General features: G+C 47.5%; 3 protein-coding genes, 4 long non-coding RNA genes and 2 other non-coding genes across 12 annotated transcripts; 3 read left to right on the forward strand and 6 right to left on the reverse strand.

Annotated features, from left to right (window-relative positions):
* The first annotated feature begins 27,309 nt into the window (after positions 1–27,309).
* Positions 27,310–95,413, forward strand: LOC142885627 (contactin-associated protein-like 4). Of its 2 annotated transcripts, XM_076022284.1 has the most exons (24): positions 27,310–27,550; positions 46,047–46,157; positions 55,699–55,892; positions 60,652–60,799; positions 61,326–61,532; positions 63,862–64,031; positions 64,116–64,262; positions 66,091–66,364; positions 67,807–67,956; positions 68,431–68,605; positions 73,672–73,778; positions 75,811–75,930; positions 76,375–76,575; positions 76,675–76,837; positions 77,908–78,035; positions 78,112–78,282; positions 80,196–80,414; positions 84,349–84,588; positions 86,891–87,121; positions 88,607–88,740; positions 90,318–90,405; positions 92,357–92,575; positions 93,064–93,135; positions 94,191–95,411. In XM_076022284.1, the coding sequence occupies exons 1-24, from the start codon at positions 27,454–27,456 to the stop codon at positions 94,385–94,387; spliced, it is 3,963 nt and encodes a 1,320-aa protein (XP_075878399.1). In that variant the 5' UTR covers positions 27,310–27,453; the 3' UTR covers positions 94,388–95,411. The 2 variants fall into 2 exon arrangements, with proteins under 2 accessions (XP_075878399.1, XP_075878400.1); XM_076022285.1 differs by lacking the exon at positions 93,064–93,135 and having other exon boundaries at positions 94,191–95,413.
* On the reverse strand, positions 65,029–65,111 carry trnal-uaa (transfer RNA leucine (anticodon UAA)). Its single transcript has one exon. It is a non-coding gene; the product is annotated as a tRNA-Leu (tRNA).
* trnal-uaa (transfer RNA leucine (anticodon UAA)) lies at positions 72,617–72,701 on the reverse strand. The gene has a single exon. It is a non-coding gene; the product is annotated as a tRNA-Leu (tRNA).
* Positions 95,414–97,781: 2,368 nt separating the features above from the next.
* On the reverse strand, positions 97,782–113,635 carry LOC142884250 (uncharacterized). The gene is made up of 4 exons (XR_012926152.1): positions 113,586–113,635; positions 105,835–106,007; positions 100,819–100,895; positions 97,782–98,114 (listed from the first exon to the last, which is right to left on the reverse strand). It is a non-coding gene; the product is annotated as an uncharacterized LOC142884250 (long non-coding RNA).
* Positions 113,636–114,318: 683 nt separating this feature from the next.
* Positions 114,319–165,465, reverse strand: LOC142885628 (zinc finger E-box-binding homeobox 1-like). 3 transcript variants are annotated; one of them, XM_076022287.1, is made up of 8 exons: positions 165,331–165,465; positions 128,493–128,738; positions 122,594–122,740; positions 122,292–122,494; positions 121,031–121,157; positions 118,821–120,544; positions 118,161–118,338; positions 114,319–118,014 (listed from the first exon to the last, which is right to left on the reverse strand). In XM_076022287.1, exons 1-8 carry the CDS (start codon positions 165,386–165,388, stop codon positions 117,134–117,136), a joined length of 3,564 nt encoding a protein of 1,187 aa, XP_075878402.1. In that variant the 5' UTR covers positions 165,389–165,465; the 3' UTR covers positions 114,319–117,133. The 3 variants fall into 3 exon arrangements, with proteins under 3 accessions (XP_075878402.1, XP_075878401.1, XP_075878403.1); XM_076022286.1 differs by having other exon boundaries at positions 118,161–118,341; positions 165,331–165,462; XM_076022288.1 differs by lacking the exon at positions 165,331–165,465 and adding an exon at positions 163,570–163,848 and having other exon boundaries at positions 118,161–118,341.
* Positions 165,466–166,447: 982 nt separating this feature from the next.
* On the reverse strand, positions 166,448–168,314 carry LOC142885630 (uncharacterized). The gene is made up of 2 exons (XR_012926312.1): positions 168,187–168,314; positions 166,448–167,211 (listed from the first exon to the last, which is right to left on the reverse strand). It is a non-coding gene; the product is annotated as an uncharacterized LOC142885630 (long non-coding RNA).
* On the forward strand, positions 167,085–172,476 carry LOC142885629 (uncharacterized). The gene is made up of 3 exons (XR_012926311.1): positions 167,085–167,200; positions 167,292–167,349; positions 172,254–172,476. It is a non-coding gene; the product is annotated as an uncharacterized LOC142885629 (long non-coding RNA).
* Positions 172,477–183,460: 10,984 nt separating this feature from the next.
* Positions 183,461–184,777, reverse strand: LOC142884251 (uncharacterized). Its single transcript, XR_012926153.1, has 2 exons — positions 184,583–184,777; positions 183,461–184,470 (listed from the first exon to the last, which is right to left on the reverse strand). It is a non-coding gene; the product is annotated as an uncharacterized LOC142884251 (long non-coding RNA).
* A 921-nt stretch (positions 184,778–185,698) lies between these two features.
* tmem53 (transmembrane protein 53) lies at positions 185,699–187,807 on the forward strand. Its single transcript, XM_076022289.1, has 3 exons — positions 185,699–185,995; positions 186,194–186,297; positions 186,396–187,807. Exons 1-3 carry the CDS (start codon positions 185,941–185,943, stop codon positions 187,095–187,097), a joined length of 861 nt encoding a protein of 286 aa, XP_075878404.1. The 5' UTR covers positions 185,699–185,940; the 3' UTR covers positions 187,098–187,807.
* Positions 187,808–248,145: the final 60,338 nt, after the last annotated feature.

The following is a 248,145-nucleotide window of genomic DNA, read 5'->3' on the forward strand; positions in this document are numbered from 1 at the left end:
CACAAACAAATAAGTGGTAGAAACAATTATGTTAAAATTAACGCATAAATAGATTTACATTTCCAATTTCCAAGTTGGCTTTATAAATTTGTTCGAACGTCAGCTAATATGACACACAGTAAGAGGTGGCAGGGGATACAAGGCGGAAAAATATGAAACGCAGTGTGAAGCTGTGACCTGCTGCGATATTGTGGCAATCCTAATTAACAGCTCCTCTGAAGTCTTCTTTTGGCCAGCGATGTCAGGAAGGAGTCTAATACCCGCTGGTGCTAGTTTTTTTCCAGAATGGAACAGAATTCACTTCACCATGTTGTGAACTTATTATATTGTATTGTATTATTACGTTATATTGTTTTGTAATGGGTTGTCTTTGTCTGTATCATGTTCTCCTATCGTATCGAGGTGTGTTGTATCGTATCGTATCTTATTGTTTTGTGTAGTTTCGTATCGTATCGTATCGTATCGTACCATACCGTACCGTACCGTATGGTATGGTATGGTATGGTATGGTATGGTATGGTACCGTACCGTACCGTATCGTATCGTATCGTATGGTATGGTATGGTATGGTATGGTATGGTATCATACTGCGTCGTGCCAAGTGAAGTTGGAAAAGCGGGTTTGTCCGAGTGGTGTTGCCGTAGCCGAAAGTGAAAGACACTTTGCACGGGACACATTGTCCTCTCAAACAAACACACCGACACACGCACACAAAAACACATGCATGCACGCACACACACACTCATACGCACACGTACACCTCGATGCACTCTACAGATTTTGCATGTGTGTGTTCCCGCCCCCAGGAACTGCATCAAACACACACACACACACACACACACACACACACACACACACACACACACACACAGCCCAGCCCCACTTCTGACTCTTGCTAGCAGGTCCTCATGATAATCTCACTCCTTTACATCATTAAAATGCACTCTGACACTCAGCCTCCACAGCCGACTGGCGTCTCCACTGAGTCCTGCGACCGGATCTGCATGATGATGGCGCTCCCCACGGTGTGCTGCGTGTCAACACGCTGCGTTGCTAATGCCACGCCTTCACTCGGAGGCTTCCACAAATAAAAGAAAGACAGAAAGGAAGGAGAAAAGAAATAAGAGGGTGGTCCTGATCGCTGGTTCTGCCTGTACAGGGCGCAGCGTGGCTCCCAACCCTTCACAAAGCCCAGCAGGAGGCCCAGCGCAGCCTCTGCCTCTGTGAAAACGAGGCGTTCTTGTCTCGTGAGAGACGGAGGCTAATGATGGGTGAGACTTCCACGGCGATGAATACGCAGCAGAAAAACCAGAGACGGCTGATAATGGCAGCGTCTCACACGGAAAATGTACATCTATCAGAGATGCAGAGATGTGAGAAAAACGTGAATAAATAATTGTCTTCGAGTGATGATTGATTTGCAAAGACGACAAAGCAGGCAATTTCCTTTTGTAACAACAAAATGCTTTATTTACATGTGGAGAGACTCTGTTCAGACTCTTCAGTGGGAAATAACTTCCTGTTTGCTGTGAAGTCCAAAAAGCCCAAACGTTATACATAATGCTTTCTGCCTTTAAAAAGAATTAAAAAAAAATGAATGCCACACCAAATCATCTTCCAGAGCTCCTCCAATCTGCTCTGAGAGGCCACAGAAGCAGAGTTCTTTCCATCACAGCTATCGTCAATGTGGCTTAAGTCCTAACTGGCATCAACTAGAGGTCTTGGGCTCGGGTTCATCTGATTGGGTTATTGGTTGAACACTTTCTGTGAGCTCTTGACCAGATGGATACATGAGATCAAGAAAATCAGGTGAATTTAAGAGTACGTAACATTTTTGCTGCAGCATGGCTCCCACTTGAGTTGAAGTTCCATTAGGCAGGGATTTTCATATTATATTAGAGCTTCTGTGGCACAAAGGAAAGAAGAAAAAAAAAAAAACAGCAACTGGAATCAAAATCTGTCTTCAGGCTGCTTCGCCAAAGAATTTGATACCTTGGGCTTTTCAGCGTGAATACCATTTGCGCATGAGAATATTCATTTTTCTAAAGGGATTAATAGATGCTAAATTGACCCTGACTAAATTGACCCTGATGTCTTTGAAACTGGCAGTCTCATTTCACCGGTTAATGAACGGTAATTTATTGCTAAGCGCGGCGCCGCTCTGCCGTCTTTGTCGGCTGAACTTAGCTCACCGTGAAATGTGACTACCCTGCATTCGCCGGCCCTGTCTTTGTTTGTGTGTGTCTGAGTGTGTGTGTGTGTGCGTGTGTGTGTGTGTGAGTGTGTGTGTAGCTCAAGTCCTCATGATTTCTTTTGTTTTGTTTTGTTTTTTCTGTCTGCTGAAAGCGAGTCAAATTGATAGAAACATCTCCATTAACCTGCCAGCCTTCAGTCTGCTTCTCCAAGACTGAGATGAACCGTATGGATGTCAAACTTCTGGCATGCCTGCCTCAGATTCTTAACACCTCTACCGCAACGTGCCTCCCAGAAAGGTCATGAAGGACTCCAGGACAGGGCGTGTTTTTGAGTGTCAAACAAACCTTAGACAACAAGCCCATTGGCTGCCTGCTCGGCCCGCTGAACTACCATGTCGTGATATAGGAGCGGTGCCAACGATTTGGGGGGAAAATGCTAAAATGCGATTGAGCTCGCACAGCAATCATCCACATCCGGCTCAAGCTCACTCGGCAGCTGCAAGTACAAAGGGCGGAGGAGGAAAAAAAAGCCACGCAAAACGCTCGGCAGAAACTATCAGCTGTAGCATCTGCTGCGTTGTTGCGCCGTTTCGGATGGCGGCGCTCGTGAAAACGCCGACTGTGACACGGATCGATGTGACGGGGAACAATATCAGATCAACGCTAACATCCCTCCATGCCGCCTGAGGGTACAGCTGTCTCCATAAAGGGCAAATGATGAAGCAGATTAGCATAAAACGTCAACGAGCTGACACACACGCACGCACGCACGCACGCACACACACACACAAACACACACTGCGGCACACAGCAGTTTTTGTTGCATAAAATTTGTTGCTGGCTGGGAAACGCAGAGGCACGGTATTTGCTTAGCGCTTCTTTGTTTGTTTTCAAAAGCGGGATGAACTTCGGCCCGAAACCGTTTAGGAAGGCCTGCAGCTGCAGCAAACACACGGCACGCCTGGCTAGATCCACCGGGGGAAGCGCGCACGCTGTGATTTCTACGCCGCCTGGAGTTTGACCGCCGTGTCGGCTGTCGTGCCTGATTAGTCCCGACACGTTCTGCCGCTCCACTCATTTGCCTCCAACAAGTTCCGCCACGCACGCTTTGATATCTGGAGTCATTTCCACAGCAGCCGTCCTCTCCGTGACGCCCTCGGCCTCCGGAAGGAAACGGCTCCTTCCCGTCTGGCCGTGAAGACGTGGAGAGTCTTGTTTGTAACCCGCTGCGACACCAATGTGAAAATCAGCCCGACGTCTGTCGGAGGTGGAGGAGTGTGTGTCTGTGTGAGGTAGTGTTGTCGTCAAGACCGCACCAACCGAGACCAAGACATTATTAAGACTAGAGAGTATCAACATCGAGACAAGACCAAGACTTCATAGATCAAAGAAAAATTAGAAATAGAAAAAAAATCACCAGTAAATTTTTCAAATTCGAGTTTGCTCGAACGGGGGACACGGTGGCGCAGTGGTTAGCGCTGCCGCCTCACAGAAAGAAGGTTGTGGGTTCGATTCCGCGGCCTGGGAATTTTCTGTGTGGAGTTTGCATGTTCTCCCTGTGTCTGCGTGGGCTCTCTCCAGGTTCTCCAGCTTCCTCCCACACTCCAAAAACATGCATGTGAGGTCAATTGAACACTCTAAATTGTCAGTAGGTGTGAGTGTGAATGGTTGCTTGTCTCTATTTTTGGACCTGCGATGAATTGGCGACTTGTCCAGGGTGTCACCCTGCCTTCACCCTATGACAGCTGGGATAGGCTCCAGCAGACCCCCTGTGACCCTGAGCTCGGGAAGGAGCGGTTATGGAAAATGAATGAAAAAAGAAAGTTTGCTCGAACAGCAGTATCTCTTTTCAGTAGTTCAATCATTTTTCTTTGATATTTTGCTGCTTTTCCAATGATCTTGAACCATTTTCAAAAAACAACTTTGCTTCATAAAATTAAAAATAAGTTAACTAGGATTAAGGGGCCGCGTCACTCTGGGTCTTACAAACAGAGTGTAAAATGGCAGCAGCTGGATAAGTTTTTCCTGTTATTATCGTGTCATTATAGTGTTGGCTGAGTCTTGACCGGTCTTGATCAAAACTCTCGAGTCCGTCCAGTCCGAGACCGAGAGGACTGTGTGTTTGTGTGAGAAGTGTTTTTGTGCTGGCTGAGCTGCTTCAGATGCAGGAGACCAAATTTTCCTCCTCGTTTCCATCACTGTTCTGGTCCACCTGGAAGCTGCTGGTTGCACTGTGGAGAATTACAGTGGTGAAATTCTTGCTTTTGTTGCGTTGTCAGTTAATGGGTTTAACTGCTGCTGCTGTAAATGCCCAGAAGCTTCTTTCCACTGATGGTGGTTAGCTGTATTTTTATGCCGCTGTTAGCTGCTGATAAACCTTTGGACCAGTCCAAAGGTCCAAAGTCCTCTGGATTCTGTCAGGAGCAGCTGCTGAAGATGCAGAGAGACGTGAGCAGAAGACAGAAGCAGCAGACGGAGACAGACGTGGACACCTCGGTGTCATCATGTGCTCTTATCTGCGGCTGCTCACAGCTCGCAGAGGCCATGGACGCTGAGTTTAGAAGCTCCCAGTGGAAATAATAATAAAAAAGAAGAAGAAGAAGACTATGGAGGGGAAGATGGACTCGTTTGACTTCACACAAACTCCTGGCACTCTGCTCGCCCTGGCTCCACTTGGCTGCCTGAACCTCCCAGGCTCACGATGGACTCGACTTTTCTCCGTCTGTGGCTTGATTGATTTTTGTGTGTTTGTCTCATTCTTTCTCCACGTATCTGAAAATGAGAACAACTTGCCACCGTAAACATGATGTTTTGCATCATGTTTACGTCATTATTTTTGACAGCAATTTTTTTCCTATTTTCTTTTTTTTTAATGAGAAGCCTGTGGGGAAAAACACCTTTCATCCACCCCACAACTGTGCTGAATGTATTGAGTGAATTGTATGAGATTTCCTTGGTGACTCTGCGCTTTAAAGATTAAAATTCCGAACAACTCGACTGTCTGCAAATCTCTCATTGAGCTGTTGAGCCATTATGGCAGAATAACAAGCCAATAGAGGAAGTTTACAAGATGGAGTGCAGCTTAGAGCTGTTAAAAAAAGGAATTTTAATTTATCCATTGAAGCAGAACCAGACGGCAGGAAGTTTGGATTCCAAACCAACTCTTGTGCTGTAAATCGCACGTCTACAGAATTCATAGGAAGGGAAGAAAAACAAAACAAATGATGAGATATTTCAGCCTGCAGCAAGTGATAAACGAGGCTGACGTTTCCCCTCCCAGAGGCGTTTTTATGCACTGTGTGCGGCAGCCCCCACCCCATTACTTTACAAATCACTGCTAAAGAGGTTCTTAAAGGAAAAGAAAATTGTGTCAAACAAATAAAAGAACAGAAGATGAGATGAAAACTGAAGCAAAGAGCGCCGCTGCTGGGGGCGCCCGCTGACAGCGGCGTGCTGCTGTGAGCGATGATGAGCATGCCGGCTCGTTTGCCTCCAAGTGTTTTGTGCCGCCATTGCGTTGGGGGTGATATGAATAAATAGGGTCACGCAGCCGGAAGATAACTCAAGGAACTGACATGTTTGTGCTCATCCCGAGCTTGACGTGATGAATCAGAACGACGCCGGTTTGACGGTCCGAGGCTGAAGGCGTGACTGAGACCGAGAGAAGATCACGGTCATCCAAACTGCCGTGGTGGTGATTGTTGTGACTGAGGGACTCTACAGATGTCTACCACGCCTGCCTTTACCTGCTGTTTTTGATCTCTCAACTCACCCTCCCGGAATTCCTCATCACTCCTTCCTTCTTCATTCCTTCACCCAAGCTTGTCATGCCTTCCTTTTCGGGATTTCCTTGGGGTTCCACCCTCGCCCTCGCTTCCCTTTTTCCTTCTGCGATCATCCCCTCTTCCCATCATCCTTTCACCCTTGCATTGCGCCATGTCGCTGGAATCTTTACAACCAAACTTGAAGAACTTGAACTTGTTGCAAACGCTGCGTCATGTTACCAGTCCATGTTCACGCTGCACACACGCCACATTTCGCTGGTTTTTCATAACGTCTATAAGCCTGTTGAATAGTGACAAAGTGATGATCGGTTGTTTGATGTGAGAAGCTCTCTGAAGGCCTGAAAGACAAAGATCTTAAAGCAGACACACGTGTGAAGATGTTTAAAGGAAACTGTTCCAGTTCCTAATGTTTTTGTCCATTATTTTCCTGCCTGTCGCCACCATCTGCGCCACTCAATTAAAGCCAGCCGACTGCTAATTAATTGCCCGCTACTTAGACTTTGGCCCAGGTGTGTTGTCAGTCAAAACGGTGGCAGACGATAAAGAGACATCACAGTGCTCTGCAATGCGCCGCCAGAGACGTACCTGCCTCTCAGTCCTCGTTATCCACATAATGATGTCGTTAGCTACGCTGATGCCGAGATAATAAAGCCACCGCTTCAGAAAGGCGTTAAATAATCCATCTGCAGCTTCACACGGACACGGCGCCAAACGACCACTGAGAAACAGTGGCTGCGGAGCTGCCTGAGGGGTTTTTAGGGTTCTTTATCAGCAGCAGCGCATGAAAAACACAAATCCTCACAAATGTCAGCAGGCTTCATTTGAAATCCCCTGCATGTGTGTGTGTGTGTGTGTGTGTGTGTGTGTGTGTGTGTGATGAGGCAATTTCATCGACACTAGACATTTCTGTCCAACGGAGGCTTGGACTTGACAGATGACCTCGTCATGGACCATTTCTGCTGCATGTGCGACAGAGAGCTGAGCTCTGCTGAAGGAGAAGCCAGGACGACAACGCACTAAAACGAACCCCAACGTCTTTAAAATGACTCACTCGCCTCTCCAGGGGCAGAAAATTGTTGGGGAACGATCTATTTGAGGAAGCCTTCAGGGGCTGATTCGACATGGGGAACTAATGCGTGAACACGGAGGACTCTTGACTTGGTTTGATGACAGGAGAACAGAAGAGACTGGATGTTCTTTATTGTGTCACAACCTGCGAGAAAGACTGCTTTCCTCAAGGGATTACTTCCTGAAAACAACCTTTCATCCATCCATCCATCCATCCATCATTCACCCAGACATCAATCTACACATCTGTCCACACATCGATCCATCCATTTATCCTCTCACACATCTGTCCATCCATCCTCCCTCTCCCACATACCTGAGATGAGGTGTCAGTAGGACCTCCTTCCCCTTGGTAACCCCTGGCACTGTCTCCTAGGAGACTGCATGCTGTTACCAAGCCGGATACCATTTAAAAAAAGTCAGGAGGAGGAAATGTGACAGGTCTGCTTGAAAATGGCCTGAAACCTTCCATGGCTGCTTCCTCGGCCGTCGCGGCAAAAAGGACAAATCAAGACGTGTTTCTATGTCAAAGCAACAAGTAGCAAAACTGGCCGACCTGGTGCATGCTGCCATCTACTGTACTGGCAGTCTACTGGATTGCATGAGCGACTGTATGACATAATTCCTGATGTAAAAGCTGACCAGCAGGTTAGCAGCGAGGTGGGAACCGTCACAAAGTTGATGCCTGCTGTGAAACCAAGGCGACAGAGAATGTCAGTTTCGACACTCTTGAAAGTGTCCTGGCTGTATCTCAAAGGCTGAGCCATAAAACATGTTTGACTCTGACCGTGGATGAGCGTTGGGGCGGTTTTGAAGCTGCGCTGCAGGAATAAAAACAGAAATGCCAAGAACACAGCTGACACTTTGAGAAACCATCTGTTTTTCTTCTGCTCTTGTTTGGCCAGTTAGACATAGACATAAAATGCAGACGTGAACAGAAAACGTTGGAATGCATGTCTGGGAAAATGGTGGACTTCAAAATATCAACCCAAAATACAAAGCAATTTTCAAATTACATTTTAATGTGCAGTACACTTGGCTAATGTGAGCACTTCATACTACGCCTAAGGATGGTACACTTCCCGGGCATAGTACTGGTTCATGCATGAGCACAAGCACCTTCTCGGACGCAACGCCTAAAGCGAGAGCAGAACAATTCTTAATCCAAAAAGCCCAACAAAGTCATTAGAGTGTGTGTTGTGTTGTCAGTGTCGTTTTCCATCTCCTCATGTCTTTATGGATTTAGCTCTAGAAATAAAAGTCGATCCACTGAATGATGAACAACAGTCATTTTTAAAAAAAAAACATTTTAACTAAGTGATTAAGCGCAGGGGGTCATCTGTACTTCAACACGGTAAGCAGAAACTGGCTCTAGAGCGAGTGCTGCATAACTGTCAGTTCAGTCTTTCCCTGCCAAATATATATTAGTCACCACTTCAGTTCAAAACAAATTTCTTCTGAAAAAAAAAAGTCTTCATGACTTTGTGACGAAACCACAAAGGAGCTACATCAGTGCTGTTGTCTCATCACAGACCTTCACCGTGCACCTCCCACGGTGAAGGGCCGCGATCTGTATTCAGACCCTCAGATAGTGCGAGCGCAGAAGCGAACGAGGCGTCACGCCGCCTGAATCCCGGCAATGTTTTAATGACGAGCTGGCTGAGACTTTGTTCATCCAAGTCCGAGGGCCAAACATTGGAGCTGAAGGAAAATCCGCTCCAAACAGATGCCTGCACACTGTGCCAAAAAAGACAAAACACACACACACGCAGGCACGCACGCAGGCACACAAAGACCGGAGTGAGTCACGCAGCAGCCAGTGGCGATGAACTGTGGACAGACTGACGGATGGCGTCGTGTTTGGCCGACGGCTCTGTCAGCCTGTCTGACTGTCTTTTTACCTTTGATCTGTATTTAAATCAGTTATCGACTGTTGTCACTAAAAGGGAGTTTTTGCTTTGTTCTGTCCTATTGTTTAGTGTTACTGAGATTTCAATAAGGAAATCTAAGTCGTCCATCAGGCAAAACTCCAGTGCAGACCTTTTCCCATGACTGAGACCTCCTCCCCTCCCCTCTACCACCACCACCACCACCCACATTTGCTTGGTCCATTTTAAATAACATCGACTGAAGACCATCCATTGCCAGGTTCATTATCAGATGCACATGTGAAAAGAATCCAGTGGAGAGACCATCTTCTTTGTGTGTGTGTGTGTGTGTGTGTGTGTGTGTGTGTGTGTGTGTGTGTGTGTGTGTGTGTGGCATGGATGTGACTATTTAAAGTCATGAGCCTCCAGGCAGAGTTTACACCCACGGTTTTTCCTTCTTTTCTCAAAAGCCAGGAGCTAAAAATCTTTCTTTAGCCAGCACCAACACCAGCACCAGCACCAGGAGCAGAGGCAGAGGCAGAGGCAGAGCCGATAAACAGCCCTCAGAAATCCACACAATCCGCAAGCTTGATTTGATCTGGAGTCCGCAGTCCCTTTCATTTTCTTTCCATTGTGTCAAAGAGTGAAAAGAGCTCATCTGAACTCGAGAAGTCACTCGTTCTGTGTTTTGCGGCAGATGGAGTTTCAGAAAGCTACCACGATTGTTTCAGCGGACATTAGATTTTTTTTTCCCCCTCCGGTGCAACTCGATTAATGTTGTTTTTAGGAGCAGAAAACATTTGGTTGTACACAAATTCTTAAAACAGTTTCAACTTTCAAGTCAAATGCCCAATCTATCCCAATAAAGAATATTTGATTTTTATTTATTTCAGTTGGAAGTGATACACTATTGTGATTTATTTACCTATCCAGCTGTATCTGTGTGTAAAAGAGGTGATAGGAACATTTGTTAAGGGGCGGGTCTTTTAGTCCAGTGGAAGTGCAATTGGACAAAAGAAACCAGTCTTTTGTTTCACTTCCTGCCAGTATGACTGGTGTCACCACTTGAGGACAGCGCCATGAATGCGCCAGGGTATGAGTTAGAACTTGTAAGAATCGTTTTCTTCTTGTAACGGAGACAAAAAAAGAAGCTTTTATGCATAATTTCCGCATTCTCCAGAACCTGCAGAACTTGTATTATTCTTCACTTTTTCCCAACCTCTAAATTTAAAAACCATATTGGCTGGCTGCAGGAACCATGTGAATTATTTGTACGAAGTGGAAGAATCTTCACATTCCCCACTGTGAGAGAAGAGACAGCAGGGGGAGCCGCACATCAGACTGGCTCTTGGTCCAAAACTGCACATCTTTGGCTATGTCTCGTCTTTGCTGAGCTGAGCCGCTGCTTCAGGGTGATGGGACGACAGTCACTGGTGTGGAAAACCAGCCAAGACAGCAGGTGAGAGGGGTGACGGAGGGAGCACTGCGGCCCCTTCATCATAAAGGTCGGCGGCGGCTCCTCTTCGGTGGCTGCTGATTAAAACCATCATTTACATCCAAGAAAAACTTAACCGGAGGCCCCAGAATGATAGTTTGGAGGAAATCAGGTCATCAGACAGTTACGAGGCAGCGTTGGGCTTTTTGCTGCGCTGCTGCACACACTTTCATGTCTGCCATGCACAGGCTGATTAGAAAAATAAGGAAGGAGATTTCTCAGAGTCTCAGAAAAGCTACAAATGAAATCCATTAATAAGAGTCATCAGAACAAAAACAGCCACTGACTTGTGGCAAATCTTTGTTCATGTGTGGTTGCATCGTGGTTTTGGCAGATGGTCAGCAGCCACATCTGGCTCAGGTTAAGCTCCTGGTTCATCCTCTTGGACGTCCTCTGTTAATTAATTGTAATTGCCCTGTTCCCTCCAGATGCCGGAGAGCATCGCAGAGCCGCAGCCAGGTTGCTAACGGCGACTGAGTCGTGCATTGTTGAGGAGGCTCCTTCACAAGCCGCCGTCTCCCTCTTCGTGGATGCAATCAGCTGCAACAGGCCCCCGACGATCAGGTGGAAACAGGTGATTAAGTGTCTGTTGTCTTGACGGAAGCAACGACTGGAACTTTAATCGTCCTCAGTGACGCGTGGCTGCTGCAAACACGCAAAAATCCGACACTTCAATTATGAATTTTAAAAAGAAGGTGAAAAGAACGAGACGGATGCAGCTGCACCAGGTGGAGGAACTTTTGTTCACTGTTGCTGGAAGAGCTAATGGCGCTCGAAGAGATCACTATAACAAACAAAAGGAGCCAAAAACCTGCATTTCCTGAGTCCACACAAACAGTAAGGCCAGAGTTTTTACTGAAGATTGTCTCTGCTTCAGTGACCTAAATACATGGTAGACAAGCAGAAGCTTGTGTGAGGAGCCCAGACGGCCTAGGCTGAAGATCTTCACCTTTTCCCTCAGTGCTGCTTAAATCATTAATCAAGCATCTGTGTGTCCACCCGGCAGCTCCGAACGTACAGAAACAGCCTGCGTGTCGCTGCTGGCGCTTGACTTCTTGATTGTGCGTGCTGAATAGAACATTATGGACCGTTTCTTTCGTCTTCTCCAGCGGAAAAGCCTCCAGTGTTGTTTTTCTTCCTGCCTCGTTAGCTGTAACCGAAGCTGATTTGATGGTGTCGTGGGGAAATCAAGACAGGTTGAGAAACGACACTTCAAAGTTGCAAATCTTGAGCGATTCAGCCGCCAGTCCAAACAATGAGCAATTTCCCCTCTGAACTCTAAACAATTCTGTTTCCCTTTTCTCAGCCAATCACAGCATTGTCTAAGCTCCATCTGAACCCTCTCCAGAGACGAGAATTACGTTTTTCAGAAAAAAAGCCAACCTATACTAAGAATGAAGTAGGGAGGCGTTCTCATAGCCTCGCCTCGCCTCGCCTTGCCACGGTGCGGTTGTAGAGCGTCCTCACTGGACGCTACATGGTTGTAGGGGGCGCCGTTTTGGTACCTCAAGCGCTCAGGGTCCAAGCGAGACGAGGCGAGTTTAGTGGTGACGTAGCGACGAGCAGGGAACTGGATTGGCTCAGTGTCCTCGTCGATTTTATCGACGCCAACTCCTTCGACACGGAACTTCCGTGTTCGCGAGTGTGTTCAACCATATTTGGCAATGCCGAAGCGCTCGGAACAAATGCAGTTGCTCCTGCGTCAGGCGCGTTAAGTTAGGGAATCCGAGGAGTCTTGAGACGGGAGGAAATACGTGCTGTGTCTCAATTCAGGGTCTGTATCCTTGAAGTGCGCATTTTGAAAGGAAGTTGCATCATAGCACTGCGCAAAGGCTTTTCCCAATTCCTAAGGGTGCTTAGGACGCTCAAAATGCGTACTCGGAAATACACTGTTGTTTTAGTCGATTCCAAGGATGCACCACTACTATCCTTTGCGTACTTATGTTTCCCATGATGCTTTGCGTGCTGCTGCAAAGCATCGTGGGATCCTGGGAAGTCAGCTGAAATTAGCGGCATGTACTGGTAAAGACACAACATATAAATTTAAATATTGAAGTTTCATATAAAGTATCCTGTTTTTAACGTAGGATTTTACTTATTTGATCATCAAACAGCATCGTTAGATGGCGAACCAATGGTTAGCTTGATACTATAAAAATGTCACTTCTGGGGTTGGCCAGCAGGAGGGAACGGCGGTGACGAAACGAGGAAATACGCCGAAGGCTAGACCGTCCCGAGTGGTTACCGGGGAGGCGGGGTTTTGTCCGTCCTTCTAGGCTGGGAACTCGAAGAACGCTTCCTTCAGACGGAGGACACTCGGTCTCAAGGGTGCAGAACCTGAATTGAGACACAGCAACGGATTCGTCGAGAGGACGTCGCTCTTCGCCGCGAGGAAGCCTCGAACACCGCGGCATTTAACAAAGTTGTCCTTGGCTCGCTAGGGCAGCTATTTTAAATAAGGAGGCGTGTTTAATGTCTGTTTTTCTGTTTGTTTGTTTTTAGATAAATAAATGCTATTTCCCGTTGTATTTGTCTCGTGTTTACTTTTGGTGAAAATATAAAGGTTGAACTACACCTTTACTCTCCCAGAAAACGAAACAAGAAATTATGAATGTTGCCTGCATAAATGATCAACTGTGACTTCAGTGAGGGAAACTGTGCAACCACAGACCGAGCAGCAGGTATGAAACAACTTCTACTTTGTCCATCGCTGCGCTGTCGTGTATCGCACAGAAATAATGCCGTCGAAAACATTGTCCCGCTTTACCGCGTCTACTCCGCCCATGGTCTCGTGATCCGGGCGCCAATGAGAACACAATCGAACCGTGGTGAGGCGAGGCGAGGCGAGGCGCGGCGAGGCTATGAGAACACGCCCTAAGAGGAAGAGCTGAGAAATAACGCGGCTGTAACAGTTTCCTTCTAATCTTGTGGAAATGGTCGTGTATAAACGCAGCGGGAGGGAAGTTCTGCGCTCAGCAGTGGGACTGTGACAGAGCGTTGTGCTTTATTCTGGAGCTCTTTGTTGCTGCTTGCTGACAGTGAAGTAAAGGACACAGAGTCCAATTAGAGCTCCGCAGGGCCACGATTCTCAGCTCTGTGTCCCATCTTCACCAGGAACCCAGTTTATCTGAAGGTTCTAATAGCACTGAGAGGCTCCTCACTGTTGCTGTGGACATTTTAGTTCTGCAAACCGGGTTCAACCCAGTATTTTCCATGTCAGTTCTTTTTTTTTCTCTCTTTTTCAAAGACTTCATGGAAATTCAATGTCTGTGGACGCTGCGGTGTGGTCATTTCCATCATGGCAAGACAAGATCAGAAAACTAAAGGGACTCTTTGAAGATTTGAAGATTCACAAAATCTATGAAGAGGAACTCAAACTTCAGGAAACCATTCAACGGAAGCCCTTCAGAAGACTGAGCTGCTCTTCACTCAGGTGACAGGTCACGACCTGCTCTCAATCTGGCAAAAGGAGGCAAAAAAAAAAACGTTTTGGTGCCTGTTTAAATCGTGCCCCCCCCCCCCCCCCCCAAACATTGTGTGGCAAGTGGAGAAAGGTGCACAAAGGCCACGATGATGATAAAGAATGAAAGTTTCAAGTCCTCCCACGGCAGAGTTGTCCGTGTTGCTGCAAAACTCTTCAGCGGTTTCATTAGAGAGACGGACACGTTCATCCGTCTCAGCGTCTGTTAAATCCCAGAATAATCTTCCTTGGTACGTCCGTCTGCATAATGTGTTTACATCATCCTGATGTGTCGGATCAGTTCGACTTATTTATTCCTTCAGATTCACTCATCAAGTTCTGTTTCCTCTGTTGACTTTCAGACGCTCAGCCTCCAAACCTCTTCCTGCTCCTGTCAGCTCCAACTGACGCCTCAATTTTAGCAGCAGCGCAACATGTTTACGTGCAGATTCTTTTTTGTTTGCATGTGCTTGCATAATTTTTCGCTGGCTCACCGTAACTGGCCGAGCAACTTCCGTCACAATAAGCTATCCAACCATGTGAATTCATAGGGATTTTTTTTTTAGTGCCGTTGTTGAAAAAAGTAGCATGTTAATGTAAAGTTGCTGTAAAGCCTGAAGAATGTAGATGGAGATTTTGTCCTACGTAGTGCATAGTTTTATTGACAGCCTGGATGTGAGGAATGAGAAGAATGTATGAATTATAATCGACGCAGCTGTCACTATGGATGCACAACCAGCCATCAGCATCGGTAGCCTGCCAGTCAGGCTGCGAGTCGCTGGTCTGCTAATGAGGCCTGTCAAAGCCGAGAGCGAAAGTTTACTTCTCTGATGGTCCGAGTTGACAAATCACCCGGCCTTCAGACGACGCTGGCCGGGCTTCTTCACTTTGAAAGGTCCTCGCTGGAAACCACAGAGGAGGCATTCGGCTTCCCCGCTCAATCTGTAGAGTAAATTAGCGCAACACCTCCGTGAAAGACAGTGGATGCGGGCCTATTTTTAAACATAAAACACGTCTTTCATCATCCGATGCCAAAAACAGCCCCGGCAATTAACACGCTCCCCTTCAGAGTGCTTGAAGGGATTTAGTGTTCCTTTGTGCCGTCGGCCTTTCTGACGGAGCTCAAAATGAAAAGGGAGGATTTAATTTACAAGGACACCTTTGTGTGTTTTGGATTAGCATATATTCCAGCGAGGTCACGGCTAAAGAGGCTGGCTGAAAGGGCCTGATTACTACTTTCACTTGTGGGGAGGGTGGGTGGAAGGTGGGGGACAGTAAACAGGATGCGGTGGCAGAGCTACTGGATGTCACCTCTGATCACGGGAGGGCAGATTCCCACAAGTGGCATGCATTAAACACACACACACACACACACACACACACACACACACACACGGATCATCAAGCTTCTACTAGCCATGGCGCTAACAGCTATGCACATCCAAAGCAGACTCCATCCAGAACACCATCCACCTTCTCTGCTTTTCTTCTGTGTCTTCTGTGTGGAATTCCTGATCTCGGAGCGACCGAATTGCCAGTTAAACGACGTGAGGAGGGGTGGCAGCCAGTGTATTTTTGGTCATCCGGCTATTTATTAGATCCCCCTCATCTGTATTCCGGGCAACACTCAGACGGTGTCAAGTATATGATGATTGCGTGGCGGTCAGAGAGTCTCGGTTGTGCAGTCAGAGTGATGCCGCTGAGCCCAGCGATGGGAGTAACAATGGGAGTAATGGTCTACGACCCACACTTCTCCACGCTTAACGATAGGATTGAATTCACTCGTCTCACAGATTGAAAAAGCTGTTTCAACGCTCGTTCCTGCAGCAAAATTGTACTTCTTCCCTTTGCTAATAAGGAAAAGATGAGCCGTTAAAGGCTAAATATTTCTCTGCTAAAAGGTAAAACTGTATTACTATGTTTGCCTTTAATGCTCTTACTTGGGAAATCTTAAGGATTAAAAGTGCTGAGCACTAACACTTTTGTTCGCTAATGGAAATAAGTTTTAAAAAAAGAGAAAATGCATGTCATCTTTATTCCTGTGCGCCACTTAAGCGGATTTGACTTCAACCAAAGTGGGTGTAACAATTAAAAATGTGACCTCCGAAGAGATGGCTGCAAAAAAGAGAGACATTCAGCAAAAAAAAAAAAAACAACATCAAAGTTCTGAGTCATCGTCTGCCCTGCCGAACTTCAGAACCTGCAAGCAGCCGACAAACTGCTCGGTCCTGATTTTACTGCAGCCGTGAACGTCTCTGTTAATCTCACGCTCGGCAGCTCGACGCGGAGCGACTTTTCCTCCTCAGAGACGAAACAAAAGCTGGCGGGCATGTGTAAAACGCAATGTTGGCCCGTTAACCGGTGACGTGCGATGGTTTGAAGGCAGGTACTGAGAGGCTCTCGGCCTAGACGTCCACTCACCTTTGCAGCAAGACCATCAACGCGAAATGAGATGTTTCACTTATTGCAGGTCCATCAGCGCTTTGATGGACCTTCAGGAGGGTTTGGCCTGAGTAGAGAGATACAGGTGAAGTGATGACCCTTCCCTTGCACTTCATGTATGGGCATCTACTCACATGCAGTGTACCACTCTGTGCCAGTAAGTCTTTCCTCTCTGTGTCGAGTCGTGGGTGTTTCACCAGGGAGGAGAAACAGTCAGCAGGAGAGATGGGAGCTGTGACAAGAAGCCTCGCTGGAGGAAAATATTTTCAGGCCTGATGGGAAGGTTGGCAACATAAATGGTTGGCTGATGGACGGACTGGAAGATGATGGTGAGAAGCAAGAAGAGGGGTGGGAGAAGGAACATATTATGAAAGCATGATGTAGCCCCCGGCAGCACTAAATGCATCAAGAGTCGACTGGGATCAGGAAATTATGTTATTAGAGAGCGGTGGGAAGCAGGTTATTAGACATGAATAATTGCCCGTGTGTGGAACCAGTAATTTCCTTTTCTGAACGCGGGACCCAGAACTGCAGCATTGAGTTACTCAGACCAACCAGAGAGAGCACTCAGACGTGCTGGAGAGCTTTTTTTTTTTTGCTGTGGGATTTTATTCCTCACGTTCCTGGACCAAAACCTCCAACATATGGTACTTTTGGTTCCAGGAAGCTTTTCCACAGTCTTTTTAATCTTTTAAGCGATTGATCTCTGCAGCTGCGAATCGAAGCATGTGATCAAGTCAGCTTGACTTTTAGGAGATTTGACTTTGTTTCGATCAAGAAGAGGAAGAGACAATATGTGTTTCAATGTCCATCCTGACAGTCACTCGCTGCTTTTTTTTTTAGTGACTGATCACTGCTGTTATCAACCGTTTAGAGGTTCACTTTAGTGGTTCAGAAGATTCTCTTCTTGTCCCAGTCTGTCAGTGTTCTGGAAGTGGCTGCTAAGCTGTGGACGTTCAGCTCATCGTAACAGCGGGTTCAGTCTGGTGGCACTTTTTCCTCCGCGGTGTCGCACCACCGAGGCGCCCTCTCCTCTTCTCCCCCAGACGAGACCAGCTGTCAGTCACGGCTGACGGGCTCGCAGACGCTCAGAGGTCTTTAGGATTCCTAATTCTCCCGCTGTGAAGCTCGGGGTCTAATATCACGCTTCACAACACTCCTCGGGGCTCTTCGGCTGGATACCAGCCTCAGAAATCAGCCGGTCAAGCAGCCACTCAAGCGCTCAGTCGCTCGTTCAGCTCGGCAGCCGAGCGGCGGGGCCATTGTCATGCCCGGCAACACCCTGGGCGCCCCGACATTCACCGAAATAGTCAGCTCATCAGTCAGCGGAGCGGCGATGAGGCGGACAATCAAGCAGAGGAAGACTGGCGACATCGCCCCGCAGATCAAGAACAGGACACGTCTGTTTCATTTTGCGCGCAATACGGACGGCTAAATTTGCTGGAATGCTGGCCGAACAGCTGTCAGTCACATGTAATTATTTGCAGTCAGTTAATATAAGTATTATATTTTGAAACATTGCTTGTTTATCGCTACATAAACCAAGGCGTCTCAACGTTTGTAATGCCTCTCAGGCTTTATTTTGGAATATTTTGGCAGCAACGTAAACTGTTTATTATCTACATATAAACCCAAATACAGCGTAATGTGAAAAATTTACTGGGACCTGTTGATCCCGGGGGGGGGGGGCAAATAGCGAATGGATGGACAGCCATGGGGAACGTGGATGGCCATTAGTCAGTGAAAAAACACTGAAGCTTTAAGTGAACTTTGAAGGGGAACGAGGGTGGAATTTGCAGATCTGCTCATCTTGAGGCCAAACGATTTGATTTTAATTTGATGGTTGTTGTTAACCCTGCAAACTCACTCTGGCCTGCCTGAGGTTTCTTCCCTTTGAGACGCCTTTGGTTGTGTTTTAGCGGCGTACAAATAAAAGTTGATTGACTGATTGATTGAAATGATTTGTGGTTCTGACTTTGGATCTATTTTTTTTTTTTTTTTTTTTTTTTTTGCAAGAATTGAAGGTCTGTTGAGCTGAATTCCTTCAGGACTCCTTCATTTCCACTGTTGGCTGAGCAGCCACAATGCCTCCTGTCTGCACATGTCCTGGACACCTGAGCGGCTCAAACTCCTGTTTCCTCGCCGCATCGCCACAATAGGTCGGTGTCACATGTGGCCACAAATAGGCGTCTGCTGCCTCCTTCTCGGTGGGCAAAATGTTGGAGAAGAGTGCTGAGATGCATCCAGAAACTCTGGCTGCTAATTATTATCTGCATGATTAATTTCCTCTCTGCACTCAGATAGCAGATGATTTTGGCTCTGATGAATTTCTCCTCAACTTCTCTAATGAAGGAAGTGACTAGAAATGCTATTTTCAGGTTTAATGAAAGCTAATTTCCTTGTGGAATATTAAAAGGTCTTCATGGTAAAGCTCAAGGCAGCAAGTTTCTTAAATCCATAGATTCATTTGTTCATTTACACATTAAGACATAAGGGAAGCATTTTTTTTATTTTTTATTTTTTACTGCCATGCACTTTGCAAAGGATACATTACCATCTGCCTGTGATATTTGCTCATTTGATTCCCAGTAATCATGAAACAGACATTTTCAACTAAAAATGCAAACTACGCAGATTAAACCTGCATTGTTAAATTTAGTGTTGGCATGTCAACAGAAAAAAAAATATATTGCTCAATATATTGAACAAAATATTGCTCCATATATTTTTCACTTGTCCTTTTTTTCATAAATTGAACACCAGTACTGCTTGAAATTGAACACATCTTAAAATACTATAATGGTCCGAACTGACTGAACTGAACTGACTTTGTAAATGTGAGAGTGAACTGGACTTAATCAAACAAGTTGGCAGCAATTAGTGAGAAGTTTGTGCCGGTGAAGCCTGGCAGGAAAATCTCTCTGCAAAAATGAAACAAGTTGCTTGAGTAAATGTGCGAGGGGCACAAGAATTAGAAAAGAAACTGAAAACCTTTCTGAAATAAAACTGAAAAATGCTAGGAAAGTGAAAAGACAATTTTATACGTATACATATTTATATGTTTTCTTATATTCTAAACCTCTTTAAACCTCAAAACAGGTCATTTGATTTCAAGTCTTAATTCTGGCAGATCTATTGAAGAGCTCCAGTCTCAAAGGTTCAGCATGTCAAAGTATGACAGGCACAGGAAGCTGCTGCCAGCTTGAAAACAGCATCTGTGTTAGCGTGGATACTGCAGTGTAAACAGTGTTTTGAAATATTACAAGCATTTAAAAAAAAAAACGGTGTGCCATCTGTGACAAATTAGGAACAAAAGATGAGATTTGCATCGTATTTGAAGATTTTTGAGATTTATTTTGTCAAGGAGGTGAAAAAAAAAGACATTAGGAGGGCTGGGGGGCTACTCTTGAGATATTTGGTGATTCTAATTAAAGGAGGAAACATTTTCTTTCTTCCAAATCTTTTAAATTTCATCAGCCGCCAAGCAAAATTTTCGGATTTTGTTTAACTGAAATTTCATGCGTGGGACAGAAAATGACCAGCTGTTCTGGATTGACCCTTTTAGAGTCCTTCTGCTTGTGGCTGATAACCCTTTGAAGCACTGACAGGTTTTATACAGCCATTAAAAAAAAAAAGAAGATGAACAGTGACATGCGCTGCTACCTGTATTGGCTGCAAGTTAGTGTCCCTTCATACATGCTGCCTGCTCCAAGCCTTATAACGTGTGCTGGCAGGTTGCTGGATGTTTACAGGTGTCTGGTGATGTTTAATATTTCATCTCGGGTTAGCCTGTCAGTGTGTTTTAAGTGACACGAGCCGAGAGCACCGCCTCCACTGAAAAATGGATGTGCTTACAAGCTCCCCGGCTGGACCGCCTGACTAGAAACAAACAGCAGCGTTTGGTTTTTGACTTGAAATTGCTTTTAAAAAAAAATGCATGCGCAAAATCACATCCACAGCGTGTTGCCATGGTGTTAAACTGGTGGAGTTATACATGGCGACCATTACAAATGGGTATTTCTGTCTTTTATTATTTTATCTTTTATTGACATTTTCTCCATCAAGGCTGCGTGTTTCTCTCTTTATCTTGTCATTTCTGATGTCTTGCAGATCTTAGCTCATTTATTTGTATACTAGAATAAAAATAAAATATATGGTTTCTGTTCAAAGCAGTTTCCAAAGTTTGCCAGTTCCTAATTAATAACACATAACCACCTGTTGCTCAGGGAGCACAGCGTTGTTGAAAGTCAGTCAGTCGACTCTCCTCTTTGCAAGTGTTGTAGGTCCGAGCCTGTAAGCTGAGGGTGTGAAACTCTCATCTTTTTCTCAGATGATCTCCCTTCCTTTTAATATCCCTGCGACTTCCTGCTGGATGGAGATTTACATGCAAGGAGAGGCCAACCCTCATTAATAAAAATGCCTTGACTTGTCCCTCTCTCTCTCTCTCTCTCTCTCTCTCTCTCTCTCTCTCTCTCTCTCTCTCTCAGCCTCCTCCCTTGTTTTCTTCAGCTTCCAACAGCTTGATCTCTCCTCTTGCTCTCAAAGAAAAACCCTCCGCGTCTTTTCTGCTCGGGCCAACTGGCCTGCTGGTCGAGCGGCAGGCCTCCAACAGCCTGTGGCTGCAGCCGTGAATACCAAGTACAGTCGGAGTGCATCTGTCAGCTGGGCCGGCCCCATCGAGGACTCTGGAACAAACTGGAGAACTTGCTCATCATTTCATCATTCCGACACTTTGTGGCTCCTCCTGCAATCAGAAATAATGTTTTGTTTTGTTTTTTTTTATTAGATGGATAACAATAAAAACCTGCAACTTTATTTTTTGTCATGTCGTCTAGTTGAGTGCCAATTAAAAAAAAGTGTTGTTATTGTAAAGAGGCGAAGCTTGGAAGGTGATTGGTAGAGGCTCCTGTTCAAGCATTCACCAGTCAGATGTTTTGCTGCCAGTTTGGCCAGGTGGCCGCAGCCCCAGGCTTCCCAATCAAGCACTGGGATGCGTGTCTAGAGCCAGTCAGCTGTAGAGCTTTTAGCTCTTTGCTCTTGTTTCAATAAGGGAGCTCTGATCAGACTGACCCCCCGACAGCTGCATCCACGCTGACAGATGCTGTTTAGAAGCTGGTGGCAGTTTCCTGTTTCTGTCATAGCCAACCCAATAGCTCTGCCTCTTTCTCCTTAAAGGATCCTGAATGGTCTATGTTCCGACCAGCTCCAGATTCTACCAATCAATCAACTTTCTAAAAGTGCTCTATCACTTCCAAAAAGGCATCTAAAAGTGTTTTGCACAATCAAGAAAAAAACAACTGAACCCTCCTGAGCCATGAGGTGCAACAGCATTCGGGAAACACTCCGGTAAGAAGCCTGGAGCAGTTCCGGACTGCTTGGAGTTAAAATGGAATTCAGACTGGAAATCTCAGTAATCCATCTGGCTACTTTGCACATTATAAAGATATTGTCTTCAGTGTCAAACTTATTTTTGGAAACAGTTTCACTCCACCCTCATCTTGTTCAATGGCTAGCCATCTGTATAACAGCTGCTTCCAGTTTAAGACCAGTCAGCCTTGGTGTTTTCTTCATCTTGGCATGGGAATTTAAGATTCCTGGTTTTGTCCCCACTGCACTCATTGTGTTAAGTTGTGTTGTGTGAGCCTTTTCCATTGGAAGTTGTCCAGATGGATCAGCACGGGAATCCGGCTACCATGCTGTTTTCAGACAATAAAAAAGCTTAAAAAAACAAAACAAAACAAAAAAATCAATCCCCCCCCCCCCAATACACATAGAATATTAACAACAAGCGTAAATATGTAAGTATTGGCACAATGTCGATCAGAGGGGAAGATACCACTGAGACGTTTCTGTTGCTTTGTCAATATTTACCCTGCAAGTCTATGAAGTCACTACCACTGTTTTCTCTCACATTTACACTGTTGGCACATAAACACGCAGTTCGAGAGAGGTTGAAAAAAATACAAATTAATACAAACAAAAAATGTTCCCAAAGTCACTGCTAAAGGTTGCAACAGCCGCCTGCTGACTGAAAACAGACATTGCAGCTACAGATGTGGATGATGTCATTATCGCTTAGTGTCCAGATGACACCAAGTGCAGTTGTTTAGTATTCAAACAGAAGCGGCAGCCTGATTGTGTGTTTAGCTCCAAAGAGTTTCATTGGCAAATTGTGTAAATTGGTTGCAGCATTTAATTTGGTCTGCAGGTCCTCTTTTCTCTTTTTTTTTTTTTTTTTTTTTCAAAAAAGTGAGATGAGAGTTGTTCAGTCTCTTTGAGGGCAGCTATTATTCGATTTGAGGTAATTTCCCTCTTTTAAACAGGTGCAGCATTGTGGCACGGCTTTGATTTGCTTTTTTTGAAGTCGTATTGTGGTCAAGACCACTTGAGGCGTGTCGCTGTAGTTAACGCTTGCCGTCAATCTGAGTGGGTAACGTTTCAGGAGGGCAACATTGTCCTTTTTATGAGCTGTGGGAGGTAAACATGAAAATACCACATGCAAAACAGTGATTATGTTGACTGAGTGTGTCAAACAAACCTGGATTTAAAGCTACTTTCTACATTAACCAGCATTGGTTGGATTTGTGTTGTTCTTTTGCGTAATCTATCTCCACAACCACAATTGCATGGCACTGATTGCCAGTAGCCTTGCGATGCTGCTGGGTCGTGAACATTTTGTCGTCATTATCATTAAGGATGCAATTCAAAAACAGCCCCGGTGCCACTCGACCCTTCAGGAACCTTCAAGTTGTGGCTTCCAGCTTTACGTGGTGGAAAAAGAAACCCGATTGGTCCACTCTCGATATGACGGACAAAATTTTGTCCAATCACAGTCCTCCCTCCCCTCTCCAAAGACTTTCTATTGGCTTTGTGCCAGTCTGATACGTGCGTTCAATCCTAATGCTTTTGGTAACGCACCATCTGGCCTGCCAGGCTACATTACCATGACATTATAACCTCATTCAGACTTTCCTCAGGGTGAACTAATAACTAATAAAAGTTTCCATTAGGTCGCATTAGTCTCTATTACTCTCCCCTTTCTTCACCTTGTTCTGCATCCGTGATGGATTTTCCTCTTTTCTTCCCATTTTTCTTCCATCTGAAAGCCTCCATATTTGTTCCCATATGCCCTCAGGATAACAAGCGAATAAGAAACAAACAAAAAAAGACCAAAATCAACAGGAGTTGCATAAACAGCTGGATGACGGCCGTTCAGTCGAAACCAGCGTCTGTGTCTAAGAACGGGCAACTCGGCAGAGAAGCCAGTTTAAAAATCACTCTGAGTATTACTTCAGTTTGTTCTTCTGTCCGTCATGGAATCCATCCCTATGTCATAAATCCCATCAGTGGTAAGCACTACCAATCCCTGAACGCCAAGCAGGGATTTGAACTCCGTTCAAAGCATTTGAAATTTCCCCCTCATGGTCACGGACTTAAAAAGGCAGCATTTTTGGTGTGAGAAAATTTCTTAAGATTTCCTAGACTATTCCGGCTGTTTTTTTTGTTTTTTTTTCTTCTTCTTTTTGCCGGGCAGCATTGTCTCTCCAAACGGCAAATGGACATTTGGACATGTATGCAAGCGTGTACACGAGACGTAGCGAAGTTGAAAGTGAGGTCATCAATTCAAAATCAACAAGTTCATCATGTGACTTTTCGCTGAGCTAAACAAAAAAAAAAGAAAAAAAAAAGTGAATGAAAACAACAGACTGGCACAAACTCATACTTTTGTGTCATTTCCTGCTTTGCCAGTCTTGTGTGGTTACCGATGCTCCTCGCAAGGCTTTCGATGGTTCATAGTTTCTGCTCACAGCTCACATTACAGGATATGCCATTATCATGACCAGGCAGCCGAACCGCTTGACTCCGGCTGAGGGATGCTTATGGCAAAGGCCAATTTCATCCACTCAGGTGCAATTTAATCACCGTGAAATTAACTGTGCCGTTAGAAGTCGGTGTTTCCTCCCGCTGGCTCCACCCAGTGCTGACCTGGGAGGTTGAACAAGGACTGCAGACGTTGATCCACCTGTTACACTCGTGCCTGGCCTGCAACAGGATAACTAAAAAAAAAAAAAAAAAACATCATTACCGTGCATCTTTGTGCTAGCATTTGTCTGGGGTTTTTCCATGTTGGAACTGACTGACTTCTTAATCATGAATGGGTAACTACATGGAAAATGAGTAGCTGTCAAAGGGTTAATGGAGAGAAATGGAATTTGTGCTGCTGAGAGAGATCGGAATAGAATTTGAAGGGAGCCCAATGATGCTCTGAAACCAACCTGATTGTTCTGCTTGAATATTGACAGAAGGTTCAGCAAACACTGACCTTTTAATCCAGATTCAAACAGTATTTTAAATGTAATTATTATTATATGTTTTTTAAAGACGTGATTCATTCTCATTTCCAGCTCCATCTGACCTTGTCTCTTGATTCTGCTACTGCTCATTCTCTGAATGCTGTCTGGTGTCTGTCCTGCTGTTTTTATTGCCACCTGGTCGTCTGGCAAACCTTTCATAACGTTCCTTTGTGTTGACAGCACACTACCCCCCCCCCCCCCAAAAAAAAAAAAAACACTTTAGTGTTAGCAAGACAAACAATCTGCAGAGATGTGAATGTAGCTTCTATCAGTCACTGCTCGACAGCTGCAGCTGCCACGAAAGTCACTTTTTGAAATTTATTTTGGCTGAAAAGTATTTTTCTATGTGGGAGCAGAGGAGAAGGGGCCAAATGCCGCAGACTAAAAGTGTCTCTCTGCAGGTTTAGCTTTTCACCAGAAGAACAGAAGAAACTTAAAAGCAGGTGTCCTGTTGCCTCTCTCATGGTTTCCGACCCGTCACCCGTCCACTTCTGCACACGGCCGCTCCCCTCTACGTGAGCCGTGTCCGCAGATGACCGTGCGCTACATGTGTGTGTGTGTGTGTGTGTGTGTGTGTGTGTGTGTTTATTGTGTGCCCGGCTGTTATCTGATCCCCCCTGCTGCGTTTTCTCCCAACAGGTTGTTTCTTCTTTCTAAACCCCTCCGGCCGCTGTCTAGACTCTCAGCCGGTCGTCATTATCAGATTCCGCTCCTTCTCCTCTCTGTTTTCAGGCCTTTTCTCCCTCCCTTTTTATCTGACCTCCTCTCCCCCCTCCACTGTCTCCCCAGCCCCTCTCAGCTCACAGTCGCCCCTCTTGTCCATTACCGAGGATGTGCATCTGAGCTAACACAGAGCGGTTTTAGTTCTGGCCGACGACGTGAGCTGCCTGAGAATGGGCTTCTGTTGTGCACCACGTCGCTCTCTTGCCAGCCCCTTATTTTCGCAGTGAACGTTGTTTCAGTGTTTGGCATTCACAGGTATCACTTGGCATGCTGGGTGGAATATTTAGCCGTTCGTGCGGGAAATATGTCAAATAATAAACGCATGGAAGGGAAAACTCAAGCTCTTCCCTCCCGGTAGTGAAGCTGCGGCAAGCTGTTGGTCCCACCCCTTTCACCCCCCCGAGAGAACTGGTTGGTCCGGTCATATCTTGATCAGCTGAGGGCAGATTGAGATTTTCTAGATGGACAGCGGAGAATTCAGACTTGAGGCCTGGGCGATTCAGCAGCAGATTGTGACTAAACAGTGAAATATTGAATCAGGACAAGTTTCTCAAGACGCCTATTTTAAGTTCGACACATTCTTGCTATTATCTGTCTACCGGCAGTTTAAAGACCACGATTACCCAAACCGGAGGGCTTTTTCTCTGCACTTGGCCGTCAGTCAGTCTGGTTTGGTGGCAATAACAGCTAAACATGACAGCCGTTTTGTTGGGTTTCAGGAGAAGCAGATTCGCCTGCAGACTTTCTTTGATTCCATTTGATGCTCGTCTCGCTCTCGCTCTCGCTCTCTCTCTCTTACACTCACACACACACAAACACACTCACACACACACACACACACACTGACCACCTCAGAAGCACTGGCGGCGAGACATTGAGCGATGATCACTGGCTTTGACGGAAACCTGTCAAAAATTAAAGCGGTGCCCCTCCTCACCCTTCCTTCGCTCCTCTTCAGTCCATGCATAAATTTGTTGTCATCTTAAATTTATATTCCCCCCTGGCTGCCCCTCAGCTGCACTTTCAACCCGCTTACTGAAGATGCATATTTGATCTCACCATCATCTCTCCCTCTTTTTTTTGTATCTTGATGGAGGAGTGGAAGAGAGTCTTCTTCACGTCAGACAGCCTTACTCCCCAACAACCTCTGAACTTCCAGCCTGGATCTCACTTTTACTTCCCGTGGCGTTGCCTCACAATTGCTGCCTCCCACTTTTCAGAATCCCTGTTATACGCTTTTTCACCCTTGTTTACTAGTTGATATCTTCTCACCGCTCCAGCACTGTGTGACTCATGGGGGAAAAACACAGGCTGCTGCACCTGCTTCCCAGAAACTTCCACCTGATGGCTGTGTAATCACCACTCAGAACCGTGAACCACAAGGTGATCCACAGGAAGGCATCCTGTGGATCACCTTGTGGTTCACGGTTCCATCGCCTTTTATTTTTATTCATTTATTTATTTATTTATTTAACTTTATGACCATTACAGGACTCTGGACATTCTCAGTGTCTCAATGCCCTTTGTGACAGCACAATGTGTGTGTTGCAGCTGACACGTTGAAAAACAACTGAGCAGGAAGAAGCAGCGAAAGATTTCTGGAGGACGACTGGCAGGGCAGGGCAGAGACTCCGGTTACTGGAAGAAATGTCTGTGAGTGAGAATTTTGCGGGTTTGGGAGCTTCAGTTCTTTTTCTTGTGAGCTTTATTGGACACTGGATGATTGACTGCACAATGCTGCTCCACCGGAGTCCAGGGTAGAAAAACGAAGAGCTGGAAACGGAGGTCTGACTTCTCTGACACACCCCCTTTACTTTCTCTCCCCTGTCATCGCGAGGAGGACCTCCCCCTCTCGCGCTCTCTCTCTCTCTCTCTCTCTCCTTGCCCCACTATGTCTCTCAGCCTGTGAGGTAGCTGGAGTGGAGAACTCGTCCGTCTCTCTCCTCCGGCTGAAGCACCGCTGGACTGTCCGCCTCCGCCTCCTCCTCCTCCGCCTCCGCCTCCTCCTGCGCCTCCTCCTCCTCCACCTCAGCTGCTCCTCAGCTGCTTCTCGCCGCTTCACCATGGATGTGGGGACTAACGGAGCCGCCCGGCTCAGGATTACGGTTCATCTCGCCCTGCTCCTCAGCAGCTGGTGGTGCTGCGGGACAAGCGGAGAAGGTGAGAGGAGGCGGCGCGCACCGCGCGGCCGTTTAGAAAAAAGCTGCGGTCCATCCTCTGGCCACTTCATCCTTTTATTTTTAGATTGACTCATATTCTGTCCTGCTTTTCTTTACTTCGTTGTAATTATAAGAATGTATCTAAATGGGTTCTGATGTGTCACATTTGCGCGTCGCGTTTACGCGTCAAAGGTGGAAGAAATGCCGTTAAAAAAAAACAAACAGCGGAACGAAAAAACAAAAAACAAACAAAAAAACAAAAACAAACCCAAAACCGATTCACTCGGGTGATTCGCTGTCTAGTCTGTCTTTGACCAGTCGCCTCTCTGGTGAGTTGTTCTACTTTCAGTCACTCCGTGTTTGGAGCTTTTTTGTTGTAGAGGAATCAGACATGCTCTCTCTCTCTCTCTCTCTCTCTCTCTCTCTCTCTCTCACTCTCTCTCTCTCTCTATCTCTCTCTCTCACTCTCTCACTCTCTCTCTCTCTCGTGTGTGCGTGTGTGTGTGTGTGTGTGTGTGCGTGCGCGCGCGCGCGCTGTGTGATCATATGCGTTTATTTGTCACTGTCATGAGACTGCTGGGGAATTGGTGTTGGATGCTGATGGGATGGAGCTGATTTACTGCCCAGTCAGTCCGTCTGTCCGTCCGTCAGTCAGTCAGTGTGAAGGACTGTTTCTTCGCTTCACAATGAGCGGAGTTGAGAGAAGATGTGTGAAGACAGAAGAAGGGAGGTTGATCTCATGGTTTCATCCTCCCGGTCAGTTGTCCTTGACCCGCCTGTGTCGTCTCTCAGAGAAGTTTTGTGCTGCTTCACACTGGGATCCCTCGGCTGATCCTCGGTGTGCATCCAAGACAGAGGTCCTTTGCCTGTCCTGCACTTTAATAGGAGGGGGTCTTCTGGAGAGCGCTGAGGAGGCCTGGAATGAGTTGAACGGCCCCTTCTTCAGATGAAAGTGGCTGCTCTTGGAGCCGAGCGTCCACATGTTGACTAAAAATACCTGAGCGGCTGCTGCTGTCTCTTTCCTCCTGTCCGTCTCTCTGCCTCACCGCTGTTTCCCTCCTTCACTCGCTTCTCTGCGTTTTCTGGATGCTACTGCTTCTGAGTCAGATTTCTTTTTCATTGCTGCCAACACTCTGCCTCCGTCACCTTCTTTTATTTTTTTTCAGCTTTTCTTCTCGCGACAGATTTATCTCCCCTGCCTTTCATCCTCTCTCTTTGTCTTTCTCTCCTCCTGCTTCAGTTTGGTCTGCCTTTTATCTGCCTCATCCTTCCATCATCTTTATTCGGTCCTCTGGCTTGCAGACTTTCCTCTTTTCTCTCTTCCCTGTGCGTCCACATCTCTCTTCGGATTTGGCTGCTTCAGATTTTTCAATCTCTAGCCGACTGGGTGCAGCTGTTCTGAGCTGGCCGTCGGCCGTCGTGGGGTTTCCAAGACTTGTTCCCTTCCATTGTACACCTGTCAGGTTGTAAAGCCTCTGAGAAGGAATTTAAAGCCCAGTGGGAGACTAAAAGCCTTCAGAGAGCCACAGTGACAACACAGTTTGTGGGTGTTTCCAGTAGTGCCAAACAATTTTGGGCACGCCTTTAAAAATTGGTTTGACCCGCCTGCCTTACATAGACCATTAAAAGTCCAGCGTGTAAAATGTGGCTTACATTGGTAAAAATACAGTCCATAAATACATTAATAAAAGTGTATACTCGCAGTCCACTTTGTATTTGGGGTTGACACTCGCATTCTCAAATAAACCAATAAGAAGGTGGGACGGGGAAGAGGGTACGCAGTCCAAAAGGGAACAGAAGTGAAAAAGCGCTGCAATCTAAAATGTAACAACTTGATGTCGCTGTTTCCTCTTAAAAATGTCCAAATATTACACACTCAATCTTTAAGCAGTCACGTTTAATAACATTGTCCTAAGCTCATATGCCCTTATTGTCCATGTTTACCCCCCTTGACAGCAGCACTCCGGGGTGTTTGATTCAGGGATATAAACCCACTTGGCAGATGGATTTTTTTTCGGTCAGATTTTGTCTCTGGAAACTGAGCAAACAGTCTCGCCCACCTGCGACAGGCGCCGTGTCCAGTCAGTCTCAAAACCTCAACAGATTCCAACCAATCAGCATCTTTTGCAGCTAACAGCAAAAAGACAATCCAAACAATGGAGACTGCTTAGTTTGAATGGATGGAGATTATTTTGGATGCAATCTTAGCGTCACTCTTACGAGAACACGACAGCATTTCCGGCTTGAAAGAAAGACAGTAATCCAGCACAAATACTATTTTTTCGGTGGACTAGACAGAATGCATAGCAGCTACCAAACACATGCTGCTAATTCTGCGCTGAAACCAAACGTGACTGACTTTTTACTTTACGTGTGACTGGCCGCAGCAAGCGTTTCATTAAGCACTTCGGCCAGGCACAAGGTCGAATTGCATAGTTCATGTTTGACTGGTCTGGCAAGGTGACACTTGACCGACATGCAAGTTTGCCTCTCTTTTCCGTTCTGTAGACATTTTATGAGATACATTCAGACAAAGTCGTAGGACTCCATGAACATTCCAGCTAATGCGCCATGTTGCCGGAAATAAAGCAAATCATGTTCATCAAGCCTAGCAGCAGCAGCAGCTGCAGAGGTGGAAGAATCCCAGCCACTGGTCTGATGTGAGTCACGTCCTCTCTGTTTACTGCGGGGGTGCAGCTAAACGACAACAAAGTAGAGATGCATATTTTAACAGCCACATGATGCCCAAATGACTTGTTAGCCCGAGTGGAGCGCTGGGGCCCCCGTGTAATGAGATTCAAGGAAGTCAGCGTGCGAGGCGGCTGCCTATCGCTGTGCACCTAATTGCCTTGTGACATGAGCGGCATGATGGAGCGGGTGTGTGTGCATGTGTTTAAACAAGGGGCAGAAGATCGTGGAAACCGACGACGTGCTGCAAGAGACAACAGCGTCTTTTGAAGAGATCTGGAAACAATTCCAATCCAGGAGCTGCGATAATCCTTTATTCATTAATTTTCCATACCCGCTTAGTCCCGAGCTCAGGGTCACGGGGGTCTGCTGGAGCCTCTCCCAGCTGTCTTAGGGCGAAGGCAGGGGAGACCCTGGACAGGTCACCAGTTCATCGCAGGGCCACATAGAGGCAAACAACCATTCACACTCACATGCACACCTACGGACAATTTAGAGTCTTCAATTGACCTCACATGCATGTTTTTGGAGTGTGGGAGGAAGCCGGAGAACCCGGAGAGAACCCACGCAGACACAGGGAGAACATGCAAACTCCACACAGAAAGGTCCCAGGTCCGGGCCCGGGCCCCGGAATTGAACCCACGACCTTCTTGCTGTGAGGCGGCAGCGCTAACCACTGCGCCACCGTGTCGCCCCAGCTGCAATATTGAAATGTGAATTTATTTATTTATTTTTCCTTGTGGCCACATGGGGGCAGCACACCAAACTGAAAGCAGCAGCATATCGCTCCATAAATGACATGCCGAGTTGCAGTATTTTGTTCAGAATTTAATCATACGGCAGTTGGTGGAGGGTTGCAAGCTCCTGTATATACCCCTGGTGGAGGATCTTTGCCTGAGCATGAAGAAAAATAGAGAAAAGTTTCCAGAAAGAGTCCAGAGTGAAAACAAAGCGTAAGTGTGACAGACATGTAAATGATGAACTTGTTTGTGGAGACGCAAGAAAGTGCGCAATTGCACAAAGCAGGATTACCTTTTCACTGTGTCTATTGCAGTTTCAGCATTGGACATTTAAAAACTGGGTTGAAAAGACACAAACCAACTGATAACGTCCGTCACAGTTCTTTGTTTTATCTTCATTTGCAGTTCACATTTTCATTTTGAACTGCTTGAATTGGCCCCTGTGGCTTTCTTTTCCTATTGCTGAGGAAGGCATGGCGCCATAAACGTTTCCACCTCCTCCGGTTGGTTGGGGCCCCTCAACAAACATTTAGAGCAGCCACAAGCACATAGGCGGTCTGACGGTGTGTGCAAATGAGAGAGACATTGCCCTCAGAGTCAACATCAGGTGGGCTCGGCTACACCACAGATCTCCAGATGATCACTAGTGGAAATGTTTTTTTTTGCATCATTTTCCTCACGAAGGCCGGGCCCCTTGGCGCATTTTTGTTTCATGAGCGTCAGTAAAGAAGAAGCTAAGGAGTCAGGAAACGGCTCTTTTAGACAGTGGCTGTGAGAATAAGATCAGCGTGTGCACCGTCTGGAAACCCACCGTGGAGGTGTGGAGGGATCTATTTTGCTTTTTCACACAAGGATCAAACGCCTCGGCAGTCCACCGAAGCTGTTCGTGGTCCTTCTCTCCTTCTCTCCATGCTTACTTAGTTAGTAATTGTCAATGCGTCCACGGAACGCGTCTGTACATCCCTCACTGATTGACGGGACCTGGTTTGTCCACGACATTTCACAATTAACGACACAAAGGTCGGTATTGTCGGGGAGGAGGGTTTGATGAGGCAGATGTCAAGCACCAGCAGACTAATTGAAGTGATGTGTGAGCTCCCACTCAATCTGTCATTTATTACGTGTGGATTGCAATGATTAAGTATTTGCCTGGTTGTGTGTTTGTTTTTTCAAGTCCATGAGAAATAAATTTCATAATGTTTCAACTGCATGCCATTTTTTTTTTAAATTAACAAAATTAAAAGGAAATTTTAATTGTTATTTGTCCCTAGATGTGGTGACTTTTTGGAGCGTCTTAGCATCTTATGTTTTTGATTCTTGTTCTCAGGTTAGTGGTAAAATGCCACCGCTTACAGAGATCAACACTGGTAATAAAAATGCCATCCAGTCCTACCAAAGTGGCCTGCTGTAGCAAGCTAATCTCATTAGCACCAATTTGGGTCTCTGCTACTTCCTGTGTTTCTTCTTCTCCTTGGCCTCATTCTGTGGTGCGAAGTGCAATATCGCTTTCGTCACCTGCTAAAAGGAACCTTAATTAGCTAAAGTGGTGCTCGGCAAGGCAAAGCTATGAGGCGGTCATATTATATCCTACATTTCCCATGATGCAAGCTTGACTAGCAGCACCGTTGGCTCTTTCATGCAACGAAGTCTAACTGGTCTGGCAAGACAAGTGGAATAATGTGGGCTGTGATAGATGCATTAACCACCTCCTACTCACACACACACACACACACACACACACACACACACACACACACACACACACACACTTTAAATTAATTGGACTGGCCCCCGGGTGTTTTAAGCATACATAGGATTAGAGTGAATGTAAGCACATTAATGTGAAGATTTAGTCGCCCTGGGTGGCAGAGTGATATCTGACCTTCTGCTAATCACGCTAGTGAATAGTGCATCACGGCGGGAAAGGCTCTTACTCGCCCTGCACGGCTTCCACAGGCTGAGGCTGCAAATTACACGTTTACAGGGGAGAAAAAAAGTGTGCAGAGGCCATAATGTGCATGTGAGGCTCCATAGGGAGACTAGAGGGAGATTAAAACCCAAGCCAGTGTTATCAGCGGGAGAACGAATCGAACATCTGTTTCCGAAATTGTGAATCAAGTGCAAAAGTCGGATTCAGTTACAAACATCAGCTGGGTGATAAACACGCTCCTGGTTATATACACTCTAATGCAGCACGTTGACTGTACACGAGTGGAGTCGTTCCAAAAATTTCCAAAGTGCGCTCCTGTTCCAAAACTTTTGAAGTTCATTTTATCCTCGAAAGTAATAATAATAATAGTGAGAAGAAGAAGAAGAAGAAGAAGAAGAAGAAGAAGAAGAAGAAGAAGAAGAAGAAGAAAAGAAAGAAAAGCTAAATTGCCATTTAGTCATTCAATTAAAATAGGCCTAAGACACAGAGCAGTGCATTAGATTGGTATTGACGGACATCAGATGGGTTAAATGAGTCAGGGCCTTGGTGGAAATAACTTGTTTTCTTTATGAAAACCAAGGCTGAGGCGCTCTTAGGGCAATATGTCACCTTCCAGCTGTTTGGTCCTGAGAGAGCTCACGCACTGCTGCTCATCAGTCACTTAATAATCGCCTCTGACTTCCCTCCACAAGTCATGGGCTTCAGCGCTCCAGTGGCGCCACGGCCACTGACCGCCCACATCTGTTAATCACGCCAAACTGAAGGGAGCAAAACCACAGCGGGTCCTCGGAGACTGTTTTGTTTGTGTTTCTGCCATCGCAATGATTCAAGCGGGTGTGTTGAAAGTTCCAGAGCCGAGCGGTTCAGACAGGCCATCAGTTCGGAGCGTTTGGAATCACCCACCAGAGATGTAAGGGGGCTAAAAATTGGCCCAGGAACAATTTGCTGTGGTTTTGCAGAGCATGCTATGTGTTTTTAAGTAGGAGGGGCTCAACAACGGCGGTGCCATCTCCTGTGCGTGACCTTGTAGAGGACCTTCAAATTGCACATGACATGATATGATATATTACAATATAATACAGTATCTTGTGATATGATATGACACAGTACGAAACGACACAGTACGATACCAGGGGTGTGAATCTTTCACTCACAAAACGATCCGATTCAAATTTCGATTCACAAGCTACGATCCGATTCAGGGACGATTCATAAAAAATAGTTAATAATTTGGTATGATTCGATCCGATTCGGTTCAGTGCGATTCAATACAAATGGACAATTTAACCCCAAGTGCTTATTTTTACTTTACCGATCTTTACCGATCCAGGGCTCCATCAACCGATGCACTCGGATCTCATACGTCACAGACCGATAACCAATTTGAATCGGTTTATCTTTACACCACTATACGATGCAATATAAAATGTGGTTCAATTAATTCATTTCAATTGTATGAGAACAAGTTCAAACGTAGTTTCTCCCGATACGCCCTTCTAGCGGTGCTTCATGATGTGTTAATCAGGCAGAAATGTTTTCTAAAAAGCATAAAAACTGAGGAAATCCGTACATGGTGAGGACCGGGAAGAAAAATAGGTTTTCACACCCGACTGTAACCGATGAGTTCAGACCTCTTCCTCAGTGCGGTGTGTGTGAAGGGCTGATAACCCACCGAGGGATCTGGTTGCACCCTCTGAGGAGAAATGAACCCGTTGCTGAAAAATATCAACAGCTCGGACGCCCCGGCCTCACATGAGGCGGAGCTCGATACTGCAGCGGCAGCGTTCAAAGTAATGGTCCGGGATGATTTCCCCCACCACTCTATCTTCACATCGTGTTCCAGGCAGAGTTAATAGCAAAGCGGGGTCAGCGTTGCGCCGGATGCGCGCTGCGGCTTCGATAAACACGCGGCCCTGTCATTTATTCAAACGTTCCTGTCGTCACCGCCGCCGTGGCGGGAATGAAATGATTCCTTGTCGGCAAAGTTATTAATCATGCCACCCATCATCTGTGTGCCGAAGACAGATGGTTGCGCTCACTTTGCCGAGCCGTCATCCTCAGGTACGCTCTCGACGTGGCTCCCTCTCTTATCGCCCTCTCTGCCTCATCACTCTTCCCCGCGATGTTTTTTATCTTCTCTTCCAAGTAAATTTGGAGCCACTGGAGTGCGCGCCGTAATCACAGCCTAATGATAGATAATCTCGAGGACGTTAGACGACTTTAATCCGCCTCTAATGATGCATAATTTGGCTCCCTGCCGTTGTTTGTACGTTAACTGGAAGTTGGAAGTGTTTTAAAGTGTTTTTAGGAAGTCGTGGCAAAGTTTGATGGGGGGGGGGAAGAGACTGCATTTGTCAGTTGCCTGCCAAAAGAAAGTCCATCTTCCGCAACGGTCTGTTTTTTGTTTTTTTTTCTGCGATGACTCGTCCTGGTCCACTGTACTGGGTGATGGATGGCGCAAGTGTGGCACCACATCGAGGATGCGCAGGCTTGCCTTTCATGAAACGCGAGACGCAGTGGTTTACGCCTGAGTTCATTAAAGTTCATCCCCTGTGGATGCAGGGGCTTCTGGAGGATGCTCCATTTAATCCATGAGCGCCTTCCAGGAATTAATCTGGCAAAGAAAAACGCTGAGCTGGGAGCGAATAAGGAAGCCAATTTCAGGTGGGCTGCGGCTGCCTCGTCCCGCCGAGAATTTATTGCATCTCGGTGAGCTGCTGGTTTGCAGCAGGAGGAGCATAAAAAACTCGCGAATGAAACGGCCCGGGGTGCGAATACAGTGATATTTAACCTGCGAGTCCTTGGTGATTCATGAGGGGGCAGCGGCGCCACCGGGAGAGAGTCGGGATGAGGATAAACCTCCCCCCCTCCGTCCGTCATTTTTCTCCCTCCGCGTCATTTATGGAAATGAGCGGAGCCATGAATGGAATCTGATGGAGTCAAGGTTAACCGGCGCCACCAGTCATGAATCTGGATTTATTAACTCAGGCCGAGCTCCTGGACTCTGCTCTTTGTTTACGGCCGCTCTCCAGAGAGGAAAAGCCTCTCACTGCCCCCCCCAAACGCCCCCCCCCCACCCCCCCCCACCACCCCAAACCCCCAGAAATAAAGCTGCCGTATCGTCAGACGACTTGATGTCGCAGCAAATTCCCGGTTGTGTGTTCATCTCCGGAGCGGTCGGTCACAGAGTCTTCGGTCGTTCCACGACCCAGCACTTTAACGTTGTTTCAATTCTAAACTTTCGACGCTTGGTTGCTTATTTATTCATTCATTCATTTTTTTTTTTTTTTTGTGGTGGTTTCAACCATCTCCGTTGGGCCTCGTTGAAGGTCGGCGTCAGCGTGACTGAGACTTAATGAGGGCCGCGTCAAAGTGCCTCGGGGGCGGGAGCAGATGCGGCGACAGCACCAATCAATGTCGGCGCCGAGGAAGTAAAACTGTTGGCTGATGGAAGCGACGGAGCGGGGTCTAAAGATTTGGTTCCAGGTCAGATCCAGTGCAAGTCGAAGGGGAATAAATAAATAAACCGTCGCGCTGACTGTGATGTCAGAGTTTAGCAGTATATTTACCTCTGTTGTTAAGAGTGGAGCTGTGACTACGCGGAATGTAAAGATGGATGACCTTAAGCAAAGCCCCCTGGTGGTTGGCTGCAGAACAGGTCAATAATAGCAAGAAGCAAGAACGGTGTGCTCAGAGTCGACAGAATCTAAATATTTCTCAGGTTTGCTGAGTTTTCAATCTTTTCAGGGTCAGAAAATCCAGTTGCTCGTATTTCACTCACCAGTGCCTCACTTTGAATCACGTTTTGCTTGATTACGCACGTAGGTCAGTAAAAGACAGTGAAGATGACATTCCACTTGCTATACCTGGCTGCTTTATTTTAGCCCACTGATTAGTGTTGTTAGTGCAGCAGCAGAACCAGCAGCAGCAACCCCGTCGTTCGCCCTCTGCCCAGGTGACAGAACTAACCTCTGCCGCTCAGTTGTGGTGTTAACGTGTAGCAGAGCGCGTCCGTGTTGTTAAATCCTACCACCACTAGCCAGCGTTTTTGCACCTCAGCCTGCTCGAAATGATGAGGGAGACTCCGGTGAAATGAGAAATAGAGAGAGAAAGAGAGAGGGAGAGAGAGGCAGGTGGTGTTGCTGAGCTTCGGAGACGTGGCCTGCCGTGGGAATTTTAATGTCACATTTTCATATGCCCTGGCTGCATTTGAATAATAAGTTTCACCTTCAAAATTCTGAGAAGCACCCCCAACCCAACACTTTTAAAAACTTTGCGCTGACATACATTCCTTCAAGTTTAGTTCATGGCTATCTGCAGCAAAGCGCCGCACAACTTCATAGACTCAATGGCAAATGAGACATTAGTGGTTTAGAAACCCTGCTTGTGCTGCAACAGTGTGGTTTTCCATTTTGGGATCAATAAAGTCTATCTATCTATCTATCTATCTATCTATCTATTTCTGCTACCACACACACAAAAAAAAATCTGTCCCCTTTCAAACACTTGGAGGGTCCATGAAGCAGTTTTGGGCAGGAAGCTGTAAACAGAGGGCTAAATATGCTGTTTCCTGGATGTCTAGAGAGGTTATTGGATGATGACTGCTTCAGAGCTGCTCCGCTGGACTGGGGATGTGCTAAGGGCTGCAACATGGTTGCAGGCTAAAGGGAACCAGCGGAGTCGGGAGGAGGAAGGAGGAGAAAAGTAGAAGGGGAGAAAGTTTTAGGGGTCTGGTAGAAGTCGTCCTTCCGCATCTCTCACAACCGCGGTGACATTTTCTGCCGCCTTTCCCATTTTATCCCTCGCTGACTTTGCCGTGTGGCCGCTCGGGCCGCCATCTGCTCCGCCTCACGTCGCCGGGCGGGATGATCTGACTCGGTAAGTGAGACGGTGGGAGGCGGAGCGAGGGGAGAGGAGGAGGGGAAGATAAGCTGGAGGGCAGAAGTGGAGGAGAGTGATACTGGAGGGGCGTTCGACGGCGACGGCTCTCCCAGCTGACTGGAGGGAATTTCTCCACACTTCCTGTTCTCGTCTCAGTCTGTCCTCCCCTCCAAAATAAGAAAGGAAAAGAGGGACATTTTTGGGTGATAGTTTTCTACATCGGATGGCGTCAGTCACTGAAACACGAATAACGCCGAATGTCCTTTTAGTTTATGTTTACTGTCATTCTAATATAGCCTAAAGACCAAAGGCTTTGGCTTGGCGCTGCATAACTGACAGACTTCATAAATTTTTATTACTTCCACCGAGCCAAGTGAATAAAACAGCTTTAGCTTTATTGAGTGGTTGCAAGTGCGTATCCAACAACTATCTCCCATAATAAATTAAATAATGTATCCATAATAAATAAGTCCACACCAAAGACGATCACGATGCATGACGGCAGGCTGCTGGAAATGTCAGTAATGAAACCATGAGAGCTGAGTGAGAATTTAACCTAATTGACACAACTTGAGTCTGTATTTAGGAAAAAAAAAAAAAAAAAAAGTGCACGAGGCGCAAATAGTGCAAATCAGTGACTTGTGTGATGTAACAGCTCTCATGTCTCGACTGTGGAGTCAGCTTAAACAGTCCAGTGCAGAGTTTCCCACAAAAAAAAACAGAGAGTGGAGATCAGCCGCAATAGAACTTCAGCTGCAGCTGCAGCAGCAGCTGGTTCGCCATGAGAGCGAAGGTGTGAAGACAAACACAGGCAGGAAGCAGTCGACTGTGTGAACAGCAGCCGGTAAACTACCGCAGCTTGTGTTTAGTTAACGGTGAAGGAGGAGGCGCCTCCGTTCAGGGATTCTCTCCGAGTTTCAGGTGTTCAAATGCGTCGTGTTTTCCACATCAAACATCTGATTTTACATCCCACCAGCGTTTTCCTCCGGTTCAATATCTGACTTTTATAATTATGATAATAAAACTGTGGCAAATCTGTCCGTTTGATGCTGAACCTCTGCCTGCTTTTTGCCTTTCGACTGATGAAAAGAAAATTGCTTGATTTTTTTTTTTCTTCTCCTGCCAAGATGTGTTCACACTTTCAATTAGGAGGCAAATGTATTTGAATTGCTAACTGCAGCTGGTAAATTAGAGGATACTTCATGACTTGTATCTGCCTCCCCGGAGCCATTAGCACCAGCGATGCAGCCTGAAGCCTTCAAAAAACCATAACCTGTGTTGGAAAAGTCAGATTTTTATCATTATTATATCACACGTACATACACACTCATACACACACACACACACACACACACACACACACACACTGATGGTTTGGATACAGGCGTGACGGCAAACCACATTAATAGATTAACAACATTTAAAACCGACCTTTCAAGTGAATTCATGAGCCGGCACTTTCATTGTCTTTTCAGTGCATTTTGAAAATATCCTAATGCTGCTGATTTATGCCACTGGATTATTTAACAACATTTGTGTTTCTTTCTTTATTGTTTAAATGAATATTTGGTGTGAACTCAGGGTAAAGTTCCTTCACGTGGCGACGGCACGCCTCCGTCGCCGCCATCTGCTCCTGTGAGGCCCGATCAGATTCTCCCACTCTGCACCATTAATTATGTGTCAAAGCGATGTTAATTAAACGCAGGGAGGGGAGCTCCTGCCGTGTTCCTACCTTCGGGGTATTAGTTAGAATCGCACGCTGCTCCGCATTTCAATTAATCAATTAGCAAGTCGGGGCCACAGGCTGCCTTTACAACAGATCTGGCTCCTGTTGAATTATTCAGCTCTTTAAATCAGCTTGTTCTCACTGTTGCAGCCCGGGTAAAAAAAAAAAAAAAAGATTATAATATCATGCTGCATAAATTCTGTAAAAAAAAAAAAAAAAAAAAGGCGACGGAAATCCAAAAATATTTTTGGTTTGCTGTCACAGGAGGAGTCAGTCTCACTCCTTAGCGGGTGTCAGTCATTAATTTTTGGCATCTGTTGTACTTATTTGAATAACATTTAATGAGGAGGGAAGAAACTTTTTTGTTGATAAAACTGGACCACATTTTAAAATAATTTCATTTGTTTTATTCATTCAAACAGGTTTAAAGAAAAACATAAAATAAATAAAACGTGTAATTATGCAAGAAAAAGCAAAAAGAATGCGAAAAGACAGCTCTCTAATAACAGAAGTTACCGCTCCATGTTTAAAAGGGTGTAAGATGAAGTTCATTTATAAAATGCTCAGTTTCAAGCCTGAAACGCGATGACTGACTGATGATTGAAGTCATTGTGGCCACGACACCCTGTCACGCGCCTGCAGGCCGTCAAAGCCACGCTCCCTTAGCGCAGCAAGCTAATTAGAATATTATCTCAAGTCCAATATTGTGCTTTCCGAAGCCGCGACAGTCTTTTCCGTGGTTAGCTCACATGCATTTCTGTCAAGCCGTAGAAGCTCAGGTCGGGCTGATTAGCCAAATGAAATTTGATGTTTTCTGCGATTTTGCCGGCTTTGCCGCAGCCTCATTATCCTGCTTGCCGCTCGCTGGCTGAGCCGAATGGCTAAATACGAGCTGAGGAGCAGCCAAGTCTGGTTTTGTGGATAGAGGAGCAGGACCTTGTGTTTACTGCCGCTTGTCCGGGTGATGGATGGAGCTGGTGTGAGTTCAGGGTCTCCAGCCCCGTTACAGACTCCGTGACTTCGCCTCACTATTCAGCCCAGCGCTGAAGCTGTGGACAAAGCCGGTGGGCCAATGAGCCTCGGGCTCCCTCGCTCTCTGTGCCAAATATTAGTCTGCCCATCATGTCGGCGGTGATTAATCGCACTTGACAGTGCCAAGGCCTCTGCACTGCAGAGATTTTGGGGTTTTTTTTTTTTGGTCCCTTTTAAATCTTTTGAGGGTTTTTTTTTTTTTACTGCCCGTCAGATCCACAGTTTATTCACCCCGAGGTGATAAAGCTGACACAGCGAGCGGATGGATGGATTGTAGCAGCGCGGCTCATGCTCTTTCTCCCCCTTTAAATCCTGCGGCGCCGCCTGAAACGATCAAATATTCATTTGATGGAGGGACATTATACGAAGATGAAGGCCGTATCCCATCAGGAATGTCAATATAATGGCCGGCAAAGCCCTAAAACGTCTCTTTTTAATGTCGTACAGCAGGAAACTTTATGTATCCGGGCAGCGCGACAGATGGAACGTTGCCCGAAGTTATGGGATTGTTGAATTTGAGAAAAGGCCTTAAGATAATGTCTGCGTAGGGGAGGGGTAGGGCCTTTCTCATTGAAGGAGCCTGATTGGCTGGGCCATGTTTCCGACGTGCTGAGAACGATTCAGAGCAGCTCTTTTGGAGTGTGTCTACAACTTTCCACAGTATCGCCTCCCCTATTGACCCCACCTGCGATGCTGATGGGAGGGGTCGCATTCTTACAGGCTGAAAAACTTTCAGACCTCATAGTGCCAATACCAAACCCATTTGAATGTGTCCTTGGGGATGTTTGAGGTGTTTGGACCTTCCTGAAGTGTTTTTGTTGTGATTTGTGGTTTATATTTTTTTCTGAGATGCACGTAAAAAAAACAACAACACATACTTCCCATCTTTCAGTCGCAGTTTATTTTCTACTTCCTGTGAGTGCCGCTCATCTTACCTCTGTGATTATTACAGAGTGAGCCGCCAGTCAGGTGGCATATGCTTGTTCTTTTTTTTTCCTTTTTTTTTTTTTTTTGGCTAGCTATCAAAATCACCTTTGGCATTAGCGCCGCACATTAAAATATGTACGGACAAAATATGCAAACAACCCACTTCACCATCTGGTTCGGTGATGCAGTGAATGATACTGTGCATCAGGGAGATGATGTGGGGCCCGCAGCTGCTCCTGTGTTTGGGGAAAGGTGCTGCAGGGAGGCTGGAAGAGGAGAAGATGTGGACGCGGAGGCTTCGACTGCGACTCAGTCACTGGTGAAACACAACAGTGACGTGACTGGGCCGGTCTGGACGAGATTTGAGGGTCCGAGCGGTGCGGCGGCCTCACAGGGTGAGACGAGAGCAGAAATGTCGAATCATTTAACCCCTTTTTTCATGTTGGCTCAGAATGATGAAGGAACCAGTTCAGCGTTTATTCCTCCCGGGATGAGAAGTTGCTTCATTTCTCCCCCAAACTTTCCTTTGGAAAGTCTTTTTTTATCACAGAGCCAAACAATATTCCCCCCTTTATTAACCAGCACAGACCTTGTGATCCCTCCAAATTACTTTCTTTTCTTTTCTTTGTTTTTGCAGCCTTGACTTTGTGAAATTCTCACTGAAGCGATACAGACAATGTTGTACTCAAAACACAAATACAATATATATATTTTTGAATAACGACGTGTCTGAGACAGAGGGACGAAGAGAAAGTTGTGTTTTGCAGCAGATTCTCGGCTTCCCCTGATCTGGGGTCAGTGTTGAGGTTCACCGCCGGCAGGTTTTCAACGTTTAGTCCCCATTTTTCTCAGCTGTCTGTGTTTGTGCTCCACTGGCTGCGCTGTCAGATATGTCTGCTCTTAAATGCCGGACGAGGCAGCCAGGAGAAACGACCCCGTGTTGTTTTTCTTTCCTTCTTTTAAAACTCCTCTTTCTTCGCCATCTCTGCTGTCGTCACCTCCGCCGGGATGTTCCCTCGCCACACTCTGTCTCCTCGGGGGGTCGGGACTCTCGCCGTGGTCCCATTCACTCCGCTGACATTCACCCATCGAGATCCGCGCGGCGTCCGGGGCAGGAAGTGTCAGTACACAGGAGGGAGGGACGGCTGGAGGAGACGGCACAGAGCCGGCGGCTGCTGAGACGGAGCAGATGAACGGCAGAAAGTTCAAACCCTCCTTTTGTCTCCAGCTGGAGAATAAATATTAAAGCCTCGTTTGAAGTGACTTTGTGTGCCGAAGACTCATCAGCTGACTCATCGGCAAAGGTTAAAGTGTAGGCGTCCTGATGCTTCTGCTCTGAATAGTCACACAGTCTTACATCAAACTCTGAACTTTTAATAGGTGTTTTTCACGTGATGTCACACAGTTGGAGATTGTAGGCAGGAAGTGAAAAGTGGGTTAGTTGCTGAGGATCCTGTCCAACAGAAGAAATGCTGATGTTTTGCATGGTTAACGGTTGCTCCAATCGCTCTAGCAGATCTAATACGCTACACTCTGCTTCCTGTCCTTCATCTATTGGAGCCACTTTTGTCTGTCATCATAAATTTCATCATAAATGTGACTGAAAACCAGCTATTTTAAGGCTCCAAATCATGCAAAATGTTTCCTCTATTCTGAAATGACACAGAGGGCACCGGTTAGTCTTCCTTTCATCTGTCGCTGTGTGTTTGTTGTCCAGATTGAATCAAGTCGGGTTCTGAGAGGCAGTTGGACAGTTTCCTCCGACTGCCTCTCGACACGAGAGTGAATCTCTCCACAGTGCGGCCGAGACGATTCAGCCACTCCAAAAGTGAAAACGCTGCAGAGCGGCGACCCCGGAGGGAAGAGCTGCGCTAAAATCAGGCTATCAGGAGCGGCCGGCGCCGGCGGGTAACCATCAGAGAGAATCAACGCCTCGTTGTGCGAGCTGTGGGCCGCGGCGGGACGTCACGGTAATTGGTTGTCGGGTCTCGGGGGCGGGGAGCAACATCCATTAAGGACGAGGCCTCTGCAGCTCGCCGAGAGGACGGGATGATGAATATTTACTCGGCAGCCGTGTGATGATCTGTTCCTGCTGCCCCACTGCAGTGCAGCCTGCAGTCTGGTTCTGTTAGGTTGCAATTCTAGTTTTGTTTTGGGGTTGTTGGGTTTTTTTTTTTAGGGTGGCTGGCTGGCTGGCTGCTACTGTGTGTGATCTTACAGCGTGGAAGATCTGACAAACAAAGAGAGTGACGTCTTTTCTGTTCGATCTGGAACGCTTAACGTCTCTTTACTACGACCATCTCGGCTTTTTTCCCCTTTGGTTTGGGATGTTTGTTTGCGCACCATTTTCTTCTGGAGCTGATTGGCGTGATGGTGATGATGATGATGATGATGATGATGATGATGATGATGATGATGATGACGATGACGATGACGATGATGATGATGATGATGATGTCTGAAGATTTCTAGCGGGTCGTCGTACACGTGTCCACAAATATTTACATGCACTCTCCGGCTACGCGGACAACCACAGATGTCAGACAGTATTTTTAGCGGGATTGTTTTTGTTGACCGTATATGGCGGTTTAATGACCCTTTAATTGGTGCTAAGATTCTCGAAAAGTTTCCAATTTTTTTTTTTTTTTTTTTTTCAGGACAGTGTGCAATACCGCGTTCAAGGGTTATAGCGCCACCAGCTTTTTTTGGTTGTGCATTTGGCAATGCCTACACATGCAGGTGGCCGTGTTGCGCGGATTGGAAACCAAGCAGGTGGTGGATTAGCACCATCGAGCCACTTTCTTCTAACAGTGTCTCTGAAGGCAAGTGTGGCTCTGTTGAAGTTATTCGGAGGCTTTGGCTGTGAGTCGACTCCAACTCGCTCATCGGCTCCACACACTGGCTCTCTGGGAGTAAAACAGACTCGTATTAATCCAGTAAACACCTCTAAAGCCGGGTGTAAATCCCAGCATTTGTGTTGCACGCGCGCGCGCGCACACACACACACACATACACACACACACACACACACACACACACACACACACACACACAAAAGAAGCGTCAAATTACTCTCTCAGCTCGCAAGCTTTCAATTCCAATTCTGCCTTTTTTGTCAATTGTCCGTTTGACTTTATCATTCAGGTGGCAGTAATTCTACAGTCGCTTGACAAATTGTCCTCAGCCTTCGCTTATTTCCTTGGCAGTGGCAAAATTTGTTACCCTCAGAAAATTCCTGTGAGCTGAATGGGTGGCGGCGGTGAGAGAAAACAACTTTTAAAAAATGGTTTATTCTAAAATGGTTTAAAGAAACTATGAGATACTTAAAAAAAAAACAAAAAAAACCTCTCAATTGGTTGTGCTGATGCTGCTGCAGAATCACCTGCTGCGTTGATACTCAAGTTGTGCCTGCTGAGGTATTTTCAGGCAATTAATGTCAATTTTTAACCTGCCACCACCTGATATGTTGTCCAACTGCTAAAACAGCACACAGAAAACATTGGGAAAGAGGAGGAAGAGCTGGAAGGTGTTTAAAGTTAAATCCCAGTTAAATCCCCCCCTGTTGTTGTTGCCTGTTTCTCCAGCTGCAGCCTGCCTTGTGTTGTTTCGCTCCATGTCCAACTGTCCTTTGCCAAAGTTGGTTGAGCGGAAACTGAAAACAGTGACGTCCACTGAGAAAATGCCATCAGAAGCTCCATTATTGTCCATGCGTTTGTGCTTTTAATGTGAAAACACAGTCCAGGTTCTGACTCCATGCCACTGCTGCTAACCTCATTAGCAGCAGTATTAGCAGCAGCAGCAGCTGCTGTTAATTCCAACTTGCAACAGCTTCCTGGTCTCCTCCCGTGGTTTTTCAGGGCAGTCTCTGATTCAGCTGGAGGGAAAAGACAATTAGCGGCCTAACGATGGGACAGCGATGTGAATATGATGTGATGCCTTAATTTCTGCGGATCAGTGCGAAACATTTGGCCTCTGACAGCGCTTCATCAGTAGCCGGTCTGAAACGAGCCGGCTGGGGCGCCGTTCATCTCCAGCAGCCGGAGTGATTAGCGCCGCCGTTTATCTGCCTCGGCAGAATTAACGCCGTCTCGCTGGTCCAACTGGGCGTTATTGCTCCGACACGGCGGCGTAACGGCGGCTGGGAGAGCCGTTCCCGCCCTGACAACTTGTACTAACTCACGACTAATGGATGTGATGATGTGCCATTTGTGAAAGCCGCTTCATAATTCCGTCTCTCGGCTTGTTTAAAATGCATTCGTCTCTCGGCGTCGGCAGCATTCCATCCAGCCGCTACGAGGAGTGAAGGGGTTCACAGCATGCGATGCTTTAAAAAATAAATAAAATGTTATTTTGCCATTTTCTGAATGAGCCGACTGTCGTTTAGAAGCTGGAACGGGAGTTTTATCTGCAGTTTGTATTGAAATGAATAACAATCTGATCACATCCTGATTATTGTAAGAAAATGTTGCACCACAAACCTGTGGCTACTGAAAACAACATGTATTCACTTTGACATCATGTATTTACCCTCTAACCTCCTCTGCTTTCGTTCTGCTTTGTGATTGGTGCACAGACGGCTGTGACAGCGCACTGGTGTCCAACCTGCCACCGTCCTCCTTCAGAAGTTCCTCGCAGCTCTCCGGCAGCCACGCAGCAGGTTTTGCCAAACTCATCAGGAGAGACGGTGAGACGGTGTTGAAAGATTTTTTTTTCTCTATTTGATTTCGAAATTTCCAAAGCTGTCATTACATGAGACCAAAGTCGATGAACTTTGGCTCCAGCCAACACAAAGCTCGACCCGGAAAAATGGAGAAGAAAATACATTTTCAAGCCTCTTAAGTAAAAAACATAAACAAAGGCATTGGCCTTCCTCTTTGAAGTCCTCGTTGATTTCTCCACCTAGCAAAAAAAATCCAAAAAACATAGAGTGATTGAATGACTCCGGTCTTGTGTCTTCAGGGTTACACTTTACAGTGATTTCTCTCACAATTTTGAGTGAGAGTTTGACCAAACTTTTAGTTGGATGAGGACGATTCTCAACAAAGTGAAAAAATATAAAAATAAAAATAAGAATTTAGATAGAGGCAATTAAATGTCACACTTGACCCGCTGAAGTGCAGGACCTCGTCTGAAGGCCTCGATGGCTCTGAAGGATCTTCTTTAGTGTTGTGGGATGTTGAATGGAATGAAAGAACGAAAAAAAAAAAAAAATCCTAATACATCGTATACAACGATGATGTCGATTTTGCGTACAACATTCCAGATCTTATAGACGATCTGAGAGTTCACTGAGTCCTGGCAGTGACCTGCCGAGAAGTATATCTGATGTAACATTCGAGAATCACACGACTCGTGTACATTCAGGTGGGTTTGCTTTCAAAAGAAGGACGGAGGATTCTTTTGCTCTGCAGAATATTTAGAACCAGAAGATCCAGCGGAGGAAAAGTACAACGGCTGCTTAGTCACATCGTTGTTCTCTCCGGGAGCGTTTCATGCGCTGCCAGAAGGATAAACCTGAACGCTGCTGTGCTCATCCAACATGAAAACCCTGCAGGGGGTCCCGTGCTGGAGGCTGAAGGGAAGATCGCGGCCTCGCTGCGGAGCGTTCCGCCGGGAACCAGCTTGGCCGCTTTATCCCCACATCAAAGCGGCGGCTTCAAGCGGGAGGGTGAGACGGGTTTAATCTGGATCAGCTGGACTTCCACCACCTGGGAAGCGGCGCAACTCGGCTCCGGACTCGCATTGTTCAATTGTTCTGCGTGGGAGGCGTCAGCGTGGCGGCTGCAGCAGGCTCGGCCGAGCTGCCGAGAATAGACGCCGTCTCTTTGGCTCGCGATTATTTTTAACGTCTATAGACGCGGGACGCGGTTGTTATCGCAGATCTTCTTACCGTCACAATGCATCGCCGTCAAAGCACAGTTCACTGTGAGGCGACGGCTCTCAGGAGGTCGTGGGTTCGACTCCCCGTTGTATGCGACAGCCGGAGTCACATCCAGCAACAGTTAAAATAAAGTCCTTCTGCAGCGAGCGCTCTGTAGATTTCAGCACTGCACGCTGCCGAGCAAATCACCACCGCCGTTCTAGTCAGTGGTTGCAGTTCCACAGCGCGCTGCCAAGTCTCACTGGAGCCTCCCAGAAGCGTAACGGTGCTGGGCTTCACCTGAGATACAAGCTTGGTCAATTTCCCACTGACTTTCCCCCCATTTCGCATTAAATACAGGAATTGTATTGAAGCAAACAGGAAACGATGATCCGAAAAACAACACAATATGTGGAAGTTTTCTTCAAACCCCGTCTCAACCTGTCGCACAATTAGTCAGTCTTTTGACTATTTGCTTTAACTTTGGATTAAATTAACAACTCATACAAACATGGAGAAATATTGACCAAGCTGTCGGTCGCTCCAGAGTGCGTGGAGATCCGGCTCCAGACCAAACAGTCTCGTCTCTTTCACAATGGCTGCAATCAATCTGACACGACGGGGACGGAGGGATTACAGTTCAGTAATGAACAGACAACCCGACATCATCTTAACCCCTTCGGTCAGATCCTACGTCTTTCCAAATCCGGCCTAAGTTGTTGGTAGATTATCGGCGAGCCGTTCTGTCACATTCCTCCCCTGCTTGGCCACATTAGAGGTGCAAGCACGACGCCAGCGTGGCTGTTTGTGGAGGAAAAATCGATCAATGAAGGAGCCGAACGCGTCCGTCTCGTTTCCATCCACCCGGCTGCCTCGGAGGAGCAGAACCGCTCTCAGTTCATTTACCCTCGGAATGAACTCCAAACGCGCAGATGATCTAACCACACGAACAAAATACCACACACGCGCTCTCATGGTCTTTTTTCAGGGCTTGCGCTTATCCACAGTGTGAATCCAGCCAATGGTCGTTTTCCACAGAGGCACTTTTTTTAATACTCAAGCTGGCAAATAAATCATCGGCTTCTTTATGTAAATTTTGTTATTCCCCATTTGGATTGTTTACTGTTGACCGAGTTTGCCCACTTTGTGCAGCAGCATAATGCCTAAGGGCGTATTCACACCAGCCCTGTTTGGTTCAAACTAAACCAAAAAAGGCCCTTGTGCGGACCTTTTGGGCTGGTGTGAATACAAACCAGCGAACTCTGGTCCGGAGCAAACAGCCGGTCCACGACCTCGCTGGAGGGGTGGTCTCGATTCGCTTCCAAACGAACCATGGTGCGGTTCAGTTGATGTATGAAAGCGACCGCACCGTGGCTCGAACCAGTTGTGAAATTACACACCTTTTTACACGTCACAGGCTTCCGTAGCCACAACCATTATGGGAAATAATGTTTTGGTTAGCATAGTCGGACCGTTAGGCTAACATGAGCTGTGGTTCAACGTGGCGAAACGAGGAGACGGTTCTTGCCAAACGTCTACGTCGTCGCAAAATGGTAAACAATCCCTCATAATCAATGTTGCATCAAAAGCTTCTGCTGCTCCAAATTACCTGCAAACGCTTGTGTTTTGTGTGAAAAAAAAAAATCATTATGAGTTCAGCACGCTGGAGATCCATGATTGTTTAATTTCCGTATTTTACGGTGTTACCCTGCCCCGGACCGTTTTGTCCAATGATTGAACGATCTTTGCACTCATGTTTGTTTGTTATCAAATCCTGGGACTCTTGCGAAAATTGCACTGTGAAAAGGAACCGCACCAAACCGAAAAAGATACATTGTACTTCCTGTGGTCCGGACCGAAGAAAGTGAACTAAAGGACTTTCCAGGTGTGAATGCGCCCTTAGATTTCAGCTCTTATGGCTCAACTATTCATCTTGCCATCATCCAGTGAGAGGCATCTTAAATCAGCCTTTATCGTCCTGTTTTCTGCCCTGTAGTTTGAAGCTGGTAGCTGAAGGATCTGCCCTCACCTTCCAGCTTTTAAGACACATGTAACCACGCATAGCTTCCAGGTGGACAATGTGCTGCCGATTGCTATTTAATACAGATGCTGTCTGAGATGCCGTGAGACAGAAGTCCTATCCAGAATTTCACAGGAAGTCATGGGAAAGTCTGGAGGACTCCAGTCAATACACAAGCCTAATCCAGTAGGTCAACAACCAGCTAAGGTGTTCCTTAGTGTCTGAGTGGATTCGTCTTCCGGAGCCTGTAGGCAGAAGCTACACTCGTCTGAAAGTTGTCCGTCTGAACCACAGTCCATCTTCACCGTGAACCCACTGACTCACTTTGAGTTTACAATTGCTTCATGTGTGGTGTTTTTCTTTTTTTCCACACCCCGAACATAAAAAAAGAAAGAAAGAAAAGGTGAGATTAGTGTCTGTGTGGCTGTGAGTGATAACAGCTGCCTCTGTCTCTGTGGTTCCCGATGATGAACTGCCAACTTTGACTCAGCCAGTGCCGGCTGGCACGGAGGACGAGGCAAGACGGATGAGAGGATATCCCGCGCACTGCTGCTCCCAGACTTTGATGCGGATCGGTTGTTGTACTGGATGACAGCGAGCCGACACTCTGAACTGAATATTCTTCAAATTTGCTGGATTTTATTTCCCGCAGAAAGAGTGATTATTTCGCCTGTTATAGCAAACCGGGGATGAAACTTCTCGTCTCTCACAATCAATCACAATCGAACCTCCAGTGGCAACGATGGACGTGTCAGCCGAGAAATAGAACACTTTCAACGGCGCAAGAAGCAGCTCGTCTCAGTGTTTAAGTGAAGCGGTTCCGCAGACAAGAACCCTTTATTGGCTTTGGTTCTTTGTTCTTCTGAGCACACTGCAGTGCCCTGCATGTATCCTACAGGACCCATTTACATTGTAGTCAGAATATGCCTGTGTAGTAGTGTAATAGTGGCAGACGATACAATACCACTGGTTCTGGATTTCTGTTATTGCACCTTTATTATAAACCCACTCCTGGCAGTAGATCCCTCCTCCCGTCCCTAAAAACCATGCTTATTGGTCCGGCAATTCCAAGGGCGGCTGCAAACAATTTCACTTGAATCTTTATTCAAGGTGGATCTTTGGGGATTCATCAGACCTGGAATTTGCTTTCCAAAACACAAGGAACCATCAGACACGAGAAGGTTTTTTTTTGGTGTTCCTCCTTCTCGACGACTCCACGCCCACTTCATCTTGTTCAGCAGAAGGCAGAGCTTTTTCCCCTCCACCATCTGGACATACTTATTGGGTAATTGCATCTGGATTGGAAGAGCCGAGGCCAGTTCGTTAAGTCCAGCGTGCCGTTAAAGAGATGATGACGTATCGAGCCGAGCGACGCTCAGCTTTATCGCACGCACCACACACGCGGTGTGGTAGTGATAAATGTGTACAGCATCATTTTTTTTTTTTATTTGTGCCGGTTTCGATTTTGTTTTTTGTTTTTCCCCCTCTGTGCGATGGCAGCAGTGAGAGATGTTTTTGCGCAGGCACGTCACTTTTCCACGAGGAGGCCGGGAGACAGTTATGAGGAGCTCTGGCAACAGCTGATTAGAGATAAATGTCTCTTTCCGCACCAACCTGCAGGATGAATGAGTCCCTAATTTGGGCCTCGGACTCTTTTTCTGGTCCTCAACTCTCTGTTTTTCATCTCCCACCTCACCTTCACTGGAATCCCTCGTCTCTTCTCTCACCGCTTCAAATTATCCCTGAAATCTGCCATCTGGTCCACGTCTCTGTGCAGCAGCCATCGGTCTCTGCCCAGCCTGCCACTCACTTTAATCTGCGTAAACTAATTAAGAGGCTCTTTTCTTCCTGGCGATGCTGTTTACAGCCCCAGTTGCCGCAGTCTTTTCCGCTCTTGGACAATATTGACAATCATACCAACGTTTTCGCGGTAAACGGTGGAGTAGTCTTATATATAAAAAATAAAAGTTCTGCTGTAATCGCCCGCTAAACGACTGAAATGCAAAAGGGCTTAAGTCGGAAGCCTCCTGGTTTCATGCGTTGATTCAAAAGGGAGCGTGTTCTCGGCCGCGGAGCCTGCGCTGCTCCTATTAGAGCCTCCGTCTGTCTGCCGTGTTATCATCCCGCTGAAATTACCATCCCGGGTGTTATTCACATGCAAAATGATGAGCTCTCAGGCTGGTCCTCCCGCTGTAAAAGCCACTCTCCTGCGCGACCTCCTGCCTTCGCTATTGACTCCTCATTTCACCGCCGCCTCCTCTCCTTCATGCTCCCGTCCGTCCCCTGCACCTGTCCGGTGGAATATCTGTGCATTATTAATGACTCGTCAGCTTTTTCTTTCCGTCTTCGTCCATCTGCTCCTCGCAGTGTCACGGTTGGCTTGGCCTGCGTGAAGCAGTGGAGTGGCTAAAGTGTCAAGAATGGCTGAGGGCCTCTAGTGGACAGGTGGGGGCCGTGGCACAAGGTAGAAACACATTTTAGATGCACTTGTGAATGGGAATCTTAAAGAAAAATACTCTTCTTTTCACAAAAAGGGAGTGTTTTAGTCAGTCCATGTGAGCGTTAACAATAGTTGAGAGAGAAAACAAGCTTTTCATCTTGAGGAAAAACAAGGCGATAAAGGCACTAAAAGCATTTGGGAGTTTCGCACCTAATTGGCCAGACCGGCGGCCCACTGATGTCACGCCTCCGACCATCATTAAGCCTGCCGGTCGATGATCAGAGCCGCTGCCGCCGCCGCTCCATCACACGCCGGATGAGCGAGGAAGCAGAGGAGCCGCCTTTGATCTAAAGCGACAGCCGTGACAGGAAGTGTTCGGTGTGTCAGCCATCACTTGGCCGCGTTTTCAATTATATCTGACAGGGTGGACACAGCGAATCTCTGCAACGCTTCCCGGTGCCACCACCGCCGCCACCGCCTCCTTCTGATCTCTCTCTCACTCCTCCGCCGCTCTAATTCTCACGAGGGAAGGTCGGAGTGTCGCCTCGCTTCTGTTCCGTCCCGCCACCGGACACGTCTGTTAGCCGTGTCGCTTATTAGCTTTGGCCTTTAGCACTTTCAAGATCGAGCTCAAACAAGCCGCCAGACAGACACTGATTCGTTTTTTTTTTTTTTTTTTTTTTTTTGCACAGCTGAACTTTTCCTCTCAAGCTACCAGTGCTTGTTTTTCAGAGGCTCATTTCTGACTTTGAGCCAAAGATATGAGAGTAGAAATAGATCCAAGATGGACTCCATGGAAAATGTAATCAACAAAATATTTGCAAAGCTTTAAAAATAAAACACTTGTAACAACTAATTTTCATCCCAGAGCACTGTATTGTGGTTTGTTATATCTGTAAAAAAAAAAAAAAAGAAAAAAAGAAGCACACCAAACATATTGAGCCCTCTGTTTACAACCTCCTGCTATGACTTTGCTAGGCTGTGTTGGACGGAAGGAGACAAAAACAAAGGCAGACACAAAAGCAGGTAAAAATATGGTCACCAAGCTAGGAGAGTCATCAGTGGCCCTTTGTGACATATATATACAAAATATATCATTTCCAGACTGGTCTTTCATGTGTGGATTGTGTGACAAACAAACGTATTCTCCACTGTGACTACATTGAAAACAAAGCCTGTCACTGTCAGTTCACACAGCGGAAACACATCAGTTCTTTGGTGAAATTCAGCATCAAAGAAATTCCTCCGAAACTTTTCTCAAAGCTGGTAAATGTTTGATGTGCCAGTGCTACTTTCGATAAACAGCATCACCTTCAGTGCTGTGCTTCAGCACGCATCCCAAACTGGAGTAACTCTGTGGTCCAAAACATCATATTTGTCTTTTTTTTACACTCCCTGCCGCGTCCAAAAAAAAGCACTAGAATGGCAACAGGCGGACAAGAAATACTTGCACTATTTGTTCGGTCAATGATCTGTGTGCTAACACATCCTCTTCTCCCTCTGTCTCCTCTGGTGGTAATGGTTGTGTGTGTGTGTGTGTGTGTGTGTGTGTGTGTGTGTGTGTGTGTGTGTGTGTCTTGCCTGCCTGCCTGCCTGCCCAGTGGGACACCAGGCAGCCATCTCCTCCTCCTCCTCTTAAATGGTCCATCTGCCACTGGTGTTATAAAACGTTGCTTTTGACTGACAAAGCACTTTAACTTAATGCATACGAAGACGCACACAAACACATACACACACATTCATGCAGATAACATACACCCACACAGCGCCCAGCGCTGAGCTCGATTCCGACAGATCGACAAGTGCACGTTGCCCGTTAACGGTGTTTCGCCATCAGGTAGGACGTCATCAGCGTAACGTGGTGCCGCACTATTCGGACAGGAACCTGTTGGACTTTGGAATGGAAAACCACGCTGATCTCATCAACGTGTTTCGCTAAACTGCCCCCCCCCCCCCCCCGCCACCTCTTGTCGGACGATACAACCAATCGATGTGCTCTGCCGCTCCTTTGTTTTTTGAATCACAGCAAGGCTGCGGAGCTGCGGGAGGAGCTGCTGTGAAAGCGATCGATGGCTGGCACCGCAACTTTCCATTGATGACATTATACAAGCAAACGGAATCAAGACTTGCAAGAAGGCAATCTATAGATCGCGCCATTGCCTCTCGGTAATGCTGTGTTTGGGAAGAGATGCAAATAATCCGGCGTTGCGTGCAACCAATCGATGCGCAGCACCGCAACCCGCAACCTCTCATTGATGGTTTGTCTTTGTTATATCGCGACCGCTTGAGACAGGAAATCAGGCTCTGCACAGTCGAATCTGATGTAAAAATGCTTTTCGCAACCAATTAATCAAGCCCAATTTCTCAAGAGTGAGGTCAGATGTGCAAGTGTTGCATTTTTTTTCCATGAGAAACTCATAAATAAAATAAGGCACCCACCCAAATGATAAACATTTTCAAACCTCATGAACTGCCTTCTACCCGTTCAGCCCACGCTTGAATTTGACATCAACATGCGAGATAGATTTTAACACGTTAAGACATGCGTGTCAAGCTCAAAGTGTTACCAGTGGGTCAAATTTGATCCTCAAGGAACTCTTCTAACAGCCAAGTGCCTAAAATAGCAGCACTCGCCTCAGTCTTTGCTTGGCTTTATAAACACAGTTAATGATAAAGCCAACGATATTAAGTCGGTGCTGGAGGCACTTTTTTGGCCGGCTGGAGATGAAGAACACCATGCAGTTTGTTTTTATTAACATATAAGCAGTAGGGTAACCATATTTTGGGGTACTCAAATGATGCTCATAGTTTACCCAAAGATTTCACTACATTTAAAGGATGTTTCCTTTGTGTGAATATAAAATACTTTTTTCTTCATTACTTGAGTTTATTTTAGGAAATGGATGAAAAACCAGGACGTTTGGTCACCAGTTAATACTGTATATTAGCCTGCAGCTGCAAGTGCTAACATTTAATTAACCTTTTGCTGTGCTAACACAAGCCTTTAGCTAAAAACAACGCATCTGTAAAGTCTGTTTTTCCATGTTTGCTAATATTAGCCTGCAGCCATAACACGGTAAAGTGAAGGTTAGCGGCTAATATTTTAGCTAAAACAGTGCTAGTGCCTTTATTGCTCCTTGCCTAAATGAATTCTGCGTTCATGCCTTCCAGATCTTAGACTTTCGATTGGCATACATTGCTGTTTTTGTTTTATTTTATTCTATGTACCAAGCAACTGCCTCTAAATGGTAGACTTGTTTTTTGTTTAATGTGGTTGAAGCCATTGATGTTTGATCATGTGCCAGGAACGTCTGAAAAGTTGTGACATCTTTCTTTTACTCTTTCTTTTAAACAAGGGCAAACATGAAACAAATAGTGGCTTAGAATTATAGTTTCCCTCCTGCCAATCGTGTCCTGTTGTTACAATAAGACAAATAAACTCTGGTTCAGAAAAGGCTATTAAAAAGCTGCCTGTGGCAATCTGGCCATCACACTTCATAAATGAAATGTTAGGTGTGTTTGTGTGTGTGTGTGTGTGTGTGTGTGTGTGTGTGTGTGTGTGTGTGTGTGTGTGTGTGTGTGTGCACGCACTCACACACCTGCACTGTCTTGAAATGAAACCAATCATCTTTTCCAGCAGAACAAGAACAACAAAAAAAAGAAGAAACGCAACAGTGTTCAATAATGCGACTAAAATGGGTTTCAAAGTGTTGTGTATCTTTCAAGGGAGGAAAAGAAAGTGCGTTACTATTGCTCTAACATTATAATGAGATCAGGCAACGCTCAAAAGGTCGTGCAATTCATTTCTCGCCCACAAAGCAACAACTCAAAAGCTAATTACATCTTTAACTTTTGGCTTGACATTTAATAAATCCATTCCCCCCCCCCCCCCTCTGTTGCCACAGGAGCCGGAGGCTGGTCCCCTGTCACCTCGGACAGGTATCAGTGGCTGGAGGTCGACCTCGGCGAGCGCACCAAGATCTCCGCCGTGGCTACGCAGGGTCGCTACGGCAGCTCCGATTGGCTGACGTCCTACCTGCTGATGTTCAGCGACACGGGGCACAACTGGAAGCAGTACAGGAAGGAGGAGAGCAAAGGGGTGAGTCCTCCGATCCACAGTCATCTTCTGACTCTGTGTGAGTTCTGGAACATCACGTCATGTGAACTTCCTAAGTCAGTGCGTTTACATGCAGAGCTTAATCGGACTAAGCAATAATTCGGTTTTCTCGTCCAATCGGAGTTCTCACCTTGGTCCCCGTATACCTGCAGCTGAGAAATTCAAATTGTTGACAGGAACGTATCATCCTCCCAACACTAGGGGGTGGAGTGAGTCTTTTCAGCTGGTCAGCTGCTTTCGATTGACATATTAAATCACTATGATATGGAACGATAGTTCATAATGTACGTGTTACTTGCTTAGCAGATAAGCTGCACCCTATTTCTCGTGCTCATGGTTATTTTAAAAGGCAGACAAGAACGTCGTCTGCTGTTGGAGGGCTACAACAACACAATGTCTTCGATGCTACGCTTTGTGCCGTCGCTACGGACCCGAAACTCTCGTTCTTGTTGGATTCGGGATCGGAGCAGACTGGTGGGAGAGTTTGTGTACAGGTTTTGCAAAGGAACGGTGTCTTCAGTTACACACACGCTCATTAAAGTGCCGACCGTGGAGGAAGCTCGTGCCGCTGCACGCCGTTTCCAGCAGGATAACAGTGAAATTACCAAAATAAAAACAAATCAGAAAAAACATTTCTTTGGTGTGCTTTACAAAGTTAAAATTCTTCTAACTTACAAAAAATGTGAACGAAAAGGTAGAAATATAAATACGAACGAATACGTGTTTGTTCAGGGGTGCGCAAAGCCGGAGCCCTACATTTGCTGCGCTACCTTTATAAAAAGGTCTCCGTTGCGCGTTATTTTAATATGTCCATCTCTTTTAGAAGAGAAAGCATCGCCCCGGGTCTCATCCTCTCTCCAAATGTAAACATTCTTATTCACGTTTGCCAGGTTGTTTCCGCGCCGTCTGTTTTGTTAGACGACGTAGTTGTGCGGTCATGAGTCGCGAGAGCGAGGCGTGGCGCGTGCGCACTCGCATTGTCCAGTTAATAGTCCGACTAAGGCGTAATACATGGCAGAGAAATTCGAATTCTAATCGCGTTATCTGGGTGTCTCAATCGGAGTTCTCCGATTCCAATCGGAGTTCTCAAACTCCGATCATAATCGGAGTAAGGTGTTTACATGCGCGTGAGGACTAAGGCAATAATTCGAATTGCTCTAGTGCCATGTAAACGCACTGACTGATAGGAAATGCTTGGAATGTCCCCTGAGTTTTTTTTTTTTTTTTTTGTCATGTGTGAATGGTGCAGCGAGCCTGTGGAGGGTGATTGAGTCGGGATCAGGAGTTGGCAGCAGTGGGGCGTCTGTCCGTCGCCATGGCGACAGTTATTCTCCAGAGACAGCTGAGCGTAATGGGCAGCTCAGTGTTTTCATACCATCCACTCTCTTTGGAGAGAAGAGCTCTTCTCTTTCTCGGCCGTGATGGCAACTTGATTTGGAGTGGCACTTGGTGTTGAAGCGCTTGTGAATAGGAGCCGCTTTGATTCTGGGCCGTTGTGTAGAAATCACAGCCAATCTTCTTCTGTGTTTTCTTTACATTTTCAAAGTAGCTTCAAACAGTCTCTTCTCTACCCGCTGTCCCATTTTCATCTGAGTCCACAAATATTTTCAACCTGATTCTGTGGATGGATAGTTGAAAGGCTGAAATGGGAGCAAATCCCATCACAGAAACTGAAAATGTCCGAATTGGACTCGACAGCAGGTCACCCTCGGCACCAGACGCTCCACTGTGATAACACTTGATTAGAACATAAACGGACCAACTCATTCGGCTCCCACCATTTCTTGTGAGGCGCCCAGCTGAGCCGTGCGTCTGCATGGATGTTTCCAAGGTCGGGCTGATGATGGCAGCCTTTGACGAGTGATAATGGATTGGATTTATGTAGCACTTTTCCGGGCACTCAAGGCACTTTACATTGAACCCATTATTCATTCACAGCACACTGGTGGTGGTGAGCTACACGTGTAGCCACAGCTGCCCTGGGGCAGACTGACGGAAGCGTGGCAGCCAATCTGACCCACTGACCACCACCCAACATTCACTCACATTCGTATGAGGCAATGTGGGTTAAGTGTCTTGCCTAAGGACACAACTGCAGACTGGGATGAAGCAGGATTTGAACCGCCAACCTTTCAGTCGTTGGATAAACTGTTCTACCTCCTTAGCTACAGTTGTCCCCCCCCCCCCCAAGTCTCCCCCCGTCCGACTCTCCATCAATAATAAATGAGCAAGTGGAAGAGAGCTCCGCTGACAGCTGCCGACCTGAGCGAGACCAGCGTCGCTCTCCCCGCCGACCACTGGACCACTGGAGCGGATCGCTGTCGAGGTGACGGCTCTGTGAAATGCCGTTTTCAGCTTTTCTTCATTATCAGTTTAAAAAAATGGAAATCTCCATCTTCATCTCGTCAAGTTTCTGAACAATGATCGGAAAACTCAGGCGGCGGCGGCGGCGGCGGCGGCGGCGGCATCTTTGCCCGTCACCATCTGGCTGCCAGGTGCAGCAGAGATTTTCTTGGGGATTTTTTTGTTGATCCGCAGGCCCTTGAAACATTCTCATCCTAGAAGCATTTAGGTATTTAGTCAAACCAACAGCCGTTAAAATGTACAGAGAAAATTCAGTGAAAAAGCTTTGATTCTCTTTGACAATCAAAAAGACGAGGCGAGATGACACATCGGACCCCTCCCCCCCGCCCCCCTCCTGCCCTTGATCAATGTAGTTTAATTCTTTTTAGAAATGAAATAATAATCTGCTTTTTACCAAAAAATGAAAAATTAGAAAATCAGAAAACTTATTGGATGCCAGTACTTCGGAGTCAGCTGAGAGCTGCTTCGTACATCAGTCGCCCTCTCCGGCTTGAAGTGGCAATAACATAATCTCCCGCCGATGGATGAGTCTGCCACCTGATTGGTCGAGGCGGCGTGTCATCATTTGTTTCCCCTGTCACTTTGCGGTTTAGTGTGAAGTGACGTGACTGATTATTTTTCAATCCTGTTTTCTTTGCAAAGATGGAAAATAAAAGTTGTGCACTCCAGCAGCACATGAGGAAAAAATGTTTGAGGTGGGAGACAGAGCCACCCGCCAGCGTGGACGCCCCCTGGCTGCAAACCCTGTCGGAAGCAAGCCTTCTCTGTAAAGCCGGGTAATTTCTACATGGCACGAGGATCCGGTTAATCTCAGCGGCGGGAAAAAAAACCTCTCGGCTTAAGAACCGGACGACTCGCCGCTCGACACGAGCCGCTTTAAAGCTGCTGCTCGGTTTCCGTTGCTCACGCAGCAGAGAGTTGATCAAAGTGTCGCCGGATGAGGCGCAGCGCGCTAATCTTCGGCGTTCCGGCAGCAGGAGGAGCGGAAAAGTTCTCTGACTTTCACGACATTCCTTCTCGGCAACTTCAAGGCGGAGATGAAACGCTGTTCACGCTCTCTCTTGAACGTCTCCTGGCTCAAAAACACAGAATATTTGTGCTCCTAAAGAGTTTTTCACCACCAAAAGCAGGCAACTCAGCAGCACCAGTGCACCCGGAAGGCGAAGCCAGTGCAAATCAATGGAGATCTTTGTGTTTTCTTTACTCTCTTCTTTTTTTTTTAATCTGTGAAATGTCAATCCAAGTTTAAACTCTTTTACCTGGCTCTTTTATATCCGGAGGAGGAGCCTTGCACGATGAACAGAATCCCCACCAAAGGAAATCTCCACATCTCCACACAGCAGCATATTTAGAACTCTGTTAACAACCTACTGCTAAAACCAATGCTCTCTGTTGGACCTTCCCTATGTTTGGAACTGCACGAAAACAAGGTGGGCGGAGCCAACACCTGTTTTTTTTTTTTTTTTTTCTTGGGGGGGGGGGGGGGCAGTTTGTAACAAAGGGTCAATCTCCAGAACTACCGGTACTGTATTTATTTATTTGTTTGTCTGTTTTTTCATTCATAACTCAGACATCTTCAAAGGTGGAGCCAGCGGAAGGAGAAAATGATAAATGAGTGAAGGACTTGATTTCTGGTGTCTGGTTGGAGATTCTGAGTGGTTGTCTCCATAAAACACTGGTGCACTGAATCCTGCAGGATTTGAACTGCCAACTCTGGACCGGACTCACACATGTTACACAGTCTTTATGTGTCCGTCAGCATAAATTTGTCCCATTTATCAGACAAGATCATAGAAGGGGGGGAAATCATTGAATACACACACACACACACACACACACACACAATTATGACACTATTATAAGCTGCACACAAAACTCTCCTGTTATCAAAGCAGATCCAGCTCTGTTCTACCGTCATTACAGAGGAATTAATAAGTTAATTATGAGTCTTAGCTTTCCCTCGGCAGCGAGGGAGCCAGTTAACCTGCGTGTCAACTTGGAGGCAGCAATGTAATTAGGACAGATAGCCAGACGGCAGTGCTGGAGAGGAATGAGAGGAGGGATCCTGTCGGCCGCCTTCCCGCCATCTGAACACAGAGGCGGCGGTTCGTTCCCTCTGTACGTCCCGTCTGTTGCGGGGAAAAAAGATTTTGGATGTGCTCGTCATCTTGTTTGGTCATTTTGCAGCCAGTTGAGTTCAACTGACTCGTTTCAACAAACAAAAACAAACATTGACAGATTGTCTTCCTGTGACGGCTCAGGATAATGGCTTCTTCTGCTCTTTCACGCATTTCGAATGATTTTCTCTACAACTCTTCGTGTGCATGTTGCATTATGTCTACGTTGCATGTTTTCCGAATATTTTTCCTCCCTCCAGTTTTTCCCAGGCAACAGCAATGCCGACAGCGTGGTGCAGCACAAGCTGCAGCACCCGGCTGTGGCCCGCTTCCTGCGGCTCATCCCTTTGCACTGGAACCCCAACGGGAGGATCGGGCTGCGGCTGGAGGCCTACGGTTGTCCCTACAGTGAGTCATCGCCATGCTAGAGGAGCAAACTAGAAACCAGCACATGTAACCCTCTGTTTGCAGCCTCCTGCTAAAGCTGAAGCTTTGTTGGACCTTCCACGTGTTGAGACAACTCCTGGCTGGGGGTCTTGCGAGCTTAACCAACCTGAGACCTTTTTGTTGTCCTTTGTGACGTCACAAAGGTGCTGGTTTCCAGAACAATTTGTTTTTGAAACACAATACAACAATACAAAGTGAAAGAATAGGCAGGATTTTTGGGAAGTTGGCAGAAAATGTAAAAATAAAACATGATTAATGTTTGATCTTGAATAAAAAAGAATAATGCATATAATAAGAAACTAATTATTTACAATATTTGCATTCAGTCCACAAATTGCCACCTTACCTTACCAGGACTTCAGCTCTTTTTAGATGCAACAACACTTCATGAATTTAGTTCCATGTCTTTACAATCAGTCAATACTTTGTATCATATGGTCTTAAAAAACATGACTTCTTGTCCTGCGGCTGTCTCTGGGTCCCTCAGCCTCTGACGTGGTGAGCCTGGACGGCAGCAGCAGCCTGGTGTACAGGTGGAGTCCCGGCACCCAGCGGACGACCAGAGACGTGCTGTTGCTAAAGTTTAAAAGCCTGAGGAATTCTGGGACGCTGCTGCACGCGGAGGGCGAGAGAGGACTGGGCTTCAGCCTGGAGCTGGAGAGAGGAAAGCTGCAGCTGCTGCTCCACACGCAAGGTCGTTCACATCGACTCTGCCACCTCAGAATATACTGTAGGCCTTAAAGATATCAAAAAATAAAAAATAAAAAAAATACGAAAAGCACCTGGCAGCAGCTGGAGATAGAATGAGACGCTGCTGGTTGGCTGAAGCTCGCTGGAATATAACAACGTGCACATGGCCGCCTGATTGGTTTAAATCTTGGCAGGCGCTCTGCTGAATCTCTGGTTACAGCTGTGATGGATGTTTGCTGTCCTGTGTAGCATGTGTTAAGGGTGGGTGTGTGTGTGTGTATGTGTGTGTGTGTGAATGTGCGTGTGTGTGTGCGTTTGTGTGCCTGCATGTGTGTGTGTGTGTGTGTGTGCGTGTGTGTGTGCGTTTGTGTGCCTGCGTGTGTGAGCAAGTCAAACCTGAGGTTGTCAGGGTGCCCTGCTGATTCATCACCATATGGCTCACCTCTCTCATCCCATCTGGCATCTTGCCCATCCATCCTTCCATCCATCCATCCTTCCATCCATCCATCCATCTCCACAGTTAATTTTTCTCCCACAAAACAAAGAGTTGCTTCCTCTTAAACCATGGTCTTCTCGTCAGAATCACTTCTCCCTCGATTCCACACATCACTCTTTCTTCATTAAAACTGACATCATGAACACTTCAATGATCATTTATCAGACACGGGCGGCTTCACTCTCAGCTAATTTAAGGTAGAGGCACAGTATGTTGTGGGGATGAAAACGACTCTGGGCTGATTCCTTCAAAAGGAATTTAAAGTTGTCTTTCCCGGAGAAATGAGGTGATTCTCTGTAGACTTCTTGCTCTTTGTCCTCATCTACTCCTCTTGTTTTCCTGCACGGCCCCAACCTGAGGTCGTCCTACTTTTTTTTTTCTTGTTCAGTCTTTTCCTCTCTAGATACGCTGCCGCTGCTCTCTGGCCTTCTAATTTACTTCTCTCCTTCTCGTTTGGGGCTCTGACTCTCATTATTTCCGTCTCTTTGCTTTAATTCTCCCCTCTGTTCCCTCCCGGTCCTTGCTCCCCCTCATCCTCCTCTTCATCCGTGGCCTTCTTCGGGTTTGCTCACCGTGTAATTCAGGGCAGCGGGCCGTGCGCACTGACCCTGAGCTTGTGAACGGGCGTCGCTCTGCTCTGTTTACAGCGTTGCGGGAACGAGCCGCCTCATTGGCTGGCGACGCTGCGCTTTACGAGGCAACGTTTCTGCGTGACCTGCTTCTCTGATGCCTCTCTTTATATTTTCATGATGTTTTGATACATTTAGCATCACCTGTGTTTGTGTGTGTGTGTGTGTGTGTGTGTGTGTGAAAATACAGGCCCGATAACACAGACTTTAGCAGAACTGCTCACATTGATTAATACTTGCAGACTCTTGCCCCGAGGCCCTCTGACCTCTTCGCAGCCTCGAGCGTCACTCCGGCTCATCTGCCGCTCATTAATGTGGCTAATGTGTGCTCTTGCTTCCATCAAGGAATAAATATTTAGTGTAGGCTCATCACAAGTCCGAGCGGGGTCTCAGATGTCATTCATAATTCATAATGTTTGGGAGGAGGGTCACTGGGAAAAAAAAGAGGAAAGCCCATCCCTCTGTAGTGACCATGTTAAGATTGGAAATAAATAAAAAAGAGGATCTTTGCTAATGACAGTTGGTTTTGTTGAACCCACAATGGTGCCTCCTCCATCTTTCAAATCAGCCTGTGATTCATGAACGAAAACATGCTCAACAACCTGTTTTTTTGTTGTTTTATCCTCAGTCTTGACGCATCATTTCAACTCTCTGTCTGCTGATGAAGTTGTCCCAACAATCAAAGTGACAGATGTAAATTTGTCCATCATCATCATCATCATCATCATCATCATCATCATCATCATCATCCTCTTCTTCTTCTTCTTTCCAGCCCTCTGTGTTCCTCTCTTTGATGTCTCAATTGTCTTCCCCTAAAGAGCTTCCAATGCATTTTTAATGTCTGTCTGCATTCAGCATCCTCTCTCTCTCCACAAACGCAAAGTTTTCATCTCGCCACTCTGGGAGACGCAGAAAACAGATCCAATAATTTGGACTCACAGCCGCTCATCTATCATTAATGAAGCCGCACTTTGTTTCCTTTGTGATTTTGTCCAAAGAGGGACTGTCAAATGTTTGGCTTTGCTGTTCAAACGGTGCTACGATTGAGACTGGAGGCGGCGGCCTCAGCGTGCCCCTCCCTCCGGGACGCTGACAAAAGAGAATATTCATTATGATTACGTAGTTTGTTAGTTGCACGGTGTTTGCTTCACCCTCATCACCTGCTCAGATGACTCATAGCTCTGCCATTTCTTCTCCTTTTGCTCCAGGCAGGACCTCTGAACCCCGGCGTGTTGCATCTCTTGGCAGCTTGCTGGACGACCAGCACTGGCACCATTTAGCTGCGGAGCGACGCGGCTCTCACCTCAACCTCACCGTGGACAAGCACACCGAGAGGGTTGTGATCCCTGCAGAGTTCATCCACTGGGAGGTTCAGCAGGTGGGGAAACTGCTCTGAGAAAAGCTACTGGCCATCCAATGTGCTTGGCACCCTTTGTGTTCACGTGTGTGTTTCTGTATCTAGATGAGTGTGGGCTCAGTCCAGAGCGTCGGCGCTCACAGGCCACCCGCCTCCAGGAGAAACTTCAGCGGCTGCTTGGAAAACCTGCTGTACAACAGCCACAGCCTGATCCAGCTGGCCAAGCACAAAGATCTCCAAGTTACAGCCGTGGTAAGCCGACAAGCAGCTCCACAGTGTGTGTGTGTGTCTGTGCGTGTCTGTGCGTGTCTGTGCGTGCTCGCCTGAGGCAGGGCGAGGGCACGGCACTAAGATGAGTTCAACCCCCTGTGTGTATGTGTGTTATGAAGTGCTGACACGTGAGGAAATCCCCCCCCCCCCTCCCTCCACACACACACACACACAATGTGCTGACGGCAATAAACAAACAAGATAAGCTGCAGCCGAACACTGGAGGGTCCGACCGTCTGGATCGGCTGTTGCTGTGTCCAAGAACCCAATATTGAAGCACAAAGGGTTAATTTTTAGGTGAAGTGAAGGTGAAGGGCTGCGGTACTATTTATGTGAGGTTGACAGTGCTTGACGTATGCTTCATGAAACCGCTAAGAGCCCAAATTTCTTTGCTGGCATCCTGCAGCAATCATGAGAATAACTCAGTGGGAGTAAACATCGCTGATGTGATGCAGTGTGTAATACATTCACACTCAGTGCCAATACTAGACCCCAGGGACCAACAAAGTGCAAATAAAGCACTCTGGACTTTGGATTGTTGGGGAAAACACACAGTGGCACACACTGAACACCAAGTACTGGACCAAGTGTGTGTCATGAATTTTTAAGTTGTGTACAAGTAGCAGCTTGGACACAACTGCTACTTGTGTCCAAGCTGCTTTCAATATTTTCTGTATGAACACAGAAAAATATTGAAAGCTCCACCCAGAAGTCACCGTTCAGATGTTAGAGTTAGATGCTTTCATTGTACCAGGAGTGGGGTTCGAACCCACGAGGACATGCGTCCATTGGATCTTAAGTCCAACGCCTTAACCACTCGGCCATCCTGGTGCTGTTTGAGCTGCTGTGCGTTGACCCAGAGGTTCTCTAGAGACTGACTGGCCAGCAGGGACCCCCAAACTAGGTCACAAAAAACATTGAAGATGATGTTGTTTGTCAACATGAAATGGAGCCCTAAAATCCCTTAGAAACATGCCCATGCAAAATGCAAGACCCTTGCTAAGTTCTTATATAAGAACCGTTCTTTGCGTAGGAAAACCAAATGACTTTCATTGTACTGTGAGTATAATCTTTTATTAATGCATTTATGGGCAGTATATTAAACTTTTACCAATATAAAAATTATAAATCAGGCCAAATTTCACACAGTGGACCTTTCCATTCTCTCTGATTTGATTTTATTGAGTTTAGTGAAATCTTGGAATCAGGATATAGTGTGACCATAAAACCAACCTCAATGCTTCAACTAGTGGGTGACTTAGTGATGATTCCACTAATCTTTATACGCAGTCAATGGTCACAGGTGGAGCATGATGACTTCTCTGCTTTAGGCAAGTGAAGAAGATCCACCCACAAACCACAAGAGAGTTGAGCTTTACTTATAGAGCTCCATTAAAGGCTTTCAGATGGCTCCTGTGAATCATCACACTGATATTTCCAGCAGAGCGCCCACTGTAACACACGTAATGCTGCCGTAGCCTCGTTCGCACAGCTATAGCTGGAAACATTTGCAACAACAACAGCAGAGATGTTGGGATATGGCAGCACGGGACTTTTCCCAGAGCTCTCTACACTTCCAGCCCTTATCTTGTTTACCTTCTGCCTGAATGAGCGTCCTGGTTTGCTCAGGTCAAGTCTGGCTGCGACCTTTATGCTAATACCTCTAATGTCCTCTTTAAGGAGAGTTGCTGATGAGATGGTTGCGACAGAGGTCACATCGACACGCCCTCTGCAAGGGATTAATATTCATGTTTTATGTTGTATTATCACTCCAGTAATCAATTTTCCTTTCCCTTTGCATCTATCTCAGGGCAACGTGACCTTCTCCTGCACCGAGCCGCTCGCCGTCGCCGCCACCTTCCCCGGCCCCGACAGTTTCCTCCAGCTGCCCGGCACAGTGGCGGGCGCGGCGTCCTCGGGAGGGACGGCCATCGGCTTCCAGTTCAGGACGTGGAACAAGGCGGGGCTTCTGCTCACCTTCTCTCTGCCACAGCAAGGGGGCGTGGCTTGGCTGCACCTGAGCGAGGCCAGACTGAGACTGCAGATCCACAAAGCTGGCAGGTCGCTGCTGGAGCTCAGTGCAGGTCAGACCCTCAGATCTGTTTTACCAACTCAGTCTCATCAGAGATGACACCTGCAATTCCTACAAGTCGTGCCAACATTTTAAAGGTCCCACATTTTACATTTTTTTCAGATTTACTTGTCAATATGGACTAAAGTGGAGCCGTCACGCATTGCTAAGCATCCAGTAACACCTTGTAGATGAAGTCGAGGCAACTGGACTGGTTTTGCTGTCTTAAAAATGTTTTGCCGCTCATCCAAAAGGCTTCTTCAGTTCTTGAAAGTTGGTGTGAGATTCCCAGGCAGTTAATCACCAAGGTGAATAATTTGGTAGAGGACCAAAAGGAAGGCCTTTCTCCTGCAAATGTAAATGTACAGGGGAATCCTGTCCTGAAACCTGTCCAGTGCTTCAACTTTATCTTCACTCACTGATAATCTTAACAGACCAATTAATCATCTAGAAAAACATTTCTAGAACCCCAGGTAACATGCATGTTCAGCCCTTTGCCATCTGCCAACTGCTAAAACTGATGCTTTGGAGATCCTTCCAAATATTTGGATGGGGACAAAAACAAGGCGTCCTCAGAGGGTGGAGTCAACACATGGCTGGGGGTGTGGTCACTAACCTGGGAGAAGTGTGAGTGAGGTATCGGTGTATTTTTTGTGACATCACCAAGGGTTGATTTCCTGAGCTGTATGTTTGAGCCAAATCCCTCTGAAAGCACGGAGCAAGCAGAACATTTTTCTAATTTCCAGGGAGTTTATTGACAGCATAGACGCTGATGATTGTTAAACATTGTACAACACTGGTGAAGTCAATTTGCATAAAACAGAACTTTTGTGTTGAGGGATTAATTTTAGGGGAAAAACATAACAAAAAAAACAAACAAACTGAGTTCTGATCGGAAAAAAACGGGTGCATTCAGGCTTTAATAAATATATACTCGCACAATTTCATAAACCGAGCTGTGATTTCTTTTTTTCTTTTTTTTTTCTATTACGGCATTAGATGCACACAGTCACATTCACACAAGCGGCAGATGAGCCCAGTGAGACCAACAGGAAGTGCTGTGGGGTCAAGGTGTCAAGCCAGAAGCAGAAATGAGAAGATAATTAGATATTGATCTAATCTCAACTCCTGCGAGCATACAGAGTCCCAGAACGGCAGCTACTTGTTGCAGGTTAATTACACATCGGAGGCAGGAAGTACAGAGGACACGTGTGTAATCATACACTCCACTGCTCGTCATAATTTTCCTCTCTATTCGTACTTTACCGCCCAGCAGCAATTTTTATTTATTTTTTATTTTTTTTACCCCTGTACCGATTTGTTGTTCTTGTCCAGATCGCCAATATTCTGCCAAAGATGTTACCTCAGTGAAGGAGTCAAGCTCTTTGTCCCCTTTTTGGAGACATTTTTCCTTTTTCATTTTAGATGTTTATTTGATCGCTTCCCCTCCCCCAGGTTCTGCTCTGAACGATGGCCAGTGGCACACGGTGGAGCTCCACTCCAGACGTGGTCGTCTCAGCATCGCAGTGGACCAAGAGGAGCGAGGCAGCGCTCAGGCCAGCCACTCCTTCCCTGTCGCCGCAGAGAGTCGCCTCTACTTTGGAGGTGAGAGCGGAAAGCGAGTGCCAGAAGTAAATTGGGAGAGAGTTTTCATTTTGATTTTCCTCTTGCTTGTGTTTGGGCAAGTAAAGTGTTTGTAGTCAAATTCTACGTACCACATGCAACTTTTTTTCAAGCAGGTCTAAATGCTAACATTCAACATCTGTTAAAAGCAGATGGAATCAGAGAGCCAGCAAAAAATCCTCTAGAAAACCCAAATTGGAATGAGATTTGGTGTAAATCCAAACAGTTTTAAATGAAAGTTGCCGCGAGACAGAGGAGTTTGATGCCCCCAAACGATGCCACCGGTAGGTGACCTGCAGTCGTAGTTTTGCTTCATGTTCGAATGCCACCGCCACACTGCCTGCCTTCATGTGTGTCACGTGACTCAGGTTCCCAAGCCGACTGAAACTGTCAGCATAATTCCAGAGGAAGGCTGGTGATGCAGGGTTCCGTTCTGCTTTTTCTCCACCACCTCAGGCTGCCCTGCCGAAGATGACAGCCGGTCAGAGTGCAGGAACCCCTTCAACGTCTTTCAGGGCTGCATGCGTCTCATCGCTGTGGACGGCGAGCGTGTGGACCTGATCCAGGTGCAGCGGAAGCAGCTGGGAAACCACAGCAGCCTGCAGATCGACATGTGCGGCATCATCGACAGGTCAGTTTAAAGGAGGGGAGATTTTGAGGATGTGACGGTCATGGTGCCAAAAGATTTTTTTCTGCTACATCTCAAGTGGATAATGTTGGCCGTAAGGTTGAAACACCATTTGCACATGTAACCGACACTGTTTACCAGGAGTGGGGTGTGAACCCACAATGACATGAGCTCATTGAAATTTAAGTCCAACGCCTTAACCACTTGGCCATCCTGCTGGTGGATGGAGCATTTCTTGTTTGGTCGGTAATGGTGTGCAACAGCAGATTTGGAGTTGGAACACAGGACAATCACTTCTGTCAGCTACTGAAACTAAAGGCTTGGTTTGTCCATGTCGAATCACGCCCATTGGTAAGACAGCATGTTGTAAAATAACAATGTGACTGCAGCCTTACAACATGTATTTTCGCCTGTGAAACCTCTATGAATCATCTTTGGACCTTAAAAGCTCAAAGGCCGGGTGCCTTCATTGATGTTGGCATAGAAATTATGATTCTCCTTCATCTGAATCTGGTCAATATGAAGCGACGCCCGTCTAACCGGTAAATGCAGTTTGGTCATGAGTCATGAGGTGATGTGCTCACCGGATCACGAGCCCAAAACCTGAACCTCTCAGCCATTCAAGGGTTTTCAAACCCCTTTCAAGAGCACTTGAAGATTTAGTTGAGGCAACTGTACTAGTTTACTATCTTGACAACGTTTCACCTCTCATCCTAAGGCAAGTTGCATTGTCATGAGAGGACGTTGGTCAGGCACCCAAAGCTAGATTCTCCTCTACCAGGCCGGCCAGTCGATGGCACTAAGTTGATGGCACAATTCTCATTTTCCATGTTGCGAGTCAGTGAATCATGAAACTGACTGATGAGAGTAATTAACATGGATCACTACGATGCCATCAGTCAAGTTATTGAATTTTAGCATCGTGTGAATGATGTTTATGTGTGTGTCGAAGGGTGAAACAAAGGAGGTGCGGTCCTGTCAAACAGGAGCACAATTTATATGACATTTGGACCAATTATAAACTCATTAATTCTGTCCGCACAGCAGTAGCTCACACACACACACTCACACGCACACTATCACACACAGTGGACACATCTACCAATGCAGAGAGAATCAGCGTCTCTAATGAAAACATTCACGGCTGCAGCCGCACAAATCAAGTCGTCGGGCAGAGTGGAGCTCCAACATGGATCCCATTGGAGCAAAACTACAAAGAAAAAAACATGTCCAGGAGCAAAAGGGAGCAGACTCCAGCGTAGGCTGTCTCTTTGTAATCCCACTGATTGGATTTCAGGCCTGTGGGAGACATTGTACAGTAGATTTAGGTGGAGAAAATAGACTCTCCCACACGTTTCGTCTGGTGAGGTGCTTATACCTCAGAGCAGGTTATTATGGTTTCCTGGCTGTGTGCGCGCGTGTGTGTGTGTGTGCGTGCGCGTGCGTGTGTGTGTGTGCGTGCGTGCGCGTGCGTGTGTGCATGTGTGTGCTTTATGACTGTTGCCAGTAGCAAAGAATGTTATTAGGCAGAGCAAACACTCCATTAGAGCCACAAATGGGGTTCGCAGCCAAAAGCAGCTTTCGGCATTAGCAGGTAAGACAACACACCGCGTGCAATAGGGAGTGATAGATGGCGCCGCTGCACCGAGAACCTTTTCATTTTCTTTCGTCAATGTAGCAGCGCACTGACCCAGCCTCCCTTGCTTGACTTCCTGCAGGTGCTGTCGCCGTCACCTCCCGCTTCCTCTTCACCTCTCCTAACGTGATTTGTTTGAGTCGAGAAAGCTCAAAGCGAGTTAAAATAAAATGTCTCATTAATTGCGCGATCACTTTTTTCCTACATGTGGCTTAGTTTTTTCTCCAAAACACAAACCAAACTTTAGGACACTGCAACCAGAGCTTTGGAAAGACTCTTTCCGGTTGGATGATTTTCAGAAAAATCGACTTGTTGTTTGTGTTTATTCAGGCAATTTCTTTTTTTTCTTTTTTTTTTGTTGCTAGTTTGATTATTTATGAGTGCAATGTTTCTCTGGGTGACTTCATCTCCTAAAGGAGAAGCAGATAAATTGCCACCAGAATTATAGCAGTTCTAGTTTTGAATCTTTACACCAGGAAGTTTTACCCTCTCACTACACTGCAGGACCAGAAGCTTCTGATGGCATTCTCTGCTGTTTTGTTAACTTTCTGTTCCAGTTTTCCGACTTCTGATTTGTCAGCATGTTCTTGTGGCGCCTCGTCTTTGCTCGGAATGCCCCTGACATCAGCTGACAGCCTGCATTTGTGGTTGCATGTAGACAAGATTATTTTAAAATAGCTTTTTTTCTCTTTACTAAAATCTATAAAAAATTTCAAAGGGACAAGACTTTAATCTGGAAAAATCGCCCCACTTAGGATGATTATGCTGTTTTAAAACTCCTATCAACCTGACATTTTTCTCAGAGTGCAAGAGTTTTAATTAGACATCTGGTCTCTGTGTGGTTTCGGAGGGACGTGAGCACATGGTCGTTGTTGTTGTAAGTAGGATTTATTATGTTCTCTGCTCCAAGGTCGAGCGGTTAAAGTGAAGCAGATGTTAGTCTGGATTAATATTCAACAACAATTTATTGTTAAGGCATGCTAACAAGCCGACTTTGGATCAGAGGAGCATTGAGGTGAATGGGAAATTTCATTGACGCGCTGCTGAGTCAGAGGCTGCAGACTCTGTTCAGCACACCTGCCTGGTTTGTTTTTCTGTTTGTTTGTTTTTCAGACACCCTGGCTTTAGAAATGCAAAACAGACATTTCTCAATTTTATGAACAAGAAGGCAATGCACCAAATATCCAAATATCGCCACAAGGCAGAGTCATTGTGATAATAAAATTAGCAACTCTTGTGTACTTTATGATTTGTGATCTTGTTTTTGAGTTATGGAAAAAGCTGCACGATGATAAATATTTAGCTTTTTTTTTTCCCCTCAGCAAGATTTATGAGCCACAATGTCTGCAGCTGAACATTTAGATTTAAAGACCGTCCATCATGAAAAGCTCCCATCTGAAAACAGTAGTTTTCCAGAGATCAAACAATGAGTTTGTCTGATTAATTAATCATGCAAAGCTGCTACACTGGGATGAAAAACGAAGATGCGATGGATAAATTGTTCAGCCTTTCAAGTATTAAAGATGTTGTCTTCAAAAGTGTGGCTGTATATATAATTTGGTTGCCCAGCAGCGAACGAGGCCCTCGCAGTATACAGGGAGGGCAGCTGGTGTAACAAGCAGCGTTCCTCCATCAGTTGCACTTGCAGAGAATGTTGGTCTCTCAGCAGCAGCAGCAGCAGCAGCAGCACAGGAGGTTTTTGCTGTTGTCTGCTTCTGTCCTCAGCAGCCTCCCACAACATGCTGCTTGTACAGAGGATCCCAGGCCGGCAAATACAAAAGCAATGCAGTTTTCATGAGTTTCATTACCCCTAAATCTCCTTCACACATTAAGGCGAGGAACAGAAGGGGTCAGCACATGATTTAAAACATCTGCTCGGCAAAGAGAGTTCCATGCAACGGACTTAGTCTGCGAACACAAGCTGTTGAATGCAGCACCAGAGTAAGAGTAATGACTTGGAAGAAATGCAATCAGAGGCACGGTTAAAAAAAAATTCCAAGGGAAGGGATGAAGTCGTTGCTTTGTTGCAGCCAGGCATTTAGTCCTCCTATCAGAGTTTTTCTTTTGGCAGTAAAAAGAGCAGATTTGTCTCCAAATTTTCAAGATGCCAGATTAAGCAAATCGTTTTTTTTTTTTAATTTGCTGTTGCTGTGTCTTTAAAAACAAACGTGCAAAGCAAAAGCAAAGAAACTATTTTCTCATTTTGACTCCAATAATCTTGAAGTTTTCCCATGCTTTGTTTAATAAAAAAGATAAATGAAAACGTCATTGTTGCTTCCATGCAGGTGATCTAACAAGTAGACCCTTCATCACACTTCTGGCATTGAAAGTATGTGTAACCAAAGTATGAGAGCTCCCGTTAATCCGTGTGAGAAGTTTACCAGGAGTGGGGTTCGAACCCACGAGGACACACACATCCATTGGATCTTAAGTCCAACGCCTTCACCACTCGGCCATCCTGGTAATAATGCCTCAACTCCACCAGACTGACTATTCCAAATAGTCTGAATGTGATCATGATAAATCTGAAGCTCTGTGAGGGACCTGGAACCTACATTCTACCAGCAACCAGTTTGGACCCAAAAGGACATTCAGCCCTTTTGATCTTGACTCCAACACCTTGACTGCTCAGCCATTGAAGGGTGTAGGACCTATTTTAAACTAACTTTCAGCAGACAAAGGTGTTCAGGTGAAATGACATGGCAGGTTGGATTGTACAGCAGCGACAGCCAGCAACATTAATAATGAATGAGGCATTGATATTTCATGAATAGTATTGAAATGAAATGTCTGTATTCTAAAGTAAAAACACCCTATGATGAAAAACTAACTTTTTCAGCCCTTTAATATGTCTTTTACTGATACTGGCACGCCAACTAACACATCAAGTGAGAAAAATGACAAGTTGTGCATTTCCAGAAGAAGCGCTATCTTTTTCTGCGATACTATGGAGAAATGGGATTTTTGCGTGAGAAGTCGACCTGATTGTCATTGTAACACCTCTGCAGACTTATCTACATTTTAAATGTGGGTGAGGTGTCACCGCATGACAGCTAGTGGCCAAATAGCTAGCTGTAGCAGTGATTGGCTCGCCAATCACACAGGAGTGTTGTTGTGTCCAAGGCGGAGCCACAGATTGTGCAGGTAGTGGAGGGGGGAAGAGCCAAAAACAGGCTGAGTGAGAGAAGCGCTGGTTTCGTGAGGCCTGCACAGCTCAAACCAATCAACGCTTCTTTCATGTTGGAAGTAGACCTCCAATATCAAAGAGGATCCCTTTAAAGCAACACTGCTTCTGGTAGCCAGTGGATTTTCACAACTTTGTTGCCTCAATGTACCTTAGAAGAAAAGCCAACATTACAATCCTCGGAGTTCACACAGCCACGATTCTCCTTGAGAAACTCTGATTGCTCCTTCCTGTCTTTGCTGCTCCCAGGTGCTCTCCCAGCCGCTGTGAACACGGCGGCCGCTGCTCTCAGTCCTGGACCGGCTTCCACTGCAACTGCTCGGGGAGCGGCTACAGCGGCGCCACCTGCCACAGCTGTAAGTCAACCCGTTGAAGTCAAAAGGCCGCCGCTGCCTCGCGCTGTCTCGGCTCACAGTCCTGAATGAATCTGGAACGTTGTGTTGTTTCAAATGTTTTTATGAAAGGAAAACCAAGTGGTATGGTACAGGGCACTTTTGTTCATTATGGAAAACATAATGAACCCCTTCAAAAAAGAGAAAAAACTCCACGAGATTTTACTCCAAAAAGCCACTGCCCACCTCCCCTACATATACATAAGGTGTCTGTCAACTTGTTGTTTTCAGTGTCGGCACCTCTTTCCCATTTCCAACACGTCAAAATTAGTTTCTTAGCTGTGATCAATCCGCGTGATGAAGTGTTAACGCAATATTTCACACCGTTTTCTACAACGTCTTTGAAATGATTTTCTATTCCATCTCACCTTCCTTGAGTTTCACAGAGGGGCTGAGTTAGACCAGTGCAGTTGAAGCCTGCAGTGATAATGAGCCTCAGCAGAAGAAAATAACCAGCCTCCGTATTCCATGTAAGAATGCCCCATTGTTTGGAAATGGCAATGCTTTCAACCACACTGTCCACTGTAGCATGCAGAGTATCAGCCATTGATGTCGCTCCTGCCTGGGAGGCTATAGTGGATGTTTTGGCGGGAAACGCAATGTTAACAACAGCATTTTGAACCTAATTGTTCTCCTCGATACTGGGAGGACACCACACACGCACACTGTGGGAACTAGATGGATTTCCTCCCCGCTGTGAATCCTCAGATGGAGGAGATGTTTCCCTTCAAAGGCATTTAAAGTAAGTTCTCAGCATTTGCTAGTTGCACAAGATGTTGAGTAGTCTGCCGTGCATTGGAGGTTTTGATTTGTTTTAGTGCAAGAGTAGAATAAGTTTGTCAACCTTTCCGTTCTTTTTCCTTATTTCATCACACTACATCGCACATTATTCATGGTGGGGTTTTTTTTTCACTTCAAATGCATTATGGATCAGCCTGTTATAGATGCTTTTTTTCCTACAGCAGAGCAGAAGTTGGAGCGCAAGTGCAAAACATTAAGTTGTAAATTTGGATAGAGTGGTGGAAATTTGTACATTTCAGACGATGAACTACTTTTTATTTTCATTTGCTCTTTCAATTTCGTGTTGGGGCGAGGCAGCAAAGGCACAAAAAATAAAATGGACCCGCAGCGTTAAAATAATATTAACGGAGCGAGAAAAGGGAGGATCATAAAAACAGACAAATTGAGCGAGGTTTTTTTTTGTGTGTTTTTTCTTACTGGCGACTGCGTTTTCCTCGTTGCCTCTCACAGGCGGGAGGTTTTTTGGTGGAGCGCAGAACAAGTTTCACCTCTGCCCCACTTTTCAGGCTCAGCAATTACAGCATCTTGTGCTTCCGTTTCTCGCTGCAGCTGCTGCAAATTGTTCGTAATAGCGTCTTTTATGTTGGCCTTTGGACGAGGAGGGTGTATATATTATTTCTTTTGAATAAGTAAATAGAGCAGTTTTCAGGCTCACTTTACCTTCTTGTGTGTGACTGCGCAAAGCAAAGACCCAGTCGTGACAAAACTGGCCATTAATGAACGATTAAAATGGTCACAAGTGAGATTCGCGGCATCCCACATGGCTCCCGGCTCATCTCGCTGCTGTTGTGATGCTGAATTGACGAGTGAAAGATCCCCGACTGCTGAGGAGCGGATAAAACAAACAAACGAGCTTAACACTGTGAGACACAAAGATGTGAGTCTGGATTTATTGCGGCAGTGAAGACGGGACGCCCCAAGCCTCGATGAAGATGTGGAGGTTTGTTTATCGAGTTGTTAAAATAATAGAACTCCCATCAGCCAGCGCTGTCCTCTGCAGAGACGAGACGCCGCAGCCGAAAAAGCAGAAACCCTCTTCGGCCTGGATACAAACAGACGAGGCTGTGGCTGTAATACTCCTGCTGTCTGTCAGCTGATTTCTGCTGATGATCTAATTGTTGTTGTTGCTGTTGTTATTGCCACGACTGCCCCCCCACCCCACCCCACCCCACCCCACCCGACCTGCACCCCCCAGCCGTGTACGAGCAGTCCTGCGAGGCGTACAAGCACAGTGGCAACACCTCGGGACATTTCTACATCGACGTGGACGGCAGCGGACCAATCGGGCCGCAGCCGGTCTACTGCAACATGACAGGTGGCACACACGCACCTCCAATCATTTTAGTTCAGTTTAGTTTATGATGGAGACACAGCTGTTGTTTTTTTTTTGTTGTTTTCTTACTAATATTTTAGGTGGTTTGCCGTGACATGATGATTCTCATGTGACATGATGATTCTCATGTCACATGACGTCCAGATGGCAGGAACTATGGCAGTTGAAGTGATTGTGCGAGTAAAGATGGAATTACGAGGAAAGAAAAAATGTAAACAGTCCAATCTGGGTCTGTGATCCTCTGCTGATCGAGGCCGCCTGCAGCGGAAAATAAATCTCATGTCCCTGAAGTTTATTATTACATACAATTGTCTCCTCGATGGGCTTCATCCTCATTTCAATGAATAAGAGGGCTTGACTTGCGTGAGGCCACTTTTTGTATTGTTTGCAGTGATGACGCTGAGGTTTGTTCCTGTCTGTCTGCAGAGGAGAAGGCGTGGATGGTGATCCAGCACAACAACACGGAGCTCACCAGAGTCCGACCGTCGCCGGGCGCCAAGCAGCAGTCCGTCCACTTTGACTACTCCACCGAGGACAAGCAGTTATTGGCCGCCATCGGCCAATCAGAGCACTGCGAGCAGGAGCTGTCCTACCGCTGCAGGAAGTCCCGCCTCCTCAACACTCCAGGTGACTGCGACAGAGATGATTTCCACCCCACCCACCCACCCCCCCACCCCCCAACCCCAGGGGTCAGTATCCGTTGTAATTCATGTACGTGTCCTCCAGAGGGCTCTCCGTTCAGCTGGTGGATGGGCGGTCCTGGTCCCGGCCGGGTGCAGACCTACTGGGGCGGAGCTCAGCCCGGCAGCCAGCAGTGTGTGTGCGGCCTGCAGGGCGACTGCGTGGACCCACAGCACTACTGCAACTGTGACGCCGACCGCGCAGAGTGGTAGCCGCTGCTTTTTATTCACCTCTCTGTACTTTTACCAGAATTACCAGGCACACTTTATTGCAGCATACAGTGGGTGCCATTAGGGGGAAAAATAAATGTTGTTTTAAACTTCATATGGTCATGATTTACTATTTGGTGGCCATTATTTATTTATTTTTTTCTCACCTATGGCATCTCTCTGTAATAAGTAACAGCAACTTGCTGTTTGCCGCCAATGACGAAATATTCATTGCAGATTTATTTATGGTTGACGATCAGAAAGAAACCCTTCAAATGATCAGCAATTAACCAAAACGTATTTATTTATTTATTTATTTATTTTTATTCTGATGCGATATTAAGGGCGGTCGTTGGACAAAAAGTGGAATCTCAGAGAACGCTTCTCCCAGTCTGAGCCCTTTTCTCTCTGGTGCACACGAAGGCGTGCAATTTTACAACAGGGAGAACTTGTTAATGTTTAACTTTGGCAGTTAACCAAAGGACATTTCAACTCTGGCAACATGAGCAAAGAATAAAAGAAAAACACTTCCCAACCTTTCCACCTCTTGTAAGTTTTTTCTTTTCTTTTGCTTCATTTGCTTCCTGTCTTTTCTCCAAACTCCTCGCGGCACCGCAGCTCTATTTTTACAGACGGAGCTGCCGCAGCCGCCCTTAAATTTTTCATCAGTCTTCAGACGCTCTTGGCTTGCAGCTTCAGTATTTATTTTCATGAGCAACTTTCCTCGACAAAGAGGCTGACGTGTGGATCGGCTCAGGTGCTTAAAGTCAGTGTGGGTTTGTGAAAGAGCACGACGCGCAATGTTCTGACGTGGCTGCCGGAATGAACGTCGACTGTCAGGACAGTTGGAAGTCAGTTCTGGAACGAATCGGCGATTGCACCTACTCAGTGAGAGGTTTGCATCATTGAGTTTCTACCTACGACGCATCAGTGATGCAACACCTGGGTGGGAAAAAAAAAAGCGCACCAACAATTTAATCCAAATGTGACACAGTTTTGCATTTCAGTCAATGTTTAATCCTTCCTTGCTTGTCTCTTTTTGTACTTTTTCAACGTTCCACCCCTGCAGGACCCAGGACGCGGGTCTGCTCACCGACAAGGAGAACCTCCCGGTCCGCTCTTTGATGCTGGGTGACGTCCAGAGGTCAGGTTCCGAGGCGGCCTACAGGGTGGGGCCGCTCCTCTGCCACGGCGACAGTAAGTGTCTGAATCCTCTAAGCCCCCACCTGGCGACAAGGCCAAACGCTCTCTTCCTCCCGTTTGGTTTTCTCAGAGAATTTCTGGAACGCAGCCTTTTTCGACAAGGAGACGTCGTACCTCCACTTCCCCACCTTCCACGGAGAGCTGAGCGCCGACATCTCCTTCCTGTTCAAGACCACCGCCTCCTCCGGCGTCTTCCTGGAAAACCTGGGAATCCAAGACTTCATCCGCATCGAGCTGAGCTGTGAGTAGATTTTCCACCACTAGATTTTTACTCCATTTTCCATTTTTTTTTTCTCTTTTAGGCCAAATTTACAGCCCAGCGCTACTCTGCCGCGACCGTTTATTCCTCGGTACGAGACCCTGCTGTTCACAGCACACAGAGTCTTGTTTCTTATTTTTTGTTGCCCTTCGTGTTTAATCCGAAGTTTTATGAGGCGTTCGAGACCTTTTAGTCTTGACCCTTCATTAATTTGTCTCCCTGGTGTAACTCAAACGGTGCCATTTTTTTATATCGTGACGGTAATAACCGGCTGAGTGTTGTTTAGTTTACGAGCGCCATGGAAATGTTCCTGGTGTATGTTTATGGCCCACCATATGCTGCTCAATTCAAGAGAAAAGAAAAGTCCCCAAAGCCAACGCACCGTCCTCGTTCTCACGGTAGCCAAAGCCGTTAAAGATCAGTGTAAAGTGTTGTGCTGAAGCTCCTCACTGTTAGCTTGTTTTGCTTGCCCTTTGTGATGCATTTTCTCGGGGAGTTGGGATTTGAATGTACTCAAAGAACGTAATACACCGACATTAACTGCCTCCATCTCCTCGGGGGAAATCACTCACGCTGGGCTTGTTCCAGCTAGGAACACTTCCACGCTCCAGCGTAACAAGCTTCCTTTGAATGGTTCTGCAGCCCCAGAACAATTTCCAAAGTGCCTCGACTGGAGGGTGCCGGGATATTGTTTCATCTTGTTCTGCTCTCCCTCCCCAGTGGTGATGCATCCGCTCCCTCCAACAGCAGCTAAAAATGAGGGATGATGGTTGGCTGTTGTTGGAGGGTGGAGTTTGGAAACGGTCTCGGGGAGCTGACCGCGGTGCTGGACTTGTGGCGACAAGGAGAATGGAGCTGTCTGCGGTGCTGAAACAGGAGCGCAATGAGGCCGTGCTCAGCGAGTCCAGCGCTGCTCTGGCATTGTTTACACTTTTGTTAAAATTGTACAATCAGACTAAATTGATTGATTGGCAGTCAACTGTCGAGCCAACTTCTAGCCACCAGTGGAGGATCTGGACCACAGCAGAAAGTCTCACAGAGTCATTTCCACTGCAACTTTAGATTCGGTGCGAACAGCTTTGAACTCACTGACTCCTGAGACTCTGATCTTTGTAGACGTTACTTTCAATGGGCAGCGGTGACTTGTTCCAGCTGTGAAGTTCAAGTTTTCCCGTTTTGACTCCTTTGCCTTTCGTGCTTTAACTTCTCAGTGTAATCAGGACATCAAATCTTGCCAGACTCCTTGTTTGTTGTCATCCTGTGAGAATTGCAGTCGGGGGGCTCAGCTGGCTTTTGTGCTGCTGCTGCTGCTGCTACTGCTGCTCCTGTTGTTGTTGTTGTTTGGCTGCAAAATAGTAATTAAACCCCCTCATCTGCGCTCCGGGTCTCAGTGCACCTCCAGTCCAACCTACCTGCTTGTTAAAGCTCCAGTTTTTGTTTTTTTTCATTCCCACTTGTTCATCTGGCAGGTCCACAGACAGACTGCAGCAATGAGGTTATTATACGCAACTATAAATGGGAGATTCACACCACTTCTTTCTCTTCTTTGTCGTGTCTGTGAACAAACAGCTTGTCACTACGGCATGTCGTCTGTCTGTCTCCGCGACATCTGCAGTAAATAACCCATGATCACTGATTGCTGTCTGCGGCAGCTGCATTTTTCCTCCACAAAGGATTTTGGTTGATTGCAGACCTAAATGTATTGTTCTCATTATTATAAGCTGTGAGGCTACAATAAGTGTCCTGACAGTTTTGACTTTTTAAGTGTTCCAAATTGCAAAAAAAAGTGCAAGATTCGTCATTGCTTGTTCTGTTGTTCTGCGTGCTTCGCTCAACATTAATGCAACATTTCATTTTCTCATTATCCGATCGCTCTTGTCATTTCCTGCCCTCAGCCTCCAGCCAGGTGGTCTTCTCCTTCGACGTGGGCAACGGGCCGCTGGAGGTCCGCGTCCAGTCTGCCGTCCCGCTGAACGACGACCGCTGGCACCGGGTCCGAGCCGAGCGGAACGTCAAGGAGGCGTCGCTCCGGCTGGACGAGCTTCCCGTTGTGACGCAGGAGGCTCCCGCCGACGGACACTTCCACCTGCAGCTCAACTCCCAGCTGTTCATTGGTGAGAGAACTCCCCTCTCTACCCCCCCCCCCCCCCCCTCGGTGTTTCTGTTTTGTGTGTTCCCTCGAAACTGCTGTTTTGTTTGGAAAAAGGTTTCTTATATAAGTTCTACTCTCCGGAGAAGCTCCACTTTAATGCATTTGTCTCCTCGGCTTCTCGAGAGAGATGCTTGATCTCAGAAGTTTAGGAAAGTTTTTTTTTTCATCCTCAACTGAACAGGCGAAAAACTTTCCTTTCTTTAGTACTGAAAAAAAAAGTGAAGTGGTACTTCAGTGAAGAATCTGGAACCGTTTTGTTTCCAGCGCTCTTTGTGTCTCTTGGCTGCTGGGGTAAGTTGCTGGTGAAACAGCTCATTACAGCTGAATAAGCAAAGGCTGGAGGTGAACTTCATGCCTTTGCCGCATTAGAAGACACAACTTTTTCAAAAAAAAATAATAACAACTCAGAATAGCACATTTTAAATAAGCCACAGTTTACACAGGCATCCCCTTCTTACACTTGAGGAAAGTGTGTGTGCTGTTCTCCTGCTCCTTGTCAACTGGCACGGTCATCTCAATCCACCTGAATCTCCTCCGCTGCACGACAAACAGCCGCAAACAGACAAAGGTAACGCTAACGCGACATGACTCGGCTGCTTCTCGTCGTCCAGTCCGTGCGTCCACACATGGGGCCTCACTGTTTAACCGTCTCACCACTGAGATCCCGCCATGTAGGAGGAAAGAAGCAGGTTTAACTTCCTACCGCAAAGCAAGCCCGGACCGTTTAAATTGCTTTTGTGCTGCTGGCTCGATACCGTTCGATGCTATCGGCCGCGAAAGCGCTGAGTCGAAGGTTTCTGACCAGTGAGCGGTGGCTGGGTTTGATAAATAAAGCACGCATGACGGAGCACTAATGTAAAGTAGAGATCGTGTGATGCCGTTTGTGTCAGTGGGGTCTATAAATAAAACAGTCCTATAGTGGGAGTAATTGGGAGGTCACGTGATTCCATTTCTCAGCCCCATTCGCACACCTCGATGAGTGGAATCCTCTGTTTGACCTCAGCGCCGCTCCGCAGGAAATCCATAATTCAACTGCAGGCTTTATCATTCTGCAAATATAATCAGCAAACACACACACACACACACACACACCATGCTGGAACAACAAGCAGGCGGCGACAACAGCAGCAGAAGAAGCTGAGGTGAATATTGATTGGCTGAGTGTGGAGCGCTGATACGCTGCTCTGAGGTCAGTGGGCTGCGCAGCTCGCTGGACTGGGCCTAATGGGTTTATTTTGTGGCTGGAAACGCGCCGCCACACTCCAGGTCACGCATGTTTGGAGCAGAAAAGGCTGGATGTCGCGATAACTGAGTTGCACGGTGAGCTGATACGTCTGAGTCCACAATGTGATATTTATGTCGACTGCAGGGCGCATTGAAGTATTCATTTATACACAGTGTCAAGATTCTGCTGATGATAAATCTCCCTGCCATGACAATCAAGACATGTTCTGGTCCCTCATTGAAAAGATTTGCACTTTAGTGTGTAGTATATTTTTTTTCCCCCTCAGAATACAGTTAAACTCTCATCGACAGTGCAGGGGATCGTGGGTACGCACTGGTTGATGGTCGTGGCAGTTTCTTCTGCAGCTTAAAACAAAAGAACCCGGGAGTATACAAATTTCATGTTCAATGTCATGTTTATTTATGGTTCATGTGTCGTGAATCTAATAAATAGCAAGTGCGACATGATTTGCATTTGGTGAATTTAAAGTCCACACTATCGTTTTGCAACTTGCGCCGTTAATCCTGACGGATTTATGCAAAAGAGTTTTTGTTTAGATGTCTACTTGCACAGATGCTTTCCCATCGGATCGATTACAGCACGCTGCGTTTTTAACTCCGCAGATTTATGAGTCACTTTGGATTAATAAACTATGCTGCCGCAGCCGCAGCCTGGAAAATTATTGTCCATATTTCGTCTTGTATGTTTTTTGTTTTTTTTCTGCATTGTTCCTCATGCAGATTTACAAGGCAACAAATCACATTGTTTCCATTAATATCCCCCTTTCACTGGCCCACATGGATTTATGGATGATAGGTTTGCTTTTTGTTGTTGTTGTTTTTCTTTTTCCTTTTGGAACGTTTTCTTTGTTGCCTGACGCAAGGAAAAAAAACAAAAAACATGTATAAATCTCCCAGCGAGGCAGTTTTGCATCTGTTGCGAGCAGCACTTGTTGTGTTGCCTGGTTGGAGGAGATAAGCAGCCGTTTACGTCTTCGTGTTCTGCATTCTGAGAGGAGAGGGCGGCCACTGCTCAGCCACTTTTTTTTTTTCATACCCGCTAATGGAGATCCGAATGAGTTGATCCATGTTAGAGTGTGGGGAGGTTTTTTGTTTGTGGTTTTGTTTTTGTTTTTTACTTCTACCCCAACTTGTCAATAGTGCATCGCTTTCTAGCTGATAGCAGACTGCAGGAGCGGTAATGAGTTTTAGTGCGACTCAACCTTTGATCGTTAATCTTTTTATTGTCTCGGCTTTCATGTTCCCTCGCCACCCTGAGCACAGGATGCTGCGCCGCCTGCGCGCTTGAAGTCGCTCCACTCCGGAGACCGACGTGTTTTTCCGTCGTGCCTTCAGGTCCGTGGCTCTTTGTGCATTGTGGCCGACGCTATTGCCTTTGACTCCCCCTTTGAGCTGCGTTTGGCTGATTGTTTTCCTGTTTGTGGCGGGGCCTGTGTTACCTTGCCGCTTCTGGCCTTGTGATCTTTTGCTCACAGAGGAAGCTGTGGCCGCCTTGTTAGAGCTGCAGGTCGGACCTGATAATGAAAGTGTCACTGATGGTCAAACGTGGACTGAGTGTGTGTTTTTCATCCTCTGTTCACCCTTCTGATCCTCCCACCTGAGGTTCCTCGTTACGCTCACTGCTGAATTCGATCAACTTCACTGCATTGCGCTGGAAAATAGAGAAGAGGGTGCCAAAATATGGGAGAAAAACAATCCAAAAAGTTTTCCAACCTGCAAAACAAGTATTTGGGGGATTCACGTGTGGGAAACATGGGCAGAGCTTGTTGCGATGGAGCTGAAATTATGTGTCAGCTGCATTTCTTCTTTTGTTTTCATTTTCAGTCTTTAGTTCAACAAGCTTTCATCTAGCCATCCATCTTCTAAACCTGCTTATTCCTGCACTCAGGGTCACAGGGTCAACAAACTTTGATTGAAAATTGGGGGTTGAAAGTTAAAACTTGAAAGTCAAGTGTGAACTCTTAATTAAAGAACTTTGTCTTTATGCAACATCCGTCTCGGCGGTGCTTTTGCACTCCACGACCCCGTGGTTGGATAATTAGCAGGACGGAAATGAAAGGACGACACAGACAAAACCTGCCGCCGCTGAGCAGCTGGACACCATCGACTCCGAAGTGTTCAGAAAAAAAAAAAAACTGAATTTGCAATCTGACAGACTGTAAGGGACAAAGTCCTGCTGTTACAGCTCATACCAGGTCTTGGTGTGCCCCCGAAAGGCGATGATGTTCTTCTGATGTTGTCATTTTCCTTCCATTTGACAACGTGCACGTATGTCTCTGTAGATTGTTTGAGAGCGGGGAGTGGGAGGGGGTTTTTGGATTGAAACTGAAAGAAATCGACTTTTCATGCCGCACTGAGCGGACGTGTGAGCAGAAACGGCATGTGTGGAGCTGGCAACAGCTCCAACGATGAGAGCGAGGCATCTCTGAAAGACGGATGATGAAAGTTCTCCCTTCTTCTCATCTCATTTCCCACCTACAGTTTGTTGCCTCATTGCTTTTTTTCATTCCCGTGCCATTTCGTGGGGAGGGTTTCGACAGTTTGGAGCTTCAAGCTGGAGTGGGAAGAAATGCATCGAAGAGACTCGGGGAGCGTTTGTCGTATCTTTATCTGACTCTGATCTCACAGACTCTCCACGTTTGCGTTTCCAGGCGGCACGGCGTCCAGGCAGAAGGGCTTCCGGGGCTGCATCCGCTCCCTGCAGCTGAACGGGGTCACGCTGGACCTGGAGGAGAGGGCCAGGATCACGCCGGGGGTCCGAGCCAGCTGTCCGGGCCACTGCAGCAGCTACGGCTCCTTCTGCCGCAACCAGGGCCGCTGCCTGGAGCGAGACAGCGCCTTCCGCTGCGACTGCAGCCCCTCGGCCTACACCGGAGTCTTCTGCAGCACAGGTGCGCATCAGCGGGGATTGAGAGCCACGGCAACTCAAATATATGTCACAGTACGAGTTGAAAAAGTATCCAAGGTGCTCTTTGTCAGTTTAAAAAGTCGTTGTTTGCTGTGGCTTGGTCATACAAAGCTTGCCGTTGCACCTTGGCGGACTGATATCATGATGCCACATTTGCCAAGTCGCAGAAACAAACAATTCTCTTCAGAAGAAACAAGTCTGCTCATGCACAGTGAGTGAAAGAATGACTTGTTTTCTGGCTCAGACAGCCTCTGCCTGACAGGTCTGTTTAAACACCTGCATGTATTGCCACGACTGGCCAATAGTAAAACGCTTTGGCTCACCGTTACTGCAATTAGCTAATTCTGAATCAATATCAGAATGAACCATTATGATTCAACGCAACATGACGGAACTCAGAACCAGGACGCTCACTCATGCACTGCAGTTTATTTCACATGTAATTCTGCCTGTTGGATGCATTTATCTCACAGTCCTAAAGGGTCAGTCAAGGAATCTGGACTAGTATTGATAACTTGAAGAAGTTTCACCTCTCATCCAAAACCTTCTTCAGTTCTGAAAAAATCAGAAGTCCTGCATATTTAACCACCGAGGGTGAGCAACAACCCAGGAGTCGTCCTTTGCATCCATTGGCTCCTCCTGGCATTTCAAGCAGGTTGAATCCGGCTGCTGCGTGAGGAAGGAAAGACACAGACTCCGTCCCTCAGGCTGCGGCTGAACTGCAGTCGGCTCCACGCAGAACTGACGGCTCAGAGCCTGTGGCTGCGTCAACGCAGCGCCTCTTAACTGGAGGGTCAACGGCAGGGCGCCGCCTCGTCAAAGGTCCACGGCCTTCCAGAATAAAAGCACTTAAAGTAGGCGAGCTTGGCTTCCCGGCAGCTGTCAAACCTTCAAACGTGCCGGATGAGATTTTGCTCCAAGCAGAACTAAAACCTTTTTGCAACGCACACCCATATAAAGTCTTTAGCATAACTCAAGTAACTTCAATTAAAAAGTCAAGGCAGGGGTTGCTCATCTCAGCGAGTGTGTGGGTGTTTTCCCCGTTGCTATTTAAAGGTTGTGTGAGCTCGCATCACTCCGCTGAACCTTTTAATGCACTTAACACTCATCAAGAAGCGCTTAGCCGCCGTGCTACATCAAACAACTGTGCGCACATTGCAGCCCTTTGATTTCTCTTTAAGTCCCTCGTTTGATGTTAAACTCGTTGCCCTCAGACTGTGTCATCCGCTCAACGCCAAGGCTCTACCGAACGGCCGCCTTCGCCCACTGCACTTAACAAGCTCCTGCGCAGGAAGTGAATCATCTCCGGGAGTCGGTTCAGAAGTTGTCGGGGAACTAAGAAGAACTGGAGTTTGTGTTATCGAGTCGCTTTGTAATTATTTTTTTTCTTCCTTGTTTTCCAAGCAGCCAAGCAGCGTGGGTTGAAATCTGAAAAGTTTCTCGCTCAAGAAACGTTTACTGCATTTCTGCTATTTCAGTCCTACAGCAGCCACTCAAAACGGAAACCTTCACATGCGCTGAATGCACTTCAAACTGTTAATGGCTGAAGATTTAAATCTCAGCCATTAACACTCTTTTTCCTTCATATGTCGTCTTCACACGTCCAGCTGTGTCATTAAGCCACACCCTCGTATCAGGTCCCAGTCTGGTCCCTCCTCGGAAGCTGGTTGGTCCAGGGTGCAGGTGGTGAGGATGTGGTGGACAGCAGTCTCAGGCTCCCCTCTACTGTTCGTCAGGCCTCACTTCTTCCTGGAAACAGCCGAGCCCGCAGTGAAGGCGATTGAGGAGGAATCCGAGCGCTTTTTTTTAAAAAAAAAACTGGCCTTGAGGAAAATGTGCCGCATAAACAAATGTTGCTTTTTCCAGCTTTTTTCCAATGTGTTCGAAGGAGCTCGGTCGATCAAGGCTGCAGTTTTTTGGGTGCTTTATATTAAATGAATGTCCCCGCTCCTATTAAAATCATCCCAGCAATTATATCAATTAAAAACACACAAGAACACACGAAGGTTGAGCTGGAATCGGTCTTATTGACTGAAAAATCAATGCCACTCCAAAATATTAATAATAAAAAAAACCTCCACTGGCTGGATGGAGAGTTTTGTTTTTTAAAAGTTTTCCTCTGGACAAGATCATGGCCAACGGCGTTTATCACTCAGTTCAAATCTTTGTGATACTGGTTTGGACTCGATCTTCCCCTGTGTTGCACAAACAAATCCTCACTGTCTTTTTATGGCCCTTTACTTCAGTTCTTTTTAGAACATATTTCATTTCACCTTTTCCTCCAGAGGTGTCGGCCAGCTTCAAGCCAGAGACGTCGGTCAGCTACACCTTCAAGGAGCCGTACGAGTTGGCGAGGAACAGCAGCGGCGCCGCCGAGCCGTCCTCCATCTACTCGGATGTGACGCTGAGGGCGGAGAACGTGTCGCTGAGTTTCAGGACGCAGCAGAGTCCGGCCGTGCTGCTCTACGTCAGCTCCTACTACAGGGAGTACCTGGCCCTGCTCATCAACAAGCACGGTGAGGGCGCGACTCTTATTTTGAAGGGCCGGTGGAACATTTTCCAAATCTATTTTGGATTCAAATAGTGGATCTCTGTTTCCGTCACTGCTCCACCTTGGCTGTAGCTCCGCCCCTTTCTCCTCCTTTCTTCTGATTGTTCCTGGGAAACCAGGTTGGAGCGTCTAAAGGTGCAAGAATTCGGCCTTTAGTCTCAGGAGCCGCCTTCAATCTCGACTGGTGCTCACTCAAGGCACTTCCTGTCTTCTTCTCTGATGAGATGATTTTTCTTTAAACACTCAATCTATTGTTTTATTTTGAAAAAATACTTGTTTATTTATTGTTGTCCCTTATTTTCTTTTTCACATTCTCAGAACAAAGATCACGTCCAGCCTCTTCATCTTGTCTCTCCTCCGCGCTCTCCGCCCACACACTCTAATCTCAGCTCTCCTCCTCCTCCTCTGATTTTCTCTCCTGTTCCTGATGTCTTCTCCCTCCTCCACCACATCGTCCGTCGCGCTGCGCGGCTTCGCCAGATCCGTCAGCACTTTCCCCTGTCAGCCTCGGCTACCTTTTAATCCGTCCGGCACTGAACGGCCATTATGTTTTGTCTTCGGGCTGAAAATAAAAAGTGTTCGGCCCCCTTATCACGCAGACCTGATGAGTGATGCCCAGGGAATAAAAAAGTTTGCTGGCTTGCTAATGGCTGGCATGTCAACGCTCTGCGGAATAAAGAAACAGGGAAGAAAGAAAAGGAAGAGGAAGACGGCCGATGATGTGTTTTGAATGAAATGATTATGTTGTAACGTTAGGCTTTAAGAGCAGTGGGAGGCACTTCAACCTTAAAGCAAAAGTTTGGCCATAGAGGCGTACAATAAAATTAGCACTTAGGATCTTAAATTCACAGTAAATGGATTATTTTCTGGGCTAATGCATCTGGAAATGACAGACAGCTGTTGCTGCACTTAATATGAAGTGTTCCATATACAGTAGACATCAGCCGCCCTTTTTGTTCTGCCCTTTTTTTTTTGCTTCCATCTAACCTCTCAAAGTAAATACTTTTCATTTAAAGAATGAATATTTTTGCTGCAAATCACAGATAACTCAGCGGTGCTGTGTGATAAACTTATAAAGCCTGTCAAACTTGTGTTTTTCCCTGCTGGACAATCTGTGAATTGCATCTTAAAACCGTCGAAGACAGCATGCGGCTGTTCCTTAAATCTGCCCGCAATCCTCAGTATGCGAGTGAAAATAATTAGATTTGGAGTCGTGTTATTGAACTGCTAATCCTCTTAATATGAAAAGGGGCGTTGACTCGGGCACTCAACAACACATTCATCAGCAGCAGGAGAGAAAAATACAGCCTCAAGAGTGATAAGATTGAAAGATAAAGAATGGAATAAAGATTAACCGTGTGTGTGTGTGTGTGTGTGTGTGTGTGTGTGTGTGTGTGTGTGTGTGTGTGTGTGTGTGTGTGTGTGTGTGTGTGTGTGTGTGTGTGTGAAGATAAGCTGGAGGTGAGGTACAAGCTGGACAGCAGCAGAGATGCCGAGGTGCTGAGGAGCAGAGTGAGTAGCCTGGCCAACGGACAGCTGCACACCGTCACCGTCAGAAGGCTGATGCACTCTGTGTCTGTGCAGGTAAACACACACACTCACACTTTTGGTATTGCTCCCTTTTCACGTAATGTTTTGCACACAGCAGAATTATCTCTTTGATTTCATGCTAGCTTTGCTCTAATTCCACGGAATCAACTCCTTTTGTGATACAACCCAGTATTTAATGTCCTATAATACATCGTATACCAAGACGAGTCCGACAGGTCTAGTGTGTGACACAGACGGTGGAGGTGTCTCTGCAGGCGAGCCAGCTGCTGCTGCAGGTGAGGGCAGAGGTGCAGGGGCTGAATGGACGCACAAGCTCACGGTCAAGCGGGGCAACTGAAGACAGACTCCCCTTTACACTCCATCAGAACCTGCCGTCCTTCATTTATTGGGCTCTTTATGCACTGCGTGTTTCACGAGCAGAACAGGTCTGCAGTTCCAGAGGCCGACAAGTGCGACGCGTTTGGCCCATCGACCGCAACAGCGGCAGCATCAAACGCTACGGAATGTCTTCACTGTGGCGGCAGACGCTAAGAAAAGACAAATATTCGTCTGTCACGTATAAATCATGGTCCTCTTCTTCCATATGTTGCTGTTTATCGTATCAAAATCGAACCAGGCAGAGACTCATGTGGAAACAAAACACAAGCGTCAGATTGTTTAAAGACGAAGGAAGAGAAGACTTGCTGCACAAGCCTGAAACTGACCTTCCTCCATCCATTCCTTGTTATGTCAAATTATTATTTATGGTCTCATTTTCAATGTTTTATACAATTCATGTTTCTGCTATGGCGCACATCAGATGGAACACAGAGGGACGCCTGGTTTGTGCTCCGGTGTCTCATCCTGTTAGCAGCAGGCCTCAGGATGAAGTACTAGTTAATGGCATGTGACCGCAAGCCTGAATGTCTGCATAATTATCATCAGAGTCCGATGACGCACAGGGTCACTGCGTCTCGCACGGCTCCTCTACTGATTTCCTCCTGAAAAATGACCCGTGGAAGCCTGGAAGAACTCGGTGTTCTTTTGATTTCTTTCAACGGTTTCATATTGGACGGAATGTTCCATTTAGTGCCCTCCACTTTTATTCATTTGCTCCCCCTTTAATTTCAGTCTTTTTTCAACTTCTTTGTAAAAACAATCTAGTGTTTGTGTTTAAAACGACCAGTTTCTTCCCTTTGGTTGACAAAAAAAAAAAGATTCCCAGGTGTTGGAAATCACAACTGGTGTGCCCAAAGCCTCAGAAGGGCTCAGACAGTATCATGTCTACTAAATTACTGCATTTCAGGCAATGAAATGTGACTTCAGTTTTCATCAATCCTAAGAATCGTTTTGGGCCACAAGGGAATCAGCAGACAAACATCTCTTCTACCAGTCTGCCATCTCGTCTAGAATTTTTGTTTTTTTTATCCCATCAGACTCTCCCTTCTGTTCAAGCTGAGAAAGAGAATCTTTCTTTTCCCCTGATATACTTCAGCTTTGCCGCTTACAGGAAGTGTGACCTGTCGCTCGACTGAGTCGCTGAGGCGGAACGTGAAAAGGTGAAAAAACAAAAAACAAGCAGAGCCCCTCTCACCTCGGGGGCGGGGGGGGAAATTTGCTGCTTGTTTCAGATCGACCAGAACGCCGCGGAGGATTTCAACCTGACGTCCGACGGAGAATTCAATGCCATCAAGTCGCTGGTGCTGGGCAAAGTGCACGGTAAGGAAACAGGAAGTGGACTTTTAATCAACACCCTCACGGAGCAAACAGGTGTGGCTTCTCCAGAACTTTGCTGGATTCAACACTGCTGTCAGAAAGTCGGACCTACTGACCCAGGCTCTGTTCTTGCTGACCCAGACAGTAAACTGACGCTGCAGTCATATTCAGGCTTCGGAGATCACAGCGCCTGCATGGGCATAAAGACCAGTGCACTAAGTAGACAGTGGGACAGGCAGAGGTGTCCTGGGTTAGCGGATCCCCTTCCAGAGTTCTATGTGCGGGACGTCAGGGTTTGCAAAACAAACCAGTAATGATATCATGGCGGATTTCCTGTCGCTCGAGTGCCGGGTGGGCTTTGACCCCGTCGTGTCAGCACGTGACCGGTCCTCACCTCTGTCACCATCCGAGGGTCCAATCAGGATCAGAGCAGCAGCAGGAGAGTGGATTTTCTGGCAGCGCTGCCATCCGTCAGCCTCACTAATGGACCCGTAAGGAACCAAGCGAGTGTGCGCGCGTGTGTGTGTGTGTGTGTGTGTGCACCCATGTTCCCTGCCGCTGTAATCAACATGCAGACCCGTCCCGGTCCTCTCCGTCATTTTAACAGGCGTGGATGCAGCTGTTTACATACGAAATGTCAGATTTTCCGCAGCAGCTGTTTGTGCTGCGGTGGAGGTGAGGGATGGAGGGATTCGAGCCGATAACATCAGCAGACAGAGGTGTGGAGCTGATGGATGCTGACTGCAGGCCGACTCATTGACAATCTGTCAGCTGTAATGAAGCCTCGGTGCGTGCGCGTGCGTGCGCGCGCGCGCGTGTGTGTGTGTGTGTCTTACTCCCTGACTTGATGATTACACGTCCTGTATTGATGCCACTTTGTGTCCCATCTTGTATTTATTGTCGCGGACGGACGGCATTGTCCCCCCGCAAATAACCGGCGGCCGGCCGCTTGCACAAGCTTTACGAGTTTAGTCGATGCTCTGCCACCAGACACATAATGAGGAATAACAGGAGAGTTATTAAGTACATGCTGCCGCAGCCTTCAGTGTGCATTAAAAAGCCACTGACTTGCACTCTGTTGTTGCAACAACTCATGGCTGCGGCAGCATTTTAGAGGCGGCGTGTCTAAATGGGACGCAGAGCCTTGTTTAAATCTTGCAGCATGAAAGTCTTTACATTTCCCTACAAGCTTTGCAGAGTTTTCTTCACTGGCATCATCAGTGAGAACATGAATAAATAATCAGTGGTTTCTAGGTTGCCGTCCAGGGATACCAAGGAGTCGCCAGCAAAAGGAACTAAACGCTGTTCCTCAATTAAGACCGAGTATACTAGTATTATCTTAAATCTTTATTTTTCTTCCCAGACTCTAGCCGAGAAGCTTTGTGTAATCACAAAAAAAAACAAAGCAGTGCCTTTTAGCCCTCTGTCTCCTGCTACATCTGATGCTTTATACTGTAGAGCTTCCACATTTGGTAGTGGACAAACTCCAAACCAGAGTTATGTGTCCACCTCCAGGCCTGATGGGGGTGCTGCGACAGCAAAAGCTACGCCATTCATCCTATGAAAGTCTAAGAAATGCAAAAATGGTTTTCAAAGCATTTTGACTGCGTGAAATGTTGTTACTGGTTAGATCTTTGGGTAAATTTAAAATATTTAAATGTTTCTTTGCTTGTTTTAAGCCAGAACAAGGTTTTAGGTATTCAAATTGTCTAAATTCTAAAGAAAACAGCCAGTTTACAGTGTACTGAAGGCAGAACGCAGGAGATCGGACAGATGAAAGCAGCTGTGGCTGAAAGCTGCTGCTTCCTCCAGAGCCGTCGGCGCTGTGCAGCCGCACCCCAGCTTGCACAGATAAAAAAAATGAAATTACCATCATCAGATGTGATGTTTGGAACAAAGCGGGGGAAAAAACAAAAGGGCGGAATGAGCCTTTGTGCGTCGTCTCTCTGTGCAGCCTCGGACGATCTGGACCCGGACCTGCTCCGGTTGGGCTCTCTGGGCTTCGGCGGCTGCCTGTCGCTGGTCCGCTTCAACTCCATCAGCCCTCTGAAAGCGGCTCTGCTCCACCCAGACACCAGCCCCGTCATCATCAGCGGACCGCTGCTCCGCTCCAGCTGCGGCTCCTCGGCCTCGGCCAATCCCTACGCAGCGGAGGACACGCACCACCTGTCAGGTAGGAGGGAGGCGGCAAAGCGCCGGTCGATGCCCTGGAAGAGGTCCAGCCACTTTTGCTGCGGACGATCTTTTACTTTACGTGCTGCTGAAGACGGTGATATTCAGACTTTGCTCGACTGACTCTCTCCTGCTCTCGCTGCCGTGTTGATTAATCCTCTGCAGTTGGTTTTCAAACGCTAATGGTCGATGCTTTAATTTGGCCCTTGGCGGAGGAACTACTGTCCCTTTGATATTTCTGTCTTCGGGGCTCATCCAATTTGTCGTCCTTGATCAGAGCTGAGTCCCTCTTCCCCCCCACCCCCCCACTGTCTGCTCTCAACAATGATGCTGTTCTGATCTCCGCCGTCTCTCTGATCTGTTTGTTTGCTGTCAATTATCTCCTACTCTTTTTCCTCGTTATTGTTCTCTCTGTCCTTTGATGTTTTTTGGGGGGGGTTTCTGTCATCTCCTCTTTTCCTTCTCCTTCTCTCCTCTCTTCTACTGTAGACCACTCTGGTTCAGTGGGTTCAGGTCAACCTTTAGTCAATGCCATCCGGACCGACTCGGCTCTGATTGGAGGTACTGCGCCTTTAATCTTCCAACGCCGTTGCACGTTGGTGAAAGCCGAATCCTGTCGCGCCTCATTTCACCCAATCACCTTCCCAGCTTTATGCCAGGAGGAAGTAACATTGAATGGTTTGTTGAAGAAAAATAAATAATCTTGAGGTCAAGAGACACGATTAGCAGGCTGCCAGAGTTTTGGACAGAAGTGATGATGACAAGACAACAGTCCATTTAAAACTCATTTAAAACTCAGGCGGCACAGATTGATTCCAACGGGAGGGCTGAGAAAAGTCAATCTATAGTTGTGGGCCAAGATAAGCAGAGACGCAAAAAGTCATTTCAAAATGTCCTTTAAACAGCCCCGATTGTCCCACCACACATCTAAAAAGGGGCAGCTCCACCTAATTAAATATTCACTGTGATGCTACGCTAATTGAAAAACTTTTCCTCACCCTGGTTGTTATCTGAAATAACACGGCCTCTTTATAATGAAACGCAGTGTCAAATTGAATTTCTTTTTTTTTTTTGAAGTGGGTTTCCTGTGAAAAGAATCTTGTCCTTATTTCAAAAATGTGCTTGGAACAGATTGGAAAGATTAGTGTGAAATCTCATTGGAAACAGGATTAACAAGATTTACAAAAGACGACAAAATGAAAAGGTATTATCACAGATTTTACAGATTAAACATCCAATATCCTGCCCATTTTTATTGAAGCAACATCAACTGATTAATTATTTATAATAAAAAAAAACAACACTGTAGAGCTTCATATTTATCTTATGCTTTGTTGGACCTTCTACATTTTTGGAAAAGAAAAAGCAAAATCAAGGAAGCCTTAGAAAGCAGAGCCACCAGCCGGCTGCTGGTGTGGTCAGTGACCTGGAATGATATAAAAAAAACACTTTCTGAAAAGTGAAGCGGGCAAAAGAGGCAAATAACTAAGAATAATAACATTGCTGGAGTGACTGTCAGAATTCGGATCCTTTTACTTCTATTTTGCATTTTAAACAATTCAAGTTCTTCCCCAGTCTTTCGAAGAGAAGACAAATTACATTTTTTTACCTTGCAGGCGTCATCGCAGTGGTGATCTTCGTCATCATGGTGGTCTTGGCGATAGCCGGCAGATACCTCTACAGGAAAAAGGAGACGTATCGAAACCAGGAAGTGAAGGGCGTCAAACAGGAAGACAGCCAGGACTTCCCCTTCAGCAACCCGGCGGACTCTCAGAACGTCTCTGACGAAAACCCAAAGGAGTATTTCATCTAAGCCCCTCCCCCCTTGGCGGCCCGTTCGAACTGGTGGTTGCAAGTGGGGGGGTGTCCCTTTTTCAGGACTTAAAGACTCAAGAGAGTCACGCAGAGACTCAGCTGACAGTGCCCCCCCCCCCACAGGACGTGGAGGCCGAAGAGAACAATCAGCAGCAGGTACGTCGAGGACTGAAACTGGCAACGGGCTCCTGACTTGCTCATATCCTTGTAAATAGACGTGGGAGAAACAAATAAAATTTCCAGATGTTTCATTATTGTCTTTGTAAAACCTCCGGTTCCTGTCACGTTGCCATGCTGAGATGTTGAATATGGTGGTTCTCTTGTTAGTGGTTGATGTTGCTCTCTTGTTGGCTGGGTTTCTGTGCCGTGTGTGAAGAAAGCAGGAGGCAGTTCTTAAATCTCATTTTGTTTTATGGTTCGCGGGAGGCCGCCTCCTGCTCACTGTGTATATTTTACCGAGCCTTCGAAAGCCTGGAACGTCTTTGTGGGCGTACGTTTTTGACACTATATCCTGGATTTTGGGAGGAAAAGAGTTGCCCTCTGGACGGAGGCTCAAACTGCTCAAACCTCCTGGGTCCTCCGACCCAGGAGGAGCCAGTTGTTTGCCTCAGGGTTCCCACTGATCGAGATCACATTGGAACTGAGCAGACGGGCGGGCGGAGGGACTCAGATGGGCTACAAATACAATTCCTGCTGAATGATGAGTTTCTATAACTGCTGGAGGTAAAAAATAATAATAATAATAATAAAAATGAATAAATAAATAAATTGTTTGGTTAAAAAACGTTTTTCCACAATTTGTTTTCACCTATGAGAATCAAGAAGATGCAGAAGTTTGCACTAAAGGACAATAGAACTTGAAAGCAACTGACTGTATGAGAAAAAAAAAAAATCAACACCAACACCGAAAAATACCTTCTTCTTCTTTTTTGTTTTTACATATTTTTAACCTGACAGCCTATATGGAATGTTTCCAAAAACCCACTGGATTTCCCCCTGGTCAGTTCAGCAGAATAAATGTACAAAGCTTTGAGCAAAAACCTCGGTGATACAGCTGCATTACAAGGTAAGTGTGTGTATGAGTGAATGAAGTATCTGCTTTTATAGTGTTTTTATTTAGTTTTGTTCATAAAAAAAACAAACAATTTATGCTGTTTTCTACAAAATCCGAGAAAGAACCTCATGAAATCCAGCGAATCCAACTTGTCAGGCTGAGAAAAGGCTCCGTCATGTGTGAAGAGGATTGACTGAGTGTTGCAGGTGTGGAACGTCTGAGCAGTGATCAGATCGGTGCTGGATTGCAGAGTTGACAGGTCCACGTCTGACCACTCTGACCTTTGCTGGTGTCCACATCTCATGCTGGACCGTGGCCTTTTCACATCGCCGGTGTGTTTTCTAAGTAATTACAGTAAAAAAAACAAAAAAACAGCGGGTTGAAGCCTGGTAAAAACACATTTCCTGTCAGCCCGCGTGGCATCCAGCCTTCCTGTCACTTCTCTGCTCAATTTTCTCTTCAGCCCCTCTTGACAGGCTAGCGTGGCAGCGTGTTTCCATGCACACAGTCTGCTAGTTTGCTCCCTCTCGTTCTTTCCATTCGCTCTGTTCTGATCACGGTGCCACCGGGAGGCAACCTGTTCCCAATCGCAGACTCTGATCTTTCAATCACCTGCAAGGTCTCACTCCCCCCCCCCCCCCCCCCCTCGAACTGACTTTAAAAAGCTCTCAACTCCCCTGTCGCACGCCACCTGTCGCGATATCCCTCTCGTGCCTCTTTGAAACGTCTCTGAAAAGGGAACCTTTTGAAGGCTGACAGCTGTGCAAGTTTTCCCTGCTGTCTGTCAGGGCCACGCTGTCTTGAAATGTTAATGTGCTTCAGAACGGGCCTCCGTGGAAAACGGGGCGATGATCAGAATCAAATTATAATCCGAGCAGACAGGGTTGTAGAATTAATAAAAGACAGAAGCAGCCAACGTGATGGAGGAAAGCTCCTATTGCCCCTGATGATGCAGCAGGAACAGGAAGCAGCGAGAGGAGCACCAGCAGCAGCTGTTCTTCAAAACTAGCATGTCTCTCGGCCAGGAGCCCCAGAGCACAAGGGACTTTAATGACGGAGTTGTTGAAAGTGCAGTAAAGCCTTGAAGAGCGACAGCAGCTGGCTGCTCTCTGCTGTGTCTCGGTCACTGATGTTAACAAGTTCCAGCGCAGCTCCAAACTCCAGCAGACACAACAGAGTGGTTGGACAGTGATTATCCAGACATTTGCCATCCACTAATAAATAAGGAAAAAATTGTCCTGCTCCAAATTTGAGTGTTTGATGGAATGAAGTCAGGAAGAAAAATCTGGCAGCCAGCCAGTTCATTTTAGCAGAAGGTATCTGGTGAATTCAAACACTTTGGTCCCTTTCCTGGAAATCCCTGAATAAAACCCAAAATTTGGTTTCCACATTTATAAGGCAAATATAACCTTGTGACCTGATTTGATGAAATGGTGGTGGTTGTTGAGTGAAGTTGAATGGCAGCAACAGTAAATGTTCTTTTTCCAGAGTGTAAATCAGATAATTAGAGACTGAACCGCAGCGATAAGACTTGCTCTGTTCCCGAGCAAGAAATTTCTTTCTTCCTATTGCAGTTCCACCACCTCTTTCTGCCAAAATCTCTTGAACATGCTGGCAAAAACAACTGGCAACCTTAGTCATCAGCGAAGCACAGCAGGCTCAGTCCCTTGAACGCTGCTTGCAGCTTTAATTTTTTAATATTTTTCAATGGAGTGACAAGCAAGGAGTGGAAAACACTATTTATTATAATGTTAATTTTAATAATTGAAATGATCTATACTAAAAAATGACTTGACTTATATCTGTGTTAAGATTTCAATGCCCTGGGCTTTTGTTAATAAGACTTCACAAGGATTCACGTCAAAAGACGGCACATAAATCAAAGAGTGTGCGTGCACATCTAAAATGTACAAGTGTGTAGGTGTATGTATGGTATGTATCAAAATGCAGTTAACTATGGAAAGTCAGAAATTCATCTCGATTTGAAAATGAATCATTGACAGCATCCCCCTTTCTATCTGTATGAGACACTGTGTCATGCTGAGAGACGGGTGTCTCTGTGACTGAGTGGCACAAGCGTTGTTAAAACACGTGTTTGTACAAGAAAGACAAGAATGGCTTCTCCTCGTTTTTTTTCTGACTCGTTTCTGCCAGCGCTTGGCTGCCTGAGCCGTTGACGAAGCAGAAGCAGAAGTGTCGGAAGTCGAGTGGCCAGTCTCTGACAGCTGCTGCGTGCTGATTTCGTGTAGACAGCCGGGACTTCTGTCGCCGTTTTGAGCATCGCATTGAACTGCTTTTAATCCACTGAGCAATTAAACACACCAGTCGTCTTAAACAAAAGGGTTTGCTCTAAATACAAGGGCTTGTTGCAGCCTTCAGAAACATAATCCCAGCTGCCTCTGTAAGGAAAAAAAAAAATCATCACAACCTCTTTGTTCTCTACTCAGTCCCTCGCTTTGCTTTGCTCAAAACCAGGAATTCTCTAAATTGGAATTAGAGCCGATTATCAGGCCGCTCAGAGAATCATAACGTTGACACACTAAAAAAAAAAAAAAAAAAAAATCACTCTACCCAAAAGGCTGTTGTGACTTTTGCTCCGACGTGTCGAGTCCTTCACTGCAACTCCACATCTGTGAAAGGAAGCTCTTTGTCAGGTTTTGTCAGACGGCACCTACCAAAAAGAAGGAGAAAAAAAACGCTGGGACATTTGATCTTTTCATTACATGCTTTGATAAGACCGATGCTCATGGAGGCCATTTCCGGGTATTGATCGTTCTTATCAAATCCCTGCCCTGCCGTCGTTAAACCCGAGCAGTGGAGTCGACCGGCGACGGCTTTTCCAGGCTCAGCGATGATTGATGGGTGGATCAGGTGATACGCTTCGCAATATAATATCTGCAAAGGGCGACCTTTCATCGTGTTTTCTATGCCAAGGTGCGAGTTCTGGTGCGGTTATCTGGCGGGGCAGTGCACGCAGCGCGGCTTGTGAGTGGTAAAAGAAGCAATGCGTCTGGTTTCACTGAAATATGGGAGGAAAAGTCAATGAGGGAATAAAAAAAAAAAAACTGGACACATAATAACAAAGTTTAGGCCCCCATCAGGTTTGGAGGCGGCTGAGCTCCAAAACTATATTAGCAATGTGTATCTTTGCTTTTAGATCCCACTGGGATGTCATACACACACCCCTCCACAGAGCATTGAGAAATATTAACAATGTAAGAAACAATAGTATGCTGAGCTACATGACAGCCAGTCTGTCGAGAATCAGAACCAGCAGCTTGTAAGATAAATAAATAAATAATTAAATAAAATAAATAAAGTTTGTAGTATTTTCACACAAAACTGGCAACAAAATCTGATTCTGACATCATCCATCTACAAGGTACTATTCTACTCCTCAACTGGCTGACATGTTCTGACGATAACTGCAACCTCAATCGTGAGGTTTTGTCACCACGGAGGCCTTGAAGTTGATTGTGAAGGTTAATACGCTGACACAGTAGGCGCACAGCTAGTCACTGTAGTTAAACCAAATCTATCAGTGCCGACGAAGGAAAAAATTTGCTTGTAGCAACTTCAAGTTCTTGTTTTTTTTCTGCAAACTTTTACATCACTAGCTATACAACTGAGGCCACAGCAGCTGTTCAGCGGCATTGTGGCTTCTCGCTGTTTCTGATGTGGAGATAACAAGGTCCTCTGGAGTCTGAGAGCAGCAGAGGACAACTTCCTCCTCGGCACGTCTGGGCCGACCTGCCCTCTTAACGGATTATCCTCTGACTCCTCGTCCTCGTCCTCTCCCTCTTCCTCTGGAATACTTTGGCAGTGCTCTTTTTGTCCGAGTCCACTCCAGCCAGAGTTCATCCTGATAAATATCGGTTATCAGGCCTGCAGCCGCCTTACGGAACCACTGTCCAATAATAAATTGATTATTTTTTTCTTTTTTTAAAAAAAAAAAGAAAAAAAAGAAAGGGGGATAGAAAAGGCTTTCAGCATCACCTCAGCGCTCGCCGCTCTTATCTGAGTGGCGAGGGGATGTGAAGAGGACACGGCCGCGTCCAGACAAGTTAGATTATTAATTAAGATCTGTTGTCTCCCGGAGGAGCCTTAAACACGGCACTTAAGTAGTGGAAGAGTCGTATCTGTGAGTACAGAGAGATTAATTAAAGTTAGCTGCATTTCTTCAGATTAAATCTTGTGTGGCGAGCAGGACGACGACAGAGTGATGACGTTTGTTCATGTTCTGCCTCATTTATGTCTGTCCCTGCAACAACAACGACAACAACCCAAAAATACGGTGCTGGGTTCTTAAGCTTAAAAGGTCCAATTTTCTGGCAGCCACGCAGGAGTTGTTGTCTGCTGTAGGTGCTTTCTCCTGCAGTCAGGGGGGGTGGAGCTGTCATGGGGCTGAGTGCAGGTTACACCCTGTACTGTACAAGACATTTTGACAACCATTCACCTTCACACTTAAGGACAATCTAGTTCCCGATTTGCCTCGCAAGCATGTTTTTGGACTGTGGGAGGAGGTCGGAGAACCTGGAGAGAACCCACGCAGACACAGGCAAGAACATGCAAACTCCACACAGAAAGGCCATCATGAGGTGACAAGCACATATTGGGGTACAAATTCATTTAAAAAAAAAAGACCAACCACTTTAAAGTAATATTCTTCCTGTGGCACAGCTAGTCCTGCAGCGCAACATGCTCTGCAGCACTGCAGATAATGAACAGGTGTCTGCAGGTAATGGGGAATCGCTCATGCGGTGGTCAGTGGTCAATAAAGGAAGAGACAGTAGTCACTCAGGGGGCCACTGTTCTGAGTGCTGAGTGTTTGAGATGAGTAAACAGTGAAACGCAGGGGACTCTTCTTCCTCCTCCAACACAACCATTGGCAGGTGAGTTTCTCCTTGACTTTGTCCACGCGCCCTTTCCTCCTCATCTATCACACTCTTAGGGCGTCAACTGCTTCTACTGGCCGCATCATCAGGAGGGCCCAGAAGTAGCCAACAAGAGGGGTTAAGTCTAAACCACGACTCCTCCATGCAAACAAATGGGGCGAGGATCTTCCTTCTCCTTTCGGAGGTCACCTGGAGACTTCTTGGTTCAACTGGCACTGTTCCTCTGGCCAAACAACTGGAGATCCATGCACACGATTGCTTGTTTTTACAATATTAAACCTTCTAGAATTTAGATGTTTTCCTGGACAAACCAACACACCACACACAGGATTATTTATTCTAGAGAACCTCTCTGGATGTCCACAACACAGGATATTTGATCCACTGTTTGCAGCCTCCTGCTAAAACTGAGGCTTTGTTGGACCTTCCATGTGTTTGGGAGGGGGACAAAAACAAGCAATACATGGCAGTAATACGTACCTGGCAGCGGTATTGGTGGCCCGTGTGTTCCTATGATTATTTTTCGGGTGGACGTGGCTCAACAACAGCATCAAATTCTGAAAAGAAGCCACAAGAGAACAGTGTCAGCAAAGTTGCAGTGTTGTTGACGGTCCCGACACCTTTTGCAGTTGCCATTCTTCCCAATTTGGGGGCCTCCGGCGAGTTGCCAGCTGCTGACGTGGGTCCAATTCGGTCTGTCGGGAGGAAATGATTAGCGCCGCCGCGGAACGTGCGGTTAAAGTGGGGAAGAAATAAATAAATCACACAACAAATCTTGTAATTTATTCCCCTGCCCCTCACTGTGCAGGAATGTCTCAAGGTAATGAATTAAACATGGCAGCAGGTAAAATACATTAGTACTTACAGGGGGACATGAATTATGCATTTGTGAATGGATCCATTTAATGCTGGATGGGTTCTCCGACCCCGTTTGTTGTGTGTGTGTGTGTGTGTGTGTGTGTGTGTGTGTGTGTGTGCCGCCAGCAGCAGAGATGACAGCTACAGTTTCATTTCCCCGACCAGTCGGCCCTGCCGAGATCAGGGTTGTTTTTTTCCTCCACAGGAAACGTAAAGAATGCACAAAATAAGACGTTAGCCTCAGTGAACGGCACTTGGTTTCAATGTCCAAAATGTTGGCGGTGATTTTTTTTTCGGCAGTTGTTGATAGAAACATTCAGGTGACACAAACAAATAAATAAATAAATAAATAAATAAATAAAAACCAACCTCGCAGAGTGCAGTTCAGCGGCTGCCAAACAAATGCTCGGGGCTGAAAGGAGCAGAAGCCAGAATAGATTGTGAAAGTAATAAATGCGTTTCAATTTCCAGGCAGGTGCGACATTCCCAACATGAGGGATTTTGTTTTTTGTTTTTTTTCCTAAATCATTCCAGCCCCTGAAAGCTCCCTGTTCAGTTCAGTGTGAAAACAGTTTGGGCCAAAGCAGCCAAATGGAAATGAAATGGTAAAACGAATCAGTTACACAAAGAGATAAAAGAAGAAAAAAAAAAAAAATCTTCCATCCTTCCCAAACACTTCCTTCTGCGCCGTCCTGAATCCAGACTTGCAGAGTTACAGTTTCTCCCGCTCTGGAAGCCGTTTGGGCAGAAATGCAGCAGCGACACTTTTTACAGCTGCTGCTTGTCTCCAATCTGCAGCCTGCTGAGATATTCACCGCTAATGGAGGGTTCATTTGGAAATGATGCTGTGTGTGCAGCTAAAATGCAGACAACACAGGGCCTCAGAGGGAATAACACAAATATTAACAAATAAATCACACAATTTATCCTGTGGGTGAGAAACAAGACACACGGTGAATCTTCTGCTGCAGCTCGACCTGAACTGGACTTTTTTTTTTTTTTTTTCTAATCACATCCAATCGTCACGTCGCTGGCAACACCGCTTTTTAATTAAACGGGTTCATTTGTGCGTGAGCAGAGCAGTTCATCATCCCGCCTGCCTGCCTGCCTGCCTGCCTGTGTAATCATAGAAACCAGTGACCGACTTTGCAGCAGATATTTTTGTGCCTCTGTGCATCTGTTTTGTTGTCTGGCTCTGGTTCTGGACAGCGAAGCAGCAGCATGTGATTGGTGGCGGCAGCACAGCACAGCGGGCGCCACACGGCCAGGTTTCTCTCCAGGTGCTGCTGCAGCCCAGAGCTGTGTGCACTGGGCAGACTGGCCACTCCACACCGTCCAGCAGGTGTCAGTGTGGAGGGTCGTTGGTCCCTCGGAGTTGGAACTCCGCCTTCAAACTCAGACAGCCTCTCTGCAACACGGACAGTGCAGAAAATTAAAGCTTGTTGACTTAATCTCAACTCCAAACATCATAAGACAACATCTGTCGTTAACAATTCCAATGAATAATTTTCCAGATACCAACATTTCTTTCTCACCGTTCTCCCCTCCCTGCTGTTATGTTTGCTGTATTCCAGCCAAAGCGCTGCATATTTGAATTTTGAATGTTCCAACACCCGGGTCGTCCCCTTCCTTTTTATCCCAAAGTCCCCCATCTTTCCCCGATGCGGCCGCAGGACTGCGGGTGCAAGTGACCTGAGTGTGCTGTCTCCTTCCTCGCTAATGCGTAGGTGCAGGGCTGCAGCCTTCGGGGCGTCCTATCGCGGAGAGTGAAGAAGAGTGGGCAGAGTGAGCCGCCGTAGCATCGGCCAGGCTCGATTCTTTCCCAGCGAAACAGGAGGGGGGTGTGGTGGTGGGGGCATCTGTTCAATTTTGCGTTGTCATTGTTTTGTTTTGTTTTCTGAGAATGTTCACCGTAACCTAGCCGCAACCTGTGTGGAATTTGCATGTTCTCCTTGCGCATGAGGTTAATCGGCAACTTGTCCAGGGTGTAACTCCGCCTCCACCCTCACACATGCTGGGATAGGATCCTGCACCACTCCGACTGAAAGTGGGAGGATGGATGCGAAGGCTGTGAACTCTACAGCTTGTGTGTACGGTGAGTACAGTGTTGCGTTCCGGGCAGAAACCACTAAAACCTGTCAGTTTTCTCCCTCGTGGCCGTGACGCCACATGGGGTAAAAATGGATGCGTGAGTCCTCTGTACATACAATTCTCAGAACTCAGGGAGCCGGTCCAATCAAAGAGCACTGAGTGCAGCTGCTTCTGGTCTAAAAATATCACTTTTAGTTCCGGCATTCGGAGGCAATTTGTCCCTCTTGTTCGGCATATTGAGGCGCGCTGCTGTGCGGCTCAACTTTCTTTTTTCACCCCTGCGCTTGATTTTAAATCGGCCATAAATTGATCACTTTCCCGCCGCTTCCTGCTCTCCGCTACACAATCAGCGTGCGCTGGTTTTTTTTTTTTATTTTGTCTCGGGGGGATTCAGAAACCATGTTTACAAGGTTTTGCCTTCGCTGCGGCTCAACCCGAACCGTCGCACGAACCGCGCAGCTCGTTGCGAGGCGAACAAAGCAGCTGTCACTGAGTCTGCTTGTTCTCCACGCCTGTGGACTTTTGTTGTCTTGTTTTGGAGTTTTCTTTCTCTCTCGCTCTTTTTTTTTTTTGAACCACCTGCAGTCTCTGAGGAGGAGGAGTTTTGATGGGCGCTGGCACGGCTGAGCGCTCCTCGGGGCTTTTTGTCTCTCCTCCTCTGCTCCTGCTGTCTGATAGGAAGCAGACAGGCGAGCGCACCAACGGAAAAATATTTGCTTTCCACGCAGGCCCGTGCGCAGGAATCATGTGGGATTTTCTCTCACCCTGCATGAGAGAAACTCCCGGCAGGTTAAATTATCCAAAGAGGGAATAAAAAAGCTTCTGTTTCTCCAGGACTGGAGGAGATAGCATCTTTTTTTATGTGGGGGGGAAAAAAAAAACGTGTTTTCAAACCACAGAAAATAAAAACATTTAGCCGTTAGTTTAATTACGCATTCTGCTGCGTGATCAAACCAAACAAAGGACAGATGCGCTGTTCGTTTAGCAGCAGCTGTACATTATGCAGGGGAGAAAGACGGGGAGGAGAACCCACTCCAAGCCTCCGGATCCGCCTCAAAGTACTCCTGCAACACGGCCGTGATCCCAGCGATGATTAGAAATTTCCTGCCAACTCAGACCCTCAAAACTGCAGTTCAGACTCTACTGCCGGGTCTCGTGACGTTCCAATCCCTGCAGACAAACAAACAATTTCGGCAGAGCACCGCTCTGCTCCGAAGTTTGGCAGCTGTACAGAACTCTGCTTTTTAAAGGCTGTTGTTGTTTGAAGTTTTCCAATAAATGACAAACGTCAGATCGTCGTACAGTGAGATTTCCAGCGTTGTTACAGCCCTCCTGGAAGGTCCACTGAACCCCCCCCCCACACACCTTCCCGCCTCGGTTAAAAGATGAAATATCGGCCACTGAAGGTGTCAGCAGCTCAGCGTGGAGAGATGAAGAGGCTTCTCCAGGCTCCACGCTCGCTGACTTTATGTCCTGCTGGCGGGCCTCACCGTGTCACGCAGGTTGTTAAATTATATTTATGGCTCCAGGCGTCACGCTGCTCCAGCGTGACCTCCGCCTGGACATTCTGGTCCCTCCGCCATCACTCTTGCTCAGCCAGCCGAGCCCGGGCTCTGTTCTACCCCCCCCCCCCCCAACTCCACCTCCACCCCTCCAACTCTCTGATTTAATGACGCCGCTGGTGCCTCTTCTCAGGGCTTAAAATCCATTTTGCTCAGAGGTCTCTGTTTGTCATCATGCAGGTATTTGTGGGTTTTGGGGGATTTCCCCCCCCCCCCTCCCCCCGCTTTATCTTTCCCCGTCTGATCCCAATGACCAGACGAAAGGCAATCACTCCAGTTCCATTTTGTTGATTTCCCAGGAGTCTCGCGGTCACCCAGGAGTCTCATGTCTCCTGGGGGACGTCGATGTCTGCCGGACCTTTTCACGCCTCTGCAGTCTGACACCAGAACGTCTGGATCACCAAACAAGCCCTCACCTCCATTTATGGCCGGTAATACCTGCGGTTCCTCCGCTCCACCACCTGTAATATGATTTATGTTTATGCACTTCGCCGCTATCAAAGAGCCAGCAGACAACAAATAATCAAGCACTTGTTTTTCTGGTGCTGCCTGCCGTCTGCCACGGCCGGCTGGCCAGCTGGCAGCTTGTTAACGCGGCAACACAGTCGCCGACCTCTACTCCAGCCCCAGAGGCTTGTGGGTAAGTTGTCCATCCGCAGTTTAACACCAGGCATGGAAGGTTTGACATCTTGGCAAGTACAGAGAAGCCCAAAAATCTTCAGCATGGTCTTAATTAACTGCTCACATTGCAAAACAGTCCCAACAACTATTGGACAGCATCTTTAAAGTTACGCCCTCTATAAACCTGTGTTTGTTTTTGAATCGCTACGTAAACTTGTGGCCATTGCACCAAAGCATTAGCTTCCGTGGGAGACCGCCAAACAGAGGGCTAAACCTGTTGTTTTCTTATTTGGAGAAAAAATTGTAAACAGTAGCTGTTAAAAAGTTGTGACAGCTACGATTCCTTGAATTGATTTAACTTTACCTCAACACTTAGGGAGGAGGAGGGGAGGACGGGGGAGGACAGCAGAGGGGCCGGTGCTGCTCCGGAGGCTCCCAGACGCAGCTGGAAGTTGGTTTATTTGCCGGTGTGCCCACAGAAACATTGCAGACTGACAGCCAGCTGCAGCCTTTTGTGAGCAAAAATAAAACAGGAGGCTGAAGGGTCGGCAAGAGAGAGGGGGGTTGGGGGTTGGAGAGAGAAGGAGATGTAATTGAGAGGGCATCATAAGAAAGATGGAGGCAATGCTAGAGATCACTGTGCTGATCCCAAAATAGCCTTTTCTCTGCAGCTCTGCAGACAACTCAGAGTCCAGACAGCTGCCAGTCTGTGAGGCCCCTGCAAGTGTATCATGACTGATAGTGTGGATTTACTTCACACATCCATCTCGGAGGGAGGCAGAAGTAAAAAGGCTCTTTCAAAAACAGCTTGGAATAATAAAGTTTGGAACGTGGAGGAAAAGTCACGCTTTTCACACTTTTTCTGTGCGCTGAACCAGTTGGCAACAGGCAAAGGCAAGACATGATGACTCACACCTCACTGCCCCCTGGTGGCGACTCCCCACTGTTCCACAACCGTTATCAACGAAACTCTTGCCAAAACCAGCCAAGATTGGAGAGAGAGAACATTGTTGAACAGTAATAATATCCTTTAATGTCCACAATAATGTCCAGTTTTGCATTATTTATCATAATGTATTGAACAGGACGATCACCCACTTTTATTAGGACATGCTGATAAATATTTATATTAAGATGCATAAAATGGTCACAAAATAAACATAACCTAAAAGCCAAAAAGAACTGGCTGAAGATGATTTTAAGCATGAAAGGAAAAAAACAGGCAAATGAGAGATTAATTAGAATATAATGTATTTTAATTATAGCCGAGGTTAAAATGCCAGCCAGCACAATAAATAATTTGCCCATAATTTGGTGGTAATTGAATTGCGAATTTTTTCGAAGTGGGCTGAGGAGAGGAAGCTGATGTTTACCCTAAACGTGATTTAGTTTGCAGGGAGGAAAAAAAAAATGTAGGAACATAATATTATTATTTTTTTCATCTTCTGGAGGGGGAGTTGACCAACATATAAGAGCATTGGAAAGGAGAAAAACGGGGGGAAATACAGTCTGATGAGGCGAGTGCAGATGGGTGGTGGACCTCAGAGGTGGGGAACAGAAATAATGACGAGCAAGCTGCTGAAAGACACTCCAGGTGGAATATTCTCCAATCTGTCGGTGTCCCTGGTGCCGTCATTTCTGATTCAACTCCTCTTCTCACAGCTTTTTTTCTTTTCTTCTTATTCTTCTTCTTGTTTTCTTTTTTTCTGCATGTCTAAGGATTCACAGCAAAAAAGTTTAACAACATTAATCTCTGTCTATAACATCTCAAGGTCTCCTCAGATTTAATATTGAGACTTTTAACCCTTCTGTCTTTTAAGTCTCTTCAGTCAATTTGAGTAAAAATAATGCAACCTTTCTCTGCCTGACACTTCAAAAGTTTGTTTGGGCGTGTGCGTATATGCAATATATATATTGTGTTTGTCGTAGATGTAAACTCTATCTGACACCAATTATGCAGGCAAATTGTGAATTCCAACAAGGCCTTTTTTGTCACGGTTCATCTCACTACTATGTGTCAAACTGTGTTCCAGTCTGCATTGTTTGCAGGTAGTAATTTGTGTTTTGTTCTGTTCTCAGTGTGGTCTATGTCTCCAATGTTGACCATATGAAAAGATGGGCAGGGCTTCCAATTTCAAAAAGGAGGCCAACCTGGGAGTAGCAAAGGCCGATATTCTACCATGTGGCCAGAAAAGACTAAAATGACTGGCTTTCAATTTAGAAAGGAGCCAAAATTCAAACTTATACAAACTGTTGTTGTTGTTGTTGTTGTTGTTGTTGTTGCTGTTGCTGTTGTTGTTGTACCAGAAATTGAAGGTGGTGCTGACCATTAAACTAAACCTCCTGGCTTTCGAACCAATCAGAAGTGACAATGACTCTGCCCCTTTTATATACAATCAGTGGTCAACAGAGGTGTTCATCTTCAGAGTGATGTGGCATGTTACAAAAAACAAAAAACAAAAAAAACAGTGTGCAGGTGAAAACTGCTGCCTCCTGCAGTGAATGGACGGAAACCAGGCTCAGCTGGACTTACATGATAGTTTCCACTGAAGGCAAAGTGATTCTTAAGCTGCCGAGAGCTGCGAGGCTCTTCGGACCACAATAATAATTCTGATGCAAATAAAACGGAAGCATGCTGTTCAAATAAAAGAGACATAAAACCAAAGTGCCATTACAGCCTCAGCGGCTCCGTTCAAGAAGCTGGCTGCCGACTTCACCGTGATTGTTGCGTTTTGGTGATCCGTGGGGATTCTCTCTGCCGGGGAATTAAGGCCATGAATGCAAAGGTATGAAGCGGTTGCGTGGGATAAAAGCTCACATCAGCGGCTCGCCGCAGCGCTCCTGGAAACCAGCGAACTGGGACAAAGGCAATCTGATTTGGACTTTTGGCGGACAAATGAGTCACCGGAGTGTCCTGCAGCGTCTGACCTGCTCCTGCACGGGTCAGCGGGCGAGATTGTTCTGCGGTCCCGGGGAGGGGAGAAAAACAAGTTTGGAAAGTTTGGTGGCGGCTCTGAGGCCGACAGTCGGGGAACACTAATTGGTTTTTCTGCCCGAGGTGGAGAGAAACAGAGCGAGCGATCGGCCGGAGCCGCAGATTGACAGTTTAAGGGTGAAAGAGCGAAGACAGTGCAGGAGCAAGAGGCCGTTCGGAGGGCTGCAGGGGTGGAGGAGATTGTCTGGACCAACCCCAGGAACCCAGGCCACAGGTGGGGTTTCAGGCCCACAACCCTGGGGTTCCCAGGGCCCACCATCTGGTTCAAAATGAAGACTTCAATCCCTCAGTAAACTCTTTCTCCAGAGTCGGAGCCGATGCCTCAGGAAATATATCTAGGTCATGATTTGACTCTGCAAAGTCAGATCAGCGTCTCCATCCTGCCAGTGGACTCCGCACAAATAAGAAAAGTCCACCCTTCATCCTTTGTGTCGCCTCTCACACTGTTCCTGTGCTGAAACATGCAGTTTTGAAAAAAAAAACCTGCCGTTTGTGATGTCACACAGATCAGAGACACCTCTCCTGGGTTTGTGACAACACAAGTGGAACAGATGCCAAATGTTTATCAGTCCGGTGGTGAGAAGAACAGGAAGGTTTGTGCCCAGGAGGAGGGACGAGGAGTTGCGGAGTTGGAGGGAGGAGGAAGAGGAGGAGGAGGAGGAGGAGAGCGGCAGAGGTTAATGAGCTGCGGAGCATCACAGCAGGGAAATGGAAACTCTTCACTTGGCTCACAGAGCTAATGTTCTTTTCCCAAACAATGACACGCTCATCTTTTAAGAGGCGGCTGCTGCAGCGTTGACTAAAGGTTTCGCCTTAACGACGCTGCTCGCGAAAAAACAAAAAAACCAAAAGGATTTTCACGGCCTTTTACTAATGACACTTCACCAGGATTTCCACCACAGATCCTTCCAAAGGATCTAATTACTTTTTAATGATGTTTACCAACAACTTCCAGAGAAGCTGCTCACTGCACATTAGCACCACCTTGCAGCTCTGCTCTTTTGTCTGGCAGCTGGAGTTCAAATGTTTTTCTTTTTTTCCCCCCCCACTTCTTTCAAGATGTGCAGCAAATCTATTCATAGTTTCTGTAATTTACACTCTTGGACTCTAAATACCTGTGTTTTCTTTCCTCTGCCCTGCTCATCCATCCTCAGAACGCCTGGGTGAGAAGCGGCAGATCTTAATGGACCAGAAATGTAAACACAATCTGTGTCTTCAGGACTGAAAAGAAGACGCAACAATAGAGGAATAGATCTGTACCCAGGAGCCGGCGGTTCGCGGAGAGTCGCTCACATGGCTTCCACTCTTGATTCCCGGGATCCAGAGTCTCTCAGCTGGGTTAAAGTAAAGGCATGAATCAGTTTTTCATTTACCAGCCACATAGTTGGGTGCAGATCAACGCAACAGGGCACTCAGACACGGTGAAGACACATGGAGCATTTAGAACCAGCAGAACAGCGTGTTTGTGCAGGGAGTCCGGAAACAGCCTCCACCTCCTGACTGCAGCCCTACATGCAACAACGCACACGGCGCACAAGCCTCTCCTGACCCCCCTGTCTTCCTCGTCACTGTTGGCTGGGCTACGCTGCACTAGAAGAGGTCGTCCCACTGTCAGATGAGCGAGGCTGTTTTGATCTCACACTTCAGACGAGTGTCTGCGTCTCGCCCGCATCCTCGCTGGTGGCTGCGCCTTCACACTCCCTGCTTTGTTTGGAGTTCCAGAGTTTGTCCACGAATCAGCTCAAAGGCAGCTCGCTTTGGTTTAATTATCATCTCAGCTGATTGAAGAAGAACAGATTTCTGTAAACTTTTCTTCTTGGCATGGTGCCAGCGTTCCCGCAGAGATCTGAGAGACGCTGCTCCAGCTGTGATAATGGCAGTGTGTGACTTATACTGGATAATCATTTCGAATGACTGAACACTGAGATTTGCTGATAAATATGTGAACACGTTTTTGGTTTTTTTAAGCATTGTCTCACCGACCACGGCTGAGTTTGATGCGGCGTTGCATTTCACTGGGTAATTCTGCCCCCAAGTGGTCAAGACAGAAACAACTTCTTCGCTCTCGGCTGCCTGATGAAAGTGTCTCTCTCCCTTTGCTTTTTCTCGCGGTCCTGAGCAGTTTGCGTAAAGCAGCTTAACTTTTGTCTCATCTTCACCTCAATCGCATCCCATCTCCCTCCAGGACGCCTTGTTACAACATGTGCGGCCCTCAGATGCGCCGCAGCAAAGCCCAAGTGCCTTGGGTCTGCAGAGAGGAGGAGCTGCTGCTGCTGTTTGGGGAGGGAAGTAAACAGGTTTAAAATAGACCGGGCCTGCAGGACCACGTAAACAGTAAACAAAAGGTCTGACGAGCCGGCAAGTTCTCACAAACACTCTCTGTTCTCCAACTCCCTTCATCAACACGCGGTTCAATCAGAGGCTCAGTGCCGGCGTCGAGGGTGTCCTCGTATCCACGGGGGTGAAAAAATCAAGATGAAGAGTGAAGAGCACAGTTCAGTCAAGCTGCCGGCGAGCGCTCAAATTCATACGCCATCATTCCAGCGCTTCGGAAATTGCACATCAAGGGCCATTTTCATTTGTTCTGCAAGGCCTTGTGAATTTTAAAAAGAACCTCTTACCTTCACAAAGACCATTATCTTACAAGGAAATATGCATTTGTGGGAAAAAAAAATAGCTGCACAACATTCCTCCAAGCCTTCTGGCAGTGTGTGTGTTTGAGTGTGCACATGTGTGTGTTCCCTTTCCTTTTCTTGCTGCCTCTTCTATTTAAAATGTTTCCACGGGCCTTTAAGCCGGAGTGGCCGCGCATAAGAGCCTCGATTAGACACCTGCGATGAGCTGCCGTGAGAGCTTCTCCACCTGGCCGAGGCAAAAGAAGAGCCGAGAGCAGCAGCCACGCAGCATCGTCATCATCATCATCATGGTCATCATCATCATCATCATCATCACCATCATCACCATCATCACCATCATCATTGCCATCACCATCGTCATCACCACCATCTTCATCACCATCATTATCATCATCATCATCATTACCATCATCATCATCGTCACCATCATCGTCATCATCATCGTCACCATCATCATCACCATCACCATCGTCAGCATCATCATCATCATCAGCATCTTCATTACCATCAACATCATCAGCATCTTCATCATCATCATCACCATCATCATCATCATCATTACCATCATCATCATCGTCACCATCATCGTCATCATCATCGTCACCATCATCATCATCATCACCATCACCATCGTCAGCATCATCAGCATCTTCATTATCATCATCAACATCATCAGCATCTTCATCAACATCATCATCACCATCGTCGTCACCATCATCATCATCATCTTCATTATCATCATCATCATCATCATCATCATCATCACCATCGTCACCATCTTCATCATCATCATCATCATCATCACCATCACCATCACCATCATCATCACCATCATCAGCATCTTCATTATCATCATCAACATCATCAGCATCTTCATCATCATCATCAACACCATCGTCGTCACCATCATCATCATCATCACCATCACCATCGTCAGCATCTTCATCATCATCATCATCACCATCGTCGTCACCATCATCATCATGATCACCATCACCATCGTCAGCATCTTCATCATCATCATCATCACCATCACCATCACCATCACCATCATCATCATCATCATCACCATCACCATCATCATCACCATCATGGTATGGAATGGAAGCAAGACTCCCCCTGCAGAGGGTTCACTGCTGCGGTTTATTTGCCACCGTCCATCCTGCTGACGCTGCTTTCAAAACCTCAAAAATAAATAATTAAATAAAAAAAATTCACCTGCTTTCTTTCTTCTCCAGCAGCGAATCAAAGAAAGGGAAGCGTAGCAGCAGAGTGAGGTTAATCAGTCTCAGGGAGCTTCAGCGCGATCATGCTCTCTCTCTCTCATGAACCTTCACCACCCAGGAGATAAAAAAAAAAAAAACAAATTAAAAATTGGATGTGATCTTTGATTTTGTCCACCTTTGCGTGGAGGATTCTTAAAGATACAATCTGACTGATACGAGCGCCTGAGAGTCGCGGCGCATCTCTTTCAGAGCTTTTCTTCTTTGAGACGTTCACGAAGAAAGACGCTGTTTTTCAGAGCAGAAATGTAATATCATAGCCACTAAATCACAGCTCATTTCACGCCGCTGCAGCTCCGAGGCATTCGTCAACATTAGTGCGGACGCTGCGCCACCGCCACCGCCGAACGTCAATCAGCGCTCGACCTCGGTGGCCTGCTCGCCGGTCCGCGGCAGCGACGCTCATCAAGGCCGCGCAGCCGAGACGAGCGGATGGTAACGGAGGGGAAAGAAACGAGCCGCTCATCTCTCACAGCAAAGGCGTCGGCGTGTTAACGCCGCCAGGGCGGCCGCCATTCGTGACTTGATTGGTTTCAAAATCGTCAATTTTGCGGCTTGGGCAGCTGAGATTGCAACAGGTCACCGGTCACGAATTGGCGCTCGAGCAGGTCGGCGAGCACAAACTACCGAAAACGCGATAATCAAGTCAACAGCGGCTTTGAAACGTCAAACTGCTGAAGGATTCACGGAGCGTCGACCATCTGCTAAAGTGGCTCTGCACGTATTTACAACACGGTGCAGGAGATTCTGTCAACAAAAGCTCGAAATCAAAGCAAAAGGTGTAGGAATAATAGGTGCTTCGAAAAAGGAAATAGTTCATGCGAAGGTCGCTTTACTCTCGTGACATCACAAAGGGGACCGCCTTGTTTAAAATCAAAGAGTGGAAGGTCCTACAAAGCATCAGTAGAAGGCTGTAAACACAGGGCTAGGCAGTTTTTTAGTCTGGAATTTTTTAAAGGTTCTAGCAATTAGGAAATAGTCGATTAAGCGCGACTTCTTTAAAGATGGAGCAGCGGGTCGACCTGCACAGAAGCACTGCAGGTCGAGTAGCTCGGCACATTTTTGGAGATAATTTCAAGGGTGAACAGCACAACAAAACAAAAGTGGCAATAAATGGTGAAAACGAGTGCTCCCTGTTGAAGTTCTCTTTAGACTTATGCAGCAAATAAAAAACAAACAAACATTTAATCAGCTGACGTACCTTCAGGGTTCCTGCACGGCCCGCGAGAACTTCATAAACACACTTCCGCTTCACCAGGAAGTGGAGCAAACAGACAGGAGGCAGCCTCTTCCTATTGGTGGCCACTAGGGGGTGTGGATGTCACACCAAACCCCCAGCAGGTGGTGCTAGACGGGAAAATGGAGGTGAAAACGTAGCTTCACAAACAGCCAGTTTGAAAAGTCTGTGGATCACCAACTGACCGATTACAGGAACATTTAAGGAAAAACCTTTAAAAGAATCACATCCTACTTCAATTACTTTTTTGTATGTTGTGTCACCGTGAACTCAAACAAATTTGCTTAAGTTGTGCAGGTTGTATTAAAACTCTAATTGTATGCATCTTTTTTTTTTTTCCACCTCCCACAGCTCAACTTCATCTCATCTCTGACCATGACTAGACTGGTTTTTACCTCAAAACCAGTCCGAAACTTTCACGTGATATCAGAACCTTATCAAACTTGCAGTAATGTTACAAAAGCTGTAAGTTGTATTTGAAAAAATTGCAACCAATTTCCTTTAAGAAACTTTTTTTTGAGTGTCCGTTTTTAGGGAAATTAAACATCATTTAGTAAAAAATCAAATAAACGTTCCTGTAGTGCCCCCTAATGGCGAACATAATAATTAAAGGGTGTTGTAGGAGGTGTATCAAATCAATCACGGTGTGTCGGTTTGGACTGAGGTGGACAAGAGTGAATGAGGCGACTCGGGGTGCTGCTGTCTTATATTTTATTGTGATGGGGAGTCATAAAAATGGAGCAAATCTATAATAAAAACAATACAAAAGAAAACAGTTAATTTACAAAGGGTGAGGACAGAACAGAGCGTATGCAGCCTCAGGACAGTACGGTGGAACAGGTTGGCACGAAACAGAAGAAAGAAAAAAGGGGCGGGAACATCCGAACGTTGTGGCGTGGAAATTTAAACCGAGGAGAAGAAAAGAGCAAAATAAAAAAAAAAGAGGGAGGAGTAACGACTTCATAACAGGTTCCTTCATCAAAACGGCGACGACTCATGCGGTTAAAATCACAGAATTCAGTAGCTTCATAACGACGCGGATGCACATGTAACAGTTTCTAGTTCTCATTTCATTCATGTCTCTTTTAAACAGAACTCATGTTTACAGAATACATTTTTTTAGGCTTTTGTGTGTGTGTGTGTGTTGGTTGTTTTTTTTTTTTTTTTTTATTTTGTTATTTCCTGTATTTGTTGAAACAAACTTCCAACTCCCACGATCATATTTTGGGTCATTTTTTTGTTTGTCTTGAGATTAATTTTCATACTAAAATATATTATTGTATCAATTCAAACTACAGTAATGTACACTACAATGTGTAATAAATAACGGTAAAAGAAAATATAAAAATAAGACACATAAATATAAAAAAGTCCTCTAAAACTAAACAGGTTCTGTTTTATTTTTTTTTTTAATCTGTGAAAAGGGTTCTAATACTGCCATTGTTGAAATGAAAAAAAGAAAGACACAAATAAAACCTCAAAACAGACTAAAACTACAAACACTGTTTGGTAAAAACAACTGAAAACACTGACAGAGACCACATTCACTAACGTTTGTTACCTGAAGTGCGCAACAGCTTGCCAAAAATCATCCATTTGCCTTTTTTTTTTTTTCTTCTTCGTTAAAATTCACAACCTGAAAACAAGTGCACGCGACAAAGTTGTTATTTCTGATACTGCAAATTCTGCAAAACAATGTGTTTTTGTAGGTCTGTGTTTGCAAATTTTCCTCCAAGGTCAGAAAATGTAACTGTTAAATTTTCAATCAGTCGACACAAGGTTTCCTGTTTCAAAAGGTGGGTGTAAACATCAGTGATTACTTCTGATTTGCGAAAAGAAAAAAGTAAACAACAAATTCAAAATTCTAGCATCAGCGGGAAACTGATTATCTCAAGTGTGCAAGGCATTTTTACATCCACAGGTTGGCTCGTCTGGACTGTTTCCACACGTTTGAGGAGAATCGTTTTTGGAATTGTCACATTATATTTTTATATTTTTTTTACTAGGGTTAAAGATTTGGGGGGTTCAGAAAAACGATTTAGTTCATTACAGGTTATAAACATTTAGAGCAATTCTAAAAGCGCACACGCATACTGAAGCCCTAGTGGTGTGTGTCCCAGCTTTGTTAGATTTGGTTAAAAATGGAAAAAAAACAAAACAAAAGAAAACAAATATCAAAAAAATAACACCAAAGAAACTTTAAAGAAGGCCTCGAAAACATCCTGAAGTCATTTCACAGGAGGTCTCGTCTCGATCCTTCCGCTGTTCTGTGACAAATCTGCTATCTGTGCAAAGCGGACAAACATCAGTAAATATGGGCGCCGCCTGGGAGGCGGAGCGACGTTAATACTGGCTACATGTGCGGGAACACAGAGACGGGAAAGGAAAGGAAATAATAACACTGTTCAATGGCACTTTTAACAGCACACAGGTCTTTGCATAAGGCTGGAGGCATCGGGGCGGAGCAGGACGCCGCCCTGCTCCTTCACGTACAGTGTGACGTCGTAGAGATTCGCTCATTACAATGAAAATACTTGTAACTCGAGTCCAACCCGAAGGAAATAAAAAAAAAATATATATATATATATAGGAGAAGCTCGGTGACAGTGGCCGTTTTTGTTTTTCCTGAAACCCTTTTTTTCCCCCCCGCCCCCACCCCGCCCCGCCCGTACAGGCTGCGCCGGGTTTGCAAAACAAGGGCGCCTGATGCTGGCTTTGAGGTCATGTGACTCCACCATCCCTGATTGGACAAATTTGGTTTTATGGCGTTCGGAAGCCATGTTTTTCCCCGTCGCCCTCCCTGCTCCCCACAGAATACTTTGTCATCCTTAAGGCTAACAGTCAAAAAACAGGAGAAAAAAAAAAATAATAAAGTCGAGCTAGCTAGCAGAGGCTAACACTAACAACAATAACATCAGGCTAGCTAGTGTACACGTGTTAACACTGACAGGGCATACGATGCATGAGGCATGTATCCGTAGGTAAACCAGGAATACTGTAGTGCAGAGGTTCTCGTCTTCTTCATCTTCGCCATCTTTTTGTTCGTAGAACGCAATAAAATACTGATTTAGGAAAACTTCATTGGCAATAAAAAGGTATACAAATCTTTCTCATCTTTACAGGTTAAAACGTTTTCAACTCTCCGAACAGGATTAGTAACACTGAGCAAACAAAAGAAAAGAAAAGAAACCCATTAAAACAAACCCGTGAAGGGATGGGCGTGTCTCAGTAACAAGTCGGTGGGCGAGTTACGCTTTAAAACTTTCCACAAACAAATTCATAACACTGATAACTCCTTTCCGTGAGGGGAAATAAAAGTCACTGTTTTGTCTTCTTTTTTTTTTGTTATTTTTTTGTTTTTTAGTATCAAGTTCAGGCACACCTGGGTGTTTGAACACAGTAGTGGACCGATAGCATCTGGCAACCAGGATTCTCTCCATTAATCAGCCACATGAGGGCGCTGTCCTCAGAGATATAATCCTCCTTGTTCATGTTTGTTTTGTTTTTTTTTATTATTTGGCTTCTGACTCGGCCTCCTCTGAGGGTTGGATGCCGCCGCTGTCTGCATCCTCGTCACAGTCTGCCATTTCCTCCTTCGCCTCACTAGCTGCTACTTCCTCCTCCTCCTCCTCGTCCTCCTCTCCTCCTCCTCCTCCTCCTCCTTCTTCTCCTCCTCCTCCACCTCCTGCCATCTCCTCTGTCCCCTCCTCCGCGTGGTTGTCCCCCAGCTTGATCTCCATCACCTCGTCGACAAGCTCCTCCTTCTCGCCCTCCCCGTCCTTTTCCACCTCGTCCCCTGCTTCTTCTTCCTCTCCTCCTCCTCCATCTCCCTCTCTTTGCGTCGCTGCTTCCGCTACGAGCTCCTCCCCTCCCTCCCCCGCTTCCTGTGATGCCACCTCCATCCCCTCGGCGGCCTCCTCCTGCTCCTGCTCCTCCTCCTCCTCCTCCTCGTCCTCCTCCTCGTCGTCGTCGTCAAAGTTGCCCTCGTAGATCTCGCACTCGCCGTCGTCCACCTGCACCACCCGGATGTCGTCCATGCAGATGGCCTCGTCGTCCTCCTCGTACTCCTCCTCGCTCTCCCTCTCGTCCGAGTCCAGCTGCGAGGGCGGGGTGGTGGTGCGGCTGTCCGACTGCAGCCCGCCGCCGTCGGGGCTGCCCAGCTCCGGCGCCGTCGAGCGCCCCCCCGGGGCGGCGCCCAGGCCGGAGCCGTCCTTCTTGCAGTAGGAGTAGCGGTGGTTCATGTGCTGCGAGTACGAGCCCGAGTGGGAGAAGCGCTTGCCGCACTTGTCGCACTGGTAGGGCTTCTCGCCGGAGTGCAGCCGCGAGTGCTCGATCAGGTGGTGCTTGTGTTTGAAGGCCTTCTTGCAGACGTTGCACTCGTGGGGACGCTTACCTGCAGGCGACGGGACAGGGGAGTCGGCAGGGGGAAGAAATAGCTCGTTATAATGGCCGTTATTAGAGGATCCAGAGTTAAATCTGGTTCATTTCAGCCGGGGACAAAACGGCCAATCAGAGGAAGGCGGTGGGGAGTGGGCGTACCTGTGTGTTCGTATTTGTGCCGGAGCAAGGAGCTGCCCTTCTGGAAGACTTTGGAGCAGAGGTCACATGGGTAGACGCCGTTCTCCAGCCGCCGCTTCTTCATGGCGGCCGAGTCGGAGTCGTTCTGCTCCTCGGCGGCCGAGACGCTGTCGGAGCTGCTGTCGGGCTTCTTCTCCTGCTGCTGCTGATGGAGGAGGACAAACACACCGTAACATCAGAACGCGTTTGTGATTAAATGGCATCATATTCCAAATCCCACCTCAGCTGTGCGCCCCTTATGGACACTGGGGTAGGAGAGGCAAGAGTAGGAGGAGCAAGAATATTTGGGCTGATATATGAAGTCACGTTTGTCTTGTCTGGATGTGGTTTTTGGGAGGAAGCAAACCCAGTGCATCCTGGGAGTTGTAGGCTTTGAGAGTCTTTCTGACTTTTTCTCAGGCCACGAGGCTACAATTGTCTTTTACAAAAAATGATAACTACACTGGCCAACATGGCGGCACAGCGGTTAGCGGTGGGCCGTGATCCCAGGCCCCGGGGCCTTTATCTATATGGAGTTTGCATGTTCTGTAATTGAGTTTTAATAAAAAATAAATGCTCCCTCAACGGAAGAGTGAATGAATTCCCTTTTATCCAACACGCTTCCTGTGCAACAGCACCAACCTTGTGGCCGTTCAGCACGACCGTCTTGGCTCCGGCGGCGTTCCCGGCTGTAGTGGCGTAGGTGTAGGTGAGCTGCGGGATGAGGATGGTGCGCTTGCTGCCGGCGTTGATGGCGCCCAGGCAGGACACGCCCCCCTGGCCGGCGATGGCCACCAGAGTGGGCAGCTGCCCCGCCGACACGATGTTGACCGAGTTCCCCGCCTGCGGCGTCGTGACGTAGATGGTGCGGCCGCCCAGCTGCTCCTTCCTCAGGCAGGTCAGGTTCAGCGGCTGCTCCTGCTGCTTGGCGGTGGGCGCGGCTTTGGCCTTGGCCTTGGCCACCGCCGCCGCCGCCGCCGCCAGGTGCTTGGGCAGGGAGAGGTCGAGCGGCTCGGCCTGAGACGGCGTGACGTCGGCGTCCTCCGGCTCGCTCTTGACGATGACCAGGTCGCCGGCGCTGAGGCCAAACGGCGACGAGTCTTTCCCGGAGTCGGGCTCCGCCTCGCCGTTCTGGCGCTCGGGGGCGGGGCCAAGGCCGGCCGGTTCCGTCTTTTTGTGTCCGCAGGGGTTTTTTCCGGCGTTCATCTTGGCGAACCACTTGCGGACCACCTCCACGGGGATGCTGACCGAGTCCGAGATGCTGCTCAGGTCGTCCTCGCTGGGCCGGGCGTTGGAGGCGAAGTAGGTCTTGAGCAGCGACAGCAGGTCGTCCACCGGCGGCTCCTCCAGCGTCACGCCGGCCTCGCTCAGCAGGGCGGCGAACGACGGGTCCAGGGCGGCCGAGTCCACCGCCTCGCCGTTGGCCGCCTTGTGGTGCTGCAGGAGGTGCAGCGCCTCCAGGTTGTCGGGACAGTCGTCGCACAGCAGGCACGTGCTGCTGCCACTGTTGCCACCGCCGCCACCGACCTCTGTCTGGCCGTCACTGTCGCCCTCCGTCACCGACGGCGACTCGGGCTCCGTCTTCACCTTGCTGAGGTCGGCCGCCTCTGGCGTGGGCGACTTGTCCGTCTTGGAGGGCGTGGGGTCGGCGGCGGCGGTGGCCGTCGGCGGCACGTTGCTCTTGGCGGCGAGCGGCGCCGGCTGCGTGACGGCGGCGGTGGCGGCGGCGGCCGGGCTGATGCTGTAGTTGATGATGATCTTGGTGGTGCCGTCGTGGTCCACGAACGCCGGCAGGCTGATGATCTGCTGCTGCGGCTGCTGCACCACCACGCCCTGCTTGCCCGCTGCCGCCGCCACGCCGTTGGCCGAGCCCAGCACCTGCCGCAGCACGTTGCCGTCCATCGCCACCTTCAGGACGCTCTGCAGGTCGTTGAGGTTGATGCTGACGGGCGACATCAGGCCCACCGTCGGCACCATCATGGCCACGCCCTGCGGCCCCGAGGCGGCGCCGGCGGCCGTGGCGGGAACGGCGGCCGACTGCGTTGCCGCCGCCGCCTTGGCGTTAACGGAGGAGGCCGGAGCGGCCGCCGCCACCGCCGGCTTGCACTCGTACTCCATGGGCTCCGATTTGATGGTGGTGACGGGCAGCAGGCGGCTCTCGCTCTTCTCCTTGAGGACGCCGCGGGCCGGCGCGATCACCACCTGTGTCGCCGGGGCGGCGGCGACCGGCGCCACTTTGAGCAGCGAGCGCGGCGTGCCGTTAGGGGGCGCTGCGCTCACGCACTTCTTACTGCTGATGTGGGAGCTGTAGGAGCCCGAGTGGGAGAAACGCTTCTTGCAGTTGGAGCACTCGTACGGCTTCTCGCCTGAAAGGAGAGCGAGAGAGAGAGAGAGAGAGACAGAGAGAGAGAGAGAGAGAGAAATTAGTTTTTCAAGAAGAGAAAAAATGTTTTCTTGAAGTTCACACTAAGTGATTCGTCCTAACAAAACAAACTCCATATAAAAGTAGAGCTCTGGGACCGCATGCATGTGGATGGCCGTCCCTTTGATGGGTTAGTCCATCCTCAATTGCAATTTCACACATTTGACAGTGGAGGCTTTGGTGACATTTTCTGAGCTGCACAACTGTTTCACTGAGGCAAAGGAAATCAGGACGACGCAAAAAAAAGAGCAAGCCTTGGGTGGCCATGACGGCCAAACCCATTCCTTTTTGGGTGAACGACCCTTTAAACTCGCAGCTAAAAAAAAAAACTCAGCTTTGGTAGAGGAAAGGAATCAACAACGAGCAGGATGCTGATTCAATTCTATGCGGTTTGTGTTCAGCTTGAGGCCCTGCAGCGGCCTGAACTCACCGCTGTGGATGCGCAGGTGCTCCTTCAGGTGGTGTTTGTACTTGAAGGCCTTGGAACACTCGTTGCACTTGAACTTGCGGGTCCCGGTGGCTCCTCCCAGACCTGCTGCCGACTGCAGAATGTGACGCTGAGAGAACGAGACAAAAATAAATGAATGAATGAATGAATGAATGAATAAAGAAATGATGAGTGAGACAAGTCAAATAGTGAGAACGGCAGAAAGTGTGAGAAGCTCCTGTGTGATTAGTGACCACTCTGCCTCTGTGGTGTATTCATTTCTATCATTGTTTCCTTAATAAATTAATCAATTGACAAGTTGACATGGACATACTAAGAGATGGATTCTTTTGCATGTTTTTTGTTTTTGTTTTTAAATGAGAAAGGATGAAATTGTGAAGAAACCACCGCTCATCTGCCAGTGGACTTTGGCTGAGTTGCTGGAGCCCAACAAGGAGCTGGATGAAAAATTAAAAGAGGGCCTCCGCACACTCCACACTGTGCATTTTTCTCCCTTTATTTTTCACTGAGAGAGCGAGCTTTCAGTCATAGACCTTCTTCAGGCCTGGAGATCAGTGTCAATGACAGAATACAAAGGGTGTCCTCACTTGATTAGCTGATGTGGCACACCTGTGTCAAACACTGCAGTCACTACTCATGGGGGTTGTAGTCCTGGCTATGCCAGAGAGAGCTGTATTGGATCCATACACCCCAGAGGTCTGCAACCTCTTGGTTTAAATGAGGATTCTGACACGAGCGTTGTACTATAAATAAATGATGAGATTACTTTTGCCTCGTGCCTTATGATGTCTTCCGACTGATGTTTGCATTGTGGCGCATTTGGTATTTTGTTTTTCCGTTTTGTGTATATTTTGTAAATATTCCTTTTTGGTATTTCTTGTCTCAGTGGACACTGGTGCTTTTGGGCTTTTGTAGTTCTTGTTTTAAGGACTACAACCCCCGTGAGTATTGACTGGAACGTTTGACATCAACTAGTCAAGTGAGGACACCCTTTGTATTCTGTCATTGGCTGTGTCTCAATTCAGGGTCTGCATCGTTCGAAGGAAGCGTCCTTCAATTACTATACATATATATATATATATATATTACTTGCCTATTGTTAGTGCCAGAGTTTCACACCAGAGGCTCACACACAAATCTGACTGCTCCCATTTGACAGACAGTAGCTTGGAGTTTCCTCCGAGCGCTTTCCCGGACCAAAGAGTGGATTAAAGCCAGAGGGGAAAACCCTGCAGGACTTTACCTGATCCCTGGCGCCCCTGTGGTGGCTCATGTGCCTCTCCAGCTGCGAGCGGTAGGTGAAGGTGTAGCTGCAGTGCGAGCAGCTGTAGTTGTCCTCGCTGGTCTCGTGCCGGTACTTGATGTGCTCCTTCAGCGAGGCGTTGCGCTTGTAGCCCCGCGAGCAGTACGGGCAGGTGTGCAGCTGGGAGAAAGAGTCCGGCGTGCCTGTGGAGAGGCGGCGGGGGAGTGAGTGGGGGGTGCATGATGGGAGAAGAATGGAGGGGGGGGGGGGGGGGTTTGGGGAGGTGAGCGCCTGCACGTTACCGTTTTCGTCTGCGCCTCCGGTCTCGGCCGGACTCTGGTCATCCTCGGGAGCTTCGGGGTAGATGATGGCCGTGTCGCCCTGCTGGAGGATCTGCTCCACCAGCGTGTCCTTCACGTCCTCATCCTCTGACACGCACTCTTCTTTCACTGGGAGACACAAACACACAACACACGGAATCGTCAGTCCTCCGGTTCACCTCCAGCCTCGTTCCGAGCCTTGACTGGAAAACTCAGCAGTTCATTTTGACATCAAGATTAGGATTTTTTTTTTTTTTTTTTTCTCTGTTTAGAATTTTAGAATAATATTGATACAAAGGTTACTTATGTCAAACTTATTTGTCAAAAGTTGACAATAAAAATTGGACCTTTAAAATGTTCAATAGAAACCATTAAAATTAAGTTTAAGGCAACTGGACTGGTTTTTGGTAGGAAGGCTTCTTCAGCATCAAGATGCTGTTTTCAACTCTACCACTAGGGGGCGGTAAAAGGCTTGTAAACCATCTGTTGTTAGGATCGTGCTCCTCTTTACCAAACCTTTTTCTTAAATGACGTTTGGTCTTTTTCAATGTACTACAAAATAAAATGAGAACACAGAAAAAAAAAAAGATTTGTGAAGGAAAAAGAACGAGGGCGGGGGGGGCGCTTCTCATTGGATGAGACAAAAACATTTTGCAATCTAAAATTCAAAAGTGTAAAAAAGTAACAATGCCTCTAATTAAAGTTTAAATTAAACATTAAAGCAATTTGATGCAGCTAATGAGTCCCAGTCTTCCCTTCGCCACTCTAACAATGAACCTTCTGCTAATCATCTTCTGTGACACACACACACACACAGAACTCCACCTCTCCACTAGTGGGCACTGTGCCTGCCTGCCTGCCTGTCTGCCTGCCTGCCTGCCTGCCTGCCTGCCTGCCTGCCGCTATTACGTAATTACGACCATGAGGCAAAGATGTGAGCTCTAACTGCTGCCGTCTGAGAGCGCTGGATGACACTGCTGGACGCCATCGCCATGACGATGGTGTTTAGAATGCAGGGCAGGCAGGCAGGCAGGCGGGTGGAGAGCACTGCCAAAAACCCCGCCCCTTCCTGCTGAGCCGTCAGGGACAGGTGCAGCTGTGTGTGCGTGCGTGTGTGTGTGTGTGTGTGTGAGTGTGTGTGTGTGTATGCGTGTGTGCGTAGTGCATAAAGAAGGGGCGGGACCAGGCTGAGCCCTGCTAAGCCTCATTTTAAACACACAGATCTCTGCTTCCCATGACCTCATCCAGAAGCGACTCCACACCGTCTCAAACGCAACATTTCACGTCCCCTGTGTTGTTCTTCTCACTTCCCTCATTTGTGCTCACCAATAGGAAGCCACCTGCTGTTAGCAACTGGCTCCAATTCCAAAAACAAGTCATTAGGCACTTGCAAAAGACAACTTTTGGTCTGACAGAACAAAGAAAACACTTTCAAATATGTAAAAAAAAAAAAAAAAAAGCTGCATTGTAAGGAATGAAAATGGACCGAAACAAACCCACGACCTGCTCGACTCCCGACTCCACCCTCTCCAGCAAGCTCTCCGCCCGCCCGCCCCCCTCAACAACCTCTGACCTCTCTCATCACTTTTATTTTGACTTGGATCTCATGATTTCCTCCCTCCATTCCTTCCACCTCTCCTCCTCTCCAGATTCATGGTCACCCCACGATACACATCTCTGCATATTTTCCCACTGCGCCGCACAATTACACTTAAATGTCTTGCGGGAGAAAAAAAAAAGGAAAAGACGAGCAGCAAAGGATGACGTAAACAACACACACAAACACACACATTTGGAATATGAGAGCGGAATGAAAACAGGAAACTGCGCCGTGCAAAGGGGTGCGCGCGCGCACACACACACACACACACACACACACTCACACACACACTCACCCGGACACAGAAGTGCAGTGTGAAAGTGAGCCTGTGGTCAGTTTCTGCGTCGTGATGGACGGACGGACGGACGAAGGGACGGCGCTGCAGCGCTGCTCCGACTGCAGGGGGAGCAGCGGAACGTTTTCCTGCGATTCAGCTGCAGCTGCTCTCCTTCCTCTCCCTTCTCGAGTGAAAGTCTGACCATCCAAAAATATCACCCGAAACCTCTTTTTTTTTTTCAGGCTTCTACTCTACGTGGCTGCGCAGCAGCAGCAGCAGCAGCAGCAGCAGCAGCAGCAGCAGCAGCAGCAGCAGCAGCAGCAGCAGCAACAGTGTTTCACAACTTTTCCGTAACTTCTCTCCAGCACAGCAACGCCGAGAACTTTACTCCTTCCTGGTTTGTTAATGTTTTCCTAAGAGGAGTGAAGCGGCTCTTTTAATACTGCAGGTGCAGCAAAACAACAATAGACAAAGCGGCCGACACCTGTGACTCGACTTAAAAATAGACAGATGCTGCGCTTCCACTGCGAGATCCCCTGAGAATGTTCAACCACACTCTAGCTTCTCAAATGCAGAACTTGCCTCAAGAATGATTTGTTTGAACACTTCAGGTCGTACCTGAGCCAACACCTGAGCTGCTATTGATTGCCGGACACAAAAGTTTACTGTCCTTCATTATCACCAGTGCAGCACCTGGCACTCAGATCAAGGGTTGTAAAACAGCAGTAAATTCAGACTGGATTCCCGTTAAAGAAAAAAGAAACTGCTGCGAGTTTCTCTTCTGCCATCAGGTTAGCAATAAAAGTCGAAACGACTCAACAACCAGATTTTTCTGCCATGCCAACGATGAATGAGCAAATGCAAGAACGACTAAACGGCACATTCCTCTACAAAAAACCTGCAAAACAGTTGAAAACTGTGAATGTGTAGCATCATACGCACAAGAAATTCCAACACAGTGACGTCATGGAAGTGACCTTTTAATCAACCACCTCTAAATCCTCGCCCTTCTGTTTATTGCCGACAGATCTTCTTAAACAAGGCACCCTGAGTCCTCCTGTGTGTGCAGTGTGCAGTGAAACTCTGAAGTTGCCTCTTTTAAAGGAGGAAGAGATTCTATTCTATGCCCAGTTTCAGTCTCTCACTGGGGGAAAAGTTGCAGAAAGCTGAACAGAGTTCCCTGACAGTCGGAGGCTGCCGGAGAGGCTCCAGGGTCACAGCTGGGTGAGGGTCGGCGTCCTGTGTGCACTTCCTGCTTCCGGCTCCTCCTCCCGCTCCTCTCCCTCCCCCCTCGAAAACACAGAGAGGGAGTTGGGGCCAAAAACTCTCCGCAGCTCCAGATGACAAGCTCAGCAAACTTGCCAAAGATAATTACCGGCTAATAATATCCAAAGAGGCTTCAGACGATGACGGGAGGCGCCTGCCGTCGGGAGCAAAACACTCCGGCGCGGCTCGAGAGAAGAAAACAGCCAAAGCCCAGGTGAGGGAGGCGGGAGGGAGTCGGGCTGGAGGAGCACAAAGGGGATGAAGAGGAGCAGCGGAGGGCTGGCGGTGCCGAGGGGAGAGCGGAGCGGAGCGGAGGCTCACACCATGTAAGGCTTTATTCACAGACAAAGAGCGCAGCCCTCACAGCGATATCTCACTGTGTCACATTCTCTCCGTCTCCATGGTTTTCTACTGTTTCCTGCCCGGCTGCGCGGGTCGCCTGCGCGGCCTCGAGCTGTTTGCGGGATTAAAAGACGGCACAAACACAAAGCCGGTCAATCTCCACCAGTCACGCCGCTCCGCCGCGGGCGGCTTAGTCAACCTTTTTTTTTGGGGGGGGGGGACGCTTTTGTCGCACAGTTTTCGACAGGTGGATTTTGCACGAGTGGCCTGCAGGTTATCTGCCGGTTCAGAGCGCCGGGAGCCCCGTCTGAAAAACAAGTGGAAGCGCTGAGCCGACTCTGCCCCCCCCCCGACCATCACCCCCCCCGGTGCTTCCCTGCAGCTGGCGAAATTTTGGGGAACTATAAAAGGGGCTCGAAAAGAGGAAGAGTGACAGGAAGCTGATAAGCGGCTCCGGGTCCAAGACAGAGTGGGACGGCGCGTGAATAAAACCTGTTCTGCGCGGCTCTACAAGTGCAGCGCAAAAAAAAAAAAAAAAGCTGTCAGAGGACAAACGCTGACTCAACTCCCGACAGTCGGCGGGCTAAAACCCCTGCAGCGGTAATGAGGGAACTCATTAAAACATCAACTCTTCTTTAATACCTCAGTAAACATTCCTGTCAGATCGCCGGCGGAGCGACGCTCTCCCGAGCCGCTGCCTGGGAATCACTCTTTTGATTTATCAAGACTTTGTTTTCTTTTTTCCCAACCATTAGCTGCCCAAAATCGCACAAATAATTGCCAAAGTCGCATTTTCAGAAAATTTCCCTCGGAGGCTCATCGATAATTGAATATATAATTGACCGCTTTGAGAGGCAGGCCGGCTAAAAGGCGAGCTGGGGTGACTCAGGAGATCTTTGTCTCTCCACATTAACAACACAGGAAGCGTCTGAGCCCGGAGGCGGAGACCAGGCGCTACGATGACGATTTGTCTCTATTAAAAAAAAAACAAAAAAAACAACGCAGACGTGCACAATGCAGGCTGCACGGCGGATGGAGGATGTTGCGAAGAGTTTCAGAGGAGCGGAACATCTGGCTGCCGCGAGGCCGTGGGCGCTCCCAGCGGAGCGGAGGGCGGGCGGAGCTGAATGCGATCAAAGAGAGAAGGAGAGGGAGGGAGAGGGAGGGAGAGAGAGAGAGAGAGAGAGAGAGAGAGAGAGAGAGCAGGCAGATGGATAAATGCAAACAACACCGTCGAGGAAAACAGCAGAGCACGTGGGATGTTTACGGACGCGACAACCAAAAAAGGTGAGGGGGAGCCGTTCGGCCGCGGCAAAGAGCAGATCTGGTTTCGCAACTGGGCAGGGATTTGTTCAACCGCTCCATCCGCCCAACCTCTGCACCGGGCCGGCTGATTGGCTAAACTATTTTCGGCCAAACGCAGACGATTTTGCATCAGCACGCCGAGCATCAGCGGAGCCACGAGACTCTCAGAGGTCACATTTTTTTCACACACGCCGCCCTCACACCGTCTCCCCTGTGGAGTGAACACACCACCGTGACTCCACTCAGCTGATGCCTCCACCTAAACAACTGGCAGTGCACTCAGTGCGTTTACATGACACTCCAGAAAAGCAAATTATGATTATTAAAGGAGTTTGGAATCGGAAAACTCCGAGACCGAGACAATGCGATGCCTTAGTCGGAGTTCCAACTGCCCTGCGCTAGCGTCTGCCCCCCCCCCATTCAAGGCACGAGCTCCTTCAACGTGTGGCGCACGGCTACGAGTTTTTTAGCGTATAACTGAGGACACAACCGAGAACCTTTTTTTAGTTCATTCGTGCTCTCCAAAAAAAAGTTTGCAGCGTCGCGGTGCCCTGTGCAACTCGCCAGTTCACAAAGAACAATGGTGCTTCTCACCTGGAGTGGAATTGCGGCTCGTAGTTTCTTCCTGGAGGCTCCAAACACCTTCACAAGTCCACAAAGTTTCTCACATGATCCACGCGATATTCGGAGATGTGTTCAAAACTCCTTCATTACCGTTGTGTTGTCTACTTCTATGAATCAACACAATAACAGGAGTCGGTAGATACGTTTCATTGCCTCTACTGAAGCTCCATGCACTACAATTCCAAACCCTCTCCCTCCGGTCTGCTTTCTGAACTTTTATGCACCATAGAACGAAGCGTCCGGATCTCTCGCCACGCTGTTTGGCCTGCATTTTTTTCCCCTTCGTACCTGTTCCCATAAAAATCAACCTAATATCATCAGACAGAAAGGATTCATTGTCACACCAAATGGATGTTGTTGGGATGGTTCACCAGACACACACGGCCATTCTCAGGTTTAAAGAAATCTAGAAAGCAAAGGTCCTCGGACAGATGAAATTTGAAACATGCAACTCGTCAGCCTCGTACCTCCGTTGAAGCCGTTGTGGGATAATACTGTGGCGGCAGTGCAGCTGTCCTGCAGGGCTGTCCCATCGCTGATGGCGGCGGTGGCGGCAGCGGCGGCGGCGGCGGCGGCGGCGGCGGCGGTGGCAGCGGCAGCGGCAGCAGCGGCGGCGGCTTCAGGCTCCTGCTGGCTGTCCTCCTCCACGATGTGTAGCTTGTCCTCGTCGTCCGAGTCGGAACTGGCCTCCAAGCCATTGTTGAAGTTGGTCACTGCAGGGACAGAGGGAGAGGCGCAGGGTGAGTGTTGAACGCTGGCACCAGCAGGTGGTGCCGCTGGCTCTGGCCGATGAGAGGCCGACGGCCACTCGCTGACATCTGGGAGGCAGAATAAAGGCAATCACGCACTATTATGGGACGCCAAATATTTCAATCAGCGCAGGCGCTGCAGGGATCTCGTACCAATGAGGCCGAAGAGTTGATTTGACTGTTTCACACACTAGGAGGGCAAAAATCCATCCATCCATCCATCCATCTATTCTCCATTAATCCATCATGCATCATCCATCCATCATCCACCTATCCATCACCTTCCATCAATCCATCATCCATCCCTTCTCACCAATCTATCATCCATCTATCAATCCATCCATTCACGCATCATCCATCCATCCATCCATCATCCATCAATCATCATTCATCCATTCTCCATCAGTCCATCATCCACCCATCAATCATCCATCCATCATCCATCTATTCCCAATCCAGCAATCATCCATCATCCATCCATCCATCCATCTATCCCTCATCCAACCATTCCCGATCAATTCATCATCCATCCCTCAATCCATCATCCATTCATCAATCCACCCATCATGCATCCATCATCCATCCCTTCTCACAATCTATCATCCATCTATCAATCCATCCATTCACGCAACACCATCCATCCATCCATCATCCATCCACCCATCCATCACCTATCCATCCATGTATCATCCATCCATCCATCCATCCATCCATCCATCCATCCATCCATCCGCCACCACTTTTCCTGCACTGCACCACTATAAAAACCCAGACCTTCCTCCATCCTCAACCTGCGCTGCCCTCGAACCCTGAGAGCCATTAATCCTGCGAACCTGCTGCAAGCAGTTTGCCACTGAGCAGTAAGAGGAAGGTAGACGTGTTGAAAGCAGCGCCGCGCGGCCTCAATTAGCCGGCAGCGGCGTACCAGGCACGGCGTCAGACCCTCCTTTAATAAGGTGGGGTGGGAAGTGGAAAGAAATGAAAAGAAGCTTCTAACCCAGAAAAAACGGTTTTGATGTGTTGCTCTACGCAGAAGTATCTCACATCTGCACATGCCAAAAGATCTTGTTTCCAGCAAAAAAGCTTGATGCGTGTTGGATGAAAGCAGAGAACGCTGCAAAGGAAAGAAAACTTTAATTGCAACTGTGGGGATTTCAGGATCTCCAGCAGCTAATTAGAGGCTGGAAATCCAGACTTTCAACCAGAATACCTGGATTTTCTTTTTTTTTGTTTTGTTTTGTTTTGTTACAGGCGCAGAGATGCACAGAGAAGCACAAGATATTATTATATTCCACAATATCAAAGCTGGGAAGAGCGCATCTTTGTGATCCTTTGGTGTCGAGGGGAGGGTTTTTTATAGTGGAGAGGGAAGCCTTCCGCAGCGTCAGAAACAGAAATAATCATTTGTTTATCGGCGGAATCAAATCTATTTTCCAGCTGCAGCGGCTGCGCTCGCCTGCAGGCTTCTGCTTCTAAATAAGAGCCGCGTGTGAAAAATGGACTGACTGGCGCGCTTGCAACCAGTGCGGTGCAAGTGCGCGTGTGTTTCGACAGGGGCGGACGAGCGTGAAGTAGGGCACCCGCCTGTGCACGTGACAACAGAAGCGATGATGAGCGCTTTTGATTTTGGAAATTTAATTGCTTTTTCCACCGTCAGCATACCTGCAAAGATGACTGTGTGCGAGCGAACAAAAGTGCATGCGCGCATGTGTGCCTGTGCCTGTGTGTGTGACTCTGTGGGGAAGCTGTACGACTCAGCAGAGGTGCTAAAGTCGCCTAATGAGGGGGGAAAGCTGTGGCTGTTTGTTCACAGGTGACAGGTGCTCGCACGCCCACGCACACACACACACACACACACACACACACGTCTCAAACCACAGAACGAGCTCTACATGTATGTGCAAAGTGTATTTCTGCACCCCTGCAAGAAATGTGAAGACTCTCTCCCACACACACACACACACACACACACACACACACACACACACACACACACACACACACACACACACACACACCTTTGGACCAACAATGTGCTGCATCTTGCAAATATATGAAATGTATCATTATTTTTACTGCCATTAATTATGATTATAAGGATAACTGCACAAGCTAACTCTGGCTATAGCTCCGCCTCCTCCTCTGTGCACGAAGGTGGATGAATTGTGCATGAAGTAGATCCAACCGGCTCACCTTGCACTGAGGGTCTATTATATGAGTGTTACAGAAAAGAAACACCCTTAATGACAACGTTGGTGAACCTCCCGACGAGGACCGACTGAGAGGTTGATAACTAGGCCACGGTCGCCCGGCCGAGTCTGAGCGTCTCCTCCATCCAGACAAAAACAGACATTATTAGGCAGACGGGGTGGCGGTTCGTTCCAAACAGAACAGAGGCCTGCTGGACTCTCTCAGTCCGCCGCTGTGAAGGTGGACCGGGCTGGAGGAGGGGCAGCAACCAGCTCCGCTCCAAACTGTCGGCCAGACGGCGTCATGTTCTCGGCATCATTATGCAGCGAATTAGCGCGTCTGTCAAAACGATGTGCAGCCGGAAAGAGGAAAGCAGGTCGCAGGGAAGGCATGAAGACCGAACCTGTCCGCAACGCTGCATCCCGACCACGCAACCACTGAACTGGCAACCCGCCATCTGGACGTCTGCGAGGAGAACGGCCTGATCGCCCGGATTAGGAATCCAACTTCTTGCTAGCGCATCTTTAAAAGCTCTAACACGAGGTGTTTGGGGCTTTTGCACCTGTCGGCGTAATGAAATGGACCAACTGGCGTCTTTAGAAGCTCCAAAAATCTTTCAAAGCTCCAACCAAGTTTATAAGGTGGTTATAATACATTCATTAGCTACCTTTATTAGCTAAGAAGGTGCAGTATAACCAGTCAAATCAGAGTCTTTGGCAGGGGAAGGGGCGGAGCAATGGCATAAACACAATGTTTGATGAAAAATGAACATTTTGAAGTTTGGCTTTGGACAACACCAGGCTGCACAGCGTCTCTCCACCAGGAGGAAAGAAAGGCTTTTGCTCCACGCCAAAACCTTTTTGCCAAATCAGATTAACAATTCCCTTCCTACGTTCAAAAACATTAATAAATGCTGCGCATTTAGGAAACAAGTTATCTCTGGGGTGTCAGGTTCAGGCAACAGGTCCGGCAAAGACAGGAAGCGAGGAGTCTAGACAATAGCGTCCACCACCCTTCCTGTTGTCTCTCCGCTATTAAAAGTTGCTTCTTATCCGTACAAACTGGGGTTTTTTTGTCTGGAATTTAAAACGAATCCACTGACGTGGGATCATTTTCCTGTTTCTTTGTCTCTTACACAAAACCGACAATAAACTCCTTGAATTTGGGGGCAAACAAAACAAAAACGAAGCTTTTTAACACCTGACGTGAGATCAACAGAACTTAGAAACTTACACTGACAGTCGTGAATCCACGGTACAAAGAAATGAAGCCGAAGTCATCCTGAGACAGAAAGTGGCACCGGTGACCTGTCAACCAACGGCCCATAGGAAGACATTTTATTCCAGAGAAAACCCAGCTAAATAAAAGAGGAGAACGACCTCCAAAGGCCCCAGCTGCAGGTAATCAGGCACCCTGACGCAACCGCAGCAGATTCTCATGCTCTCTGGACGGCATTTTTCTCATCCACGCGGCGAGATCCTGCGAACGGGTGGAGCAGCCTCTAGATGGCCCCCTCTGGGGACGGTTGTCACAATTCATAGGCAGCGAGCGGAAAAAAAAAAAAAAAAAAAACTTCCTCTGTCAGTGAGTGTCACTGGGCCACGTGACCACGCCGAGGAAAACCATGTGTGTCGGCGAGACCACAACACGACCCCGACCGCACTTCCTGGAATCTGGGTCAAAGGTTGGCGGCTGGGTGGGGAGAAGACGCCTGTTCCAGTGCGCTGCAACAGAACGGCCGAGAGACCAAAGGCCCTGCAGGACGGGAAACGTTAGCCTGCTAACACGCTGCTGTGCTAATGAATTAAGCGTGCATCGTGTTATTGCGCTGGCTGTGTTCACGTCGTATTCCTCATGTGTTTACAAATTGGAAACAAGCAGCATGTAAACAAACTTTCGGGTGTTTGGTCGTAAAAATGAGACAAAGCAACAAAAGCAATGTGTGTTCAGCATATTTTATCGCACACCTGTCATTGTTGTACAAGTTAGTGGGGGGGGAAGAAAAATTATGGAAGTGTCATACAGATGTTTGGCTCCAGGCTGTGCGATGATGGTGCGAAAAGTGTCGGCCGATTGGCCTTCATGAATATTTTTAGCCTGAGCATCACGTACAGCTGGTAGTAAACAGCAAGTGGGTCGTCGCCGGCAGATCCACCGATAAAGAGGAGTCGTCGGTTTCCTCGTGCAGCTGAGAAAATGCTCGTTATACTGCGCAGGAACTAGGGATGTCAACAATGAATCGATTACCGATTAACAATTTAATCGATCAAATCGATTAAATCAAATTAGTCACAATTTTATTTATTCCACTTAATTTATTCATTCATTTTTTTTCTATCTAGTTGCATGTCTCTGCATTTTATTTTTGTTTTGTCTTGTGAAGCACTTTGGGTTGCATTGTCGTTTGCAAGAAAAGTGCTACACAAATAAAGTTTGATTTGATTTGATTTGACAATTAATTGAGAAATTTCTACACGGGTAGTTAATATCATTATCACAGTGCAGTGGCAGGAAAGAGCAATTCACCTGTAGATGCTGTGATGGTCATAATACACCTAGAACAAGTTACTTTTAAACAACTTTTTTTTTGAAAAAAGCTGAAATGTGACCTGTTAGAAGTCAACTTAAAGTCAGAGGATAAATGTTTAGGGTGTTTTTACTGTTCTCTGGTGTACAAATGGGTCACATTGGACCCTCAACATTATTCAAGGGTCAAATAATGTGTTCCTTACACATTCCTTAAACGAAATTTAGGTTCTCAAGAAAAATCGCCGCTTATCAATCAATCGTTAATCGATCAATAAGGTCAATCAACTAACGATTAATGAATTAATCGATAATTTGCATCCCTAGCAGGAACACAAACACATCACACAACACATCAGCCAGCATGACGAGGCCACAGCTCGTTCACCAACTCAGAGTGTGTGTGTGTGTGTGTGTGTGTGTGTGTGTGTGTGTGTGTGTGTGTGTGTATTGACCCAGTGCAGCTGTGCAATATGGGAGAGCTGCCAAGCCCCTAACAGACAATTACCCACTGTGTGTGTGTGTGTGTGTGTGTGTGTGTGTGCACGCCCACAGCGAGCACCAAACACGAGGGTGCACATCACCAAAGCTGTCTGTCTGCTACTAGATGTGACCAGACTTTAACATGGCGAGCAGCTGCAGAGGAGCGCGATCCCACTTAAAGGGCCAGTCACACATTTCATCCTGCGCCCGCATGAAGCCGCGGCTTTGTCCTCTGGCGAAGAATGCAGCCCCGCGCCGTGTGAACATCGACTGGCGCGCCAACAACAAGCCGATTCTGCCTCGCGGTCGCGCAGCTCCGGCTCGTCTCTGGAACGGCGTATTTGCGCGTGTTAACCGGAGAGCAAAGCAAATAAAACTGCAGCAGCAGCAGCAGCAGCAGCGGCGGCGGCGACGGCGAGCGACACCTTCTAATTATGTTTCTTGACTCTGAACAAGGCAGCGGCTAAAAATGTCACGCAGTCATACAGATTGTTTTCCATCCCGCTACAGATATCAGATCGGAACTGAACTATTTAATAATGCACTCACAATTTTGCTTTGCACCTGGGCGTGAATTAAAAAAAAAAAAAAATTCAGAGTAACAGGTGCGAGACTGACGGGAGCGAACGAGTCCAGGAGACGAGGAAAAACCAGCTCGGCCGGCAAAAAGGATGTTGGCTGACAATTGAAACAGAGTTCCAAACCTGACGGACGCATTTCAAAATGTTTCGCAAAGACCCTCCACACACCAGGTGATCGAACTGCCTCCCCTTTCAATACACGGGCCTTATATTTGAATTTGACCCACAATCCTAACAAATATGTCGCGCAATCAGCGCAAATAATCGACAAAAGTAAGAGTGAAGTGCAAAAGCGGCGCTCGGGATTCGGCGCCCCCGTTGCCACGAGAATTCAGTGGCGTCATGCGAGGAGACTCAGCTTTTCCACTGCATCCACGGAAGGTTCTGGACCACAGGCCCGCGTTCCTGAGGTCGTCCGCCAGCAGTCAGCACCGTGAGGTAAGACAAGGGGGGGGGAGGAGGAGGAGGAGGAGGAGGAGGAGGAGGAGGAGGGCGTGGCCCTGGCACGCCCACCTTTGCCTTGGAGCCTCAGTGTGCACGCAGAGCCACAGGCAGGAAAACCCCTCTGGTTGCAGCCAGGAACCGACGACTCCCCCCCTCAGAAGCAGCCAGAACCTCCACTTCACCTCCGACTCTCTCGTTCTTGCTCAAGTTGAGCTACAAAGAGAGCCGGAGCCTTGTGAGCCTGAGAACCTTTCTGCCGCAGCCGGGGGAAGTCAGCGAGGCCGAGCGTGTCTCAGGGTGGGTGTGTGTGTGTGTGTGTGTGTGTGTGTGTGTGTGTGTGTGTGTGTGTGTGTGTGTCCAGAGACTAATCAGGACTCTCCAGCTGCTTCCTGCTCGGCCCAGGTGCTCCAGTCGACCCCAGCAGACCTCTCTCTCTCTCTCCCTCTGTCCCTCTGTCCCTCTCTCTCTCTCTCTCTCTCTCTCTCTCTCTCTCTCTCTCTCTCTCTCTCCCTATGTCTCCCAGCGGCCCTCGGTTCTCAACAGGAGACGCCGTGACGCCAGCGGCCGGCCGCAGCCTCTCTCAGGTTCCGCACACTTCCACCTCTTTCTGTTTTCTTTTCTTTTCTTCCCCGCGCCCCTCGAACGCAGCAGATTGAGCCCTCTGTTTACAGCCTGCACTCTGGGAGAGGCAAAAGTGAGCTATCGTTGGCCATTGTGACATCACCAAGGGCTGTTTATCCAGGAACTGTGCATTCAGCGCGCACTTGCCTCTGAGGGGCGGAGCCAGCAGAGGAAGTAACCGAGTGAGTAAGACTTTTGAAGTGACAGGACGGACGCGCTGGTCACCGCTGGAAACGCTGGTTGGGGAGTTTTGCACAATGTTTGGCCTTTTATCTGAGCGGAGGCGGGGCCCACTGGGGCCATGCGGCGGGAAATACTTAAATTAAAAACGCCACCAGGGGGCAGAAGTAAACGAGATTCAAACACGTTTGATGAGCATTTCCTTTGCAGCTCACCACTGCAGGGAAATGAGTCTTGAATGTGAAATGAATGTTTGTTTTTCACCAAATTAAAAAGCTGCCATGTCATGTGGCAGAGTGACTCAACTCCACATATTACTCCTAGACTCCATAAGCAAGAGTGCTTTTCAAACAATGAATCGGCTATTTTACATCAACGTCTTGGAAGTGAGGTACACGCGTCTCTAATCACTTCCAACTACTCACACAAATCTAAAGATGCTTTAAAATCAAATGAAAAGCAGACTGTGCTCGATGCAACTGGTCTGGCACCACGGCTCTCACGCAACACAACAGTGTCACGTGAGAGTGACAAACATTTACCTGCCGCCGCCGCCGATCGGACTTTCTGATCTGTCGGTACTTCCAGAGGTTGAAGCCCCTCTTTTGAGTAAGTCAATAAAAGAGGTGATTTCTTGGAAGCCTCTCTCATAAGTGACTCTGACGTCACTCTCAGAATTCCCAGCAGCCACTGGGTGACAGGTGGGAGAGAAGTGTGGCTGATGTAATTTCCCCAGAGCCAGTGTGTGTTTGTGTGTGTGTGTGTGTGTGTGTGTGTGTGTGTGTGTGTGTGTGTGCGTGCGTGCGTGTGTGCGCACGCTGACTGTAGAGCATAAATCACAGGGGGACATCACACCTGAGAAAGCGCTGATGCTGTGGTCGACACTGAGGAAGCTCGGGTGCCTTCAAAACATCAGGTCCACTAATATTTTGGTTGAAAACTGACCGTTAACTTTTGAGTTCAATTTTTTTATTTTTTATTTGGCCTCTAAACAGGCAGCAGCAGGGTTCAGGGTCAATACTGAGCAATAAAAAAAAAGGTAATTTCATTGAATTAATGCTGTTTTTGGTTCATCAAGACACAAAATAAAAAAATCAACCACAATTAACGATAAAAAATGCAAATAATTAAGGGGCACATATATTATATGCATTACTCAGCCCCATGGTGGTGATATTATGTTGTTACGCCAGGCAGGAAGTATTTATTGTGTTTCGTGTCTTTGCTTTCATGTCATTTTGGCACGACGCGTCCCACTCACAAATGCTCATGTGGCGTCTGGCCTCTAACGCTGAGCGTGATCCGTCCAATAATAATATTTCTGCGAGTGCACAATGTGTGTGCAGTGACTCATGGTGGGGTGGGGGGGTGGGGTGGCTGTTACGTAACAAGCTCAGCTCTGATCTGGGCTTTGTTGGAGCTGCCTCCGCTCCTTTTTGGTGTTTTCCCTCTCTCTTCAAAGCCTGCTTGGACCGCCGTACCCCTGGACATCATCATCATCATCATCATCATCATCATCATCATCACCGCCGTCGCCGCCGCAGATGACGGCGGCGACTGGAGCTCATCAGCGGCTCACACACGCTCGGTAATGAGCGAGGTGGTATGGATTAAGGCCACGTTTTTATATAAACAACCCTCCCCCACTCCTGTCTGATTAAGGCCGCTGCCGGTGGAAAAAGGGTTCGAGTTCAAAGGAGGCCTGGCTGCCGGTTTGACCAACCTTAAAGTTTCAACCTCACAAGGCAGCAGCTGGGCGGCAGCAGTCTAGAATCCCACGCATCCACCCTGGAAGGCTCACGTGTGGCACCGTATCAACGAGTCGGGGGGGGGGGGGTGGACACGATGCAGGATTCTGCTGCACAGTCTACAAGAAATTGTTTTCGACCGGTCAAATTATAGCCCGACCAATCGCAATCATCCCGAGCAGAAAGAGGCGGAGCTACCGCCTGGATAATAACGGCTCCTTTCTACTCCTGACACCCGGAGTGTGACGGTGCAGCCCGGCACCGTGTCTGTCTGATGACACGTACAAATCAAACTTGATACAAGTCCCACCTGGTAATGGTCAGGTGGGAGTTTGCCAAAACGTCGGCGGACGACGATTGCGATAGAGAAGGCGAGAGCAGGAAGAGTGAAGCAGAGTGAAGCAGAGTGAAGCAGCGACGCTTCGATGAGGGGCTGTTTCTTCTGTTCCAGCTTACCGAAAGTTTCTAGTTTCTCTTCAGCGCGAGAGTCAAAGTGAAACCAATCGCGTCTGAAAGTGTTTCACAGCGACACTTCCTGTCATGCAGCAAAAAATACAGTCCACCTGACAGATGCAGCAATGACAGGGCGGGCGGGGGAAAAAAATACAGCAAACACCGTTTGGTGTTTGGTGCTTTCGAGCAAAACCGTCATCGCACTCTGATGGCTTTATGAAACCCGCTTCAGAAAAAGTCCCCCCCCAAAAAAAAATTTTGACTCGGCTCAAATGTTATCTCGCTGCCGGTTTTTATAACTGCCCCTTGGACCTTCGACCCCTTGTTTAATAGCATGCCTGCAGATTGAGTCTCGGTAAAAACCTGCTGCATCTGGATGTCTGCGAAACATTATTTGCCAACCGGCTTCATATTTGACATTCTGCTGCCAAGCTGACTTACCGCTACCTGTCTGACAGGACACACACACACACACACACACACACACACAAAACAGTGTGTGTGTGTGTGTGTGTGCCAGATGAGTGTGGGATCAGGAGGACTTAACCAACTCTGACAACAACTGGGTCACATGCTAACACACTGCTATTAGGATTGTACTCCCTACACACACACACACACACACACACACACACACACACATGCACACGCACGCACGTGCGCTCTCTCCCTCTCTCACACACACACACACACACACACACACACACACACACACACACACACACACAGGTCTGACCTACATATTAACTTATCACAGTTTAACCTTGTTGCTTGTAATGAAACATGTCACATCAGACACACACGCGCGTGCACGCGCACGCACGCACACACACACACACACCTTTACTTCCGTGAGGTGGGGGCTGGGTGTCCTTCCTCTCATACCGAGCCAACCGCAGCCACTCAGCACACAGGACATGACATAGAGGGAAGTGGAGGGGGAGGGGTAGAGGGCAGTGAGTGGTCACTTCCTGTTTACCTTCCCACCGCCGCTGCTCTCTCTTCCATTTTTAACCCTTCACTCCGCTCTGAGCTGAAGCTGAATATGCGGCTCCGACGGCGCCCAGTCGCCGCTAATATGTCGTCAAATCACAGGACTAAAAATAGACGCGGCGCAGAATCACCGATACCACACCGGTTTACGTCTCGGGATTTTTTTGTTGATACGTCTGTCTGGAAAATAAAACACTTTTTTAAGAACTTCTGCTGTGTTCACGTGCACGCGCACAGGTTTGTCCACTACCTGGACGAATTGAACTAAAGTGTGACCAAAAGCCAGTTGGGACCAACGAGAAAAGCCTCAGGTGACATGCTCTGCTCTTGTTTCAGCGAGGAAAAGCTCGTCAGGTGTTTTTACACCTTTACAAAACACAAAAAGTGCTTTCAAACTCGTGCAGCCATAACTTGTAAGTTCTGCAAAATGAAAGAAAAAAGGAAAAAAAAAAAAAAAAAAAAAGAGGAAAAAGAAAAGGCCACATGCTTGTGTCACTCTCATTCAGGTCACGGTTACGTAACCCAGCGTGACAAGATAAAGCATGGCCGCGTCACAGGACAAGTGGTCTTCAGCCGCAGAAATGTGTTTTCTGGCCTAATGGACCGAATTCCTTCCTCGTCCGTCACCCGTTGGCTTCTGATACACGTCCAGCAACACAAAACCACATTAGTGACGGGACGGCACTGCTGCCCATGCTGCTGCTGCTGCTGCTGCTGCTGCTGGAGACGAGGCTCTTTTAAAACACTCAGGAGGAGGAGCCCGGCTCACTTTATTAAATGAGCGAGAGGGGGGAAAAAAAGCCTACAGCATATTAAAGAGTGTGTGTGTGTGTGTGTGTGTGTGTGTGTGTGTGTGTGTGCGCGGGTGTGTAAGCGTGAGCGTGTGTGTGTGTGTAAGCGGGAAAGGTGTTTGAAGGATGAGGCATTCAGGCAGGCAGTCAATCACATAACGCCGCACTGTCTCGCTCTGCACACACCCACACGCGCACACGCGCACACACACACACACACACACACACACACACACACACACACACACACACACACTCCATCACGGCAGGGCGTTTCCCTTCATCCAGCGCAGCGTCGGCGGAGAAAAAAAGCACCGCCTGCAGCATTCGTTTAATGTGCTGCTACGGAACATGCATTAATCTGCCGCGCACGCTAATCTGCTCGGCTGGGAGGGCATCGGCGCACCAGCCTGTACATCTGGATTACAGGGCTTTAGCGTGTAATCTATCGCAGATGATTTCTTGTTTTGCAGCATTTGACTCGTTGCCTCGATGGCGCGCAGCAGGTGACGCCGTCGGCGCGGCAAAACGAGCCGGCCGGGCTCACGGCCGATAGATACGGCTTCATGCGCTCGGACTTCAGATGTCCGGAAGATGGAGCAGTTAGCCCTCTGTTTGGAGCCTACTGCCAAAATCCATGGCGAAAGCTGGTTCTTTTTTCGGAAAGGGCCAAAAGCGAGGCGTTCAGAGAGGGCGGAGCCAGCACCTGGCTACGGGGGTGTTAGCTGCTAACCCGTTGGAGGTGTCGGTGGCCCTCTGTGACATCACACAGGGCTTACATTGAGGAGTGTTTAATGTTGTACTGTTGCAACGCCCACGTTGCATTCGACGTAAAACACCAAAAAACGCCGCACGCGCGCGCGTTTCGCCGCTACCACCAGCAGAGGGCGGCGCTGGTGCCTCGCCGGCTCTCCTTCCCTCTCTCCCTCCCTCTCTTCTTTAAATACTACAACTGACAAAGAGCCGGGCTGACGGGCTCCCCACTGCTGCATCATCAGTCAGCCGTGAGTAAGAGGCCGGCGGGCTAATCACGGCGATGCACTCGTCCCGGACGGCTGTCTGAGCCGCTGCCACGTGCTCTGACAAACAACCCGGGGAGCGAGGAGCAGCCGGAGGTTCGTCTTTAATAGCCCCGCGAGTCCGAAGGCTTAGACGGAGGACAGGTTTCAAGTGCGGGACCTGAAGTCGGGCAGAAAATAGCTCAAAAGGACGGAGCTCTGTGCATGTGCATGTGTGCGTGGCTCTCTCTCTCTCTCTCAAGGCTGCCTCTCGTCAAGAATAAGAGATTACGAGGAGCCGCTCTGACCGTGTTCTCCGCAGAGGGAAGACGGCGGACGTTACATAAGAGGCCGTCCCCGCAGACGCAGGCGCGTACGTCGGAGGGAGGCCGGAGCGGCGGCGGCGCCCCTCTGCCGCCACCATTCATGAATAAGATGAGCTGAACCGGAGAGACGGGTTTTTTTGTTTGTGACCTCACCAGCTTTTTTAACTCTGCTGGGTTCCGGCAGCGGAGGAGGAGGAGGAGGAGCAGGAGCAGGAGGAGGAGGAGGAGGAGGAGGCAGGGAAGTTGAGGGCCGACCTGCTCGCCCCTCCCCACCACAACCCCCAGCCCCTCCCCCGCAAAAAAAAAAAAAAAAAAAAAAAAAAAAATCAATTTGATAGCTCGTGTTACCGAGCCAGCGGGCCACACAGGAGCGCGACAGACTGCCGAGCCACTGATTCAATTTGGCTAAAAAGGCCGGCAGTTGCTCCGCAGCGACGGGGAGACGGGCCCGAGCGTCATGTGTTCCAGGAGAGACTGCTGAAGCGGCACTTTCTTTTCTTCTTTCTCCCCCCCCTCCGCTAATTCTATTTTTACCGCGCTCGCTCGCTCGCTCCCTTCGGCGTAAGATCTGAATCTTCGCCCTCGATGCCGCGGAATAGCTGCGCGCGCGCGGCCGCTGCGCTCAGCGACGACGACGACGACGCGCCGGCTGCCAATACGTCACCGATACACCGGCCGCCAGCCGATGTGTGATTTCATTACGGGGAGTGCAGTGCAGTGCAGTGCAGTGCAGTGCAGTGCAGTGCAGACGCAGCGTCAGGCTCCTGCTGCTCATTTAGCCCCCGAATCCTGTTAGCGACATGGCCGTTTTGCTCTCCCTGTTGCCGTCTATTTAACCTTTTATTTTGACAGGACGGGTCAGAACCATCTTTGTCACCTCAAACAGCTGATCTGCGCAATTCCACGGCCAGATTGAACTAAAAAAAAAAAAAAAAACAGTCTGGAATCCTTGGTTTTGCCGGCAGCGATGTCAAATCAGATTTTTTTTTTTTTTTTGCACGTTCTCGAAGGAAACCGGCAGAAAAAAATATGGGATGATCTTGCTTGGACGGTCACTGAGATCCACAGTAACGGAACGATGATTCCGTCCACCCCGATGACTGCGCTCGCTCAGGCCTGTTTATATTCCAACCAGCTGAAAACCATTCCGGTTTTTCAGAAGATTTCAGACTTGAAACCTCAAGACGTTCAGCTGCCTTGCTTAATGACAGGGCCGCGACCCAATTCTTGTTGAGATGAAAGAGTCGGGTCGAGGTTTCAGGGATAACTGACATCGGGTGGCGGCATCAAACAGTGGGTTATCACCAACAACAACAACAACAACAACAACAACAACAAAAAAAACAGTTATTTCACGCAACAGTTAAGAACCCACAAGCATCACATCGTCGCGGCTTAATCTGCTTCTGGTTGCCGGTGGGGGGCGGGGGCATTCATCCATCACCGCTGCTCCTGCACTCGGGGTCACGGGGGGGCGGAGCTAATCCCAGCTGTCTCGGGGTGAAAACGGGGTTACACCCCAGACGCTGCACAAGGAATTTATCAACAGCTGGAAACACGAGATGGTTTCATTTCTTCCCAGTAGCTGCGCGAAGACAAATATGTCACGTTTTCACCGCCGGGCCGAAGCCGGAGGCCATTTTGCCTCCGCGTCCAGCGCGCCAGCAGGAGCGTGGCGACCGCTTCTGATCATCCAGCCGCCGCGGCGTCGTATGCGTCGTATTAGCATTCTCAGTGTCGTGCGTTGAACCAAATTACAGAGCTGCGTCTAATCATTTTTTTTTTTTTTTCCTTCACCCTCGTCTGCAAGGTAACGAGCGCCGGACAAGCGGCAATTAGCCGCGACACAAAGTGACACGAAAATCAGCCGCAATTTGGGCCGAGCGAGGCGCGATTCGGGCGACGTGCAGCTGGTGGCCGCCAGAATGACGATTAGCCACAGCGCACACACGCACCCCCCCCCCCCCACTCCATCCTCGGCCGCCTCCCCTGACCGGCCAACCGTGATGCAGTGGTAACGACCGGGAGCCAATGAGGAGGGGAGGGGAGGGGAGGGGGGCAGACGGCGCTGAGAGCAGCACTTCAACTGCAAGCGGCGCTAAAGAGGCCGCAAAGGTTCCTGCCGCCGGCTGGGAACGAACGGGGGGGGGGTGGGTGGAAGACTCATTGTGCTGGGGAAGGGGTGAGAGGGGAGAGAGGGGAGAGAGGGGAGAGAGGGGAGGAGGAGGGGGGGAGAGAGGCAGGGGGGAGGACTCTCGGAGCACATGGTCTCTGCCCACGTGACCCCGCCGGGGGCCGGAGAAGAAAGCATGAAATGCAACAATGCAAAGAGCCGGACGGAGCTGCGGCTCCCACAGCTGTTGGACCCTAATGTTTTTAAACGGCGGCGGCGGCAGCGGACGCTTCTCCTCTTTCTCCTCCATCCGTCAGCAACGAGGCAAGACATGGGAGATTTTTGTTTGTTTGTTTGTTTGTTCTTTGCTTCTTTTTTTTTTTTTTAACTCCAGCCAGGAGCAAAGCGCTAGCCTAATAGCATGATTGCCGAAGTCGTTTTGTTATATCTGCCCAACTTTACCAATGTGCTTGCTAACAAATGTCTTTTTTCTTGTTGTCCAAAAACGTTCAAACACGACTCAGGCAACTATGCTACGAGGCTGACGAGAAGCAGCCAGTGCGCTAGTTTCAACCTTTCAAAAGAAAAGCAGAGCAAGCGGACGAGCAGGCAGAGCGGCCAGGCGGTGCTCACCCTGAGTCTTCTTCACCAGAGTGTTTGCAGAAAGAGAGGGCGCCCTGCCCCCTCCCCCTCCTCTGCCTCCCCGCCCCCCTCCTCCACAGGCCCCACCCACCCATCCACCCCCGCCCACGGCCACATGGACTGACATTTAACTGCCCAACTGCCACCAACTGTGCCAAAACAAAAGCGCTGCTGGTAAAAGGAGCTCACCAGGCTGTAACGGCTCAGCCCTCGGCCATGTGATGAAGTACAGACCCACTTTACGGCGCACCTTCCTCCACTAAAAACCCACACGGCCTGACTGTTCCACTGTGAAAAAACAATACGATCCCCTTCAGCCTGAGCGTGGAAGGATGGAAACACCGGAGCTGATACCTCGTGGCACAAATATTTCGTTTTACATGAAATGTTTATCACCCAGGGATCAATGTTTGAGTCAACCTGGCCCGGCCATGCGGTAAAATAAGAAGCCAATCCAAAAAAACAAACAAAAAACAAAGGACGGGGGAAAAAAAAATCAAATCAATTAATCCTTTTGGGCTGCTGGGGGGCAGCAGTGAGGCACAGCCAGTCTGTATTTGGGGTGACTCCCAAAAATGGTGATTTTTAGTTACTGGCTCAGCACCTAATCACAGAATGGCAGGAGAAACTGCAGGACGGGGTGATTCTAGCGTTGCAACATCGCGGGACTGACTTCTGACTGCTAGAGAGCAATTGTGTGTCTGGGAGAGAAAAACCTCCCTGCAGAAAGAAAAAAAAAAAGACAGCACAGACAGGCAAGTTAAGGCCAAATAACGAGCCGAGCTGTTGCTGCACCACTTCCACGGCTCTGATGACACATTTTTACTGCAAATTGTATCAACACAATGTCACCTGGAAACTGCCGAGACACTGATGAAGGCCACAGGCGGCCTTCCCCGCGCAAGGAAAACACCATTTGAGCACAAACTCCAGAGGTGAAATTAGCATAAAAAAGGTGAAACAACACAATTCCGAATATTTAAAAGGAAACGAAAGCAGAATTTTGAATAGTAAAGAAAAAAGATTGCAAAGGGCCCCAAAATGAGCTTATCGCTGCTGATCTTCTGCTTTTTTTTACACCTCAATGCAAATCATTTCAGAAAAGTGGACACACTGTTACAGCATACACACACACACACACACACACAGTCTTTGCGAACATCTGCAGCAGGAAGTCCCTCCAGCAGCTTATTATCAGACACTGCCAGACGACGGTGAAAAAAGGCGCTTACGCGACGCTTCTCGGCCGTGGCGCCGCGTGGCTGCCTGGCTGCATGGCCTGGCCTGGCCTGGCCTGGCCTGGCCTGGCGTGTCCACCTCCACGAGGTGCCAACCAAGCGCCAAACAGGCAGGAACGCAGCGCATGAAAACGATGACGCTTGTCTGAAGCTTTATGGGAGTGAGTGGGTTTGTTATTTGTTGTCTCTGAGTGTGTGCGCGCGCGCGTGTGTGTGTGTGTCTGCACCCCCCCCACCCCCCCAACCCCCCACCCCACCCCACCCCCACCCCCCCCCACCCCCCTGCAGGCTCAGAAGATACCGTCGTCTGCAGGAGCAACTGCTATTACTGTCGGGAGGACAAATCTGGGCCACCGGCGTGTTGTGGAGGCTCAGCACTCACATCTCACTTTCACAGACAAACAAACACTTTTCCTCGTACTGTAAAGTTTTCTCGGCGGCGGCGACATCAAGGGGCCCCGGCGACTCGCAATCCCGCTCCATTATTTTCCCAAATCTCCTCAAAAAGTTTTTGGAGAAGTTTTGTTGCCCTCTTTTCTCCATCCATCGTTCCCTTTTTCAATCTATTCCGGTTTCCCTCGGTTGCTTTTTTCCAGACCGTGGGAGGTTGTGCGTGTTTCTGCATTCGACGTGATTCACTCGCAGGTTCGACGTGTTGGTGTTTTGTTTTGTTTGTTTAATTGACGCTATGCCAACAACTGTTGCATAGCGGTTGTCTGGAAAGTGAGCTGGAACAGTTTCTACAATTGATCTGAAGTGAACAGAATTGAAAGGCAGCGTTGCGAGGGCTTTCAGGAAACTCAACGACTGTTGTTTTTCCGACTCTGGCCGGCCGTCCGGCCGTCTCTTTGACATACCTGCGTTGTTTGTAAAGTCACGTACCGGTTGACCTGTGCACCAACGACCCCCAGGAAGGTGATCCCAGGAAAAACATTCCCCCTAATCCCAAGAAAACAGAATTCTGGGTCAGGTAACAGTCAATTCCGTGTTTAACAATAGCTCGCGTTTTTATCAGCCAACTCTGCGACTCCATGCCAATTAAATCACTGGGCCCTTGCTCGCGGCCCCTTACCGCGTGTCTCTGTTCCATCATAAAAATCCCCCTAAAAAAAGAGACGTTCAGAGGTGCTGCGTAACTCAACAGATCCACAAATCATTCGGCACCAATTCCTTCATCTTCCTACCATCCTAGAAAAAAAAAAAAAAAAAAAAGCTCCAAATTTCCCTCGAGCTCTCAGCAAGCAGAAAAAAAAAAAAAAAAAAGCTCCTGATTATTCTGGGCACGATCCAGGTCGGAGGTGCCTGAATGCAAGAGGACCGTAGCCGCCGTGTTGTGTCAACTTTCCTCGGATTAAAGAGAAATCGGTAATCTGAGACGATGCCAGGTGGTTCTCCTCGCTGTCTGACAGCCGAGCCGAGACGCCGTCATTAAACGCTTAGCGTGACGTGAAACGACAGAGCCCCTCGGCCCAGTTCGCCTTTTAGTGAGTTTGACACCTTTTGCTTCGCTGCCGTACGCGTCCGTCCAAGTGGCGGCGGGGAGGCGGGCAGGTCACAAACACCGAGTGCTTCCTTCTAACGTGCGGCCCTCCCATTCATTCTGTATATACTGTGTTACACACATGTATAGAAAAATATAAAAATACACACACACACACACACACACACACACAAATATATATAAATGCAGCAAGAGTTATTTTAGACTTTTATTGTTTCCTGCATAATTCCGTGCGTGTTCATACGTAGTTTTGATGCCTTCAGTGAGAAACTGGAATGTCAACAGACATGAGAATGACAGAAATTCATTCATAGGGTGTGTCCAAACTTTTGACTAGTAGTGTGTGTGTGTGTGTGTGTGTGTGTGTGTGTGTGTATATATATACATATATATATATATATATGCATAAACATAGATAGACAGATAGAAAGATAGATATACATAAAGTGTATGTTGGGTAGCATGCATTACATTCACCAGACTTCCAGAATGTAAGCGATGACAGTCAAGTAATTATTATTATTATTATTATTATTATTATTATTATTATTATGAGTTACAATTGCAGTGCTGTCAACTCCACGCAGCGAAATGGCGTACGGGCCAATCGGCTCCGCCGAGGGCCCTTAACAATAAATCCTTTCTACCCAAGCAGGAGATGAGGACCAGCGACGCTCCCGTGTTCACGATGAAGCGGAGCAGGAGGAAGACGAGGAGGAGGAGGAGGAGGAGGAGGAAGAAGGAAGAAGGAGCAGGCAGACCAGCGCTGGGGGGGAAACATCGACGAGCTGAACTGGACGCAACGACTCCGTCCCCGCTGCTGATTGGACGCGACCGGTCACACGTTGTCTCCATGTGCTGAGGCAGCGCCGTCCCGGGCCTTCCATCCTTCACCGCTGTCACTCTGTGCTGTCGGGTGGGGGGGGGGGTCGGCCCGACGCTGGAGCGCACGGCAACACGCAGCGTCAGAGGTATTTAGCGGCCAAACGCCTCCCGACCCTCGACACCGCCCAGTGACGAACTTAGTGGGATGTTTTTTTTCACGACGCAGACACGATGACTATTCATCTGCTGTGCGACGGAGGCACTTGACTCCTGCTTTCGCTTCCACCTCCACGCACCGACTCCGCTGACCTTTGCTTTTACCGCTGCGATCAAACGGTAAATGTCATCCACGACCACCTAATTAACACGGCAGCTCGCTCGGCCGGGCGGCAACATCCCCTCCCGCGCACTGTACGTCCACGCCGCCTGCGTTTGGATCTGAAGAGCACTTAATTAAACGGTTATCATCAGGCAGCATCATGACAAGACAAAGGGAAGAGGGAAAAAAAAAAAAAGACAAAGCAGGGCGGTTCCTGTTATCTGCAGCCAGTCTCGTGTTTCAACCCACACCCGGGCTTTCCAGCCCTGCTTCGGATGCAACCGACAGAGGATTTCACTATCTGGGCGCAGACTGATTTAATGTCCATTAGGCTTCTTCTCCCCTCTTCAACTGGTGCCAGACTCAGGATCCTCAATGCAATTAGCGATTAATACGCCTGATCAATAAACGTCTTCTGCATAACTGGCACCTTGCGCCTCAGAGTGAGCGGACGCAGCTCTCCCATCACAAGCTAGCGGGACAACATTACAGATACTTAAAAAAATGGTTTCAATTTTCTCCCAATTGCTCCTTGTTGGCCCTTTTTGTTTTTCGTTTTGATTTTTGTGGAGAGATCCTGCCTTTGTGTTTCAGCGGTGAGCTCAGTTTTGCGTAACGACTCGTCCTTTGTGCGCCGGACGTGCCAGATGGAACCTTTTCCAAATGCAATTTATTGACAGTGTTCTCAAAGAGAGAGGAGATCCCTTCTGGCCTGTCACGGTCAAAGTGGACCAATCAAATTGGCAGATGGTCGACGGCCCAGTGTGCTGGTCTGCTCTGGTGTGAGCTAGCCGCCCTGCAGCGGCCACACTGACACAGCCGCTGTGGACAAGCTACACTGAGCGCAGCAGCTTCCTGTTTGTGTCCCAGCTAAACCCCCAGGCCTGCTAGCTCCGCCTCCTCCGCCCCGGACAGCATTGACTGGCGCCTTGACGCCCGGCTGAAAACGATCAAGGCGGAATATTTTTAGGAAGGATGTGCAAGAACTGAATCTTGAAACTGCAGCATTCGAGCTGCACTGTAAGCTAGTTTCTCCGGGGGGCAAAAAAAACACACACCTCCACCCGATCAATAATAACATGAGAGGCTGATTGAAACCCCTGGAGGTTCTGCGGCTCCGCTGTGGTCATGATCCAATACTCGCTCCTTACTTCCCGTCATTTCCCTGCTGATCTCACCTGCTCAGTATTCACCTCACACACCGGCACGCAGGCTCCCGGGGGGGTGGGGGGGTGGACACGCCCCGGAAAAATGGGTCGGAGAACTTTCTGCTGGTTTGCTGAAGACGCAGTTGGCGGCTGACTTGAAGCCATGTGCGCAACGCAACATCTGTCCGTTTGGCGACGACGCACAAGGTGGTTGTGAGGGGGGGGGGCTTGCCACGAGCGAGTTTTTGCGCTGCGCTTCAATTGGTTTGGCTACGCTAAACTACACGCTTTGCTTAGCGCCGCGCACACAACTTCCATGTGAGTCCGCCTCCAGCTAAAACAGGCTGGAACACACACACACACACACACACACACACACACACACACACACACACACACACACACACACACACACACACACACACACAGAGGCGGCTGCTGTCACATCTAAACTGCTGACCTCGGTCGCCTGAACAAACTGATGTTAGCCGGTTGGACACAAGGTTGGAGGTTGGACACAAAGTCGACGGATGCTTACTTCCCCAAGACCGATCGCGTTCGTCGGTTCCAAGAGAACAAACTGCCAGGAATAAATTAGACATTTTTAGGATCCACCTCTGGCAGTTGGACAGGATGATATGATATTTGCTGCTATTACTGAAGCATGACAAATCTCTGATTTGAAGATAAAGAGAACGTCTCCCTTTTTTTAGCAGTGAAAAACATGCAAATGCCGTTTGCGGTTTGAAAAAAAGCAGCAATCTAGCATCTATTAGCGTTAGCTTAGAGGTTCTTAAGGTAGGAGGTGGTAGACGCTAGAAATGTGTGTGTGTGTGTGTGTGTGTGTGTGTGTGTGTGTGTGTGTGTGTGTGTGTGTGTGAAATGATTTCTAACGATGAATGCTCATAGAACGCTCATTGACTTCCACCATGTTTACCAAAACCAGAGCAACAATAATTTACTTCGAAATACGAATTACATAAAATCTAACTGAAAATGTAAAAAATTAAAAAGTAAAAAATGTTTTCCTGAAACTGGGTTTAGTAAACTGAAAATACCAAGTCAACAAATCATCCAAAAAAAAAATTAAAAAATCATGTGTTTACTCAACTATTCTACCTGATTAACTGCAAAATTCCACGTTCCCTGCAGATTAAGCCGCTATGAATGGCCCAGTGTATCCGGGCAGTAATCTAATTTTATAATCTGAGCACAGATGGACAAACAAAAAAAAAGGGGGCGGCAACAACCTCCAACAACACTCCGTGTCCCCGCTGCAGACGAGATCTTCACGTCCGCTCCGAAGCAGGCCACGGCCCGCCGACATGACATCACGTCGCTGCACCAGACCACCGTATCCTTGGCACCGATCCGGCACCGGCACCGGGACCGGCACCGGCACCGGCCCGATCCGGCCCGTCTATACTGTATGTCAGAACAACTGGCGCAACGACCACAGAGAGGGACTGTTCTTCCCGGCACGTGGAGAAGCACGGCGTGGCTGTCTGGGACCGCAGACACGCGGCGGCTCCATGACTGGGAGGCAGAGAGCCGGCGAGAGCCTGGAGCAGTCAGATCAAAAGTTCAACGAAAGCGGGAAGCGGGGAGAGCCAGAGGCGAGAGCGCTCGCCGTTTGAATCAAAAGGTTGAGTCTTCGCTGGATTATCTCCGAACGTGGGAACACGGAGGCTCTTACATGATTTTTATTCTTTTTTTTATTTATTTTTTTTTTACTAGCATGTTGTGCACACGCGGATCAAACAAAGGCTCAGCGGCAGCAATCCTCCGCTCACCGCGGCTGTTAGAGCGCCGGCCTGTTTTGAGGGGGATAATAAGACGCTGGCCTGCTCCCTCCCCCCACAGGTGTGTTCGGGGATAACGTCAGAAATAAACAAGTGGAAGCAGCTCTGTCCATTGTGGCTATGAAGGAAAAAAAGGTCTAATCCTAAGCCTGCAGGCGTGCTAAACAAACCCCCCTGATGTATAAGCACACTGCGAGGATATATGCATATGTTTCAGTGTGTGTGTGTGTGTGTGTGTGTGTGTGTGTGTGTGTGTGTGAGAGAGAGAGAGAGCGAGAGAGAGAGAGAGAGAGAGTGTGTGTGTTTATTCAGCCTCACAATGCAGGAGGAGGAGGGGGAGGAGGAGGAGGAGGAGGAGGAGGAGGAGGAGGAGGAAGGGAAGGAAAACACAGGGACCTAACCTTCCCAGTGCCACTCGCTCCTGATTGGCTGGGACTGAAATGTCAAAGAGGCGAGGCGGCGAAGGAACACGGCCCCGGATGTGTCCGAGAAAAGCTGAATGTCAGACAAGTATCTTTAATTACGGCGACTTGCGCCGTGTTTGCGCGGCCGGGTCGGCGTCGCGTCCTCCTCGTCCGGAGGAAATGGACCAAAAACAACAAGGTTGCCCCAAAGACTCCCCAAGAACGCGCCGCCGACACAAAGTGTTATAAATACCGAAAGGAAAACGGCTATTACTTAGAATTACAAGGCGCGGACACTCTGTGGACGGCTGCATTAAGCGAGGGCCTGGCCGGGGGTGCAGCTCTCCCCACCCAAGGTGCACCGTGATATAATTGCGCCAGAGTGATGCAAGCTCACGCCACGGGAGGAAGGGTTTATACCGGGGCCTGCTCGCTGCAGTGGTGTCAGCTGGTATTTATGGGATGTGTAATGGGGGCTGAAGCCCAGGCACACCTGCTCCGCTGGAAGGGGTGTATAAATACACGGCTCACACGGCCATAAAAGCGTATTAACACAGTATATGTATGTAAAAATAAAGAAAGAGATAAATAAAACATATATATATATATATATATATATATATATACATATACATATGTACATTTATATATACATATATACATTGCTAATTGCCGTGTCACTGGTTGGTCTGATGGGGGCAGCACTTACATAAGTGTTAATGTGACATCATCAGGGCGTCACCAATCACAGACGACCACCGGGACGTCAATAAATCAGAGTCAATGCGGCATCTGTTCACATTTTCCGCGACCATACCTACTGGCCAATCAGAAGGAGGCTCGCTAGCCTGACCTTAACCCCGGAGAGGCAGGAGGTTGGGCTTAGTGGCTGGCACGCAGGTGAGCATATGGAGCTGAACCGGGGAGCAGAAAGGTCAACGTGGCGGTCGAGGGGAAGGAGAGAGGGACAATGTTTGCTGCTGGTGTGACAATGACACTCACAGTTGATTGGCTGTCAAGATGTCACCTGTGAGACCAGGACGGCTTCTCTCAATTCAACCGTTTTGACAGAATGCAAATGATTGTTTTGTTTTGTTTTGTTTTGTTTTCTTCGCTTCAATCCCATACGGTGGACTCGCACTCCAAATGTATTCAAATAAATATTCTTATTTACCACATAAAGGAGCGGCTCTGTTGACAATGAGCTTGTTTTGAACTGACCAGAGTCACATCATGGTTGAAAGCGAGCATTCCTCCAGATGTGCGAGTCTCCTCTCTGTGTATTAGAACTTTAAAAAAAAGAAAATCCACATGAAATAATGGGGTCCAGTTCAAATATTGACCCGGTATAAATTTCATCGGTTCAACGGCCCTGAGCGAGTTTTAAATTTCTCTTCCAGCATTAAAAAAAAAAAAAAAAAGGTGCGTCACATTACCCAGGAACAATGAGTCCTTATGATTTAAATTCTCATCACAGAACCGGGCCGATTCTTGTGTTCAAGGGTGGGGGAGGGGGGGGCGGGGCAATTCAGTGGGAGGAAGATTATTAGGTGGTATGCAAGACCACCGTGCATCACCGTGCAACACTATCAATTGCTTTTATTTGTCATGTTACAACGCTGGTTTGCAAATTCTGTCCACCGAGCGCCTGCAGACCACCGGCGGCGGGAAAATACCACACGAAAAGGCGAAAAAATTGAATTCCAAGAAAAGAAAATGCACAAAAATGAAAGATTGTAAAGTCCGCAATAACATTTCCTTGTATTTCTTACAATTCATCACCTCGACGTTGCACGGCAAGTGACTCCTGAGTCGTTTTGGCCGCGGGTTTATGGCTCCTCATCAAAGTATGAAATGAAACATTTAGTATCGGTGCAGAAATCTGCTGGAACGAGATATCGGCTGGGAGCCGAGCCTCCTTCTCCCATTACACACAGTGTGGAGGCAAAAATGAACAGCACATCCGCCAGTTCTGTCACAGTGACACCGCGAAAAAAGGAAAAAGGAAACCTTTGCCAGACCCATTCTGATTCTGCTCCTTGAACGAGTGCAGGAAATTAAAAGTTTCAGAGCTTCCAGAAGATCTCGACGGCTCAGGATCGAGGCAGAAACCTCTGAAACACCTGATCACTCAAAAAAAAAAAAAAAACGTGACTAAAAATCGACCTGCAGACGAGTTATTAGCACAGTCGCGAGTCATTCGGTTCTGGAATGAGAGATCTGCACACTCGGTGATATCTGCGCAGTCAGGTGGTGAGAGAAGTTCCCCAAACATCCCCCACCACCGAGACCAATTACCTCCGAGTGATGATGCGTCACTGAGAGTGACGCCTTCTTTCTTCGACGGTAAACGGGACGGTTGCCTGGAGTCGGATCAAAACCAGGTCAAGTCAACAGATCAAACGCGAGGAGACGCTGAAGGATCCAGTCTCAGTATTTACAGCTGGTGATGCAGGTCGACAGTGTAATTATTGCGACGCGCAAACTAAAGAAATGACAGTAGGATTCCTCGGCTTTTCTGTTTCATTACAGATTTGACTGCTAGAGGTTCCAGCATTGTTGGCCCGTTTGTTTTTTCCCTTCTTCTTCCACAGAAGAGCACAAATTAATCCGAGGCCAGTAACGATGCAGCAGGACACCGACGTCAAACGTCACATCCTCCCCACCCCCCCCGAGTCCCCTCGCTCTCGTGCGGCGCCCGCAGTCAAATCAAACTTCAATCACACATGGCAGCAGAAAACTAATCCGTTCAGAATGTCCCGCAGCGTGACTCTCCTGCGCTGCCAACACCCCGCCGGGAGCCACCGAGGGGCGACGGCGCACACGGCGCACACGGTGCACACGGCTCCGGCGGAAACGTGTTGCTTCGCGCCTGCGGCTCATCACCAAAACCAAACACTGCACTGCCTCAATTAGCAGCTAGCGAGCGAGCGAGCGAGCGGCGGCGGCGCTCCATCCGACCGGTCTCAGGCGCTGTTCCGTCAGGACTCGGCGGCCTCCATTAGCGCCGGTCCGCGGGGACAGGACGGCCTCTGAAGCGCGGCACTCTGGGTAGGAGGAGCGGGGGCCCCGGTGAGCTTCCTAACAGCTTCATCAACGCCACATCCCTGGAGCCACACACACACACACACACACACACACACACACACACACACGAGCGCACATGCACTCTCGCCCCGCACACACAGGCAGACACACAAAACCTCTGGAGGGCCCAATTAGCAGCCATCACCTGTAATTCAATAACAACACTCCCTTTCTTCCCAGCTCCCTCTTTCACTCGAGCGTGAATTCGCTTGCAAGATTTAAATTGGGGCGACTGCTAATGTCTCCGCGCATCAGCAAACAAATCTAAATCTGCTCTGACAGTTTATTTAGGCCCTTTAATAGACCTGCATGTTTTTGTTTGCAAAGCCAGAGGTGTCCTGCGCCACCTCTCCCTCCTCCTCCTCCTCCTCCTCCTCCTCCTCCGCCTCCTTCAGCCCCACCCCTACCACCCCCTCCTCCTCACCTCCCCTGGTGTTGGCTTTTAAAAGCATCATATATCAACCCCTCCGGGCTGCACACGCTGCAAATCAAGTCCGCAGGACGCGGGATGGGTGGAGACGGACGGGGGAGACGAATCCGCCTCTCCCCTCGCCGCTGAGTCCAAGTGTTGCCTTTGTTACTACGCGCTTGCTCAACATCCGGCCTCCGCCAGGGCGCGAGCACAGCCGCGTGGTTTGTGCAACGTCCACCTGTCGTTACGCAAACGACTGGCGTCAACGCGGACAGGTCCACAGAGTCAGAAATGAGTCGGTGGGATCTCGCTAACGCCGTGTCTGGCACCGCGTTTCCATTGCAGTCTTTCGCAAAATAAAAGCGATATTTCAAAAATTTCGAAGGCAATGGCGATTTGCAGGCATTTCCATTGAATGGTGTGAAGCTCAAAAGCCGGAATTCTCTGAAAATCTCGTCCCCGCTCCCTCAGGGGATGATGGGTCAAATGCGGAGGACAAATTTCGCATGCTTCGGGATGTGACAATCACTGGGACTTTAAATGCGAAACAAGTGTTTCCATGGCACTTTTGCGAAACACCTCTATATCAATACGTCTGAAAAACCACCTCGTGAGAGCATAAAAATCTTTTGGCCATATTTGAGAGGTTTTTCTAAGTTTAGGTGTTTCTATTATCAGTTTTTCATTGCGATATTTAGGTTTTGTGCAGTTCTAGGGGTAATGGAACTGCAGCTTGTGACGCCGTTCTTCCATACTGTCAATAGAAAACGCCGTTGCTAAGATGTTTTCAGCCTGGATGTAAACGTGAATGTGAAGCCCAGTTGATTTTGGCGATCGCGGCCTCCTGGAATTGGCCATTAAAATGGAATCTATTGCTAAACACAACATTTGAGTGAAATTGAATTAAGGCCTGGGACCACCCACATATCACTGAAAAAAAAAAAACACCCCAACCCCCCAAATCCCAACAATGCGGGAGTGCCACTCAAAATTCCCACAAAAAGAAAAAAGAATCTCCACACAGCCAAAACACACGGAGCCGCTCGGTTTCTGAACGACGTCTGTGCCTCAGAATATAAAATGGTACGTGCTGTCAGTTTAACGTCGACTGTGATATGTGTGAATACACACAAAGACCTCCCAAAGCTCCACCGCCTGTGGAAAAACAGTAAAAGTCAAAGAAAACAGAATTCCAATAAACGAAAAGAGAGGGGGGGGAAAAAATATGTCTGGAGTTTGTAAGACAAAAAAACTCCCTGAAATGAAAAAAATTGCTGGGATGAGATGGGGACAAATAAATATTTCCCGTCAACAGGTCTTTGTTGCTCGCCCGTATAATATAAAAATCTCTCATCCCATCCGAGCGACTCCCCCTCACGTCCAGACCTGAGACAATAGAAGCAGCTCGGCAGCACAAGAGGAGATTAAATCCCTCTGCTGGGCTTTTAATCTAATTTTGTGCTGCTCTCCCACCTGTCCGGCCCACTCGGGTCTCTGGGGGGTCTTTAGGGAGCACTCGCCCCTCCTAACACACCTGTCCACTGCCTGTGATTAATGTCTCCAGAGACCCGCAGGGGGGTGGGTCGGGCCTCTCGCCTATTGCACTGTTTTGTTTTAACCACAGTATTAAATCAAAAACCCACGTCAGCCTTTTTTCTTTCTTTTTTTTTCCTCTCCATGAAATCAGCGACGGCAGTTATTTGCAGCACGCAATTAAGCTTTTCAGCCAAGGAGGGTGTGTTGCTTCTAACAACGGTGCAAAGTGCAAGTAGCCAAGATGCAGTTCAAAGGAAGCTGGTAACAAGTAACTTTGTTTGTGTTCTTCACTAATTAACATGAAAAAAGTCTCCCTGTGTAACACACTAGCAGCCTCGCCAGCTGTCCAAAATCCCCAAATAAATAGAGAGAACAAGTCGTGTTTAACATTAGAAAGCCGGAACCACAAAATGTTCTAAAATTCAAAATAAAACTTGGAGAGGAGTTGCCTCCGGTTATTTTTTTCCCAACTTTGCGTCTCGCTACCGGGGATCCGTTTTTTGTCTAAGAAGGACTTTGAAAAGTTGACTCGTTTTTTTGGTTCTTCCGCGTCTCCGTCCCTCTGCGCATCACGTTTCCTTCCGTCTCTGCTTTGCCTCAACCTGTTTCATCTTCTTTACCTCTGAGATGTGTCCCATTTCTTTCTTGTTTCTTTCTTTCTTTCTTTCTTTAATGGGAGTGAATTAAAAACAAGTCACCTATGACTGGGAGGCAGCGGCGTGGCACTCGAGCAGTGAGAGATCTGCGCCGTTCCGTCCCTGAATCTTTGGGTGGCTTGCGGAGCCCCGGAGGCTGGCGGCAGCTTGGGACGGAGGCTTTTTTATTTTTTTTTTCCCCCACCAATTCCCTTTTGAGCTTTGAGGATCTCTCTCTCTCTCTCTCTGTCTCTCCCTCTCGCTCTCTCTCGCTCTCTCTCTCTCTCTCTCTCTCTCTCTCCCCCTCTCTCCACTGTTCTGTTTCTCAAGCGGTGGGAGAGAGAGAGAGAGAGAAAAAAAAAAAAAGGGAGAATGGAGGATGGCAGGATATGCAAATTGGGCGACAACCAAAGGAGAAGGAGTTTCCCATCGGCTGAGTGTGAAAGAGCATTCCCCCTCTCCCACACACACACACAAGACTTTGAATGGGACTCTTTCTTTTGACAAACAGTGGCCGGCGCACACACACGCTCACACGGTCACACAAAAAGCACGCGGATAAAAGTTTTGACGGGGGGAAAAAAAGAAAATTGTGAAAATAATCGCTTGGAGTTTCACATTTTCACAGTAAAGTGGCTCCTCAGTCCGCAGGCTGCCCACAATGACAATATTTTTCTGGAAATAAAAATGATTTTAAGCTTTAAACTGTTGATAGTCGGCTAAAAGGCGTGAAGCGCGGCGGCGCCTCGGGACCCTCGTCTGCAGGAAGACGCAGCGAGAGAACGGAGAGGATTTCAGGGATTGTAGCCAATTGGCCAATTTGTGATTAGAATTCATGACGTCACAGTTTATTCTGCAAAACCTGCCTCCGCCCAACATCTTGCACAACAGCTGTTTCCGAAAAGACTGAAGGCACCTCAGGCCAGGGCAAAAAACTTTTCCTCTTTTGTTTTATTCGCTGACATTCCGCAAAACGAGCATTAAAAGGCTTCATGGAAACCCGACAAGTGCGGCAGATTAAAGTTGCAGCCGCTCGGGGAGCCTCTCCACCGCATGAATATTCACCGGGCTTAATGAGGAGCGGTAAGCAGGTTGCTGGCGGAGGCCTTTCTGCGCTCACCTTTAAGAAGACGTTTGGCACTTCCTCTGAGATTTGACGCACCGCTGACACAGGAGGGGAGAAGGGGGCGGGCGGGCGGGGGGGGGGGGGGATTTCACTTCTGGTTTTTACGTTTCAGCTTTGCCGAGGAGCGTAGGTGGCAGCAGCGAGAGAACTCAGTCATCGCGGCATCAATTCGGGACGGCATTGTGAGCGGGGATGAGGTGGCGTCGCTATAATCTCATTTTAATTTAACACGGCAGTCTGCGCGGAAAATGGACCCTTTTCTACCGCACTCTTAAGAGCCACACTCTTCACACAGCGCAACTTGGACAGCCTTCAAATCAAATGAGCATTTGGAGTTTTGACACTGCTGGAAGAAGCCAATCGTTCACGCTGCAGGGACGTTGAAAAAGGCTTTCGCGTTTGTTGCCCATCACGGCTTAAAGGTCCCGCCAAGTGTAACATTTGCGCTGCTGCTGTGTGTCAATGCTGATCTACCGGTGAAGTGAAATGAGAGCGGTCCGGGGAGCACGGAAAACAAAGTGTGCTGAAATGAGCTCTTTTGTGATGTCATTAGGGGCACTCGTTCCTCACTGACACCTCTCCCAGGTGCGTCCCCACACCTGCAACCTGGTGGTGGCTGTGTCCTCTGAGGCTGTGTCCTTTTCTATCCCCTTCAAATATGTAGATAGTATATAGATATGTAGAAGGTCCAAGAGGGCTCCAGTTTTAGCAGGAGGCTTTAAACAGAGGGCTAAATATGCTGTCAGAGGTTTGTGTACAATTACTGGTGAGGAGCTGCTTCACCAAAGTCTGAGATTTAAAAAAAAATATGTGTCTATAATATACATACATATATAAATACACATGTGCACACAAAGAGAGGGAGCGATCTCCTAATGGACATTAATAGGAGTGTTAAAAGAAGTCAGTCCTTCAAGGCTCCAACCCTGACTTGATTTCTGCTTCTTCCCTCTAAACTGCTGCAGATATACACAAACACAGCTCTTTCTCAGCACATGGACTGAGTCCAAACAGCGACTCTGTCCTCACATGTGCTTTCTGGGGGTTACCAAGCTCCAGGGGGCTGCTCCACTGACCTCTGACCTCTGCATCGGGGAGGGGAGGGAAGGAGAAGAGGGCCGGGGGCGGGGCTGCACTCGGCAGGGAGGGCTGCCTTCCATCATCCCAGGCGGCAACGCTCGAGATGCAAAGCAACAGACCTCTGGTTTCATAAGTCACACTTGTTGAGCCGTGCAGGTTTCATTGTGTGTGTGCGTGTGTGTGTGTGTGTGTGTGTGTCGCCTCAGACGTGCACCGCTGCCTGGATGACATCACCAGCTGCTCTCGGTTTGGTCGGCTCACTCTACAACCTTCCGCCTCCGCCGAAAATAGTTCTCGCGTTGTCGAGCGAGCAAATTCACACCTACATAACAACAGGTGGCGCAGGAGGTAGAGCGGTGGGAGGTGTGGGGCGGCGTGGGGGGGGGTAGTCGAATCACATGACCGGGACCAGCTCACTGAGTATAAGGTTGAGTGAATCACATGACTCCACATGAAGAAAAGTGCAACTGTTTTCCTGCAGCAATGAATCCACTGTCTGCTCCTTTCACTCCAACACCTCTGACTGTTTCAACTCTGCGGTCCAGCGGCACTGAGTCATCCTCCTGGACCGGCAAGATGTCTCTATAATCTTGAATTGAAATGCAACAACATCAGTGGTCTCCCCTCACTGGCTCACAACCACGTTAATGCATGGAAATCCAAACAAGCAGGCCTGTGTTGTTATGCAAAGCCGAGGGGGAAAGTAGCAGTTTCCCACCTTGATGCCACCACACACACACACACACACACACACACACACACACACACACACACACACACACACACACACGCACACGCACACGCACACATGCATGCACACGCACACACACACTACTCAATTAGTCACAGAAGCAGCATCAGTAGCCCTGGTGCACCCTCCCCCTCCGCGCCATAAAAGGTGGAGGGAGGGGTTAATGCTGACTTGCTGAAGACATCCTGTTGTGCTTTGTCATGCCACTGGCCCATTTGTGCAAGGGAACAACACACACTCTCGCGCACACACACACACACACACACACACACACACACACACACACACACAACCCCAAGCTGTTTTGAACAAGGCGAAAGTAACATTGATGACCAACATGGCTGTTAATCAGCAGCAGCAGCAGCAGCAGCAGCAGTAGCAGAATCCCATCACAGGGGAAGCTAAACAGCTAAACAGCATCGTCAGGCTAGTACATTGGGGTTAAAAGGCAGGTTTGCACCAAGAATCCTTCCTTGAACTGAGAACAGAACATGCACTAAGACAAGAGACAAATCTGCAATGTACAATTTTCAATTACGCCTTTAAGCTGCACAAACATTTCAGAGAGAATTTTTTTCATATTTTTAGAGAACGCAATTTTTGACCCACTGTTGACAGCCACCTGTTAAGACTGATGCTTGGTGTTGGACCTCCCGCATTTGGAAGGTGTAAAAGAACAAGGTGGTCTCAGAGGGCGGAGCCAACACCTGGCTGGGGGTGTTGACACCAACCTGGGAGAAGTAACAGTGGGCTACCAGAGCCCAATAATAAAAAGGGACTCGTGACACAAATGTCTACTTATGATAGGAGAGGCAGGGCGGTGAACATGTTGATTTCTTCCTGAGATGAGAGTCACCTGAAAACCACGTGCCGTGTTTTAACATCTGTGAACGAGGTCCGAACACACAGCAGGTAAACACAGCAGCAAGAGGCGAGAAGATGACGTCAGAAGTCGAGCAGTTAAGCAGCCTCAGCAGCGGCGGAGGGAAGACGGAGGCGCCGGAGCGGAGAAGGAGGCTCGGCGACTGATCCGCTCATCAAACGGCAGCCAGGTGATCAAAGAGACTCTCACAAACGTGACAACGGGACTCCTTTAACAACACGGGAGCGTCTCCGCTAAAGTTCCCTTTCCTCTGATCTGGAGTACGGCTTCAATAAAACAGCAGTTCCTCTGTATGATCGAGGGACTCGTGACACGCCGAGGCTCTTTTCGCCGCCGCCGGAAGACGTTCCTCAAAACTTTTTCGCCGCCTGAAAATCAAACCGCACCTCTTTGAAAGGTGCAGGAGGAAGGAGCAAGGGCGAGCTGGAGCGGCAGCAAAATAAATTTTTAAAAAAAACGGCGAAACGACGCGAAGTCGATACGGCACAGAACGGATTCTGCAGTGAAGCTGCGCGCGCAGTCTGCAAAGCGCACGCTTCAAATCACACAACTGCCCATGACTCATGATTTCTGTGTCCGGGAGTAGAAAAAGACTGCCGGCTGAATAAACGTCCCGACGTCGGTGCATGAAAAGGCGTTGTCGGCCTTTGCAAATTAGTGGCGTCATCCATCCTACTTTTTATACCTCGGGGAAGGCCGCAGTCAAACCACAAGCAGAGGCTGCAGAGGAGCAGGGCGGCAGGCAGACGGCTGGAGCCCTGAGCGCTCGGAGCGGGCCGAGCGTTTGGGAGTAGGCCACCGTGTTTATCCTGTCTAGGTATGTTAACACCAGGCCGCATTCCTCCAGTCCCTAAATTGCAGCGTTAAGATTACAGCCCGGCCCGAGAGCACACTCGTACGCGCACAAACGGCAGGCTCTTTACAAGGCCGAGCAAAGGTGTCGGCATGACGGAGCCGGAGTGGCAGCAGGTACGGAAAAAATGCGCAGCAGATAAAAGATGACGGCGCCGGAGAGACGAGTTGGAAACACGGCCGCTTCCAGGAGGGCCGGGTTCGAGAATGTTCCTGCGCTGACGGCACGAGAAAATGAGTCAGAACCGCAGTGAGCCCGAATCACGAGGTTTAAAAAGCTCTGTCTTGTTGTTTGTATGCAGAGGAGTGGAAATAAAGGCCCATCAAGGACAGTGTGAGCGCGACACAGGAGCTGTTGTTCACTTCCTGCCTTTTCTGCACAAGTTTTTAAACCAAACGTGCTTTTTCTGTTCGTTGATGAACACTGAGGTGCGGAGTTTTCCGTCCTATTTTTACCACGCAAGCAAACAAGAAAAAACTTGAAGACGCTGCCGTTATGTCATCCTGCGCTTTGAAGAGTGTGATCAAGATCTCACCAAATGATAATTATCTCATCACGATTTGCCATCAAACAATGTATTTCATTTAAAGCTATGAAGTGTAAGACAAGAAGAACAAACAAACTGCAAAAGGTCCCATATCCTACCCGTTTCTCAGACTGGACAAATAATCTGGTTTCAAATTGGCTGCTATTTCACCGGCATAAAAATAGCACAGCTGACTTGATGATATAATATAACGATTATTAGGGAGGGTGATGAAAAGCATGTTAGCAAGGGGACAAAAACAACACCTATTTAGAATATATCAAGAATCAGGGCCCCCTTGTGACTTTACAAAGGGGTGATTTTCTTTTTTAGCAAATAAAGGATGAACTTTTCTTGTTTCTGGGGAGTTCACTGACACGATAAGGGACTGCCTTCAAAATGCCACGGTCAAACTGGCATTCAAACAATCAACAACACCACTCGGGCGGCCATGTGGCGGAAGATTCTTCACATTTATACAGAACCGCTAAACAAAACAGGCTGCATTCACGGACCGCAGTCAGTCTCGCTAATTAACATCAATGTCAAAAAGCACAAATCAAAGCCCCCGCGTGGCTGCTCGCGGCAGCTGCTGCTGCTGCTGCTGCTGTGTTGACAGGCTGGTGGAGGTCGCGGGACATTAGCACCCGGGCTAAGCACAGTCATGTGGAAGGCAGAACTGTTGCGAATGCGCCTTTAAACTGCTGCAGGCAGCTCTGGCAAGGCTGTGCAATCGAGCGCCGATGGGCAGATGGCGACGGCGCGCAGTGGATCAAGGTACCTCGTTTTTGTGTTGTTTTTTTTTTGCCATCTTGATTGTGCGCAAGGACGAGGACGCGTTGCATCGTCCTTATAATCTAATTTCACGGTGATTTTTTTTTATTTTTATTTTTATTTATTTTTTTACAACATTGCACTTTTTCTCAAGTTGCGCTCACGTCACAGAAAAAAAAATCGACTTAAAAAAAAAATACACCTTTATAGGTGTTGCATCACCTTGCGTACCTGGCTGTCTCCCATCCACGGGGCACACACACACACACACACACACACACACACACACACACACACACACACACACTGCAACCCCGCCTTCACTGCAGTGATGGTACTGACCGCCATTCCTCTCCGCGCACGAATCAGCGCCAACACAATGGACGCGGAGGAAGGCTGTAACAACATGCACCGGGCGCACTTATTCACGGCAGACGGCTTCGTGGAGTCACGTCCACCTTGAGCCCGTCCGTGTATCATCATATCCTGTGCGCACGCACACGCATATACATACACACACACACACGCGCACACAGCTGTTTGAAGCACTCAAGCGAAGCGGGCAGACTGCACGCATAAAAAAGGTGTGGAGTAAAGATTTAAAAAAAAAATAAATAAATAAATAACACACACAAACATGCACAAGTGGGGCAGAAAATGCGTGTCGATGAGATAAATCCCGCGAGAATGAAGGGAGGGCGAGCATCCATCGTAGGCTGGCATGGGGGGTGGCGTGAAAGAAGGGGAGGAAACTACCAAATAAAAGAGAGAGAGAGAGAGAGAGAGTGAGAGAACCGCGTCTCTACCTGCACACGTTGACATTTGGAGCGGTTTTTTTCCTTCCCGACGCGAAACACGGAGGCTTTTTTTGTTCTTTTCAAGGTGAAGACGGCGATCGCGTCTGGTTCCGGGCACCGTCGAGAGCCGCAGGTGTTTTAATTCCCGTCTATTTCTAGGCCATTTGTCAAGCCCGTTATCCGCGTTCAGGTAAACATGATGACGGTGAGGATGATGATGGTGGCGGTGGCTCCTGTACGGACGCGCACGGTCACCGTCGTGTCGTCAGCAGGCAGGAGGGAGGATTTTTTTTTTTTTTCTTTTTGAAAAAATAAAATAAAAGGTGCTTTCCTGCCCCTCGGCTCTCCTGCACACGTTACGCCTTGCAGTTAATATACGTATATAAATAAATATATATTTAAAAAAAAAATGTGTTTACCTTTTTATTGGCTGACGGGATACCGAGAGGGGTGAGTACAGGTAAGGAACCGACCAATCAGGGGCTCCGGTGGGTTGTGCAAATTTGAGGACGCTAAATCAAACCCGTCTATTTTTACACGCGTTCTAACAGGTGGATTTAAACGCGCACTCACGCCACACACAGAAAAAAGTACTTCAAAACACAAACTCCGGCTATATTTCCCCGACACTCCCTTTTTGAAGAATAAAAGGAGCCAGAACAGCGCTGCGTCGTTCAAACCAAATCCGATCCTTGCACCGCCGAATAGACGGAGGCGACGTGAAACCGGGGCGCAAAGTGTCGAAAGGAACGACGCCCGCAGAAAAGAACCGCAAAACACGCGGCCGAGAGTAAAAGCGTGACTTTTTCTAGGCGAGGCTGGTGCTGCGCCTCACGGGGGAGACGCTCAAGTTTAGCAAAAAAAAAAAAAAAAAAAAAAAAATGTTGCGGAAGACAGACGTCTCGCTCTTACCTCAACCTCTAGAGCCGGAGCAGACAGGCTTTCTGATCAAATAAACACCCCGTGCCCTCACCATAAACACGCCAAATCCTACGCACACAAAAAATACACACACACACACACACATACACACGAAAAAAAAAAAAAAATCCGCATGCACTCCCCTTCGCGCAAGCACGATCCACCCTCCCCTCTCCTCCCTCCCTCCCCATCCGGCCATCAGCGCAGGGCAGATAAAGTTAAAATATTCTCTTGAAAACAACAGACGACAAAGTGCGCCGATCGGGGCGCCGAGGGGGGGAAAAAAGCTTCGAGTTTCCCCGGCAGCACACCGAACACGGAACACAATTCATAAAAGTCAAACTAGCAGGACTGTGTTCGAAACGGGCCACGTTGTTTGCGCTGCGAGGAAGGAGAAGAAGAAAAAAGCTCCGCAAACCTGCCGTCAAGTGTCGCTACAGGCAGGGAGGAGGCGCAGAAGGAGGAGGGCTGGGAGAAAAAAAGTCGTCGGCAGGGACGAAAAAGTCGTGTGAAAGAGTGTGGAAAGTGAGATTAAAGTGGCGAGGCGATCGCCGAGCGCTCCCCCCCAACATCGCGGGGCGGATAACGGTCCGGCCAGGCGGCCGCGGTGCGGCGCAGCGCGCCGCTAGGCGGAGGGAGAGCAGGCAGCCCAGCCAGGTATAACGGTACAGCGGCCAGCAGCCGCACTGGGACAGCAGCAACTCCTCGGAAACGTGCTCGCACTCCACTCGCGTCGCGTCTGAGGGCAAGTTCGCCCACTTGACGCGGGGACAGTGGGTCCGAGGCGACGGAGGAGCTTCGCTTCGGCGGGGGGGGAGGTGGCGGGTGGAGAACCGGGGAGACACTTACCGTTACTCCGCTTCGGGTTCGCCTGCTTTCTGCGCTTACACCTGGGGCCATCCGCCATGATCCTCTCGCTGAGTGTGAAGCGCTGCCGCTCGCCTGTTACCTCCCTCTCCTCCCTCCCTCCCTCCTCCTGCTGCCTCACCCCAGCCAGCCTCACCCCTCCCTCATCACCGTCACCCCCCCCCTCCGTCCCTCAGCTTTACGACAGACACCTTCTCACCCCTCCCTCCCTCCCTCCCTCCAGAGCAGAAAGGGGAGGGGAGAAAAAAAAAACACCTGGTTTGCGACACACGGGATCGGGTTTACGGCAACACCTTCTGAAAAACACCTCAGCACACGGCCCCTCCTACTGGCCGCGCATTGGTGTGTTTCTCCGAACTCCTGCTGCTCCTGTTGACTGCCGGGGGGCGGGAGATGTATCACTGGCTACTTCACAATGATTACTATTAATATTAGTGGTATGTATAGATATATAAAAAGCTGACAAAGTGATCAGAAGTAAATTTAAAAGGGCAGCTGACTGAGTTAGCAGGCTTTGCTGTGCTACTTTCTTTCACTCTCAGAGGTCAACAACTTTATTTCATGGCTTCAGTTATGTTTTGCTTTTTGTGTATGAAATATCAATATTATATATCGAGCCACCTGGCAACGTGTCGGCTGCTTTAATGTGGTGCACGATGCAACTTTTTAAGATACATTAAAGCATCATTCTAATTAAGCAATTCAGTTCCACGATGCATTTGCCCATTTATGTGCTGACTGGGGCAGAAAATGTCATGCTGTTTGGAATCATGCTGTTTGGAATCATGCAGGAGTGCAGGAGCTATACTAGTTTATGGAACAGACTGTTGCATACGCTTTGCTTCTGCAAGATAAAGTAACTGGAGAAGCATTTACACACATCTTGATCTTAATTCAATAAAGGACTAAGAAAAAGTGGCACAGCTTATCACATTTTTATTTGATTACGAAAGATAAAATACCCCAAATTATCCAAATATTATGGTTAGTAATATTTATATTATATGACATGAAAATAATTATTTTGCAAGTGTAAACTTTGAAAACATTAACATCACACTCGTATTTGTCTTTTTTTTTAAATTAATAATAATAATAATAATAATAAAAGTGTCTAAAACAACAATACAAAACATTTGTAGTCATAATATAGCACATAAGCTAATGCAACATATTTGTCGCTTAGAGCAACAACAAGGAAGAGCTGAGTCCAAAGATAAATGTCTTGCACAAACACTGCACTCAGGTTTGTCCTGGGCTTGGACAAAAGTTCACAGCGGGTCAGACGAGAGTTCTCCATAGTTCTGTCGATCTATTCTTGTACCTGCCGACGATCAGGTTTCCAGTTCGGGCACACGAGGAGGACTCTCCTGGATGAGATCCTCGGTCGACGCCAGGAGGGGGAAAGGAAATTAGAGTCGACAGTTTTAATTTGAAAAAATAAAATAAAATGAGCACGATTCCAAATAGGGCAAACTGTTATTTTAGCTTGTTGTGTTTGTTGATACAACACTGTTGTCTCCTGCTGTATTTACAGTATAATCCAAATGACTAAGTTTGTTTACTACTACACATAGAAATTTTTTTTTTTTTTTATGTTTTAATCTGCATGTATGAATTTGAAGATGAAGGTGTGAAATCAAAGATATCTGATGATAGAAATTCAGTAGAGTATATTGAATTGACACTGAACCACTTTTAGCCACTTCTACTTTTCCTTCTTTTAGCAGAAAGGTAAAAGTTGTGACCTTACAATGACCAGCACCTGCACCTCCGCATCAGCCAGACCTGGAACTGAATCTCCTGTGGCTGCAGTATCTTCCTGACCAGCTACATCACAACATCTCTGCAGGTATCAGCCGCCTGCAATGGGGAAAAGGAAATGGATTCCATTATTTGATGCTAATTTGGCATTGGCATGAATATTTGGGGCTCTCCTGCAGGATTATCCTTCCTGGTGAGCGGCGAGCCAATCAGTGGCCAGCATTGTTCTTTGAAGAGGTGAGCCCTCGGGCCGGCGGCCTCTTTATTCCTTCCTCAGCACTTTCCTTTGTCACGAGTCAGGTAGGGGTCTACTTCGTTGAATCCACGGATCTGACAGGGACTAAGAGGGAATTTAACCCCTGGACGGATTAGTGATGGTGCTTTGCACCGGCCGTTTACACAGGGCCAAGGTTCTCTGCTGTAAGCTGGAGAACACAGTGACCCTTAAATTAATGTAATGTTTTTCAAAGGGTGATTCCCATAACATATTTTTCTTGTCTGTTGTGTTGCGTCAGAGTGCGTTCCCTTTCTAGTTAGATGTAATGAATAAATAACGTTAAATGATTCATTTAGACGCAACTTGCCTTTTGTAGTTCAGAGGAAATATTTCTGCAGTCCCCCAAAAATTGAGTTTCACTAATTGGCTGAGATTTGCTGTTTCTTTGAATCACCGCTGCGATTGGCCTTTAAGCCTTTAGATATTATCTTGTGGTCATCATCAGCACTTTAAATGTTTTTCCATCTAAAGAAAGACAATATGAGGTGAAGGTGAGGGAGTGAGCATGAAAAAGGAATTGAGTTCAACATTTATTGAGTATTTCTCACAGTCTTTTGCACACAAACTGCAGCACGTGGACACACAGAGAAGGAAATCATCAGGGAACATTTTTTACCTCCTTCGCGGGCGTGAGTCGCGATGGCACGATTCTGTTCACGTAATAAAAAGGTACGGAGATATTACACACCAGTGGCAGTTGCAGCAGTAGTAGTAGGTGGCAGTATAAAGCACATTTCAAAAGCACCAGGCACCGCCCCCCCACCCCACCCCACTCCCCCCAAGGGTGCCGCAATCACCATAATAGTACCACGACGATGACAAAAGGCAACAACCTAATTAGCATGTGTCCTAAAAAGAGACAGATGCAGGTAGCGGCTTCCAGGAGTCGTCCTGTTTACCGCGGCGAACACTCGTTCCACACTCGTGCACACATTTGTTTCAGCACACTGGTCAAGTCGACACAAACAGGACCGTTTGATCGCCCACTGCTCGCTCAACTTATGTCATCCACGAGTCTTTACGCGCCGCTTGACCCCCTCTTGCCCCCCCCTCCCGTGTTTGTTTTACATGTTGACACTCAGCCTCTGAGACGAGCCGGCGGTATTTATGCGGCGCAGCTCAGTCTCCGATATGCTAATCTCGCCAAACACGTGACATAACCGGCAAACAAATCAATTCATTTCTGCGAGCCGGAGAGCGACTCTGTAGGCCGACGGGATGAATAATGTCATTTTCTGCGTGGGGATGAGTAACGCGGGCGCAAATCACTGGTGGGGCCGAGTGGCTGGGGAGCTCATCAGGCTCCTCCGTCTGCAGCGGAGAGAGAGCGTCCTATTAATGATACGCTGCGAAGGCGGCAGAGACGCGCGGCATTAAAGAGGACAAGGGAGGGCACGAACCCTAGAATTAAGGAAACTCTCGGCTGGGAAATATTTTCCTCATGACAAGGTTAATTACAGGGTTAGTCTGTGGCTTCCTCCACTGTTTTAACCTGGCATGGAAACATCTCAACCCTCTAATAGGAGGACATTGACTCTCCGGAGGCCGCTCGGTTGTTACGGCGACCGAGGCGCCTGCAAGGCACGCTCACCGTGTTCCCTATCACCTGAGGTACAGTGTTATTGATTAGCCATTGATCGAGACGGTCGGACCCAAAAGATTTGGATTTCCATTGGATCCTGTTACCTGAGATAAGCGCTGCTGTTTGACAGGATAAAGTCTAGAGGGGCTGTTTTGACTGCACACAGGTAAGCCAGGGGTCACTTGGCCGAGCACGCACTCAGGTGTGTGTTTGCTGTTTCGTAAAATTGTGTGTGTGTGTGTGTGTGTGTGTGTGTGTGTGTGTGTGTGTGTGTGTGTGTGTGTGGGTGGGTGGGTGTGTGGGAACAGTCGAAAGCACACAGGAAAAGCAGACTGCAATGGAGAATCACATCAGCAGGGAAAGAAAGGGCTACGTTCTGAGCTCTCAGCGCAGCTGCACTGCTGCTCTGTGGAAAAACCTCCAGCGTTTCAGAGTGTTCAGGACACCACATCAGTGATCTGAAGGGGGTTTTCCTTATTAAAGGACAAGCAAATAACCACTCCACCAGTGGTTGAGTCTCAGGACTCACATTTTGTCTTCATCATGAAGTGGCGACCTAATTTTTTTTGCCACAGCACCAAATTTATTCCAAAAAAATGAAGTCCACTTTCTATTGTCTTTATTAAATAAATTATTGAACTTATTGAATTGAGTTGTGTGTCCTGCAAAATAAATGCCCAAGATTCTCTCTCTCTCTCTCTCTCTCTCTCTCTCTCTCTCTCTCTCTCTCTCTCTCTCTCTCTCTCTCTCTAACTGCCCAGAAATCCACGACCCAATCAAAACAGCTCCGCGACACACTTTTGGGCCCCGGCCCCCCAATTGATAAACACTGGTTTAGTCAACCTCCGCCCCTCGCACCAGTTGGAGGCTTTTATCAGAGCTACCAACAATAGACTCGATTTGTAGTGCGAAAAAAAAAAAAACAATCTGATTGACCACAGGTAGAAAGTTTGCCATCTTTTGTAGACTGAAGTGTGAAAACAATTCCACGTCACATCCCGTCTGTCACACAGTCCCTCGTAACTGATTGAATCACTTTGACTGATGTACGTGAATGCAGAAAGCAAATGATCAGCAGCCTATTTTGTACGGCTGCGGGGCTTCCAGGCTTCATGCTTCTCTCACATCTTTCAGTCTCCGCCGTTGATAAGAAGCGGTTGATGCAGGGTCTTAAATAAATCACATTAGGTAAAAAAAAAAAAAAAAAGAAAACGTCTGATCTGCTTTACATTCAAACAAGCACGCACGCGCACGCGCACGCACACACACACACACACACACACACACACACACACACACACACGGGGTTCAGCCTCCAAATTCATAAACACCTCTCTCCGGACTGCCCCCTCCCAGCCTCGTCTGGGTCTCTCTGGAAAAACATTCATTTCCTGCGGGGCGACCGTCCGCCTCCTCCTCCGCGTCACGCCGGGGATCAATAGAGCCACGTCCACCTCAGGTGATGTGTGCGGCGATAACCCGGCCTGTTTGCTCGCTCGCGCCGCTGATAATGGCGAGCCTTTATCAGCCGCCGGAGTGACTCACGCGCAGGAGCAGCTGATGTCATTTTGCATCATGTCTGCAACCAACGTGTGCCGCGCTCGTTATACATGCGTGTGCATTTTCACTGCACGGCTCTCTGCTCGTGTGTGTGTCTGTGTCTGTGCGTGTGCGTGCGTGCGTGTGTGTGTGTGTGTGTGTGTGTGTGTGTGTGTGTGTGTGTGTGTGTGTGTGTGTCCTGGGGCGCTGCCTGCTGTTGGAGCCCATACCTGGAGGCTGACCTCATTTGCTGCGGCCCCGGACACATGGGAGTCACATGACCGAGCCAGCCTGACTCCTTGAGGAATAAATGAGTCCCTTTTATAAATTCTGCAGACCTTTTTTTTTTTTTTCCTTGCAATGACCATAACAAAATGATTTCTATTTAAATGCCGAACAGCGGGGGTGCTTCGCAACGCAAATTGGGGTTTGGAGAGAATTTGCAGTAGCGGCGTAAAATAGCTTTAATTTTTAAAAAAGGCACGTTTAAAGTGGCTCGTTGCAACATCTTCCTTCGAGACACGGGACGGTTTTGAAGACAGTCCCGAATTTCACAGCATGAAAACGTCCCTTTTAGCATTTTGCTCTTTTACCCTTCTGTTTTGCTTGTCACACAAAGGAGAGTTTGGCAGGTTGCTCTCTCACAAGCCGTTGACCGCGTCCAATCGCTGTTATGTGGCTGTTTATCGGGAGCAGGAAGCGCTCTACGCTTTCACTTCCTGCCATAAGCGTCATGGTGCCCGATTTTTTTTTTTGCTGAATTCCTCCTTTCAATAAGGCCGCTTCCCATAAGCTCAGTGAGTCCAATGGGAACCTGGTGCTGGGACCAGCCAGTCTCTCTGATGTGCCCGCTTTTAATGTGACCGACAGGCAGTTTGTCAAATCAACCTCAGTTTTAGAGGTCCAGCTCGGGCCTTTGCGAGTGTTTTCCATGGGCTGTTTCCCCCGACACGAACTCACGTCAAAACACCCTGCACAGATTGGAGAAACACTCCACCTGTCGTCTCGGGTTAAAATCCCACCTGAGCGTCTTGAAACTCCAAACTTGACTTTTATTCTGAGGACAAAATCTTCTCCATCCGCGCAAAAGCAACACTAAAATCACTTATTGCCCCTTGCATTCCGAGCAGCGAGACGGAAGCAACACCTCGTCTCCTCCGTCAGGCGGCCAACAAAAGGAAGACCCGTGCAAGCCCCGCCCCTTTCCCACAGGATGTTTCAGCTGTGTGACACACACACACATCAGGTGGTGCATCCTACTTCCAGCCCCACCTCGGAGCTTTGGAAACACATACACACACACGCGTCTGTGTACAAAGCACCGCTGTCAGCACTTTAATGGCTGTGGCTTGTGTGTGTGTGTGTGTGTGTGTGTGTGTGTGTGTGTGTGTGTGTGTGTGTGTGTGTGTGTGTGTGTGTGTGTGTTGTGTTCGTGTCCACAGATTTCCTGCAGGAGTGCGTTCTCCCACAAGCTCTGCAGGCATCACGCGCATGAGGATTAAAATATTCTGTCCGTGTACACTTTGGTCGTAAAAAAAAAAAGGAAGAAAAAAAAAAACACCAAACGCGGCAAAACGCTGGAACACCTGTGCGATGTGTGCGTCTAAAGAGTTGTTTCAGTGCGAAAGAATTACGGCTCTAAAAACAGCTGACGTCTTGTTTTTTTTTTCGACACTAAAGCGCTTCATTCCTTTTTTTTTGTTTTGCCTCTAACTCCTGTTATTCCTCTTTTCTTTTTATTAGTATGATGTGATATTTCTCTTCTCCCCATCCCCGCCGCTCTGACATCCCATCAGCGGTGACCTCACCCCGCTTCAGCCCCGAGTGCCTGATGGGTAAAGAAGCCGAGCTCTGCGTCAAGGAGCCGTGTGACTCATCCCGCTTGATGTTATTCAAGATGAAAGTCAAAGACTCCGCCGCTTGTCGGGATTTCGCGAGTATCTGGAGGGCAACGTGGGGGAGGGGGGGGGAAAAAAGACGAGCGAATAAAGAGCGAAAGCGCACATTTAATTCATGAACCAGGTGATTATTCAGATTATGGGGGACCACGTCAAAGCTACAGACTCACACAACGCCAGACGAATCTCGGAACGTCGCCGAGCTCTTCGGTGGGATCCTTGAACTTTGCAAAGCGAGATCTCACTGATCCGTCTTGAAAGCTGCCATCTGGATCTTTTTTTTTGAGTACCGACCCGACATGAAGCCTAAAATAAAGTGTTTTTTTTTTTTTTTTTTAGTTCCTGCTGTCCAGTGTGCAGATTAGCTTTAAACTAATCCCAAAACGCTACGTCCCGCCACTCCCAGCGCATCGTGAACCCGCAGGCTGGCGTATCATTTAATGGCGGCAACACAAGTCGGGTCCCGTCCTCAGATCAGCACCGACCGTCCACCCTCGGCTCATCTTTCACTTTTTGACACTAATTGCACTTTGTCTGGATCAGGCCGCCCCGCTGCATTTTCTTTGCTCTGCACTAAATCTGCTCTGACAGTCGGCCATCAGCGCGGCGAGGAGGCCTCATATCTCACACGTCACACTTGCGTCCGTCTTGATGTGATAAAAGACAAAAATGTAATATTCAAACACTGCTTTTTTTTTTTTTTACTCCTCTCTCCACCTGCCATCCATCCCGAACCTCCTCCTGTTCTCCCAAACTTCAGAGCCGCTCCCCACTCCGGAACTTTGGTGGAAGCAACGGTGGTGGGGGCTTTCAGTGCCTCACGGTTGCTAAGGAGTTTTCCTTTCAAAATAAAAGACCCTGAACTTCTCTGAACATCCGTCTAGCGCGTTTCTTCCATGTTGTTGTGACTGCTGTGGGATTAATGCAGAAGATCACCTTCTGCTCTGACGCAACATCATTGGTGACTTACTCAGCAATAAATCGACCAGTGGCATCACTGATCCATCCAAAATTATTTCATCCATAGATGCATTTTTCAGTCCTTCGTGTAGCTGCATTTTCGCATATACGGTCGAAGGCTGTGTCACTCAAAGCGGCACAAATGTAATAATCTGTTTCCAGACATGGAAACTATAGAGCCTCACCCCAAGACAGGCATTGGCTCTGTCCTCTGAGACCGCCTTCTCTTTTCTCCCATTCCTAATATGCTTAAACAGATGGCTGTAAATAAAGGGCTAAATACATTTGATATGATTTTTAGTGTAACTGATGTGCAGCTTCCCCCTCTGGAAGGTCATGAAAAACAAAGACCTGGATAAAGGTCTAATGTCAGACCTTTTAAGGAACATACAGTACTTTACATACACTCCTCCCCGCCATCCCCCCAACCCTGTTTTCTTTGCCCTCCTCCTGATGTTGCCTGGAAACATCTTCGCTCCAGGTGAAACTCCGACCCACTTGTCAACAACATCACAGGAGGAACCTCTTAAATGGATAATTGACCCGCAGCGAGGCCGACCAATCGTCTGGGCCCCTCCCTCCTCGCTCTCTGCTCCACCTTGCCAGGAGCGCTGGCAACACCTTGACAGGGGAAGTGCATAAAAGATTAAATTATGAATGGAGACTCAGCCAGGCGGAAGGAAACGGTTGTGATAATAGCATGACAGAATATTTAATTTGGAGGTAATTGCACTTTGGTTTTTTTTTTTTTTTGAGGGGAGGGGCTCGTCTCGTTTCATTTTTAATGAAACAGAGGCAGAAGAAAATATCCAGGTTGTTGTCTCCTCCAGGTCCCCGAAGACACTCAAGGTAGATTTAAAGGTGTCGTAACTTAAAGGACGAGTGACTAGATGGATGATGTCACTCATTTTCAATGATTCATATTATCATTGGCACACGGGAACAAGGACTTTCTGCTGCAAGCATTAATTCTGTCTGGCACCTTGTCAGCTGTCCTACATTTTGCACCGTGCACTTTTTTGGGGGAAATTTCTTTGAATTTTGTGCATGCGAGACTTCAGACAATCAGTGACAATGAGGTAAAGGGGAATTAAAAATGCATTTCTATTTTCATTTCAATTTGACATGGTGATTTTATTTGCATGTGATTCCAAATTCTTCTCCTGACTCACCAGTTTGAATTTCAAACATTTCTGGATTTTTGAGAGGACCTTTAAAATGAAAACTGCAATTGGCTTTTACATTCAAAACAGGCCAATCAGATCTCTTCAAAACCACCTGAGCCAGTTGGTAATGGTGTGGCAGTCAAAATGCACCACTGATAAAAAAAAATAAATTCCGAAGCATTTTGATGGTGGCTCTGCTCTTCCTCTAATAACGAACTGTCGTCTAGTTCTGCATAGTGACGAGTGTAGTGTCTTGTTTAGATTCTGCTACATTTTTTTTTGCACATTTCTCAATATGAACTCGCTTGTGTGCATCAAAAATATCCAGCATGTATGTGACTGTGATTTGGAGCATAAGCTGCCCTTTTCCTGGCCACAGCAGTGAGTGACACGGTTCGATCCTCAGTGCTTTAAATCCCATCTGCTCACAAGCAGTGTCATCTGCAAACAGTGCGTCTTGACCCACAGGACACCAGCTGTGCTTAGTAACACAATACAAGGCCACGGCGCAAGTGTAGAAGGCAAAGTGTGCTCAAAGTGGAGGTAATACAATATTCCTGCAAGACCTCACCCAGGGTTGAAACCCAATCCTCCTCTTCCTCCTCCTCCTCTTCCTCCTCCTCCTCCTGCTCCTCCTGCATCAGCTGCCGGCAGCAGAGATTGGTGCTCCTCCACCTCTTGGCTCTGCTGAGTGCACGGCTTGACGCTGTGATGCAGGTGAGAGTGCAAGTCGCCCGCCATTCCACACCATGTTACAATCATGTTTTTTTTTCCTCTTAATGAGGTAAATGTCCGACTCTACGTCGTCTCATCCTGGTAATGAGGCGAGGAACCTTCTGCTTCTGCGACACTGACCTTTACAGGACGATTTATACAAAGAGACAGGGCTGACCTGTGTGTGTGTGTGTGTGTGTGTGTGTGTGTGTGTGTGCCAGCTGTTTTCATTAGGCCATCTGTGACGTCAGATGTTTACCAGGATGCTGGAGGATTCTTCTTCAGGTCACTGTGTGATGAGCAGAAGTGCGCCGTCACGGCGAGAATCGTTAAATCACAGGCGGCCAAAACTTTCTTTTTTTTCTCTCTTTTTAATTTCAGTGCGTTTTGATTAAGCCTATTTGAACTCGTCTCATATTAGCCCGTCCCTGCTTGCGTTGAAATTGTGCAACTGTGGTGGAAACGTGATTAAAAGTGAGCGTCTAGAAGTAAACACATCATTAGCGCTGGGCCTTGTCTTCGGGTCTTTATTGGAAAAAAAAATCCAAATGGTTTGTTTAAATCACCATCTAATTCTCATTTCCCACTGAATCGATTCCGTTAATGCTGAAATTATTCTTGAAGCCACAGATGATGAGACAGACAGATATTTCCAACTTAGTAGAAACGGAGAGAAAAGCCTTCAGTAAACCAAGATGTCTAGTTGTGATCAAAGTGATCTGTCACAACGCAGCATCCACGCTGACACCACTAGCAGCAGTTTTCTTTTTACATTTACTGACCGCGATAGCTCAAATCTCGTTCAGCACGTTGTTCACGTATGAACAATATGTGAAACCGAGACGTGGCCACTGGATTCCACCTCCGCTGGCCAAAATCCACAAAGCCGTTCAGCCCACAGTCAGACTGCTTGCCCAGAAAGAAAGAAAGAAAGAAAGAAAGGAAGAAAAACAACAGAAAGACTTTGTATAGGTAAAGCTTCGCCGCTTCCTTCCATCCAGCTGATGGGCCCAGATGATCCGGGCTGACGCCACGGCGCTGTAAAAGAATTACAGGGTTTGATGTCCGAACAGAACAGGCGAGCCGAGCGCCGGTGAGATTCTTCCATGTACCTGTCAGGCCAAAATGATGACTGACTTCCTGTGGGCCGGAGAAACACTAATCGGCTCCAGCTGGACGGGGGAGAGGCCTGTGTGTGGGTGTGTACATGTGTGAGTGTGTGCATGTGTGTGTGTGTGTGTGTGTGTGTGTGTGTGAGGAAACTTTACACCTACGTCGGGTCAGAGGATGATTTTAACATATGGGAATTTCTGTGTTCACCTGGCGCGGTGCTTTCCTGGCTAAAAACCCTTTTCAGCGAAGCCAGCAGGACTTTTTTTTTGTTGTTTCCGACAAAGTCTCAGAAGTTTTGCAGAGACTTCTAGCCGCGCTAAAGAGAAATCTCTCAGGCAACACCCTCAGCTGCTGTCAGGGAGAAATTCCGGACAGAATGTGAGTCCAGGCGATGGTGAAATACCTTCAAGTTGCGTTGAAGAGGGGGAAAAGAAAAGGTGAAAAATAGATGATTAGCAATGAGACGGAAAAGATGATTCAAGGCGAAGAAAAGTCTCTGAATCCCAGGGGAGCACCCTTCACCAGATGCCCCGCGTCCCAAAAACCACCATCTGGTCTGACAGTCACCCCTGGCGCAGTGGTCGGAACTGTGTCCTCGCAGCAGGAAGGTCGTGGGTTCGATTCCCGGGTCGGGTCCTCCCTGTGGGGAGGTTGCACGCTCTCCCCGAGAAAGACATGCACACTGGTGTTTGCAGTGTCTGTAACAGCGCCTTCAGCTGGGACAGGCTCCCCCCCCTCCCTCCACCGCCCCGCCCCCCTCGACCCTGAGTGCAGAGTAAGCAGTGATAGGCAAATAGTTGGCATTTTCGTGAACGTCAGAGAGCCTGGAGACACACGGGGGTCTGGCGGAATCAACCAAACACCTTCATCTTTGATGTTGTGTCGCTTGTGTTCCGCTCACGCTGCTGTGGACCAATCAAAGTCGTGTTGAAGGTTATCATGTTTTTTTTTGTTTTTTTTTGGTGATGGTGGATGCTGCCCGGATTTAGCAGCTGCAGAAAACAAAGCAAATCAAGACAATTCTATCAGCGTCCCGCCCCCACTTCCTGCACGTGCACGCCCTTTTCTCTGCTGCAGCGCACCTGAATCACGTCGGCGATCTCCTATCAGACCGACAACGTGAGTCAGTGTACTGGAAGCAACGCAAGCGGCCCCTTCCCACAGCGTTTCTCGAGAACGTTACCAGAAAGATAAAAATTCAATCCAACCCGCCGTGCGTCACCCACAACGGAGAATTTCTCAACGCTGTTCCCCGAACCCCAAAGGTTGAGCAACAGTCTGGATTATCTGTTCGCCGCCGGCTTGCTTTGCACTGTGTTGTACGTCGTTTGTTTTACTCCGGCGCCACCACAAAGGCGCTGCATTAAACCAGCTGCGGCTTTTTCCACAAAGCCGAACCTGTGTGCAGGGTTTGATTAATTTCTGATGTTTCCCAAGGATCGGACGCCCATCCAAAAACATGAGGAACTTTCTATCAGTGGTTTTTGCTCCGCAATCTGCGGCTTCTCTCACAGGAAGAATTCGTGATTATCTCCGCCGAGCTCAAGGTGGTTTTGAAGACTCACATTATCAGACCTTGTAAATTTTGCCCGTTCATTTTATACGAGCGAGTTCATTCACGGTCACCTGCAGTCGCAGTGACCTTACAGTCACGCAGAATGAAAGCAGCTAATCTTTCTGCACAACGGGAAAAAAGAACATTTTCCATTTATTCTCTTCAAGAACGTATTTCTATAAATAAGTGTGTACAAGGAGCAGACAATGAGCCCAGACTTCTAAAGAAAAAAAATAGATGAAAATGAACGGGTGAATAAATTATAGTGGTTTAATACCTGCAGAAACGCATCGCACCTCAGACTCAGAACAGTCCTGAGCTCAATTAGCTTTAATGGAGGGAAATTGCGCATTATTGATTCATCTTTCCGCCTCTGAGTCAAACTCTTTCTTCCTCGTCATCAGAATTTTCTTTCAACTCGCGCCAGAGCTTTTCCTCCTGCCGCGCTGTTGATGTATATTTCATTGCGCGGGCTGAGATCAACACGCCGGGGCTCAGAACAGCGCCTTCATTTTGGGTTAAAGCGGCAGAGCGGCTCTGGCGCTCTCTTCCTGGCGGGAGGCGTCGGCCGACGTCAAAAGTCAGATGATGAACAGATGCGTCAGCAGAGTTTACTTGTCTGTTTAGATGGTAACTCCTCCCTCGCCCAGCTTCCCTGGGAAAAGGACGCAGCAGCGGCGCGGCCAAGGTTTTGGGATGAGTCAAACACAAAGACGAATGGAGCCCCAGGTTGAAGTCATTATCAGCCGTGCACGGTCTTGGCTGCACACCTCGGGCCTCCGTGCGCGTCTGGCGTGAGCGCATACTTGGGATTTCTGGCCGGAGCAACGTGGTCTTGCTGCTGCTTTCCATCCTGAGGTGTGTCGTCGCGGGTTCTGCAGGCTGCGTGGAGGTCCGAGCTCCAGGCTCCACCTCACCCACATGAAAGCCACATGTCATGTCTTTCCTGCAGGCACCTCCGTGCACGAGTGTGTTTGTGTAGTGAAGTTGGCCATCGTTGGCCTTTCTCTCATTTACGCTCATGTGAAAACTTTCTTGTTTTTTTAAAGCGGCCGTGTGAAAACTTTTCTCGGAGCGTTCACAATGACGGAATGGAGAATACGAGGTGGAAAAAGTGACTCGGTGCACTTGTTGTATTTTATGTTTGTGTTGGAGAGCCAAGATGAATCAGCTGTGGCCGGAGGATTTCCCCCACTGCCTAGGAAATAAATCGCTCAAACTTTCTGGACTTGTTGGAACAGAAAAAGAAACTTAGAAAATAACCACAATAAACATGAAGAACAAGAACAAACTTTATTGTGAGATTGCTCTACAAAGGGAAATAATAAGTATTGCAAGCATGATGATGCTACAATTTTTATGATCAAAAACATGGGAATGGTATGTGGGGGATGAGTCACTCGTCACTCTTTTTCCCTCAGCAATCCGAGGAGAGGAAATGAGCTGATTGGTTGCAGGTGATTTGGTTGCCTCAGGTTGTGGACATGTCAAAATACACACAGACATGCTCAAACACAAACACACACACACACACACACACACACACACACACACACGCGCACACGCACGCAGGCTCAGGGAGGGTAAATGAGGACAACAAACTGGGACTCGCCTAATTTATTTATGCTCCCATATGCATTTTATTCTAAGCATGAACATCTTTTCCATTATTTAGACACACAAGATGAGGGTTATGGTGCGTGCTCATCACACACACACACACACACACACACACACACACACACACCTTTGCACAGGAAGGGGCAGGTCTTGTGTTTCCTGCATTGTGTTCCCCAGGCTGCGTGTTGGCTGATGTCTCCATGTGAAACACTCCCAGTTTCCGGCAGCTGGAACCAGGTAATTGTGTGTGTGTGTGTGTGTGAGTGTGTGTGCGTGCGTGCGTCACACCGTTCTTCACCTCACGCCACTCTTCCATCACGTTCCGCTCACTGTTCTCTGGCCTTCTGCCAGGAGATCAGCTGCTCCTGTTTATCTCAGTGGACTCGTCCTCGCTGCAAACTTGCGTTTCGCTTCCAAGTGTGGCAAGGCGCAGAGGGCTTCGAACTCCAGACTCCCAGGTGACAGCCAATGCGCGCTTAACCGGTCGGTCAAAGGGATATCCCCTCGGCCAAGCAGCCAGGGCGCACCATCAATTGGAGGCATAGCGACAGGACCATCAACTGCCACGCAAGCATCCGCGACGACGCTGCTGACAAGTCCCAACGCTGCATATTTCTGCTGACATCTAGCCTGCCACTGAGCCTACCACTGAGCCTGCCACTGAGCCTGCCACGAGTGCGCAGAACCAAACACCTAGCACGCCGAGCTACAACGAAATGTCCGTCGTCCATCTTGCCAAGCTCTTGATGACAGCGTTTCCAATCCAGCCAGCATCCTGCAAAGAGAAACAGACCGGGGCTGCGTGAGAAAGAGATGTGAGAGCGCTCCGAGGCCCCGCCGTACAGCCACAGAAGTCGACCAGGAGGGATGAAGCTACTGGAAGCTGTCGTGCTGCTGCAGAAGAACCCAAAAATGAAAGGCAGCGGTGGATCGCGGAAAGAAAACGAGGTGCGACGTGCTGCAAAATGTTGGTCCCCACTGCTGTAACAAGTCTGCATTGGCAAGAACAAATCTAATTGGCCTGCCTGAATTGCGATAGAAGGTTCAGCTCAGTCATGTTTGAAGCCCCCCTCCCCCTTCCCCTCCCCACTCATACAGACCCTTTCTACAGGCCCGGGACCCAGCGGATTCTTCAGATAACACTTCCAGCTTACAGCTATCAGGAATGTGCAGCCCCTTTGCTGCTCTCAAACACTCTTTGAATCTTTGAATTTGCCTCCTTTCACTCGGAGATTTGGTGGGAAATGTCTCCCGGAGCGTCAGGTAAGCGCTGCCGGACGGCCACAAAAGGGGGAAAGGCGGGGAAGAGTGACTCCCTGCAGCAGCGGCACAGGAATTGAGTGGGCTGAATACCTCCGTCAGCTAAAAATAGCCAGGTGATGCATTTCTGTCAACCTCTCTCTGCCCACCGTTCCCTCCCCTCAAGCCCTTATCTTAATTATTTCCAGACTCTTTGTAACGCACAAACACACACACTCTCCAGACTCGCTCTCTCTTGCACACACACGCACACACACACACACACACACACACACTCACTCACTCACTCACTCCAGTGTTTACAGGCTGTTCCTTGTTGATCTTTCGATTCCTGGGATGGGCGTGGCTTGCAGCACGCGATGACACGTGTGTTTATTTATGTGCTGTGGGAGCTTTTTATGTTTTCTGGGAGTTTAGATTCATTTGATTCAATGTTTGTGTGCATAGGGAGGAAACAATTGCAGAGGCAACGCTCATTTCTGAAGTAATAACGCAACTCTGAAGAATCGGCCTTTGAGGAATACTTGATCAGTTCAACACTGCGCCCATATGAATAGCGAGAGAGAGAGAGAGAGAGGGAAAATAATGAAAAAGCAACTTGAACGTTTACCTATCAGAATTCCTCACAGCGCTCAGTAATACAGAGTCTGCATGAACGCTGTCTGTTTTTTTTCCCCCCACACGGAGCAGATTACATCCGTCCACCTGAGGAAATGTTCCGGCGCGCATGACGTCATCGACTGTCAGCACACAAAACACCTGGGAACGCAACAGCGCAAACGTCTCCTCTGACACTCACGCTGTGTTTTTTCCCCCCACAAATTCCAAAATGGATTTCGGAAGGCAATCATCGCTCTCCACTGGTGTGCGCCTCTCTTAAATCAAGCTTTCAATAATATCAGATGAAACTTTAATGAGCTCCGGCTTGAAATTGGCTCGCAGCAGCAGCAGCAGCAGCAGCGGCAGCAGTAACGGCGGCAGTGATGGAATAAAGTGACACCAAAATGGAGGTTTAATAAACAAAACGTGACAACACAATGTTATAAATGACTCCCGGGCTGCGGAGGCTGCAGCCTTATTATCTTTTGGAGTTCACTCGCATCATATTGAGATGAATTCCCCTGATAGCGGATGGATATGCACCCATCAATAATTCATCCTTTCTTTCGGCTAATTAGCTTCCTCTTAAGGAAACGCTGTGAATGTCATGCGTTGATCTGCGAACACCGGTCGCTGGAAATGGGCAAAATAGCGACTGTAGACTGTAATTTGTCAATGATGAAAACATTCTAATATTTCATAGGCTTCTCTTCAACCAAATCGGCAAAGCAAACAAGAAAAAAACTTAAGTGGCAGCTAGCTATGTATGATGTGTCTTAAATTTCTGGATTTTTGTCTTTACAGAAGGGATATTTATTGTCATTTTAAAACAAAGTGAAGTCACGTTAACCTCACTTTTAAAACTGCCATTCAGGGATGCACCGTTTTCCTCTAAATTATTTAATTGTCATCTTATTCATATTTCAAACAAACAGCTGCTTTGGACAATGCTAAAGTCAAAGCTAAAATCTTCATTAGCCAACACGTTTAGTTTCACTGGCTAGCACACAGTAATGTGAGACGCACAAAACTTCCTGGCGCAACAACGAAATAACTTATGGAAAAATGACAGAGCCCTCGGGCATCAGATGGGCTTTGTTGGTCAACTTGATTAAGTGGGTCTCTTACTCTTGAATTTGTTTATGGTGCTTGGCAGGAAAAGCCCTTGAAAGGTGATCGGACAAATCTTCCATCTGACAATTTTTTAAATTAGAGCGAGAGGGAGAGACTTCCTGTTGGTTGCTCCTCACTTTCGTGACAATTTAACAGTCCTGTTGCTCCTGCCTCTTTCTCCTCTGTGAGGACACCAAATGGTCCGGTCACGTTTTAATCAGCCGGACACGAGTCAGTCGATACAACAGCCAACTCATTCAAAGTTGGAGCTTTACATGATATATCAAGTGGTTCAAAGTCTTATAATATCAGGGATGTAACTGATCTGCAGGGTTAGTGCGAGATGAATGTTTAGAGGAACAGGAGATTTATTGGCCTGGTTGCCAGAACTATGGTGGAGGTCAGCGGGATGGAGAAAAGCACGTGCCAGGGTTAATCCAACAGGCTGAGGCGACCACCCGATTCTCAGCTCTTAATTCAAAACGCTCACCTGACGCGTAATGCGGCAGGTGGAGCAACCTCCAGGTGACTTTCAGATAAAGACCTCAAGGGTTGATGAACCGCAGGTGTGAGAGTAGGAGCAGGTGTGCACATCGGTCTTCAATCAGTAAAAGGTGTGTGAGTCACACACCGCACGCACACACACACACACGCGCGCACACGGATTAGTATCCAGAGCTGATTGTTGGCAAGATGTTGCCTCCAATCACAGCTGATTTTCCGTCATTTCCAGGAGAGAGAGAAAAAAAAATTATCAATCCCATCAGTAGAAGCAGGATGTCAAAAATGTTCTTACAAACACTTCAATTGTTCATCTCATTGCAACAGAAATGAAACAGAAAAAGAAACAGTTTGTCCAGGTACAAAGCTGGAAAAAGGAAAAAAAAAAACTCAGGTTGGAAGGTTACTGAAGGATCTAATACTTAAAAAAAAAACCCACATAGACAAGAAGATGAATGCGGTCTTTATTTTGTTAAGCACATGGTAAGTCTGAGGAAGTACAACATATCACCCCTGACACACCAGTCAGGTGACGGGTTCATCATCTGATGCAGACGATAACAAATTGGGGAACCTCCCGTCTGAAATCGAATAAGCCGGGAGTCCTGAGAATCACATGACCACTTGAGGGCAGCGGAATTAAATGTGAGGGAGCAGGATCATGGGAAACACTCTTCCTTCTACTTTTTAGATTTGCAAACAACATGCATCCACCTCCTAAAACTTCATCCAAACCGATTGGATTTTTTTGTGATGATTGTGCACTTTGAAAAGCCGAGTTGGGATGAACATGTGCCATTTTTCCGAGCTTATCAGGGCAAACAGAAACCAGGTGAGTGAGAGGGTGGTCTGCAGGCCTCAGAGGTGGTGATAACAGGTGAGGGAGGGAGTGGGCGTGGCCAGGCAGGTGGCTGGTTCTGGAGTGAAAAGGGTAAAGGAGGCTATCGTGCACCCCCCAGGAAATGTCTGGGAGTGATGGGGGGGGTGGGGGGGGTGGGCACAGATGTGACAGAATGTCAAAAAGAGCAACATTGCCTTTAATTTGTTCAAATCCTGTTTCAACTGGCAGCCGCAAAAGTCAATATTTTCTGATTCAGAGACGACCTGGATGATGGGGTGAATCATGAATGAAATGAATCACGTGGCAACGTATGCCGACAGTCTGGAGAAATAACGAAGTCATCAATGAGATCACTGAAGACCGCAGAGACCGTCCAGTGATTCAGCTCAAAACGTGTAACAACAGCGGCCTCCACCGGATTAGCGTGGCATTACAAATTAGAGAAAAATAGCGATGATGACATGAGCACATGGCATGCAATAAAAAAAAAAATTCTAAACGTTGTCCCTTTTCTTTTGATCTTTGTTTTTCTGGTATACTCAGCTGGTTGCTTTCCTTGCTCGTGATCCTGGAGATCCTGATTCGAGGTCCACCTTTTGAAATTTTCCTCTCTCACGCTCTGGGGATAATTTCTGACAGCTCAACATGTGGAAAGTACAGGCAGTTTCAATGGTTTTACCAGAAATCTTTAGATCCACCGCTTGCAAAGCCTGGCTCACATGTTTTATCACCTGCATGTTGGCGGAGGTCCTGAGGAATCGCTGCCAGACACCGGGCGCTGAGCTGCCGCCACTCTGGAATAGATTGTTAAACCAAGTCTAGGAGTTCCTTTGGGGTTCCAGGTCTCTAGCAGCATTTATTGACAAGTGTATCAAAGAATGTTTGAATAGTGGCACTGATAATTCTACAGTGTGGACCGAGGCTGATCACAAACAAAAACAAGTCTAAATAGAAACTAACAACACAGAGCACCCACCCAAACAACAAGGAAAAACATAACAGTCATAAATAAAATAAAAACAGACAATTCCACCCATGTAGCAGTGACATATATAAATCCTGTTTGTTTGTTTTTTAACAAGAGTATTTGAATCAGAATCAGAAGGCCCTTTATTGTCATCGTACAAGGTATTACGATTTGCGCGATGTCTTCTATAAACCGCGAGGGGGCAGTGTCCCGGCATTTTCGAAAATTTGCACGGCAAGAAAATAAGATTTTTCTAAATTATTTTTCTTCCATAGGACAGCTAAGGAATGAGCAGTCTTGCGGTTTTCTAGTTGGCAGAAGGTCTGACCCTTTCTAAAACACAAACAATATGAATGCATCGAATGGCATCTGCTTATTGATTACAATTATTGCAGAATAATAACTGTTATTATTAACTGCTCTTTGCCCGTCGACATAGACATCCAATATTTTATTGAAAATACCATACGACATTATATATATATATATATATATATATATATATATATATATATATATATATACATATATATATATATATATATATATATATATATATATATATATATATATATACGTAATGATTATGTTCAACAATAATTTGCTCTTAAACTAGTGTCCAAATTTCCTGATTAAATAATCACACCTCCTGTGTAAAACAAACTCCTAAAAATGTAAATTTAGTATAAAATATATAATCGTTCAATAATTTGTGCTTCATATACCGACGGAATCGGCTTCCTTAAAAACAGCCAATCAGATTAACGAATGGGACAAAATTTAGCCAATCAGAGTTAAACTACGGTGGCTCCTTACCTTCGCTGTCCTGTAAAACTAAAGAGCTGAATTTGCCCCTCCCTGCTAGAAACTGTAGCGAGTGTAGTAACGCTTGCACTGTGTGTGTGTGTGTGTGTGTGTGTGTGTGTGTGTGTGTGTGTGTGTGTGTGTGTGTGTGTGTGTGTGTGTGTGTGCGCACGCTACGCGCTAATGTACATTTAGCAGCAAGCTAACAGTGCTACATCCAGCAGCCGTGCACAGCCCGTCTGTCATTCTTCAGCACCGCTGCCAAATGAGACAGACATCCCGGCTGGCGACGAGCAGCTGATAGCCTCCAGTGGAGAAATGGCCAACGATGAAATAGACTACAACATTGTGTTTCCGGACGCTGGGACATCGGGTGAGCGTCACTTTGTCCGTTGCACCTGTGTGTTAGCCTAGTGCGAGCGCCGAGCTCTCTACCTGCGGAGGAGGAGGGCGTTGATAATGGCTCGCTCGCCGGCCCGGGTCCTTAGCTTAGCGTGCTAGCTCCGCCTTAGCTTAGCCTGTAGCCGCGGAGAGTGTGTCTGTGTTTGAACAGTGTGCGGTTTGTTTTCAGACAGACACTGGCAGGGGACAAAGGAGCCGGTGGTGATCCTGCTGGGCTGGGCTGGCTGTAAGGACAAGCACCTCTCTAAATACAGCTCCATCTACAATGAACAGGTTACAGAAATAAATAAATACCATGATTAAACAAACGCTGGGCTTTCCTTTGTTGACCTTTAAAAGTACCTCATGCTGTTCCTGTCCACCTCTGCCAGGGCTGTGTCACCATCCGCTACACGGCCCCCCTGAAGACCGTCTTCATCTCAGAGTCCTTTGGCTACAAGGAGCTGAAGAGCACCGCCCTCAAGCTGCTGGAGATCCTGTTCGACTACGAGGTGGAGAACAGCCCCATCTTCTTCCACATCTTCAGCAACGGCGGCTTCATGCTGTACCGCTACATCGCGGAGTTGCTGCATAGTGACAAGCACTTCAGCTCTCTGCGCGTGGTCGGCGCCGTGGTGGACAGCGCCCCGGGCAGCGGGAACGTCCGTGGCGCTCTGCGGGCCCTGATGGCCACCCTGGGGTCAAACATAAGTCCAGTTCTGCGATACGTCCTCTTGGCCGTGTTCGCCGTGGCTGTGTTTCTGCTGCGAATTGTCCTGTACCCGCTGACCAAGTACGTCCACAAGAACCACTACGATGCCGTGCAGGAGCGGCCGCCCGCCTGGCAGCACCTCCACCTGTACTCCGCAGCCGACCAGGTGATCCGCCACCGGGACATCGAGGTCTTCATTGAGGCCGTGAGGCAGAAAGGCGTGCCAGTGGACAGTTTTGATTTTGTTTCCAGTCCGCATGTTGGTCATTTCAGGGATTTTCCCGGGCAGTACACTGAAAAGTGCCGCACTTTCTTGGTTTCTTGCATGAAGGACTTGAAGGGTTCTGAAGAAAAGCAGAGGCACAGAGTTCAAAGCCAGTGAGAACTTCCGATATGCTTGAAAAGAGATTTCTAACTATGTAAAGTGGTCTTTTGTGATTTATGTATACTACCTGTTTTTGCCTGCAAGCATTCAGAACATGTGTTGCAGCACAGCCACAACTTAAGACGACCAAATAACAGGCAGTTTTCCGTCCTAATACAAATAGTTTCTGTACAGCAGTAGTTACTCTACTTCCGTGATTCATATTATCTCAATATTCCAAGCTGACGATGTCCACTGACTCATGCGACAAGCACTCATACACTGGAAAGTAATCCATTAGGATCATTTAATGGTTATTGATCCGACTGTAAAATGTGATGTTTTGTAGTTTAGTAACGACTCTAAATCCGGGACTCTTGCATTTCTAAAATGTACATTGTATTTATGGTTTTTAAATCTCTAAATTGTAATTAGACTTGGACTGAAGACGCTTACACTGAGGGCAAAAAAAACATTTTAAGTTATTTTTACTTTCCTGGAAAAGTGATGCCTTAGGCTTTAAAGGCCTTTTTCTATTTTTTTTTTGTTCAAGTATTATTATTGTTTATGCTTTGAAGGGAACCTCCCAATCTTGTACCCATCCTTGATGTTAAATAAGCTTTTGATTTTTAGTCAAGAAAAAGTATTAATAATGAATGTATATGTTCAGCACGGTTTTTATGTTCTTTCCAACTGATGTGCCTTCAATAAATTAGAATGCTCAGTGACTCCTTTCCTTGGTCCATTGGCAGGCTGAAGACTTGGACATTGTAAACCGCAGGATTGTTAATTGGGGGGGGGGGAGATAAAAACAAGTGCTTCATTTTTATGTAGCAAAATGTAATTTGTCAACTTTCCTTTAGAGCACTTTATACTGTAAAATTTACAGGCTCTCTTTCAAATTCCAGGAAAGGGCAGCACTACTGTTCAGAAGGCAAAAACATTGAAGTTCGCAGAATGCCGACACAGAAATCATGGTTTGTATTAAATGAATGTCCTTCCTCATAAAAGAGACATTGAGGGAGATTATTTTGACGAGCAGCCCTGGCTCCCATCACTTGGGATTGCATTGTGTAATGCAACTAACATGTCACAATGTGTGCTGCTAAATACAAGCATTTAAGTTTTTTGGTAAATAGATTTTGTTTTGGCTACTTTGACTTTGATTTATCACGCTCGATCGACTGAAACATTCGTCCAACAGCAGAATGCTCTTGACCTGTTCTGACAGGCCCAGCACAGGTCCTGGCTGCATCCACGACACGGAGTCCAGTAGTACACCTGAAAGGCTGCTTGTAGCCTAATACAAAGCAGGTCAGCAGCCAGCGGGCTGTACTGGCTGCTGCACGTCACCAGATGTGTGTGTGTGTGTGTGTGGTCTGGTAAACAAAGTTAGGTTAAACCCAAAAAACAAAACAAAAGAAAGAACAAGCACTTCCCACCCACTCAGTTGAGGAGTTTGAAGAGGTGGTCCTGAATCTGTGCGGCAGGGACGAGTTATTGAATGTCTGCAACATGTCAGGTTTGACATTTGGAACGGCGAGCTGCTGGCATTTGTCTCCTCCGCTCCAACTCGGGCACTTCATGTATCATGTGCAGTGCTGCTGGGAGGAAAGTTTACATATGAGCTGAGACAGATGAACATCGTCGACTGGAGTGCACGTGAGACACACGGCTCCAGTCTGCTGCAGGGATTTAGAAAGACACAAGCGGGACATCAAGAGGTATTTTCACCGTTTAATGGCCAGAATCTTTTTTTTTTTTTTTACAAGTTTTTCCTTTGATTTTATTTCTTTACCCATTTCCTTTGTTGCCAAAAATATTAAATGTTTTTTTTTTTTTTTTTTTAATGTTTACATGTTCTCATATTTGGCAATATGCATCTTTATTATGAAACTGCAGAGTTGTATTACAGAATTGCAAAAATAAATCTACTCCATGAAAGGAAAACTCTGCTATTGCAGTGATTTTTTTTTTTTTATCAAAGAAAAAATATTAAAAAAATAAAAAATGAAAAATGAAAACGAAAGAATGGAAAAAAGAAAAAGAAGGAAACGAAGAAAGAAAAGAAAAAATGAATGAGCAAATAGTAAATAATTGCAATTAAAGTACCACTGACTATGTGTTACATTTGTTCCATGTCCGCATTTGTAAATTAGAAAGATGAAAACAATTTTTTGGTTATAGTCCTAGCTAGCATTACAGCTAGCTACTATTTTGTGCCACCGGGGGTCAGTATTTTTCAAAGCAGCTTTCATATGTGTGAGGCTTCCATTCAATTTGAATTTTGAAGTATTCTCTGCATACCTCTGCCTCCACTGCTTCCACCCAAAATATATCCGAATCACGTTTCTCCAACCAACAACAACGCTAACAGCGAGCTCACAGAGGACCTTCAAAGTACCGCCGTGCACAGACGTGGTCAGGCCGGTGTCTGATACAGTTGCACTCATTTTCCTGATGAGGGCAGCATTGACCCACAGTTCCCAAGGTGCATCTCTTCACGGAGGCCTCAAGGTTGGGCCAGCCGCTGAAAAACAGGGAGTTTATACGAGCTGCACGGAAAGACATTTGAACCAAGAATAATTGTTTGAGCGTCATTTCACTGCATTTGATTTTTGTGTTTTATTTTGGAGAGAATGAGACAGAGGTAAAAGTGAGAGTAACCCGCGGGGTGGGAAAACAGCAGTGAAAGAAGAAAATTACCCGGCGGAAGTTAATGAAGTCTCACAAGTTGATGAGGGGAAAATTGCGGTGAAGAGGGGTCAGTGCTTTCTCTTTAGCCTTTTCCCTCCGCGGTGGCGGGGAAAAAAATGGCCTCGGTCAAGACTTTACACTTTTAGAGGACGCCCGGCATCAGGCGGCGCAGTGACGGAACGGGAGGGGCAGGAAGGGGCGGGGCTAGTGGGCGCAGGCGGCCAGATTAATGGCGTTAAGTGGCTGCACTTGGCAACGGGCTAACGTATCGTCCCCCACCTCCCCGATTCCGGGCTGATAGTTTCATAGACCTTGGCTTTAACACGTTGACTTTTAGCCGTGATTTACAGGATTGGAATAATCCCCCTGGCTTTTCATCATATCGCCGCCGCCGCCGCCGCCGCTGCCTCCACCTCCACGAGCACCAGTTTTATCAGAGAGCGGCGGCCTCCTCCTCAGCCCGTTATCAGCCAAAAACCTAACAGTAAAAAAAAAAGAAAAAAGAAGAGGGTTTGGGGGGGGGGGGGGCGGGGGCGACTTTTTCTCCCAGTCGTGCGTTTGTTCTCCGAGACTCTCCCCCCTCGGTTGAATGTCACTTTGGGAAACGAGACGTTTGTATTTATGTACACGGTGACATTTTGGGGATGCAACCCGCCAACCTACCCCTCCCTCCGCCTCCACCCTCCTCCACTTCCCTTCCAGACGATGGGACGGCCGAGTGCAATATTTTATCTGACAGGCGCACAAACGCACTGCGAGCGATAGGATCTAATGTTAAATCTCTGTGACTCCGTCTCTGGTGATTGGGAGTGATTTCATATCGTGTTTGACATTTTGATTTTTAAGGCTGACATACTGTGATTTTATGGCCAATGATCATGCTCCTTTTTTGCTTTTTTTTGGTGGGGCTGGAGACAGACATTTTTTTTTTATAGCATGCAGCAACACACATGAGATGTCTGATGTTGACTCGAGGCTGAAGAATTAAAGGTCTTCTATTGTGCAAAATTGACATTCACCAATAACAACCTCTGGCAGTAACCAGTGTCTCCGTCCTGTCACTAAACCCCAAAATGAGAAAACTTTATACCCCATACCTCTCCTGCTGGCTTCACTTTTCAAAAATTGCTTTGTGATGTCACAGGGGGCGTACATACCACTCTTACAAGGTTAAAGACCACACCTCCAGCCAGAAGAAGAAGAATAAGCCAAGAAAGCTGTAAACAGAGGGTGAAAAGTGTATGTATGTATGAAAATGAATTTGTATTGTTAGTACTACGATCAACAACCAATACCTTGGCTGTAGTCACGCCATCCAGCTAACTCTCTAAAATGAGTTTAGGTGCAGGAAGTGCAGAATTCGTGGAATGGATGCCAAAGCCTTAGATGGACGTGCACACAGTAGGTTACAACTATTTTGAATATTATAAGTTCTGAAACAAACTCTCAACGTAATGTTTTCTTTCACAAACTACATTATTGTTTGTTCGGTATTTCTATATAATGAGCCATGGTAAGTATCTACATGACTATCTTATGTTTCACAAAGTGATCAGTGCATGCACAAGGGTTCTCTGATTCCGGCTGGCACGCTGGCACTGCCGCAAACAGCACAAAACCTGAACATTTTGATTGTGTTTCTCTCTTTACAATCATCCTGACCCTCGTCTGCAGTCCGCCCTAGTGCCCTGACGTCATCTGAAACCCACCTAGAATAATAATGATAAAAATATGGGAATTTCCGGACATCTCTTTTTTTTGTTTTTTGTTTTTAGATTTTTAATGATTTGAAGGTACTTCATTCCATCCTGTGATTAAAAATGAAGGTCTGAGAATCAAATAGGACCTGCAAATATGGTCCCCTAAAAAAAAACAACACTTCTTCATTACTGTATGTCCCCTATTTATAATCCTCCCCATCCTATCTTCTCAGACACACACACACACACACACACACACACACACACACACACACACACACAGAGTCACTCACTCACACACAGGCAGAGACGAGGGTCGCTCTGCCTCACGCCACGGGACGGGCCTTGTGATCAAGTTGAGCGGGGAGCCGGCGAGGAGTCACTCCAGTCACCCTCACGTCCCTCTAATGAGCAGAGTCTCGCTCAAGCCGAGTCTGAGACAGCATGGGAGCTCTCTCTCTCTCTTTCTCTCTCTCCCTCTCTCTCTCTCTCTCTCTCTCTTTTTCTCTCTCTCCCTCTCTCTCTCTCTCTCTCTCTCTTTTTCTCTCTCCCTCTCTCTCTCTCTCTCACACACACACCCACCTTCAATGGGGAGGAAATCCAGAGGATCAGGACCAAAGTCCCGTCCACCTTTGAGTAACTTTGAAAGGTCTCCTGGTGTTCTGGGTTGAAGTGTGAAGAGAAAATTGATGTCTGTGTGTGTGTGTGTGTGTGTGTGTGTGTGTGTGTGTGTGTGTGTGTGTGTGTGTGTGTGTGTGAGAGAGAGAGAGAGACGTTTTAAAAAGGGAATCAGCTCGTTGTAGCAGGCGGGGAGGCGTCATCAAAATCTCCCCTGGTCTATCTCAGCCCCTCAGCCCTCTACTTAAGACCAAAAGAGGCCCGAAAAGCGAAGGAACGCAAGATAAAGGAGGAGGCAGAGGAGACGGAGAGACGTGCAGGATGGAGGGAGAGTCGAACAGCAGTACAGAAAACCCCTCAGCATGTGCGCAGCCCCTCTCCCATTGCGTGCTGCGGCGGGCTGTGCGTGTGTGTGTGTGTGTGTGTGTGTGTGTGTGTGTGTGTGTGTGTGTGTGTGTGTGTGAGACTGTTCCTTCATGGATGTCCTTGAAGAAAACCCCCTCGGCTCTGCGGATCCCCGCTGCCGCTGGAGGACATTTGACAAGCAGCGGGCTCTTGTTAGAGCGCTGTCAAATTAAAGGTGTGTGCACGCGTGCGAGCTCTGAGAGCGCGCCCGTGTGTGTGCGCCGGCGTCTCTCTCCCCGTGTGTGTGCGTGTGCCTATGTGTGTTTCAGAGGCTCAGTTCAGAAGCCCTGTCAAATTAAAACTACCAAACAAACTGAGCGTGTCACAGAGACAGAGGCGGCAGTCGGCCTTCAGCTGCTTTGTCTGCGTTTGTTTGTGAGTCAACACCTTTGTGTGCTTGCGTGTGTGTGTATGTGTGTGTGTGTGTGTGTCTGAAAGCTTGGCATCTGTTTTCTTTTTGGATATATTCCCTTAACATGCATCATTCTGCTTTGCTCATGTGCACCAACCAAACATTGGACCAACAGCGTCACTCCCACATTCCTATTTCCTGTCTTCATTCGACTTGCAGGGATTCCAGCGGGATGAGGAGGAATTCCAAGACATTTGGTCTGATTTTAGACAAATGATTCTCCTCTGGGACCAGTCCTCCCAGTGTTTAAAGCCAGGGCAGGGCACCGCCAGGAGGATGTTATGATTGATGCACTTAGTGGTGGACTAATATCTTTGCAAGTTTTTTTTTTTTTTTTTTTTTTGCCCCCTCTCCTACTTTCTTTACTCCTCTATGCGGCGGCTGCGAGGCCGATTCATCTTAAAGAGTGATGAGAGGAGGTTGCTCTCCATGCAAAACGCATTAAAGCTAAATGAGGAGTCTATTACTCAAATCCGCCTGATAATCCGTTAGCTAAAGACCCCTGGCCGCTAACTAAGCAGATTAAGATGTGTCATAGTCACCCGCAACCGCGGCGACACACACACACACACACACACACACACACACACACACACACTTTATATTAGTTAATCTCATACTTTTTCACACACCCACACACACACACACACACTCCACTTATCTACATGCAGTTTCCTCTTGCCAGCTCACTTCATAGAATTAATTCTCTCCTCTCCGCCCACTGTGTTGTGCTGTGTGTGTGTGTGTGTGTGTGTGTGTGTGTGTGTGTGTGTGTGTGTGTGTGTGTGTGTGCGCGGAGTGCGAGGAAATGCACAGGGGAGCTGTGAAGAGGCCGTGTTTGCAAGAACACGGACAATTCATCACGGCTTGATTAACATACAAGATTTTATCTCCCTTTTCTGCATCTCTTCCTCCCCCTCCTCGCCTCCTCCTCCTCACCTCCTCCTCCTCCCCCTCCTCCCCTCCCCCACCGCCTCTCCAGCTCCCTTTGCTTTGTTTCCCGTGGTGATGATTACAATTAATTTATTCCCACTGCTTAATTAACTGATATCCTTCTCGGCAGAGTTCAGGAGACTCAGATAGACTGAAGGGGAGGCCGTGATTTAGAGAGAAAGGGACGCAGCTGCTCACTGTTGTCCCCTCCTGTGCCTCCTGTCCGTCATCTTCGGCAGCAGATCGAAAGTGACAGACGGCGCCAAGAGTCGAAACGGTGGCGAAGTTGGTGACTGCAAATCTGCAAAGCCTTTATTTGATTTTTAATAGTTTTTCTTTGATTTCTTATAGTTTTGATTTTTAGTAAAAACCATGCTGTGGATTTGCTACCAAAGTTTATCGTGCCATGAGACCAGCAAGGTTTCATTTCTAGCAGGAACAACTATCAATTTCTCAAACAGGTAAATGAGGACCAGAGGCCCAGCTGCAGCCTGCAGGGGCCCCCGGGGCCGACATTAGTTGACTCGTCCTGGGCCGGTCCCGTTTCTAACGGCTGTTTCTTTCTCATTAATGGACTGGTGCTCATTCTGCGGCAGGAGGCTGAGTGCAACACAAACTGCACATATTAAGCATGGATGGCAAAGCTAGTAACCACAAGCTGATGCTAAAAGTAGCTCCCCCCCTTGGCGCAAAAGCTGTTCCTCCAAAAACATGTTTGATTGTTTCTTATTTTATCTTATTTTATCTTATTTAATTTTGTTTTGTTTTATTTTATTTTATTTTATTTTTTTAATTTTCTTTTCCTCAGTGAAGGGCCTTTCCAAAAGATTGCATTTGCCCTTTAAAACTGAGAGCGTCCTTGGCGGCCGTCGTTACACAAACACATGCACACACAGGCACGTACGCGTACGTACGTACACACACACACACACACACACACACACACACACACACACACACACACACACACGCACACACACGCACACGCATAAATTGCCATTATGTGAGCTGCCGCTGGTGGCAGAAGTGCACCCACTGAGAGCACCTCGGCTGACAAAAGTTAATTTGCACTAATGATGTTTTACTCCTCTCATTACCTTAAATCAGCCCCTCCCCCACCTCCCAGCAGCTCCACCTGACCCCCCTTCATTTCACTGCAGCAGGAGAGAGAGAGGGAGAGAGAGAGAGACACAGAGAGAGAGAGAGAGAGGGAGAGAGAGGGAGAGAGAGAGAGAGAGAGGGAGAGAGAGAGAGAGAGAGAGAGAGAGAGAGAGAGAGAGAAATGTGTAGCAGGTGATGAGACAAAACAATTAAAGCTATATGTAATTTGTTGTTGTTCTGGGTGAGCAGGCTCCGCCTCTCACTCTTCGCTCTCACGCCACTGGCTGGTGAATATTTTGCTCAGTCTCCAGATGGTGGCGCTGATTGAGTAGATTTCTTTTGACGGAAGGCGCTCGAGGTGTTTTTACTGTACGACCAGCCGCAGAGCTGTATTTATGTTGTGGGCTTAAGTGGCGGACTTTGTAATGATAACAGAGTCCGGCCTTAACGAGGGTGGAGTGTTTAATGTGCAAACAACTTATTTTACAACGCAAGTTTCGACCCCGGCGGGGTTTTTATGAGCCGGATAAAGTGTTGGATGTCTTGTTGTCCGTTGCTGCTGTTTGCCAAACTTCTCCATCCTCGCCTCGCCGCGCCTGCCGGAATGAAAGGGGTCTCGTCTTGTTCGCTGACAATTTTACTGCGACACAGACACTGTTTCAAACCCTCCGATTGTCAACACTCTTATCAGTAAACATGCACTCTCAACCCAGCCAGTTAAAGCAGATGGACCCAAGGAATTGTATTTCTTGTTTTCTCTCTTGTTACGTCTCTCTTAAGAGGGTGGCCAATGGTCGGCCAATGACTGTCCTGGTAACAGGTATTCAAGTGCAACTGGTTTTGCTCGTGCTAAATCAGGCCCTCGGAGAGTAGTGAAGGGAATTTCACATCTGCATGTCTGCCTCCTGCACATCGCTGTCCTCTTGTTACTTCTGTTTTGTTTTTCTGTAAATTGCAAACCAGGCCGTGGGTTCAGCGGACTGTGTTGTTTTTTTAGCATTGCGTTGAGTCCGTTCGTGATTTGGAACTCATCGAAAACACACTTACACTTGTACAGACACCCACAGACACACACACACACACAGCGCTGTAACTTCACCAGCGTTGATGTGTAAGATGAAGCAAAGTAATTGAAACTTCAGCCCACCAACTTTAGTGGAAGGCATCGTGAAAGTGTTCCCGGCTAATGGACGAGCTAACGATAACCTTCTTTCAATGGGGACTAGCAGCAGAGTCAGATATTTTAAATGAAAAAAAACCAAAACAATTCATCATCATCATCATCATCATCATCATCATCATCATTACCATTTCACTACACTTTGGTTGAAAATGCCCAATATTGCAGTTTTCCTATTTTTTCCGCAGGGTTATGACACATTTCCTAAAAAGCCCGGCCAACACCAAATGACTGCAGATGACTTCATCTCCTTGATAACTTTCGAAGGCAGATTAATATCTTGGCTCTCTGGGATATCGATTGACGAGCCACTGCGGATCACAGCAATCGCACACGTCAACCCTGCAGCTTCATCCCGACTTTTTACCCCCTTTTTTTTTCTTGCAGAAAAAATGTTCTCCAAAGGCCGACTTGACCCGGCGCTCTCATCCATTCTGGAAGCCGCGGCTATTAGCAGCCGATTGATGAGCGAAGCCGAGGGAGTCCAGAAACACTCGGTGGTGACGTGCATGTGTTCAGGTCAGCGTGTCCATTTTTTACCTGCAATTATTTTTTTTCCTGCCCCTGCATGAGGCTTTTAGAGGGAAAACCAGCAAAGATTCGATTCCCTTCGCCGTCCTCCTTTCTCTCTCTTTTTTCTTCGCAGCATGAAAAGGCTTCAAACAAGTTTCCGATCTTGGCTGTCGGCGGCGATCGCTTTCATCTCCGTCACCACCGTCCTCCTGGTAGCCTTGAGCACGGCCGCTGTCGACCTGGATACCGCCGCTCTGCTGTCCGTAAGTGGCGCAGGCACGCGGCATCACGGACGCACACTCACCCGTGTGTGTGTGTGTGTGTGTGTGTGTGTGTGTGTGTGTGTGTGTGTGTGTCGGCAGCGTGTCATGTGAGTGATGATCAGCCAGTATGAAGGGGTGAAGGGATCAGCCACTGGATTGCGTGCTGGATCAAAAGGCTGCCAGATAACCAGGCCAGGACTTCCTGGTCGACAGGGACATTCCTCAATTGGACAGCGCACGTGTGTGTGTGTGTGTGTGTGTGTGTGTGTGTGAACTAAATCGGCCTTTCCAAACAGACGGCGTCCAGTATCCACAGTGAGTTTTTTTCCGCCGGCCTCGGTGCTGCGTCCAGCCGAGTCTTCGTCCTCGTCGCTCGTCTCTGATTCCCTCCTGCGACGCCTCTCAGACATCATTGTGTCCTCGACGGTCTTGAGCGGGGGAAAAAAAATCGGAGTGAAATAAGCTACTGCCTGAAGTAGTTATTCAACCAGGAACGTGGGCTTTAAAAGGAAAGTTTCCCCAATCTTGAAACTTCACCGTATCGCTCCTTGCCGGCGTGTCCTGATCTTGACACGACCAGCTTCCGTCTGTCTGCGCTGGACGTTTCCAGCCAAGTGGGACTGACGAGGAGTCTTCCAGACACTTAAAGGACACCAGACGGGGATGGACACGTGTTTGGCTTCCACTGTTAGGGCATGTGGTGGAATCCTCCCCCCCCCCCCCCCCCCCCCGCCCCCAGAAACTCCGGAGCATTGGAAAATGTCACCTGAGCCTCCATTTACATACAGCTGTGCAGTAAAACGGGTGAAGGCTTAATTTTGAGTCATCCTTTTAATTTGTGCTTTGAGAACCGCATGACCACAGACCTTCAAAAGCACCTGCTCCTTGTCTGGCCTGTAACACTGAGATCTGTCCTCACCTTCCAGGTTTAACCATCCATCCATCCATTTTCTATACCCGCTTCTTCCTGAGCTCAGGGTCTTGGGGGTCTGCTGGAGGCCCTCCCAGCTGTCATAGGGTGAAGGCAGGGTGACACCCTGGACAAGTCGCCAGTTCATCACAGGGCCACATAGAGGCAAAGAAAGACAAACTACCATTGGCACTCACATCTAGGGTCCATTTAGAGTTCCCGATTCACCTCACGTGCATGTTTTTGGAGTGTGGGAGGAAGCCGGAGAACCTGGAGAGAACCCATGCAGACACGGGGAGAACATGCAAACTCCACACAGAAAGGCATGGAATCGAACCCACATAAAAATGAGTCAGTTTTATCAATTTCACATTGCAGTTCATTTATTTATTTATTTATTTATTTATTTTTGTGCCTTTCTCGTGGCCCATCTGGATGGATCGCCGTGTCCCGAGGCCTGCGGCCGTTTGGGAGGCTGTGGGATCACACGGACCAAACATAATAAAGGTAATTTACTGCCAAGGCAAATTCCATAGCTCTGGGCCTCCGCCCCATGCTAAACAGCCCACTGACCTTTAGCGTCTGATTTCATAAAGAGCCACACAATCCGATTAGGCCCGGACAGGAAAGGTCAAACGCGCTGGCAGTTGCGGCCGGAATGTCGCCGCTAGCTGGCTCGGGTGACGCGCGGAATGGCTGCAGATGTGGAGAGCGTGTGTGTGTGTGTGTGTGTGTGTGTGTGCGCGCGCGCGCGTGCGTGTGCATGAGGAGGTGCAGTGTGCGGGTGTGAGGGGGCAGCGGCGGCAGTTAGCCTCTGTGGCCTCTGGAGCCGTTAGCAGAAAGGGCAGCACATCTGACATGGGTGTCGTGCTCCTTTTTATGTCCCGGTGACCACACACACACACACACACACACACACACACACACACACACACACACACACACCCGGGCAGGTGGTTTTGACCCAGCTTTAACCTGATAGCATCTCCCACTCTGGCTAGCCTTGAAGAGCATCACTGCTTGTGGTGGAAAAGTGATGTGTTGATTTTTTTTTTTTTTTTGGGGGGCTGCCGGTTTCTTTATCTCGGAGCTGATTGATGTGAATGTCAGAGACACATTGTGAAGGTGCCGCCTTCACTGACTGTTTGAATATCAGTACAGCGGGCTTTGATGGCCAGGAAGAGAGCTCTGCATCCTTGTTGTTGTTGTCGTCGTTCTAAGCAGAATACCCCCCGAAAAGTTTGAGTTTTGTGTTGTTGAGTCTAGTTTTTTTTTATGTGTATATTTTGGATTAAAAATGAGAAGCATGCTCAGAGAGGCTGTCATATTAACTGAAGAGTTTAACAACCATAACATAACCAGGTTCCTCATGATCCAAAAATGTACTTACTGGTGTTCTCAAACATTTAAAAAGTGAACTGCCCAGAAAAAAAACAACCTCTAAACTACATTTTAAAGCTTTTGAAATAAAGCCAAAGTAAAAACACTGAAATTGAAATGCAAAAAACATGGCCGGCTCTGAGGCCAAATTAGAGAATCAGATGCATCCTGATGATCCCCAATAAAGGAGAAGCATACAATTGATGTGTTTCCTCATTGTAACTCATGCAAGTTTTACAACGAGGCTGAACTGAATTACAATTGCACTGTGTGCACTGCGTGCGTGTGTGCATTGTGTGCACGTACGTGCACGTGTGTGCGAGCGTGCTCAGGTAGTTTATCTCTACTGTCTCGGGCTGCAGAGCTGTTGTCTTTTTTTACGAGGTGCCCATTAAGGAGCTCACATGGGTAATGCTGATTGCCTGGTGTGCTGCCAGGATATATGGCAGTGTGTTGGTGTGTGTGTCTGTGTCTGTGTATGTGCGGGCAGCACTGTGCCCATATTTGTGTTTGACTAAGTGTGTGTTTGCATTTTTCTATGTAAATTTCTATGCAGACAAATGTGCAACACTGTGCGTGCTGCATTTGTAAAGTTCTGCATGAAAGTGTGTGGGTGAGCGTGTGTGTGTGTGTGTGTGTGTGTGTGTGTGTGTGTCATAGTTTACGCTGATTGTGTCGGGTCACAGCAAGGTGCTGACAGCGATGCTCCCGCTGGATGACGGAGGCGATGTTAACAAGCCGGTGGAGGCGGTCGCCACCCTCCCGTTCTCAATGTGGAGGTGCTGAAGCCGCGGAGAACTGCGGCACTCTGCTGTCTGTGTGTCTGTGTGTGTGTGTGTGTGTGTGTCGGTTCGCTAACAACTCCTCATCCTGCACCTCTTTGTTTGGTTGCCTGGCTCTCCGGCTGAGAGAGATGCAGACAGTATAGGGACGGACCTCCAGCTGGTCCACCGGGTTGCTGGTCGTCTGGAAATGGTGCAAATAATTCAGATTAGCCGTATTTCTTCTGTTGACTTCTGAAATCTTAAAGGATTTTACTTACATCTCAGTGTCTGTAACATCCAATGAATTAGTAAGAGACAAAGGGTGTGTTTCCATCAAATGTGAAATTGCACAAGTTTGATATTGAGAATAGAAAAGAGGTCGAATGGCTGCATAATTTTTGCAAACAATAGGACAAAAAAAGGCTTTGGTGTGTCGGCAAAAGGTGCAGTTTCAGGTTAATAGAAAAATGAATATTTTGCAAAGAATAAATGCCATAGAATTCCTTATTTTTTTTTTTATTTTTATTTTTTTACACTGCAATGCGTTTATTAGTAGGAACCTGTTGGTCCTGGGGCTTTGTGTAACTTGTTTAGCGTCCACAATGTTTTAGAGAAATTGACTTTCCGCACTCTAAAACTCTCTCATATGTTTCCACTTTGAGCTTGTCTCATATGTTGCCTTTAATTAGCAATAATGACGATGAATCCGGTTGTTGTAAAGCAGCCTGCAGTCGAAACCCAGAAGTGAGCATGAAAACGGGCGAGGGGAAATGATTTCTTGTCACATTGGGAAGTAGTATTGGGAAGTATTGCTTGACCCTTTCACAAGCGTGGAAGGAAAACCTGGCAACACACGGACGAGGTCGAACCTTTTGCGCCCACTCGACTTCAAGCAGCACTTTTTTCCTTGATTCTGCCACTAATGCAGCATCTTTTAATTCCCTTTATCAAGGTATTAGCATAACGGCAAATGTGTTGGCGCCACGCGCTCGCCTGGCTCACCTTTCGCACTGGGGACTTTAGTGCTCGTTACCCGGCATGAAACAGCGAGATACAAGGCCCCTAATGGGCCCCAAGTTAAAAGCTTGGCTCTTGTAGAGCACCAGAAGTTAAAAGCTTACACAGAGTTATCATAATAGGCCACCCGCGACGTCGGCCAACTCGTCCCTCTGAAGCGAGCCTAATTTCCCATGATGATGATGATGATCGGCCGGACAACATGCTCAGAAACAATTAGCGCTGGTCGCTGAAGTGGACACTTTCCCCCAGTCGGGCACCGAGGGCCAGGGCATAAATAAGTCCCCTTGTCAGCCATCGCCAAGACGCAGCTAATGACTCTCATTAATATGCAAAATAGCAGCCATTTTTCCCCCCTCATCTGCCTGCTTGTGTGTGTGTGTGTGTGTGTGTGTGTGTGTGTGCGTGCGTGTGCCGGTTCGTCATTTTGCACACTTGATCCGTCCGAGGCAGAGTGACCGGCTCAAGAAAATTTCTAATTGCAAGTCAATTATGTCATCGAGCCCGTTAAGATGTTCATTTGTATGCAAATTTGGTCGCTGGTGACTAAAAATGAAGACGGGAACTGGCATCCGACAACACGGCGGGCAGAAACACCGTCTGAGCTGCGGCCAGCATGCAAACGTCGTCGCCATTTGTGTGCTTTCATGGGGTGAGGACCTCACAGTTTGCCGGGTGAAATCTGGATTCCTCCAGAAAGTTTTTTTTTTTTTCTGGTCAGTTTTTTTTTTTTCATTGTTTGAAAAAAAAAACAGGGCTACGCTATGGACCGACTAACCAGAGAAGAAGAATCATTGGAAGACGGATCAAGGGAAACTGGACGGAGATTGGTTCTGCAAGGTTGCAAAAAGAAGCAAAACTAATGCTGCTAGTTTAGCTTGCGTAATGAAACCCTAACCCTACCTGATCTTCAACCACCTGGACTACATGAAACAACCGTCTGATGATTTAAAGTTAGACTTTAAAAAGAAAAGATTAAATTCCATCCGTAAAAGTTTATCCGGCTCTGGATTCTGTACAAGCGGCGGCCTCTTGGCTTGGAACGAAACGCTTCCCTCATTTTATCTGGATATCAGTGTGTGCATGCCTGGTGATTTTGCAGGGAGGGGTCGGTCTCCAGTAAATGATTTCCAGATCCGTCATTCTGCTGTGATCTGATCTGATCTGATCCCCCTCTGCTGCCGATTAGACGCCTGCTGAAGCGAGGAGGTGCAACATTGATGTGAAGAGGAAGGCGGGGAGGACGGAGGGAAGAGGAAACGGGAAGTGGGGGGGAAATTGTCTGGAAGGTTGCCCTCTAGTGGATGAGGTGGATATCTAAATCTGTTTGGAATTTTAAAACAACACTTCTGCTTTTTAGGCTTATGACCTGTGTGTGTGTGTGTGTGTGTGTGTGTGTGTGTGTGTGTATGTGTGTGTGTGTGTGTGTGTGTGTGTGTGGCAACCACTGGGCTTCATCAACAGCAGCGACGGAATATCCTGGTGACATTGAACAGTCATTAGAGCAGCCATCAGCAGTTAATGAACGGATGGAGTCCACAGCGGCCACTAAATTCATTATCACTGTATTGGACTCGACGGTGCAGATTAATAATTGGTTTGTCACGCAGATATTTTGGATGATTAATATGGGTATTGATTAAGGAGAGGAGGAAGAGGCGGGGCCTAGTGTGTGTGTGTGTGTGTGTGTGTGTTGACGGGGGTGGTGAAAGTGCGCACACCAGCAGCGAGCTACAGGAAGTCGATGGGTGGTCGGCGGCGAGAGGGATCGGGACGGCGGCGGGAAAATCACTTGCAGCCCAACTTAATCAAAGCTGCGGTTTGGGTTCTGGCACCGACGCTTCATTCTCTCCTCTCTCGGTTGCAGTCCCTTATACACTCATGAGCTCCGGTACACGAGGACGGGTCGGTCTTTTCACTTTATGATGTCCCTGCCTTTGTCAGCCGTGGTCACATGTGATCGTCAGCGAAACGAAGATGAAAAATTCCCGAAAAATTAAGCCGCCATGACGCAATTTTTCTACCTCGCAATGGTGCTGTGATTGATTGTTGTTTGACTCTCCTAGTCGTGGGTTTTTACAGCTGTGCGCACCGAACATTTGTCCGGATAACCTGAAAACATATTTAGCCCTCTGTTTGCAGCCGTCTGCTAAAGTGTCCTGAGTTTCCCGTAAAAACACTGATGCTTCGTTGCAGAGAGACAAGACCTGGCTTGAGGTGTTGTCAATAACCTGCAGGGTGAGGCATTGGTGCCCTTTGTGACATCAGAAAGAGATTTTTCTTCCAGCTTTTTCCAGAACATAACAAGAATGAGAATGACTTTTTTTTTTGTTGAACACATGGATAGAGTTTCTGTACATATTGGAATTAGTATTGATTTATAATTCATAATATCACATATGTAACTTTATCAAACATGCAGAAGAACAACAATACAAAAAAACAATAAATGAATAATCTCCCTGTTGTGCCTCTGCCAGTGCGTCTCTCTCTCTCTCTCTCTCTCTCTCTCTCTCTCTCTCTCTCTCTCTCTCTCTCTCTCCCTCTTTCTCTCTCTGTCTCTGTGCCTGTGTGTGTGTCCGACTCTCAGAGGAGACATCTCGTTGTTGCTCTACTGAGTTTGGATTCATTGCTATCGATCAGCCATGTACTGGATATATGGATCCACCAAGTGTATAGATAAGCCATCTGTTATGGGAGAGATCGGTCCGCAGGTATGGATTCCCACAGAGAGTGTGTATGGATTGACTGGGGACAGGTTTACTGCCCATTATCTGCATCTCTAACACACTTGTGTTCTTCTTGGGAGAATACCAATATGACATTTTTTTTGTATTAAAAAAACTTTTTGGAAGGTGAGCAACAAAAAACTCTTACACCCCTCTTACACACTTGTTTTTGTTCCCCTATCCCGCTCAAATTCTTTGAACGAGAAATGCCACTTTGAAGCAGCATTACATAGAAAAAGCATAATGTATTTATACAATGTGGGACATTTGAATAGATGGATTTAAGGGTTGTGGAACCAATCCGGCTCTTTGACAGAGGATTGCTGCTGCAGTATTGGATTTAAAGGAGCTGAATGGAATCTATCCTTTCCCTTTTATTCATGTCTTGGGATTAAACTAGCGCACACTATAGAGTTATCATCATATGTGACGCTGCCACCGCGCGCGACATGCTGCTGCGATGTGTCTGTGCGGACGTCACCGGCCACCCGTCGTCATCGTCAGCGTCTGCGGAGATGATAAAGTGACGCCTGGCTTCGTTTCAACAGGGAGGTTGAGGGGAGGCCTCCCTCTCAGATTAAAGAAAGCCCACGTTTCCGCTGGGACAATGGGGGAGAATTACCATATGAATATGGCCACGGCCCCCCCCCCCAGCCTCTTAAAACCATCAATCTCCCGCCACAACGCCAGATAACCCCCTGGATATCCCCTCTTAACCTCAATTTCTCAGGATGTATTAAGAGATGGTCGCCACGGAGGGGTGGAGGGCAGGGGGAGGGGTCTAAGCAGAGGGGAGGGGATTTTGGGGGGCGCCGGATTGGCACTCCCATTTTTCTCTGCGCACCCTCCGCCCCAAGCCGAAACAAGTTATAACGCGATTAATCTTGTCCCACGGGGAGAAATATGGCAGCTAAGTGAATTTTACACAAAGATCCTCCCTCCACTTACCGTCGCGCCGCCCGTATCGCAGCATCTATCAGAGCAAAGGGCTTCTGAGGTGAAGATGGATGGCAGGAGACGACAGTTTGATAAGTTTAGGTCCTGATAAGCGCCCGAAACAAGGCTGAAGAATTTAAGATTTCTTTCTTTTTTCTTTTTTTTTTCTGGTTTTGGTACAGGACATTTTAGCTGCCTCGCCTGAAAGTCTCCACCTTTGCGTCACTTTCATTAATAATCTAATAATAATAGTAATACATTGGACTTATATAGCGCTTTTTTGGACAATTCACATGGAAAACAAAATAAGAACAACAGAAAAGGATTAAGCAAAGGCCAGGTGGCTTTGGAGAAATTTAAAGTTCTGTAATGAGTCCGAGTTCCTGAAGGGTTGTGGGAGTGAGTTCCTGAGTGTGAGGGCGGTGGCGGCGAAGGCTCGCTCCCCCAAAGTCCATCTTTTACAGTAAGTTTCTTATTTTCTGTGTTAATCAACATGGCACTTTTTTTTTATTTTTTTAGGACATGTGAAAAAGGATGTCCTAGATGAGCTGTATGCCAAGTTCACCTCGGTGGATTTCAGCCACAAATGTCAGGGAGGTTTTTTGTCCACATTTGAAAAGGAAAGATAAAGTCAGGCGGTTGCATCTAAAAATGTTTTCAGGCCAGCAGGATCACGGACACTGCTACACACATAATTACATTGAAAATTGCAACGAAAATGACAAATTATACGTTAAATAACCTGGACTTATTGTGACTTATTTTCATGTGTGTGTGACATTTTGATTGCGTTAACAAATCTGGAATGTAAATTCTCCTCTTATCAGTCGTCTCTCCGGTTCATATTCCTCGGAAAAATCGGTCGGCTTGATCCCTCTGAACAAATGTCAGCGACGTCTGAAGCTTATTTTTATGACTTAACATGACGGCTTCTGGAGCGGAGCAACAGAAATACAGCAAAGGAGCCGGTGGCGGCGGCGGCGGCGGCGGCGCTGGGAGGATAAGGTCAGATAATTATTGAATATGATCGACTTCTCCATTTGTCAGGCACATGTCCCGGCAGATAACATGATGTGCGTGTCAGAGGGAGGCGGCCGGAGATCCATATAGCTGGAGACGCAGTGGTGGGCAGGCAGACCCAGTGCAGATGCATCAGCCTGGAAGAGGAAGAGCCAGTGACGCACTGGGGGGAGAGGGGAGAGGGAACACAGGTGTAATAGATTTCTGGTGTCTATATTTCATGTTGGAAATTGGCCGGTACATCCAGCCGGTTTGATCTATGAGGGCCGTCGTCTTAAGAAAAAACCTTAGCAAATGTGTAATTTCTCCCTTGATGGAACACGGGCGAAGGGCGATTCTTCTTATTCCCTCCCGTTCTCTTCCTGCTCCTGGCCGCTCGCTGCCATTGTTTCCACCCTCCCCACCCTCCGCTTCATGCTCCTTGATGTCTCCATTTCATTACCGGCCCTCCATCTATCAACCTCTGTACCCTTCCCCCACCCAACCGCCTGTTTTTTTTTTTTGTTTGTTTCAAGAAGTGACTTTGCTCACACACCATTTTGGACAGGGGCCACTGTGATTGCGGTTCTGCCCCATGGTCACCACCAACGTGCAAGTCTTACCTGACTCTAAAGTTAGAGGTTGAGTTGTAGGGAGTCAAGGTATTGTTTTTTTTTTCTTTTCTTTTTTTTTGGGGGGGGGGGGGGTGGTGAATTGAGGTTAAAGCAGCATTTTTATTGAAATAGGGCCACAGTAAATGCAGCTGTCTTCTTCTCCAGAACAGCATACTGATCTATCTATCTATCTATCTATCTATCCATCTATCTATCTATCTATCTATCTACCCCTGCTCTACCTGTGCCAGTGTAAATGATGTATTCTTGCCTGTGACCCTCTGTGCCCTCTGTTCACCGCTGCAGCTCCCACTGCTCTGGGTTCAGTCAGATGAGCAGTTCCATCTCACACAGACCTGATGTGCTCAGTGAATAAAGACAGAGTGGCGGCATTATCACGGGGGCTTGAGACACTCGGAAAACAGGGAGGCAGGCGGGCGGGGGTGCCGAAAGAAAAAAAAATGTAGAGTAAAAAAAAAGTAGAGAATAAATGGGGCGGCGGGCCGAACGGTGCTGCACTGCTGATGTGTAAAAGATAAAGAAGGTCTCTGCTCTGATCTACGAGCATGAAACCAGCCAAGGGAGCGGGAATAAAGAAGTCCGGAGGGGAAGTGGAGGAGTCGGGTGGAAGGATGGAGAGCAGAAGCGGTGGGATGGTGGAGCGAATGCAAGCAATTATTTTTGCATGTTTTCAGTCAGTAACTGATTTGTCCGTGTTCCCCGGAAGTTAAAGAGACACAATGTTTTAGAGCTAACGGTCAAAAAAATGTCTTGGTCTATCATCACAAATCGCAAACCGCTATAAGGAAATTTCCTCTTAAATGATGTTATATTTCTCACTGATCTATCGTAATTCTTACAATCTCCAACATAACATAAAGACAAAATGAAATTAAATATTAAATTAACAAAATATGAAATTAAACACGCAGAAGGAGAAATTCTATCTTAGATTGCAAAAGGAAGAGCATGATCTCAGTATCCTGCATCAATGTTTTTGTTGAAAAAAACATTTGTACAACTTATGATGACTGGATTTTAAAATAAAAAAGATATTTCTATATATTTCTTTAAATCTCAGATATGCAGTAAAGTAAAGAGAAAAATCACGTCACCTCATCAATAAAACTCGCTGTTTGACTACAAATTAGCGAGTGAGGCATTTCCAAGATTAAAAATTAAAACAACTGAAACGCCAATTAAGAGCGGAGGACTCTGAGCGGCTGATGATGAATGAAGAGAGCCGTTCACGTGAGAACCAGGCGGCGGCTGCTCCGGCTGCGCCGATGGTGCCGCTAATAACGTGAGATCAGTTGTCTCTATCAGCGGTGGGCCGGGCAGGCCTTTTAATCATGGTCTTAGGGGTGCCCAGCCTCTCTATCATCATTGAACTGTGTCCGGGGCTAATTGTGGCTATATTTCACTGTCCCCGTGGCCGTGCGCGCCACAACGATCGGCTCTGCTCTGCTGCAGAGCAGGCGCAGACGCACAACGTGAAAGCCCCGAGATATACGAGTGCTGCGAAAGCAGGGGATGGCTGGGGAAAGATACATAAAAGCAGTCATAAATAAAAGTGTTAAAGTGTTATCATACGTATTGCAGTGTCCTAAAGGGGTAAATTAAGCCCATTTTTATAATATTAAAGTTGTCTCTTGCCTGCTGCATTTGTCCAAAATGTGTCTTTAATTCTTATTGTACATAAGCAAGACCTTTTTTTCTGCGACACAAACCTTCCAAAAATGTTGCCTGTCACTACATTTACGTTTATGACTTTCAGACGTGCTGAAGCGGTAGCAATAGTGACTAATGTGGAGCGAGCGCGCTGAAAAAGTGGCCGGGCGGGACAGGACACAAGAAAGAGGAGACCTGAAACAGCCACGACAGAGCAAACACGGCCTGAGGTGGGTCGGGCATCTGTTTCGGATGCCTCCTGGACGCCTTCTTGGAGTGGTGTCCCACCGGGAGGAGGCCTCAAGGAAGACCCAGGACACGCTGGAGGGGCTATGTCTCTCGGCTGGCCTGGGAACGGTGTCCCTCCGGATGAGCTGGAGGAGGTGACTACGGCCAGGGAAGTCTGGGTGTCTCTGCTGAGGCTGCTTCCCCCGCGGCCTGATAATGCAGCAGAAGAAGAAGAAGAAGAAGAAGAAGAAGAAGAAAAATGCAAGGGTGTAAAAACTCAGTAGGCAGCTTCACGAACTCGGCGGTACAACACCGATTGAGTCGTCCTACTCTTGACTCATGGACCAAATGCATTAAGGCACCAATATCTCTTTGCACAAGTTTCTATATAAGGCTTGTTTCAACTCTCTTGTGGAAACCAAACCACATTAGCTGGAAGAGATTGCTGTCTGACTTTCCTCAAGTCATTAAATAACAGCTGGGATGGACTGAAAGCCTTCAGACTACAATAGTCCACTATCTACTCCCCTCCTCCTCTACCCAACCCCTTTTCCAGTTAATGTAAATGGACGGCAATTACATGCATCTGCATCAAAACAAGCCCAGAAAATACCACCAATAGTTTCAGGGAAGAAATTACTTGAATGGAGTTCTAAACCAGTTAGTCGGGGCTAGGCGGGTCTAGGTCCTAAATGTACCGACAGCCGAGTGTGTAAACCTGATAGCACTTACAGGCCTCTCTGTCGCCAACCTCTTCTGCGGTTTTCTTTTCCAAAGTAGTTGCGGTCGGCGCACAGATGTGTCCATTAACGTGTCGTCCGTGTTCCAGAACATGCCGTTTGAGTGCATTTCACCGGTGTTTTCCTTGTCGCGGCTCCTGTTTCAAAACACATTTACGCAACAGGAGAGGATACACTCAACACCTGATGTCCTAAAAACACAGAGACGACATCAGCAGTCAGGGTGGAATACATATATGCATGTGCTATACAAGTATACACTGTGCGAGGGAAGGAGCTGCTGCGGCTCTCACAGCGACACCAGCTTGTTAGGAGGGAAAGGAATCCGCTCAGACTTCTCACAGCAGCCACACAGCAGCCAGAGTTGCTGCTAAAGAATGGCTTTTATCTATTTAACCCCATGCCATTTTTGTCACTGGTTACCAGATTTCCCACGTTGACCTTTTGGGAAACATTCATCACAAGCAGTTCTGACCCTGCTGTTAAACACTGGGACTCTAGCACAGGCTGGAGAAAAAGAAATGAGGGAGTGCTGCCTGCTGAGTTACAGGCGACAGTCGGTGCGAGCGGGTCCCTCAGTCCCTGGCAGGAAGTGTTCGGTGGTGAGATGGATGGAGGCAATCCTTCCTTCCCATCAACCACCTCATTAGTCCCTCTCAGCCATAAAGCCGTCCCATCAGGCCGCGCTGTCATAACTCACTTTACAGCATTGATTTTAATCACGGCAAATGTAAACATACGTATTATCAATATCAATGCACAAAATAACGCTGTAATATGCAATTACTGCGTGGCATTGATTTTTCTCCCCTCTCCCCCGCCACACCGCCATTTTTCCCGCTGCTCCTCGTCCTCGAACCTGCTCTCCCCCTCCGTCCTCCTCCGTCGCCATCCTCCCCCTCCTTCCTCTCCTGGCTTCAATGTAATCACGCCACCATTCCACTCTGAGCTGATTTAATACGGTTGTTATATATAAATGTATGGAGCAGGGCAGGCAGTGGCTGAATATTACGGAGGTGATTTTCATAAATTTCAATGTAGTGATGAGCATGTGTGAGTGTTTAGCCTGGAGGGAGGTGAAACCAGGACAAAGCAGCGGGATTTTTTATTGTGGTGAACAAGAGGGCACGACAATCACCACGTACATTATCCCCACATTCCCACAGCCCTTTTTTGGTTATGTGAGGTTTCACCTTTTAGGAATTTTTGCAGCAGGTCTTAATGTGCGGAATAAAGGTAATATCAGGGACAATATCTAATAGTGTTGGATAAAGCACTGATTCGCTGATGTCCTGCTTTTGCAGGCCCAGGTCCATTTCTCTTTCCCGTCCTATAATTGCTCCCACACTGTTATCAAAAAAAGCAGTGAAGTGGGTCAAATATTACTGTTGATATTCACAAATTACAGTTAAAGCTCCAATCTAAAATTCTATGTCTGCATAAAGTTATTGTTTAATAGTGTTAAAAAGAAATTCTAGACCAGCCTTTTTCAACCCCTGTGCTGCAACTCACTAGTGTACTGTGAAATAATGTCAGGTGTGCTGTGAAAAATTACCCAATTTCACTTAATTGGACTTAGAAAATAGTAACATTCCATATCTGAGTGATTGTGCTTTAAAAGGAATTATAAGCTTATTTTTCCTCCTCAATTCCTCCCAGGATATCAGCTTTGTGTGCATCTAAACAGGCCCAGGTTTCACACTGATTGAGTAAAAAATACATGAAGAGACTATATTGCCATTGATAGACTAAAACGTTTCTTTTTTGAAAATATTTTTGGTTGTTGTTGTGCCATGGGCTCTTGACAATGAAAAAAAGTGCTGTGGCCCAAAAAAGGTTGAAAAACACTGTTCTAGACATCTAAGAGGAGCTAAATGAGGGAAAAGCTGATCAGTTGTTAAAATACAATCCTATTATAAAGAAAATGTTTTTTTTCTCATCTATCCTATAGGCTTGGGGGAGTGTTCCAGAATTTACAAATCACAGTGTCAGTTGCTACTCTTTTTTGTGCTTGAAAGTTTTTTTTTTATTATTATTATTATTATGAAGAAGCCTTCTTAACATTCTTTGTTTGTTGCTTTTAAACGTGGCCAAGCCCAGTTGTGTAACTCACACTCTGAATGCCTTACAAGCGCCACCAAAAAACTAAACAAAACAAAACAAAAAACCTAGAGTCTCACTCCGGATCAATTGTTTGCCATTTATCACTGACCACTCTCCATCCTGTGTGGCTGTGCAGCGGGTGTAAACCCCTCTGTGTTTCTGTCCCCTCACTGTAAAACAACCTCTGACAGGTGTATTGACGAGGGAGGATCCCCCCCAACCTCCATTCTACACCACTGCTCCCAATGAAAGCCCAATGGTTACCCGTCTGTTGGAGAAACAGCTTGGAAAGAGATGAGAGAGTGCACACACACACACACACACACACACACACACACACACACACACACACACACACACACACAAGCAAAACAAAAAAAAAAAAACAGTGTGAAGGTGAGAGGACTAAAGACAAGAATCACAGTGTAAATGGATCAGGAAGGTAAGGCACACCATAAAAAACAGGAAAAAAAACGGAGAAAAAAGGGTGAAATGGCTTTTAAGTCCTTCCTCCAGGGCAGGAAAAAATACAGTCCGGCACTGGTAGTGGCTGTTAGATAGGATGATGAAGCTAGCTGAATAAATGATTAACTACATCACAGGTTGAATTTTTATACGGCCGATACATCTTGCCCGGCTCACAGCTCCCAGTCCCGTATGAAGAGAACAGGCCTAATCCATAACCATAACACCGGAGTGGCAATGCAGACGTATATTCCGAGACATTTTCTCCTCTGTGACAATGCTGAGCGCAGCTCATGGATCATCAGGCAACTGTGGTCCCTGTTTACTGTTGCAGCACTTTTAGGATTTTTTGGAGAAAAATAATCACATAAATTTGTCATAATGGCGTCTCTATCCTCTTCTCATAAATCACAGGCCTGTTAATTTTTAATTTGCCCGTATGACATGTGTATTAAAAAGGCAAACAGTAATTATGCGGTGATGAACGACAAAGGCCTCTCCTCTTCTCTTCCTCATCTCCTCTACTTCGCTTCTCTTCCCCTCTCACTGCAGTTATATGAAAATTTATACCGACCATGCTTTGTTCTCTGGTTTCATTCAGAACACTTCTAATGAGGACAAACTGCTCCCTGGTTGAGCCACAATGGCTCCACCGGCTCTGAAAAGAACTAAAATGGCTGAATGGAAATGAGAGGGGCAGAGGAGGTCAGGCCTCTGCATCAATTCTCATATTACCACACACACACATACACACACACGCGCGCACGTGCGCGTACGACCACATGTGCACAAACGACTTCTGCACGCTGAGGTGTCGTAGGTGCACAACGGTGACAGCAGCCATCTCTCTCGCCATCCCTCTCCTCTAATATCATCATCTGAATCTCCCTCTGTCCCTCTTTCTCATCTCTTAATATTATCATGTGAATAGCCGGCAGGTGATGGGATGTTGGACCGGGGATCAAATTGAGGAAATACATTAGGAGAAGTGGAATAACTGACCACTAACCTTATTAGCATATCCCAGGCAGAGGCAGGCAAATCGCCATTTATTTATTCGTAATTTTATTTATAGCACTCTTGAACTTCAACGACAAGGGGAAACTTCATAGTTATTAAAACAGACCCACAATATTTTAATGCCCAGTAAATTTAACGTATGTTACTAGACTGCCTTTTGAGAGAAAGATCATATGAAAGATCATATTTGTTTGTTTTTATTCACAGTGTGTTTCTGAAAACATATGCACTCATAACAAAAATAGACAATGGCCACAATGGCTGATTTTTGGCACATTTGTGGACGTTTCAGTTGGTTGCTAAAGTTGTCTGTCATTCAAAAATAAGAGCATTACCTTGCAAAAACACAAACATTGCAAAAACAAAAAACAAAAAACAAAACAAAACAACAACAACTCATAATGTTTGAGCCATATCAGCAGAATTAGAAGAAAGGAGGATTGATCTGAGGAGAATTCCGGAAGTCTGGGGAGTTTGTGAGGCAAACATTCAAATATCATCTGGGACTTCAATTCTTGTGATACCACTGCCTGAGGGGAACGCAGTACTGAAATGTATAGCATTCACGGTGTGGCACTGCAACAGTGGCACGCTAACGTAGACATGCAAGTACAAATTTACAACTGACATTTTCCCCTCTAACTACTTCTTTTGAGCAGCCAACTGCTAAGAGACCGTAATGAATGGCATTTTAGGATAATCCAAACGCACATCTCAACAGCTTGATAGCTGCGTTAGCTAGCTAGCGGACGCTAGTGCACCCATTAAGAAACATTTATCACAGGTGCGGCTCTGTCGACTTCCTGTTGTGGCGGAAATCATGCTGTCATTATTTTTTTTTTTTGGGGGGGGCAAGATTTAGAGGACAACCGAAGAGTAATCTGAACGCGGAAGGTCTTTGAATTTCTTCATTCACTTTACGTGCTTCATGACGTGCTAGTCACCTAGCTAGGTAGCCGCAGGTGGACGAAAGAACGGCCATACGTAACAAGTCCAGTTTGACTGTAGGACCGCAGAGACATCGACATTATATTTGTGGAGTCTTGTCGGCGGTGGAAAACCTCAAGTCATGTGGAATTTTGGTGTTTTTAATTTGTGGAATTTTTTGTCGTCCTTGACTTTGAATACCTGGGGAAGGCGAAAACGTCAGATCGGTGAGTCTACCGACTTCTAATCGGTTCAAACTTTTCTTGGGCTTCGTTAGGCTTTTACAGTACATCTAAGAACAAGTTTTTATCTTTTTTATTTTCAAGTTACTCATGAATTAGGCTGAGCAGCACGAACTATAAAAGAGTGATTTATTTGTCATCAAGTCACTCGTTATTTTTTTTTAGGTTGTTGGTTTGTTTGTTGCTGTAGTTGTGATGTAACGTTTACATTTTTATATCCCAATTTCTTGTCTAAATGTCTTTTTTTAAAAAAGCCTAAAGATAAAACGGTTAAAAGAAAAGATACGCATTATCTTCTCAAGGTTAATCAAATCACATATAATAATCTGGATTACGCTGTCAAGTAATTTGATTTAAAATGTCTGCTCAATTGCACGTACAAAACGTAACTTCTCTATCAGTGCTAAGTTGTTATTCGGAAACATTGCCCATTATTTGGTTTTGCCTATTTTTATTTTATTTTTTTTTTTTTAACTCATTTTTCTTTAATTATTATTATCCTCTGCCTTACAAACTAAAGCCATCAGCTGTTTTTTGTTTTGTTTTGTTTTGTTTTTAACCTTATGGTATGTTTTCAAGGCTAATACAATGTTTGAACGGTGAAACTATGGCTGCTCTGAATTCTTCTTTCCCATCATTTTGCGTTTCTTGAAGCCTCACTTTTTTCCTTCCTGCTTTTGGCTGAAAGGTGTCTCCTCTCTTTATATTTGTTGGTCACTCCACTCTCGGCTATACCCTCATCTCCTGTTTCCTCTGAGGAGCTCCAGTGAGCGGCCGAGGAATCATAGAGCCATCAAAGGTTACCAGGCTGTAGGAAATGTCTTCATTTGCACTGTACTAGCCTGACACCTGAGCTCCAGCCGTGCGCGCGCGCGTTTTTTGTGTGTGTGTGTGCGTGCGCGTTTTTTTTGTGTGTGTGTGTGCGTGCAAGTTTTTTTTTTGTGTGTGTGTGTGTGTGTGTGGTGAGAGACAGATAGTCAGCCTTCCCGGCTGCCCAGCAGGTCTGCCTTTAAATTGTCTCTGTGTTTTATAGCTGCGCGTATACACGTGTGTGTGTGTGTGTGTGTACGCGCGTGTGCATGTGTGTCTGGGGTCTCGCGGCCCATCCATCAGCGTTAAGATGGCACATTACTGTTAATGAATGATATTTGTGTTCCCCGTGTATGTCAGGAGGGAGGGCCCGCAGAGCCAAACAAGCCCTTCCCAATCACCTCACCTCCTGCCTCCTCATTTTCTTTGTCAGTCTCTTGCCTATTTTGCATTTTAGGAATTTATTCAGCCGAGGCTCGGACTGAGTCATCGGAGTTGTTGAGCATTATGCCGATTTGAATGTTTTTCCAACCGGAGTTGTTTGTCTTTTAAACAGATTTTCACTTCCTTATTCGGGGAACACATTGGCGTCGCTCACGGAAATGAAGGCAGTGCTTCCCAAATGTCTTGCATTATTGCGTGTGTCTATCTGCCTGAAAGAGTGCTCTTTCTGTGCCAACTAAACCCTGCCTTTGGTGCAGCCGCTTTCCTATCGAGGACACCGTCTGGTGTGGTTGGGTCACACTTGGACCTTGTAAATTACGATAATTTTACAGCAAATTAATCAGAAAATTGCCCTTATATTGAAGATAACATTAGGTTCTGAAGCATTGCAAAGGGAGCGCTGAGTGAAGATATTAGGCGTCAAGACACCAGTGGGAGTGAGAAGCTCATAATCCACCGCTCACAAATTGTTATGAGGTTGACTGCTGAAGCAAGCAGAAGCACTGTGACTTTATGAGTGCAGTGGAGGGGCGGGGCTCCGAGAGTCTTTCACCCTAAACCTCTGAAAGCACGGTGTTGGTACAATGCAAAATAAATTGTTTGTCAAAAAACTTGTTTGTCAAGTCAAACAGAATCTCTTTTGTATCGTCATGTGTTGTTGCTAATCCCTTTATTTTGACATTTTTTCCCCAAAAAGAAATACATTTACGTATGATACATAATATGTTTCTGTTCTTTTGTATTGTGTCTGTTTGCTGGCCCTTTGAATGCTTGAACATTGAGGTATTTATTTTAATTTTTATCCAAATTCTTATATATAGTCTACATGTAGCGGTGGTATCTATCTATCTGTCTATGTCTGTCTGTCTGTCTGTCGGGATTCATGATTGCATTTATCCTTTTAAAATGCAAAGGAGAAAAAAATTGCTGATGGATGGATGGATGGATGGATGGATGTTCCCGGGAACACGACATCCACTCCCTGTTACGTCGGTGACAGTGTTGTGTTACACAGGCCCCCAGCAGATGTCACTCACTCATTAGTGAATGATGTGTGAGCACAGGGAACAGGGGAGAGCAGGGAAGACCCAGCAGGCCTTGGCAAAGGAGCGTGAGAACAACATGTTGTAGTGAACACATCAGCTGCATCTGCAGCAATGATATCAGACAGTGTGACCTCCTGTAGCTCATACCGTGCAGTGCGCAGCTGTAGCCGCGGTGGTCAAGGGGTTTCTCTTGAGCCTAAGGTCGGAATGCAATGCTGATGTCATGTTGTAGTTTTCCTAAATTGTTTTATTTTCTTTTGCATTTTGTACAACACAACAATTTTGTAATAATTATAATAACGGGTAAAGACTTAAATTTAAGAATTTCTAATAAAAATGGAATGCCTGCAAATAAATGAAATTGTAAAAGAATGACTTTTAATGACTAAAATAAGTATTAAAAATAAAATAGTTGAGAACTTCACAGCAACACAAATTTCATCAACATCACAAATTTGTTTACATGAAAGCTTAAATCATTTTTAAATATACACTACCAGACACACGTAATGAATTTAATGCCTTTTCTTTCATTCTCACTGACTATTGACATTGCAGTCTCTCACTGAAGGCATCAAAACGACGTATGAACACACATGGAATTATGTAGGAAACAATAAGAGTGTAAAATAATTCCAATAATTTTGTATTTCAATTCTTCAAAATAGCACATTTATGAGTTATTTAACATGTTTATATTTGATGTTTTCAATATCTGCAGTGTAGAAAGTAAAATAAAAATTGCATGAGAAGGTGTGTCCAAGCTGTTGACCGGTAGTGTACATTAAATTTAAATGGCTAAATTGAAGTAGTAGTTCTGTGGGTGAAGTACTTAGTACACAGTTTTCAGACATGAGTTATTTATTAATTGGCTGATTAATCATTCCACAATGCAAACCGAGGGCACCGTCTCTTCTTGTTGCAGTCTTTTAGAGTCACTGATAGAAAATCTCCCTGCGAATCAACAGCCATGTCGTTAGTTTTTATTTTTCCAGCATATCACAGACAAAGACAGGAAAAACTGCTGACATGGTGAGGAAATCGCCGGCCGGCCGTGCCGTCAGTGTCGTCAGACAAACTTCACACCAGCGTCATCGTCTGGACTCCTTTTATCCTGCGTGATCCACGGCACAACCTCCAGCTAACCCTCCCCCGCCCCACCGGTGTCCGTGTCCTGCTGCCGTCTGCCCGTGTTTACGCACGTCACCTTGACCAGCGCCAAAACATTGCATGAGCGTGTCAAACAGGAAGCTGACATGAGCTCAGCGTCAGGCTATTTCCTATGACCGCGGCACTCGCGACCGGCTGAATCAGTTCGGACGTGGGAGGGAGGAGTGTAGCCCAGGGGAGGTCAAAGGTTAGAGAGAGGTGAGGAATGACAGAGGTGCGGGCAGATACTGGGAGGGAACGTAGTGGGTGGGGGGGAGGAGCTCACGCATCACATCAAGACCGCGGGTCTTTATTTAAACAGTCCGCAATGTAGTTTTAGTTCAGTTTGATGCCACGAGCGCGAGGCATTTGTGAAGCGGGACTGTGACAAATCGCTCTTGTTCCTGTGGACCACGCGGCTCAGTAAGCAGGAAGTAGCCGAGTCAGAAACAGGAAGCAGGAAGTTATTAGCCAGGATGATCTGTGCACACTGGCTGTGGAGTACATCAAGAGAACAACAACAGTCCCGCACCTGGAACTGTGTGTGGGTGTATCTGTGTGTGTGTGTGTGTGTGTGCAAGGAGAGGAAGAGGAAAGGGTTAGACAGACACCGACTAAAGAATCACAACAGTGTGTGTGTGTGTGTGTGTGTGTGTGTGTGTGTGTGTGTGTGTGTGTGTGTGTGTGTGTGTGTGTGTGTGTGTGTGTGTGTGTGTGTGTGTGTGTGTGTGTGTGTGTGTGTGTGTGTGGAGCATTTTCACTTCTTTGTGGTTTCCAACACCTGCTGTATCACAACACTCCAACACTTCCTGTAAAACATCACAACACCCAGGTAAAATGAAAGGAAATACAGGAAGCACCTGAATAAATGACTGTGTGGTGGTCAGTTCTCCTGCCATTACTTTTCCAGACTAAACTGTCTTCACACAGAAAAGTAAAACATGAAACAAGGAGGCAAACAAACTCAAAGTAAAAATCGGCCTTAATTTGCCTGTGGGTGTTTTTCTTTATCTAGCGCAGTCAAGAGTCTAAAGGGAACTTCAAGTCATTTTGATTGGCTGAGCATCAGTTTTAGGGGACTGACTGACTCATCCTTTTGCCTCGCGGCGAAGTGATCAACTGATTCCAGCGCTATTGTGGCACACGCATTGTGTCTCTCACACACAAAGACGCACGCACACCCTGGCGAGGCTGGATGTTCCCTCTTTCCATAAATAGAACTCTGTCAAGCAGGTGTTTCCCTGGACTGGAGACAGGAAGGCAGGGTCAAGATGAACTGTGTGTGTGTGTGTGTGTGTGTGTGTGTGTGTGTGTGTGTGTGTGTGTGTGTGTGTGTGTGTGTGTGTGTGTGTGTGTGTGTGTGTGTGTGTGTGTGTGTGTGTGTGTGTGTTGAGCTGGGCCAGGTGCCAGTGGCCACCTGTGTCCTTTGGCTTGCCGTGTTGTTGAGCTGCATGTTTGCCAGCTCCGTCTTCCTTTAGACACGTGTCTGTTTGCATGGAGACCCCGACCGGAGATGTCCACATATTTTATTTTCCGCTGTTGCCGTTTTTGAGGCTTTAAAATCTCTAGTTTGCCGAAGGTGAACATGGTCTTCCGCAACCCAAGTGCCTTTTACGTCCTCTACTTCTGCGAAAACAAAACGTCCTCTTGACCAAACATCAACAAAAAAATCTCCTCTGCGTCGCCGCCTTCTGAAAACGTAACACCGCTCTCACCCCTGGCAATGCGAAAACAAAACAATAGTGGCTAACGGCCACAACTCCATGCTAACGAGTTGTGGCTAAAATGGTAGTCTAGATTGTAATTTACAGGAAAACAAAACAATGCAGCCGAAATACCCAGCAGGAAATCCTCCGGCTGGGATATTGTGGACTGACTTCATCTCTTGACATCGTCCACTTACCGGTGACGATCCTCTCTTGTCTCTTGTATCCTTGTTTGCCCAGTGGAGGTCCAGCGCTGCTGCAGGGAGCTGGTTTGTTTTGGTGCAAAACCACAACATCTGGCGGTAAAACTATATTGCATGTAGCCACTTTGTGATCTTAAGTGACATCATGAAATCATGAATCAATCATGACATTTTGGTGCAGACGCTAACACCAAATGATGACAACGATACAGTTTTTTTTAAAATGTATTTTTCAACAAACCAATTTTTTTTAATTCATTTTTTTTTTTTTTTTTGTCATTTGTTTTTTTTTTGAGTCACAGTCGCAAAAATGTGGTTCTCATTACATCTTAATGAGAGGAGATGAATAGATGGAACCAGAACCTTGAGACAGGGAAAAGTCCTTCTTTCTCCTCTGTCTCCTCCTCCTCCTCCTCGTCTTCCTCCTCGCTCCCGCTCTTCCTCCGCATGTCCTCTCGCCATCCATCCCCTCTAATCCTGACGGTGTTAATTGAAAGTCAGGAGAGGGCACTCTTGCGGTTTCATTATTAATTTAACACTCAGGGTAACTTAAAGTGCAATTTTCACCCACATGTGGAACAGAAAAATCAATGGCCGCAACAGCAGCAGGCATCAAGGTTGATTACTGATGCACGGTGAGAGACGGCCGAGACGGGGCGGCTACACCGAGCCACTGGAGTGTGTGTGCGTTGTGACTGGGCTGGTTTTCTCTAAGTGTTTCAGAAGCACCCACCCACACACCCACACACACACACACGAATGTCTCCGACGCTGTAAACACAAAGACGTTATCAGCTGATTAAAAATGACACTTGAGGGCGATTCATTCCCGCGCTGCGCACACGTCCGAGGCGCGTCCGCGTTGCGTTTAATTGCGCACATACATGACTTCCCATCTCCTCGCCTGCAGCCGTGTGCTGGCCGGCGCTGAGCCTCGGATTAAATGAGGGGAAATAAAGGTATATTGCTCAGTAATGCAATCTGTCCCGCCAGTTGAGAGATGAGCGCGCTGCCCTTTTGCGCTGAGCCGACTCGCGGATGATTTAGAGCAAGCAGATGGAAAATTCTAATATGTTAGCCTAACCCCGAACGGCTAAGAGCTAATTTATTTCAAACACCGCGCGAGAATTACTGTCTCCCTCCTTGGAAGGGTTCCACCGTGCCTCCCTCGCTCAGTCCACTCTTCGTCCTGCTCGGGCTCAAAATGGGGAGAAAAGTGGAAGGAAGTGGGCAAGCCGACGCACAAGAGGGAGCGTTTAACTGGAAGAATTTTGGTCTTTCAGGTCAGGATTAAACACCGTTCATGGTGCGGCAGGTAACTGGAAATGGGGAGATGAGCTAAAAACATCACAGAAGGGATTAAACTGCAATTTATGTCAAGTGGGTTCTCTGCCAGGAGCCTCCGTCTCCTCATCCTCTCATGAAGTTTGCCTGTATTTTCATTTCTGGCCAGTCTCAAGCACATTGCAGGCCACTTTGGTTATTGTAATTATGCAGTTGATACCAATTGCCCAAAATCCATTTTATTATTTTATTTTTTTTAATGGAATTTGGTTTTTACCACACTGGTGCGTGTGCACCGTGGTGGTTGTCTTTAAACCATTACTGGCCTCGGCCAGTATCCACACAAATCCAGTAGATGCTGTGTGGGCAAAACTTGTTGAACAGCGTCTCATCTGTTTCCTTGCTGTAGTTTGGACACAGCTCAGCTCCTTAGCTGGAGGCCAGTAAGAGATTTTGTAGTTTACCTGCAGAGCGCGCTTGCTTCTCGTGCAGCTGCATTAACAGGCTTTGGGTATTTGGAGACATGGTTGTAAATTGTAATAATATAGTCAATAATAGCGTGAAATATTTTTGTGTCGACCACAGATTCCATTTGTGCTGGCCAGTTCTTTGAACCCCTCTTGTTGTGGGGCCTAATCACCTCTTGATCTATAGCCCTGAACTTTACCTTCCATTTAGATGTAACGCCTGTACCTGGTGTGTTTGATGCAAACGTCAGGCTTGCTAATGGCGAAGACAAGGCCAACGTGCACACGCACACACACCAGTGGGTCTCGACACTGACACCCAACTTTGCCCCCTCCCCCATTGTTTGCTCCCTCCCTGATGAGGTGTTTTACCGCGATCGCCCCTAAGTGGAAGCGTCTGTCTTGATAAAGACTTTATGCAGATCAGCTCCCACTTGTTTCCCCTTTTTCCTTGGGAAGCCGGGCCGATGGGAAGAGAGAAAGAGAGAAATAATACCTCCCTAATTGACCCATTTGGCTGCCCACAGGAGGGGGCCTGGGCTTTTAATGTTTGATCGGCCTAATTTCCCAACACATCATTAGTGGCCATCTTCAGACTCGACTCTTAATAACCTCTTTATGAGGCAAGTGGATGCCGTTGAAAGTCTTTGTCTCTCTCATCCCTCTCCACAGGTCCTGGACCCTCCTAATTAAGTCAGATGTTTCGAAATATGGTAATGGGGGCCTGAACCTTTTTTGAATTGAATAAGCAAGTCGGACTCTTCTGCCATTTACATAATTTCATTATCAGGTAAAACACACTAATTGTTGTGAGTGCGTGCCTGTGTGAGGGAGTGCACGGACAGGGCAAAGCCAGAGGTTCCTTGGCACAAAAAGAGAAAGGCAACACTAATTACAAAGCCAGTGGCAGCCTTCCAGAGTCAGTTTTTTTTTTTTTTTTTAACTTGCATAAAAGCAGCCAGCCATTTACACAAAGGCTAATAGATTCCTGAGCGCCTTCTCGGCAGTTCCAACAATGTAGGACAAGAGTTTGGGAGCAGAGAGCTGATGTTTCATTACACGGTGTATCCTAATAATAGGTCGGTGCTCACGGGCTAATGCGCCGAGCTGCGCGCCACCTATTGCCATTCATTTGGCATTAGCAATTGCCTTGCGCGCATGTTTTCCGCCGCAAGTACAAGAGTGTGGAGCCATTAGGCCCAAGAAAAGCAGGGCGAAAAGGCACGCTGCAGTTTATCATAAGCGCGTGCCTTTTGCTGACGTTTCATCACTGAATTAAGCCGCAGCTATCCTTGAAGTAGCGCACTGCGTACTTTACTGCATCCTCTGCTCGCTGGAAACCCTCCAGTAAACAACAGAAAATGAGCCCAATCGGTGGGCAAACCATTAGAGGCCGTGGGCTAAATTGGCTGCATGCAGGCTTTACGTTCTGCTAAACCTGTTGTTGTTGTTGTTGTTGTCGTGGTCTGGACTGCCGTGTTATTGTCTTAACATGCTCACATGAACCAGAGCTCAGAAAAGAGTCTGAGCAGTTTCTGGTAAAATGCCAACTAATGACAGCATGTTGACATCCTGCTTGGTTTCTGTGTATGTTTGAGAGCGCGTGTGTGTGTGCGTGCGTGTGTGTGTGCGTGCGTGTGTGCGTGTGTGCGTGTGTGCGTGCGTGCGTGCGTGCGTGTGTGCGTGCGTGCGTGCGTGCGTGCGTGTGTGCGTGCGTGCGTGTGTGCATGTGTGTGTGTGTGTGTGTGTGTGTGTGTGTGTGTGGTTCAGACCTTCCTTTGTCAAATCTCCACCCACAGCGTGTTTGTCCACATCACCAGCAGCTGTGATTGTCTCTGCCTGTATCGCGCTATCAACTTCCTGGTGTAGACAGCCAGCCGCTGGTTGCAGAGCCACACGCACTCTCAGGGCCACTCTCAGCTGCGTCAGTTGACAACCCAACTAACCTTTTAAGCAGGACGTCACAAACACAGCTCCTGCACGAATGCAGTGCTCGACAGGAGATCACAATGGGTGCTTTTGTCTGTTTGTACTGAGGACAATTCTGTGAGCATGTACTCTCCATGAAGAATGTTCGAGAACAAACAATAGACACGCAGTTCTACACCAGGCCTGCTGGGGGTGTTGGGTCAATGGCAATTTCAAGTAGGGCTGAATATTATTTTTATTTTTATTTATTCTTTTTTTATATACAATTTTGATTCCTTTGTTTCAAAACTGGTTCCAAAACTATACTTTTTTTTTTTTTAAATTTTATTTCAGATGTTTTAAAACAACAACAAAAATACATTGCAAAACTTATTTTCTATTTTACTGTTGATTCAAATCAGGATTTCCTTCAAATCAAGTTTGTTGTATTCCCGTCTTTTGCCGCCACACCTTTGGCACAAATTTTTGATTTGGCTTTATTTTCATCCACCTTAATGAAGTGGAGCCGCACTTTAGACTTCTTTGGCAAGATGCTAATTTTCACGCTAACACAATCAAGTCATTAGTTTGCATCTCTATAATGTTAAAGCACCGCCAGCGACTTTAGATCATTTGACACGTGTGTGCCAAATGAATGCAGATGCTAAAGTTTACTTTCTTGGTTGTTGGAATTTGGCCATGAAATATATATTTTATCGGATTGGAGCATTTCGGTTGGTTCTACATGTGTATTGAAGTTCGGTACCCAGCTACAAGTTGATGAACTGTGAAAATAATTCCGAAACCGTATTATTTCCAGGAATGACTCATCGAAAAAGCCAAGAATGAGTTTCTGAAATGGCAGTTGGCTAATGCAGATGCCATTGCGAATGTTGGTGAAGTTCTGACCATCATTAGCTTTAGGTTCTGGTGCTGTCAGGTTCTGATGGTCCTAAAGACCATTGGCTGAGGAGCTCTAACTGTGCCTTGTTTTAAATGACTGCTCCTGCAGAAATGAGAACGCTGAAGTCCTTCACTGTTTTAACTGCATTTTTTTTTTTTAAGTCGCTTGCCACTGTCGCCAGCACTTCTTCAATCTCTCGTCCCTTTAAACTTACTCGTCGGTGCCTGACTCACTTGTCCTCGCTGCTGCTGTTGAAGGGCGGACGACTCCTGTCAGCAGAATCGACTCTTGATACACACAACAAAAGAAGCTGATTTATACCTTAACAGCAGGAATTCCTCAAATTCTTTCTTATTTATCCAAACATTTTTTTTCTCAGGTACCACATTTGTATTTACAGACTCTCCCTGGCCGACTCTTTTTTTTTTTCTCCCTTCTTCTTCTCTGTCCCTCTCCTTCCTCTCTTTTACACAATAAGCTGACACCACATTGCTCTTCATCAGCTGCCGGCCGTCAGGGCCTTTTGCACGTGCCGGCGATTACCTTGTCCCCTGATTGCCACCATACAGCAGGGGGAGGGTTTTTCCTTTCCTCCTTACAAATTAGTGGATAAATAGATAGTCCACAGCATTGCCGCCGCTCGGCCCCCTCTCCTCCGCCGACTCCACTCATCCAGCCTGTGCCTAATGACGGGGGCTGGGGAGCTGTAATGAAAAACTATACATCACAATCAGCCGGACAGTCCTATTCATGGTTATGCATTATGCTCACTAGTCATAATCATTGTTGCCGTGACAGAGGGGGCGACGTGGAGAGGGGAGAGCGACGGAGGAGGGAAGAGCAAAGGGTGCAGCTCGCCAAAAAAAAAAAAAAAAGGGCGAGGGGAATAGTGTGATAGGAGGAGACGTGGGGTGAAATGGTCTGAGGAGAAGAATAAGAGATGAAATTGTTGGGGGGAAAAAATGAGGAAATGGAGGTGGAGATTGGAAAGGAGCCCAGACATAAAGGAAGAGCGGAGGGAATGGAGCCGTGTCAGGGCAGGGGAAGGTGTTAGACTTTATTTATCTGCTCTGTGTTTTGGCATTACCTCTGTAATAGATGCACTGCTCAGTAGTGCATCGCTGCTTTACTGCAGCTCTGCTGGCTGGGCCGATAACTCAGGGGGACCGGTACTTTGAGAAGAGGCCTGAACCGCGTGGTTGTGACTCGCTGCAGCCAGGACGCACTGACCAAGCCCACTGTCGTCAGTTGAAATGAACGTTTTTAAAGCTTTTTGCTCTCTCTCCTGGTCTCTTGCACTGACTTGCAATTGGACAAAGATGTGCACTGCTGACTGTTGCTGATTATTTCTGCCTGAAGATATTTTTGTCAGAAATTCTGCCCTTAACCGGTCTGATTGTTTTGTTTGAATACGCCAAATGTTGCCTGGTAAACCGGTCTTGTACTGTGTGTGTTTGGAGAGTGAAAACGTGGCAACAAAAGAGATTTGGGAAGGGCAAGGAGGGCAGGAGTCTTTTTCACCCCCCCCCCCCCCCCCCGGTTTCTCTCAAACGTACATACGAGCAGACGCACACATCCTGCAGCCGCCTGGATGGAGGTGTATTTCTGCAGCTCATTAACCGGAATATCTCCTCCTCACCGGCTTTATTTGTCAGCCACTGCATGCTGGGCCCCTTATGCCATCCACCATCCTCGGGACAGTAAACTGCTCAAGGTGTGTGTGTGTGTGTGTGTGTGTGTGTGTGTGTGTGTGTGTGTGTGTGTGTGTGTGTGTGTGTGTGTGTGTGTGTGTGTGTGTGTGTGTGTGTGTGTGTGTGTGTTAAAATATGCTGCTGCAATGCGTAGGTGTGGTGGCCTGGGTTTTGCACATTTGTTCAGGCAAAGGTAGGCAGAAAGCAGGGGGGCGAATGACAGACACAAAGTGAGGAAATGACAGAGGTATGGAAGACACACAAACACGCACACGGACGCACGGAATGCACACACACGCGCGCACGCACGCATGCACGCGCACACACGCTCATCCGCAATCCTTGGGGGAAGCTTTGTATTAGGACAAAGCTGCGTAATAAAAGTCGGATCACATAATCACTCTGACTGCTGCGGGAGGAAAAAAACACAAACAAAAAAAAAAGGAAAAAAACTCGACTGGCTAAAACACCCAGGGGACAAATAATAAGGTTCTCCCATCAGACACGGTGGGCCGGCCTATTGCCAGGTGTCTGCAAACAAGTGTGTGCTGTTTGCGACGCGGTGTGAGAGGAAAAAATTGGGCATGCAGAAACGTTTCTATCTCATGCACGCACACACACACACACACACACACACACAGACACGCGCACACACACACGCACAGATACGATCCTTTGGCTCTGTTTTTATAGAGTGGTCGCTTACAAGCCACCAAATGTCAGCGCTGTTGTTAATCCCACACAGGCTGCCTAATGAGACCATACTTCACACACTCGCTGCTCGCATGGTGTGTGTGTGCGTGTGTGTGCGCACGCGAGCTTGCGGTGTGCGCTGCATATGTTATAACGTGTCTGCGAGTGGCTTGGCATGTATGTTTGAAGTGTGTGCGTCCGTGTGTGTGTTTGTCACCCCTGACCTTGCTCTCACCCACATCTCTTTCCATCTCATTAAATATGTATATCTTATCACACGACCCATGCTCACACACACACACACACACACACACACACAGAAAGAAGGTCTATTTGCATGCCATAAATTTCAGTCGGGGGACAGGGTTTAAGAGAGGGATGTAAAACAGGGAGTCGCACTATCTCGCTAATAGATTAGGAAGACTCTGGGAAAAAAGATGGAATGATGGAGGAACCGTCAGCGAATGCTCAGCTCACCGTTTTTCTTTGATTTCCTTTCACCCGTCTTACCTTTGCCTGCCCCCCCCCCCCCCCCTCCTCCCCCGCGTCTCCCCTCGGCGTCTTTGTCCACAGCGACTCTTGATCGAATCTGGCCTAATAAGAATGATGTGCCATGGCGATAACGCGGCTGTGGCCCCCCCCTGTAAAACACCGGGTACCTCCGCCATTAATTATTGACCGGGCCGAGGCGCCGCGGGCTGGGGTTTACAAGGGGAGAAAACATTACGCTGACCGCAGGCGTCGAGTTTTTCACCGCACGACGCCGCGTCGCGCCCGGGCAAGAGGCAAAGTCAAGCGCTTTGAGGCGGACGGACATTATCCTCAATCACCCCTGAAGAGTTTTCTCAGAGGTTACTCACTTGGCGTTTCCATGGACTGCACAACATGGCATGAGGCGTGAACTCACGTCAAGGGCCGTTGGATCGAGTGAGCAGTTGGATCAATCGAGTTCCAACGCTGGAATCTTGCTCATCCATCGTGCCAGGCTCCGGCAGAAAGCGTTTTCGGTCAATTTTCAAATTCAAATACGACTCTGTTTTGTCTGCTAGGCTAAAACACTGTGTTGTAAATCGGGATGTTAACAATTAATTCATTCTCTATTAATCATCGATTAAGGATTTAATCGATTAAATTAAAAATAAGTCGCAATTAAGTGAAGTTTTTTTTACATGGGTAGTTAATATCATTATCAGAGTGTATTGGCAGGAAAGAGCAATTCACCTGTAGATACTGTGATGGTCATAATATACCTAGAACAAGTTTTCAAAAAAGAAATGTGACCCGTTAGAAGTCAACATCAAGTCAGAGGACAAATGTTTAGGGTGTTTTTTACTGTTGTCTAATGTAAAAATGGGTCACACTGGACCCTCAACATTATTTTAGGGTTAAACAATGTGTTCCTTACATATTTTTCATTGAGAAATTTAGGTTCTCAGGAGAAATTGCCACTTATCAATCAATCGTTACTCAATCAATAAAGTCAATCAACTAACGATTAATGAATGAATTGTACATTTGCATCCCTATTTGTAAGTGGATAAGTGTGCAAAGTCGTACCGGGAAGTCGGACCAGACTGTCCACACTGTCCACAAACTGAAAGTGGAACCATAGACGGACAGCAAACGCCGCCCCGGCAGCTTCTTTCGCTCCAGGACCTGCTGAATTAAAACCAAATGTTGCGTCTTCAAGTTCAAAACCTTGAACCTGGACACAAACGTAATCTCACCACTGGAAACGCACTGGTCAATCAATGCAGCTCAAGCTAACATGTGTTTGGTGGAGGGGAAAAAAAAAAAATCTTTTATCTGGCAGCCTCAAGTTGATCAGATTTTGCTTCCACATTATAAGCAGTGGCAACACGTTAAGATCGATGGAAGATGAAGGGTATCGGCTTAGGGTGTGCGTGTATGTGTGTGTGTGTGTATGTGTGTGTGTGTGCGCGCGCATGCGAAGCCAAAACAATGGCCCACCCAATTGAAAGTGACTTCACCTTGTATCTCTCGGCCCAGGCAGGTGACGATAGATAGGACAGGAAATCCAATGGAAAGCTGAGACAAGGAGGAGGACGAGACGAGGGCAGAGGAGTTTCAACACACACTTGTCAGCTTGTAACATTTTGTTGTGCACCTCCCCCGTTACTGGTGGCTTCATCTGTGTTCGGTGTAAAAGTTCTGGGGGGGAAAGAAAACTGTTGGGGTCATTTGCATTCCGTGTGAGTAACGGTGCCAAATTAGCAGCTTGGAAAACAATTTTGTAAAATTTCTAATAATGCATTTCTAATGAATGTGGTAAGGCAGGTGTGCGCTCGCTAGGTACTGGAGAATCCTGCAAACGTGTGTGTGCGCGCGCGCTCGCCTGTGTGTTTTTGTCAGTGTGTCGGGTGACCTGGCCCATTTTAATCTGTGGCAGGGGGAAGATGTGGTGAAAACCATTATCACCGTCTCCCTGTCGCTGATAACAGCCCGCTAATCTGTTTGCTGGAGGTATTGAACAAATGCATTTGTGCCACGGACAGACAGGGACGGGGGAGGACGGGGGGTGGGGGGGTGGGGTGGGGCGGGGTGTGGGGGATGGGGGGTTAGGCGGGGGAGAGATTGCAGCCCATGTTTGTCTGCGCGGAGCGGCCCTGATGAAAAATGAGAGGATGAGGAGGTTGGGAAAAGTTCCCCGGCAGAGGCGGCCGGGATGAGGGGAGGAAAATGAGCGAGAGGTAAAGACAAGGCGGGCCGGCGGAGGAAACAAATTGAGGTAATGACAGAGACGGATGAACAGAGATGAAAGGGGGGAAGAAGGGAGAGACAAGCGGAGAGGAGGAGACGGCCAAGGTGGTGGGAGTTATGAGGATTGATGCCGAAGCTGCTGGATGGGGACAAGTACAGCGGGTCACCGGGTCCGTGACTCAGCCTTGACCTGCTCTACCAGTGGCGACCATCTGCAGCTGCAGAGAACATTCTCAAGGTGGATTTAAGTGAAGTCGTTGTTTTTAACTGAAGCTGCCGCAGTGTAACGAGTTTAAATCCAGATGAGTCCTCCACCAACAGGACACTTCTGGTTCACACTTTTCTTAAAACTGTCATTTTTTTTGGAAGTAGAACATTTTTATTTCCTAAAATTGGCCTTCATAGCCATTCTCAGATTATAAAAACATCTATAAAAACATCCAGAGACGACTCCGTCTAGCAGCCTCTCACCATTAACCAACCGCAAACCTCCCTCGATGTCCAGAAACTAGCATGTTGTAGCCTCCTGCTAAAAAATCCATGCGCTGTTGGACTACACGCACGTTTGGAAGAGGACAACACCTGGCTGCAGGTGTGGTCAACAACCTGGGACAGGCAACAGTGCCCTTTGTGACATCACAAGGCTTTCTGGAAAGTGAGAAACAAACAAACCGAAAAACAATCAACTCTGATGGTTGCGATGCGAAAGAACAGAAATCAGCCCCCACCAGATTAGCTGTGATTTTAATTTCACCATCTTTAATCCTATTGGTTCCCATACGAAGGTGTCTGGTGGCGATGTTGGCGTTGGAGGCGGGGACTGCGACGGCAAGCCCTGCAGCCAGCAGTTGCCCTGAGCCTGGAGAGCCTCCTGTGAAAGGCTCCAGATTGGAAAGACGTGGAGGGGAGCAGGGGTGGAGCAGGGAGGGGAGGAGGTGTAGCGGTGCCGTAACACCGCCAGCAGTTTATCAAAGACTGGAAAGGACGGGTTTTCACCCCTCCTCTCATCCCGCCTGTTACATCCCGTTCTTCTGCTTTGCATCCGATTTATTTCCTCCCTCACTTCCCAATTTCTCCTCTTGTTTGTCTCCCCGTCTTTATCTGTTGCTCTGCCGTGTCATCTCCTCAGCCCCTTCCCCTCATCCCGCAATCTCTCACCATCCCCCTTCCCTCCGCTGTCTCCCCTCCCCCCTGCCGAGGCCCTGGGGCGCCATCCGGGTGCTCCGGCTAACCCTTGTATAAGTTTTCCAATTCCAGTTCCTGCAGGATTATGGCGCGGCGGTGACGAGGGGGATATTTCCTCTCTGATTGTATATTTGATTCAATGGCATGATTATTGGCAGTGTGTGTGTGTGTGTGTGTGTGTGTGTGTGTGTGTGTGTGTGTGTGTGTGTGTGTGTGTGTGTGTGTGTGTGTGTGTGTGTGTGTGTGTGTGTGTGTGTGTGTGTGTGTGTGTGTGTGTGGAGATATTGAGAATGTGATGATGTTGAGTGGACACAGACCTTGACCTCACCCAGGGGACAATGGACGTTCATGTTCCTCCTCTGCCTCTCTATGGACACACACACACACACACACACACTGACAGAGAGAGCCCTGAGGTTAGGGGCTATAGATGGCGGACATGGAGATTGGTTTTTAGTTAAATGTCAGTGGAGGTGAAAGCACGGCCTCAGGCCATCTCGCTCTGTCCCTTCTCTCTCTCTCTCTCTCTCTCCCTCTCTCTCCCCCTCTCTCTCCCTCTCTCTGTCGGTATATCTTTTTTCCTGACAACATGATTGCTGTGAGAAAATCTCTCTTTCAAAACCACCTCATTCGCTCATCATCGACGCAGGCAACGTCTTAATGAACAGTCAAAGCCGGGCGCCCCCTGGAGACAGCAGGCTGCCAGCTCGGTTACTGGACACCGACAGAGGTCCTCAACCACTGGAGTGAGTCAACACCAGGGCCCCAGAGTCCACGATGGCGGCCCATTCATTTCAATGAAGTTGCTCACCCAGCGCATACGGCGAAAAAGTTTTTGACTTCCGCATTAATGGGCCCATACAACATGTGTTGCCCTGTCACTTCCCATCATGCCTCTGTAACTTAATTGATCTATTTGACCAATCAGAAACGATTCTGGAGAACGTCACTGACACGTCAGGACGCAGCCAATCAGAACGAGCTGAGACACAGCGCATACAACGTCACACTGGGAATAAACTCTTTTCTGGTGAATTTCTGGCCTTAATCATTTTAATTTTTTCAACGACTAAAAGACCATAACTGAAAAATCTACAATAGAAATATTTAATACGAATCGCCTTTCAGCCTGTCGTTTTAATGGTGTTTATTTCTGTATTATGATCTATTGGGAAAATGCTTTTTGGTCCCATGCAATTTCTTTGCTGCAGTACCCCGAGTGGCCACTGGGAAAAATCGGTGCGCCGTCATATCGCCAGTCCGGTATCTAGTTCTTAACATACATAATACATTGAAGGCTGAGACAGACCTTTCGTCGTCCTCCTGCGTGTTCACATCACGCCTGCAACCCTCGCTGACTGGACCCAGATGCGAGTGCTCTCCTCGTTCAGTGCTGAAATGGACCAGGCGGCCCCTCGCAGGCTGCTGGGACGACAGCTGGCGCGGCACAGATTGACGTGTCACCGCGCCAGCTGCCTCCCGCTGCCTGCCAGCCACCGACCAATAAGCCGCTACGCATCTGCGACAGCCTGTGGCTCCTGCGCTGCGGCGCTAGCCTCTGACTTAAGGTTGATTTCACACCTGGATAGAAAGCCGGGGGGCGATTCCCCCTATTGGCTCGATTCATGTGGACATATGTGAACTCAACAACTGCACACTCACGCTGACCCAAACCTCACTCTGAACCCAGGAGGGGTTCAACAAAAGCGAACCCAAACTGGGACAAATAGTTTCACATCTGCTTCCTGGAAGCAGGCCTCAGTGTCAACCTTATGGTCTCGCACCATCGTGCAGTGGTTTCTAGCACAGTACCATTGGACCGAATGGTCCAATATCTCCCCTTTGCTCATTGCCAATTTTTCATTTTTAGAAACTTTTTTTCTAAAATGAAAAAAAAAAATTGGGTGGTCAACTCACTGCTGCTAGTTGAGCCATGACTCATTTTGTGTCCTTCGAGACTCTGTCGTCCAATAAAATATTTTATTGTTGTTGTCAATCAACACAAAGCGGGACTAGTTTGTGTGAAGCAGTAAAACCAAGGCTGGGATTTGGGGGGGGGGGGGGGTTGTTTGGGAGATGGGGCTTGGTTGGTGTGCGCTGCGGCTTTCTGGTAATGCAGTGCGAACACTAAACCACCCAGGGGAAATATGCAAATTGATCAATCAAAAGCGTCCGAAAAACATGTGGCTGTGACTGTCAGACCGCTTTGTTATGAGCAAACAGCCCCGTGTCACCACCGGTTTGTTCCCACACTAGCGGAGATCCGACAGCAGGATCATGCCAAGAAAAAAAAGCTCGGCATGAAAAGCTGCTTCAGGAAGTTGGCATCCTGTCCAGAGTGAATGTTCGGAGACTTGTGTGTGTCTTTGTTCAAGTGTGTGTGTGTGTGTGTGTGTGTGTGTGTGTGTTTGTGTGTGTTTGGCCTGTCCTGTTTGAAACCCAGATGTGTCAGTCAGCTTCGGGTGGCACTTGTCAGACTGGTATTTACGCCACCGCCGCCAGAAGGGGAACACAGGAACGCAAGTCCGCACACGCACGCACGCACACACACACACACACACACACACACACACACACACACACACACACACACACACACACACACACACACACACACACGCGCACTGGTATCCGGAGATCGTGTCCTGAAGGGTTGTTATTGTCCTAACGCGGGCCGTACGTTGTCTGTCCGGCAATCTGATCACACGGACCACTAAACACTCAACGCTGCCCTCAAACCGTGCACATGCGTGCGCGTGCGTGCGTGTGTTTGCTGAACCAGCGCTGACTGACAGCTGTCACAAACCTTGAGAGCCAACAGACCGTGCACGCCGCGGACGTGCGCGCGTGTGTCTGTGCTGAATTCCGTGCGTCCGCAGCGGTGCCTGCAGGAGGAATGAAAGGTCAGTGTCTGCAAGCTCTTTGGCTGTTTGCTGCACTCCAGGCGATGCCACACACGCACACACACACACACACACACACACACACACACACACACACACAGATATGTGCGCTGATTGCAGCAGATGGTGGTTGTCAAAGCGCGATTGTGCACACACTCAACCTGCGAATGTGTTCACACAATAATTAATATTTGAAGGAGCCTCCAAACTGAGCCACTTTTCCATTCAGAGCAATGAACAGAGGCTTAATGAGATTAAAATGTTTCGAAGGAATTTTAAATACAAGGTCAGTATCATGGACACAATAGAAGAAACAAATTGAGGCTTGCTTACTCATGTAGTCCTTGCAAGTTGATGCGGTCATTCACTGTCACACTTTTTTTTTGGTAGGTCTTTAGGCTGCTGCATCTGATTAAATCACCGTGGAAGTAAGTCTTTAATGACTTTAATGGCCAGTAGCAAAAGAAAACACATGGAGAGATTGAAAAAAAACAAACAAACTGAATGATCCCCACAAATGGGAATGTTGTTTGTTGAGGGGGGCAAACGAAAGCGGAAGCTTTCTTGCGGACACCACAATCAGCGATAATACTGAGAAACTGGCAACAGAGATGTGATCAACCCAACGCAACAATAATTACAAAGCGATCTGAACCGACGCAGCCGCGTCGTTCAAAGCCCCAAAGTATAAACACGTCGGCGGCTCCTGCTTTAGAAAATAAATAAGAAAATAGGCAGGCAGGGATAAAAACTCCGCACAACCATCGTTAGACTCTCAACTTTGTTTCACATGCAAGATCGAACCCGAGCGCGGTGGGAGCCTGAGCGGCAGCGGGGAGCATCCGAGGCGACAAACGAGCCAATTTGAGCTCACAAATGGCCCGAGATAACACTTTCCCGTTGTTAAGGCCTAAAACAATGCACACAGGCTGAGAGCAAATGTGACATTAGTGGTTTCAAGTGCCTCCCCGTAGGCCAATATAATGTCTATCTGCATGGCGAGCGTGCGTGCGCGTCGGAGCCATAAAACGCGCGGAGAGAAATACCTATAGCTTCGGGAAATCCTCGCCGTCTGTATTCTGCACGCTGAGAGGAGTATGAATAAGTAATGAATTACTCATTAGCTGTCGCTCATTGAGGCAGACTCCTCATTGGCCGCGTCTCCACTTCCCCGACGCCTGGATCGTGTTTACTTTTGCTAATCCAAACTCGGGGACAACATAAAAATGACAACAGAGCACAAGGGTGAAAAAAAAAGAAAATTTCAACACACCCACCCAAGGATACACAAAAAGTTTAAAATGGTGAATACCTGAGTTGCGGTTTCACAGCTTTTGTTTGTCCAACTGCGTCCGCAGGCAACCTGGAATAATCAATCTTCACCGTAAAATGTCTGAAGAATTGCTAGAAAACTCGGAAAATAAAAGCGATCTTTCTAAAATTTCGACAAGGTACTATTGCGATTTGCAGGGGCTTCCATTGAATGGTGTGAAGTGCGGAATCCGTAATTCTCGTCAAATCTCGTCCCGCGAGAATTACGGGAATTCCGTTTCCTTTTGTTTGTTTGTGTTGGTGTTGGTCAGGAACGGTTGTTATATTTTTTTTCTCTTTGATGACTTGTCAAAAATACGCACCATTTTCCCTTGAAGTGACCACGTACGTCACGTCCGGTGACGCGTAAACGCGAAAACAAAGTGTTTCCCACGACACTCAGCCGATATACCTCTGCATCGACGTGTCTGAAAAACCACCGCACGTGAGCGTCAAAACCTTTTAGCCATATTTGAGAGTTTTTTTTTTCTCGAAATGTAGCCGTTTCCAGTACCAGTGTTTTTGTTGCAATATTTAGATTTTGCGCAGTTCGAGGGAGTAATGGAAACGCCGCTGGAGACTTTTAAATGAGAAACCCCCTGTTAATGTCCTGTGGTTCAGTCGCAACAGCACCGTGCTAAACCAGACCAGCTCCCTGCCGTTAGACGATTGAGATCGAGTGGACGAAACGCGCCGTCGTCCACAGAATGCGCGTCAAAGCTGTTGTTTTGTTATAACTGATTAATAACTGTGGCATCGCGGGCCGAGCTGCGGCCTCGCTCCCCTCGCTCCCTGCCAGCGCCGCGGCTGCATGATAAATAGCGCTCCCCTGTGCCTTTAAACAACAACTCTCTCACAAACCAACGCACGTTGCTGTCTCTGCGCCCCCCCACCCCCCTCCCACCCAACCCAACCCCACCACTTCCCTTCCACCCGCTGCCACTAATTCCTATTCATTTAAAACAGCCAGCAGGCCGCGCCGTGGCTTCGCCCAGCCCCAGACACCAGCCATTCATTATTCAGCCTCTCGCCTTAAGAGCGTTTCAGCCTACAGGTGGACGCCGGAACAGCAATCCGAGCAACAGCGCGCTCGTAAATCACAGGGTGGGAGGCGCTTGCTCCTCCCACCCCGCTGGAACAATATCTTTTTTTTTTGAGCGCGCGGAGCCAAAGGATACTAAGATGTGCGCGAGTTTGCCCTGTTGAAGAAAGTCGTCAACTTTCCCTCCCTGCTGTTTAATTAGTAATGGCGGTGAGAGGGGTGTCTGTTTGTTTCCTGCCTGTTTTTGTTGCAATAGAATTCCGCTAATAGTCCCAGAGTTACAGTTCCCCTACGCCGTGACACATTGCTGTAAAGAAAAAAACTGGACTTTTTTCATACTGTAGATGTCGACGTAGATGCAGTATAATATCGTAAATGTTAGTGTAATACTATAAATAAATAAAGTAAATTGGAGTTTGAGTTGAGTTGCATGTTCTTTGAGGCCTTTTTCTGAATTTTTGAATTCAATCATTTTATGATTTTGTAAAAGAAGCTGATTCTAAACTTCATAAACTTGCGCAGCGATCTCGCCAGTCACTCTCCCACAGTCCCGCTCCCTGCCAACGCATTGTCTGCATCATCACACGAGGTAACGCACAGTCGTGGCACAGTAGTCACACAGTAGTAATGACATGGTAGTTAACGCTAGTGGAATATTAATGTTCATAGGTCCATCAGCAGCGGCAACGGCTCAGTCAGAACGAGGGCAAGAACACTCGTGTGCTTGCGGACGTCGTCAGTGTTGTATCAGCTACTGCTTTAAGTGTGTGTGCGCTGTGTGTGCGTGTGTGTGCGTTTGTTGTGCACGTGGCTGCCATTAAACACAGTCAACAGTCTTACAAATAGTTCACGCCGCGTCGCATTCGTCACAGTGTCACTTTCTCCTGTATTGAATAGCACTCCGGGGCTTGTCCTCCTCTCCAGACACACTCTTCCTCCTCCTCCTCCTCCTCCTCCCTCGTTCACCAACACTCCCGGCCGTCCTCCTCCGCCCCCTGCAGCCCGCGCGCTCTCGCACTCTGCCCGGAAGCGTGACTGGTGCCGACGGTGAGAGCGGAGCGGTGCAGCGGTCCGGTGGAGATGTAGCACCTCTTCTGTCGCCTGACACTGATGGATGGCGTGATGGAGTGTGTGTGTGTGTTTCTTTCAGGCCTCTCAGGTTATTTTGTTTGTTTTGGTTTGGTTGTTTGTTTGTTTTGTTTTTTTTTTTTTGGGGTGGGGAGGATACTCCAAGATGTTGACATCCCTCTATCCTTCTCCTCACTGCCCCTCTGATATCACAGCAGCTTGATCGAATGTCCCTGATGTGCCTCGAACCCTTGTTTTAACAACGCCGAGAAAAGAGAAGGAGACGAGAGCGCAGAGAAGAAGACGCACACACACACACACACACGCACGCACACACACACACACACCGTCACTCACAGCGATTTTGATTTCAGTCCTGTCTGTGACGCAGATACACAGAGAGATAGAAGTGCAGTGTGTGACAGCGCATTTAGCAGCGATCTCAGCAGCCACACACACACACACACACACGCACACTCACACAGAGGTAGGCTGACCTCTGGAAGAACACGGCTCCTCTCAGGCAGCTGTCGGCTGGATAAAGATCATGGTTAAGATGCTGCAGCAACGTTGACGGCGGCTTTAGATCTTCTTTCCACGCCGTTGGTATTTTTCAAGCTGCACGTTTTGACACAAATGATAGTGTTTTCTCTGCGGCGCCCTGCTCTGTGATAGTGAGCCACTGTGCAGAACACCACACCTCCAGAATCGCAAAAGGATCGTCTGCTGTTGTCTTATTTACCCAACATATATATATATATATATTTTTAATTGCCTTTTTTTTTTTTTTTTGTGACACCGAAATTAATCAGAACAGGAACAAATATTAAAGAAAAGACATCGGCCGTCTCATAAACCTGGACGAACTTTATGACTTTTCTTCCACATACGTTTATATAATATATAATATAACATTTGCTTCAAATGATCATTTCTGTTCAGACTTATTGGAATCTTTTTTCTCCTTCTTTTTAGAGTTTTTTTCTCTTGTTAGCCACGTTGTAATTGCGGCAGGAATTTGAAATCAGGGCATCACCTGACACATGGTAGTTGCTTGGGAGCTGCCGGTCACTGTAGTTTGAGGAGTTTGCTTTGTCTTTGTGACTTTTCCGGGGTCTCGGCCACTAGTTCACCAGGTTGCTTCTTTTCGGGAGTGTTGTTTTTTCTTTTGTTGCCGCTGCTGAAGGCTAACCAGCCAGCCAACCGGACGGACCAACTTGCCTGCAAGCGCGCACCACACACACACACACACACACACACACTCACACGCACGGTGGGCGGCCCGTGCGCTCCGTGATTCATAACCCAGTGCGCTGGCTTTTGACACAAAGGCAATCGCAGCCTGTGCAAGCCTGGACTTTTATTCTTTTCAATTTGTCTTGCTTAAAAAACAAACCGGCCGTGAGCCGGCGAACAGATAAATAAAGCGGCGGGCACCGGGGGAGGCAGAGAGGATGGATGGATGGCTCCACCTCCGCCGAGGTACCAGGAGGCGGGGGGTAGACCTACCTTGGAGAACAGTGTGTGTGTGTGTGTGTGTGTGTGTGTGTGTGTGTGTGTGTGTGTGTGTGTGTGTGTGTGTGTGTGTGTGTGTGTGTGTGTGTGTGTGTGTGTGTACATTTTCTTTTAGAGACAAACTATTTAAAATTTAGCGTTGGTTTGCCTCAATATGCACACACACACACACACTCTCTCTCTCTCTCTCTCTCTCTCTCTCGCTCACACACACATGCTGTCGCATGCCCCTGCCAGCTTTGAAGCGTGTGTGAGTGCGAGCGCCCGTCCGCCTGCCCGCTGTCGCCCGCGTTTCATGTGTCCCCGACTTTTTTTTTTTTTTTTTTTTTTTTGCAAAGAGACCCACCGAGCAGGAACGAGTCGGCGAGATCGGAGCCGGATCTGTGTTTGTCTTCTTCTTCTTCTTCTTCTTCTTCTTTTTTTTTTTTTACCCGCCCGCTCTCAGACTCTTCAGCGTCGCTTCTGTGAACATGAGCGACCGTCTCCTGCAGGGCGTTTGCGGTTATGGCGATCATTACTTAACGGCCTGGCGAGGAAACGCGTTTAATATCTCATCACTCCCCCTGCACATCCTGCCGGCTCCTCCGTCTTCTGGCTCCCTGGGCTGCCCTGGAGTTTAAACACACGGTGCTCTGACAGAAACACAGCATTGATCCCTGCACACACACACACACACACACACACACACAGAGGCAGGCAGGCCGAAGTGCGCAATTCAAAACCCAGGAGATTGTTCTGTTAGAACTGGATTAAGTGGTGTGTGTGTGTGTGTGTGTGTGTGTGTGTGTGTGTGTGTGTGTGTGTGTGTGTGTGTGTGTGTGTGTGTGTGTGTGTGTGTGTGTGTGTGTGTGTGTGTGTGTGTGTGTGGGGTCAGGCCAGTAAACAGTATGTTTTATGACAAGCCAAACGGTCCCAGTGAGAACCGGCTCAATACCTCATCTCACACTCGCCAAATTGTGCTGTGCGGATCAAAAACGCACGCACACACGCACTGACGGACGGACGCGCAACACAGACACACACACGTCTCACGACAAATTGCTCATTTTTGATGACGGTCACGTCGGATGGTGACGCCGCTGAGGACCGAAGACAGCAACACCGCACATGTTGCTCCACTGCGTTAAGAAAATAATGCAACGCCAAAGCCTTTAAAAGTCTTTCAAAATATAATAAAATCATGCAGTGGTGCGATGATTATGAAAGCAGAACGAAACAGTGCAAAGTGTTGACAAAATTGTCATTCAGTGAGTTGGCTGAGAAACACGGGTCGCGACACTTCAGCCATGTCTTGGTGTCCTCAGGGGAAGGAAAGCGAGGCCCCGTGCTTTCAGACAGCGTGTTGTGAGACCGCTCGTGCTTTTGCGTTGCGCTGGCGAGACAAAATAAAAAGCTGTAAAAATGATGATAATTCATGCCAAATTAGCACAGACACGCAGCACAATCAAACAGGGACACACAAGGACACACATTCCTTCCAGTTCCTCACAACATGCTCTAATTAACACCTCTTTAATCGACACCCCCACCCCCAACACACACACACACACACACACACACACACACACACACACACACACACACACCTCCCTGTCCAAAACACACCACAGAACCTTTTGCAACCCCGACAACCCTCGGAATCGGCGAATCAAAGAGCAGACATCTCTCAACCAGGAAGTAATTGGTCTGACCCAGCGACCTCCCGGTGGCTTCCACCGAGTCCGCACTGGATACTGCACGACACGCCCACACTGCTAACTAGCACCTCAGTCACTTAAAACACACACACACACACACACACACACACACACACACACACACGCTTGCGTAATGTATACAGTTACGCTGACACGTGCGCGCGCGCACACACACAGAAATGCGTCATTAGCGGCTGCGCTGCGTTTTGCTGCGCTCATTAGACACAAACGAGGGAGAGATGCTCAGTTGATGGGGAGGTGAAGTGGCTTCCGCTGTACACACGGAACACGCGGCCGCGCCGGCGTGCAGCCGGAGAAACATGAGAAAAAAAGCGACTCGCTCTTCATCTCCTGAGGAGGACCAGCAGCAGCACAGCTAATAAGGCCGCCTTGCAGACGGTGAAGAAAGAGGAGGAGCGGGAAGAGGGAGGCGATGGAGAGACTTAGGTTTTTCTGCGCTACTTTTTAAAAATTAAAACATTTTTTTTTTAAAGGAATTCAAATTAATGCCGGTCCAGAAAGATTGGGACTTTTTTGATTAGCCGAGGAGAAATGTTTGTATTTTTATATGCATATCCATTAGAGTTTTGTCAATATAAAACAACCACGTCACGTTCCTCAAGATTAGAAATGAAACAAAAAGTTCCCCAAGATTGACATTTTTTTTTTTTTTCATTTGTTTGAATGCTAAAACCCTTTGGTCAACGTTTTTCCCGTCATAGCTATAACATGTAGAGACAGTAAGTCATACATGAGGCTCTTTTTAACCTGAAATTTTGGGGTTTTTTGGGGTTAAAAATATTTTATAACAGGATGGGAACACTCAAGTCTGCTTTCCTCCTGTTTCAAGCGGATGATGCATTTTATTCTGAAGAGGTCCGTTAGCATTTTGTTGCTAATAACCCCAGAAGTCAACATCTCTTGTTTCCTTTTTTTCAGTGGGAAGTTTGCCACCACGGCTGTGGTGCAACGCACTGACAGTCCTTGCCCTCTTCTGGAGTTTGATGGGCATTCAAACGTCCATACGTGTCGTTATGTTTCCATGATTTATTGTTTCAACCATGTACATCGGCCCCACTGGCTTGAACAACAGGACCACCTCTTCGAGATACCGTCTTCTTTCACTTTTACCAAGTGACTCATCAGATTGACTTGGTGGATCCAAACCTGACCCCCAGTGTGAAAACATCTTAAAACCATTCATTTAGGATCATCATCACCATCACCATCATCATCATCATCACCATCACCATCATCATCATCAGAGAATGTACACAAGTAGCAAGCAAAGTGACGCAAAACATGGCCATACACTGAACAGCTTCCCCAAATCACAGACTGAACCGAACATCTGCGCCACTCTGATTCACGCAGCGCATTCACATTAAGATTGATGTCAACTGGAAGTCGCTTTTTTTTATTTTTTATTTTTTTTTCCCCCATCCTGCCGAAGGCCCCAAAAATGATAGCAGTTACGTTTCTGCTGCTCCTCCGCTGAACGGCAGAATTATTTAAGGGCAAAGTGATGCATTACTGAGTCACATAAACATGCAAACAGGCATTAACTCAAGCACACTAATCGCATATATCTTTAAATATCTCATACACACACACACACACACGCACACGCACACACACACGCATGCACACGCACACTCTCTCACCGGTGGCAGGGCAGCATAATGAAGCAGTTTGGCGGCTGTTGCAGCGTGCGCCTAAATGATGACGCCCCGACGCAGGAGGAGTTAAGTGTTATTCATTCCACACACACACACACACACACACACACACACACACACACACACACACACACACACACTCGCTGCATGCTGTATGCTAATGAGGCGCTTTTATTTACTGGACTCGGAGGGAGATTGTCCCAGCGGTTTATATTGTTAACCAGGTGTAAATAATATGTTATTTGCACTGTTAGCAGGGATAAATATGTCCCCTCTTCATTTTGAAGGGGGACAGGCAGATTTAATTCCACATCGGCATGCATTAAAATGACTCCGCGCCGGCGGGCGGGGCTAGTTTATGGAGTGGAGACACGTTTCCGCGCCGCGCGCATCCTTGCGTTTTTTTGCGTTCATGCGGCAGAGTGCACGCGCACAAATTAAATAAATAAATAAAAAAAAAAAAACACCTGATTTTGCGAAAAGTAAAGCGCGACGCACGTGAACAATGCTCCTCAGATGCAAATGTAGACTCACATGCGTGTGTAAATGCATGCAGGCATCCACGTATGTGTGCGCTTCTTCCCATCCCACTGCACGAGTGCAGCGCGTTACATCTCCCTCACACCCAGACACACACACACACACGCACACACACACACTCTGTTAGTTAATCACTGTATTAGAGCGCCAGCAGACGCGGCCTATGCTAATGTCTCAGTTAATGCCTCGGTGGCTCTCCTTGAGAAATATATTTATCGCCTTATTATGGGGCTCGTTTCTATAATTCATAGGAATCACGCCGCCTTAGATCACTCCCGGATGAATAGAGCCGGTGAGAGCGGAGGGATGCGCGTGTAACTCACCGAGGTGTGCTGCCGCCGCGTCCTCTCCCTCTCTCAGCCTCCTCCTCTCTCTCTCTCTCTCTCTCTCTCTCTCTCTCTCTCTCTCTCTCTCTCTCTCTCTCTCTCTCTCTCTCGGCTGCGGAACAATATCACAGCGGCTGTTGGTCGTAATGATGTTGCTCAACTGTTTCATCCCTCCGGGAACAATTGCGGAGAGAAATATATAGACCGAGACGCTCCAATATTATCTCTGCTCGAAGTTTAAGCGGCGCTCCCCTTTCGCCGTATCGATCGAAGCGGCGTCCCGGCCTTGTCCCTTTTGTGCGGCAGGAAACTCGCCAACGACTGCCAAGGTGTTAAAGTTGTGATTTCGGGTGTCGCGAAGGTCACAGTGCAATCTTGCCGTTCTTCTGTTAACTTGCACTCGAGGATCAAGTTGCCTTTTCCCTGGTCGCCATCGGGGTCGAGGCTCAGAGTTTGTCCACAACCACCAAAGGATTCAACAACTCCTTTGTTGGGATTGAAGACAACAGAGGAAACGCTGTACGGATTAATGTCAAAGATCCTTCGTTGTTTACACATTACAGCAAGACGCTCTGCAGGGTCACAAAATCCATGTCGGAAAACTCGATGATCATCGTTTTCATTTCAGCCTCAATTTTAACAACTTTGATCAAGAGAAAAACCAGCGCAAAAAAAAAATAATCTCCTCCTCCTTTATCGCCTTCGGCTCACTCGAGTTTCTTTTCCTGAGCCATTTCCTAAGAAAAAGTAAAAAAACGGGAGGAGACACGCCGCCTGCCCGCCAGCAGAGACCATTTCCTGTGACATTTGCTTTCCCTGCTGGGGAGTTTTCCCTGAATCACCCAGACAACCTTCAGCCCCGAGAGGGTTGGGGACGAACAGACAGCAGGTGGAACGGATGAGGATAGTTGCACTTTTGAGGAGGAAAATGTTGTGCAGGACAAAGAAAAGGGGATTTTTTTTGTTGTGATGGCAGACAATTGTACGAAAGAGAATTGGGGCCGCAAGAAGAGAAGAAAATATTACAGGAAGGAGATTTTTATTTAAGTTGTAGAGTTTTCAGTTGAAATTTCGAGAATAAAGTCAAAATTCTGCGATGTAAAAAAGGTGAAATTTCGCGAATAAAGTCGACGCAAATAAAGTGGAAATTTTGTGAATAAAGTGGATGGTGGATTAACCCAGTTAACCACAGTTAGAACACAGGTGTATCCCACAAGGTTCACCCACAGTAATCAAGTCCTCCACTCGGCTTATGTGCAGAGCCTTTAAACTTTATATTGACATTTTGACTTACTTCTTAATTTAATCAGATTTTTTTCATTTCCTGTGGCCCTAGCCTTCTTTCCTACAACTGCACGCCACGCTGGAAACTAGTTCATTCTATTTTTGGCGACAGAACCCGGTGAACAGCAGCGGTGGACTGAAGTCGTGTGCAGTTGTGTTGTTGTGCGACCCTTGACTTGAGCACATTAGCCAACCCTGAAGGTGCTAAAGAACCTGGAAGTTGATTAGCACTGAGGGGCGGGGGAACTCCGGTACCTTCGAGGGCTCTTTATTGCGGCGGTGACGAGGGCCGAGGACCACTCTCCTCCAGCGTCCGGGGAGAGGCTGGAGGAGCTGGCTGCAGATAGACAACCAGCCAGCCAGCAGGCAGGCAGGCAGGCAGCAGCAGGCGGGCAGAGGGAGACAAATGCAGAGTGGAGGAATAAAGTGGCTCTTGACGCTGACAATTAATAGTCCCCGACTGGAGAGGAGAACAGAGGGGGGGAACTCCTCGGCTGCCTGACCCAGTGAAGGGCTCTCCATCCCGGGCTGGGCGAGTCCCAGAGCCACCCTCTCAACCCGCCGTCACCCCGCCGGGTCACAGCCGAGCTGAGTCCCTCAGTCAGGAGCTGCGGTAATGGGGCCTGGATGAACTCTTCAAGGAGACTAAAAGCCTTCGCTGTCCCCGGGGTCCGGGTTCCGTTCTTTCTTTTTTTTTTTTCTGGAACTGCCAGAGTTGGGTGGTAGGTAGGTATCGTAGGCAGTCGTGTCTAACAAAAAAAATGAGTCAACTGAACTCCAAACAGTTTCAGAGAGCGGCGACGTCCCGACTTCGGACGTGGTGGAGGCGACGGCGGACAGTTTTGTAACTCCGATAGGAAGTGGGACGCGGAGGCAGGCGGGGACGCTTCAGCGCTCGGAGTGAAGAGGGAGAGTGGCGGCTGAGTGGACGGCTGGAGTGGGGGACTGGAGTCGGGGTGGGAGAGAAGAGCGGCAGGGGTCAGAGGTCGCACTGTGGAGAGACAGAAGAGGGTAGGAGGAGAGCGGGACGCTGGAGTCCGTCAACGTTTCCGCACAGAGAGCCGTCGCACGGCAAGTTTGGACCGTTGAAATACTTGAAACAGTTGGAATAGTTTGTGACATCAGCCGAAAGCCAAGCAGTTGTTGGAAGAAAACACCTTGTTCAGATTTACTGAGGCTGTTTTGTTCACTGGGGCATTTCTGAAGGGAAGTGCGCTAAGTGTTTGATTATTAATGCTGATGGTGTTTATGTTGTTCTCTCACGTTGGTTGAAACATTACAGCTTTCATTGTGTTCGGTTGCTGCAGTGTGAGTGGTATGTGGTCACATGGCTATCCAGCGTGCACACGGCACACACTGTGTAAAGTTACCGTCAGTCTCAATTTGACCTTTTGCTGACGATGTCTGTGAAGGCTCTCAGTCATCCAGCTCATCTTAAAGTGGACGGGTTGAGTTGGGGCCACTGAACTTGCTCTTGTGATCGTGGAGAGCCTTTCAGAGGAGGGGCGTCTACTTTCGCTGACGATGCACCAAGTTTAGTTTTGTTCCCTTCTGACTGGATGAGGTAAAGCCTTGGCACACATTTCACCAGTAGATCTCACCACATGGGTCAAATGTCATCTGGTTGTGGACCAGTGAGACGGTGTAGCAGTCAGAGAGGCTCTGGAAAGATCTCAGATTGACCTCTGTGTGGAGACAGGTTTCCTTCTCCTGCTGTTGGGCCGCGGCGGCGTGTCGACCTGCAGGGAGCAGGCCAGGACCAGGCTGTCTCACCCTCACCCTGCAGCTAATTAGAGGCAGAGCCGCCTTGTATTAGCAGCTCCAGAGAGATGCAGTCGCTCGCAGGAGGCGGTTTTATGGAAACACGATCGGGAGACCCAGAGCGGAGGTGTCTGAGGACGATGTAGAGTTTCATTCTTTTTTTTTTTTGTTTGTTCTATACCCTCACGGTTTTCCATCTTCCTCCTTTGTGATTGTTCTCTCATCCAGCGATGCAACCTCCCGCCCCCCCCTCCTTACTCTTTTCTCCTCCACCTCTTTGTCCTCCTACTCCTCCTCCTTTCTCCTCCATCTCTTCCTTCCTCCTCTTCCCCCTCTCTTTCTCCTCCTCTACCTCCCCCCCTTAGCCCTTCCATCTCGGGCCGTCCGCAGCTTCCAATCACCCCACCCCCACCCTCCGAGTCAGGTGACACCAGTCAGACCACTAATTAGAATTCTGTCACTAAGTAAATGCATTGTGACCGGTGGCTGACAGTCGTCGAGTGTGCGTGTGTGTGTGTGTGCGTGCGTGCGCGTGTCCACGGGCGTGTGAGTGTGTGACAGTTTGGGCAGCTTGTTGGCGGTGACGATGGCAGCCGGCTGGCATTTTTAAACGTGGCAGTCGGGGGGCGCTGGTGGGGTGGAGGTGGGGGTTGTGCTCTCGCCACTGACCTGACAGTCATTTAAATTACATAGAGGATGGCTGCTCTCTCTCTCTCTCTCTCTCTCTCTCTCTCTCTCTCTCTCTCTCTCTCTCTCTCTCTCTCTCTCTCTCTCTCTGTGTGTGTGTGTGTGTGTGTGTGTGTGTGTGTGTGTGTGTGTGTGTGTGTGTGTGTGTGTGTGTGTGTGTGTGTGTGTGTGTGTGCGTGCGCAGAGAGGGAGAGATTGAGAAAGGACCATTAGTAGCTGTGTGGGATAATTCACTGACTCCCGGCGCTGACTGATTGTGTCGCCGAGCGACTCACTGACTCCGTGTTGGGAGGCAGGCAGGCAGGCAGGAGGATTGGCAGGGCTTGTTTACCGCGCCGCCGCAACACAAACAGCCTCCTCCTCTCTCACGCAGACACACAAGCCTCAGAGGTCCCACGTTGGGCAGAATTGTTCTCTCACAGCGGCCTGCGTCTTCGTCCTGCGGCCGTGTGCTTCTCGCTCCCTAACACACATTGCAACGCGGCAGAGCTGATGACGGAGGCCAGTCGTTGTTTGCTATTTGCGATTTGAGCTGAATAATGACTTCTTTATTTATTTATTTATTTATTTATTTTTGCTTGTTTTCTTTCTCGCCAGGATTGATCTGGGAGGCACAGCAGCGGGGGTGAAGTGATGTGGAGCGGAGATTTAGTTGTTGTTGTTATTTAGTTGTTATTTTTTGACTTTTTTTTTTTTTTTTTACACCCGCATGCATGTTGACTGACTACTTAATATTCCTTTGAACCTGTGGACTGTCTCCACCTGCAGAGGGGCCACAATGACAGCAGCATGGTAATGCACCTGTTTTGTGTTGGGGTTTTTTCCCTGCAGCAAGGACTCTCTCTCTCTCTCTCTCTCTCTCTCTCTCTCTCTCTCACACACACAGAGAACGGTACATTTATGCATATACAAACATGCGCTCTGGCACAAAACGGCTGTGGTAACGCTTGAAACTCAAGCTTTTTTTTTTTTTTTTGTTGTACACCGGGGCTGGAACGCGCCCTGTCAAGTGCAACCTCAGGCTGCGGCGCATTGGACATTTATTATTCACGCTTTTGTTTTGCACACATGCCCGGCGCACGGAAACAGGCAGAGGAGAGTGAGAAGCGGAAAGATAAATAACGGTGATAAGTCTTGTCTCATCAGAGGAGAAGAGAGGGAGGAGGAGGAGGAGGAGGAGGAGGAGGGGGAGGGCTGAGTGACGTACGATTGGTCTCCCGCTGCTGAAATATGCATGGCTTTTCCAGCCGCCAGAGGAGAGGAGAGGAGTTAATTTAGGCCTCTCGCTACGCTCGGGGTAATTAAAAGAGATGATCGATAGTTTCGCCCCCCGTGACTGATAACAACCGCCGCGCACGCAAACGCGCGTGCAGGCAAACGCGAGGCACCGACAACGCACAACAACAAGCGCTCGGCTGCACGCCGCATTGTGCAGGTCGACCCGGCGGAGCCGAGGAACAAACAGCAGAAGAAAAGGAAATTGCGGAACAATTAAAGCTCATTAATGCTGCATTAGCGGAACGCTTTCACTTGCATGTCTTACTGGTGCAATGTCATCCAAAGATCATTTTTCACAACTCTGGTGGAGCAGCGTCACATGATGATTAGAAAAAATAAGAGATGAACAGCCCTCTTATTTAGCCCTCTGTTTTCAGCCTGGCTTTCAGCCTCATGGCTGTGTTGGAACAGAAACAAGGTGGCTTCAGTGGGCGGACCAAACACCTGGCTGTGTGGACGTGGTATCAGTGGCCATTGTGACATCACCAAGGGCTCCTTCACAGAAGTTCATGTTTTGTTACAACTCAAGGCATTAGACGTGAAGGATGGACTTTTCTGGAGAGTTCATCGACAGGATAGAGACAATGATGACTGGAAAAATTGGAAAAGAAGCGGATGTTGGATAACATTGTTCCTTTATTATTCATATAAGAGTTTGACATTTGTTTTTAATGATACCATAAAAGAAGCAATTTTTTTTATATTTTTTTATATTTCCAAATCTACCATGAAAACTTTAAGAGATGTATTTGCTGAGGTGAATTATAGGGATAAACCAGATGCCTCCATTCTGTTCTGACTCCAAGGACAAAGCGTTTCCCATTAGCTCGATATTTCATTTTGAACGTGCCCAGCTCTAATTTTTAACCGATGTTTGTTTGAATTTATTCCGAATTCCTGCCATCGTCCCTCCTTTGTATTCGCCTCTGATAACCAAGCAGAGGAAATAAAAAAAAAAAAGAGCTCAGTCCTCCAGTCACCTCCATAAACAGGCCCTCTGTCATCAATATTGTAGAGCAATCCATACTGCAGGAGCAGAAGACTAATTAGAGCCGGCTCTAAATTATTTAACTCTCTCTGATTTTATTGATTTGTCAGTTCGGCGCTGCGACTAAGACCTGTAAAATTGACTCTGCTGAAAGAGACATGCTTGTCCGCTGCTTTATGGCTGTCGGCTCACGAGGGGAGGTGCCGACC

Source organism: Nelusetta ayraudi, unplaced genomic scaffold, assembly GCF_046127955.1.
Source record: "Nelusetta ayraudi isolate G7.1 ecotype Tasmania unplaced genomic scaffold, CSIRO-AGI_Nayr_v1 ptg000011l, whole genome shotgun sequence".
In the NCBI taxonomy this organism is placed as follows: Eukaryota; Metazoa; Chordata; class Actinopteri; order Tetraodontiformes; family Monacanthidae; genus Nelusetta; species Nelusetta ayraudi.

Excerpts from the sequence above, each read along its gene's own strand:
- LOC142885627 (XM_076022284.1), top strand. The coding sequence starts at position 27,454 with ATGGATGTGGGGACTAACGGAGCCGCCCGGCTCAGGATTACGGTTCAT. Across the intron at positions 66,365-67,806 it reads GCTGCTGGAGCTCAGTGCAG|GTTCTGCTCTGAACGATGGC; the intron begins GTCAGACCCTCA and ends CCCCTCCCCCAG. Across the intron at positions 87,122-88,606 it reads CCTGCTCATCAACAAGCACG|ATAAGCTGGAGGTGAGGTAC; the intron begins GTGAGGGCGCGA and ends GTGTGTGTGAAG.
- LOC142885628 (XM_076022286.1), bottom strand. The coding sequence starts at position 165,388 with ATGGCGGATGGCCCCAGGTGTAAGCGCAGAAAGCAGGCGAACCCGAAG. Across the intron at positions 122,741-128,492 it reads CCACAACGGCTTCAACGGAG|TGAAAGAAGAGTGCGTGTCA; the intron begins GTACGAGGCTGA and ends TGTGTCTCCCAG. Across the intron at positions 122,495-122,593 it reads CGGAGGCGCAGACGAAAACG|GCACGCCGGACTCTTTCTCC; the intron begins GTAACGTGCAGG and ends GCCTCTCCACAG.
- tmem53 (XM_076022289.1), top strand. The coding sequence starts at position 185,941 with ATGGCCAACGATGAAATAGACTACAACATTGTGTTTCCGGACGCTGGG. Across the intron at positions 185,996-186,193 it reads TCCGGACGCTGGGACATCGG|ACAGACACTGGCAGGGGACA; the intron begins GTGAGCGTCACT and ends GTTTGTTTTCAG. Across the intron at positions 186,298-186,395 it reads GCTCCATCTACAATGAACAG|GGCTGTGTCACCATCCGCTA; the intron begins GTTACAGAAATA and ends CACCTCTGCCAG.